Genomic DNA, 288,358 nt, shown 5'->3' with positions numbered 1-288,358 from the left:
TTGGGCACTCTTCAGGTGTCCACTCCTCATCATCCAATTTAGAGGGATCCAAGACCTCAGGGTACTTTCTTCTCAGTCCTTCCCACATGGAGTTTCTATAGCGATTAAAGGGGACTTCATCATGTTGATTTGTGCCCATCATTTGTGTTAGTCCAATCTTTCCTGCTAATTCTTCAGTGTCATGTTTTCCCATGACATGCATTAGCAAGGCTTTTATGTCACCTAAAGACAAGGTTACCCCTGCAGTGCCTTCTTCTAAGGCAGTTATCCATCTCCCAGCTCCTTGGGTGATGTCTGGCAGTCTGTTGGCCAGCCCCACCATGTCTGTCCAGCTCCATGGGGTATACACATGATGACCATTTCTAACCACCAATGGGCATATGAGGTCTTCGTCCTCCTCTTCTTCTGTGCGGACTCCATACTGTCTTCCAGATCGAGTGCGACTGACTGGTTCCAGGCAGTCCATCCAGTCGGTTATATTCTGTTCTAAAGCCGCTATGTCTTTGGCTACACATTGTTGTCTTTGCCTGAGTCGGGCCTCTTTTGCAGTCTCAATGATGATCTCACCAGAAATTTTTCGGGTGGGTGGCTCTATAATGTGATTCCCTTGATTGGGCGTCGATTGTTGTAATATTCTTCTTTCCTCGGCGTCCCTATGTCTTTGTATTCTTTCCTTCGCTAGCCGAAGTTGCTCAGCTAGTTCTTCATTATCTCTTCTGGCCAGATCCAGTGTGTCACAGAAGCTCTTGTGCCACTCTTCGGAGCCTCTATAGCCTGTGAAGGTCCAGTCGGCTGACTTATGGTGGGAGGGGACGGTTTTCAGTGGACCTCGATGTGCAGGCGGAGCCTTCAGGTCTCTCTCTTTATCCTCGTCTACCTCCGTGTCACTGTTATTTGTGGCCCCCCCTGCTGGTCGTGGTGTGCGACCACTTACTTTCGGACTTGGAGACCTTGTATGATCCATTTGACAGACTGAGGACCTGTCTCCTTGTGGCTCTCGAGCTTTTAGTGTCAGTGTGAATTTGCCCTCCACATCCATGCCTTGGTCCTCTTCACGAGTTCCTAATACAAATTGTCCAGCTGTCTTCCCCATATCATGACGTTTATATGGGGGTGGCTCTGCTTCCCAGCTCGGTGCACTGGCTTTAGTCTCTTTGGATCTTTCCTCTGTCATTTTTTCTCTTTTCTGCTGTAGCCTCTGTGCTTCCTGCTTGAACAAGGCCAAAACTTCTTTTTCTTCAGTGCGTTTTTTGTTGTTTTTTACGTTCTTCTGCTGATCTTTAATTTCTTTTTTCTGTATTTCTACCGCAACTGCTTCACACATCACCGGATCAAATGATCCCACCAAAGGCCATTGCCTGCCCCCATGTGACCTTTTGTGCCACTTTCTCATACATTGGTTGGCCTTAGTGCGTTTTCCTGGATATTTTCTTAGTACTAAGTCTAGCGGGGTACTTTCCGACCTTGACCTTGAGAGTTACCCATGTAACCCTGACAAACGCTATGTGAGGTGTTTCTATGGTGTTCTGGTAGTCCCTCAGGGGCTGTCCTGATCCAGACCAATAACTTGCTGGCTGTAACACCTGTTTTGTATTTTAAACCCTTAAAAGGATTAAATTTCCAACTGCTATGCCCGTCTTCTTTTTCTTTAACTAAATATGAAAATTTACCTGTTTCCCACCGAACCTTCCTTGGGACCACAGTCAGAGTCAACCTAGGAAACAGTTCTTCAGCTGGATCGGTTGGTAGTGTTACTAAATGATTTAGTGGTATGCTAAGTTCTTTATTAGGGTCAGCACAAAGCAGCTCCAGCCACGGGGTTAAACCCTGATGCCACAGACGTCTTATCAGCAGCTCCCAATTAATTAGAGGGAATTGTTCTTTCTTTTGCTTCAGATTGATTACCTTAGTAATCTGCCATAATTTCTGATTGATCTCTTGTTCGTCCTGCCAATGTTCTGCTCCTACCCTGTCAAAATAGGTCCTTTCCAGCCAAAAATGTGTCCTGATTCCCTGGGTTTCGATGTCTCCGTCAGTCAAGTAATGTTCTGGGAGTATTATTTCATCATCACTTAAGTCTCCCATCAATGATTGTCCCAAGCATTGATCAGTCTGTCAGCTTTTTCACTATAATCTAAGCTTTATCTCTTTTGATTTATAACCAACTTTATTTATTTAATCCTCTTACAACCCTAACACCTCCTAATGTCTTTGCTCCCGACTTTCTATTTCCCTTCTAATTTTTTTTTTTTTTTTAACTTTCTGCTTCTCGTCTTTTTCTGCTATGTTTGTTTATTAGTTTTCTCTCTTTGAAATAATATCTACCTTCTCTGTATTTACATAGCACTCTTCTCCTGTCTTTTTCTTCACTGTCTGTTTCACACTTTCCTCTCTGCCTGTCATGCACCTCCCAAGTCCTCCTGTTGGGTCTAAATACCTCCCCCTCGTACTCTTTCACATTAATCTTGTATGTCAGCCAGCCTGCAAGTTCTCACAGCTTTACACAGATTACTCTCCCACACACCAATCTTCAAAAGCTTTATACACAAAAAATATTAAAAACAACTTTCTATATATCTCTATCTAGACTTCTGCCACTTTTCACTCCGCGGCTTTAAACAACCTTTTTATTCACTTAACACCAATGTGTTCTGTTTAAGCATGTATCTCTTCTTCACGTTAGACAGCTTCTCCGGCGCTGTCAGCAACTTCATATATTACTTTTCACCAGCTCCTTTCTGAGCATACAATATTTCATTTACTTCTACGCCTTACCGCTCCTCGCGTGCGTATCCTGTGCTTACTATATTATTTTCACAAGCTCCTTTCTGAGCATACAATATTTCATTTATTTCTACGCCTTACCGCGCCTCGCGTGCGTATCCTGTGCCTTTCTGCACTTTCTTCTGCCTTTTTTTTTTTTCACTTACTGAGCTCCTCGTGAGCTTAATGTGCCTTTGCACTGAAAATATTCTCTTTTTCTTTTCTTATAAAAAAACTCATATTACTGTGTACTTAATTACTTATTCTTCTCCCACGCCCCACAAGCGTGTATTTGGTGCCTTACTGCACTATTTTCTGCTTCATTAATTCTCATGTATTCTGCACTAACTCTCTATTTATTTTATTATTTTTTTATAGTTTTTCTCTTTTCTTAAAAAATGACGTCCTTTATTGAGCTCTTTTACTTACTGTCAGCTGTGCTTCTTTGCACTTTTCTCTTTAAATCTCTTTATCACGTACGGTATTTCTACTGCGCCCCCTCAGGCGCTTATCTTGTGCATTCTCTGCACGTATTCTCTTGTTAAACTCTTTTTTCTCACTTATTTCACTTCAGTCTCTGTTAAACTCTTTAAATAACCTTGTATTACCTTGTATCTATTTGTCAGTATACTCCCCTAAATTAACCCCTACAGCGCATGCTATCAGCCGGCACGTTAGTAACGAATTTCAACACCAATTATTCCCCAAGCATCCAGGTTAGTTCTCCACGCACTCTTTCCGCACCAGAGTTCATGAACATTCCTGACCTTTCACTCACATAGACATTCTTTTTCCCGGGAACACACACACCTTCTGAGCATTTTATCTACAAGGCCTGATAATTTTCAATCTTATCTTTTTTTAGTCTCTTATCAATTTTCTTAGTCCAGGTTCTTTTGGGTAAGAGGCAATTAAAAAATATCACCTGTCAACTTGGGCGGAAATCCCGACTCATTCCTCCAGATCGTGCAGAAATTATAAAAGGTTTCTGCTTACCTTTTAGTCGTGATCACTGTTATTTACGGTCTGGAGGGATGAGCTGGACTGCCCCAGGCTGCCGGAATGCCCCTGGACCCTCCTGAAGCTGGCTCGCCAAGTTCTGTCGCGGCTCGTCTTTAGTCTTCTCAGGATGTCGTCTTTTAGATAACACAAACTAATTGCAAGTGATATGCTAGAAAATGACACAACACTTTAGAATAATTCAGCCTTAAGCAAGATAAAATGCACAGAGTTTTTAAGTTTATTTAAGCCTTCGACACAAAGCTTAGACAAACTGAGTCCTCTAGAGAGACTGAATATGACAACCGCGCTCGTCTATTTATTGGAGACCCGCGGGCATCGCTCCTCCTTCGACTTTTTATTTATTTCATTCCCAAGACATGGTTTTCTATTGGAAGCGTCCTCTAGTGAACCCTAAGCAGGTGTTAGGCCATTATTTCAATGTGACAAATGCTCCCATTAAAACATGAAGGATTTACAACTGATTTTTTTAAAAGACCTTCAGCCACAGGTGCAGCTGGCCTGAGGCCCCCTCCACACGTGGCCTCAGCCACACGTGCAGCTGGCCTGAGGCCCCCGCACGTGGCCTGCGGGAAAGCACCTAAAAGGCCTTGGAAAGCCCCTGACAGACTAAATGACTAATAGAGCCCTTTTTTTGGGTTGAACACCTGCTAGTTCAACCAGAGGACATACAGTTCGGATCAGGACACTTGATAGTTCATCATAGTTCAAATATGGACCTAAAAATTCTTCTACAAGAGCATCGCGACTGGGTGTCTGCCCACGTCATGTTGCCGTGCTGTTCTGTCCCTTTTGCCCAAGAAAGGGGATCTCGCTTCGTTGCAGAATTGGAGGCCAGTCGCACTTCTTTGTGCGGATTACAAACTTTTCTCTAAGGTGTTGGCGAACAGGTTAAAGATTGTTTTGGATTTGATCATTCACAAGGATCAGTCGTATTGTGTGCCTGATAGAACTATTTTGGACAATCTTTTTTGATGAGAGATATGTTTGATTTGTGTACTATGGGGGTCTTGGATTGTGGGTTTGTGTCACTGGATCAAGAAAAGGCGTTTGATCGGGTTCACCACGGGTTTTTGTTCTCTGCTTTGAGGGCGTTTGGTTTTGGTGACGGGTTTATTTCTTTTGTTAAGGTACTGTACCACGGGGCTTCAGTTTTGGTTAAGGTGGGGGGAGGGCTGACCTGCCCTGTCCCCGTGACACGGGGTATATGACAGGGTTGCCCCATTTCGGGTCAACTGTATTCTATAGTTATTGAACCGCTTTTGTGTCACCTCAGGGCCCGGCTGTCTGGCCTTGTTTTGCCGGGCCTTCACCAAGGTGCTCCTCTGGTGCTCTCTGCATATGCAGATGACATCACGGTTTTTGTTAAGAATCAGGCGGATGTTGATGAGTTATTGGATAGTTTACGGCTTTATGAGACGGGGACCGCTGCTAGGGTGAATTGGGGGAAGAGTGAGGCTGTTCTGATGGGGAGGTGGGGGGACGCTGCTGCTCCCTGTCTGCCGCATGGTTTGCGGTGGGGAGTGGAGGGGTTGAAGGTGCTGGGTGTGTTTCTGGGAACGGAAGGGTATTGTCAGAAGAATTGGGAGGGCATGGTGGAGAAGGTGTGTGCCAGACTGTCCAAATGGCAATGGTTGCTGCCCCAGTTGTCTTACAGGGGGCGGGTTCTGGTCGCTAATAGCTTGGCCGCTTCGGCGCTGTGGCACAGACTGTCTGTTCTCCCTCCACCACACGGCCTTATTGAGCAGCTGCAGCGGATGTTGGTGGATTTTTTCTGGTCGGGTCATCACTGGATCAGGGCTCCCGTGCTGTATATGCCTCTTCATGAAGGAGGTCAAGGGTTGGTGGACATTGCTGCTCGGGTGTCGGCCTTCAGGTTGCGGGCCGCTCAGAGACTGTTGTATGGCTCGGGTTTGAGCTGGCAGGATACTGCCCGTGTCCTGCTGAGAAGGGAGGCTGCTTTGGGATATGACAAACATCTGTTCCTCCTACGTCAGTGGGACGTCGGTGGGACGCGTACCTCAGTTTTTTACCAGTCTGTTCTCCAAGCATGGCGGGTCCTCTCCGTGTGCAGGGACGCTGTCGGTACACCAGAGATGTGGCTGTTTGAGGAACCCCTCTTCTTCAATGACTTTGTTTGTTCTCCTGCTTTGTCATCTGCCACTCTGCGGTCCCGCCTGAGGGCGGCGGGGTGCACCAAACTGGGTCATCTGCTGCGCACGTCTGTTGGGAGGCTGAGGGAGGCGTCGGGAGTTCGGTCCTCCAGGATGCTGCTTAGGGTGGTGGAGGAGGTCTGTGCTTCCCTGCCGGGGCCCCACAGAGCGTTTGCTGAGACTCGTATTCTGTCTGACCAGTGGGATGATGACTGTGAATACGTGTTCCCCTCTCTAACTGTCTCGCCCTCGGTGGGGGGGGTGGCAGGAGGAGCAGGGGGCTCTCCTATCTTTCAGGTCACCTGTTTTGGGAGAGTTTGAGGGTATTGGCAAAAAGGCACTCTACTTTGCCTGCGTTAAGGTGTTACACTTACGCTCGTTGGCAGGGTTGGCGGCGTCGAAGTGGTCAGGGTTTTTTGGTGCCGCCGTGTCTCCTGTGGGGTGCTGGCGTAGCCTGTACAAACCTCCGGTCGACAAACGTACAGGGGATCTTCAGTGGAGGATTGTGCATGGGCTTTTGGCTATGAACGGGTATCTGGCACACCTGGATCCAGGGGTGGATGGGGCTTGTCCATTCTGTCCGCTCAGGGAAACTATTTACCATGTTTTTGCACAGTGTCATCGCTTGGGAGGGCTGTTTGGGTTGCTGGGGAGGTGGTTTCGCGGGTTGGGGTTGCCGTTCACTATGGAATTGTTTATTTTTTGTCCGAAATATCGCGCACACTCCAGGGATTTGCATGTGTTGATTAACCTGCTTTGTGGACTTGCCAAGCTGGCCATCTGGAAGACTCGGAAAAACTGTGTTTTGGCTCTGGGGTCGGTGGACCCTGAGCTTATGCTGAAGGGACTCTTGGCGGCCCGGATTAGGGTGGAATTCTAGTTTTATGCTCTGACTGATAACATGGACACCTTTCGGACAATGTGGTGTAGGAATGATGTTCTTTCATCTGTACGGACTGGGAGCTTGGTGCTTCATTTCTGATGCCTGGGGGGGGGACAAAAAAACAAACAAAAAAAAAAAAACACAGAAGCCCATGTCACCAATGTAAATGATGTACTTTACCTGTTGTGAATAAAGGTGTTTTTTAAATCTCTACTTTAGAATTGGAATATATTATAGAAGACATACCTTTACTGAATTTTCATACCACTGTCCCAGCTTTTTTGAAACTTGTTGCAGGCATCCATTTCAAAATGAGCAAATATTTGCACAAAAACAATAGTTTATCAGTTTGAATTTTAAATATCTTGTCTTTGTGGTGTATTCAATTGAATATAGGTTGAAGAGGATTTGCAAATCATTGTATTCTGTTTTTATTTATATTTTACACAACTTCCCAACTTCCCAACTTCATTGGAATTGGGGTTGTATCTCAGTGACAGATAACTAAAGCTTTTGCACAACAATCATTTCCACATAAATTCAGCATTATTTCATCATTATAAACAATGTCGGACTCTGTAGTTTTCGCTGGGCCCCTCCCCAATCGGACCGGGAGTGACATGTTTAGCCGCAATTTCTCCCTGAATTGCTGGCTGTCTGAGTGGTGTCCAAAAAAATGAGGTGGGCTTCATAGATAATTGGCAAAGCTTCCGGAGAAAACCTAGTCTTGTTAGGAGAGACGGCATCCATCCCACTTTGGATGGAGCAGCTCTCATTTCTAGAAATCTGGCCAATTTTCTTAAATCCTCCAAACCGTGACTATCCAGGGTTGGGACCAGGAAGCAGAGTTGTAGTCTTACACACCTCTCTGCAGCTTCTCTCCCCCTGCCATCCCCTCATTACCCCATCCCTGTAGAGACGGTGCCTGCTCCCAGACTACCAATAACCAGCAAAAATCTATTTAAGCATAAAAATTCAAAAAGAAAAAATAATATAGCACCTTCAACTGCACCACAGACTAAAACAGTTAAATGTGGTCTATTAAACATTAGATCTCTCTCTTCTAAGTCCCTGTTAGTAAATGATATAATAATTGATCAACATATTGATTTATTCTGCCTTACAGAAACCTGGTTACAGCAGGATGAATATGTTAGTTTAAATGAGTCAACACCCCCGAGTCACAGTAACTGCCAGAACGCTCGTAGCACGGGCTGAGGCGGAGGATTAGCAGCAATCTTCCACTCCAGCTTATTAATTAATCAAAAACCCAGACAGAGCTTTAATTCATTTGAAAGCTTGTCTCTTAGTCTTGTCCATCCAAATTGGATGTCCCAAAAACCAGTTTTATTTGTTGTTATCTATCGTCCACCTGGTCGTTACTGTGAGTTTCTCTGTGAATTTTCGGACCTTTTGTCTGACTTAGTGCTTAGCTCAGATAAGATAATTATAGTGGACGATTTTACCATCCACACAGATGCTGAGAATGACAGCCTCAACACTGCATTTAATCTATTGTTAGTGTTGTGGCTGGCGTGCCTGGCTGGCTTTTGTGTGTCTTCTGTTTCTGTCTTTTGGTTTTCCTCCCAGGTGGTGCGCATTTGGGACTGAGTGGCTGTGTAGCTGAGTTTATCAGGACCTCACCCTGATCACCTGAGGCTGATCACGTGCAGCTCATCAGGACTCACAGCTGTGGTGCATCTACACGGATTGGAACATGGTGGCATTTAAGTCTGGAGTGCACAGTGTGTGTTTGCCAGAGACTCGACCTTGTGACCAGACGGGTGAGATCGTCGTCTCAAGAGCCATCTCATCAATCAATCAATCAATCAATTTTTTTATATAGCGCCAAATCACAACAAACAGTTGCCCCAAGGCGCTTTATATTGTAAGGCAAGGCCATACAATAATTATGTAAAACCCCAACGGTCAAAACGACCCCCTGTGAGCAAGCACTTGGCTACAGTGGGAAGGAAAAACTCCCTTTTAACAGGAAGAAACCTCCAGCAGAACCAGGCTCAGGGAGGGGCAGTCTTCTGCTGGGACTGGTTGGGGCTGAGGGAGAGAACCAGGAAAAAGACATGCTGTGGAGGGGAGCAGAGATCGATCACTAATGATTAAATGCAGAGTGGTGCATACAGAGCATCAGTGGATGCAGAGAACGTCCAGGTCTGTGAAAGAGGAGGGGGTGAGGTCTCATGCTCGTCAGCACACTTCCTGAGGTACGTTAGATTTTGTGACTAACATTTATACAGTCAGTAAATGTGGTGTCCCTCACAGCTTATTATATTGAGCTGTTATGTTAGTCATTTTAATTAGCTTCCACTGCAGTGAGTTTGTGAACAGGATGTCCCATGCCTGGATGGCATTACCCTGACCTCTAGTAATACTGTGAGAAATCTTGGAGTCATTTTTGATCAGGATATGTCATTCAATGCGCATATTAAACAAATATGTAGGACTGCTTTTTTGCATTTGCGCAATATCTCTAAAATTAGAAAGGTCTTAGAGTGATGCCGAAAAACTAATTCATGCATTTAGTTCCTCTAGGCTGGACTATTGTAATTCATTATTATCAGGTTGTCCTAAAAGTTCCCTGAAAAGCCTTCAGTTAATTCAAAATGCTGCAGCTAGAGTACTGACAAGGACTAGAAGGAGAGAGCATATCTCACCCATATTGGCCTCTCTTCATTGGCTTCCTGTTAATTCTAGAATAGAATTTAAAATTCTTCTTCTTACTTATAATGTTTTGAATAATCAGGTCCCATCTTATCTTAGGGACATCATAGTACCATATCACCCCAATAGAGCTCTTCGCTCTCAGACTGCAGGCTTACTTGTAGTTCCTAGGGTTTGTAAGAGTAGAATGGGAGGCAGAGCCTTCAGCTTTCAGGCTCCTCTCCTCTGGAACCAGCTCCCAATTCGGATCAGGGAGACAGACACCCTCTCTACTTTTAAAATTAGGCTTAAAACTTTCTATTTTGCTAAAGCTTATAGTTAGGGCTGGATCAGGTGACCCTGAACCATCCCTTAGTTATGCTGCTATAGACTTAGACTGCTGGGGGGTTCCCATGATGCACTGTTTCTTTCTCTTTTTGCTCTGTATGCACCACTCTGCATTTTATCATTAGTGATTGATCTCTGCTCTCTTCCACAGCATGTCTTTTTCCTGGTTCTCTCCCTCAGCCCCAACCAGTCCCAGCAGAAGACTGCCCCTCCCTGAGCCTGCTTCTGCTGGAGGTTTCTTCCTGTTAAAAGGGAGTTTTTCCTTCCCACTGTCGCCAAGTGCTTGCTCACAGGGGGTCGTTTTGACCGTTGGGGTTTTTCCGTAATTATTGTATGGCCTTGCCTTACAATATAAAGCGCCTTGGGGCAACTGTTTGTTGTGATTTGGCGCTATATAAATAAAATTGATTTGATTTGATTATAAAAGACAGATGAAGTGATCAGAGCGCCATGGCTAAATGAGCTGCGAGCTGATGCGTTCACTGTGCGTCAGTCGTTTAAAAGCATCACAGAATTTTCCCGCATTTCTGCTTAAAACTGACTTTAGAATTATTTAAGAGGTTTTACCTTTATCATCTGATGCTTAATACAACCCCTGGCAAAAATTATGGAATCACCGGCCTCGGAGGATGTTCATTCAGTTGTTTAATTTTGTAGAAAAAAAGCAGATCACAGACATGACACAAAACTAAAGTCATTTCAAATGGCAACTTTCTGGCTTTAAGAAACACTATAAGAAATCAGGAAAAAAAATTGTGGCAGTCAGTAACGGTTACTTTTTTAGACCAAGCAGAGGGAAAAAAATATGGACTCACTCAATTCTGAGGAAAAAATTATGGAATCATGAAAAACAAAAGAACGCTCCAACACATCACTAGTATTTTGTTGCACCACCTCTGGCTTTTATAACAGCTTGCAGTCTCTGAGGCATGGACTTAATGAGTGACAAACAGTACTCTTCATCAATCTGGCTCCAACTTTCTCTGATTGCTGTTGCCAGATCAGCTTTGCAGGTTGGAGCCTTGTCATGGACCATTTTCTTCAACTTCCACCAAAGATTTTCAATTGGATTAAGATCCGGACTATTTGCAGGCCATGACATTGACCCTATGTGTCTTTTTGCAAGGAATGTTTTCAGTTTTTGCTCTATGGCAAGATGCATTATCATCTTGAAAAATGATTTCATCATCCCCAAACATCCTTTCAATTGATGGGATAAGTGTCCAAAATATCAACGTAAACTTGTGCATTTATTGATGATGTAATGACAGCCATCTCCCCAGTGCCTTTACCTGACATGCAGCCCCATATCATCAATGACTATGTTTGCCTTTAACAACCTTCCCATGTTGTTTGTATTTGGTCCAGAGTTTAGACACAGCTGACTGTGAACAACCAACATCTTTTGCAACATTGCATGATGATTTACCCTCTTTTAAGAGTTTGATAATCCTCTCCTTTGTTTCAATTGACATCTCTCGTGTTGGAGCCATGATTCATGTCAGTCCACTTGGTGCAACAGCTCTCCAAGGTGTGATCACTCCTTTTTAGATGCAGACTAACGAGCAGATCTGATTTGATGCAGGTGTTAGTTTTGGGGATGAAAATTTACAGGGTGATTCCATAATTTATTCCTCAGAACTGAGTGAGTCCATATTTTTTTTTACCTCTGCTTGGTCTAAAAAAGTAACCGTTACTGACTGCCACAATTATTTTTCCTAATTTCTTATAGTGTTTCTTAAAGCCAGAAAGTTGCCATTTGAAATGACTTTAGTTTTGCGTCATGTCTGATCTGCTTTTTTTCTACAAAATTAAACAACTGAATGAACATCCTCCGAGGCCGGTGATTCCATAATTATTGCCAGGGGTTGTATATACAAAAAAAGACCTATTTCTCTTAAATGTTGTTCACAAACATTGAGTGAGCATTTCTCCTTTGCTGAGAAAATCCATCCCACCTCACAGGTGTGGCATATCAAGATGCTGATTAGACAGCATGATTATTGCACAGGTGTGCCTTAGGCCGTTGCATTTATATTTTTGTTCACTGTAATAAAAGCCAAACCTGTGACACATGACACTGCTATGAAACTACTTCTTGAAAAAATTTGAAAAAGAAAGGTAAATTCATAACTTGCCTAGAATTGGCCATTGAAACAACATGGATGTAGAGTTTCTTGCAATTAGAAATTAAATGATTTAGTTGGTTTTGATCAAAGAGACAAGTTTAAATTTTTAGCATTATCCACAACTTGCAACAGCATATCATCTGTAGCTATGGGATCATTCTTCCAAACTGAATGTTGCTGAGGCATTTTTGTCCCAATATCCTCTACCTTCTTGTCAGAGTAATCCAAGACATTTATGACTGTGAATGGAGAACAGGTTGTGGATGGCTGCTTTTGAATAAGTTTGGCTACAGTGTTGAATGGGAATTTTGAATTAGTTTGGCTTTTGTTAATTACTTATGTCTGAATAATAAGCCTTGTTCACCCTGTGGGCTCAACCACCCGCAGGGGAAAACGCTGGGGTTGGATGCGCTGTCCCATGGGTGGCAGTGAAAGTTGAGGGCCTTGTCGGACCACACCCGGGCAGCTCTGGGAAGGAGCTTGTGCGGGAGGTGGAGCACTACCAGTTAGATCTGGTGGGCCTCACCTCAGTGCACAGCCTCGGTTCTGTAACCACTCTCCTCGATATGTGTTGGACCACATTCTTCTCTGGAGTTGCCCAAGGTGTGAGGCACCAGGTAGGTGTGACAGTACTCATGAATCCCCAGCTTAGTGCCACTATGATGAAGTTTACCCTGGTAAATGAGAGGGTTGTCTCCCTGCACCTTCAGGTGCCAGGGGGAGGGAGGGGCGGACTCTGACTGTTGTTTGTGCATATGTTCAAAGTATTCTGCCATCTTGGAGTCCCTAAATGGAGTCCTGTATGGGTCTTCAGTGGGGGACTCCATTGTTCTGCTGGGGGACTTCAACATACACGTGGGCAATGACAGAGACACCTGGAGAGGCGTGATTGGGAGGAACAGCCTACCTGATCTAAACCCAAGTGGTCATTTGTTACTGGACTTATGTGGTAGTCATGGACTGTCCATAATGAACACCATGTTCGAACATAAGGATGTTGATAAATGTACATGATACCAGAGCACCCTAGGCTGAAGGTCAATGATCAATTTTTTGATCATATCATCTGATCTGAGGCTGCATGTTCTGGACACATAGGTGAAGAGAGGGTCAGAGCTGTCAACTGATCACCATCTGGTGGTGAGTTTGATGAGAGGGTGGGGGAGGATTTTGGACAGACCTGGTAAGCCCAGACAGATAGTGTGGGTGAACTGGGAAAGTCTGGAGGAGCCCACTGTCTGACAGATCTTCAACTCACACCTCCAGTGGAGCTTTTCTGGCATCCCTGTGGAGGTTGGGACATTGAACCAGAATGGGCCTTGTTCAAAGCTTCCATTGCTGAAGCTGCAGCTGGGACATGTTGCCTCAAGGTCTTAGGTGCCTCAAGGGGTGGCAACCCTCGAACACCATGGAGGTAATCGGGTGCTGGAAGGAACACATTGAGCAACTCCTGCATCTGATTGGAGCGCCCTCTATAGTAGGGACAGAGCTGGAAGCTGATGGAGGATCAATTTCTCCCGAGGGTTGATGAGATTTGTACAGAAATGCTGGAGGCTCTGGGTGTGGAGGAACTGTCTTGGATGAAATGTCTCTTCAACAATGCGTTGAGGTCTGGGACAGTGCCTAAGGAGTGGCAAACTGGGGTGGTCCCCATATTTTAAAAAAAACAGGGACTGGAGAGTGTGTGCCAATTGCAGGGGTGTCACACTACTCAGCCTCCCTGGGAAAGTCTACTCCAGGGTGCTGGAAAGGAGGGCTCAGCCGATAGTGGAACCTCTGATGGAAGAGGAACAATGCACGTTACGTCCTGGCTGTGAAACAGCTGACCAGCTCTTCACTCTCACAAGGATCTTAGAGGGGGCTTGAGAGTATGCCCATCTACTCTACATGTGTTTTGTGGACTTGGAGAAAGCATATGATCGGGTACCCCAAGAGATACTGTGGGAGGTGCTGCGGTAGTATGGACTGAGGGAGTCACTTCTCAGGGCCATCCAATCTCTGTACTCTCAAAGCAAGAGCTGTGTTTGGGTTCTCAGCAGTAAGTCAGACTTGTTTCCGGTGGGGGGATGGCCTCCGCCAGGACTGCACCTAGTCACCAATCCTGTTTGTGATATTCATGGACAGGATATCAAGGCATAGTCAGGGGAGGAGGGTCTTCAGTTTGGTGTCCTCAGGGTCTCATCACTGCTTTTTGCAGACGATGTGGTCCTGCTGGCTTCATCGACCTGTGGCCTCCAACACTCACTGAATTGGTTCACAGCCAAGTGTGAAGTGGCTGGGATGAGGATCAGCACCACTAAATCTGAGACCATGGTTCTCAGCAGGAAACCGATGGGATTGCCTACTACGGTAGGGAATGGGATGTTGCCCCAAGTGAAGGAGTTCCAGTACCTCATTGTCTTGTTCATGAGTGAGGAGACAATGGAACATGAGATTTTCCGGAGAATCAACGCAGCAGGGGCGGTTTTGCATTCACTCTACTGTACTGCTGTGACAAAAATGGATTTGAGCCAAAAGGCAAAGCTCTCGATCTGCTGGTCAGTCTTCGTTCCTACTCTCACCTATTGTCATGACTGAAAGAATTAGATTGCAGGTACAAGTAGCCAAAATGGGTTTCTGCAGGAGGGTGGCTGGTGTCTCCCTTAGAGATAAGGTAAAAAGTTTGGTCATCCTTGAGGATCTCAGAGAAAAGTCGCTGCTCCTTCACGTTGAAAAGAGCCAGCTGAGGTGGTTCAGGCATCTGGTAAGGATGCCTGCTGGGCGCCTCCCTAGGGAGGTGTTCCAGACACGTCCATGTGGAGGGGGCCCCGGGGAAGACCCAGGACTAGGTGGAGAGATTGTATCTCCAGACTGGCCTGGGAGTGCCTCGGTATTCCCCAGACAGAGGTGGTTAATGTGTCCCAGGAAAGGGAAGTTTAGCCTCCCCTGCTGGAGCTGTTTCGCTCACGATCTGATCCTGGATAAGTGGTTGAAGATGTGATGAGTCAGTGAATAATAAGCCCTCTTTGCAGTTCATAATGCATGTTTGTCCTCCAATATATTGTCATGCTATGCAAGATGAAAACTTCCAAGTTAGAGCTTTGCAATTTAGAGACTCCTACATTTACACTTAAAGATATCATCAGTGTTTCCGATGCAACTGTATCTTTGGGCAACAAGATTTTAAGTCTACTAGATGCGTCCATTGGAAGTGCTGTATTCAGGGTATTTGTGAGACTGTCCGATGATTGACTATGTTCAGAAACAGACTCCAGAATCTCAGATATCCTAACACTAAATTAAGTTACAGTGATGACATACAAGCACCCACTCTCATCATGTAGGATTTGATACCTCAGATGTAATGGGTGAATGATACAAAACAGCCAGTATAAAAGAGGCTACACGAAATGAACATCTAATGAAATACAACGCTGACATAGCCAGAAAAGCACACAGGAGGCAGGGGAAAATAATGAACACATGGTCGAACAACTGTAAAGTATTCATAAAACTGAACGGGCCACAAGACAAAGTGCTGGGCATCAGGAGGATGGAGGAGCTGGAAAAATACCAATGATCAACATGAACTGGACAATTAGGTAACAGCTATGACACACACCAGGGGATCTCATTTATCTTTATCTGGAAACAATATTAAGCACTTAACCGAGAGGATAAATGATCATCATCATCTTGAACTGAGAACTTTTGAACAAGATGAAAGTACCCAAAGTCATTCCACTGTACAAAACTAGGAACAAGCATCATTTCAGCAACTACAGACCTGTCTCTTTACTTCCACAATTTTCGAAAATACTAGAAAACTCTTCAATAGCAGACTGGATACATTCATGGAAAAGCACAAATTACTCCCGGATAATTAGTATGGTTTTAGATCAAACAGCACAACATCACTAGCAATAGAAGCTATTGAAGAAATCACAAATGCCATTGAGCACAAGAAATATGCAGTTGGAATATTTATTGACCTTAAGAAAGCCTTTGATACAATCAACCATGAAATATATATATATAAAAAAAAAAAACTGGAAAGATATGGCATCAGAAGTATTGTGTCAGACTGGACTAGAAGCTCTTTACAACAGAGACAACAGTTTGTTAAGATGGGTGATGTTTGTTCTGAATGTTTGGACATTGTGGTGTACCCCAGGGGTCAATGTTGGGGCCCAAAGTATTCATATTGTATATTAATGTAATTTGTTAAGGCGTCACAGATACTGGAACTGGTGTCGTTTGCTGATGACATGAATATTTTCTGTTCTGGGGAGAATTTAAAACAAATGCTGGAGGAAATCACTGAAGAAATGAACAAACTGAAAATATGGTTTGACCGAAACAATTTGTCATTAAACATTATTTGGGAACTGCGAGCAAATGCAAACACAGATAGATGTGGTGTAGATTGAAAGGGTTCATGAAAATAAATTCCTGGGGGTAATAAATTTTAACTTCTTATCACTCCCTTTGAACAAACTTTATATTATCTGTTGTTATTTTACTGTTTCTTTTGTTATGTTCAAAATAAATCTTCAAATCAAATCAAATCAAATCAACTTGATCATAACTGCTTCTAGCCTAAGAGAGGCAGAGAATTATATGTTCAAACGAGTTAAACTTACCACACTCATAAAGCAACACCTCCACCTATAGTGTTCCACCCCTTGTTCCTATCTGATGTCCTGTTTGTTAAATGTTGCTGTTTTTGGTCAATTTACCTTTGTTTTATACTTCTGCCATTCTGAGTTCTGCTTTGGTTTTCTGGCATTGATGTTTAGTTGAGTTCTCCTTTTGTTAATGCACAGCTTTTGAGTATCTTATTTAGAGTTTAAGTTATTCTCACTGTGGATTTTTCGTAGACTGATATTCCACTGTTTCTCAGTCCAAGTCTGTGTCTGTGAGTTTATAAGCACTTGGTGTTCTCACAGCTGTTTTACATTCCAATCACAGCACCTGTCACTCGTCTAGGAGTTTCAGTGTCACTATTTCAGTTGCTCAGTTTTGGTTTGGTTGCTTGATTGTTTCCTCACATGCCTTGTTCCTCTGATGTTGTCCCTTGTCTTGTTCCTGGTCCTGCTGTTATTCCTCTTTCCAAACTATAAAGTAAGTCCCTTCGGCTGCTCCCTTGTTTGCACTCGGGGTCGCCACAGCAAATTAAAAGGTGGATCTGCATGTTGAATTGGCACAGGTTTTACGCCGGATGCCCTTCCTGACGCATCTCCACATTACATGGAGAAATGTGGCAGGGGTGGGATTTGAACCCGGAGCCTTCTGAACTGAAACCAAGTGCATTAACCACTTGGTCACCGTTTGAAACAGACTTTGGTGGGTAAACAGTCTGTAGGTATAATAATTTATGTGCACCTACAGAGGGCGCAAAGCGCCCATATAAAAGAGTGTGTCTGCCCTGTGGAGAAGAAGCAGGAAGGCAAGTCAGAAATAGAGACCAGTCAGTTGTCAAGAAGGGTAAATAAATGTTTGTTGTGTTCAAGTGCAACTTGTCGTCTTCCTGTGCAATATTCGAACAAAACTTCTGTGACACAACAGAAATTGACTGAACTCCGTTGAGACGAGGAGCACATGTATAAGGTGACGTTCGGTAATGGAGAAGACCTCCACTTTGACAAAACAGAGGAAGAATTTGAAGCCTACCTGGAAAGGCTAGACCAATTCTTCGTGGTAAACAGACTGAAGTATGGTGATGAAAAGTCGAAAGCAGTGTTTTTCAAGGTTGTTGGAAAAAGGAACCATACCCTGCTAATGGACTTGTGCTCGCCATTAAAGCCGTCCGCATGTAAGTTAACAGACTTGATAAGTCTCCTGTGTGCTCATTTTGTGCCAAAAATGAACTTTATTCCTGAAAGGTATAAATTTAACACCCAAAAGCAAAGAAAAGATGAGTCTATCAGCAAATTTATGGCTAGTCTTAGAAAGCTGGCTTCAACGTGGAAATTTGAAGCATTTTTGGATGATGCATTAAGAGACAGACTCGTTTTGTGGCATTAACAACAATGAGTTTCAGGACCGAATATTGAATGCTGCCTATACAAAAGACTTCATGTTAGCGGGAAGTAGCGAAACAAAAAGCAAAGCAGTGGTCTCAAAAGTCCCTGAAAACCAACACCATTTTTAAAAGAGCTGTTCCCAAGAAAGAGGAAAGTGGAAAACCATGCTACAGGTGCAAAAGGAAAGGACACTTAACCAGACGACTGCCATTTGAAGGAGGCGGAGTGCTGGAGCTGCAACAACAAAGGGCACATTGCCAGGCTGTGACACTCACGACCAGAAGTGGCAGGTTGCGCAACCAGAAGAGGTGGATCGCTTATGGCCAGAAAAGAAAGGCGCCAGACAGTCCAAGTGGACCGATCATCTGATGACAGCAGAGGAGCGTGATGAGCGTGATATAGTACGAGACGCCGCATGCCGATAGATCTTAAGCTTCCTTCATCTGAAACGCCTGAGGTCATAGCCAATCCAGACCATAATATTGAAACCAGAGGTTTTAGACGGCAAAAATTGAGGTCTGGGACTGTTTTAATTAGAGATTAGTGGTGTGATTAAACCTTACTATGTTTATGTACAGGTTAATGGCAAGCATATGAAAATTGAGGTTGATACTGGAGCAGTCGTATTTGTTATATCTGAGTCACTGCACAAACGCAGGTTTAAAAAGGTTAAACTTGTACATTCCAGCTGCAAACTGAGAACTTACAGCAAACAAGCACTGGAGGTTAAAAGGTGCCTCCTAGCGATTGTAAAATGTAAGGGAAACAGTCACACACTAACCTTGTTTGTGGTAAAAGGAAATGGTCCAGCCTTAATGGGGAGAGATTGGATTGAATGGTTAAAACTGGATTGGTCTTTTGTAAACCGATTGGCACCAGAGAGTGTAGAAGAGCTTTGTGGGAGATCCAGATGTGTTCAAACCTAGCCTGGGAAAGTTAAAAGGCATTAAAGCTAAACTGCATGTTGCACTGGGGGCCATTCAAAAAATTTCTAAACGTTGCCCTGTGCCTTATGCACTAAAAGATGCAGTGGAAGCACAGTTAACCAAAATGGAAACAGAAGGTGTTATAACATCTGTTAGTTATAGTGAGTGGGCTGCACCCATTGTAAACATACCGAAAGTGGATAACTCTGTCAGGATATGTCGTGACTACAAAATATCCGTAAACCCCTGGTTGGAAGTAGATCAGTACCTCATTCTAAAACCACGAGACTTGTTTACAAAGTTGGCAGGAGGTGACAGATTCACAAAACTGGATTTGTCACAAGAATATCAACAATTGGAACTAGATGAGAGTTCAAAACAGTACTTGACAATCAACACCCATAAGGGCCTGTATAAAGTGAATACACTTTCTAATGGGGTGGTCAGTGCATCTGCAATCTTCCATAATTGGATGGGTCAAGTTCGACAGAGTTTAGATGGAGTCATATGTTATCTGGATGACATATGACTCCATCTGTTCTCTGTCCTGTCACTGGACAGGACAGAGCACAGCACATGGAAAATTTGGAGAAAGTTCTAAAAAGGCTGCAAAATCATAATCTTCACATAAACAAAGATAAATTCACCCTTTTCCAGCACAGTGTGTCTTATTTAGGACATGTGATTAATGCAGAGGGAATTCATCCCATGCAGGAGAATTGTGAGGCAACTGCAAAAGTCGCGATCCCAAGTAATGTGACTGAGTTAAGGTCTTTCCTCTCTCTGTTGAGTTACTATGGGTAGTTCATACCAAATTTGTCTACAATGATAGCACCAATGACTGGATTACTACATAAAGATGTCTAGTGGGAGTGGACAGAATCATGTCAAAAGGCTTTTGGGGGAGCCAAGAAACAGCTGTTTTCAAACAAAGTCTTAGTACATTTCAACCCAGATCTGCCACTCATTTTGGCATGTGATGCTTCACCAGTAGGAGTCTGTGTAGTAATCTCTCACCAAATGCCAGAAGGAAGTGAAAAGCCAATTGCTTTTGCTTCTAGAATGCTTAGGAGTGAACAGGCTGGAGGTCGGTAATACGCTAAAGCAGGCAGGACTATGGACAGAGGAATCAAAGGCGGGAATGAAGGCACAGGGCACATCAATCTGGCGAAGAAGCAGAGCAACATGAGCAATATATATATATCTTCAGATAATGAGTGGCAAAGACACAGGTGTGCGCAGAAGGCACCAGAAAGAGGGCGTGTTCAGGGTGAGAAAGAGAGACAGAGAGAGAGAGAGAGAGAGAGGGGGAAAGAGAGAGAGAGAGACACGCCCACATCCCAGAGAGACAGAAAACCCAACACAGGGAAAAAGTCAACCAAGAACATAGTCAAAAGAAAAGAAAACAACCAATCAGATAAAAACTCATCAAAACCCCGAAGCAGATCAACTCATGCCCTGACAGGACCCCCACCACCACCACCACGGCCAGCCCCAGACGGCCCAGGAGAAGCAGGGTGAGCGGCATGAAAGGCGCGGACAAGACCGGGGTCCAGAATAAAGCGGGAGGGAACCCACGACCGCTCCTCGGGGCCATAACCCTCTCAATCGACCAGGTACTGAAAACCGCACCCACAACGCAGAGATGCCAGGAGCTGACGCAGAGAGAAAACTGGGCCACCATCCACACACCGGGCGGACGGCGGGGGAACGGCAGGAGGGCACAAAACATTGGACTGGACAGGTTTGATATTGCTGACATGAAACGTGGGATGGACCCGCATGGACTGGGGAAGACGAAGGCGGACAGACACGGGATTCACGACCTTGGAAATAGGAAATGGGCCAACAAATCTTGGAGCCAGTTTAGTGAGCACACCCCTAAGGGTAAGGTGACACGTCGAGAGCTATACTTCCTGGTCCGGGACGTAAGAAGGGGCAGAGGACCGTCTCCAATCCGCGGAGGCCTTATAGGACTCTGTGGAACGTAACAGACCCACCCGTGCCCGTTCCCAGGCCCTACGGCACTGAAGGATAAGACTAAGTACTGACGGACCTGAGGAGTCGCGATCAACTGAGGTGAACAAAGCGGACTGCTGACCAAATACTACATGAAAAGGGGAGTAACCGGTGGACACTGAGGGCACACAGTTATGGGCAAGCTCAATCCAGGGGAGTTGGTCAGACCAGGATGCGGGGTGCCATGACGCGAGTAACCGAAGCCCCTTTTCCAATTCTTGGTTTAACCATTCCGCCTGCCCATTGGCCTGCGGATGGTAGCCCGAGGTTAAGCTGGACGAAACCCCAAGGAGCCGGCAAAACTCCCTCCAAAAATGGGACACGAACTGAGGACCCCGGTCAGACACTATGTCCTGTGGTAACCCGTGCAACCTAAAAATCTGTTTTAACATTATTTCTGCGGTTTCCTTAGCAGAGGGTAGCTTGCTCAAAGGAATAAAGTGGACCATCTTAGAAATGCGATCCACCACCGTCAGGACGGCAGTACAACCCTTAGAGGGAGGAAACCCGGTTACAAAATCCATCGCTATATGCGTCCATGGACGAGATGGGACTGGTAACGGCAGTAATGTGCCTGCTGGTGGGCGATTGGAAGATTTGTGTATGGCACATTGCTGACAAGTGGACACATACTCAGTGACATCCTTAATTAACCCTGGCCACCAAAACCTTTGTTTTACTATGAATGTGGTTTTCTTGACCCCTGGGTGACAGAACATCTGGCTTTCATGACACCACCGGATGGTTTCCCCCCTGAGTGCGGGGGGAATGAATAGTTTACCCCACGGACATCCTAGTGCTGACTTTATTTTGGACTCGATGTCCCAGGTTACAGCAGCCACGAAACACGATGAGGGTAGAATTGATTCCGGCTCTGTAGTAGCTTCAGCCGGATCCCCCTGTCAGGATAGCGCGTCGGGTTTCCCGTTTTTAGAGCCCCAAGGATAGGACAAAGTGATCTGAAACCTACTGAAAAAGATTGCCCAACGGGCCTGTCGGGAGTTCAGTCATTTGGCGGAGTGCAGATATTCAAGGTTTTTGTGGTTGGTGTAGACTATGAACGGAAGCTGTGCCCCCTCTAGCCAGTGCCACCACTCCTCCAAGGCCACTTTGACTGCTAACAGTTCGCGGTCACTGATGTCCCAGTTTCGCTCTGCTGGGGACAGCTTCTTTGACAGAAAGGCGCATGGATGCAGCTTGTTGTCGGAAGGACTCCGCTGGGACAGGACTGCACCCACGCCTACATTGGAGGCATCGGCTTCGACCACAAACTGCTGTGCAGGGTCAGGGAGGTGTAGCATGGGGGCCATGGTAAAACGATCCTTTAGGACTCTGAATGCCTCGTCACACTCCAGCTTCCAGAAGAACGGGCGGAGGGATGAGGTGGCTGCATGTAAAGGAGCTGCGATGGTACTAAAACCCCTAATGAATTTGCGATAGAAATTGGCAAAGCCTAAAAATCGCTGGACCTCCTTACGAGAAGCGGGGACTGCCCACTCGTGCACCACCGCTATTTTTGCTGGCTCCATCTTGATTTCTCTGGCCGAAATTACGAAAACCTAAAAAGGAGACAGTGGATCTGTGAAATTCACACTTTTCAGCTTTCACAAAAAGCCCATTTTGCAGCAGTGTTTGAAGGACCTGACGGACATGACGGGTGTGAGTTACCAGATCTGGGGGGAAAATAAGAATATCGTCCAAGTACACAAAGACGAATTTGTTCAGAAATTCACATAGTACATCATTGACCAGGTTTTGTAAGACGGCGGGTGCTTTCGTGAGTCCAAAGCATTACGAGATATTCATAATGTCCGGAGGGGGTATTGAAAGCTGTTTTCCATTCATCTCCTTGTTTTATTCTAACTAGATTATATCCATTTCGCAGGTCGAGGTAACCACACAGGATGTAAATAGAGAACAAAGATGATTTATTTCCTAACACAGGAGTCCAGTCCAAATGAGCAGAGGGAGTTCAAAGAGAACAACACAAACCAAAACGCAGGCAACAAAACAAACCAAAACACAATGAATGCAGGTATATCAAAACAACAACAAAACTCATGGAGGTGTCAGAAAAGATCAATACTCACAAACTTACAAAACAGCTACACACGGGAGTTGACAAAGAATAATCTGGCAACCAAAAAGGAAACAGTGCAGTACTAAAATTATGACACAAATGAACAGATGAGTGAGCCACAAAATAACCTAAAACCAAATCAAGGAACTACAAGCAGATACAAAATATGAAACACAAAAAGGGGGCTGAGTGCAAAACAGGGGAAACAAAACCTGGTGAACTCAGGACAGGGGAACATGATGACAGCACAGACAGAGGACTGATCACAAAGACAATGGAGAGACAGACCACAGATACAGACAAAGGACAAACCACAAGGAGGACACACATGGATGTCTGACAAGGGAAAACACACACTGAATCAAAAGGGGCACATGCAGAAGACAATCAACACACTAATGTAGACACAGAAACAGACAGGGGACTGGACACCGAGGGCACTAAGACATGAACAGAGGACACATGACAATAAGGACCCCCCCCCCCCCCCCACACACCATCAAGGGCCGGCTCAGATGACCAAATGCCCCCCCAACACAGAATGGAGGAAAACACAAAAGGACAGGAAGTGCTACAAAAAGGAGACACCCAAAATAAAAACACTGGAATCCAAAAAACCCACAACCAGGGCGGGAGGACTAACACATGAATGGAGGACACACCACAACAGGGATCCCCCCGTCCCTCAAGGGCCGGCTCAGATGGCCAAATGTCCCCCCCACCCCACCACAACACAGAATGGAGGAAAGTAGAAAAGGACAGGGACAAAAAGGAGACACCCAGGGGAGGTGATGGTCTAGTGGTTAAAGCTTGAGACCAGAGGATCCTCAGTTCAAATCCCAGCCTGACCGGAAAATCCTAAGGGCCCTTGGGCAAGGCCCTTAATCCCCTAGTTGCTCCCGGTGTGTAGTGAGTAACTTGTATGGCAGCACCCCCACATCAGGGTGAATGTGAGGCATTATTTGTATATTATTTTGTCTGATGCATATGAAAAAGCACTATATAAATTTATCATTACCACCAATGAAATAAAAACACCGGAACCCAAAAAAGGAGACAATTATCCATATAGATAGGGAACACCAAAGTGACGATTGTATACGATGACATGATCAACTAGCTGGCATGAGCCAAAGGCAAAGTCTGGATGTCTGCTGCAAAGTCAGTTGGTGTCTTGCGGCATCCGGAGGATGGCCATGCAGGCGCCAGGACTCCTTGGCGGAGACAGGAGGATGACAGTGCGGACATCAAGGGTCCACAACAGAGCCAGGAGAGCTGCCGCATGGCCAGCAGGCACCCACAGTGGCGTCTGGAGGGTGGCCATGTGGTATGCAGGAATCCACAACAGAGTCAGGAAGGCAGCCAGACATTCCACAGGAGACCCAGAGGAGTGCAGGACAGAGCCAGGACAGCCCACAGGGGTCCATAATAGAGTCAGGAGAGTGGCTGGACCCTAACACCATCAGGAGCAGGAGCAGACGGCCCCTCAGGACCTGCAATGTCATCAGGAATGGGATCTGCAGGCTCCTCTGGATCACAGACACTGTCAAAACAGGGACAGCAGGCCCCTCTGGAACAGTGAGGTCCTCCAGAGTTGGATTGGACAGCTCCACTGGAGTACAAACTCCCACGAGCTTGGAGCCCTCCGGAACCCTGGCATCATCAGGACCTCCCTCAGATGCTTCACTGGACCCACAACGTAGTCCGGATAAGAGCCAGACCTGAAAGATAAAACAGAGAAGACAGGTAGCTCCGTGACCGCCTCTGAAGTTGGAGATAAAACAGGTGTCAGCTCAGCTGCTACCCCCAAAGCCGACCATGATGAGGGCTTTGGAGGGAGGACTGCAGCCTCAGCTGAAGTTGGTCTGTGCTCATCCTGCTGGACTTGGACCGCTGTTTGTTCCTCTTCCTGGTGACACTGCCCGTGCCAGAAGTGGTGTTGTTTGAGGGCAGTGCTCCAAGAGGACTGTTGGGTTCTGACAGCCATTGTAAAGACTGGACAGCCAGCAGCTGGTGAGGCGTATGGGATGTTGGTTGCGGTGGAGGAGCAAGGAACGGCAACTGTGGTGGGGGAGTGTGGAATGCCTGCTGCAGCAAAGCAGTGTGGGAAGTCAGCTGTGGCGGAGGAGCATGGAACGCCGGCTGCAGCAGAGGAGTGTGGAGCGTCGGCAGCGGTTGAGGTCATGGACTTTGGAGCCTAATGCAGATGTAACGGACCAACTGGGTCCACGTAGTGGGGCGAATAATTACACTACTCTGGATGGCCGAGAATGCAGATGGGTCTCAGCCCCTGTCCCCGACACAGTTAGCTTCCCCAAATACCCTGTGTCAGCCTAACAAGTGGCATGAGCTGGGCCCAGGATTTAATGTGAATCACGGTGGCTACCTGGGGGTGTGACATGTATGGGTGAGGTTCTGTGACCTACCTTATCTGCCCCGACTGATGCAACCCTACAGCGGTTAAAGGGAAGCTCCCCACTCCAGAGTAGAAACCTGATTGAACCAACAAAGAACTCAATAATGTCACTGAAACAAATCCTTTGAAACAATTAGCAGTGCGCTTTATTTACAAAAATAAAGAAAAATAATAAGGAAAATAACTGGCTTGTTGCAAAAAGAAAACTTCAGATACCTCAAAAATAAAATAAAATTAAATTAAATTTCTTCAGAGGCAAATCTCACTTGGAAGAATAATAAATGATTCACTTCTCAACACACCATGCAATGACTTCCCAGCCAACGGATTTTCTTCAGAATTTGAACAATTTCCTTAGGAAACTATAGTCTACTCCTTAAACATAGATATCAAACAAAACTGCAGTGACCGCAAAACATTGGAAAAGAAAATGTCCTCAAAGTCCTCAATCTACACACAAGGTTAGTTCAAATATAAGGAAACAGAAATGGGCACGGTAAATCCGTGGATATTGCGTCGATCAGGGACCTGGCGATGGAAAGGAGTCACTGGTTGGCAGGGATAATGGCTTTACTTCATACCAATAAACGATGGACCAGCTTCACAGTGCTATAAACAGTAGCGAAGCAAAGACTGCAGCGAAACAAGACAAGTCATTGGATAAATACTGGGCTTTGTCCCGCCCATCGGACGCTCAGCGTGTCTGGGGGTCTATGGGGCAGTGGGCTGGCCTTGGCCGGCCTGGACGCTCAGCTTCTGCATGATGATTGGATGATCTGTCTGAGGCTGAATCCCTTTTTGATTGACAGCGAAATGAGCGAATCAGCGATCTTTTGGTGTAAACAACTGTGGGAGCATTTTCATTCTTTTCTGAGTTGAACCGGAGACTTTCCTAATCCTCTTAGCGGCATTTTCTTTGTTAAAAATGACTACCAACAAATCAAGCTTCTATTTCTGGTGGGGTTTTTTTGTAGCTGCTTGTGTTTGGAGACTGACTTCTATCACTCTTTCTGACTTCTATCGCAGTTTCTATCCCTACCGAGCAGCGGGTGCTGCTGAGCTCCTTCACCATCACAAAACACTCACAGGCGGACAAACTTCAAACTAGCCTCGCGCCAGTCCAAGCTAGTGAGCTAGCTAGGTAGCAAGCTGCACATAATGGCAGACAATTTGAGGGTGATTCTTTAACTACGGGCACTATTGGCCTTGTAAATGTAATTTCCACCACACCATTGCCTTACAACATAAAGCGCCTTGGGGCAACTGTTTGTTGTGATTTGTTGCTATATACATGTGCTCTGATGTCACTGTTTATCTCCATAGAAACTACCCAAACAATCTTTCATACAAACTGTTTAATGGGACATTACAGTGTTGTGGTGGAAATTACGGCAATAGTGTGGGACTACATTTTGTTTAAAAAAAATCACAACAGTTGTATGACACTGAATACCCCAATTATGTTTTGATTATTTTACTGATATTTTATTCAGAGATATTTTAAAACATTAGAAAAAACGTTTCTTTACCATTCATTCTTATCATTGAAGATCAAAAGTCTGGGTGTGGGACAAGCACAAAACGACAATATTTGCATATAATGATGCTGAAAAAAGGTGAAAAAGTCATCATAGACTACTAGAACAAATTTCTTAACACACTTTCATTGTAAAGATAACTATAAAAGTGTGAAATTTCCCCTTTTTTCTGTTTTTCATATAGTATGATCAAAGGACATAAGTGCCGTAGTCTAAGAATCACCCTTGAATGCTGTGGACCGGATTTTGGCGAAGCCATTTGATAGTCTTCCTTAAGAAGAAGCCATGGCTGCTGTCATGGCTTCAGCTCTCAAAGGTTTGCAGGCCAAAGTTAAAGCAATAGCCCCCAGTGCAATGTTTGTGCATTGCTATGCACACAGACTGAATCTGGTTCTGTCTCAGGGGGCTAAATGCTTATCTGAGTGCAGAATATTTTTTGCATCACTCTCTGGGTTTGCCACATTTTTCTCAAAATCCACAAAGAGGATGTCTTTTCTTGAGTCTGCAGGCTGCTCAAGGTTGCCCAGAAATGCTCCTACTCGATGGAATTTCACATCACGGCTAGTGAGCACTGGGGCAAACAATTATGATGCCCTCCTGCAAACTTTTGAGATGATTGCAGATAAGTCCATGGATGATGACACATTAGATGTGCCAATTTCTTTGTGTTTGTTATTGCAGTAGTCATTAAAACTGGAAATTTGTTCTTGAAAATAGCTGTTGCGATTTAATTTGTGGGATTGTGGGTGTTCTGGACGAAGTTAGTGTTTTCATGGGTGGTGGGGCGGAGGTGGTGGCCACGTTAGTGTGCGTGGGGGGCACGCAGGGAGTTTCGCCCGGGGAGTAAATCACTCTAGGACCGCCAATGGACCCCGCTCTCTCTCCCTCTCGACAAGCAAAGCAGCGTGGGCAGGCAGCGGTGCTCTTCCTGACTCGATGTATCAGCTCCTTCCTTCAGCTTGCTGCAGACGAGCCGCACACACGTGAATGGCAGAATGACACTAGCGCTAATGTTAGCATGACGCTTAGCACCACACCGCAGCAGCTTCACGGCAGTCTCTCAGCACTAACAAGCTCACAGTGTCCGTAAACAAGCGGCTGGCAGCAGGAAAATCCTCCCTTAATCGGCAACGAGCCCCGCAACTCTTGTGTCTAGAACTTTCTTTCTCTGCACGCTCCATCTCACCACACCTGCCGCTCGCACCGTTCGTGAGAGACTACGCTTGAACCAAGAAAAGTACCCTTCATTTCCGGTTTTTCGTCCTAACAAAATAAAAGCTCCAATAAAAAGGAAACGCTTTTATTCAAATTGAGTCTTCTTCTGGCTCTCCACCACACAGAGGCCTGAGAACAGGTGTTTATGTTAGACAACTGAGGTAGGACTGACTGAATACTGCTTATAGTGTTATGGAGGGTTATAATGAGTGTTTGAACCAATGTTGGATCTCTCGTGGTGATCAAGGTCGGAGACTGGGTGTTTGATGGTATGTCTTGAAATGTGGTATATGGTTGAGGGATGTCATGTCAGTCATGGGGGTCTTCGTTATGGTCTGAGTGGGATGCTATTAGTGTGATGATGTGTCTGGGATGAGTGAACTGTGTGCTAGTGTGATGGTCATGTCACGATTGTGGACAGAGTGGGTGGCTGAACAGAGGACGTGTCAGATATCAAAGTAAATGCGATGGAATTGTGTGGATTGGGAAAGTATTAGACGTTATACGGGGTTGTCAAGGTATGGTGGAATACATTTTTAATGAAGAGGGTACAGATGGGGAAGCAGCGGAAAGGTGAGGCTCGGCGTGAATGATGTTTTCCACAGTGGATAACATGGCATTTTGTTTTGACTTGTGTGGAGTGTCAATGTCATCATAATAGAGGTCTCTTGAAAAATACTTCAGCAATGTTCTGTAAGTCCAAAGCGTCCGAGTCTTCTATGGGATCCAACACTCAGTTCCCCTCAATGTCTGACAGGAACCCTCTTTGGAGTCTGAACAGCCGTAGTCTATCTCCAGGTGAGTTGGCTCTGTCGGCAGGTAGTCCTCTGGTTTCCCCACTCAGTCTGGCAGCCTACCTGCCTAGAACAAGGTGTCCAGGTTGTAAAGCTCTGGGAACCAATCAAACACCCAGTGATCATCCTCCACCAGGTCCCAGGCCTGATCTAAATAACCATAACATCTGCCGGGGCTGTAGCTGCTATGGAAGGTGTTAAAAAGCAAGTTCGATTTAGAGAAAATGACCTTAAGTTCCACCAGGTCTAGGTCTGGGGAGCTGCCTACAGAGTTTATGTTCATGGCCAGTTGTTTCTGTTACATTATCAGAATCAAGTTGAACCCCATATGCAGGCAACAATAAGACAGGAGGTAAGTTGCAAAACCATAGTAATTTAATAATCCACCTGTGACAAATAATCCCACCATATGATGTGCAAGGACGGGGATAAAAAACAAGTCCACACAGAACACAAGAAGGAGTCCAAACCGGAGGTACTAAGGAATGAATAAAAACAAACAGACAGGAGGTGACTACATTCTCAAGATACTTACAGTATCAAACAGCACGAGGGACCAGTATGAAACAACTGGCAAACAAACGGGGGGAAGATGCAGCTAAAATACACAAACGAATTAAAATACGCGGCAGGTGTGAGAGGAGGAGACATGGTTGAAACGCATGTGAGAAAACAAACCAAAGGTGATTCATAACAAAACAGACATCCAGGAGTGATAAGAATAAAATACGAGGTCTGTTAGAAAAGTATCCAACCTTTTAATTTTTTTCAAAAACCATATGGATTTGAATCACGTGTGATTGCATCAGCCAAGCTTGAACCTTCGTGCGCATGTGTGAGTTTTTTCACGCCTGTCGGTTGCGTCATTCGCCTGTGAGCAGGCTTTGTGTGAGCACTGGTCCACCCTCTCGTTTTTTTATTGCGAATAAATGTCTGAACGATTTGGAGCTTGGCTGCATCAATTTTTTTCCAGAAACTGTGAGAGACCTCCAGGTGGACACCATTCGGAAAATTAATATGGCTTTCAGGGACGATTTTATGGGGATTACACAGATTAAGGAGTGTTACTGCTGCTTTAAGGATGGCCCACAACTGCTGAGAGCGCGGCACGCTCCCAGCGCCGATCGACATGCTCAGACCCCGCTGAAACAACCAGATCATTTCCAACGTGAAGGCTTTGTTGATCCGGGACCTCGTCTGACTTTCACAAAAAGGCAGAAGTCGTGGACATCAGCAGTTTTTCGGCACATTCCACTGTTACAGGAGTTTTTTTCATGGAAAGAAAAGCGGAGGGACGTGCCACGGAGCCGTTCATTACGCGGGACAAAACCACCTCGGTGTTGGTCTCACAGGACGGCTTAAAGGTGGATTTCAGATGGATTCCGGTTGCTTTTGAGTCGTGTGATTATCTGATTGTTGTGGGTCCGTTTCACGTCACTTTCACAACAGGATTTCTCGGCCAGCGTCATGGATCCCAAGGGGCGTCAACCATCGCTTGAACAGCCAATGGAAGAGCGAGGTGCACAGGCGCCAGCAGGAGGCGTGTTGGGTGAGCTGCAGCACATCTTAACCGCCTTTACCGCTCGGTTGGACTTAGTTACCGAGCAGAGCAGTGTTCTCAATCGTGGGATAGAGGCTCTCACCGCCCAGGTGGAAGCGCGTGCTCAGGGCGCTGCTGCAGCACCTCCTCCTGCTGACCGTGTGCCAGAAACAGACATTCCGTTGGTCGTTCAACGAACCCCCCCACCATCCCCTGAAGCATACATAAGCCCTCCGGAGCCGTACGGAGGCTGTGTGGAGACGTGCGCGGACTTCTTGATGCAGTGCTCGCTCGTCTTTTCACAGCGTCCCGTCATGTACGCGTCAGACGCTAGCCGGGTGGCTTACGTTATAAATTTGCTTCGAGGAGAGGCACGCGCCTGGGCTACGGCGCTTTGGGAGCAGAATTCACGGCTCCTAACGGTTTATACTGAGTTTGTGAAGAGGAGCTTCATCCTGGACCCGACCCTCCTGGCCGACTTCTACCGGCGGCACCTGGACAAGCCTGGTCAGGCGCCAGGAGGCGCCCGTTGAGGGGGGGGTCCTGTTGTGTGGGCCGCTGAAGAGGAGGTACTGCTGGCCCACCACCACAGGATGGCGCCCTGCTTGAAGTGCGGGCTTCAAGCACGAGAGGGCGTCGGAGCAACCAGGAGTGACAGCTGTCACTCATCATCCGTACCAGCTGTCACTCATCCACTACTCATCACCACCACCATAAAGGCCGGACTGCAACTCCACCTCCCCGCTGAGAAATCAGCTACCATTCAGGTAATTTCTCTGCTGACTCAAACCGTTGAGTGATAATCTGAACTTCTTTGCAGCCGTTATCCTGTGGTGTTCGTCCTTATCTGTGGGATTGGCGTTTGGTGTGACAGCGATGGCTTCGCCTCACACCCCAAACCAGATAAGTGGTTTAAACAGGAGCTGCACGAGTGTGTGATTGGAGGTGGAGGTTCTCCCTCCTTTACTGAACACTGACTGTGGGATTACTGAGTGTGCGAACTCACACTCATCAGGACTGTTTCTGTTCTCTGCCAGCAGTACCGGGTCTGACTGCTGAAGACAGCGGCCACCTGGGGCGCAGGGCTTGGCGGCTCCGGTGTTCTTCAGCTCCATTGGTGGTGGAAGCTGTGTGGGGATCCAGCTCTTCTCTCGCCAGGCGTCTTCTATCGTCGAGCCTGCCCACACGTCACCTGGTGTATGATTGACAGTCCACCATATTGTTATTGTCTGTACGTCGTTGTGCGATTCACAACATTAAATTGTTACTTTTGGCTTATCCATTGTCCGTTCATTACCGCCCCCTGTTGTGGGTCCGTGTCACGTCACTTTCACAACAAACCCAAGCAGATACAAAATATGAAAATCAAAAAGGGAATTGAGTGCAAAATGGTGGAAACAAAACCTGGTGAACCCAGGACAGGAGAAACATATGACAACACAGACAGAGGACTAATCACAAAGACGATGGAGAGACAGACCACAGACATAGACAGAGAACAAGCCACAAGTAAAACACACAGTGAATACAAAAGGGGCACAGCCAGAAGGCAATAAACACATAGATGGTAACACTGTACATTAAATGGTATTTCACATAAAACAGGGAATACGACAAAAAGTATAAATCTTTGATTCTTTATTGATGTAATGGTGCATTTGATGCCGACAATTAACCAGATGTAGGGGGTTGAGTCTGAAGGACCCAATGACAAGGTAAGATGCTGAAGAGCTTCGCTCGTTCATGTCCGCGACATAATGCCTCGGTCACACATCCGGGCACTCTGCCTGTGAGCTCTCAGCAATGTGCTTAGCAACGCCAGCTGGTGTGTAAACAGTTAATAGCGTACAATGGAGTTGATGTGAGTTTTTTCATTTTCACCACTGTTTTGTTTTTTTTTAATGCCGAGGCAGTGGGTTATACCAACAAAGTAAGAAAGAAAATTAAAATCCATCACGGCACACCAAGAGGATTATGCGTCACATCAATCATGCATTACTTTGGGGAAAATAATCAGCAGCTGGTCCCTCCTGGAGCAGACCAGCAGTTCACAATGCATAAATAAATGATATAAATGATGTAAAAGACAAAAATACCAGGTGTGTCTATGAGGTGGGAATAAATATCAGGATATTCATAAAACATCTGGCCATTGTGTGCTGGTACAGACGAGATGTCAGTCCTGCTGCTGCTAATTTGGTTTTATATCGCACCCGGGCTATATTATCCAATCGCTCTGAATAGTTCAAGGCCACACTAAGGTCCCAACAACAGAAATATAACGAAATTCAAACATATAATTAATTAAATCTGGAATTCAAGAGAAAATACCACTCCCACATACACAGTGTATCTCTATGTTAAGACGCGCCGACAGCCGTGACATTTCACACCAGCAACGGACCAAACGTGGAAGGAAACTGGCAGTGATGTGGCTATGTCCAAGTCAATACATATATTACCAAAGGTAGGATAACGTGGATATGAAACCAAAACACCAAAATGTGACCTAACAAATGCAAACCGCGTTATGGTTCGAGTTGAAACACACAATGCCTCATTAAAGTTGGCCACCACCAATAAAATATTCCTATTAATGCTTCACAATATAGTCATATTTGGAGTGTTTTCTTCTTAGAAACTTACTAAATCAGAGCAATAATCATTATTCTCCCATTGTTTAACAGTATGGTGGCTGTTTTAACTGCCATTTGTCACGGATATGTTCTGGCTCCCACCCTGTTCAACATTTGTCTCAACTGCCTGTTGGGTAGGGTAGTGAAAACCAGAGCCAGTCATCCCATATTGCCCCGTGCTTCATCAAAGGCCTGTCCCTCTCTGATGGAAACACTGTATTCTTCTCCATTCTGGACCGTTGTTCCATGGGGATACATTTGTGGTTGTCTGTTGCTTTTAGTGATTAGACTGTGACTGAGACCGAGACTGATGGCATTCTGAGATGTAACCACCACAACACTAGTTGCAAGATATCCAAGATGGTCACTTCCTGTCACCTAGGGGTGGAACATGGCATAGACAATATAGACAGTCACCATCAGTGGAAAAAGCCTGGAGGGCTTCCTCTCTAAAGCTCACGGCAACCATGGCTTGACCTCCATCTGAGGCACACATCTCACATGCACAAGCTTTAAATTAAATGAAAATCAATATGCCCCATAGTTATCACACACACACACACACACACACACACACACACACACACACACACACATACATACATTTGGGGACTGTTGGATGGGCATCAAGCCTTCACAGTTAAGAAGATCCTGGAGAAAGGGGCTCCAGTATTTTGTTGACTTGGGGAGATATGGTCCACAGAAGAGCGCGCTAGTTCCTCGTTGGGACTTTATGGTCCTTACTCCCCAGGAGACTTATGCCATTTTCAGGTGTTCCTGGTACAGACATTGTAATTTTGGGTATTGTTCTGAAAGGAGTTATGGTCAGGAAGGTTGGAAGATCAATATGAGGAGTGATGACTTTACACCTGTTCAGTATTTAACAATTATTGGTGAGCTGAAATACTCCCACTGGCATCCTAATCACCTACACCCAGTCTGTATGTTGCTGAGAACCAGCTCATCCTCACTCACCTGTCTCCACTCTGTCCCAGTATTTATATCTCAGGCTTTCTACTAGTTGGCATTGGACCTCCAAGCTAGACACCCTGTTAATCCTGTTCCATTTATTCTCCAGGCTCCACAGTCTGAATCCCATCTTCTCCCTCTGCAGCTAAATCTCACCACGCTGATACCCTCGACTTTTGCCTTTTGAGTTTCCACAGTGTTCAATGCTTTTGTTCTTCTGCCCTCAAGAGTCCATCTTAATTCTGTTCATCCAGCCCTGCCTGCTTAGCCTCCAGCCATCCAACTCTCTTGCTGGTGTCACATTCTGCCTCTGTCAGTTGTGCCACTTCAGCCACGTTACCCTCCAAGACCTCTTGACCAGTGCTGCAGGTCTCCACTTTCAATCACCACCATCTTCCGAACCTCTGAGCTACTCACTTGTATTTAATTCAAAGACAAGTGGATGGATTTCAGATCAATGCCTCCAGTGCTTTGTTCTCCACTTGTAGATGTTTCATGAAAGGCATCTGCTGTAATATTTCTGCCAAATCAACATGTGGCGCCATACTGGCCATACATCCACTGTGGTAACCCTGAGCATAAAGTGAGACTAAGAAACTACTAGGCTGACACCTCTTGTATCATTCAGCAGTGTAATTCATTTTGAGATTTTCATTTCAAGTCTAAAAAAGTGAATGACAGAGGAGGGAAAACTCCTTTCCCATGATAGCTTGTGAGGTGTAAATATGTGGGACTTTCAGTGAAGTGAGGCCTTGAAAAGGGAATCTGTATTGTTGTAGAAGTTTTTAATACTCACGTTTACTTCTCTGCCATGTAGTATAATTAATGTCTTCCTGCTTCTCTTAATATATCAAGTCCTATAATAAAGTGGTTTTGGGCAATGACACAAGTACCAGACTTGGTTTTAGTAGAGTTAAGTACAAGTGCTCCAGCACACTCTGCTGGTGATACATGGGTGTAGCACAGCTGTTAATGGACACTTCACTTCATTTGCAACTTTAGTCATATTAAAACAGAAGATGCACACAACCAAGGGCTGGATTGGTTTGTCCAGATGACAGGATCCCTTCAAAGGAATATTGATTTCACCTGCTATCCCACTGCGCCAGTGGATTCATCTTAAACATTAGCAAAATGCTAGTCCTGACATTTAATTTAAATCATCCGTTTGGTGGTAGAATTTCAAAGTAGGAACAAGATAAGAGCTACTGCTCTATAAATATGATACTAGAGCTCTTGGCGCAATTATATTGTACTTGTATTAATGGTAAATATTCACCAGATGGAGATATTGCTCAATTTCAAGAACCTTGGGTATAAGCTGCTGTGGACACCACCAACAACAAACAACCTGTTGCCTATATTAGTAGATATTGTGAGCAATCAAGCCTCTGAGCATAGTACTCACTTGTTCTATTAGTTCATTTGTGAGAAATTCAAAGTGAACATGCCAGTCAGTTTATTAAAAAAAATATATATATATAAAATCAACCGTACATTTAAAATAGCAATGTAACAACACTAGAAATCAACTTTGTCATTGTTGGTATGGTACTGCACCATGACATCTATGTTTTTTAATACCCTAAATTTGATCAACCCTACATCAGTCTTAGAATTTTGATTCAGTATTTGTTTACCACTGATGTCACACATGGTAAATAGTTCCTATAAAACTAACAATATCACCTGAAATATTTATTGTAAGAAATCATAAAATGCAAATACATTTTAATAATTACTTAAATTTTAAGGTTTGGAAATACAAGGTTTGGGTTCGGTTCACGTTCTGCTCCAACGTCTGCTAACCAACTTATTGACTGGTAACGCTCACAGGCCCATCCTGAAGAAAATGTATACAGACAATTTATTCTCACATTTACACCTCTGGTCAGTTTCTTCTTCTTTCGGCTGCTCCCGTTAGGTGTCGGCACAGCAGGTCATTTCCATCTCACCCTGTCCTCTATAACACCAAACACTTGTATGTCCTCCCTCATCACATCCATAAACCTCCTCTCTAGCCTCCCTCCTCTTCAACTCCTGCCTGGTGGCTCCATCCTCAGCATCCTTCTCCCTATATACCCTGGGTCCCTCCTCTGCACGTCCAAACCATCTCAGTCTCGTCTCTCCAACTGTCTCCTAACCGTCCCATCTGCATATCTGGTCTCACTATTCGCTTGTAGACTTTCCCCTTCACTCTTGCTGATATTCTTTGGTCACATATCAGTCCTGCCACCTTTCTCCACCCACTCCACCCTGCCTGCACTCTCTTCTTCACCTCTCTACCGCACTCTCCATTACTTTGGACAGCTGACCCCAAGTATCTACTCATCTACTTTCACCACTTCTACTCCTTGTAACTGCACTATTCCACTGGGCTTCCTCTCATTCACATACATGTAGTCTTGCTCCTGCTGACTTTTTCTCCTGCTCTGCAGAGCATATCTCCATCTTTCCAGGCTAGACTCAACCTGCTCTCTCTTCTCACTACAGATTACAATGTCATTTACACCTCTGCTCAACTTAAAGTCAGTAAGTGGATTTATTTAAATGGAGTGAGAGGCGATCTCCAGAGGGAAATTTGGCAAACATGTGACCGCTACTACTGGTACGACTAGTGTGATTAGTACAGCTTGTTCCTTACCATTTTTCCAGAACATGTCGTGTCAAAGTGCCCAGGTTGAGCAGTCCTGACACTGTCTTACTCATGTTGCACTTTAATCTTCAGTCACAAATACAATCAAACTCACAGATTAGTGCTTTGTTAATTGTCTGCTCTAGAAACTGAGCCAAAATAGTAGTATTTACACATCCGTGAATGTTGTTTTCAGTCCTTCCCTTTGGTCACATGACCTTTGGGTGACCTTGAAAGGCCATCAAGGTCAAAATCAAACAGTTTGGAGCTAATATGGATTAAATATGGTAGAGGGGTTGTGTGTTCATCACAGATAAAGGGTTGAAGGCCTCACAGAAGCATTTATTACAGGAACACTGAATCATAAAGAATTCATTTGAAAAAAGTGATGTTTCAAGACGTGGTGACAGTTACACTTTGAGAGCCTCTCCTGTTTTGATTGCATAATCAAGATGTTTCTTTAGTTTGTCATGTATTCTAAAATGGACAGATCAGGGAATCATTCAAGGAAAAAGTCCAAAAGAAAAACATGGAAACAAGCTTTTATTACAATAAATTACAATAAATAAGACATTAATGCATAAATAACTCAATGGAACACTGGATCTTATATCTCAATGTATCACAACTTAGAGAAAAATGGTTGTTAAGTAAAAAAAACAGATGTACACTGTGATGTAATACTGCTATTTAAAAAACTGAATGCTCTGGCTTGCCATCCAGGAGTTTAGTTATAGGAGTTCAGAATTAGTCATTTAATATTGAGTCATTGAAAGAGTGAAAGTGAAAGTTGTGAGCTGATTGGCTGGAGGTCTCAAGCAAACAGGTTATATGGATTCAGGCATGCAGACGTAAACAATACAAACACGAACTCTTATTTAGTTTTTGCAGTGCAGGCATCACATTTCATGTCCGTGTATATGCAATTGTATAAAATGCTGCAATGTAGCATCCTGGAATTCAGGCTTAACTTAAAACTTGTATTTTGGCTTCTTTTATATATATATATAAATTAGCACATTCTTGTCAGCACTGTATAAATGTAGAGATTCTGAATACAACTCGGTAAACATGTTCTGGAATAATGACATCAGCTGGGGAAGCATCATTAAGCTCCACATAAACCTAACCCGCTAAAAAAAAAAAATTGTTACTGTTAGTTGTGAAGGATTCAAATTATGTAAACTTGCATGAAAAAAAAAAAAAAAAAAAAGATATGAAGGAACCTAAAATCTGCACATGGGGAACATCTGAAGAGGAAACTGTTATCTGCTGTACTACTGATGAACATTGCCACTGTCTTTGCACAGCTCATTTTGTTTTTTGCCCCTTATAGAAAAGCACTGAAGATTCTTTCTTCATATGAGCAGAAAATTAAAAAGGAAAAAACCCTTGCCCGGCTACAATACAGAAATTAATATTTTAATAATTCAAAAAAAACTTTGTATGTTTGTGTGAACTGAGGCTTCAAGGACGAGACAATAGGTACAATATGAATAACAGATTTTAGAATTAATTTATTAAAATCAGGTGGCACTTAGCTTTTAAGACCCAGATGATGGGAAATGACATGGCATTGGCAGTGGGTAAAATGTTTTAATATTGGCACTATGTTTCCTGGTGAGTCCCTGCTTTGATATATATTTATTGTTTCATGTTGGAGGATGAGAGAGTGGATTTTATGTTCAGATTGAATGAGATGTTAAATAACAGCAGTTTGTAGACGTTTACTCTTTTCAAAGTATGGAGCGACGTTGAGATGAAAATATAGAAATATACCGGAAGTTCACGTCTCCTTCATTGTTTCTGTCTGAAGGACTACAGGTTGCTTTCTTGGGTGTTGTTGGAGGAGATGGGGTGCAGACCGCCATTCTCATGCAGTCTCTTGGCGCGGTAGGTTTCATAGTGAATGTTGTGAGTGACCTCCTTCAAGTCCTGGAGGTGAGATCTGAGATCAGACAAACAGAGTAGACACATTCTTTAGTCTTATTTGCATTTTTTGAAATTATCACTGTGGCTGCATTTTATTCATTAGAGCTTGTGTTTTGGGTTTAACAGTTGGAGAGTGCATTTCAATCAAATATTCCAGGGGGTTTTTTAAACCAAAATTTTTTTTTTCTTAAGTGTTATTTCGAGCATGTAGCTTTCCCCGGAGATTGATTATTCCGTAAATGCATAACACTGATGCCAGGAAATAGCAAGTCTGTTTGTAATAAACACAGGGATTAAAGTTCTCTGTTGCCACGATGGATTTCTGTCAATTGGGCTGCCAAAAGGCAGGATTTGTGCTGACACGAAATCAAGGGCGGACACAAGATATAAAATTTACAGAGGACAAAACGTTGAAAAATCAATTTTTAGAATAATGTTTTTTTTTTTGTTTCTCCTGGCAGCGAGTGCCTGTGTTTCTGTTTCCTGTTATTCCTCTATGTCCTGTCTGCCGGGGGGGGGGGGGGGGGGGGGGGGGGGTTTGAGTGTGTCACAGCGCCGTGGTGAGATACACTGAGCAAAGAGCAGAGTTTCACAAACATTTTTAAACATTTATTTCAAAGCCTGCTCTGAGTGTCCTTGCTGTTGTTAAACTAAAAACACAGCTGCAGTCTGTGACACATAACGACAAACACTAACTTTTGTTTTTAAACCCAAGTACACCTAAAATCTATTTCTGAGGATGGTATGATGAAAATGTGCTGATAAAACTTCACTCTCAATCAGGCTGCACTTTCCACATAAATACACAAATTCTTGATTGTTCCCGTTCAGAGACTGCAAAGCAGGGGCTAGTCCAGATGGAAAGAGGGTGTTGTGGGGGAACGTGCCCTCCACAACACCCCGTGATTAAAGGTCTTCTTTTGAAGATATTGTTCATACTAATATTACTATAGTTCTGGGCTTATAAAAATAAGTTTAGTTAATTTATCTTTTCTGCATAACTGAAGTGGGATGTGAAGCAATATCTTTTTTAATGTAGCATCTAAGCTTTGGCATTACTGGGTCTGTTTGGGGCTCTAGCTTTAAAATCAGGGCAGTTAGGATGAGGGAAGCCAAAAATATGAAAATGATTACAGCTCTTGTTTGTTAATAATCTTATCAAACAAATATGTAGGTTGTGATATCAATTTGTTACAAAAAATTTTCAGTCAATTTGTTTTTTTCAGTCATTTTCAGTATTTTTCCAAAATACTGAAAACGTGGCAAAATGACAGTAAGAATGCATAAACATGTCCTATTTCATGCAGCTCCCATGCTCTGCTGTCGTTCTGCTCCACCTCGTTATTTCACAGCGCCATTTTGACTGCAAACCACCTAGTCTCTTGCCCATTTGAGTTACTTGCCCGTACTTACTGAGTCACTATACTGGTCCTTCAAGAAGCCTCACAATGCCCCATTTTGACAATTTTTTTTTTAAATTTGAAAGGGCCCCCCTAGACAGGGATATTTCCATAACAATTCGATCAATTTAGGTGCCAATAGTTTTTGTTGTTCCTAGACCAGTTTTTTTTCCATAGAATCCATTTTCACTCCGGCCATTTTTGTATCGTGCATATTTAGTAAGATAATTTGCATATTTGCTAAAAATAGCAATTTTCACATTTTCCTTAATGATTCTGAAGAATTTTGCATATACAAAGAATAAAATGCTTGATTGATATACAAATGAATCTAAGTTCAAATAATCACTAATGCAATCATAGCTTGTTTTTAACCTTGCGTAATTTGCATAAATTATGCAAATGTAACAAATGTTCAACTTTCATGTATCAATGTCAGATTATTCGGATAAAACTATCATACAAGAGTTATATTAATGAAATTTCATACAATTCAATTTATTTTGCAATATATTTCAGAATTTGTACAAGTATAACTCGTAGAAGTGGTTTTTATGCTGATTTGCATATACAAAAATGTACACGTTAATGAGGTTGTCAGGATCAACCAAGGAAACTGCTTTAATAAGAAACACACAAGAAAAAATTGTTCAGCAGACTTAAACATTTCTAAGTATTTCTTTCTTCTCTTACATGACTTAATTATAGTACTATTGCATGCAAATTAATACATTAGAACTGAGATAGTACTTTAATGACACTCGATGCACTGGTCAGATGACAGCATAAATTGACAAAACATTATCATTTGAGAATCTAAGAAATGCAATAACTCCTAAATCTGGCATCAGCTTGAATTGTTCAATAAGTAGTTCACTTATAACTACAGTTATAGTCTACAGTGTCCAACTATGTCAGCTTACTCAGACTCTTCAGAATAGTCACTCTCAGTCACTGTTTCTGAGTCACTGAGCACAAGGTCACTGCTGCTGCTGCTCTCTGATGCTGATGAAACTTCTTCAGCTGACACATGGAACACTGTCGACAGACCGTGTTTTGCAGTTTCCTTTCATGGCTTCTTCTTTGGTGGTTCTGAAGGAGGATGCTGCTCACTTTCATCAGCAGAGTCTCCTCACTGTGCTTGTGTCTACGAGGCTTCCTGCGTGACAGACTTGGTGGAAACTGGGAGCAGCACAACGAGACTAGTACAAGGCTGTTCTCCTCCACTTGCCATCCACATTCTTCAGGATTAGGACAGTTAATGTGTCTGAGGAGACATTGCTTCCAGATGTAAGCTTGGAAGTTTTGCTCGTTTGATGTGTTCTTCTGCACCATGCTGTCTGGTAGCAGTGTGAGGCTTGACTTGCTTCTTTGTTGTTCATACATTCGGATTCTTGTTTCAACGAAATCTTCACCTTCCTTTCCGGTATACATGGTGGTCCGGATAAAGCTCGGGATCTGCTCAGTATCCTGTGCTGAAAGTTTCTCCTTCCCTAGTGGCGCCAATAGGTTGCCGTAATTTATGCACATTACGCAAGGTTAAAAACAAGCTACGACTACATTAGTGATTATCTGGACTTAGTTAGATTCATATCATATCAATCAAGCATTTTATTGTTTCTATATGCAAAATTCCTCAGAATCATTAAGGAAAATATGAAAAATTGCTATTTTTAGCAAATTATCTCATTAAATATGCACGATACAAAAATGGCCTAAGTGAAAATTGATTCTATGGGGGAAAAAAAAAAACTGGTCTAGGAACAACAAAAACTTTTGGCACCTAAATTGATCGAATTGTTATGGAAATAAACCCCCGTCTACCCTATGCACCATCCCCCCCACTCGGTCACTCTGGTGTCACCCCTTTGCTAAATTTTCCAAGAAAAACCCTGCATTTGATCAGGTGTGGTACCACTCAATTTAAAAGGACTCATTTACCTGATCAGAAAATCTCTCAACTGAGCAAACTCACAGTGGTTTTGGTTTTCAACTGCAATAAAATGAGAACAAAGTCAAATTTCAATGCTGTGAACTGAGATCCACCACAGTATTATCATGAAACATCTCCCACCTTCTACAACTCCCCACGCCGTCTTCCTCCCCAGAACTCGCTTTCCATTCACTTGATATTCTTTGTCACTGCCCACGACAGCGAAGGGCATGGCCTCCTGCAGACAAAGAAATAAGGTGGCGAAAACTGCAACGAGGTTCACGAGACCAAACAAAGAGAGGCAGGAACATGCACACATGGAAGAGGGAGCAAATCACGAAGGCCGTTCTATTATCAGGTGGGTACGTGTTGGAAGGAGACTCTTAAGCCTATCTCCCAGTACTGGCGTTCGATAAATTGTCAACAATTTAAGAAGTAAATGAAAGAAAAAAAAAAAAAAAAAAAAAAATCAGATACCCAACCTGGCCTGAAATCGGTTGTAATCTGTGGGAAAAGAAGCGTTGTAGAACACTGTGAGCAATCTGGAAAGTTTTAAGCAAATTTGTGATGTCTGGGTCTTCAACAGAAGACAGTAAGAAGAAGAAATAGCATTTTATATACAAAGCCTGCGTAACGTCACCCATAGGTTCTCTATAGAGACACCAAACAACTGATAAGAAGCCCATATCTGGGTATCACCATGTTGGCAGTGGTACCAGCGCTGATTCTGGCTACATGATTAATCATAAATGAACTAGAGCATGAGTGCTACACTACACACTTGTGTGCAAACCTCCACCAACAGTAGCTTGCAATTCCACAAAATTTTACCTTGGAAAAAATTTTCAAGGTCAAAGTCCTGTTATAAGTGTTTTTTTTTTTTTTTTAAGTTAAATTAGATGTGACCAAATGTCAGGAGTATGTATTTAGTTTATGCACTTGAATCAAAGTTTTTTGTGGTGTTGTCAGGTCCCCCCCCACAACTTTTTTGATTTCTGAATTCTTCAGATAATTTTCACAGAACATTGGTTATCTCTGCTATGCACAAGTTGTCACTGCTTTTTGGCACTTGGTTTCTGACTGATAACTGGAAGACAGACAAACAGGCATAAATTTGGAACCTCCATCCAATTTTGGTGGTGCAGGTAAATCCATAACAGAAAAATTAGTGTGTTTGAGGCAATTTTGATTGATATAATGTACACCAAATGGGCTTTTCAAAACTAAATTCAAATGTCCACAAAATCTACAGTATGGATCAGATCTGGCTTAAACTTTGTCAGGCAATAGTGAGTGCTGGTCTGAACCCCACTTTCAAATATGAGAGTGATTGGGGCATATTTGTTTAAGATATAATGTAAAAAATACATTAAATTGAGTTTTCAATGTTAAATTTAAATTGGCCACAAAATCTCTGTCAGTTGATAAAGGCATAATGTTGTGCATTGTGCATAATGCTCTCAAATATGAAGAAATTTGATCTTTTGTGAAATTTGTTCAATGTTAAAGATGGGGATTTTTACAGTTTTTCAAGATTTTTCCTGCCTTTGACCTATGGCCTTGAAAATTGAATCAGTTCTTGCCTATCAGTATATGAATCCTTGGTTGTACTCAGGGTTGCCACAGCAGATGCGAGGCGGATCTGCATATTGAACTGGCACAAGTTTTACACTGGATACCCTTCCTGACGCAAGTTCACATTACATGGAGAAATGTGGCAGGGGTGGGATTTGAACCGGAAACCTTCCGCACTAAAACCAAAGGCACTAACCACTTGTCCACCACTCCTGCTGGGATATGAATCTTCAATAAAAAAATTCATAATATATGAAAAACTGTGGACTTCAGGCTGTTCACAGACAAACAGACAAACAAAAAGGGGCAAAAACAAAACCTCCTCCTACTTTGTTGGCAAAGGTAATAAAGAGGTGGAGCTCAGTGTGTGATGAAAGAAGACTGAACACGCCCCTCTCTTCCGAGTCCAAAGAAGCTAAGCTGACAGGCTAACCTTGGCTCAGGTGTTTATTAAATCATATTTTTGGGGACTGCGTGGCAGTTCTCATAATGGTATGGTGTGGACATTAAAAGTTATGAGCCGCTTATTTTCTCAGTAATGGCACATTAAATGGACCCAATGGATCAGGCTACAGATAGCTGCTAAAAGTGCTAATGCTGTTAGCGTACAAGATTAAATATGATGAAAATTTTTGTTCAGTGTGATTATTGCAGCGGGGACATCTTAGATGATTCGTTAGTAAGTTTCACCGCCCAACAAGCCATATTATTCCAGGTGTTTATCATAAAATGCTCCAAACAACAAGACACAGCCTCCACAACAGCTAGCAGCTGCATCGAGCGAACAATACGCTACCAACACAGTGAAAGTTGGAACTTGGGTCAGCCACTGTCACTCAAAGGGACCACACCCCCAATTAAACATAACATTATGGCTTTAACCATCTTAAACTAAGAAGCTGGAAAAAAAAAGTTTAACCCCCCTTACAGTTGTCACAGAGCAGGAAACTACCAATAGAGACCACCAAAGCTGTCTTTTGTACCAGGCTGTAAACATGTTTATTTCTCTTGTAAAGTTGGGCATTTGAACATGGAGTCCTACAGGAATGTGCTCTGTTTTGAAGCCTGCCTCAAGCGGCCAATCAAGGAACTATAACATTTTTCTTCTTCTGGGTGGACTTCATCTGAGACCATCGAAGCTTTACCCCTTGGTTTTACATCCCCAGTAATCAGAAAAAAAAATAAATAAAAAAATAATCAGCCACAGTCTTAAGTAATTGGATATAAAATTGTAGGTAATAGTAAGAGCTGTGATTACAAATTTTTTTTTTTGTTTTCGCTGTGACCTTCAAACTCCAGGCCAGATTCCCCCAATTTTGAAATCAGGACAGAATTTGGGGCTAAAAATCGCTAATGGGAGACGATACTTACTCTGATCTTGTCATTGTCGCTTTTGTCCTCCATGTCCTCGTCAAACTCTTTCTGGGGGTAGAACTCGATGCTGCTCATCTCCAGCTCCTTCCTTACCTGCAGCACAAAAAGACAAAACAAGAAAAATCACATCTTTGTGCAAACTCTGCCTTTAATCGCGCCTCTTCCCAAAGCGGACGGCATCACGCAGGTGCGAGTCTCACCCGCTGTTTGAACTCCTGCCTCTCCTCAATAGTCATTGTGTCCGCTTTAGCGATGATGGGGATAATGTTGACCGAGTGACTCAAGCGCTTCATGAATTCAATGTCAAGTTGCCGCAGGCTGTGAGAAAACAACAGACACACAAAAAAGAAAACCAGCTGAAAATGTTAAAAAGTGGGTTGAGTTTTATGAATCTCCCAGAACACCTGCATGGTAGCAACGATTCTTAATTTTGGTTCTCAGGAACCCCTAACCTGCACATTTGTCCTTGTCCCCTGCTCTGCCAAAAGTTGACTGGTTAACTACAATCACCAAGAAGATGAGGAATGCAGCAGCTGTTGCCACCAGAGGGCGACAGTGCACTTCCCTGCCGGACTATATTGCGTATATATGCCATTTGTGTGTTTGAAATCGCACTATAATGTGAATTTGATGCAACAATATCTGTCAGAGCCTCAGGTTACTTCCTGCAACTTCTTGTGTCCCATTTACTCAATCTCTTCTATGCGAGAGAGGTTATTTTCTCTTACTGCACAGCTGGACAGGAGTGATGTTCGAGAAATGTGTTTAAAAAATTCACATTAAGAGGTTACAAAGGCCTTTTATCATGAAAGTGGTTGAACTACAATCCACATACACTTGACTTTTCTCCCATGGAGAACTGTTACACCTGTTAAAAGGCTCCAACTGCAGATCGTTCTGCTCAATGCAGAGGAGTAAGTGGGGAGGACGAGGAGTTGAAGAGAAGTAGCCAAGGAGGGAAGCTTTATTATGTCCTGCATCTAGTGGCAGAAAAATCATTCATAGCACCATTAAGCCACAGACAGGTAGGTTCGTCAACACCTGAAAATTAGTTTCTTTAGGATGTGTAATATGATTCTAGGTTTAACTCACGAGTGTCCCGTTGGGGAGATGAAATAGAGGCAGCAATGCACCCTGGTGTCAGGGATTCGCTTCTTTCTGGTGATGTTGACCTCCTCCTTGAGGAACTTCTCATACTGCTCATTGATGTACTTGGATATGGGTTCCCAGCTGTAGATACAGGAAGGAGGAGACATTGACTTGGAATAAGATAAGGAGGACAAGCACATTCTTAGGTCATAAAGTTTGTTTGTATATTATCAATATATTTTCTCATGCAGCAATTCTAAACTGAAAATAATTTTATTAATTAAAGAGAAACTGTCCATAACACAAACCAATAACCATGATATCATATGAGACTTTAATCTGAAATCCCACCAGCTGTCATTGTTGATTTGATCCCCAAAGCCTGGAGTGTCAACAATTGTGAGCTTCATCTTCACACCCCCCTCCTCAATGACTGGAAAACACAAATAAAGAAAATAAAAATCACATTTACTGCTTTGTGTGCAACTAATCTGATGTCCATTTGATGTCTTGTGACAGGCTGAGATAATACAATTGGAAACAAGGCATAAAAACAGCTGGCATGGGCTTTCCAAACATCTGCAAGAGCTGCACGCTGCTGGCAATGGTTTCATGAGGTCAGATCACTCTCAGCTGCAGGCAACGTGTCAAAAGTTTGATTGACGTTATTTTCGCGCTAATGTTTAATCTTCACCGATATGTAAAGGCCAATTTGCTGTGTTCTGCCTTGTTGGGAAACAGTCACCAGATGGCACAAAAACCACAAAAATCCTTCATCATAAAATGGCAACAGGGAAGAACCAACGCTGGGTTTGTTTCACAAAGACTTCACAATGCTGCAGACAAGTCTATAGAGAAGAAACGGTCTCCGCCCCTTGTGATATATTTTCCTATTTGTCAAGCACAATAGGGTGATTAAAGGGACCTGGCTGTCTGGTGTGGCGGGCATCAAAAGGGCAGTGACAATGAAACTGTGTGTGGGGGTTAAATGCTGGTAAAAGTCTCGAGGGGTGTTAACCATGCCACTCGGTTGCACCACCAACATATCGAGTTAATGCATTCCATCTCACATGTTCTGCCAGCAAGTCACATGTCAGACCTCCACATGGTGACTCTGGGAATACTTTGGCAGCTCAGTGACACTGGTGAAAACTGGGTTTCCAGTATCTTTAAATAATGGGACACAATGGTTAAGGGAAGGACAATACAAAAAAAAGAAAAAGCAAACAGAGCCCCCCTCAATCTTGGGGGTTGAGCACAGGGTCAATCACCCTGCCTTGGAAAACGTAATTCAAGTAAAGGTGCCCTGACACTTGCACGACTGATCCGCAAACTTGCACGCACATCAGTGATGATCCCACCCGCTGTGTTCCCAGCTGGACGCCGTGCTTTGTTCCACTGGCTGCCACGCGTTGTGTGCTGGATGCTGCGTATATAAAATAATTAGGTGAAGGTGGAAAAAAGGTAATTACTTGTCATGTTTACATTGTCATAGCTTGGTAAAACAGTTGCGTGTTCTTTCCTTCTTGTGTGCAGCTGTAAAAATATGTTTGTGATAGATTTAACATCTTGTTATAATCATTCAGATGAGCTGCGCTCTGATGTGGTGCACTGACAATCACTCACACTGTTCACTTCATCTTTACTCGAACTGACAAGCTGCACGTAGTGTTGGCGAGTAGCTCGTGCAACATTAACTACCACCTCACATTTGTCACATTTTTTTGCGTGACATTTATGCATGAAAGATTTTTTTTGAACATTTCAAAATTCTCTTTACGCAATTGCATGCGCTGGCGCCCCTCTCTCATTCAGTCTTCACCCGTTAATGACAAGTTCACTCTCCTGCACAACACAGTGCGTACATCAAAGTCATGCAAGCGTCAGGGGGCCTTAAGTCAGTGAAGCTCTGGCTGATTCCAGAATTAGCGTGCACGAAGATGAACAGCGAGTGTGTGAAACTGGAGGGAGGCTGTGACTGCAATATATTTTTGTAGTAACTTTTCTGTGTTGTCAGTCTGTATTGCAAAGGCTTCTTAAGATCTCCATACTAAGAGCAGACATCTGAAAGAAATTATGTGAGATTATTGGCCACCCCGGAAATGTTTTTGATTTCAGGGAATCACACGATCAAAGCCTCTCTTAGTATAAAATGCCTCCAGCTGAAGCAGATGCCACTCAGTGTATTTGCAGCTCAGCCAGAAATAAATCATGAGCTCACTTGGTGTCTATCACAGTGAGCTGGCAGAAGAAAGTGCTCTTGTAGTTTTTATTTTTTTTGAGACAGTGAAAAATGATCTGTTTCCATAATTCTCATACTGTCGTGTGACTATTCCTGTACTCACCATGAGACACTAATTTGATCTCCACAGTTTTGGGGATCTTCTCATCACGGCTCCACCCTGCGCTCCTCCTGCTCACCTGAGATTTGAACAGTGTGTTCACCAGAGTTGACTTTCCCAGCCCGCTGTGACCTGAGATGGTGGTGGAGGAAGGGGTGTTACAAGAAAAGTGTCAAGAAATGAATAAAGAACCCACCAAGGACTACACTCACAAAGGTTTCCTGGGCTTACCTACAACCATGATATTAAAGTCAAAGCCAGTTTTCATAGTCTTCTTCCTCATCTGCTCAATGATGGTGTCAATACCAATGTACCCCAGTAGGGTGGATCCGCCACTGTGAGTGCCGGCATGTCCGTGACCTCCACTGTGAGCTGCAGCTTGACCCCCAGTGTGGCCTGTGCCATGCCCCACATTAAGACTGCTGCTGTGTGCTGGACCATGACTCCCAATGGGGACTGGAATGGCACTTGGAGGGGGACCTCCTCCCATGCCTAAACCCTGGGGTGGGAAGGGGCTGGAGGGGGAGGGACCCCCAACATTTGGAGGCTTGGCAGGAACAGCTGGCTTGGGTCTCACCTCTGGAGGGACAATGTCTGACATGGCTGCATGGAACAAGAATTTAATAGATGGTAAATTAACAAGCCCTTTAAAGTCACAGTGACCCCTTTTGCTAACCGCAGTGTATTATACCCCACCCCCACCAGAAATAAAAATTCAAATAGAAATTAAATGTAAAAAAACAAACTTAAATTCAAATAAATAATTTGTAATTTTGCTTGATACAACATATCATCAAAATTGTTAACATGCAAACAAATGTACATATTAGGTTCCAATTTTGCATAATGATAAATATTAATATGACAATGAATTCAATTCATTGTTATATCTGTTCATCAGTCAAGAGATATTTATGCATTACTGATTCTCTGTCTCTACCACACCTGCTCCCAATCCATCATTAATCCTGCATTCAGTAACCATCCAGTTCATGCATTTTAATTTGTTTATGGCATTTCAAATACAAAAACTAAATCAGGCTTCTCAAGATAAAAATTTCTAAAATGATCTTCCTTAAACTCAAACTGAAACTAAATCTCTACAACCTGATATAAATTAATTAAAAATAAAGTCAAGATGATGGGCTGCTTAAGTACTCAGCCCCTTTGGTATAATACCTGTAAGTAATCTGTTTAATTGCCATTTTTCTTCAGACGAGTCAGGGGATGGATACATGAACATTTCCTGAACTTTATTTAGAAATACAAACAATATAGCACTCTATGGTAAATGTGTATGGAGAAGACAGTTCTCAAAAACTGAGTGACCGTGCAAGAAGAAGAGTGAGGAAAGGCACCAAGACACCCAGACAACCCAGAAGAGTTTACAGGCTTCTGTGGCTGTGATTGGAGAAATTGTGCATAGTGCATGTTTGGCATTTTCTATCACCAGTTATACAGCTTCCTGATGAAATGGTATAGAGGAGGGTTTTCTTTCACCGAAACATCAAATCTAGGCTTGCATCTCAGATGTACCTTCTGGCAAATTGTAGCTGAACTTTCAGGTCTTCTTTGTAATAAAACCATCAAGACATTTAGATGTACTTTCAGTCTTAGACTAGTCTAAGGAAGATAATTTTAGAATTTCTTATATTGAGAAGCCTGATTTACTTTTTGTATTTGAAATGTCATAAACAAATTAAATTCATGAAATACCAAAGAGCTGAATACTTATGCAAGCCACTGTATTGTGTTAGTAAATTGTGGTTTTGCCTTGTTTGTCCTTCCCCCATACACACACTTTTTAAATTGCTTCTGTACGGAAGCAGGCCAGCAGAGCCTGGCAGGCCTTATTGATGCTGAATTTTGCAGAGACTGAGGCTGAAGCAAACAGTGCAGGCAGATGATAGGGGAAAGAGGCATGTCCACATCACACGACCTGCAGGGTACACAGAGTGCACGCAAAAGGAGCTACGATCCTTGATCCAGATCATACAGGAGCTCACTGAGGCACTAGCTGTCACTTCTGATTCACAACACTCCCATCAAGCACTGCTCCCGGATTCATCACACATATGCACAAAGGACGCATTAATCAATATTGATCATAAGCTAAACTGTGCAAAAACAGAGCCGTTGTTGCTCGTTTCTCTTGGAAGAAGGAAAAAAAAAAAAAAAATCTTTGTGGCGGGTCGCCAGCACATGCAGGATGCAGAGCCCATTGTATCTCTGCAGCCGTGCACCTCCGCGTTAGCCACTAGCTTTAGCTAATGCTGACGTCACACTTACCGTTACGGGACCTGGAAATCTGAAATCAGGGGAAATTGGTGTTTTTTGAGGAGTTATACTGTCGCGCCGGAGACTAGAAAAAAAGCGATATGCATCCAACACAGGGACGATAAACAGCGGTCACGTGATCAAGCACCTCTCTTTCCGACGGCCGTGAGCGCCCCCTTTCCCGTTACCATGGCGACAAGAGGACAGGGAGTGGGGAGATGCAGTGCGCAGTACAGCTAATTTTATACACCCGATGAATTATTAGGTTAAAACTAGAAACAATTAAAAGATGCATATAACATTAAAAATGTTCAGTTTATGTCCAACTGAAAACAAACCATTATGTCACTGGAGCCCACTGCTCAGTAAATATCAATGCCATTGCCTTTCAATCATTCTGAAGCAATTAGTTATTTTCTGAAGCTTTCTTTTACTTAATTATTGTAAAGATGTCAAAACAATGAACATTTTTCTGAAATAATTGTTTTATTTATTGTTTTCATTGTTGGAAACAATAGCTAATTTCCTAAAGTACTTGTTTCTGTTATTGTGTTATAAAAAGCTTTTAGAAAAAAAAAGATCATGTCGTGAAGCATCTGGTTCATTTAAAGTTTTAAATGAGGAACTGACTAATATTGTATCATTTAACATTTTGAAAAATTTTGCAAGTTTTAAAACAATGAGTCATTGGTTGAAGACATTATTGAATTTACAGTGAATCATTTTGTGAAGTAATTGTTTCATTTAGTGTTTTCTGCTTTTCAAATGAATGAATTATTTTCTAAAATAATTTAATTTATTGGATTGATTGTTTAAGAAAAGGACAGCACTCTGGCTTCATGGTTAGTGGTGTTGCATTAAAGCTAGAAGGTCCCAAATTCACTTCTGACCTGTTCCTTACTGTGTGGAGTTTGTATGGTCTCCCCATGTTCCTGTGGGTTCACTCCGGGTGCTACAGCTTCCAACCACTTCAAAACACATGCAGGTCAGATGAATTGGTGACTCCAAATTAACCAAAGGTGTGAGCGAGAGTCTGTAGGTTTATGTGTCGGCCCTGTGATAAACTGGTGTCCTATCCATGGTGAAACCCCCCTCCCAGCCCCCACCCATGTCCTTCAATTATAATAAGTGGGTTTGGAAAATAATAAATGGCTGCTTGTTTAGGAAAAGAGTGAATCATGTGGTCAAACACACACATCTTCAACTGCTTAGTCCAATCAAGGGTTGCGGGGGGCTGGAGCCTATCCCAGCATTCAGAGCGCGAGGCAGGGTACACCCAGGACAGGACGCCAGTCTGTCGCAGGGCCACAAACAGACAAACAAACACATTCACACCCACTCACACATCTACAGACAATTTAAAGATTCCAATCCACCTAACCCGCATGTGTTTTGGATGTGGGACGAAACCAGAGCAGCCGGAGGAAACCCACGCAAACATGGGAAGAACATGCAAACTCCACACAGTAAGGCCACAGGTGGGAATTGAACCCATGACCTTCTCGCTGTGAGGCAACAGTGCTAACCACTAAGCCACCGTGCTGCCCTGTGATCAAACACTTGGTTCTTTAAGTGTTTGGAGCCTTTTGAAATGGTAAGTTATTGTTTAAGGTAACACAAATGGACAAATTCATTCCAATGATACCCAAAGATCCGCCTTAAGAGAGCTTGTACTAAAGACATCCAGTTGTCTTAGGTCATTGGGTAGCATCCAAGTCTCACAACCTTTCAGGCCAGGAAGCACCAGGACCCTAAAAACCTGGTCCTGTACACACAAAGCATCTCAAAGAGCTCCTAAGTTAGTCTAAAATTTCCTGGTAAGGAATCTTCGCCTTTAAGAGTGAGCTCAGAGGTGTCTGAGAGGGAGTCTGAGCAAGAAGGAGACTGAAAGTCCTATCTTAGTGAGGAGGCGGGGTTGACCCCATTGCTAGGTATGACATGGTCCTGTAAGAGCTGTGGTTGGTTGTTATGGAAAGGGAAAAAAATAAATGCACTTTTTGAATGTTGTTATTGTGGTTCATGTTAGTTTAAAAATGTTGTTGATTTATTGTGCTTTTGTAGTTCAATTGGTTTAGTGAGTTAAATGTCACCATGTTGTCACCATAAGTGAAAAGTGTATTGTGTTTGTCATCCCTGTGTTGTTTCATCTGAAAAAGTAAGAGTGCCTCCTAGTGGCAGAGTGCCAAAAAGACAAAAGCTCTCTCCTCTCTTTCATTCCACCCAGTTCACAACAAAATGAATTCTTACACAGCTTGAAGATGTTTGAACATAACTCATTCACATGCCGATTATCTACATAGTGCGTGGGTGTGTGAGTTTATAAATAAGTGCAATGTAAGTACATAATATAATTGTAAATATGTTAAAAATGCATGCATGACAAGTGAAAACACTTATTTCCATTTAAAAATCAAATGACAAAATAGAAGTAATAATAAAATATAATAAATAATACTGATAATAAAAATAATGATAATATTACTGTGTATATATAACAAGAACCTAAACAATTTAGAAATACATTAAGACAGTAAATGAACATAAAATAATTACGAAGATCAAGCTGGAATTGTGTTACTGACTCATTGTCATTCTACATACGGAGAATATCTCTGCCTCCACTCTCTCTTTTCTTGTCTGCTTAAGACACTCTTAGGCTTCTTAAAAGTCGTCCTCACTACTCTTACCAGTTTGGCACCTTAGGAGTTCTGTTAAGGCATAAGGTGCTTTGCAGACAACTTTCATCTTACCAAGGGAAAATTCTGAGAAATGTCTAAGAATTCAAGAAATTCTAAGATTTTTCTTAGAATAATGTCAACAGGAGCTATTTTTAGCCTTAGGCTGCTTCATGCATACGGCCATGGACTTCATGGCCACTTCTGTCCAGAAAGTTCATGGCTCCATAAGCTCTTTCCAGGCATCTCTCAGTCTTAAAAGCCAAGAATGTCACTGCTGAAATACGTTAATGTCTCGACAAGTTCAACATTTTTACCACATATAGATACACTTCTGATGGCTGGGTACAGGAATTCTCTGAAAGGCTGAATCTTTTCCTTCATCCAGGACAATGACAAATCCAGACAGTACAATTCTTCATTCACTTTCTCAAATAATCAACGTATCCAATGATTCCACAAAGATGACAGCATCGGCTGCGAAGTCAAGGTCGGTAAACATTTGCTCACCAACGAAAGCCACTGGCCACTGGTTTCCACAATTCTACTCACATCCAGTCCACACAAGCACTGATCAGGCTAGGACCCAGAACACATCCCTGAGGAACACCATTTGTCACCCCTGCTCTGTACAGTGCTCACAGTAACTAAGCTGGCTATGATGTCCAGCAACGTCTTGGGGATCTGATGAATTGTGTGTGTGTGTGGATACTTTAATAACAGATTTTAAGGCACCTGATGAGGCTAGGACCAAGAACACATCCCTGAGGAACACCAGTTGTCACTCCTGCTCTGTACAGCACTCACAATAACTAGCCTGGCTATGCTGTCCAGCAACTTCTTGGGGATCTGATGAATTTTGAATTCTGGGTGTGTGTGTGTGTACTTTAATAACAGCTTTTAAGGCACCTGGTGATTGATTCTGACTTGGCTACAAAAGATGTGTAATATGACGGCATTTAATACACATTTATTATTGAAGCATTTTTAGAATAATGACTTTTCATACTATAGCAATATTGTCAATAATTAAAACTAGAATTTACTGCATTTATACTGTGCACATTGCATTACTACTTCCTTTTGAAAATTACAATTTCACTGCAGTTGTCTGTCAAATTTTTTAATTCCTTTGATGGAGAGTATCTACATGACAGAACTGGTGCATAAGGAGAAGAACAGTTGAACTCAGTACTCACACTTTATCGAGGAGCTGGGGTCCTTTGGTCCTTTCTTTAATCCCCTTTATGCATATTTTCCATGTTGGTTTTTTTTGGGGGGGGGGTCCTCTGCCTTTGTCGCATATATTCACTTTTAAACAGTTTATGAACTGATGTCATCACTTCTGTCTTCAGGATGTCTGTTACTTTACTGATAAGTAGGTTCTCTGAACACCCACCCTGCCCCGTCCCTATACTACATGTCTACTACAAAAAAATAACTCCTTTCATAATTAAAATGGATTTAACAAAATAAAAACTGTATTAAAACAGTACATTAATGAATTTGCTGATTTTGTTGGGATGTTTTTCTACTCACCCACATACACAGACCCCGGGTAATACATGGTGACGTAATAGGGGTCGTCCGTCTCCTCCATGATAAACGCCGTGTCTGGTGGAGGATTGCTCAGTTTGGCCGGTTGGACGGTTGTAGTTGATCTCTGTGATGACAGGTCATTGACCTTTGAGCTGAGGCCGAAACAACAGCGGTCAGCAGATGACGACCAGTTTACATTGCCTTGTTTTGAAGGATGTGCTAGCAGCCTCGTGGGTAATTTTTGGTCAGGTGGGCCAAGAAATTCAGCGCGAGTCAACACATCACTGAAATTTGCCTTATGGTCAAAGTGATGCTTGGGCCGTCTAACATCAGGTTTTGAAATATTTTTGAACTGTAGATTGCCACATTTGCCAGGAGCAGGATGTGAATCCTCTTGTGTTGCCACCAGGCACGTCTTCAGTTGATGTAATCGGTCTACATGCTGAGACGCTTCCAGCTCCTGATCCTTTTCTTTGGGCTGGCAGCTGTAATCCTCTGAAGCATGGTCAGACTGACTTACTGTAAGCTGTCCATCCCTCTGGGCTGTTTGACGCTGGGACTTACTAGAACAAAATCTCCGTTTCTCAGGGGATTTGATGTTTGTAGACACCGTAGTTTTTGGGAGGACTTTAGCTGAATAATGTCCGATGACTCTCTCTTCTGTGGGAGGCCTTCTGGTGATTAAAGTTGAATCCACTCTCGGTTCTTTATGGAAATCACAATGACTCATCCTGTCCTCTGTATCGGCTGAGAGATGTGATTTTCCCAAGAGAACCTCTGTGGACACTTTGGGAATTGTTAAAGCTACAGAATGTGTTTGTATGTGTGACGGGTGGTCGGTGGCAGCACTTGCAGTTGGATTATTATGCTTGTTCTGTGCGAGATCCATATTTTTCTTCTGATGGCTGAGGCTCGGTCCATTACTTGCCAGCTGAGATTGTCTTTGAAAGACATTTCCCATCTTTACCCCAACAGGCTCAGAGCCAGACGGATGATTGTTTTTTGATCCGCTTAAAAGAATGTCGACTTCCTTTTGATGTTTCATGCTTTGCTTTGGTTGAGGGATCATGGTGATTTCTACAACCCCACCTGTATGCTTTGGTTGATCTTTTACAGCATTTTCTGTTCTGTTTTGTGCAAGTTTGCTTTTCAATAAACAGGAATTGTAAGTTGTGGCTTCTTGCTTCAGACATTTTGAGTAAAACTGAGTTTGACACTCATATCCTCCTCTCATCGTGGAATCCCTCGGGCAAACTCTCCTCCACTCAGTTTGAGCAAAGTCCAGCAAAGCTTCTTCATCAAGAATTTTATGCTTTGCCTCATTTGAGGTCATTTTTTTGTTTAACTCGGGACTATCTCTAGGATTACTGATGGGAACTGATCTAACACTTCTTGGAACAGGAGACGGTTGTTGAGCTCTTTGGCTTAGAGAAGTTGGAGATGGACTTCGTCTGGGTATTGGGACTTGCAGAGTGGCAGGTACTGTTGGCTTTGCTCCTAATGGGGATGGATCACTCGACTGTGAGGTAGTGAGATCAAGGGAAGTGTAATGGCTTGGTTTTGGCTTCAGAATGGAGACACTGGGAGTTGAATTTGGCTTTGGAGCAGGCAAATCAGAGACACTTGGCTTTTCAGAGAGACGGTAGATTTTGGATTTGGCTCGTGGGAGTGTTGCAGCTCTTTCTCCACGGTTTCCCCCAAAAGTATGTGCTGACAAATTCCACGAGGGCTGGCCGGATGTCTTGGGAGAGAAAACGGGAGCAAAATATCTGCAGCCAAAATAAGAAGAAACACATTTAAATGTTAACAGCAATAGAAAATCATAAAAAGCATTTGTAAATGAGGCACAACCTGCTTCGATGCCAGCTACGCCTCATCAGATTTATGGACAGGTGAATAATCTTTATTTTGGTGACAAGTTATTCCCAACATTCACCATTTAATTTTGACTTCACTTCAATACAAGTTATGATAACTATTCAATTACAGTTCTTTACATGCTGCTACACTGATCTCTTGCACATGAAAAGTATATATTTACTTGTTGACATGTTACTGAAACATAAGAAGTCATTTAATCTACCCTGCAACAAACTGCCAGCCTCTCCAGGGTGCACGGTATCCCTCTTGTTCAATGACCGTAAGGACACGCTCCCTCTGACCCTTTACTGTAATAAGGCTTTTTCAAAAGTGGATAGATACCACGATGAAAATAGAAACAAATAAAATAGAAGACAAAATTTGGTCCCTAGTGTCATTGATACTGAGGTGGCGCAAGGACTCATTTAATCAGGGCCAAAGGTCAAGCAGCCATTTCTGATTGTTTTCAGGAAAACAGCTGAAAGGAATCAAATAGAAACTTGGGGTCACTTGGTAATTAAAGCGTAAAGACTGCCGTTTAACCTCAGTGGATACTGAATTTAAAAAGTGGTGATTTAACGGTTCAAGAGTCAAAACAGGCATCTCTGGTCACTTTCAAGATAGATGAAATAGAAACTTGGGGTAAATTGGTAATATAAGCAGTAAATCTGCTTTGTTGCCTTGGCAGATACTGAGCTAGAGAAATGGCCAAGAATCAAAACAGCTACTTTATGGTAATTTTTGAAAGGAAAAAAAAAAATATTCACAGCCTTTTGCCATGAAGCTCAAAATTGAACTCAGGTGCATCCTGATCATCTTTGAGATGTTTCTACAGCTTAACTGGAGTTCATCTAGGGTAAATTCAGTTGCCTGAACATGATTTGGAAAGGCACACACCTGTCTACATATAAGGTCCCACAGTTGACAGTGTATGTCAGAGCAAAAACCAAGTATGAAGTCAAAGGAATTGTCTGGTGATCTCCGAGACAGGACTGTCTTGAGGCACAAATGTGGGGAAGGGTACAGAAACATTTCTGCTGCTTTGAAGGTCCCAATGAGCACCATGGCCTCCATCATCTGCAAATGGAAGAAGTTCAGATCCACCAGGGCTCTTCCTAGAGCTGGCCGTCCGTCTAAACTGAGCGATCGGGAGAGAAGGGTCTTAGTCAGGGAGGTGACCAAGAACCTGATGGTCGATCTGTCAGAGCTCCAACATTACTCTGTGGAGGGAGAAGAACCTTTCAGAAGAGCAACTATCTCTGCAGCAATCCACCAATTAGGCCCGTATAGTAGAGTGGCCAGGCGGAAGCCATTCCTTAGTAAAAAGGCACATGGCAGCTCAGCTGGAGTTTAGCAAAAGGCACCTGAAGGACTCTCAGACCATGAGAAACAAAATTTTCTGGTTTGATGAGACAAAGATTGAACTCTTTGGTGTGAATGCCAGACATGTTTGGAAGAAACCAGGCACCATCCCTACAGTGAAGCATGGTGGTGGCAGCATCATGCTGTGGGGATGTTTTTCAGCGGCAGGAACTGAGAGACTAGTCAGGATTGAGGGAAAGATGAATACAGCAATGTACAGAGACATCCTGGATGAAAACCTGCTCCAGAGCGCTCTTGACCTCAGACTGGGGTGACAGGTCCTCTTTCAGTAGGACAATGACCCTAAACACACAGCCAAGATATCAAAGGAGTGGCTTCAGGACAACTCTGAGTGGCCTCGAGTGGCCCAGCCAGAGCCCAGACCTGAATCTGATTGAACGTCTCTGGAGAGATCTGAAAATGGTTGTGCACTGACACTCCCCATCCAACCGGATGGAGCTTGAGAGATGCAGTAAAGAGGAATGGGCAAAACTGCCCAAAGGCAGGTGTACCAAGCTTGTGGCATCACATTTAAAAAGACTTGAGGCTGTAATTGCTGCCAAAGGTGCATCAACAAAGTATTTGAGCAAAGGGTGTGAATACTTATGTACATGTGATTTTAGTTTAATAAATTTGCAAAAATTAAAAAAAAAAACTTTCATGTTGTCATTATGGGGTATTGTGAGTAGAAAAATGAATATAATCCATTTTAGAATAAGGCTATAACATAAAACGTAGAAAAAGTGAATTTCAATTTGTTTTCATTTATTTAGTGCCAAATCACAACAAAGTTGCCTCAAGGCGCTTCACACAAGTAAGTCTAACCTTACCAAGTGATGGAGCGCTGTGAATACTTTCTGGATGCACCGTAAGCGCTTGTGTTTGAGCTGCAGACTAAAGTTGTCCTGATCAGTTTCAGAGCTCTCCATACCAGCGCCTTGGGGTCAGATCAGAGGTGTAGTCTGGGGTCCTGATCATGGACAACCTGTGCTGTGTCTGCATGGCTGGGCTGACAACTGCGGCACATTCAACACTCTTGTTCCACTTCTCCCAAAAGGTAATTTCATATTCATGATTTTTACCTGCATAGCCAAAGGCTGCATAGGTCTGGGAATAGCTTGACTTCTTGTATGTGTCTATCGACGTATCTGTGTGGTCAATATGTGCGTAATATCTTGAAAGACTTGTGTATCAATGTTAAATTTAGTACACAAGGTCACCTCACTAAGGCCTCAGACAAGTTCAGTGTTGAGCATGTTTTCATGATAATTATAGCCACCAGGGTGCAGAGTCTCTGAAACATTATATACAGGATATCTCGAGAGACTCCATGCATCAATATGACAACTGGGGTACATTTAGCACTCTACTCCCAGAAGGTATTTTAAAGAAATAGGGCCTTTTAAATTTCACAAAACTGAGAAAATTTAGTTTCTACCGAAATCCAAGCATTATAATGTAGGGTGTTTTTGTGTGTTTTGTTTTTTTGTTACATGTTGCAACATTACAGCTCATTTTAATTAAGAGGACATATTTATCTGGGGGGGGGAAATTCCACAGTGAATATTGTCTTTTCCTTCACTGGCGTCTCTGTACATTGATCCATTCATCTTTCCCTCCACCCTGACTACTCTCCCATCATATTCAAGAAGACTTGAGGCTGTAATTGCTGCCAAAGGTGCATCAACAAAGTATTGAGCAAAGGGTGTGAATACTTAAGTACAAGTGATTTCTTAGTTTTTTTTATTATTATTATTATTTAATACATTTTAAAAAAATAACTTGATTTCATGTTCCCATTATGGGATGTGAGAAGAATTTTGAGCGGAAAAATTAATTTAGTCCATTTTGGAATAAAGCTGTAACAAAGAAATGTGGAAAAGGAGAAGCGCTGTGAATACTTTGATGCACTGTAAGGCTAGCAGTTATTTAATCAGGATCAAAGATCAAAAATTTTTTGACCATTTTCGGGAAAGAAAAAACATTCAATTTGCTCAAACAGAAGGGACATTTAAGAACATATGCTTAAAATCTGCTGTCTGTCCTCTGTGGATACTGAGATCAAGAGTCAAAACAGGCATAACTGGTCATAAAAAAAAATACAAACTTGTGGTCAATTCGTAAAGAGCACAAAATATGCTCCCTAGAATTAGCGAATACTGAGCTAAAACAAGGGGTCATTTAGTCAGGGACAATGTGAAAACAGCTATTTGTGGTCATATTGAGGAAAAAAAATGTATCTGCATTAAATGAAACTTAGGGGGGAGGGGGAGCAGCACAGTGGCTTAGTGGTTAGCACTGTTGCCCTACAGGATGAAGGTCATGGGATCAATTCCTACCAGTGGTCTTTCTGTGTGGAGTTTGCATGTTCTCCTTGTGTTTGTGTGGGTTTCCACCAGGTGATCTGTCTTCCTCCCACATCCAAAGCCATGCAGGTTAGGTGGACTGGAAACTTTAAATTGTCTGTAGGTGTGTGTGAATGTGTGTGTTTGTCTATATGTAGCCCTGTGACAGATTGGCGTCCACCCGCCTCACACCTCATGACTGCTGGGATAGGCTCCAGCCCCCCACCCCCAATGACCCTTAATTGGAGTAAGCGGTTGAAGATGAGTGAGTGAAACTTGGGGTCACATCATAATTTATGCCTAAATTCTGCTGTCTGGTCTCAGTTTTTACCAAGTTGTAAATATTGAGTAAATGTCATTTTGGCCAATTAACATGTTAGTGGTTCAGTTTCAAGCAAAATGTTTACAGCAAATAGACACGTGTGTATATTGCAAATAATGTGGAACCAAAATTAAAACTTCATTATCAGTTCCTGAGACGTGCCGATAGATCATAGAACAGAAGCCCACATATGGACAAGCAGACGTAGTAAAGTGCCACATTTTTGTTGATACACAGGATGTGCAATAAACAGTGGAGGTACTTCTGGTCTGAGTACCTGTCAGCTGACGTCTGTTTTGTGCGTTGCAGTTCGCAGATTAATCCCTTCTCATCAAATGATGGAATCTGAATAGCTTTCTTCTTGATGACGGGGGAGGACAGCGGTGGCGGCAAACAGGCAGATGAGTTTTCCTTTGGTTGTCTGGAGGACGTAGATACTTGCTGGATCAAAGGTGCAAGATGGTCATAAATACTCATTCTGTTTTATAAAAAGTGGAAGAGATTAAATGAGCGAGGGGGAATCAAATCAGCTTTTTGCACATTCACCGTTTCTTTGCAACATTGCATGAATTCTATGCAAAATGTTTCAAACCTCACCACTTAGACAACATTTGCAAAGGTAAAATCAAAAAATGTTTTTGAATTTTTGACAAGACCACTAACCTGCAAACTGAAGCCGTCGTCTCCGTTGTTGACACACGACGCGAGTAAATCAGACAAAGTCTGAGAGACGGAGATGTGAGCAGTAGGAAGTAGAGGGCACAGAAGTGCCATTCTCTCCATTCCTCGACACTGAGGCCCCACTGTTCCACTCCCACTTGGGTCTTTTTGTGCATTTTGACACCATCAAGTCTGAGTGTGCATGCATACACATCTCTTCTTTGCAGCATGTAAGATTGCTCATAATCTATTAAATATTCACACAATTTCACAATCCAAGCAGTTTTGCAATAAACCGTTTTATTCATGTATGAACAAAGGAAGCATATGCTCCTCAAATGAGGGTTCAAACCCACACCATGCTGTCCAGTAAAATCAAGAACAAGAGAGGGGAACAAAGTACACAAATGCCGTTTTTTGTTGGTCCATTTAGATTCATCTTGGCACCTTGATTAAGTTTATTCGGCACACATCTTTTCTACTAAAGTCACTATGACACCATTTTGGCACAGCAACAATCCACATGCTTCATCACAGCTGCACCGTAGACGCTGCCAAAATGAAATCTGACACTTCCTCACCGCCCATAACTCCAATTGCTCCAAGAGTTTTATCGTTAAAATAAATGGACATTTTTCAGAACAAGCTGAAAGTTTCAGAAGGCCTGAAGGTCCAGAGAAATGCGTAGAATCACATTGAAGAAGTCCTCAAAACATGATTTACATATCTTAGTAGATGTTTTAGGCAGGAGAAACTCTATGCAGACATTATTTAGAGGTTTCAACTTTTAGAAATAATTATATGATGTTTATATTTGAATCCAAAGAGCTGCAGTTTTATTTAAGGAATTGCCTGTCAGAAACATGGACATTGAGGATATATTTCTATGGCATGCTACGTTTCCTTCAATCTAAAACATCTGGATGGGAAAGGGTTTCTCATGGATTTAGACAAGCAAAGATGTGTTATAAAAAAAAAATGAAATGGCAGCCATTTTGGATGCCATCTTGGATTTTTAAAAAGCCACAAGGGGTTTTTCCATTTAATGTGTGATTATACACATTTTTATAGACCTGTCCTGACAATTTCAGCTTGTTCTGCTGAATTTCCATCATTAGGCCATTTTTGAGTTAATTCTCTTGGACTAAATGCACTTGTGTCATTCATGTCACTAATTAAAAGCACAACACAAGTAAACTTCATGATACATATTTAAAGTGATTGTCAAAATACAAAATGTATGCAAAAGGTGTCACACGTATTAAGATGGCGTGGGATTGAGTTTGGTCACCGTTCACACTGGCAGAACACATTTCTAAAGGGCAACGCATCCTCAAGATGTCAGTTCACTTGCTGTCTTTTTTTTGTGCACTTTGCTTTTTGTCACACTTTTTCACAATTTGGAATGGCAGAAGTTGCATTCTGAATGACCTCTCTTCCTCTTTTGGCTCCCGACCCGTCGGTATCCGTGCAGCACCTGTGTTTGATTCCCCCCGCCGTTTGCTCTTCCTCACCCTCCTGATCAAATCAGGGCATTATCATCATCTCTGCAGTTCACGCTGGCCACCAACGGGTGATGCCGGATTGTTTTGCTACTCCACTTGTGGCCATCCTGCAGCCCGGGCTCCAGGAAGTACAGGCAAGCACCGAACCCGGCCAGCACCAAAACCGAAACCAGCAGGTAGACGGGCACGAACCAGTCCAAGAAGAGCCACGACATCCTTCTGTCAGAGGGAAGATGTAGGAGGATGGGAAGGACAGAGGAAGCAGGCAAAGAAAGAGGATGGATGACCCCATTAGTAACCCAAAGGAATTTAAAGTGTTTCCTGCAAGACACAGTGAAAACTGCAGCATCCTGTCAAAGCCTTGTGGCTCCTTCCACACAATCGGTCATGTAAATGAGACACGACACATGAATCATGACATCGCACAATCAGGATGCAGATTGATTGTACCATCCACGTGATGATGCAGCCGCCTGCACTAAAGATAGTGCACAGGAGTAAATACAGGCTCACCTGCTCGATCAGTCTGTCTGTTGATGTTTGACGGTAGGTGATGTGCAGCAGGCGCCGGCCAAATCTGTCATCTGATTGTTGCTGGATCGAAGATAGAACTGCGGTTCTCTCTGTTGCATGCGAAACGTTTAAAGAAAAAGAAAGCACACCAAACAAAGAGTAAAAAACACACAATCCCGGTGCTCTCTAAGAGGCACAGGAGACTGAAGCTGCATGCGGGTTCCTTCCTCCAGCTCCTGGCTCTGACGTTCAAAGAAAGGGAGGGGGTTGCTGTGGCAACATGCCTGCTGATAGCTGTAGAGGATGCAGAGAGTAGGAGGCAAACTTATATAATTATAATCTGGTTCTGGGGGGAGACATGGGAGTTGGGGTGAGGGGGTGAGCGAGCCCTTCAGATGTCTCTGGATGATCGTTGCCTCATCACTCGCTGCATAAAATCAATTCCACTCCATTTAACACCGAACCCATCATCCAATTTATGTGACTGTGTGTGTGTGTGTGTGTGTGTGTGAGTGAGAGAGAGAGTGTGAGAGCATGCAGCTGCAACCTTTTATGGAGTCACTCCCCTCTAGGCAAAAAAAGAAAATGTATTTTTCTGTCCCATTGTTCCTGAGACAAATATTTAATAGCGAGAGGACGGCCGGCATTGTGTGAAAGTTGTCGTCCGTTATTAAAAGCTGCCATATGAAGTCAACTATAGCTGGATTACCCAGCATCAAATGGACAGCTTTGATTGTAAATTTGATTAAAGTTGCTTGATGGACCTACAGTTGAAGCAGCACTTAGAGAGCACATATCTGATGCTGCCCGATAATGAACCAGTATTGCAACACAAAACATCACAGGAAGAACTTTAAACTTGGGTCTGAAGGCCTTTGTGCATATATATTGATCTATGTGATGTCAGAAAGCGCCTTAATGAAATAAAAGTAAAAAGCTAAACTATTTGAATTGTATTTCCATATTCCGTTTGTTTGCTTGCTTGTTTATTTTTTTTTTTTTTAATAGTTGAAGAGGTCCTGCGACTTACTCTGATGTGACATATACAGTGGTCCCTCGCTATAACGCGGCTCACCTTTCGCGGCCTCGCCGTTTCGCGGATTTTTTTAGCCCAATTTTGCCCAAATGAATGTTAAAGAAACTTTTTTTTTTCCTAATGTTTTAAAATATCTGAATAAAATATCAGTAAAATAATCAAAACATAATTGGGGTATTCAATGTCATACAACTGTTGTGATTTTTTTAAACAAAATATAGTTGTCCCACACTATTGCCGTAATTTCCACCACAACACTGTAATGTCCCTAAACAGTTTGTATGAAAGATTGTTTGGGTAGTTTCTATGGAGATAAACAGTGACATCAGAGCACATGTACTCGTATATAGCACCAAATAACAAACAGTTGCCCCAAGGCGCTTTATATTGTAAGGCAATGGTGTGGTGGAAATTACATTTACAAGGCCAATAGTGCCCGTAGTTAAAGAATCACCCTCATACGAGCTGTTCCGCCATGATTCGTACTATGTGTGAAGGGGCCCTTAACATTACAAACATTTATTGAATTTGTCTGTGAAGGTCTCCTGGCCATCTTGGTAACAAACATGAAAAGTTTACTTAACTTTTAGATACTGAGTTTGAGTTTATTGGTTACCTACACTGAAAAAAAAAAAAAAAAAAACCAGCAAGTTAAGAAGTTGGCATAAATATTAACTTAATTTTCATTCATGTTTATCCACTTCTTTCAATTAAGGGTACCTGATAATTTGGACCACCATAATTCATTTGAATGTCATGAAATGAAGACTGTTTCAAATTGGGTCAACATTTTTCTTTTTAATTAAGCTATTTTTTTCTCCTTTCTAAATGTTTTTGTTTTGTTATTGAAATTGAAACATTTATTCTGCATTTACTTTCAGTTAGCTATGCATTTATTAACATTGAATTATTTTTTTCCTGCTACCAGAGCTGAGTGAAGGGCAATGTCTTCTAATCCAACAATAATTGTACAGTAATGTTCAGAATAATAGTGCTATGTGACTAAAAAGATTAATCCAGGTTTTGAGTATATTTCTTCTTGTTACATGGAAAACAAGGTACCAGAGGATTCTCACAAATCCAACAAGACCAAGAATTCATGATATGCACACTCTTAAGGCTATGAAATTGGGCTATTAGTTAAAAAAAAAAAAAAAAAAAAAAAAAAAGAATAGGCGGTGTTCACAATAATAGTGTGCAATTCAGTCAGTGAGTTTGTCAATTTTGTGGAACAAACAGGTGTGAATCAGGTGTCACCTATTTAAGGATGAACCCAGCACCTGTTGAACATGCTTTTCTCTTTGAAAGCCTGAGGAAAATGGGACGTTCAAGACATTGTTCAGAAGAACAGCATAGTTTGATTATAAAGTTGATTGGAGAGGGGAAAACTTATAAGCAGGTGCAAAAAATTAGAGGCTGCTCATCTACAATGATCTCCAATGCTTTAAAATAGACAAAAAAAAAAAAAGACACGTGGAAGAAAACGGAAAACAACCATCAAAACGGATAGAAGAATAACCAGAATGGCAAAGGTTCACCCATTGATCAGCTCCAGGATGATCAAAGACAGTCTAGAGTTACCTGTAAGAGCTGTGACAGTTAGAAATGCCAGTATGAAGCTAATTTATTTGCAAGAATCCCCTGCAAAGTCCCTCTGTTAAATAAAGGACATGTGCAGAAGAGGTTACAATTTGCCAAAGAACACATCAACTGGCCTAAAAAGAAATGGAGGAATATTTTGTGGCCTGATGAGTAAAATTGTTCTTTTTGGGTCCAAGGGCCACAGACAGTTTGTGAGACGACCACCAAACTCTGAATTCGAGCCACAGATCACAGTGAAGCATGGTGGTGCAAGTATCATGATATGGGCATGTTTCTAATACTATGGTGTTGGGCCTATATATCGCATACCAGGTATCATGAATGAGTTTGGATATGTCAAACTACTTGAAGAGGTCATGTTGCCTTATGCTGAAGAGGACATGCCCTTGAAATGGGTGTTTCAACAAGACAATGACCCCAAGCACACTAGTAAACGAACAAAATCTTGGTTCCAAACCAACAAAATTAATGCCTCGCAGAAATCATGAAAAACTGGTTATACAACTAAATACAGTGAGGAAAATAAGTATTTGAACACCCTGCGGTTTTGCAAATTCTCTCACTTAAATTATGGAGGGGTCTGAAATTTTCATCTTAGGTGCATGTCCACTGTGAGAGACATAAAAAAAAAAAAAAAAAGAGAAAAAAAAATCCGGAAATCACAATGTATGATTTTTTTTAAATTTATTTGTATGTTACTGCTGCAAATACGTATTTGAACACCTACCAACCAGGAAGAATTCTGGCTCTCACAGACCTGTTAATTTTTCTTTAAGAAGCACTCTTATTCTGCACTCTTTACCTGTATTAATTGCACCTGTTTGAACTTGTTACCTATATAAAAGACACCTGTTCACACAATCACACTCAAACCTGTCCACCATAGCCAAAACCGAAGAGCTATCTAAGGACACCAGGGACAAAACTGCAGACCTGCACAAGGCTGGGATGGACTACAGGACAACAGGCAAGCAGCTTGGTAGAAGACAACAACTGTTATGACTATTAGGAAGTAGAAGAAACACAAGATGACTGTCAATCTTCCTCGGTCTGGGATTCCATGCAAGATCTGACTGTGGGGTAAGGATGATTCTGAGAAAGCTCAGAACTACACAGGAGGACCTGGTCACTGACCTGAAGAGAGCTGGGACCACAGTCACAAAGATTCCATTAGTAACACATGATGCTGTCATGGTTTAAAATGCTGCAGGGCAGCAAGGTCCCCCTGCTCAAGCCAGCACATGTCCAGGCCCATTTGAAGTTCACCAGTGACCAACTGGATGATACAGAGGAGGCATGGGAGAAGGTCATGTGATCAGATGAGACCAAAATAGAGCTTTTTGGAATCAACTCCACTTACCATGTTAGAGGATGAGAACAACCCCAAGAAAACCATCCCAACCGTGAAGCATGAGGGTGGAAATATCATACTCTGGGGGTGCTCTTCTGCAAAGGGGACAGGACGATTGCACCGTATTGAAGGGAGGATGGATGGGGTCATGTATTGCGAGATTTTGGCAAACAACCTCTTTCCCTCAGTAAGAGCATTGAAGAAGGTTCATGGCTAGGTCTTCCAGCATGACAATGACCCCAAACACACAACCAGGGCAACTAAGGAGGGGCTCCGTAAGAAGTACTTCAAGGTCCTGGAGTGGCCTGGCCAGTCTCCAGACGTGAACTCAACAGAAAATCTTTGGAGGAAGCTGAAACTCCAAACCTGAAAGATCTAAAGAAGATCTGTATGGAGGAGTGGACCAAAATCAATTGTGCAAACCTGGTGAAAAACTACAGGAAACATTTGAGCTCTGTAATTGCAAACAAAGGCTACTGTACCAAATATTAACATTTGTCACATGTGTTCAAATACTTATTTGCAGCAGTAACATACAAATAAATTAAAAAAAAAATTATACATTGTGATTTGAATTTTATTTTTTTTTAGATTATGTCTCACAGTGAACATGCACCTAAGATGAAAATTTCAGACCCCTCCATGATTTCTAAGTGGGAGAACTTGCAAAACCACAGGGTGTTCAAATACTTATTTTCCTCACTGTACTAGTTTAGTGATTCACAGGATTGCTAAACAAGCAGTTTGAACATAACAGTTGAGTTTGTAGCGTCAACAGCAGATGCTACCATTATTGTGAACACCCCCTTTTCTGCCTTTTTTTTTTTTTTTTTTTTTTTTTACTAATAGCCCAATTTCATAGCCTTAAGAGTGTGCATATCATGAATGCTTGGTATTGTTGGATTTGTGAGAATCTACTGAATTTACTGGTACCTTGTTTCCCATGTAACAAGAAATATACTCAAAACCTGGATTAATCTTTTTAGTCACATAGCACCCATTTCAAGGGCATGTCCTCTTCAGCATAAGGCTATGCTATAAATAAGTCTTAAATACTGTTAATATGCATAAGGAGTCAAAAGTCTTACAAGGACCCCCCTGTCCACTGGAATACACACCCCCCTCTGGAAATATATCACAATTGTTAAATGCAGAAAATCCAACACTCCTGCTCGGCTATAACGGCCAATGCTTAATAATCGTAACAAAATATATTGTTCCCCCAACCTCGCTCCAGGCAATCCCCCATTTCTCTGGCAGTAGTCCTAGAGAAGTGCTGAGTTGCTGGTTTGACACTGGAAAGTTTTTCAACCATAGAAGAGAAAAAAAAAAAGGAACCGTTTTAGCATTATGTCATTTAATAAAATGATTTAAAAGTACAGAAATACCAACACGGTGCCCAGGGTTAGACATGACTACCATGCATGCTTGACTTGTTGAATGCATGTGCAGTCTCTGCTCCAAACAATATTTCTCTGAAAACCACAAAACTTAACTTATTGGAATGATTGCTGTGCTCGTGCTGGAAATGTGACAGCAGTAAGATGCTGACGGTGTTGCAGAGCAGGGAGATTAAAGGAAACTTACAAAACGAATTCTCAACTCTCAGGAGAATACAAATCCTGCAGAGGAGCCACACAATCAGCAGCCAAGGGAAAGTTAGTGAGATTCTTTCCTCCTTAGGAAAGAATCCTCAGGAAAGAGAGATGAAGATGTGCCTTCAACTTGAACTGGACCTCACTCAAAGAGGATGTAAACCAGGGGTGCCCAAGTTCAGTCCTCGAGATCTATCTTCCTGACAGTCTCCCTGTTCCAACACACCTGAATCCAATAAATGGCTTGTTAGCAGGCTTTTAATGAGCCTTTCATTGGATTCAGGTGTGTTGGAGCAGCGAGACTAAGTGTCAGGAAGGTACATCTCGAGCACACCTGATGTAAACTGTCTATTTGCATAAATCAGCTTCACAGTAAACACCTTCACGAACTGATAACTAATTGTTCTTGCTTTTTGTTTGTAACAGACAGCATTTAGTCAATCATAATATAGTGATTTAGTACAGAAAAAAGTAGCCTTATGTGGAGTTTTAAGGGTGATTCTTTAACTACGGGCACTATTGGCCTTGTAAATGTAATTTCCACCACACCATTGCCTTACAATATAAAGCGCCTTGGGGCAACTGTTTGTTGTGATTTGGTGCTATATACATGTGCTCTGATGTCACTGTTTATCTCCATAGAAACTACCCAAACAATCTTTCATAGAAACTGTTAAGGGACATTACAGTGTTGTGGTGGAAATTACAGCACTAGTGTGGGACAACTACATTTTGTTTAAAAAAAAAAAGTCACAACAGTTGTATGACATTGAATACCCCAATTATGTTTTGATTATTTTACTGATATTTTATTCAGAGATATTTTAAAACATTAGAACAAACATTTCGTTACCATTCATTTTTATCATTGAAGATCAAAAGTCTGGGTGTGGGACAAACACAAAACGTTAATACTTGCATATAATGATGCTGAAAAAAGGTGAAAGTCATCATAGAACACACTCATTGTAAAGATAACCTATAAAAGTGTGAAATTTCCCCTTTGTTTTTCATACAATATGATCCAAGGACACAAGTGCCCGTAGTCTAAGAATCACCCTTAAACTTATTTTTTTTAAAGGCACTATTTACACTAAGTATAGCCACCCTTTAGTTTAACAACTAAATGATCACCTACAGTTTTCTTTAGACAAGTTAGAGGATTAATACATCAACATTTCCAAGTCTGTGTATAGATCTTTGGCTTCATTAGTGTCACTCAATAAATAAATGATATACTGTATAGAGAATCCTACCAATGGCTTGTGTTTGTATGGCTGTTGCCACATGGTGTTATTTCCACCAACAGCTCCGCTGAACCGGGTCTGATTGCTTCCAGACTCTGCCAAGGAATGGATCATTATAGTATGTGTGCCAGGTTTAGCTTGATTCTGAGGTGCAGTTTGGACAGGAGAGGGGGACATACACACACACACTTTGCCCCCTAGAGTGGGTAATGTTTATAAAATAGGTAGCTAAAACTTTTTCAAGGGTGGTAATAAATTATGTAAAGTTTCTATAATGAGGTGGAATGGCATGAGTCCAGAATGTTTTTAGAACCTTAGACCTCAATTTTTAGAAGAGGAACTCAGCCCTTTTATTTCTTGTCAATTACAAAATTTAATGTTAGTTTAATGTCTTAATGCATTTATGAATTTAGATTCTAATATCATATACACTATCAGTAATATTACTTCCATTGTCATTTTAGTTTTAAATGAACCACAATGTAAATAAGTGTTCTCACTTTCGTCCGTGAATTTTTAATCTATTTACAGTTATATTATGTACTTACACTGAACTTACTAAAAAGAATGCACGCACACACTCTTATTATATAAAATGATTTACCACCCCCTGCTGGAATGGAGTGCGACTCCAGAAAGTAGTAAGCAACATCCATTGTTCTGTGTTAATATCTGTAGGTTTCCAAAAAATCAGTCCCATCAATGTCCTGTTTTCGCAGCATTCATCCTTGACCAAAAATACATAAGCATACCAAACGGCTAATGTCATGTGCACACACAGCTTTTTGTCTTTTCTGCATTCTGCTGCAAGTAGGTGCTTTTATTTTTGCACACCCACAACAGAAGGTGGCAGAAGATGTCAAAACAGGAGGGAAGAATATAATGTGTTTTAGGATATTTGAAATCGCCACTTGTGGATAATTTTACCTCAAATACTGGGGCACCACCTATGACAATGATATAACAAGGTTATAATATTGCTGATTTTAGGGTCAGTCAATAGGAAATATTAATATCGGTCTCTAGTCTTCAGTAGTAAGTTCCACAGGGCAAGTCCGACCCCCCCTCTGTTAAACCATACAAAAAAAAAAAAAAAAAAAAAAAAAAAAAAAAAATCACAGAACTTCACACGTTTAAAACATTCATTTAACTCAGGAGTTAACAGCATAAGTCTTGAGCTATCTGAAGAAATTTTACAACTTTTGCTTAATGCAAACTTAGGAGGTTGTTGAATGCAGGGTTCTCGCTACACACTTCGTCATGGTAACAGCACTTAACTAAGCTGACTAAACCAACTGAATGGCAAAAACCCAAATCAATAACACTGTTCAACTAACTTTAACCACAACAACAGTTAAAACCCCACAACCCTGATCTCCCATGGTGCATTTCAGCACAATGTCCATTGTTCACTGTGAGCTGAAATTGACAATTTCTCCAAAAATATTTGTTCTAACTTTCCGTTTTCCCAGCCTTCATCCTTGACCCAAAATGCATAAGCATATCAAACGGCAAATGTCAGCTCTTCCCACTTTCACTGTGATCAAAGCCACACACACAGAGGCTACTTGGCTATTATAATATAGATTTGCATTTTAAACTTTTCTGAATTTTAAATGTTTTCCCTTCCAATGTCTTTGTATGTACAGTAGTGTTCAGAATAGTAGTGCTATGTGACTAAAAAGATTAATCCAGGTTTCGAGTACATTTCTTATTGTTACATGGGAAACAAGGTCCCAGTAGATTCTCACAAATCCAACAAGACCAAGCATTCATGATATGCACACTCTTAAGGCTATGAAATTGGGCTATTAGTAAAAAAAAAAAAATTAGAAAAGGGGGTGTTCACAATAGTGTGGCATTCAGTCAGTGAGTTTGTCAATTTTGTGGAACAAACAGGTGTGAATCAGGTGTCCCCTATGTAAGGATGAAGCCAGCACCTGTTGAACATGCTTTTCTCTTTGAAAGCCTGAGGAAAATGGGACGTTCAATACATTATTCAGAAGAACAGTGTAGTTTGATTAAAAAGTTGATTGGACAGGGGAAAACTTATATGCAGGTGCAAAAAATTATAGGCTGTTCATCTACAATGATCTCCAATGCTTTAAAATGGGGGGGGGGGGGGGGAGAGACATGTGGAAGAAAACGGAAAACAACCATCAAAATGGATAGAAGAATAACCAAGTTACAATTTGCCAAAGAACACATCAACTGGCCTAAAGAGAAATGGAGGAATATTTTATGGATTGATGAGAGTAAATTGTTCTTTTTGGGTCCAAGGGCCGTAGACAGTTTGAGAGACAACCCCCAAACTCTGAATTCAAGCCACAGTTCACAGTGAGGACAGTGAAGCATGGTGGTGCAAACATCATGATATGGGCATGTTTCTCCTACTGTGGTGTTGGGCCTATACGTCACATACCAGGTATCATGGATCAGTTTGGATATGTCAAACTACTTGAAGGTCATGTTTCCTTATGCTGAAGATGGCATGCCCTTGAAATGGATGTTTCAACAAGACAATGACCCCAAGCACAGTAGTAAATGAGCAAAATCTTGGTTCCAAACCAACAAAATTAATGCCTCGCAGATGTGAAGAAATCATGAAAAAATGTGGTTATACAACTAAATACTAGTTTAGTGATTCACGGGATTGCTAAAAAAAAAAGCAGTTTGAACATAATAGTTTTGAGTTTGTAGCATCAACAGCAGATGCTACTATTATTGTGAACACCCCTTTTCTAATTTTTTTTTTAACCAATAGCCTGATTTCATAGCCTTAAGAGTGTGCATATCATGAATGCTTGGTCTTGTGAGAATCTACTGGTACCTTGTTTCCCATGTAACAATAAGAAATATACTCAAAACCTGGATTAATCTTTAGTCACATAGCACTACTATTATTCTGAACACTACTGTATGATGTTGTAAACAGTGTTGCAACAACTACTTTGAAAAGTTACTTTATGTATATACGCGCACACACACATACCCACCAGCATGGTTTGTTCTTTGGTGTTGTATGCAAGTCTGAAATTTATCTTGCTTTGTCAAGTTTTCCATTATTCATAGGAGAAGTATATTGATTATCAGTCCAATGCACTGAGATGACAGTGAGATCACACCAACTACAACAAGGCTCTAGAGTTTTGTACATGCTGGCCTCACATTGACTGTCAGATATCAGAACATCCTTCACAATCCACTATAGTTCAGCCTAGTTCTAAAACAGCCACTCGATCTGTTACGTACAAATTGACAGTCTGTTCTTCCTCCCTATACCTTCACAGCTTTTTCAGAAGTGTTTAAGTTTTTTGTACATAAGGCAGAATAAAATATGGTTTTTGTAAGACAATTAAATAAAGGCTGGTCTAAGACTAGTTTGAATATTAGGTCATGTTACCAGCCAACATTTGTTAGAACAAAATAAAATCCTGAACACTGGAACAAAATCAAGTGTAGTATAATCTGTGCAAGGAATCAGCAATAAATGTCCCATGGCACTTTCAGAAGAAACCATTACAGAGTGGTCCAATATTAATTACAGGGAAGAACCTCAAGCCTAGAGTGGACTGAGCCACACACAGGATGTGGAAATGGATTTTCTAATTTGAAAATGTTCCAGGGTGAAAGATTTAAAGGCTGTGGTAGATCTCAAGTTTTATCTTCCTTTTAATTTATGCAGTTAAGTAAATAGGACACAAAAGGATCGAGGCTATCTTCAACTAGTTTTTCAATCCTGTGATAAAACCTCAACATGCAATATTCTTAGAATTAGTAACCAGAATGCAGCTAAACAATCAGTAAAGACTGTAAACACCCCAGGATTAGTTCTACACGGACCTACTCCAGAGGAAGGCAACAGTATTTGAAGATTATACTAACTGGCAGCTACACCACAATCACAATAGGCACTCAGAGAGCAACACTTGCCCTAAGTGCTTGACATGACTCATGCTGACTAATTCTTTGATTAGTGATACCAAAACATTAGGATATGTTAAAACTGATATTGGATCAATTCAGAGGAACCACTTTAACCTTGAGGCACACACAACCCTTCCATCATGTATAATCAATATTGGCTTCAAACTGAGCTCAACAGTTAAGACCTTGAGTTTTACCTATCAAGGTCATAGGTCAAGTGACCAATACAATGGTGATGTATGGCTCCATATTAGTATTTAGTTGTAGCCACAGGTGTGTTAAGTAATTCCCTGAAATGTCATTTCTTTGGGCTTCTCCCTGTTGCCACTGCAGATATGACAAGGAACTGCAAATTGATTTGGCACAACTCCAGGACTCAACCTGGCTGGTGACCTCGACTGTTAGCCAATTTTTCCCTCAAAACCACTAGCGGTCTTGAATGAGGAACCTTCTGTTTTGGATTCAAATGCACTAACTACTTGCACCATCATGCTGCCCTGACCAATGTGAAAATGGCCAGTCTAAATTGCCCCAGTAAACACAGACAAAAGTGTGACCTTTGTGCCCTTGACTGACCCTCAATACCACCACCTTTGGTCCAAATCTGATCAATATTCTTAGTTATTTTGTTCACAATCCAATGGATTAACAAAATCAATACCTCTGTAGATGATATCACTACACTAGCGTAAAAATGCAATTAATTTACAGTCATTCACTGGAGCTTTACATTTTTATTTTAGTTTAGTTTAATTTTTAGTGGTCAATTAAAGTGGCCTTTCACCCCTGGGCTACTGCTGTGCATAATACAATCACAGATCTCAGTGAATGACAAATTCAAATATTACAAACACTTCTGCCCACTTTGATAATTTTGTGAATGTGAAAATGTCCATCTTAATGACACACTTTCAGGCAGAACACTGAAATATTCTAAGTTATAATTTGTTTTCATAATCACTGAATTATTGTAGCATCTTCATCAGTTCCCATCATGCAATGGGGAGACTGTTAGTACAGTGTCGATTAATACCCGTGTATTTATCCGCTCCCAGTCAGTCAGAATTCAAAGTTTTTCTGCAGTCAGGTTTGTTAACATTACTTCTTATCCAACAACATGCTTTTCCAACTAATTTCTTGCTCATAACTTCTGTTTTTCCTCCAGGCTGTCTGAACGTGAGAGCACCTTTGTCTGCAGGAAATCAGAAACATGCGGAGCAACTTTTTCAGGATTGCTCAGATGGACGTGATGATCGCCTGGTACCGTGACCACCATGTGCTGAGGGAGGAACACACAGGAATATCAATGACAGACCTCTTGCAACAGTCTCATCATATTTCCATTCTCTGTCTGGAACTCACTTTTGCAGCCTGAAGGGCCTTTAGAAGTGGTTGAGTAAGTATCCTAGCTGAGCTGGCTTCTGCTCTGAAAGAACACATTTAATATGACGTGACATAAATCCATAGTGAATGCAAGGTACAGTTTTAAGATAGATACTGGCATAGGACATCATATAGCCAGGTCAGGGAGCATGCACTGGTACTGCAAGTGTCCCAACCCAATAAACTATGAAACCACTCAGGGTCAGATGCTAGCCACCAGGCAGACAGATATCCTATATACACACACACTATGGGAAATAAGTGCAAGACTGTAAATGTACTGCAAAAGCCCTCAGTGATGAGTTTGAAGCTCAAATGGGGTGGTTCTAGATGACACCTTTTTGGCGGTACCTGACTCCACCTAACTTCCACCCAGCCCATAAATGGGAAAAGGGGTTCCACATGGACATGACCAGCATGACCTGGGTGGGATGAATGAAGCTTGAACACACCCACTTATCTCAACATTTCCAGGCTTGCTAAAGCTAACAGGCTAGGTCACCTAAAATCAGATAAACTTTTTTGCATCATAAGCAGTAATTCTTAATGGGTGGATTGGCTGTAGGCATTAAAAGCAACAGCATCAAACATTGTGGCACCATCAATGAAGCCAACATCACCTAGCCTGCTAATGACCTACAAATTTAATAATCCAAACATTCTTATGAAATGCTCAGAAAGGACAAACTTTGTTTAATCCAAAACTAGCAGGGCCCTGGACCCAACGTACCAGCTTTTAATCAAAGCAAGAACTGCCCCATTTATTCACAGTTTATGGCTTAAAATAATGATTTATGCTTAAAAAAAAAAAAATCCCACCTGCCTCACCCCCATACAGTTGCACTGAATGGATATATATAAATTAAACCAGGCTGTAAACAGGTTTGTTTCTGCAGTAAAGTTGAACATTTCAACATGGGGTCTAACTTGCTTTTGGAGCAAGCCTCAAGAGACTATTGAAGGAACTGAAAGCTTTGACACTTCCATGTCGCTTCATTTTTTTTCCAGCCTTGAAGGTTGATGCTTGGCAATAATACATTTCCAAAAGGAAATGGCTACAGCTATGATCCATATCCATGCAGGGGTACACGTAACCTATGAGCAGATATGATAGACCCAAATCATAGACAATATATTGCAGTAATACTACTACTAACACAGTAGCATTATCCATATTGCTGTCATATGTTTTACTTTGTGGTGTTTCCACCTTGTCATGCTCAGTTTCTGCCACACAAGCTTCAGAAAAAGAAAAAAAAAAATTTTACAGTTTGTGATTTAAAAAAGTACCACTGGTAGTACTAAAATACACTGTTCACAGAATAGTACTATTGCATTACTTTGTAACTACTCAAGTGTGAGGCACAGGAATGCCTCACACTTGTATCTATGACTATTTGCCATACATACAAAAAAAAGCACCTGCTTGCAGCAGAATGCAGAAAAGAAAAAGCTCTGGCTCAGTTTTTGTTCTTCTGTGCAGCTTGTCACAATATATTAAAAGTGGTGCCTGTGTACATGTATGCTTGCGCGCGCGCGCGTGTGTGTATATATATATATATATATATATATATATATATATATATATATATATATATATATATATAAAAACTTTGATCACAGACAAACTGGGGAGAGCTGACATTTGCTGTTTGATATGTTTATATATTTTGGGTGAAGGAAGACTCCTCCAAAACAGGAAGTTGATAGGACTAATATTTTTGGAGAAACTATGGGTATTAGCCAACAACACTGAACAATGATAATTACATTCTGGGCTTGCACGTCATTCCAGCAGGGGGTGGTGCATGCGTGATTTTGTTTAGTAAGTTCATGTACATAATAAAGCTGTAAATGTCAAAAATGCATGGATGACAAGTGAAACCCCCACAGAAATAATAAGAACTTTAACAATACTTTAAGACAGTAAGTTAATATTAAAAAAAAAAATGTAATCAACAGAAAATAAAAAGGTTGAGTTCTTCCTCTAAAAACCATTGGTCTAGGGCAACAAGGGTATTCAACTCACTCCAGATTATTTCATCTGCTCAAAGTGATAATCAGTGAAATCACCTGGTGGAGTGGGTGGTTGCAGAGAAAATCTGCCCTTTCTGGAGTGAGTTGAATACCCTTGGTCTAGAGTCTAAGCTTCTAAAAACATTCTGGACTCACACCATTCCAACTCATAGAAACTTTGAATAAACACTACCCAATCTGGAGCCCACAAATCCCTAAGGATAACATGCTAGTATCTTTAATAAGAGTTAAACAAACATAAAAGAATGGTTAAAGTTTTCACCATTAGAAATTTGATTTAGGCCCATAAGAGATAATCAGTCATCACAGATGAGACTGACTGTTATAAGTGTGTCTACAGCCACACTGTGGCATTCTAGCATCACGGTCAATATGGATGGAAGTCTTACTTCACAACAAGAATGCACGCTTGTATCCTCGACAGCATTTCCAAACTCTGTTCCAAAGTGAGGCGCACAATGTTTTTCTGTAAACATCAAAATGAGACGTACACTTCATGTTACGTGTGCTACAAAAATAAGTTAGGAGGCATGAGAAGCAAAAAGATACTTACAAAATTCACTCGCAAATCTCGGGAGAATACAAATCCTACAAAAAACAAAAAGGCACCCGAAACAGACTGTTTACAGAGGAATCTTTCAAACAGTGAAACAAGCACCAAATTCAGCATTAATTCTCTTTAGACACTCTTTTGGAAAAAAAAAAAAAAAAAAAAAGGTTCATATTGAAAATTACACCACAATATTTGTCTGATCATAAATATGTACAGTCTGAATGTTATGGAGTCAATATCTGACAGACAACAATAAACCAGGGTGTAAAACTGGACAGTGATCTTAAATTTGATGCTCAGATTAGGTCAGTAGTCAAGTCTAGCTTCTATCAACTTAAACTGGCCAAGGTGAAGCGATTGCTTTCACGGCATCATTTTGAGATTTTAATCCATGCTTTTATCATTAATCGCCTGGACTATTGCAATGCACTTTATATTGGGCTGAATCAGATGCTGCTTACTCGCCTACAGATGGTGCAAAATGCTGCTGCTCGACTTGGCTTGTGTTAGAAGGTGCGAGCACATTACACCGGTTTTGGCCTCACTCCATTGGCTCCCAGTTTGTTTTAGAATTGATTTTTATGTTTTTAAATGTCTTTGCCCTGTTATATCCATCTGACCTGCTCCATTTATGTGTCCCTTCACACTCACTCAGGTCAGCTGATTTGTCACTGTTGGTTATCCCAAGGTCAAAGAGGAAGCATAGAGGTGACTGAACTTTTTCAGTGATTGCCCAAAGATCGTGGAATGATCTTCCTTTGCACATGAGACAGGCTGATTCTCTCTGCTTTTAAATCTTCTCTTAAAACACATTTCTTCTTTGGCTTTTAACAGTTTTTTTTTTATATAGTGTTTCTGCTTTTAACTGTGGTTTATTTATTTTAACCTGCCTGTTGTGTACAGCGCTTTGGTTCTTGGTATTCATGTTAAAGTGCTTTATAAATAAATTGAGAGACTGAATAAAAACCAGAAAGAACGGTGACAAAGGTCAATTTCAGTTGGTCCAATTTAGGTAAAAAAAAAAAAAAAAAAAAAAGAGTGGTGCAAATTGGTTGAGCTAATAGGATTAATAAATGGAATAGTTTTGATAGTGTTGAATGCTTGGTCTCCAAAGTAAGGTCAAACAAGGTCAATGTCAATTGGATTCTATGACATGTAACATGTTAACCTGTAACATGATAACCAAGCATGACCAATGGTGCAAACTATTCCTTTTTTTTAAGCCCTATTAACTCCAATAATTTGGATCACTTTACCATAATTAGAGCAACTTAAACTTTTGACCCCTGTACAAACTGAAATTGACCTTTGTCACCATTCTTCCCGTTTTTAGCCCATAACGCCATAGCATTCAGACAGTCCAAACTATACCTTTTTGGAATCTGTGATCAGACAAATGTGGTATAAGGGAGCTCGGACTAGAGCCGCTGCTCCTTCACATTGAAAGGTAGGCATCTGGTAAGGATGCTCCCGGGGTGCCTCCCTAGGGAGGTATTCCAGGCACGTTCATCTGGGAGGCGATATTACATCTCCACACTGGCCTGGGAACACCTCGGAATCTCCCAGACAGAAGTGGTTAATGTGGCCCAGGAACGGGAAGTCTGGGGTCCCCTGCTGGAGCTGTTGCCCCCGTGACATGATCCCAGATAAACGGTTAAAGATGAGTTTACAATATGATTAGAGTATGTTTTAATTTTGACCCCTGTGTAATTCTTCAATTGATCCTTACCTGGCTGCCTATTGAAAATTCAAGTGGCTAATCAGTTTTTCAAGAGATTAATGTCTAAGGAGGAGGTGTGCCAACTTAGGTGCTCGTTTCCAGACATGAACAACTGTCATGGTTATCTGCTCCACTAAAAGTTATACCCCTGTCACACATGGCTGGAATCGCGCAGAATGGCATCAGAACTATGAATCGGCGCACATCTGAGAAGTGTCGGATTTTAGTTCCAAAATATTCCGACAGTCATCTACAGAAGTCCACATAGTTGGTCAAAATTGGCTGGTGGCCCCAAGTGTGATCCACAGATTCAAAACTCTCCGGGTGCAGTCAAGATGAGACACCTGTCCAACAGCGGCCCAGTCTGAGGACCATCTAATTGCAATTTACATATTCTGATGGTGGAAAAACAAGATCCAAAACAATTTAAGCGCATATGAGGGAACCTCGAGACGGCTCTGGCATCCCAAAACCTGCCGGTATGACCTGCACTTGCCACAAGTAATACTGTCACACCCCAGAGCGCAAAAGAACTGCTGAAATGTATGTAGCATGCTTTGTGATAATTATGAATCATGTACAGTGAATGTGATCAGAAGCTATCAAACCGAAAGCTCTGTGCGCTACTGTACACACTCCGCCGAAAATCTGAACAGGCTGTTATATCCACAAGACATTTGTCCATTCCTTCCCAGGGGTGATGTAAATAATGTGAACTATTGTCTTCATCATAACACGGGTAGCTGCATCTCTCCGTTATGCGCAGTAACGCATTATAACACACATCAGGCTCACGCTGTAATAAATGTTCACCTAACTACAACCCCTGGCAAAAATTATGGAATCACCGGCCTCGGAGGATGTTTATTCAGTTGTTTAATTTTGTAGAAAAAAAAAAGCAAATCAGACATGACAAAACTAAAGTCATTTCAAATGGCAACTTTCTGGCTTTAAGAAACACTAAGAAATCAGGAAAAAAAAAAAAAATTGTGGCAGTCAGTAACGGTTACTTTTTTAGACCAAGCGGGGGGATGGAATCACTCAATTCTTAGGAAAAAAAAATTATGGAATCATGGAAAACAAAAGAACGCTCCAACACATCACTAGTATTTTGTTGCACCACCTCTGGCTTTTATAACAGCTTGCAGTCTGAGGCATGGACTTAATGAGTGACAAACACTACTCTTCATTAATCTGGCTCCACCTTTGATTGCTGTTGCCAGATCAGCTTTGCAGGTTGGAGCCTTGTCATGGACCATTTTCTTCAACTTCCAAAGATTTTCAATTGGATTAAGATCTGGACTATTTGCAAGCCATGACATTGACCCTATGTGTCTTTTTGCAAGGAATGTTTTCACAGTTTTTGCTCTATGGCAAGATGCATCATCATCTTGAAAAATATCATCCCCAAACATCCTTTCAATTGATGGGATAAGAAAAGTGTCCAAAATAACGTAAACTTGTGCATTTATTGATGTAATGACAGCCATCTCCCCAGTGCCTTTACCTGACATGCAGCCCCATATTGTCAATGACTGTGGAAATTTACATGTTCTCTTCAGGCAGTCATCTTTATAAATCTCATTGGAACGGCACCAAACAAAAGTTCCAGCATCATCACCTTGCCCAATGCAGATTCATCACTGAATGACTTTCATCCAGTCATCCACGATTGCTTTTCCTTAGCCCATTGTAACCTTGTTTTTTTCTGTTTAGGTGTTAATGATGGCTTTCATTTAGCTTTTCTGTATGTAAATCCCATTTCCTTTAGGCGGTTTCTTACAGTTCGGTCACTGACGTTGACTCCAGTTTCCTCCCATTTGTTCATTTGTTTTGTTGTTCATTTTCTATTTGAGACATATTGCTTTAAGTTTGTCTTGACGCTTTGATGTCTTCCTTGGTCTACCAGTATGTTTGCCTTTAACAACCTTCCCATGTTTGTATTTGGTCTATAGTTTAGACACAGCTGACTGAACAACCAACATCTTTTGCAACATTGCGTGATGATTTACCCTCTTAAGAGTTTGATAATCCTCTCCTTTGTTTCAATTGACATCATGTTGGAGCCATGATTCATGTCAGTCCACTTGGTGCAACAGCTCTCCAAGGTGTGATCACTCCTTTTTAGCTGCAGACTAACGAGCAGATCTAATTTGATGCAGGTGTTAGTTTTGGGGGATGGAAATTTACAGGGTGATTCCATAATTTATTCCTCAGAATTGACTGAGTCCATATTTTTTCCCCTCTGCTTGGTCTAAAAAAGTAACAGTTACTGACTGCCACAATTATTTTTCCTGATTTCTTATAGTGTTTCTTAAAGCCAGAAAGTTGCCATTTGAAGTTACTTTAGTTTTGTGTCATGTCTGTAATCTGCTTTTTTCTACAAAATTAAACAAATGAACATCCTCCAAGGCCGGTGATTCCATAATTATTGCCAGGGGTTGTATGCAAGAGTTTAGGCACCCCTGATTGGATCAGAAATTTCAGTCAAATATCATATAGCAGACAAACGCTGATATTTGAGAAGTAAAATAAAGTTTCTAGTATTTACAGAAAGTGTGCAATAATTCAAACTAAATTAGGCAGGTGCATAAATTTGGGCACCCTTGTCATTTCACTGATTTGACTACATTTAGCACTAATTACTGGGACACAAAATTGGTTTGTAAGCTCATTGACCCTTGACCTCCTTACACAGGTGAATCCAATCATGAGAAAGGGTATTTAAGGTGGCCATTTGCAAATGTTTCCCCTCTTTGCATCTCTTCTAATGAGTGCCAACATGGGAGCCTCTAAACTCTCAAATGACGTGAAAAAGATTGTTCAACATCAAGGTTTAGGGGAAGGATACAAAAAGCTATCTCAGAGATTTCAGGTGTCAGTTTCCACTGAGGAACACAGTAAGGAAATGGAAGATGTCAGGCACAGTGCTAGTTAAGGCCCGAAGTGGCAGGCCAAGAAAAATCTCAGATAAGTTGAAGCGACGAATGGAGAGAACAGTCAACCCACAGACCTGCTCCAATGACCTACATGATCTTGCTGCAGATATTGTCTGTGCATTGTTCAACTATACAGTGCACTTGGAGATGTTGTAATTCAAAGGAAGCCTTTTGAGCATGCACAACACAGTCGCTTGAGTTACGCTAAAGCACATTTGGACAAGCCAGCTTCATTTTGGAATAAGGTGCTGTGGACTGATGAAACTAAAATTAAGATAACTGGACATAAGGGGCAGCGTGCATGGCTGAAAGAGAACACAGCATTCCAAGAAAAAACACTTGCTACCTACAGTACAGTTTGAGGTGGTTCCATCATGCTGTGTGGCCAGTGCAGGTACTGGGAATCTTGTTACAGTTGAGGGTCATAGATTCCAGTCAATATCAGCATATTTTTGAGAACAATGTTCATGAATCAGTGAAAGTTGAAGATGCACCGGGGCTGGATCTTTCAGCAAGGCAACAACCCTAAACACTGCTCAAAATCTACAAAGGCATTCATGCAGAGGAACAAGTACAAGGTTCTGGAATGGCCATCTCAGTCCCCAGACCTGAATACTGTTGAAAATCTGTGGTGTGATTTTAAAAACGGGCTGTCCATGCTCAAAAACCAACAAACCTGAGATGTTTTGTAAAGAAGAATGGTCCAAAATGCCTTCAACCAGAATCTAGTCTTATTGGAAGCTATAGGAAGTGTCCTGAGGCTGTTATTTCTGCAAAAGGAGGATCTACTAAATATTGATGTATTTTTTCCTGTTTGGGTGCCCAAATTTATGCACCTACCTAATTTTGCTGCAAACTTTCTGTAAATCCTAGAAACTTCAGTTCACTTCTCAAATATCAGTGTGTTTGTCTGCTATGTGATATTTAACTGAAATTGCTGATCTAAACAACCAATGATTTATATAGGAAAATCATCAGGGGTGCCCAAATGTTTACATACAGCTGTATGACGTGCAACTTGTGCCAGGCCATTACACCATTAATAAACATGAATCTCACCTCCAACAGCGGTCCAGGAGTGTTTCACAGCATGCATGTGAAGCTGGGAGGTTAAAATCCTCACAAAAAAAAAAAAGTTAATTCCATGTGATAATCCAACCATTGCGGTGTCCAGAGTTGCGTTGTGCTTCTGAAGTGGGCAAACAAGGAAGTTCCCTGGAAAGGCGCTCCGTCTGACAGACTGCATGGCCCAACAGCCAGCAAACTTTGAACCAAGCTATTCAGTGGCCCGTGCACACACATACGGCTGAGTGATAATTGCAGCACAGTGGTGTGCGCGGACACATGCACGCTGTGCACATGCGTGAGGAATACAACTCTCTGGTCTGTGTTTGCCAACCAGACATTTGGAGATCAGGCAGTCTGCAGAGCTTCCTTTGTCCATCTGACAGTCTGTTTCGTCTACATACGCTCTGGGTGCAATCTGTCAGGTCCGTCTGCGCTCAGACACTGCTGACTACAACCCCTGGCAAAAATTATGGAATCACCGGCCTCGGAGGATGTACAGTTGTTTAATTTTGTAGAAAAAAAAAAAGATCACAGACATGACAGAAAACTAAAGTAATTTCAAATGGCAACTTTCTGGCTTTAAGAAACACTAAGAAATCAAGAAAAAAAAAGATTGTGGCAGTCAGTAACGGTTACTTTTTTAGACCAAGCAGAGGAAAAAAATATGGAATCACCCTGTAAATTTTCATCACCAAAACTAACACCTGCATCATATCAGATCTGCATCTAAAAAGGAGTGAACACACCTTGGAGAGCTGTTGCACCAAGTGGACTGACATGAATCATGGCTCAAACATGAGAGATGTCAATTGAAACAAAGGAGAGGATTATCAAACACTTGAGAGTAAATCATCACGCAATGTTGCAAAAGATGTTGGTTGTTCACAGTCAGCTGTGTCTAAACTCTGGACCAAATACAAACATGGGAAGGTTGTTAAAGGCAAACATACTGGTAGACCAAGGAAGACATCAAAGCATCAAGACAGAAAACTTAGAGCAATGTGTCTCAAAAATCGAAAAATGTACAACAAAACAAATGAGGAACGAATGGGAGGAAACCGGAGTCAACGTCTGTGACCGAACTATAAGAAACCGCCTAAAGGAAATGGGATTTACATACAGAAAAGCTAAACGAAAGGCATCATTAACACCTAAACAGAAAAAAACAAGGTTACAATGGGCTAAGGAAAAGCAATTGTGGACTGTGGATGAAAGTCATATTCAGTGATGAATCTCGAATCTGCATTGGGCAAGGTGATGATGCTGGAACTTGTTTGGTGCCTTTCCAATGAGATTTATAAAGATGACTGCCTGAAGAGAACATGTAAATTTCCACAGTCATTGATGATATGGGGCTGCATATCAGGTAAAAGCACTGGGGAGATGGCTGTCATTACATCATCAATAAATGCACAAGTTTATGTTGATATTTTGGACAATTGAAAGGATGTTTGGGGATGATGAAATCATTTTTCAAGGTGATAATGCATCTTGCCATAGAGCAAAAACATTCCTTGCAAAAAGACACATAGGGTCAATGTCATGGCATAGGGTCAATGTCAATGAGCAGATCTGATTTGATGCAGGTGTTAATTTGGGGGATGAAAATTTACAGGGTGATTCCATAATTTTTTCCTCAGAATTGAGTGATTCCATATTTTTTTCCTCTGCTTTGTCTAAAAAAGTAACCATTACTGACTGCCACAATCTTTTTTCTTGATTTCTTATAGTGTTTCTTAAAGCCAAAAAGTTGCCATTTGAAATGACTTTAGTTTTGTGTCATGTCTGATCTGCTTTTTTTCTACAAAATTAAACAACTGAATGAACATCCTCCGAGGCCGGTGATGCCATAATTTTTGCCAGGGGTTGTACATCAGATGATGGCAATATTTGCCAGTTCGGGCATGGCTTCGGCACATTCTTGCTATGTGTGATGGGGGTTTTAATGTGGCTAATACTAGCTGAAGAACAGGAGATGAGGGAAAGGAAGACAGACGTACCTCCTTCAACTTGAACTAGACCTCGTTCTAAAAGGATGTGAGCAGACTTTTCAGACAGTGTTGGGCCTGCATCCAACAGCCTGGGGAAAAGAAATAAAGGAATTTAAGAAATAAACTAGAGTATTGCGCTCGTAGAGCACAAACCTCCAACACTAGTTTTCAATTCCACATAAATTTTACCTTTGTAATAATTTAAGGTCAAAGTCATGTTAGAAGTGGCTTTTCATAAGCTAAATTGTAAGTGATCGAATGCCAAATGAGAATGTATTTAGTTTTTTTGTGGTGTTGTCAGGGTTTTTTTTTTTCTTTAAATTGTCTTCCCAAACTATTTTAGTTTGAGTTCTTTCAGAAAATTGGTTCTTTGCTGTGCACAATTTGTCATTGCTTTTTGGCACTTGGTTTCCAACCGATGACTGAAAGACAGGCAAACAGGCATAAAATTGGAAACTCCATCCAATTTTGGTGGTGTAGGCAAAATCCAGAAAAGAAAAATGTCATTGAGGCACTTTTGATTAAAATATAATGTGAAATGTACATCAAATGGGCTTTTCAATATTAAATAAGATGTCCATTGTTGTGGTGAACCAGGAACTTGAGACTCCAAAGGAATGGAGGTAATTTATTACAACCCGAATTCCAATGAAGTTGTGCGAAATGTCAAAAAGAATACAACGATTTGTAAATCCTCTTCAACCTATATTCAATTGAATACACCGCAAATTTAATGTTCATACTGATAATCATTGTTTTTGTGCAAATATTTGCTCATTTTGAAATGGATGTCTGCAACACATTTCAAAAAAGCTGGGACAGGGGCAAGAAAAGACTGGGAAAGTTGAATGCTCAAAGAACACCTGTTTGGAACATTCCACGGGTGAACAGGTTAATTGGAAACAGGTGAGTGTCATGATTGGGTACAAAAGGAGCATCCCCAAAAGACTCAGCAATTTAGAAGCAAAGATGGGGTGAGGATCACCACTTTGTGAACAACGGCGAGGGGGGGAGGGAAAAAAAAAAAAAAAGTCCAGTTTCTCAACGTTCAATTGCAAGGAATTTAGGGATTCCATCATCTACAGTCCATAATATAATCAGAAGATTTAGAGAACTTTCTACATGTAAGCAGCAAGGCCAAAAACCAACATTGAATGCCCACGACCTTTGATCTCTCAGGCGGCACTGCAATAAATACTGACATTGTGTGAAGGATGTTATCGCGTGGGCTCAGGAACACTTCAGAAAACCACTGTCAGTTAACAGTTCGTTACTACATCTACAAATTAAAACTCTACTATGCAAAACGAAAGCCATACATGAAACAACATCCAGAAACGCTGCCGCCTTCTCTGGGCCGGAGCTCATTTGAAATGGACAGACGCAAAGTGGAAAAGTGTGCTGTGGTCTGATGAGTCCACATTTCAAATTGTTTTTGGAAATCATGGATGTCGTGTCCTCCGGACAAAGGAGGAAAACAACTATCCAGATTGTTACCAATGCAGAGTTCAAAAGCCAGCATCTGGGATGGCATGGCGGGTGTGTTAGTGCCCATGGCATGAGCAACTTGCATCTGATGGCACCATCAATGCTGAAAGGTACATCCAGATTTTGGAGCAACACATGCTGCCATCCAAGCAATGTCTTTTTCAGGGACGTTCCTGCTTATTTAAACGTGTTGCAGGCATCCATTTCAAAATCAGCAAATATTTGCACAAAAACAAAGTTTCAGTTTGAACATTAAATATCTGGTCTTTGTGGTGTATTTAATTGAATATAGGTTGAAGATGATTTGCAAAACATTGTAGTCTGTTTTTATTTACATTTTACACAACGTCCCAACTTCATCAGAATTGGGGTTGTATAAATGTGCAGAGGGTATGTTGATGAGGTGGAATCACTGGCGGATGGGCCACAGGAGCAGATTACCAGGTGGTGGCTGTGCACCATGGGGGGGGTTGATGAACAAATAGCCAGAAAACACCCCCAAAAAAAAGACACTAGGAACAATGGATTTGAAACTAATAATATTACAGGAAGGCCAGTTAACCATTTCCATGGATGGATGGTCACTTGGGAGGAGCCGCTGCTCCTCCATGGTGAAAGGAGTCAGTTGAGGTGGCTTGGGCATCTTTTCCGGATGCCCCCTGGACACCTCGCTGGAGAGGTGTTCTGGGCATGTCCCACTGGGAGGAGGCCCCGGGGAAGACCCAGGACACAGTGGAGGGACTACATCTCTCGGCTGGCTTGGGAACGCCTTGGGGTTCCCCCAGAGGAGGTGTGTGGATCGGGAGGTCTGGGCGGCTTTGCTTGAGCTGCTGCCTCCACGACCCGACTCTGGATAAAGAGGAAGAAAATGGATGGAAAGATCTGGCGGCGTCCTCCAGTTTAGCCCAGGCTTAAATAGTACGCCGCTACTTGACATAGGTGTGTAACAGCCGCAGGTTTAGTCAAGCTGCTCCACTGGCAGGACAACAAGGAAGGGGAGATGACCACAGAACCCAGACCACAAAATCCACAATCCAGATTAACCTTTGTCAGGTGGCCGCAAGTGCCCGCCCGCACCTCACTTTCAAATATGAGAGTGATTGGGGCATGTTTGATTAATGTAAGATATACATTAAATGGGGTTTTCAATGTGTATAAAAAAAAAAAAAAAAAAATGTCATTCAGTGATAAGGATGGGGATTTTTCCAGTTTTCCAAGATTTTTCCTGACTTTGGAAATGTAATCAGTTCTTGCCTATCAGGAAATGAATCTTCAATAAAAATTAATAATGATATGAAAAATTGTGGGCTCCAGGTTATTCACAAACAAATGGGCGAAAACATTACCTCCTCCAACTTCTTTGGTGGAGGTAATAAGTCAGCTCAACAGCTCACCACAAAGACAAAAGTTGAGCCCACACATTTCTATAAAAAGGTCAAAAACATGTGATGTCGCTGCACCTTTTAACTGCTTTGTCGTATGTGTAAATTCTTTTCCTATCTGTTGTCTGATTTTCAAACTGTCTCATCTCCTCCAGCCCCTGTCTCATCATTTTGGCTGTTTCTTTCTGTAAATAAATGAAAAGAATGAGGTAAAAAAAAAAAGTTAATGTTATGACAGGAGGAGAAACCAGTGCAGCACTCTGTACAATATCATATATAAACAGCATGCAATAACAATTCAAGAATAGTTTGTTCAACTAGCTTTTGAACCACTTCCCTTGGTGCATATTTATAAACAAACAGTGCCATCAAACTGCTGACAATTTGTTCCCATAATATATATACACACATTCTTGTTGCTCATATTTATCCATAAAAACCACCACACTACTTTAACAAGCCGTGTAAAAACATGTTATCTTACCACATCAGTGGTAATGTATCCACAGGAGTCCAGTAACACAAGAGCAGCCACCATTTCTGGATACAGTGAACTAAACTGTAAAACATAATATACAGCAGAACAGATCATGTTTTGAGAACCTGAAGAATGCCTTAAAGAGTTAATATTCATGTCTGTTTTGCATCTCTAACATTTTCATTGCTGTCAAGCCTGTTATGAAGTGAGAATAATTTAACAGCAAAATTTTTAAATGCATATCAAATTGATAAACAGGTACACTGAATGTGCCTCAAACTTAAAATTTTTAACAAGCTAGTTGATATAGTTCTTGTGATAAGCAGGGCAAGTAGGATTGTAATGGAATCAGTGCAGTGCCTACAACCTTTGCATCCAACTACAGACAGAAACCAGACTATGGACCATCCTGCTGTCAAACAAACTCTGTCCCATTTTCTGTTTGAGTTGATACAAGTTAAAGAGAAATCTGTCACTCACAGCCTGATGCGGTCCAAAGAGTAGCCACAGCATTGGGGGGGGCAGCCAATGAGTAAACAACTTTGATGGTGTATTTTTGAATAGATGGGCTCAAAATGTATGTAGGAAAGGGCCTTCAAAAAGCCCCCCCCAAAACTCATAACACTGACTCATTACTAGGAAGAAGACAATTCAACAACTGAACCAACAATGACCATGATTTAGCACGATCCCATCAAGACTGTATAAGATGGATGTATGAGGAAACAATGTCCACAATGCCTCAAGATTTGGCATAAAAATAAATAAAAAAAAACACAGGACAACTAATCCAGAACCCAAACCTGACCTGCATGTGCAAGAACGGCCAGGATTGCCTTCCTGATGGAAGACTGCAAAATGACAAGAGGATCTAGTTTCTGTAAGAGCTTCTTGTATCATGTATTCATTAAGAGTGTCCAAGAGCCCACCACTAATAATTGTGTTGCTAGTATGGTCAATAAATCATCTACTGTACATAATTATAGCAAAGGTTGTATAAGGAGTACACCCTTTGCTCAATTCTTTGTTGATGCACCTGTGGCAGCAATTAAAGCTGGGGAGGTGATGTCTGAACGAGGGCACATCCATGTTGTCCTGTTATGGGTAGGCGATGAAGATGGTGTTGGTGATCAGAAGGCCATGCTCTGCGCAGATCTAGAGTAGTAGTCCATTGCTGTTGCAATTACTGACCCCATGATTCCCGATCACTCCTTCCCAGGAAATGCTGTCATATTAAAATCACCAAGAATAATGAGTTTATTGCAGTGCGGCGCAGAGTGCTGGGCAGACTGCCGCCTTGTTGCCTCCAAACTCAAGCTCCGCATTCAGCCCGAGAGACATCCACAGGGTGTGAAAGCACCAAGACTGCTGAACACCAGTAAGCTGAAGGTCAGCAACATCAAGCAGTTATTTATGACACCTTGGATGAATGCCTCAACTCCACTGTGCTGAAAGGCCAGGATGTTGAGACAGCTTGGGCCACACTTCGTGATACAGTGTATAGCACAGCCATGGAGTGAGCTGGTCAAACCACTAGAAAGCACAGGGGCTGGTTTGATGAGAACTGCATGGAGATCAAGCAGCTGCTAGAGGAAAAGCAGCATGCCTACAAAGCTCATCTGGATGACCCAAAGTCAGCATTAAAGACGGTCACACTGAGAAATGTAAAGAGCACCATTCAAGCAAAGTTGCATCACATGCAGGATTCCTCATCGAGTAGCAAAGCAGATAAGATCCAGGGCTTTGCAGACAGGACTAACATGAGGAAAGTCTACAACAGCTTGAAGGAAGTCTATAACCCTACTACTTCATGATCACTGGCTCCCCTCCTTAGTGCTGACAGATCAATGCTGATCACAGAAAGAAAGATGGAACATTGACAATGTATTGAACAGGCCTTCCACTATCAGTGATGAAGTCATCAAAAGGCTACCTCAAGTCCCTATTGAAAAGGCAACGGACACACCGACTGAAGGAGATTCAGAAAGAAGTCGGACTCCTACCCAGAGGCAAAGCACCTAGCTCGGACTCCATCCAAGCTGAGGTCTACAAAGAAGGCGGTGTGATCCTGACTGAGAAACTTCATCAGCTGTTTCAGCTCATTTGGCAGCATGACAGTGTCACTAGACACCTCTATTATATACCTCTACAAATGCAAAGGAAGCTGCCAAGTCTGAATCATTGTGGAATTTCCCTGCAGTTCATCACAGGTAAGATCCTAGCAAGAGTTCTGCTCAACCGCCTCATTGCACATCTTGAGCAAGGCCTCCTGCTGGAGAGCCAGTGTGACTTCTACAACCCCTGGCAAAAATTATGTAATCACCGGCCTCGGAGGATGTTCATTCAGTTGTTTAATTTTGTAGAAAAAAGCAAACCACAGACATGACACAAAACTAAAGTCATTTCAAATGGCAACTTTCTGGCTTTAACACTATAAGAAGTCAGGAAAAAAAAGAAAAAAAAAAAATTGTGTCAGTCAGTAACGGTTACTTTTTTAGACCAAGCGGGGGGGGGGGAATGGAATCACTCAATTCTGAGGAAAAAATTATGGAATCATGAAAAACAAAAGAACGCTCCAACACATCACTAGTATTTTGTTGCACCACCTCTGGCTTTTATAACAGCTTGCAGTCTGAGGCATGGACTTAATGAGTGACAAACAGTACTCTTCATCAATCTGGCTCCAACTTTCTCTGATTGCTGTTGCCAGAGCAGCTTTGCAGGTTGGAGCCTTGTCATGGACCATTTTCTTCAACTTCCAAAGATTTTCAATTGGATTATGATCCGGACCATGAAATTGACCCTATGTGTCTTTTTGCAAGGAATATTTTCACAGTTTGTGCTCTATGGAAAGATGCATTATCATCTTGAAAAATGATATCATCCCCAAACATCCTTTCAACTGATGGGATAAGAAAAGTGTCCAAAATATCAACGTAAACTTGTGCATTTATTGATGATGTAATGACAGCCATCTCCCCAGTGCCTTTACCTGACATGCAGCCCCATATCATCAATGACTGTGGAAATTTACATGTCCTCTTCACGCAGTCATCTTTTTAAATCTCACTGGAACGGCACCAAACAAAAGTTCCAGCATCATCACCTTGCCCAATGCAGATTCATCACTGAATATGACTTTCATCCCGTCATCCACGATTGCTTTTCCTTAGCTCATTGTAACCTTGTTTTTTTCCTGTTTAGGTGTTAATGATGGCTTTCGTTTAGCTTTTCTGTAACTAAATCCCATTTCCTTTAGGCGGTTTCTTACATTTCGGTCACAGACGTTGACTCCAGTTTCCTCCCATTCGTTCCTCATTTGTTTTGTTGTGCATTTTCGATTTTTGAGACATATTGCTTTAAGTTTTCGGTCTTGACGCTTTGATGTCTTCCTTGGTCTACCAGTATGTTTGCCTTTAACAACCTTCCTATGTTGTTTGTATTTGGTCCAGAGTTTAGACACAGCTGACTGAACAACCAACATCTTTTGCAACATTGCGTGATGATTTACCCTCTTTTAAGAGTTTGATAATCCTCTCCTTTGTTTCAATTGACATCTCTCGTGTTAAAGCCATGATTCTTGTCAGTCCACTTGGTGCAACAACTGTCCAAGGTGTGATCACTCCTTTTTAGATGCAGACTAACGAGCAGATCTGATTAGATGCAGGTGTTAGTTTTGGGGATGAAAATTTACAGGGTGATTCCATAATTTATTCCTCAGAATTGAGAGTCCATATTTTTTTCCCTCTGCTTGGTCTAAAAAAAAGTAACCGTTACTGACTGCCACAATTTTTTTTCTTGATTTCTTAAAGCCAGAAAGTTGCCATTTGAAAAGACTTTAGTTTTGTGTCATGTCTGATCTGCTTTTTTCCTACAAAATTAAACAACTGAATGAACATCCTCCGAGGCCGGTGATTCCATAATTTTTGCCAGGCGTTGTAGAAAGCTCTTGGGCCCATTGACATTGTGTTTGATGCCAGACAGCTACAAGAGAAGTGTCAGGAGCAGAACACCGATGTCTACTCTACCTACCACACTCTGACCAAGGCCTTTGGTACTGTTTGCAGAGAGGGCCTTTAGAAAATCATGGCAAGTACAGATGCCCCATAAAGTTACATAATGGCATGCTCGCAAGCGTCCAGGACAAGGGAGATACGACTGATCCTTTCCCTGTCTCAAACAAAGTTAAACAAGGTTGTGTCCTTGCATCACCTTGTTCAGCCTCATGTTCTCAGCCATGCTGATAGATGCCTTCAGAGACACTGATGTAAGCGTTGGCATCGGATTGATCGCGCCGTCGTCAACCTCAGGAGGCTTGGAGTGATAACCAAGGTTTTAATGGACACCATCAACAACGACTGTGCTCTCAATGCTGCCACAGAGGATGTAATACAGCACTGACAAGTTCTGATGCCTGCAACAACTCTGGCCTTATGATGAGCACTGAGAAGACTGAGGTAATGCATCAACCAGCTCCAAGAAAGCAATACTCTGAACCCAAAGTCACCAACAGGCAACGACTGAACACAGTAGACAAGTACACATACCTCAGCAGCACATTCGCCAGAAACACCATCGTTGATGAAGTCAACGCCAGACTCGCCAACGCCGGCACCACCTTTGCCAGACTGCACAAGAATGTTTGGAATGAGAGGGATTGCCATAGAGACCTAGATCAAGATGTACCAGGCTGTTCTCACCACACTGTGCTATTGTTGTGAAACATGGACCGATTTTCAGCGTCACGCCAAAAAGCTAAACCACTTCCACACCACCTGCCTCAGCTGTTTTGCGAGTTTCAGTACAGGAAGTGCTCCAAAGGTGGACAGAAGAAGCATTTCAAGGACATGCCTAAAGCCTCATTAAAGGCCTTCAACATAACCACAACATGTGGGAGCAGGCGGCCCAAGACAGAGGAACATGGCAATCAGCTGCCCAAAGGTCCTAAAGCATGCAAGGCCAACAGGACCGCTGTGGCTGAAGAATGCAGGCAAGCCAGGATGAACAGAGCTACCAACCCTGCAACAGCTGCCACCATTCCTTGTCCCCACTGCCAGAGATCCTTTCAGTCATGGATTGGCCTGATCAGTCATCCCATAGAGCCCAACTCCCCTAATACTAGGATGAATAGATGTCTGTCATATTGAAGGACAACAAGAGAGAGAGATTAAGGAGTGGCTGCCGTCTGGCCACCCTATCATACAGACCTGATTGGTGGATTGCTGCAGAGATGGGTGTCCTTCTGGAAGGTTTTCCCTCCACAGACGAATGCTGGAGCTCTGACAGTGTGACTGAGTTTTGTCACCTCCCTGACCTTCTCCCCTGATCGCTCTGTTTAGATGGGTGACCAGCTTGAGGAAGAGTCCTGGTGGATCTGAACTTCTTCCATTTATGGATGATAACTGTGCTCAATGGGGCCTTCAGAAGGAGCAGAAACGTTTCTGTACCCTTCCTCAGAGTTGTTCCAGAAACGATCCCTTTGACTTCATGCTCTGACAACTGTGGAACCTTACATGTAGAAAGGTGTATGTCTTTCCAAATCAGGTCCAATCAACTGAATTTACCCCAGGTGAATTCCAATTAAGCTGTAGAAACATCTCAAAGATGACCAGTGGAAACAGGATCCACCTGGGCTCAATTTTGAGCTTCATAGCAAAGGCTGTGAATACTTATGTGCATGTGATCTTAAGATTTTTATTATTTAGTAAATTTGCAAAAATTTCAGAGTTTTTTTCCCCCCACATTGTAGTTACAGGGTATTGTGTGTAGTATTTTGAGGAAAAAAGTGAATTTCATCCATTTTGGAATAAGGTTGTAACATAAAATGTGGGAAGTGACACTCTGAATACTTTCCGGATGCACTGTATATGGGAACAGGGCTTAATAGAATCTTTAAGCAGTCAGAGTCTTTAGATTAGAAGAAGAAAAAAAAAAAAAGAATTATATATATATATATATATATATATATATATATATATATATATATATATATATATATATATATATAAATACACAACACTAGAAGGAAAAACCCAACCAATGTTCTGTTTAAATTGAACAGTGGGAGTTATAAATTGCAGCACTTGTATGTATTTGATGACCCCTGCAGTAAATCACATAATGATCTCACAAGAAAATAGTGTGTACTGTACTATCTTGGGGAGGAAGAGAAAAAAAAAAAAAAAAAAACCCACAAATGAGCCTCACAGGACTCAATAAATTACCATCGCAGCAATGTTTCCACCTGTGAATAAAAAAAAAGAAAAAAAAAGGAAGCTCCAGTTAAAGCGCCAGCTTCTATTTTCTGAGACAGTAAAATATCGAGTAAGGCGGTGTGCTGGAACACTACACTCACCGACACTGTGGCCTATCAGGGAGAATTTGGGCCACTGGAGAGCTGTGGGAGTAATTTCACAGCTCATCAACCAGCACCTCATCATAGAACACCTTTCACTAGGTTTGTAGTTGGACACACAATATTACTGCTGTGGTTTAACTGACAGAGGGGCACGCTAAAGTCAGAGATGCACAAATAAACATGCAACAGAATACGGCCATGAGCATTCTGACAATTGTATTTTCCGGAGTATAAACTCTTACTGAAGTAGGAGTTGCATCAGCCCCCCCCCCCCCCCCCAAAAAAACACATCAGATAAAATAAAAAAAAAAAAAAAAAAATGCATGCAAGTCAAACCAGCTTGTAAGTAGTGTTTAAAACATGGTGCTGCTGCTCCATGCATCAAGAAGCAAAATGAATTTATTCAGCACATTTACTTATATTGCAAACACTGTTAGCGAGCAGAAGATAAAGGGAAAATTACTGTTATTGTATGAGGTACAAAATGTGAGTAAACTGGTTTTTGTGACCACTTAATCAGTGAGGTAAACATGCAATGTAAGAAAGAATCCAAATGAATTAGTTTGAGTATTTCGGCTGATCACCTAAAATCATGTCCACCATTATTTTCATTTTAATATACGCTGGGTAGTGAATCGTGGCGACGTGCACGTCTATGCAGTTCGTTCAGCTGAAACTGAAGTGTAATTAAAATGAATATCCATGTGGTATGTTTTCTGCAGTTTTGAGTGTCAGGAACTTTCACCGTTTATAACGTTCGTTCCTGTTTTAATTATTCTGACAAAGTGCATTAGTGTCGCACAGCCGATGTGCAAGCGCATCATGATGAGCTGAACATGAACAGCTGAAAGATGCTGCAGATATGAGTCTGACCATTTTCTTGTTGCAGTGATAATATGCTGAAACCACACTTACACAGGCGGTTTTAGCAGGTGGAACGGGGCAACAGCCCATCCCCCACCATGTTTTTGAATTTGGAATCAGTGAATGAGAGCCCCCAGGTGCAAATATGGCTGAGCTGTTAAAGAATGTCTTGAAAAATTATGGATCATTACAAATATTTGATTTGACGGCCCGGTCACACGGCATACGACAATTCCTGAACGAGGGGGGGGGGGGGGGGGGGGGGGGGAGTCAAATTGTTGAGAAAAGGTGGACGAACGAGCTTTATCACTGAACAGCCTGTGAACCAAGAGCAGAAAAGAGGAACAAAACTGGAGCCACTGCATGTCTGCATCTCTGCGTTACAGGACTCTGCTAGGACAGAGCTCATAGCGCCTGAGTCCTTGAGAAACTGCAAATAGAAGCCCGTGATCCGATCCACTGGAGATCGGTGATCACATTGGTGGATCCACCTGCTCTGGTTCCTCATCCAGAACAAAAGAGGGATCATCTCCATCATCAGAATCCTCACTGACAACACGCTGCGTGCTCCAATTTAAAAAAAATAAATAAATAAAAACACGGTGTGCCGTATCACATTACTAGGCCATATATATTGATTTATAACAAAACTATCAAAAGGGGGAATAAATAAGTGTAAAGGTGACTGAATATATCAGAGCAGTAAACTGATCAGTCCGTGTGAATGCCGCGCATTGTAAGGTTATTTCCATCAGCTGATCACTGAGCTGCTGATCCACAACAGCTCTTATATAATCTGAATCATCTACCTGTTGCCACATGTATATAAGGGCTGGATTGTCATTCCTAAACTCATTAATATGGATGTGTCGTGGACATGAATGAGCGAAGCTTGTCAGCATCTCACCATGTCATTTAGGTTCTTCAGACTATTTTGAGTAAATGCTTCAGGGGAGCATTAGCATGGCAAAAACCTTTCAGCTTGGGGGGGTCCGGCCCCTAGACCCCCTCCTTTTTAAGCATTTTCTTTGCCTCATACTTGGAAAACCTCTGTGCCATCTAACCATGTCCTTGACTTTTTTCAGTAAAATTGTTGGGAGCATGACTAAAGCCTTTTAGCTTCTGGGATAGCGCCACCCTCCCAGAACCCCCGCCTTTCAGCATTTTCCTTATTTTGCCTTTCAGCTTGTGGAGTGCTCTGCCCCCAATACTCTCCAACTTTAAGCATTTTTCCTTTTTTGCTTTTCAGCTGGCCCCCCATTACAGCCCTCTTAACCCCCTGCCACTTTAAGCATTTTTTAAAAATGTAGATGTAAATTAATATTCAATGTTTTCAGCAGGGATGTACAATATGGCCAAATTATCGTATCTCAATATTGTCATGTAAATGTCACTTAAGCCTGGGTCCCACCGAATAATGAACAATGAAAAAGGAGCCATGCATGGTGTGTCACGATTATTCAAAGAATGACCCACATTTTCATCTATGACGTATCCACTATGAAGGTGCCACTATGTGCCTCTCTGTACCCCGCATGTGCCACGTAGCAGCCTCTAGTGAGCCGCCACGTCATTACAGCCTTGAATGGCTCGCATCAGCCACACTAAGCCACGTAGTGCCCAAAAATAGACACGCCATCACAGTTCCGCTGTTGTGCGCCAGGCTGCTGTCCACCTGTAATGCACCAGACCAGGTAGAGCCGAACCACGGGTTCCTAGAGAGCCGCCTCTGTCTTTTCTTCTGTGGCTTTAAACACACAAAACTTCATCCGTTTATTTCTGGGGGGAAAAAAAAAAAAAAAAAAAAAAAAAAAAAAAAAAAAAAAAAAAAAAAAAAAATCGCTCTTTTGCGCGTGCACTGCTGTTGTCCTTTCATGGACAGCCGCCTCAGTGCTCTAAGTGGCTTGCAACAGTCATTTTTACAACATGATTCCACTTTTAACTTTGTGTTAGTTTATTTCTGCAAAAGCACGTGGTGCCGTTCTGCATACAGAATGAGGTGGCCGCTTTATTATATACACCTGTGGATCATTTTCAAAATATATTTCTTTATTTCTTCCGCAGTTTACAAGTCACCATATACAACTTAACTTTGCGTTATGTCTTCAAAATTGGTCTTCTGCGCGCTCTCCACCTGTGTTGCCGCAAAGCTTCTGCTCTTAGCTGCTCCACTGGAGTTATTATCTTTCATGGTTTTAAACACACATCCACTTTAACGCAGTCACCAAAATTTTAACTTTGGGTTCGTCCAATATTGACTGAAAAAAAAAAAAAAAAAAAAAAAAAAAAAACGTGATCTGGTGTTCTGCCTAAATGCTCGTTTGAAGCATGATGAGTCACTGCCTCAGTGCGCACACACAGCGGAGCTCATGTGATCCATTACAGAAGTGATTAGGTGTTTTCAGCATCCAAGGTTTGACAGAAAAATGATTAATCTGCTACAAAATAATTTTATAGAGTCCAGCACACAGAGCAGGTGGAATTGTGTGCACAATAGCCTCTCAGGTACTGCGAAGGTGCCAGGTGCACAGATAATGGACTTAGACTCGTAAGCACCACGCAAATGCCTCTAAGCCGTCGCAGTAACTTGAACACAAACTGCGCCACGCTGTTGCTAAATTTGGAACTTCTTGAAATTAGCGCCATGCTCAGAGAGGAGCCTCGTTAACTAAAGATAATGCCTCCAACAGCCACGAAAGTTGAAGAAACCCTCTCATAGCAAAGAAAACATGCTGCGTGGCTCCATTATTCGGTGGGACCCAGGAGAGTTCCCATGGGATAAAAAGCTTTTCAACCTACCATCCCTGGTTCTCAAGACCAGGCACCTAAATGGCTCTACTCTTTCTTCAATAAAGATACATATTTCAGTGTACCTTAGTAAACACGAGTAGAGTTCCACCTTAGATTTGGAATGTATAATAGAAGATATACCTTAATTTTCATATCAATGATATGACTGATTTGACAAAGTGCAGCAACCGTGAAAATTAAACATAACGGTAATAATACCACACTCATAAGGTTAGGACACTGTGCCCTCCAAAAGTATTGGAACACTTGGAATTCCCCACATTTTAATTTGCCTGCCATTTTAAATACAAGAAAAATAAAGAAGTTTCTAAAATTATCTTCCTCAAACTGAAAGCAAATCTCTAAAACCTGTAAATAATGATCAGTTTTGACAGTTTTCTTTAGAAAAGTCAGGGGATGGAAACATGAAATTTCCAAGTCAATGAATATGCCTTAGACTATTTACATCAATTATGGAGAAATACAAAAGTTTTTCACCAAAACCTCAAATCCAGGCTTCCATCTCAAATGTACTTTCTGGCAAATTGTAACTTGAACTTTCAGGTCTAAGAAAATCCTCTACACCACTTCTAAAAAAAAAAAAAAAAAAAAAAACACAACTCATACTTAGATATAGAGTTGAGCATTATAAACAGCCGTTTGATAAACAGGATGATTTTAACTTTCATATTGTAAAATTTCCTTGTATGAGTAGTAACATACCGAGCAAACCTACATATGGTGTTTACACCTCTCAATTAGTCAGAATTGGTCACATCTGTGATAATTACTAAAGTTTTTTCCACTAGACACCATAAACTTACTAGTAGTTTAGTTAAAAGGGTTTCTGTATAACAATTGGTTCTTCAGTTCAAAAGATTTTCTAATAGACATCAAAAAATATCCAACTTTGAAATCCCCCCCCCCCCCAAAAAAAAACATACATGTGCTAGTGTAATGTTTAACACTTTAAGTGTTTACTGGGATGATCAGCTGTAATTACATGCGTTCCCACACGAGGGCAAAGCTACTGAATACTGTGTTAAAAATATAGCAGAAGAAGAAACAGCCAGATGTGTAATGCTAGCAGCTGCAGATTTGGTGATTAAAACGGCCGCCGTTTCTCTTTTCTGCAGATATACAACCCCTGGCAAAAATTATGGAATCACCGGCCTCGGAGGATGTTCAGTTGTTTAATTTTGTAGAAAAAAAAAAAAAAAAAAAAAAAAAAAAAAGCAGATCACAGACATGACAAAACTAAAGTCATTTCAAATGGCAACTTCCTGGCTTTAACAATAAGAAATCAGGACCAAAAAAAAAAAAAAAAAAAAATTGTGGCAGTAACGGTTACTTTTTTAGACCAAGCAGGGGGGGGGGATGGAATCACTCAATTCTGAGGAAAAAAATTATGGAATCATGAAAAACAAAAGAACGCTCCAACACATCACTAGTAACATCACTTGAGGTTCACAGGCTTCATCTCAGGGAGCTGGTTCTATCATATAACAAAATGGTTGAGAGTGCCCATTCTGTCTACATACGTCAGCTGGTGTCTGAATAAGAAGAATCCCAGAGTGTTGTTTGATACAATCAACTCTCGTATGTCCTGCTGCTTCAGTTACTCCTGTGTTTTCTGAGACTGACAGCAATGCTTGAGTTTTTTCACTGACAAAATCAAGTTGATTAAGGATAAAATTCCACCCTCCCTGTGTGGTACTTCTATTGTTATTGAGCTTGCTCCCAGCATTTGGTCTTCATTTAGGGCTGTGACACTTGCTGATATTTCGGCATTGGTGAGCAAGATGAAACCTTCCTCTTGTTCATTGGACATCCTTCCCTACAGGCTCTTTAAAGTATTTGATGTAATTGGTCTGTGCATTACTAGAATGGTAAATCTTTTTGTCCACCGGTGTGTTTCCCAGTGCTTTTAAGCATGCCATAGTGTTGCCTCTACTGAAAAAAACCAGGTTTAAATCAAATGGAGCTAAGCAGTTTTAGACCTATTTCTAAGCTCCCATTCCTGTCTAAGATCCTCGAGAGGGTGGTTTCAGACCAACTGACACTCTTCCTGGATCAGAATAACATTCATGACAGGTTTCAGTCCGGTTTTCGTAGACAACACTACGGAAACGGCTGTTTTGAAAGTGTCCAGCGACATTATGATGTCTGCTGATGCTGGGAAATCCACCGTGTTGGTTCTTTTGGATTTGTCCTCTGCCTTTGATACTGTTGACCACCAGGTCCTGCTGAATAGACTGAGGGATCATGTCAGACTGTCGGGATCAGTTCTTCGGTGGTTTTTGTCATATCTGTCTGGGCGCAGCTTTAGCGTTTTTGCTAACCAGATAAGGTCAGAGTCTGCGGACCTGTTATGTGGAGTCCCTCAGGGTTCTGTATTGGGCCCCATTTTGTTTTTATTGTACTTGATCCCTTTAGGTAGGATCATTCAAAGATTTACTGATGTCTCTTACCAGTTATTTGCGGATGATACTGCTCCTTTAAGCCATCTGAGATTAAGAGGCTTGATTCCCTCCTCCATTGTTTGGTGGAAATTAAACAATGGCTAACGAATAACTTTCTTCAGCTTAACGCAGACAAAACAGAGACATTGGTTATTGCCCCTGATGCCCATATTCCAGGTATTCAGCAGTACTTGGGAGACCTGTGCCAGTCTGCTAAATCATGTCTTCGAAACCTGGGTGTCATTTTTGACAAAGACATGTCGTTGGTACAGCATTGTAAACAGCTGACGAGGAATTGCTTCTTTCAATTAAGAAATCTCTCTAAGCTCAGGAAAATGGTGTCTTGAAATGATTTAGCGCTTATTATTCATGCTTTTGTGTCAACACGTTTAGACTATTGTAACAGTTTGTTTTCATGTCTAAAGAAGAAGGAGTTGCGTCGACTGCAGTTGGTACAGAACTCTGCAGCAAGAATTCTGACAAGCTAACAGAAGGACTCATATTTCCCCAATTTTAAAGGAGCTTCATTGGCTGCCAGTGTCCTTCAGGATCAATTTTAAAATTTTGGTTTTAACTTTTAGAGCTCTACATGGCCAGGCGCCTCCATATATCTGTGACCTCATCCAGCCTTATGCCCCTGTCAGGGCTTTGAGGTCTGTGGACCAAAATCTGTTGATGGTTCCTCGCACCCATTTTGCAACCAGAGGAGAGTGATCCTTCCAGGCTGTTGCTCCCAGGCTTTGGAATGGTCTCCCGCTCTCTGGACTCTGTCAATACTTTTAAAAAGCCAACTTAAGACTTTTTTTACTCAAGCATTTGCTTAGCTTTTAGGCTGCTCTGTGATCCTATGTTATGTTTTTATGTCTCGGCCATTGTCTGATGTTTTGTGTGGTGTACTGTGCTTTTATGTTGTGAAGCACCTTGTGGCTCTTGTCTGTGAAAAGGTGCTATATAAATAAAATTTACTTACTAGTATTTTGTTGCACCACCTCTGGCTTTTATAACAGCTTGCAGTCTCTGAGGCATGGACGTAATGAGTGACAAACAGTACTCTTCAATCTGGCTCCAGCTTTCTTTGATTGCTGTTGCCAGATCAGCTTTGCAGGTTGGAGCCTTGTCATGGACCATTTTCTTCAACTTCCAGAGATTTTCAATTGGATAAAGATCCGGACTATTTGCAGGCCATGACATTGACACTATGTGTCTTTTTGCAAGGAATGTTTTCACAGTTTTTGCTCTATGGCAAGATGCATTATCTTGAAAAATGATATCATCCCAAACATCCTTTCAATTGATGGGATAAGAAAAGTGTTCAAAATATCAACAAACTTGTGCATCTATTGATGATGTAATGACAGCCATCTCCCCAGTGCCTTTACCTGACATGCAGCCCCACATCATCAATGACTGTGGAAATTTACATGTTCTCTTCAGGCAGTCATCTTTATAAATCTCATTGGAACGGCACCAAACAAAAAAAGTTCCAGCATCATCACCTTGCCCAATGCAGATTTGAGATTCATCACTGAATATGACTTTCATCCAGTCATCCACGATTGCTTTTCCTTAGACCATTGTAACCTTGTTTTTTTTCTGTTTAGGTGTTAATGATGGCTTTTGTTTAGCTTTTCTGAATGTAAATCCCATTTCCTTTAGGCGGTTTCTTACAGTTCGGTTACAGACGTTGACTCCAGTTTCCGCCCATCCGTTCTGTTGTGCATTTTCGATTTTTGAGACATACTGCTTTAAGTTCTCTGTCTTGACGCTTTGATGTCTTCCTTGTTCTACCAGTATGTTTGCCTTTAACAACCTTCCCATGTTTGTATTTGGTCCAGAGTTTAGACACAGCTGACTGAACCACCAACATCTTTTGCAACATTGCGTGATGATTTACCCTCTTAAGAGTTTGATAATCCTCTCCTTTGTTTCAATTGACATCTCTCGTGTTGGCGCCATGATTCATGTCAGTCCACTTGGTGCAACAGCTCTCCAAGGTGTGATCACTCCTTTTTAGATGCAGACTAACGAGCAGATCTGATTTGATGTAGGTGTTAGTTTTGGGGATGAAAATTTACAGGGTGATTCCATAATTTATTCCTCAGAATTGAATGAGTCCATATTTTTTCCCCTCTGCTTGGTCTAAAAAAGTAACCATTACTGACTACCACAATTATTTTTCCTGATTTCTTAAAGCCAGAAAGTTGCCATTTGAAATGACTTTAGTTTTGTGTCATGTCTGATCTTTTTTTTTTTTCTACAAAATTAAAAAACTGAATGAACATCCTCCAAGGCTGGTGAGTCCATAATTATTGCCAGGGGTTGTATGTACTTATGTCTCCATGCTTTATTTTTTCTTGTTCCCCCCTTTTAATATTATATTTAAGTAAATATTGGAGAAATGGGGTACAATTAATTATACCTAACAGCTAACGTTAGCTTATCTAGCTGGCCTTAGCAATGTTCATTGTAGCTTACAAAATAGTTGGTTCCTTTGTGTCTTATCCTTCTTATGTCTTATTACATACACCTTTTTCTTGAGCTGCTTGGGTGGGTAGGGAGAGTTCCCATGGGAATTTAAAAAAAAAAAAAAAAAAAAAAAAGGTTTAACCTACCAACCCTGGTTCTCAAGACCAGGCACTTAAGTGGCTCTACTCTACAATTGTACATACATTTGTATACTGGCATAGTTCCACCTTGGAACTGGAATATAAGATATACCTTATTGATGAAGCTGGATTTCATATTTCTCCCCCCCCATTCATTTATATCAAGTTGTAGAGATTTGCTTTTGGTTTGAGTTAAGAATTTTAGAAAGAAAAAAAAGTATTTGAAATGGAATAAACAAATTAAAATATGTGAAATACCAAGTGTTCCAAAACTTTTGAGGGCAACTGAGAAACACTGAGGAGCAGCATCTGAGATCTCATATATAGTGCAGCAGATGAGAATATTTAGAGTGGAATCCCACAAATGGTGATACAAATGTCAAATTTGGCACACAATCCATAGACATCAATTCTTAAAAAAAAACAAACTGATTGGCCACTTGAATTTCCAAGAGGCAGCCAGGTAGGGGTCAATTGTAGAATTACACAGGGGTCTAAATCAGGGGTGGGCAACTTGTTCCAGAAAGGGCCAAGAGGGTGAACCTTTTCTTTGCAGCCACTGATTCATATCAGTTTGATCAGATGGACTAAATTGGTTTACATTAAAAGATGCTCCAATCATATAGAAAACTACACATTTGCCTGATCATAAAGATTCCAAAAAAGGTATAGTTTGGACTGTGACTGAATGTTATGGAGTTATGAGGTAAAAGCAGCATTAATGGTGTCAAAGGTCAGTTTCAGTTTGTACAGGGATCAAAAGTTAAAGATGCCCCATTAATTTTGCTCCAGCTGTATTTGATGCTAGTATCACCATTTGAAGGATTGTTTCAGTTATCTGCTGCACTAATAAGCCAAAAGAGAATGAACCAGCTGTTGTCTGTTAGTTTAAACATGTGTATATTAGCCAACCTGAATTAAAGGAGAAATGCTGCTGTTAACCTGGACTTCATTTCTGGTATAAAATATGGTCATTTACTCACCAATAGCTTGATGTGATTAGAAGTCCATAGTTCAAACCAGGCCCAGGAAAAAAAAAAAAAAAAATTATATATATATATATATATATATATATATATATATATACACATACAGTTCTGCGTGCGCTACGATGTCATTTGTATACGCATAGTCGACGTAAATCTACGATACCGGCCCAGCAACGCCCTGGTAAAGTGATAATATTGAATAACTAATGTTTTGCTATATTTTCCTGTATTTTTTTTTCCTCTTATTTTTTGATAACTCTCACAACTGAGGGGGCAGGATTGATGGCGTGAGGGGGCGTCGCCTCCAAACGCCCCCTCGTGGCGCCGGGTCCGGTTCAAACCACGTGTTCAGTTCAAATCTGGAGCAAACATTTTTCTTCTTCTAAAGGTGGAAGAGAACTTCTTGTGGGACACAGCACCAACTACTGGACAGGAGCAACCTAGCAGTCAATGTGACACCGATTTGAAAATGCAGGTCTTTCATCCAGACGTGTTGTGCCGTGACATGTCAATCATCTGTGTCCAATCAGATTTCAGGGGAGTCTAGTGAAAAGCCTCCACTCTAGCTCCACCCATGCCAGGAAGTGTTTGACATTTGAACGTTTCCCGTTTCACTGTGACTGATAAATTGGCACTTCCTGTTTGATTGTGAGCTTGCCACCGAGTTCCCGTGAGATTCCATGGGATCTCATCTGTCAATCCAGAAGTGTTTGAAATTTTAACATTTCCTGTTTTACAGTGGATTTGAAAATTGGCACTTCTTGTTTAGGACGCCCTGTACCTTGAATGAGCTTCGCTCATATTATATTTAATAAAAAATAAGAAGCACACGTAGGAGGCTATGGCTGCTGCCTCTGCTGTGTTCAAGTACCGTCAGAAATTACAACTTGTTTCTAATTCAGCAGTTGCTTGTAGCATGAGCGTGGTTTTAATTTTATTTTTGGTCAAATTAATTGTATCCACATGAAAGATTAATACTGGCGTATATAAGGTTTCTGAGCCCAGTAAAGCTGCCCCCCCACCCAGATTAAAAAAAAAAAAAAAAAAAAAGACTATGAATGCACCAGCAACACTCAAACCAGCTTCTGTATTGCGTGAAAACATTAAGCTGGTCGAATGAAGTCAAACTATAACGCCAGCGTTACAAAAACAAAGCAAATAATTAAAAAAAAAAAAAAAGGTCAAGTATTACAGCAAAACAGACAAATTGAGGTTTTCAGCGGCATTTGTTCAAAGTTTTCAACAGTTTAAAAATCCTGAGGAAGCGCCAGCTGCAGGAACGAAGCTGTGCAAAGTTTAAACGATGCCAACCAAAGTCCAAATTTCATGTTTCATTTGGGCTTCGTTGCTGTTCATTAAGTGCCATGTGACCGGGCCTTCGAAAAGTACCAAGTAGTCAGTGAGAGAAAAAAAAAAAAAATTCTGTAAAGAAATTTTGTAATTGAAATGCAGGCCTCCGAATCATAATCTAAATCAAATCATGAGGCGCCTAAAGTTTCCCACCCCTAGTGAACAAAAGTTCAATAAACTGTTTGACACTGAACAGGCAATTGTAGCTGACTTGCCATTGTTGCTGTCTCATGCAGCTTAAACAAGTGTTGTTCTGAGTAATAATGTTATATTCAATCTTTCCACAATGTGATCTTTCAGTTTGAGAAACTGATTTCTTAAATTCACTCATTCTCTATAACTCAGAGCTCCTCCTGTTTTACAGAAGTTGACACCACATTTAAAAGGTGCACTGCCACCACCTTCTCCAGACTGTGAACCACAATATCTCAGTCAACATACAGGAGCAGCGTGCAATGCGTAAAGAGAGCAGACAGATGAAAATGCAGTATTTAATAAATAAGGTACTTCATAAAATAAGTCGCAGGACCTCCTAAACCAGTTTTAAAAAAAAAAACCCTGATTTATAGTCCAGAAAATGGTATATAATTTCACACAGCCCAATTTATATTGTGCTAAAGTTTCAGTCAAATTCAAGTTGCTGTTACAGATTAAACTCATCCATTTTTCACCAGCAACTGTCAAAATCACAAAAGGTTCTAAGAATGTAGTTACTCACACACCGTCAACAACCCTGCGTACATCCATCACATACGGAGGAAGACAGTAGAAGACTCCAGGAGGAGGATGAGAAGACAGACCATGACCTGCCAGGTCCACTGCCACATATCTAAATTCTATTTGGTAGGAAAATTGAGAATACATAGTCAAAAGGAGGGATAAATAAATTACAGAAGGTTTTAACTGCACAGTTCTCTGTATCCTCTCTAACAGATTACCTTTTGGTAGAAGAGGAATGAGGGTGTTGAATGAGCCACAGTTGTCAGCCCAGCCATGCAGGCACAGCACAGGCCGACCGTGGTCAGGACCCCACACTCTGCCTTTGATCTCTCCCCATGGGACTGGCACAGACAGCTCTGAAACTGATCACAAGACAACTTCAATATGCAGCTCAAACAAATCAATTGAAACATTGTGAGTAGTGATGTATCATTCATCACTGAATGATACTCAAACTATTCATTTAACTGAAGAGAACAATCTACATCTTCCAGAGCAAAGATTTGTGCGTCAACCGCTGCTTGAAATCAAATGATCAGTTCAATCTGCTAGTTCACTCAGGTTAGGTGTACATCCATATGAAGTTATGAATTTCATAATTACAGTCTACAGTCAGTGTAGGTCTGTACACCCTCTAGCAAGTTGCTTTTAATAAAAGACTGCACATAACCCTAAAACACAATGATGTCTTTCGATTAAGCAAATTACAGTCCGTGTAATGAAAACAGCAAAATTACAGCATCTCACGTCATCTACCATCTGCTACTGCAGACAACCACAATAACGGCTTTTTTTGGATACTCGACATGGGAATGCAGCATTACCCAGAGGTATGCAATATCAATTTTGCTAAAATTACGTGACAAACATCACAGTAGTGCCCACATCGTTAATATTTTGCAGATATGTGGTCCTTGCATAAGGGAAGAGTTGATACAATTCTGAAGCAGATCTGTATAACTTACCCAGTATTTCAAAACCAGCCTAATGACATCACAAAGAACAAGACCCCGGTTTAAAATTTATATATATACACACACACACACACACACACCACAAAGAACAGCTACAGATATTGATTCAGGAATGGAGTAACCGTCAGCCACCTCCTGTACATGGATGACATCAAACTGAGTGAGCGAGACATTGACCCACCTCACCACGATGTTTTTTTTTTTTTTTAGATTGGATCATTGTGGCCGAATGGTGGCAAAGAGAGTGAAGGTGATCCAGACTGAGGGGGTGCAATTTCCAGAAGGCTGGATAGGGGCCATATAGGAGCTACAAGTACCTGGGAATCCCACAAGCCAATGGGAACCATGATGAAGATACAAGAAGCCAAGTGGTCTCTGCGTGTGTGCATGGCTTCCATAATGCAGAAACTGGGAAGAACTGACATTTTCCATTTAGCATACTTATGTATTTTGGGTCAAGGATAAATGCTGCAAAAACCAGTAAACAATGGATGTTGTGCAACAATGCATCATGAGGTTTTAAATGTTTTTATTGTGGTTCATGTAAGTTTAACAGTGTTGTATTATTTATTGTGTTTTTGTAGTTTAATTGGTTTAGTCAGTTTGTTTTTGTTACTGCTACCATAAGTGAGAAGTGTACCGCGTTTGACATCTTCCACCACCATCTGTTTGTGTTTAAAATTAGAAGCACCTGCTTGCGGCAGAATGCGTATATGTAACTTAGATCACAGAGAAACTGAGGCCAGCATATATATATATACACACATACATATATACACACATATATATACACACATATATATATATACATACACACACACACCCTGGCAAAAATTATGGAATCACCGGCCTTGGAGGATGTTCAGTTGTTTAATTTGTAGAAAAAATAAAGCCGATCACAGACATGACACAAAACTAAAGTAATTTCAAATGGCAACTTTCTGGCTTTAAGAAACACTAAAATCAAGAAAAAAAAATTGTGGCAGTCAGTAACGGTTACTTTTTATAGACCAAGTAGAGGGGGGGGGGGGGAATGGACTTACTCAATTCTGAGGAAAAAAAATTATGGAATCACCCTGTAAATTTTCATCCCCAAAACTAACACCTGCATCAAATCTGCATCTAAAAAGGAGTGATCACACCTTGGAGATCTGTTGAACCAAATTAGCTGACATGAATCATGGCTCCAACACGAGAGATGTCAATTGAAACAAAGGAGAGGATTATCAAACTCTTAAAAGAGGGTAAATCATGCAATGTTGCAAAAGATGTTGGTTGTTCACAGTCAACTGTGTCTAAACTCTGGACCAAATACAAACATGGGAAGGTTGTTAAAGGCAAACATACTGGTAGACCAAGGAAGATATCAAAGCGTCAAGACAGAAAACGTAAAGCAATGTGTCTCAAAAATCGAAAATGCACAACAAAACAAATGAGGAAGGAATGGGAGGAAACTGGAGTCAACGTCTGTGACCGAACTGTAAGAAACCGCCTAAAGAAAATGGGATTTACATACAGAAAAGCGAAATGAAAGCCATCATTAACACCTAAACAGGAAAAAACAAGGTTACAATGGGCTAAGGAAAAGCAATCGTGGACTGTGGATGAAAGTCATTCATTGATGAATCTTGAATCTGCATTGGGCAAGGTGATGATGCTGGAACTTTTGTTTGGTGCTGTTCCAATGAGATTTATAAAGATGACTGCCTGAAGAGAACATGTAAATTTCCACAGTCATTGATGATATGGGGCTGCATGTCAGGTAAAGGCACTGGGGAGATGGCTGTCATTACATCATCATCAATAAATGCACAAGTTTACGTTGATATTTTGGACACTTTTCTTATCCCATCAACTGAAAGGATGTTTGGGGATGATGAAATCATTTTTCATGATAATGCATCTTGCCATAGAGCAAACACATTCCTTGCAAAAAGACACATAGGGTCAATGTCATGGCCTGCAAATAGTCCGGATCTTAATCCAATTGAAAATCTTTGGTGGAAGGTGAAGAAAATGGTCCATGACAAGGCTCCAACCTGCAAAGCTGACCTGGCAACAGCAATCAGAGAAAGTTGGAGCCAGATTGATGAAGAGTACTGTTTGTCACTCATTAAGTCCATGCCTCAGAGACTGCAAGCTGTTATAAAAGCCAGAGGTGGTGCAACAAAATACTAGTGATGTGTTGGAGCTCTCTTTTGTTTTTCATGATTCCATAATTTTTTCCTCAGAATTGAGTGATTCCATATTTTTTTCCCTCTGCTTGGTCTAAAAAAAAGTAACCGTTACTGACTGCCACAATTTTTTTTTTCCTGATTTCTTATAGTGTTTCTTAAAGCCAGAAAGTCGCCATTTGAAATGACTTTAGTTTGTCATGTCTGATCTGCTTTTTTCTACAAAATTAAACTGAATGAACGTCCTCCGAGGCCGGTGATTCCATAATTTTTGCCAGGGGCTCTGTGTGTGTGTGTATATATATATACGAGGGCTGTCAATAAAGTAGCGGTCCTTTTTATTTTTTTCAAAAACTATATGGATTTCATTCATATGTTTTTACGTCAGACATGCTTGAACCCTCGTGCGCATGTGTGAGTTTTTTCACGCCTGTCGGTGACGTCATTCGCCTGTGAGCACTCCTTGTGGGAGGAGTCGTCCAGCCCCTCGTCGGAATTCCTTTGTCTGAGAAGTTGCTGAGAGACTGGCGCGTTGTTTGATCAAAATTTTTTCTAAACCTGTGAGACACATCGAAGTGGACACGGTTCGAAAAATTAAGCTGGTTTTCAGTGAAAATTTTAACGTCTGATGAGAGATTTTGAGGTGAGACTGTCGCTTTAAGGACTTTTCACGGTGCGAGACGTCGCGCAGTGCTCTCAGGCGGCGTCATCAGCCTGTTCAAGCTGAAAACCTCCACATTTCAGGCTCTATTGATCCAGGACGTCGTGAGAGAACAGAAGTTTCAGAAGAAGTCGGTTTCAGCATTTTATCCAGATATTCCACTGTTAAAGGAGATTTTTTTAATGAAAGACGTGCGGACGGGTCCGCGCGTCGGGACGCAGCCGCCGCGACGCTCCGCCACAGGAAAAACACCTCTGTTGAAAGCCTTAAGGACAAGTTGGAACATGTCCTGCCTGTTAAACAATTTCTCACATACTCACTCCACTGAAAGCCATCAAAGCCGCCTGGATTTTACAAATGGTTATCAACACGGAGGTGTTTTTCCTGTGCCGCCGCACCGCGTCGGCTGCGTCCCGACGCGCGGATCCGTCCGCACGTCTTTCATTAAAAAAATGTCCTTTAACAGTGGAATATCCGGATAAAATGCTGAAACCGACTTCTTCTGAAACTTCTCTGTTCTCTCACGATGTCCTGGATCAATAGAGCCTGAAATGTGGAGGTTTTCAGCTTGAACAGGCTGATGACGCCGCCTGAGAGCGCTGCGCGACGTCTCGCACCGTGAAAAGTCCTTAAAGCGACAGTATCACCTCAAAATCTCTCATCAGCCGTTAAAATTTTCACTGAAAACCAGCTTAATTTTTCGAACCGTGTCCACTTCGATGTGTCTCACAGGTTTAGAAAAAATTTTGATCAAACAACGCGCCAGTCTCTCAGCAACTTCTCAGACAAAGGAATTCCGACGAGGGGCTGGATGACTCCTCCCACAAGGAGTGCTCACAGGCGAATGACGTCACCGACAGGCGTGGAAAAACTCACGCATGCGCACGAGGGTTCAAGCATGTCTGACGTAAAAACATTTGAATGAAATCCATATAGTTTTTGAAAAAAATAAAAAGGACCGTTACTTTATTGACAGCCCTCGTATATGCGTTCCGTGGCTGGGCCTGCCACGGAGCTTAAGCAGCATTGCACTCTTTCCACATAACACAAAGCTGCAGCTTCCGTTCAGTAGTCTGGCAGAGGAGTTCAAGGTCACCAGAGTCAGAGAAGTTCTGCTCTATAGGGACTCTGCTGGCACAAAGGTCTCCTCAGCAGGGGTGGAGGTCAGAACAGGATGGAAGTGGCGTGCCCAAGATACAGTGGAACGAGCAGAAGCAAGGTTGAGACATAGCATCCTGGTGGGCACAGTGGCTACTGGGCGGGCGGGGCAGCAACTCTAACTCTAGCAAAGTCAGTGGAAAGGAGAAGCAGAAGCTGATCCAGGAGAAGGTACGTGTGGAGGTGGACAAAGTTCACTACAGCAGAATGGTAGGCATGTCCAAGCAGGGGGCCTGGACCAAGTGGGAACATGCAGCTGGCCGCAAGATCACCTGGGCAGAACTCTGGAAGATGGAGCCACACTACTTCTAAGTTCCTGGTTCAGTCGCATCACAAGGTGTATTCTAGAAATACGTATATATATATATATATACATACACACACAAGCATTGGCGCAGCGTCGCTTAAAAAAAAAAAAAAAGAAAATTACACTGCAGTTGGTCTGTTCTGTTGTTTCCGAAAGTGTGAAAATGATCATTTCTCTACATTTCAGACCAGGTGGTTCTGATTTCGAAGCAGGTCCACAATTTATTCACCCTCTGTCAAAGACATTTAAAGATGTCAATCATGACAACCGGGACTCTTGTCTGTTGCGGGCAAGAAAAAAGAAAAGTCCAGTGTTTATTTCACACAGTGGTGCTGGTGGAAAAGACTGACTGAACTGCCAGTCAGTCTGCCTGGCCGTGGGAGAAGTTCTCCTGCAGCATGCTGCACAGCCAGTACCGTAGGGGAGACTGGGATTGTTTGCCCAGGGAACATTTACAACTCTCTGAAACACTATTGCCTGCATTTTGAGGACCAGATTTTGTGACGGAAAGCCATAGTTTGTTTTTTTAATCTTTGTTACAACTTTAAACCCAACAGAAACAAGGCATCAGGCCAAAACATGGAAGCCTGTAGAAATGTACCTGTGTCAGGGCCAATGAGCCAGGTACCTCTGGGACCCTCTTTTGGCTGCCAGTCAGCCTGCTTGTAAAATAAAAATACTACTCCATTCTGGCTGGGGATTGGTCCGTGCCATCAGTCTTATAGCCATCATTATTTACTACCAATACTTCATTAATTTGCTGTCAAAAGTCAATACTAGTATTAATATGTTGCATAACTAGACAAGTAGGGAACAGCTCAAAAACAGTTTCAATAACACTAACCCAAATCAATTTCAGATCAAATTGAAATAATCAATTCTGAATCTTAATCTAATCAATTTTTGATATTTGAATTGATACCCAGCTCTAGTTGTCAGTGCCACATAAGTCAGGAGAATAAATATCTTTTATTGTGCAAGCATCACTTTTTTTAATGAAATCATCAACCCCTGAAGAAAGTTATTAAAATAATAGTCCAATTGACTCTTCAATTTTTTGCAGTATGTCAAACATTTTCCCTAGAGAAAAATGCTGCTCGGTCAAAGGCTTTGCCTTCATTATATTAGTGTGTATATGATAAGAAGAACTTCATCAGTTTAGAAATGCATTAAGATGGTACATTAACATGAAAAATTACATAACAGGAAATAAAAGGTTGAATTCTTCTAAAAATTGATGAAATCAGGTCTCAGGTCTAAGATTCTAAAAACACTCTGGACTCACACGCCATTCCAATTCATTTTATAGAAATTTTGCATAATTTATTACCATCCTTGAAAAATGTCAGCTACCTATTTTATAAACACTACCCAATCTAGATCCCGTGGATCCCCACACGGGCAACACACCAGTAAGTTATTTTAGCATAACAAATTCATGCCTATCTGTGAGTTGAAATACTCTCAAAAACATGCACAGTCTTACAATTACCTGCTGTTGTCATTGTGGCTCAGGGGTGAAACACACCTGAAAGACTCGTTAATAGGCTTTTTAAAGAGTCTTTCATTGGATTCAGGTGTGTTGGGAGACAACGGAGTGTCACGAAGGTAAATCTCGAGGACCGAACTCGGGCACCCCTGTTGTAGCTTATGTGGTATAGTGTCTCACGTTCTACAAAAAACTGTCAAATAAAGCCAGATAAAGTAAAAATCATAACTTTATCTTTCCGCTTTTGAAACAATTTATTGGATATCTCATCTTGACAGGCAGCAAAGGCGACCAATTATAATCGACTAACAGAGCGGGTTTACCTTTGTGTTATATTTTTCCCTCGTTTTGTTCTTACAGGTTTTCTTGACAGCAATTTATTTATTTTGTCCTCCACCTTTACGTTAATAATAATAATAAAAAAAACCTTGACAAAATGTCTACCATACATTTTACCAGCATGTATTTCGCAATGTATAAGTAGGAAAATTAGTTTAACTTGACTCAGCTTTCAGCAACACACAGCCTGTTGATAAACCTAGACTAAAGGAACCCTTTTGAGTGCATACCAGTGCCACGTGGCAACCAGTGCTGAAAAATAATGCCAATACAGGAGTACTAACACCTGCAGTTCCTTGAATGGCCATTTGAGGCCACTTCCAAGAGCAAGCCAGTCCTCAAAGAGTACCAGGATAAAACGTCCAACTTTACAGCGAAAGTAAACGTGTTCTGCCTGGTCGTAAAAACAGTTTTGATATCTATAGTGAGTTTCCCTATTTATGACAACAGAACAAGCTGTGAATTGTAAATATAACTCATTAGTTTAAGCTCTTTCAAGCCATAGGTTTATGAATAATTAAAGGTTTGCTTTCCCTTAGCAAAAAGAAGTTTAATCAGGTGTACTATGAGTATACTTATTTTTTACTAAAATTGAGAAAGTATACTTGAAGGTGACTTTTTATAAACTATATTTTATATACTTAAGAATAGTATAGTGAAGTATACTTGGCTTATACTGAAAAGTATAAACAAAAGTCCAAGTCTAAGTACATTAATACTAAGACTTACACTTATACTTTAATACTAAAACTAAAACTTATACTTTAGTATACTTTTTACGTCTTTCTGCCACAATGTACTAACACTTATTATGCACTTGGAGCAAAGTATACTAAGTCAAGCCAATAACTCAAGTAACTGAAAAGAGGTCATAAAAGTACAGATTTTTTTTTTCCTATGTAGTACCTTTTTGACAAGGAAGGACTTTAGTTCTCAGTTGAAGACGCTATGTTTACATTTTTACAAATACGGACTTGATCTTGGAGAGACCATTATGTTTACATTTTTACATGCACTTTTTCCTTTAATTTTCTCCACAAAGGAAGGACTTAATTTCATAGGTCTTTGTTTTTGAAATGTTTGAAAATATATCAAACTTGTTTTCAACATTCTGTCTTGTGATTTTTTTTAAATGCATCACACTCTTGTGTACATACAGTATGAGTAAACTTTAAGAATACTTTAAGGAGTATACTTTCAGTATATAAATAGTAAGCTACAAGTAATATGCCAAGCAAAATTAAAGTATAAAAAGTAAAATAGTGAAATAACCAATGTGTATAACAGTATACCCTAAGTATACGATAATAAACTAAAAATGGGGACTCAAAGTATACAACTAGTGATAAGTGCACTTTGTGGTATACTTTAAGCATAGGAGAGGGATATATCAAGTACTGTTCTGGACCGAGTTCATTTCATAAGTAATTAGTGTGTTATTTCCTCCTCCTACCACTAGGTGGTGTCTTTGTTTTTGGGTTTGGGCTTGACATTTGGGCAGTCATATTGAAATTCATGGTAGTCATGTGACACTTATAGAAAGTCACCTTGAATCCTTTGTTTCAGTGAGACCAGTATTGGCACGATAGTGTGAGCAGCAACAACATCTTAATCCATCCTCTTTTGAAATCACTTGTAGGAGCATCGTCTGTGAGTATTTTTGAAGAATATTGTTAGTATAAATATATAATGTGTATATTTCTGTATATTTTTGTAATTTCAACGAAGTGAGAGCTATTGATCTTTGACATGCTATTTCATATATCCAGCTAGTGACTGTAGTAGCTTTCTAGGCTAGCTGTAGACCATATGTTTGGGGATGTGTCTTAGATATCTTAGTTTATACATATTTTATGCTGATTGTGTGTTTTATTTTGTTTCTTCATTTTAGTTTTACACCTTTTGCATGCTGTCAGCTTGAATAAACCTACCAAATCTGACCAGTGTGTGATGGGAGTCATCTGTCTGTCTAATTGAAGAAGGGGGACTCTTTAATGAGGGCAGAACAGTAAAAAGACGCTTCAACAGTGATTTCTACCGCAGTGAGTAAGATATCCAACCTGTTCTGCATCTACCAGTTTTAAGATGTCATTACCAGAAGAAAAGAACTATGAAACAAGGTCAGCGTGGTCACGCACATCGTAATCATCGAAGCGCTCTGTCAGATCTGCAGCTAGCTTAGCTGCGGTGGAGGCACGAGCTAAGGCTGAAGCTGCGCGTATCAGAGCATCTTATGCACAAAGGGAGATTGATCTTAAAGTAGAGAAGACATGTCTCGAAGCCACATTGGAGGTCATACAGCAAGAGAAAGAGGCTGAGGCCGCTCATGCTGAAGCTAATGTATTGGAAGCGGCAGTGGATTCGGCAGCCATGGGGGAGCTCGCTGCAGCTCACAATATTGACCAAGGCTCATCATATCATTCAGTCGAGAGAACAGAGAAATATGTTCAAGAACAGTATCACTACATGAAAGGCGAGGAGCCAACAGATGATCCGGAACAGGATAAAATGGCCGATTTCACTACTTCAACAGCTGTTCACCCCAAGCCACCTGATGATTCTCATCTACATAATGAGCCACCTAGTCAACGTGAAAGGCAGCAGTTGCCTGCGGAAGCCACTAATTCAATGCAACAGTCACTACAATTCACACCAAAAAGAGAAAGTGAATTTATTGCATCACACCCAGTATCTGAACCGAAGAACCGTTGGACGCCCAGACATGATACAGCGGATTACAGCTATCCACGTGGAGGAGAATCCATTACACATGTATCAGTGCTGGGAAGGTTCTTAGCTCGTCGCGAGCTACTGACGGCTGGACTCACAAAGTTCAACGACAAACCCGAAAACTACTGGGCTTGGAGTTCCGCCTTCTCTAACGCTACTGAAGATCTGGGTCTGAAGCCTAGTGAGGAACTTGACCTGCTGATTAAGTGGCTTGGACCGGATTCTGCAGAACATGCAAGGAGAGTGAGGTCAGTTCGTATCAACTACCCTGGTGAGGCCCTCAGTATGGTCTGGCAAAGACTAGAGGAGGTTTATGGATCGCCAGAGGCCATGGAAACAGCTGTCTTTAACAAGCTTGAACGGTTCCCCAAGTTCTCCAATAAAGAACCAAAGCGGCTACGAGAACTAGGCGACCTTCTCCTGGAAATACAGGCAGCCAAGGAGGATGGGTTCCTACCTGCTTTGGCTTTCCTCGATACAGCGCGAGGCATTAACCCTATCCTGGAAAAATTGCCATTCAATCTGCAGGAGAAATGGATGGTGCACGGTACAAAGTATAAAGAAGAACACCACACCATCTTCCCACCCTTCTCCGTGTTCGCCGACTTCATTCGTGCAGAAGCAAAGATGAGGAACGACCCAAGCTTTGCTGCTGCAGCTCCCAGCAACGCGCTACCTAAAGGGGAGAAATTCTCATTAAAATCAGCTAAAACCCCTTTAGCTGTGCATAAAACGGAGGTGGATAATGCCGCCAAGGGGAATGAGACCAAGGGATTTGACAACCCGAAGAACCAGTGCCCCATACATAAAAAGCCACATCCGCTACCAAAGTGTAGAGCCTTTAGAGCAAAACTGCTGGACGAGCGTAAGGTCTTCCTTAAGGAGAATGGCATATGCTTCCGTTGTTGTTCCTCAACCTCCCACCAAGCTAAGGACTGCAGGGCTATCATCCAGTGCTCTGAGTGCAACAGTGATAAGCACATTGCAGCCCTTCATGCCGGTCCTGCACCATGGTCGACAAAGCCAGCTAGCGGCCCCTCTGAAGAGCATGGCGGGGAGGGAGAGGAATCAACCACGGCTTCAGTCACTACCTCAATCTGCACAGAAGTCTGTGGAAACAGTGCGGCAACCAAGTCCTGTGCCAAAATCTGTCTTGTCTATGTATATCCTAAGGACCACCCTGAGAAGAAGACGACCACATACGCAATCCTAGATGACCAGAGTAATAGGTCACTAGCCAGGTCGTCGTTCTTTGAGATGTTCAATATAGCCGACAACACCTCTCCCTACACACTCAAAACCTGTGCAGGTGTGTCAGAGGTTGCAGGCCACAGGGCAAAGGGATTCATCGTGCATTCGGCTGATGAAAAGACCAGTCTAGCTCTGCCTACACTCGTTGAGTGTGACCAACTTCCTGATAATCGGGCAGAGATTCCCACGCCGGCTGCTGTGAAGTACCATCCGCACCTGAAGTCTCTTGCCTCTAAGATACCTCCCTTTGACCCTAAGGCCGAGATCTTACTTCTTTTAGGAAGAGACATTATTCAGGTGCACAAGGTCCTTGAGCAACGCAACGGCCCTCCACATGCTCCCTTCGCCCAACGGTTAGCCCTCGGCTGGGTGGTAATAGGGGATGTGTGTATCAACGGCGCACACGTACCCTCGCCTCTGAACACCTACAGAACCTACATTCTTGAAAATGGGCGTCCTAGTGTTCTGTGTCCCTGCATCAACAAAATTGAAATCAAAGACAAACTCAGCCACCCTCGCCAGTTCCAGAATCCGTCAGTCTCAGAACAGCAGCCGTCCTTGCCAAGTGACAAAACGCGACTCATGGGGGAGTCCATCTTCTGCCACACAAAGGACAATGACAAGACAGCACCTTCTATGGAAGATCTTGCCTTCCTGAGGATTATGGAGACGGAACTGAAACATGGTGATGATAACAGCTGGCAGGCTCCACTCCCCTTCCGCGTCCCACGCCAACGTCTGCCAAACAACCGCGAGCAGGCAAGAACCTGTCTCGCTACAGTCACTAAGTTACTCAGGAAACATCCTGAGAGGAAGGAGCATTTCACTGAGTTCATGGGCAAGCTCTTCGAGAATGGACATGCTGAAGTGGCACCACCCTTGCCACCAGGTGAGAAGTGCTGGTATCTACCATTATTTGGGGTATATCACCCTCAGAAGCCTGGACAGGTGAGGGTGGTATTCGACTCCAGCGCGCAACACCAAGGGGTATCCCTCAGTCATGTCCTCCTCATGGGTCCAAACATGAACAACAGTTTGCTCGGAGTACTGCTGCGGTTTAGGAGGGAGCCAGTGGCAGTGACAACTGACATCCAGCAGATGTTCCATTGCTTTGTCGTACGTGAGGACCATCGGAACTTTCTGCGCTTTCTCTGGCATCGCAATAATGACCTAGATGACAACGTCATTGAGTACAGGATGCGCGTACATGTCTTTGGAAATAGCCCATCGCCATCCGTGGCCATGTACGGGCTCCGAAAAGCTGCTGCAGAGGGAGAGAGGGAGTACGGCATGGAGGCGAGGCTGTTTGTTGAGAGGAATTTCTATGTCGACGATGGTCTTCTGTCTGTCCCTTCAGAAGAGGAAGCCATCACTCTTCTTCACAACATTCAAGACATGGTAGCCCTCTCCAACCTCCAGCTTCACAAGATCTTGTCGAACAGGGTGGCTGTGATGAGAGCCTTCCCTCCTGAAGATGTGGCTAAGGGGATGAAAGATCTGGATCTCAGTACAGACCCCCCTCCCATGCAGAGAAGTTTAGGGGTGAGCTGGGACATTTCAGAAGACGTATTCACGTTCCAGGTCGCCGATGTAGAGAAGCCTTACACAAGACATGGGGTCCTGTCAACTGTAAACAGTCTGTTCAACCCGCTAGGTTTTGCTGCCCCTGTAAGTATTCAAGGAAGGTCCATACTGAGGGAGCTTACCACAGAGTCATGCGACTGGGATGCCCCTCTCCCTGAGGAAAAGTACAGAGAATGGAAGCTGTGGAGGGACTCTCTGAAGGAGCTTGAACAGCTCAAGATCCCGCGCCAATACACCTCCATCTCTCTCCGCCAAGCATGCAGTAAGGAGCTGTGCGTGTTTTGCGATGCTTCCACCACTGCTATAGCTGCTGTCGCCTACGTGAGGACAACAGATGTAAGCAGCGACGTGGAGGTTGGCTTCGTATTTGGCAAGGCAAAGCTTGCTCCACGTCCAGAAACAATAGTTCCAAGGCTCGAGCTGTGTGCTGCGGTCCTGGCTGTAGAAATTGCAGACGTGATTGTGGATGAGATGGACACCGTCTTCGATGCTGTGACCTTCTACTCAGACAGCAAGGTGGTCCTAGGCTACATTCACAATGAATCAAGATGATTCTACATCTACGTGGGCAACAGGGTGCAGCGCATTAGGAGGTCAACAAGCCCTAAGCAATGGAAGTACGTGCCCTCCAGCCAAAACCCTGCCGACCATGGCTCTCGATCAGTCCTAGCAGGCAGCCTGACTAACACCACATGGCTGTGTGGACCACCATTTCTGTTGATGTCATCTGAAGTCGAACCTGCACCTAGTTCCTTTGACTTGGTTGACCCTACCTCTGACCCTGACCTTCGCCCACAGATCACTTGTCATCTCAACAGGGTTACCGCTGATAAACTTGACCCTATACATTTTGAGAGGTTCTCCAGCTGGCGGTCACTCAATCGAGCAGTTGCTAGGCTCGTGCATGTTGCCCACTCCTTCACACAGGGGAGCAACTGCAAGGGTTGGCACATGCATGAAGGGCCCTGTCCCACAGAAGACTTGGAGGAAGCAAGAAACATCATAATACGGGCTGTCCAACAAGATGTCTTCGCGGAGACGTTGGAATGCATCCGGGGAGGAATAGCCATTCCTAAACAAAGCCCACTCCTTAGCCTGTGTCCTTGCCTTGACAGTGCTGGCATTCTCAGGATTGGAGGATGCCTGTCCAAGGCAAACCTGGATGGAAAAGAAGTTAGTCCTATAATCTTACCTGGGCAGAGCCACGTCACAACCTTGCTCATCCGGCATTTTCATGAGCAGGTCCAGCACCAAGGACGGCACCTCACTGAGGGTGCTGTGAGAGCGGCAGGCCTGTGGATTATCGGTGGGAAACGGCGCATCAGCAGCATCCTTCATCATTGCGTCACATGCAGAAGATTACGCAGGAAGATGGAGACTCAAAAGATGGCTGACTTACCTGTGGACCACCTCAGCGCAGATCCTCCCTTCTCATTTGTGGGTGTGGATGTCTTCGGAACATGGATGGTCACGGCACGGAGGACCAGAGGAGGACTGGCTAGCAGCAAAAGATGGGCTGTGCTTTTTACATGTATGAGCACTAGGGCCACACATATAGAAGTACTGGAGTCAATGGACTCTTCAAGCTTCATCAACGCTCTACGACAGTTCTTCTCAGTCAGGGGGCCAGTGAAACAAATTAGAAGCGATTGTGGCACCGACTTCGTCGGGGCCTGTAAGGAGTTGCAGATGGACTCTGTGACCAGTGACAAGGAGGTGCAAGGATATCTCAGTGCCAATGGGTGTAAGTGGATCTTTAACCCACCACACTCTTCGCACATGGGGGGCAGTTGGGAGCGGCTAATTGGACTGGCCAGGCATATCCTGGACTCGATGCTGTTGAAGGTCAGCCCAGCAAAGCTCATGCATGAGGTCCTGACAACATTCATGGCAGAGGTCTCAGCTATCCTGAACGCCCATCCACCGGTTCCTGTGTCCACAGACCCCGACTCCCCATTCATCCTGACACCAGCGACACTTCTCACCCAGAAGGTCAGTGCTCTTCCTCCTCCCAAGGGTGAATTTAACGAGAAGGACCTCTACGGCAAGCAGTGGAGGCAGGTCCAAAGCCTCGCCAACACCTTTTGGCATCGCTGGAGGACTGAATACCTCCCCACTCTGCAAAGACGCAGGAAGTGGGAAAAGGAGAAACGCAATCTGAAAGAAGGTGATGTCATCCTCCTTAAAAACGACCAGTTGCAGAGAAACGACTGGTCCATGGCCGTCGTCGTCAAGACCTTCCCCAGTACAGACGGGAGGGTAAGGAAGGTGGAGATCAAGACTGCAAGGGATGGGTCAAGTAAGACCTATCTGCGACCTGTCTCAGAGGTCGTCCTACTCCTCTCCCCAGAGACTGATTAGGGTTTATAGTTTCTTAACTCCCCTTGTCAAAGGTGGCATCTTTTTAGATACCAGGCGGGGAGTGTTCTGGACCGAGTTCATTTCATAAGTAATTAGTGTGTTATTTCCTCCTCCTACCACTAGGTGGTGTCTTTGTTTTTGGGGTTGGGCTTGACATTTGGGCAGTCATATTGAAATTCATGGTAGTCATGTGACACTTATAGAAAGTCACCTTGAATCCTTTGTTTCAGTCAGACCAGTATTGGCACGATAGTATGAGCAGCAACAACATCTTAATCCATCCTCTTTTGAAATCACTTGTAGGAGCTTCGTCTGTGAGTATTTTTGAAGAATATTGTTAGTATAAATATATAATGTGTATATTTCTGTATATTTTTGTAATTTCAACAAAGTGAGAGCTATTGATCTTTGACATGCTATTTCATATATCCAGCTAGTGACTGTAGTAGCTTTCTAGGCTAGCTGTAGACCATATGTTTGGGGATGTGTCTTAGATATCTTAGTTTATACATATTTTATGCTGATTGTGTGTTTTATTTTGTTTCTTCATTTTAGTTTTACACCTTTTGCATGCTGTCAGCTTGAACAAACCTACCAAATCTGACCAGTGTGTGATGGGAGTCATCTGTCTGTCTAATTGAAGAAGGGGGACTCTTTAATGAGGGCAGAACAAGTACATTGATAAGTGTACGTGTAGTATACTTTAAGCATACAAGAGGGATATACCAAGTACATTGATAGTATATAGATGAGTGTACTTGTTGTATACTTTAAAGTGTACTTTTGCAAACTTAAAACGAACTTTAAAATATACTTTTATAAACTTGAAATGTTCCAATTTAGTCCGAAAAAGTATTAAATTTGTGTATTTTCTAGTATACTAACAGGACATGGTCCTATAGTATACTTGCTATACTTATACTGAAGCATACTTAATAAAATGAACCTTAAGTATACTATTTTTTGCTAAGGGTTGTATGGCAGCTACTGCATGCCACATCAAGGCAGCCTCTGCTAATGGCCTGTGCTGGCCACTAGCTGTGGACCTAACTGTAGCTGCCCATTTTGAAAATTTTATTACAAATATCTTAGAAAATACAGCTTGTTTTGCAGTTAAATGTGCTAACAGGCCATTTAAGAAGTCAGTGCTCCTGTATTTAAGTTTTTAATTTTTCTGTCTGCATCAGATGCTCAAAGCGCTTTACAAATAGTGCCTCACATTCACCCCAATGTGAGGGTGCTGCCATACAAGGTACTCATTACATACAAGGAGCAACTAGGGGATTAAGGACCTTGCTCAAGAGCCTTTCAGTCAGGCTGATTTGAAGAGGATCCTCTGGTCTCAAGCCCAAGGCTTAACCACTAGATCATCACACCTAGTTGTGTCAGGAAGGGTATCTGGTGTTAAAAAAAAAAAAAAAAACATTCAGACCCACCTTGGATCTGCTGTAGCAACCCCTAATGAAAACAAGGGAGCAGCCAAAGGGACTCCCTATTAGATCCAAACCTTGCCATATTTGGAAAAAATCAGTTTTTGATTAATACTACTAGTAATCCAACAAAACATGAGAGTAAAAATGTCACCATACTTTGTAGGGATAATAGTGAGGTTTTAGGAAACCATGAGGCTTGAGTACTATTAAAAACATTTCTATTGCCTAGACGAGGGTCCAGGCACCACCCGTCCTGGATGTTTCCCATTCGTTACTTCTGCAACCATGGCTCATTTTTCATCTGGTGTTTCCTAGATCCTGAATGGCTGAGCAAATCTAACATTAGGTGATAGACATGGACAACATGAGGGCACGTGATCTCCAGGAACAGGGCTGGTGACCCTTGATCTAGTGTACCCTGGCTCTCGACCTCAATGATGTTCATCAGGATAGACTACAACCATCAGAAAAAACAACACTTCTATGTAGGTTTGATGTGTTTGTCCAACCTTCTTGCATTCCAGAAACGTCCACACTTACCCCATCCAATCCAACCATCAACCTACACATTCTCTTCTATGTATCCCATCCAGGGTTGCAGAAGATGTTACAAGTAGTGCCTTTTCCTTCAAACAGGCATTTACTGTATTCTTCCACCTCCACTTTAGCCTTCCATTTTAAGCAAAACCAAGATGGGACTTTGCTGACTTAACTATGATGGAGTACATCTGCATATTATCTCCATAAGCATACGAGGGCTGTCAATAAAGTATAGGTCCTTTTCATTTTTTTCAAAAACTATATGGATTTCATTCATATGTTTTTACATCAGACATGCTTGAACCCTCGTGTGCATGCGTGAGTTTTTCCACGCCTGTCGGTGACGTCATTCGCCTGTGAGCACTCCTTGTCGGAGGAGTCGTCCAGCCCCTCGTCGGAATTCCTTTGTCTGAGAAGTTGCTAAGAGACTGGCGCTTTGTTTGATCAAAATTTTTTCAAAACCTGTGAGGCACATCGAAGTGGACACGGTTTGAAAAATTAAGCTGGTTTTCGGTGAAAATTGTAACGGCTGATGAGAGATTTTGAGGTGATACTATCGCTTTAAGGACTTCCCACGGAGTGGGACGTCACGCAGCGCTCCCAGGCGCTGTCGTCAGCCTGTTTCAAGCTGAAAATCTCCACATTTCAAGCTCTATTGATCCAGGACATCGTGAGAGAACAGAGAAGTTTCAAAAGAAGTCGGTTTCAGCATTTTATCCAGATATTCCACTGTTAAAGGAGATTTTTTTAATGAAAGACATGCGGACGGATTGCAGCGTCGGCTCGCAGCCGCCGTGACGCTCCGCCACAGGAAAAACACCTCCGTGTTGATAACCATTTGTAAAATCCAGGCGGCTTTTGATGGCTTTCAGTGGGGTGAGTATCTGAGAAATTGTTTAACAGCTAGGCATGTTCCAACTTGTCCTTAAGCTTCCAACAGACCTGGCCTGATGTTTTCTAATTTAAATCCACTTTTTGCTGTGTATAAAGTTTGTCACATCTACTAAGTTTCACACCATGCCTCTAGCATGGCCTTTATGCAAAAAATTCTGTCAAGGAGTGTATAACTCCAAAACTAAGAAAGCCAGCAACTTATTTACGGCACATGTTGGAACATAAGAGATGATGTGATTAACATTTGGTCAATATTTTTTCAAAGTTTTAACGAAAAGAAAACAGAGGTGATGGTGTTTGGACCTACTGGTCCGTGTGAGTCTTCCTCTGTTGATTTGGGACCCTTGGAGGTACACTCAACAAAAATATAAATGCAACACTTTTGGTTTTGCTCCCATTTTGTATGAGATGAACTCAAAGATCTAAAACTTTTTCCACATACACAATATCACCATTTCCCTCAAATATTGTTCACAAACCAGTCTAAATCTGTGATAGTGAGCACTTCTCCTTTGCTGAGATAATCCATCCCACCTCACAGGTGTGCCATATCAAGATGCTGATTAGACACCATGATTAGTGCACAGGTGTGCCTTAGACTGCCCACAATAAAAGGCCACTCTGAAAGGTGCAGTTTTGTTTTATTGGGGGGGGGGATACCAGTCAGTATCTGGTGTGACCACCATTTGCCTCATGCAGTGCAACACATCTCCTTCGCATAGAGTTGATCAGGTTGTCAATTGTGGCCTGTGGAATGTTGGTCCACTCCTCTTCAATGGCTGTGCGAAGTTGCTGGATATTGGCAGGAACTGGTACACGCTGTCGTATACGCCGGTCCAGAGCATCCCAAACATGCTCAGTGGGTGACATGTCCCGTGAGTATGCCGGCCATGCAAGAACTGGGACATTTTCAGCTTCCAAGAATTGTGTACAGATCCTTGCAACATGGGGCCGTGCATTATCCTGCTGCAACATGAGGTGATGTTCTTGGATGTATGGCACAACAATGTGCCTCAGGATCTCATCATGGTATCAATAAAATGCACCTGTGTTCTTCGTCCATAACAGACGCCTGCCCATACCATAACCCCACCACCACCATGGGCCACTCGATCCACAACATTGACATCAGAAAACCGCTCACCCACACGACGCCACACACGCTGTCTGCCATCTGCCCTGGACAGTGTGAACCGGGATTCATCCGTGAAGAGAACACCTTTCCAACGTGCCAAATGCCAGCGAATGTGAGCATTTGCCCACTCAAGTCGGTTACGACGACGAACTGGAGTCAGGTCGAGACCCCGATGAGGACGACGAGCATGCAGATGAGCTTCCCTGAGATGGTTTCTGACAGTTTGTGCAGAAATTCTTTGGTTATGCAAACCGATTGTTTCAGCAGCTGTCCGAGTGGCTGGTCTCAGACGATCTTGGAGGTGAACATGCTGGATGTGGAGGTCCTGGGCTGGTGTGGTTACACGTGGTCTGCAGTTGTGAGGCTGGTTGGATGTACTGCCAAATTCTCTGAAACGCCTTTGGAGACGGCTTACGGTAGAGAAATGAACAATACACGAGCAACAGCTCTGGTTGACATTCCTGCTGTCAGCATGCCAATTGCACGCTCACTCAAATCTTGCGACATCTATGGCATTGTGCTGTGTGATAAAACTGCACCTTTCAGAGTGGCCTTTTATTGTAGGCAGTCTAAGGCACACCTATGCACTAATCATGGTGTCTAATCAGCATCTTGATATGGCACACCTGTGAGGTGGGATGGATTATCTCAGCAAAGGAGAAGTGCTTACTATCACAGATTTAGACTGGTTTGTGAACAATATTTGAGGGAAATGGTGATATTGTGTATGTGGAAAAAGTTTTAGATCTTTGAGTTCATCTCATACAAAATGGGAGCAAAACCAAAAGTGTTGCGTTTATATTTTTGTTGAGTGTATATTTTAAGCCTGTGATTGCTGATCTTGGCTTTAAAGTGGATAGTGATTTTAAAATGGACAGCCAAATTGCAGCTATAGTAAAATCCAGCTTTTACTATTTAAGGAATTTGGCTACAGTAAAACCCTTTCTTTCTAGACAGCATTTTGAGACTGCGATCCATGCTTTTATCTCGCTTGTAACTCACTAAATTGTAACTCGCTTTATGTGGGAGTCAGTCAATCACTGCTTTCACGTTTGCAGCTGGTTCAGAATGCTGCTGCGCAACTTTTGACAGGAACTCAGAGGAGAGAGCACATTACCCCTGTCTTGGTCTCTCTTCAGTGGTTACCTGTACATTTTAGGGTTCATTTTAATAGTCTCATCTTTGTTTTTAAGTCTCTTCGTGGTTTAGCCCCGTTGTACCTCTGTGGGCTCCTTCACCCTTATATAACTTGTCAGTCTCTCGGGTCAGCTAACCAGCTGCTCCTGGAGGTACTGAGATCTAAAAGGAAGCTCAGAGAGGACAGGGCCTTTTCTGTTGTTGCACCTAAATTGTGTAACAGTTTGCCTTTGGGTGTAAGAGAGGCACCTTCATTGGCCATTTTTTAGGTGTCATTTTAAAACCTTTTTTCCTTTGACCACAGAGAGACTTAGATTTTTAGAATTTATAGTTTTTTTTTTTTATCTATTAACTTGTTTAAATATATGTCTTAATGGTTTAATTGTATGTTTTAGTGTACAGCACTTTGAGTCAGCTTTGGTTGTAGCAAAGTGCTTTATAAATAAAGATGGTATGGTAATATACGAATTGGGTAACAAATATTGACAGATTTTCAAAGCACACTTGACTGTTTGTCTTTTAATTACACTCCCAGGCAACCGTGCTTTGACCTGCCTTTCACACAGCCTGCCACATACTCAAACATCTGCTGTTGGCCTGATCAACACTTGGCTGCCAACTAAATATGCTCATCTTACTTAACCACCCCTCAACTACCAAGACGAGGCATGCAGTCTGTGCAGCCGACAGGTCTGTATGTTATTCATGAGCAGCAATACTCAAAATCTCATGAAGTAGTTTTACTAAAAAGCTTGACTGTAGAAACTCACGAGGCCTGAAGTCATGGCATTTTAACTAGAGGGCAATATAACATGTTAAAAGATCACATTTTGACGAGACTGGGTGAATACGTTGGCCTGGAATGTTGCTGCCCCACATCGAGGGATTTCAGTTCAGTCAGGTTGACAGGTACAAGTGGTGCAGTACAACATTATGCACAGAACAGCCTCTTACTGAGGATTAAAGACAACAAAGACACTCTTTAAAAGGTTTAATTAGGCTCAAGTCACGTGATCTAGACAAGGCTGCTCCAGATGGAATAAAAAACAACATTCTTTTATGCCGTCCTGGCCCACTGTTTAGTGAATACACATGAAGACATGTTTCATATACCACAGGCACTAAAATATTAACACTTTCAGCTTTTCATCTGTCACAACACGCTTCACATTCCTCAAACACAGCAGGAAAAAAAGTGACAAAGTGCATTTGGTTGCCAATAACAAGTTTTATCTACACATTTTGCAACAAGAGTTCAGCAGATGGCAGCTGAATTGACTGAGAACCAACTTAAGTACCTTAGACAGCATGCTATAATTTGAAGTGTGTGTGTGTGTTAACTACTCCTTCAATATGCTTGGGCCAATTTCCTCTAAAGTTACTGTTTGCATTTAGGGTGAAAGGCAAATCTAAAATTGCTTTGTTTTCATCAACGGTCAAGGTCATTTAGGTCAAAATTATGCTTTATCTGTCTCACTACTCCGTTCAAGTCCTTTGGCTGATTTCCACCAAACTTTAAATGTGGATGACATTCAACCCCAGAACCCACGTTAAAGGATTTGCTTTGGCAAAGGTCAAGGTTATTGGAGTTACACATATGCAGGGATTAAAACAATAATACACTCACTCATCTTCAACCGCTTAGTCCAAACAAGGGTCGCAGCGGGCTGGAGCCTATCCCAGCAGTCACAGAGCACGAGGCGGGTACACCCAGGACAGGACGCCAGTCTATCGCAGGGCCACAAACTGATTCACACCCACTCGCATACCTATGGGCAATTTAAAGATTCCAATCCACCTAACCCGCATGTCTTTGGATGTGGGAGGAAACCCACGCAAACACGGGGAGAACATGCAAACTCCACACAGAAAGGCCACAGGTGGAAATTGAACCCATGACCTTCTCGCTGTGAGGCAAGTGTTAACCACCAAGCCACCGAGCTGCCAACAAAAATGCGAAAATTTTTTTAAAATCTTCTGAGCGAAAATTTTTTTTCAAACCCCAAATCATAAGATGTTCATTACAACATTATTTTTGGGCCACATTGAGTTTTTTTTTTTTTTTACTTCGAGAATAAAGTCATAATATTATGAGAATAAATACAAGTTTTTTTTCATCATAAAATTCCGACTTTATTCCCGTAATATTATGGCTTTATTCTCGAAGTTAAAAAAAAAACAAAAACCTCAATGCGGCCCTAAAACTCTGTCATAGTTCATCTATCTTTTGATAGAAACCCTTTTGCGATTGCATCCTAGTGTTTAAGGTAAAACAAGGTGGAGACAGCTAGGAATACAGCAAATTGATCTCCTGAACAAGTAAGTGTTCTTCTAACACTGTCCGTAGACAGTATGACCACCTTTTCGTCTGAAGGACGGGGGACATGTATATCACTGCAATACATAAACATTTGTATACATAATGCATTCTAGGGTAAGAGCGAGTAGTCCTCTACAGGCTCACACATCACAGTGTCAAGTGTTTCATGGTCTAGAATGAGATGCCAATCTATCACAGGTTACTTCCCCAGCCATGGATGGTACCTAGTTACATGCAGGATGGACTAGGACAATGTCCTATCCAAGGATAGAGGTAGCCTGCCACATACTCAAACATCTGCTGTTGGCCTGATCAACACTTGGCTGCCAACTAAATATGCTCATCTTACTTAACCACCCCTCAACTACCAAGACGAGGCATGCAGTCTGTGCAGCCAACAGGTCTGTATGTTATTCATGAGCAGCAATACTCAAAATCTCATGAAGTAGTTTTACTGAAAAGCTTGACTGTAGAAACTCACGAGGCCTCAAGTCATGGCATTTTAACTAGAGGGCAATATAACGTGTTAAAAGATCACATTTTGACGAGACTGGGTGAATACGTTGGCCTGGAATGTTGCTGCCCCACATCGAGGGATTTCAGTTCAGTCAGGTTGACAGGTACAAGTGGTGCAGTACAACATTATGCACAGAACAGCCTCTTACTGAGGATTAAAGACAACAAAGACACTCTTTAAAAGGTTTAATTAGGCTCAAGTCACGTGATCTAGAAGAGGCTGCGCCAGATGGAAAAAAAACAAAAAACAACATTCTTTTATGCCGTCCTGGCCCACTGTTTAGTGAATACACATGAAGACATGTTTCATATACCACAGGCACTAAAATATTAACACTTTCAGCTTTTCATCTGTCACAACATGCTTCACATTCCTCAAACACAGCAGGAAAAAAGTGACAAAGTGCATTTGGTTGCCAATTACAAGTTTTATCTACACATTTTCAGCATGCTATAATTTGAAGTGTGTGTGTGTTAACTACTCCTTCAATATGCTTGGGCCAATTTCCTCTAAAGTTACTGTTTGCATTTAGGGTGAAAGGCAAATCTAAAATTGCTTTGTTTTCATCAACGGTCAAGGTCATTTAGGTCAAAATTATGCTTTATCTGTCTCACTACTCCGCTCAAGTCCTTTGGCTGATTTCCACCAAACTTTAAATGTGGATGACATTCAACCCCAGAACCCACGTTAAAGGATTTGCTTTGGCAAAGGTCAAGGTTATTGGCGTTACACATATGCAGGGATTAAAACAAAAATACACTCACTCATCTCCAACCGCTTAGTCCAAACAAGGGTCGCAGCGGGCTGGAGCCTATCCCAGCAGTCATAGAGCGCGAGGCGGGTACACCCAGGACAGGACGCCAGTCCATCGCAGGGCCACAAACTGATTCACACCCACTCGCATACCTATGGGCAATTTAAAGATTCCAATCCACCTAACCCGCATGTCTTTGGATGTGGGAGGAAACCCACGCAAACACGGGGAGAACATGCAAACTCCACACAGAAAGGCCACAGGTGGAAATTGAACCCATGACCTTCTCGCTGTGAGGCAAGTGTTAACCACCAAGCCACCGAGCTGCCAACAAAAATACGAAAAATTTTTTTAAAATCTTCTGAGTGAAAATTTTTTTCAAACCCCAAATCATAAGATGTTCATTACAACATTTTCGGGCCACATTGAGTTTTTTTTTTGTTTGTTTTTTTTACTTCGAGAATAAAGTCATAATATTATGAGAATAAAGTAATACAAGTTTTTTTTCCTCATAAAATTCCAACTTTATTCCCGTAATATTATGGCTTTATTCTCGAAGTAAAAAAAAAAAAACAACTCAATGCGGCCCTAAAAGTTCATCATCTATCTTTTGATAGAAACCCTTTTGCGATTGCATCCTAGTGTTTAAGGTAAAACAAGGTGGAGACAGCTAGGAAAACAGCAAACTGATCTCCTTCTGAACAAGTAAGTGTTCTTCTAACACTGTCCGTAGACAGTATGACCTTTTTGTCTGAAGGACGGGGGACTTTGTATATCACTGCAATACATAAACATTTGTTTACAGAATGCATTCTAAGGTAAGAGCGAGTAGTCCTCTACAGGCTCACACATCACAGTGTCGAGTGTTTCATGGTCTAGAATGAGATGCCAATCTGTCACTGGTTACTTTCCCAGCCATGGATGGTACCTAGTTACATGCAGGATGGACTAGGACAATGTCCTATCCAAGGATAGAGGTAGCCCGAAGCACACAGCTGGAGTTGAAACCTGGTCTGTTGGTTGTTAGTGCAAATCCTATTCCACAGAGACACTTGCTCTGGGTAATAGGTATTAAAAAAGACAAATGTATTCCAATTTTCCCAACAAACAACAATAGAACTGAATCAGTGTGTACATATGGTGTATCAACTGAACTTTGTAACTTGTTCTGAGTGTTCAGAATGTGTTCACACAGACAGAAGCATGACATAATATGCCACTTATTATGTAGATAAAAATAATCAGGTCAAATTTCTGCAATTAATCCTCAGTCAGTGGAATTAACTTGACTGTAAATAGGAGATCACAGCATAAACTTAGAGGTCCAAATCAGTGCATCAATTTGTGCCGTTGCTTGTTGGTGAGGTCAGGTAAACCATGCAGCACTGAAATAAATACGAGGGCTGTCCGTAAAGTATAGGTCCTTTTTATTTTTTTCAAAAACTATATGGATTTCATTCATATGTTTTTACGTCAGACATGCTTGAGCCCTCGTGCGCATGCGTGAGTTTTTCCATGCCTGTCGGTGACGTCATTCGCCTGTGAGCACTCCTTGTGGGAAGAGTCGTCCAGCCCCTCGTCGGAATTCCTTTGTCTGAGAAGTTGCTGAGAGACTGGCGCTTTGTTTGATCAAAATTTTTTCTAAACCTGTGAGACACATTGAAGTGGACATGGTTCGAAAAATTAAGCTTGTTTTCAGTGAAAATTGATTTTGAGGTGATTCTGTCGCTTTAAGGACTTTTCACAGTGCGAGACGTCGCGCAGCGCTCTCAGGCAGCGTCATCAGCCTGTTTCAAGCTTAAAACCTCCACATTTCAGGCTCTATTGATCCAGGACGTCGTGAGAGAACAGAGAAGTTTCAGAAGAAGTCGGTTTCAGCATTTTATCCGGATATTCCACTGTTAAAGGAGATTTTTTTAATGAAAGACGTGCGGGCGGATTGCAGTGTCGGCTCGCAGCCGCCGCGACGCTCCGCCACAGGAAAAACACCTCTGTTGGAAGCCTTGAGGACAAGTTGGAACATCTCCAGCTGATAAACAATTTCTCATATACTCACTCCACTGAAAGCCATCAAAAGCCAACTGGATTTTAACAAATGGTTATCAACACGGAGGTGTTTTTCCTGTGCCGCCGCGCCGCGTCGGCTGCGTCCCGACGCGCGGACCCGTCCGCACGTCTTTCATTAAAAAAATCTCCTTTAACAGTGGAATATCCGGATAAAATGCTGAAACCGACTTCTTCTGAAACGTCTCTGTTCTCTCACGACGTCCTGGATCAATAGAGCCTGAAATGTGGAGGTTTTAAGCTTGAAACAGGCTGATGACGCTGCCTGAGAGCGCTGCGCGACGTCTCGCACTGTGAAAAGTCCTTAAAGCGACAGAATCACCTCAAAATCTCTCACCAGCTGTTAAAATTTTCACTGAAAACCAGCTTAATTTTTCGAACCATGTCCACTTCGATGTGTCTCACAGGTTTAGAAAAAATTTTGATCAAACAAAGCGCCAGTCTCTCAGCAACTTCTCAGACAAAGGAATTCCGACGAGGGGCTGGACAACTCCTCCCACAAGGAGTGCTCACAGGCGAATGACGTCACCGACAGGCATGGAAAAACTCACGCATGCGCACATGGGTTCAAGCATGTCTGACGTAAAAACATATGAATGAAATCCATATAGTTTTTGAAAAAAATAAAAAGGACCTATACTTTACGGACAGCCCTCGTAAGTAAAAATCTCTCCATCTCCAAGAGGAAGGAACACAGTGTTTGTGCAAAGATTTTGTTGAATCTTTCCAGTTTGACAATAATACATGATAGCTGCTTAGTGTTCAAATGACGCAAAAGTTTGACATATCCCATATAGGGCCTCCCACCTGCTGGATACATCGATGACTGCTATCATCACATGCATGATGGAAATTAGGAGCAGAAGTGGTTGAAACTTCATGTAGCATGAAACACCAACGCCTAAATCTGTTGGCCATCAAGGTCTGACTGTATCAGTGAAGCAGACTTAAAATTCACTCACTGGCTGAATTTTACAGACCTGGTAAAGAATAATAAGAATTCAGCACTAGAATCCAAGGTTCACTCCAAATGCATTTTTGTGTCTGCAGTCTACAACTTGGGTATGTGACCATGAATTGAACTAGTTGCCCGTGCGAGCACTTTGATCTGCAGAAAATCTGTCACAACTGGAGCAACAACTTCAGGGTTATTGATATGGACGTGATGATTTCCTGGCACTGTCACCACCGAATGCTGAGAAAGAGAGAGTGCACAAGTTACAAGCATTCTGACATCTGAACCTTCACTCTTGGTGCTCAGCAAAATTATCACAGTCTTGCCATCATGAGAAACATTTAACTGATCCTGTGCTAACCAGCAACCTTTGTGATCAAACAAGATCAAAGTTGTAGTTAAGTGAGAACATCTGCACCGACAATACTTTTTGTTGCCTCTGAGGAACTGTGCATTTGTCTGCTTAAATTCAACCAGAGAAGTAGGCGGAGCTACATGCTGCCACCAAAGAAACACTCACATCTTTCTCCCTGTACGCCTGGAGAATCTCTGCTATAACTTTACTCTTCTCTGATGCAGGAACTTGTTTTCCAAACCCGTCGTCAGCTCTGAAAAGTCATGAAAACAGTTTGTATATTTAACAAAGTAACATCACACAGGCGTGAATACATTTTATCAATGGTCAAATGTGCACTGGAGAAACATCTTACAGAACAACCAAAACAGAGGCTTGAATCCTTGACTGCAGCTCCAGACTCTCTTGCAAGGTGATGCGCGCAATGTTCGTCTGAAAAAGTTGCATAAAACACACCTAACAACACATACAGGTACATGACACAATGGTGCGATACAAATGTATGTTATACCAGGATCACACAGAAACACACATTGAATTGCAAAATGTACAGAGCAACGGCAGTAGGAACGTGCAACCGCATCATCGCTCAAAACTTCTGCGATGCAGCCAGTGTTGTATTTCCTGTGTTACCTCATAATGTGCATTATGTGTTGCTAGACATTATTACAAGCAGAAGGACAAATACAGGGATGCACAGACACTTATGTGCACACACACACTTCCATCCCAGTGAAAGAGGAGCACCTAAAAAAACCTGTAGTGCTGTAAATGCTATTGCGCAAGTATAGCAGCTTGCTCTGTGTTGTGTTTTTTGACTCCTCCCACTCACTCCCCTTAGGAAGTGAACTCACGATCTCCGACATGGGAGGAGGACATTCTGGCCAGTTGGCCAGTCTCTGGCCTGAGTGGCCAGAGAATCCTTTGGCTGTCAGGGGAGTGAGGTCTATTGACTACCATATGCACAGTGACTCCTGCTGGCCTCCGTCACATGTGCGCCACATATAATTCATTCCTTGTTTGATTTGGTTTGACTAATTTCCACCTCTTTGTGCATATTTCTCTGAGCAAACAAAATCACATCTCTTCTGTGGTCAAATGTATTTCCATGTTTGTTATTATCCAGATAAAGCCAATAATAACTTTGGCCAGTTATTGCCACTCTCAATGTAATGCACTGTGTGCACTTAATTTGGCTCAATGCACAAACTGTTTTACTACAGGATTTAAGAACTGAATCATGTTAGATTGCAAAATCAGAAAATATCGTATCTTTGAACAAAAAAGTCAATACAATATTGTATCATGATGCAACTAATTGTAAAAAGGTGAAGTCCAAATTGAAAAGATTTTCCTACTAGATTGGCTAGCGGGCAATTATCCTTTGGCTGACTTGGTAGTGAATTGGTCTCAAGAGCAAGACATCCGGTGTTTGAACCCCCACCAGAACCACAACGATAATGTTGCTCGATTACATATTTTATACCCCTACTCCTGCTTTACCTTGATGCGCCACTATTGCATCACTGTGTAGTGTACGGCCGGCTGTTGGAGAAATAATCAATGATCAGCTGGTGCAGTGAAGTAAAAGCCTACCAAATTAATGCGAAAATCTCTGGAGAAACAAACTCCTGCAATAGAAAATCACACCATACAGGAATTAAGTTTTTATTTTAATTTTTTTGGAAAACAGAGTTCAATATCAAAAAATAAACATGAGATTTGAAAACTGTACCTCCATCAACGTGGACTAAACCGCGCTCTAGAAGGATGTGAGAAGACTGTTCAGAAAGAGAAGGGTTGGCAGCCATCAGCCTAGAAGTAATTAAAAAGTTATCAATCAATGTTTCCACAGGATTAGTTAGTTAATTATCCTTTAAAAAAAACCACCAGCTGCAAAGTTGGAATACCTCTCAACTGCCTTCTCATAAGTGTAAACTTTCTCCTTCTTCTCTTTCAATTTTTCAAACTGCAGCATCTCATCCATCCCCTGCCTCATCAGGCAGGGAAGTTTTTTCTGCAGGAGAGACAGAAATGATGAGGCGAGCAATTTTCAACAACTGACTGCAACTCAAAGTGCAGCACAGCTCTTTGTCAAATATCACTGAGAGGAAAACACTGTTTTTTTTTTTTTAACTTGGCATTAAACGAGCTGCACTGGATTCGTGAGGTGTGATGCTTTTCAAAACACAAGCCAAATTCTGCATCTTTATTTATAGTCATTGTCAGACTGTTTGAGCACAGCTCATTAACAACTCAGTGGAATCCATCACACAAGGATGAATTTAGTTGGGGTTTTCTGATATCAACTCAGTACACCTAATTTTAGGTTGAATATGCCTTGGCAAGTTTCACCTTGACCAGACATTTGTGATGGGTAACCAACAAGCTTCTGGTAGAATTCTAGTTGGATATTTGATCACTCTTCTTGGTGGAACTGGTAAGAGTTCAATGAAATTTGTCACTTTCCCAGAGCTGACCCGGTGTGTAAGTACAGTATGGATATTTTTGATAAAGGTGAAGTGAGAACTTTGGGAAGGTTATTACACAATCCTAATGTTATCCTAGTGTATCCATGCCATACCCTGCTTTAATGTGAGTTTGGGGTTATTGTCCTATTGAAACACCAAACTGTGTCCAGGTTTTAACTATCTAGCTGAAGATTTGAGGTTAAGAATTCTGACGCAGTCCTAATTACTCATTATTCCATCCATTTCGTGCAATACACCAGTTCCACTTTCAGCGTAACAGCCAAAGAACATAGCATCACCATCATGCTTATCACTTGGTTCACTGTTCTTGAGGTTAAATGTCTCACCTTTACACCCCCTAACATACCTCTGGTCACTGTGGGCAAACACCTCAATCTTTGTCTCATCTGACCATAAAAATGTTCGTCTGTAAGAATAACGTTTATGTAACCAGATAAAAGCCCACTGAGATCGAAACCTCTTTTACAAAGGTGACCTGGCCAAGAAAGGCAGCAGCACACATCATAATAGACAGGTTAACATCATCAGGAGAATGTTAATAAATAAAATACAATCATCTTCCTCATCGTAAATTGCAACGATGTACAGGATAAAACAAATCAGAATTTGAAAACATGGGCACACGGGTGTTCAAAGGAATCAACCCACACATTTTCCATTCGGATTGGAGGACATTCCAATCAGAGGGAGCATGAAAAACTAAAAGCTTTCTTTCTCGTTTCAGTGCATATACGAGGTACACGAAAGCACATGCCATTCAAGCGCAGATCTTAACGGCTTTCAGATCTCCTAAGTAAACTGGATAAATAGGTTGGAACCAGTCCTATCACAGTCTTGTAAACCAGAGTCATCCAATGTGCATAATGCCTTACAGTCGAAGAGGGCATGCCAGCTTTGGCATACAACTCACAGTTGTGTGTGAGGCGATTACAAGGGCAGGAAGGTAGCAGTTATCAGGAGCTTCTGAGCACTTAAGGAAAAACATGACTTGTTTCTATAAAGGAAGCCTAGCTTGACCCTTAATTTGGAGATCAAGTGTTAAAGATGAACTTTAAAAGAGAGCTCTGCATCAACAGTTAATCCCTTGTGGATTCAAGTTGCAAACTTTAGTTGAACATGAAGGCGTCACTTTTGGGGAAGGGGTTTCTTTCTTGGATGACAGCCATGGGTATGCAAAACGTGCTTGAATGTAGACAGCCACACTGGTGTTCCAGAAGTTTCCATTTCATGGCAAACCTGTGCCTGAGTGGTTTCTAACCATCCAAACCAATTTCCTCTCACCTGAGGCTGACAGTTTGGGTGTTCTTCCAGACTTTGGCAAAGTGGCTACACATACTAATAACTGGAACTTGTATATAAATTTGTTTGAAATATTGTTCTTATAACCTGCAGTCATTTCAAAAAGGCTCCATGAAACATTCCTGATGTGTGCAAATCTACAATTTGCATTATCAGATCTGCACTGAAGATTTACCCTTTGTGTTTCACAATCCAAAGAATGCTGTCAAACAAAACATTTTTACATTGCAAAGAGAAGCTACCACCTGTAGTTAATTATGAATCTGAATAAGAAGTTAAGTAGCTTTGGTAAGTTAGATATTTATGAACTTTCAGCACCACTGAGTTAAAGAACATGTTGCATGTTACTTAATATTTAATTTAATAGCACAACATCAAAGTATTCGTGATTATATGTCTATCTGCACACACGTGGTCATGACCAGTTAAACCTCTCAATGAGTCAGCAGGTGCATTTTCGTAAGACGTTTTACTTGCCATTGCTTGGCGGGTGACGTCAGTTCGAGCAAACGCAGAAACAGCACAAGACCAAACAGAGTGAAATGAACATTGCTACATCAGACCATCAAACTACTGACCATACGAAAGTGACAACTCAGCATTCATTCAGATCAGTGGACTTGGGAGCAAATGCTTGGAAAAAGTCAGAAATACATTATTTTCAGGAGATATGGACTTTCCATTAGTTCGCCAATGTGCACGAGCGTCGCGACCGCTGCCCGGTGTCGCAGTCTGAACGGCCACCCTTAAAATCAGTCTCCTTTTGCATACTGCGCATGCGCGTAACAGTGATGAAGCGCATAGTTTACTTCCATTAAAATCAGTCAACACTCACTTTGCTGCCAAAGGAATAGGACGCTTGCTTGCGATCTAGCCTTTGATACATATATATTAGTGATAATGGATGCCACTGAAGAGAGAGTTTTGAACAGTGGAAAGACTGTTCGTGACTACAATGAACTGATGGAGGTGATTAAGCAGTACTTGAAGGATTGCACTTACCCCGCTAGTTTTACCAAAAACCAGAAGAGAAAAAAAAATATGAGTGTAATAGATCATTTTCATTTATTGATATTATGACACGATCAGATTGTCACATTAATACATAAAAAATGACGAGTGTAATAGAGCCTTCTAGTTTATTAATGTTATCACATGGTCAGATTGGCACATTAATATATTAAAACTTGACAAAGGGTGAAGTTTACAATCTGCCTGAGTAAATCACAAGTCAGTTATTACTCTGTACACATTAATCATTACATCTACAAGAATTAAGAATTCTTGTCTAGGTTGACAGATTGTGTAGACTCATAGTCCATCCATCCATCCATCCATCCATCCATTTAAGTTTCCCTCCAAAATGACGCATGCGTAGTGAAGGCAGGGGGGCCGATCAGAAGGGGGGACCGTTCAGACTGCAGTTGGTGTCTACTAATCATTCCCCTCCAAAATAATGCATGCATGCTCCAAAATGATGCATGCGCAGTGTACAAAATGGGACCGATTTTTAGGGGGGGACCGCGACAACAGTTCAGTGCTCCATACAGAGAGAAGAGATACTTCATCCTCAACTTTTATTTTATTTTTTTACCATGGCTGCTTCAAAATTAACACAGTTATCACTTTAAAAATGAGTCATCATGACATGACATCACACTTATTTAAACTTTGACATTAATCCGTGACTCCATTCTTAACGTTAGCAGCAGTTTGTCTACAGTCCATTCAACAGTGCACTGGGACATTTGCTCAGTGACATAAACACTGTTGGAAACACACGGAACAGCAATTACTTTGTTTTTGGCAGTTTCTGTAGCTGTTTGTTTTGATTAGCATATGCTTACGGACTGTTCACAGAAGTGCACAAATTAATACAGCTACAGTAGATCATCACATGACCTCTAATAGCCAAAATCTGAGTTGTTATGAATTCTGAGCAATATGTCCTTCAATAAACTAAGTGGCTCTATGTATAATTTGATCCGGGGTTGATTTCAGTACACCCAAAATAAAGAAAAAGGCAGGCCTGTGTGCAGAGCATCCCTGACCTGTAATTTGTATTCAATTGCCTTCATGTTGGCTTGAACATTTTAGGAGATGAATAAGGAGATATGCAGTGAAACATGTCTTTTGTGTTTCGATACTGTATTTGGAAATAAAAACAGGCACCGGTGTTGCTAGCCCAACGTTGCTACCTCATTGGGAATTGGGTAAATAGAGTATTGGAAGTTGTTCTTTCAAAATTTGGGGGCCAAGTGGTTATTGCAAGTGGTTTCAGAGCAGAAGGTTCCTGGTTCAAAATCCACCCCTGCCACATTTCTCCGTGTAACGTGGAGTTGTGTCAGGAAAAGCATCCGATGTAAAACCTGTGCCAATTCAACATGCAGATCTACCTTGGATTTGCTGTGGTGATCCTGAATGCAAACAAGGGAGCAGCCGAAGGGACTTACTTTTGTTTTGTCAAAATTTAAGAAACAACTGAAATCCCAATACTGCCAACACATTCATATCCATGATTTATCTAAATCTGTATCTAAACTTAAATTAACACTTTTTAATCACCCCCCCCACCAACTCTGCCTATATAATTCACTATTATGAGTTACAGTTAGCTCATATATTAAGAATATATACAATTTTAATATTGCAGGTACTCCTATTTTCCTCCATAAATTAAGGGGACACAAAATGATTAAATAAACAACAAGAGTGACAGTGACAAATAACAACAAAAAACTGTCTGGAACAACATGGGCAACAGCAAACAAAGTGGAAATACAAATGGAAATTATTCAACAAAACAGGGAGATTAATATAAAATATATATATATATAATGCAATCCTAAAATACCCTGAGCTATATGAGCATACTGTTATTTACATTAATTATTAAGATTCTATTGTCTTTTTACAATTTGTACATGTTCAATCAAACCCCTCTATTTTGTCACATGATAATTTCACAAGGACCACAATGAGCATTTTTGCTTTATTGTGTTACCTGTGTATCACTGATATATTCACCTCTGTATGTTTATATTGATGTTACAGAATAAACTCAATCAATCAATCAATCAATCACTCAAACAATATTTTATTTACGTTTAACAGCGTCTGCAGGAGGGCATGCGTGTGTGCATACATGAGCTTTTGACAAGACCGGACATTAGCTTCGACTGCGTGTGATGATCGTGACGCTGACATCCGCGAGATGTCTTGTAAATCACTCGAGAGGTGTTATCAGGTTACAACAACAGTGTTTTCAGTTTTAGAAGTGCTTATTTCTCACTAGCTTTAACATAATATATGAGAAACTGTGTAACTCTACACAGAAATGCAGTGGTTTCGGAGTGGATCCCGCCCTGTTGGCCGCCAGAGAGAGACCAGCCAATGACGTTACAATGCCTCTGTACGCTGGCTGGCTCTCACCATGTCCTTCCCAGAATCCCTCATGCAAGTCGTTATGTTTACCAATACCCAAAATGCGGCTTTGCATGATTCATGCTGTCAGCCGTATGAGCATAACAATAAGAAAAGAAATGTGACCTTTTGACCTTTTAAAATAGGTCAAGGATAGCCATCTTTGAACTTGTCCAAGGTCTGTGTCCCAAGAATACTCCCTGTGAATTTGAAGACTCTGGCAGTAATGGGACTGGGCTTATGCTGAGCACAGACAGACGGACAGATAGATGGATGGACGGAAAGCAAGGGCTTATCAATACCCGATAACCATATTTTGGCTTCGGGTAATAAGAATCTGCTAAATTTTAATGAATGAATGAATTACAGAGTATACTGAGTGCATGTGCGTGGAAAAACTATAAACCTGTGTGTACATTTACAGTAGATATAATGAGGTGTACGGTAGCGTGAGCCATTAAGGACTGTGAGGAGTTGAATCTGAGTAACACTGCCTGAAATCCTTGTCACCCTTAAGAATGCAAAATAATAACAGATAAAATTAAATAATGCAACAGCTACTACAGAAAGCAGTGTAAAAATGACTGAAGTACCTGAACTGTAGGGAAGAATCCAAAGGAGTCTAAGAGTACGACAGCATCCACCATCTCTGGATACAGCGCACTGAACTATCAAAAATTAAAACAAGACAATACAACAATGATGTCACACTCGAAAATACAGCATTTTGTATGGGGAGGGAAGGAGGTGTTAAAAAAAAATGAAAAACACAATGGCGTTTTATGATGCAATTAATTACCATTCCAGCAATGTTACCCCCTGCAAATTTAAAAAAGAAAGAAAAAACAAAACAGGCACATGAATATATCATAGACATCATAAGCGTGATCATTTTTCCTTTAACTTTCCACTCACCCATACTGTGACCAATGATGGAGAATTTTGTCCACTGGAGAGCTGCGGGTGGAATTTATCAGATCATCAAGCACAGCAGTTCAGTATTCCAGTGTTTTTGTTGTATAGAGAACATACAGTATTCGCAGTGCTTCAATTTTTCTGCATTTTGTTGTTACAGCCTTATTCCAAAATGAAGTAAAAAAATAAGAAATCAGATGTATATTAATATTTACACCCTTTGCTCAACACTTTGTTGATGCATCTTTGGTAGCAATTACAGAATAGAATAGAGCCCTTATTGTCATTGTACATATACTGTACATACATACAACAAAATTTGTCCTCTGCATTTAACCCATCCTAATTACAGTTAGATACAATCCAACCACTGGGAGCAGTGGGCAGCCACAGTCCGGTGCCCGGGGACCAACTCCAGATGTAGAGACACTGCCTTGGACAGGGGCAGAGAAAGGAGCAGACCCTAAGCAAGCATGTTTTTGATTGTGAGAGGAAACCAGAGTGCCCGGAAGAAACCCATGCAGACACGGGGAGAACATGCAAACTCCACACACAAAGGGTGGGAAGCGATCCCGCAACCTTCTTGAGGCACCAGTGCTAACCACTAAGCCACCATATCACCCAGAACAGTATAGAATGTCTTTATTGTCCAGAAGTACAGCATTAAGTTGATAAACACAGCCATTGTCAGATGTCTCCAGAGATGATCAATTGGATTTAGGTCTGGGCTCTGGCTGGGCGACTGAAGGCCATTCACAGAGCTGTCCTGAAGCAACTCCTTTGATATCTTGGCTGTGTGCTTAGGGTCATTGTCTTGCTGAAAGATGAACAGTCTGCCCAGTATAAGGTCAAGAGCACTGTGGAGCAGCTTTTCATCCAGGATGTCTCTGTACATTGCTGCATTCATCTTTCCCTCAATCCTGACTAGTCTCCCAGTTCCTGCCACTGAAAAACATCCCCACAGCATGATGCTGCCATCACCATGCTTCACTATAGCGATGGTGCCTGGTTTCCTCCAAACATGACACCTGGCATTCAATCTCTGTCTCATCAGACCAGAGAATTTTGTTTCTCATAGTCTGAGAGTCATTCAGGTGCCTTTTTGTAAACTCCAGGCAGGGTGCCATGTGCCTTTTACTCAGGAGAGATGGTTGTCCTTCTGGAAGGTTATTCTCTCTCCACAGAGGAATGCTGGAGCTCTGACCATCAGATTCTTGGTCACCTCCCTTACTAAGGCCCTTCACCTCAGATCGCTCAGTTTAGATGGGAAGCCAGCTCTAGGAAGAGTCCTTGTGGATCTGAACTTCTACCATTTATGGATGATGGAGGCCACTGTGCTCATTGGCACCTTCGACACAGCAGAAATGTTTCTGTACCCTTCCCCAGATTTATGCCCTGAGACAATCCTGTCTTGGAGGTCTATAGGCAATTCCTTGGACTTCATGCTTAGTTAGTGCTCTGACATGCACTGTCAACTGTGAATACTTATGTCCATGTGATTTCTTAGTTTGTTTATTTGTTTTTTTTTAATGAATCTGCAAAATCTAGAAATAAATTTCACATCATTACTATGGGGTATTGTGTGTGGAATTTTGAAGCAAAAAAATGAATTATATCCATTTGAAAATAAGGCTGTAACATAAAAAAATTGTGGAAAAAGTGCAATGAATACTTTGTACATGCACTGTCATTGCTGTGGTTTGACTGGCACCATAAGAGATCTTCCATGTATCAACACTGTTTTATTTGATGGGCAAACAAGTTCTCATACTTGTTAAATCCACGCACCATCAACAACCCTGAGTATATCTGCCACGTACGATGGAAAAGAGTAGAACACTCCGAGAGGCCGATGAGTTGACAGGCCATGACCTGGTAGGTCCACTGCCACATATCTTAACTCTGAAAATAGAAAAAGGATTACAAAAAAAAAAAAAGAAAAGAAAGAAAAGACAAACACACAAGGGCAATGCATACCATAACCTGTGTTGCTGAGACTAACCTCGAACTTATGCAAGGCTCTAGCAAGATATACCGTAACCTACAGTAGCATGGTTCATGTCGATCCATTAAGGCCTTTTGGCTTCATCTCATACACTATGTTTCAGACATTTGGCCTCCTAGTGGCCACAATTAAAATAAAAAAAAACACCCAACATCAAACTTGTCTGAGATGACCTGAGTGTGGTGACCTCATGGACCAAGTTAAGCCATAATACACAAAGTCTTACTACATACATATTGACCACACAGATACAAAGATGAATACAAGAAGTCAAGCAATTTTCAGACCTGCGCTGCCTTTGGCTATGCAAGTAAAAATCATGAATATTAAAATGAACAGTGCCACTGTTTTTTTATGATTTAAGTCAATTTTCTTTGACACCACTATAATTTTATTCCTTAGCATTTAGATATAAGGGATTCATAATATGATATTGCCAATATGATCTAAAGTCATGCTGTCTGGGAGCAATTTAAATTTTCAACCCCTGAAGGGAGAATTCAAGGGATCAGATGCTGTGACCAACATTTGGTAGATTTGGAAGTGATTTGCAAGAAATCTGATGGATGTTAACTTAAAATGGATCATGGGCAATCTCAAAACTTCACAGATGTGCACAGACTGTAGTTAGTCTGCATGACGGCGATGAAGGAAAAGATGTCCTCTTCATTAAAATGAGCAGTAATTTTGCAACAAGTTACAAAAATAAACCTATATTATAATGGTTGGATTTTGGTAGAAACTAAATTTTCTCAACTTTTATGAAATTTCAAAAGGCCCTATGGCTTTAAAATACCTTCTGGGAGAAGAGTGCTAAATGTGCCCCAGTTGTCATATGGCCTAGTTCAAAAATAATGAAGCCTAACTGCTGATCTGCATTGCATTTGTCATGAACAAGCCATTATTTTATTTAGCGCCGTCCAGATTTATCTGTGAGTTGCCTATAGTCTCTTTGACAGGTACTGAAAATTTCATGGAAAAATTCCACATGGTTCCAGAGATATGCACGAAATTTACCCCAAAAATAGCACTTTTTTCATCAATTTTGTGTGACATTGATATTTAGCATTATTATCATTTTACCGGGGCATTGCTAGGCCGATATCGTAGATTTACGTCAACGTTATCTGGCTATACCCGCCCGTTGTGTTTAAACAAATGACGTCATAGTGTGCAGCCCAAGAACTGTCCGCAGAAGGGAAAAAAAAAAAAAACTGTCCGCAGAGGAAAAGATGAAAAGGCGAGAAGTGTGTTTTGGTCCCAATATGGATATTCGGGATGATTTTCTCATGGATAGTACGACAATGAACAGCAGCTAAAGCAGCCAGCTTGATGAGGACGCACTGCCGAATTTGGAGAGCAGCACGCGCACCAGGCGACACGACAAAAGTTAAGTGAGACAACTTTTTATGTACGCGTGACGTGTTGTGTATCTCAGTAAAAAGTGATAATAATGCAAATAACATGCTGTTGTCATGCGGTATGCATTTTTCTGAGTCCCTCTGTCCATCCCGTCACCCGCAATGACAGCTATTCGCCCTCATCTAACTTGGGCGAATAGTTGTCATTTTTGGCGACTGGGCATGGACGTCGGGCCTCTTGAAAATGCATACCACCCTACAAAAGCATGTTATTGTATTATTATTATTTAAAGCTGAATGTTAAAGAAATAACCTTGTATTTTGTCAGTTTGTTTGTTTGTGCTTCATACTAACACACAGTAATACATTTTTGTAAAGGTAGAAATGTAATTTCCTAGAAAAAACATCATGTTTCTAAAGCAAGGTAAAACTGTCACAAGCGTAACACTGAGAATAAGTCCTTGATTTATGTGTCAAAACCCTAGCTATATCTCCTACTCTGCTTCAATAGAATAATTATATTATTTGTTCAATAATACCAGGAACTAATGGACAGAATTTCTTTCTTTCATGCTTTTGCAGACTAAAGAAGATACCTCCAACTGTTGTCGCAAGTGTTACGCTCTAGCACATTATAGTATATAGTATGCACTGATAATTTCTAGCAATGACTGAACCAAGACAAATAGAAATATTGAAACTCTGATATATAACCATGCCTAAAATGATAACATTTCACAAAAAAGACCACTTTTAAATTTTGATGGTTATGTCACACTTTGGCTTCATTATTTTTGAACTAGGCCATATTGATGCATGGAGTCTTTCTCAAGATATCCTGTACATAATGTTTCAGAAACTCTGCACCCTGGTGGCCATAATTATAATTAAAACATGCTCAACACTGAACTTGTCTGAGGCCTTAGTGAGGTGACCTTGTGTACTAAATTTCACATTGATACACAAAAGTCTTTTTCAAGATATTAAGCACATATTGACCACACAGATACGTAGACAGACACATACAAGAAATCAAGCAATTCCCAGACCTGTGCAGCCTTTGGCTATGCAGGTAAAAATCATGAATATGAAATTACCTTTTGGGAGAAGTGGAACAAGAGTGTTGAATGTGCCGCAGTTGTCAGCCCAGCCATGCAGACACAGCACAGGTTGTCCATGATCAGGACCCCAGACTACACCTCTGATCTGACCCCAAGGCACTGGTATGGAGAGCTCTGAAACTGATCAGGACAACTTTAGTCTGCAGCTCAAACACAAGCGCTTACAGTGCATCCAGAAAGTATTCACAGCACTTCACTTTTTCTACATTTTATGTTATAGCCTTATTCTAAAATGAATTAAATTCATTTTCCCCTCAAAATTCTACTCACAACACCCCACAATGACAATATGATTTTTTTTTATTTTTTTTTGCAAATTTATTAAAACAAAACAAAAAAACAACCTAAGAAATCACGTGCACATAAGTATTCACACCCTTTGCTCAATACTTTGTTGATGCACCTTTGGCAGCAATTACAGTCTCAAGTCTTCTTGAATATGATGCCACAAGCTTGGTCCACCTATCTTTGGGCAGTTTTGCCCATTCCTCTTTCCAGCACCTCTCAAGCTCCTTCAGGTTGGATGAGGAGTGTTGGTGCACAGCCATTTTCAGATCTCTCCATAGATGTTCAATGGGATTCAGGTCTGGATCAGGATTTTAATTTGTATGCTTCACTTTGTCGAGTTTTGAGGATTACAATTTCAATTTATTTCATTTATACAGCACCAAATCACAAAATAGCTGCCTCAAGGTGCTTCACATAAGTAAGGTCTAACCTTACCAACCCCTACAGCAAGCACACAGGTGACAGTGGTAAGGAATAACTCCCTCTGATGATACTGAGGAAGAAACCTCAAGCAGACAAGACTCAAAGGGGTGACCCACTGCTCATGCCATTCTAAAAATTACGTCAAAACTACATAACAGATTTTCACCAAGTTTTCACCACACATTGGTGTTAGGCTTTGGAAGACTTAAATTTTGGAGGTGATTTGGATCCGGATTCTGGATCAGGATTTCACTTTGTACACTTTTAAGGATTACGTCAAAACTACTTCACTGAAACCACATCACAATGTAAAACCAAGATCGGGAAGATACTATTTTGTTTCAGCTTGTGAATTAAATATCAGATTGCAACATCTTGATCAGTCGGACAATTCTGGATCAGTATTCAATGATTGCATTGTGATGTGGAATCTGGATCCAGGTAAAGTCCGGGACATGATGTGAATCATATATCGTCAGAAATCTCCGATTGCTTGTTTGTTAACAAAAAAATTAATTCTAAACTTTTAATCACTGTTGGTGTGTTTTTTTTATTTTGTTTTTGGTTCCACTACTACACTCAGGTGTTGTGTCCATTCATCACCAGACTGGTGTGAAAGTAACTGTCGCTCCCACAGCCTCCACTGGGGTCATTTTTCACCTGACTGTTGCCCCAAAGTTGAATACGTAGAGTTTTTGTCAAATGATAAGGTCAAAAGAGCATTAGAGTCAAAAATAGAGGCAGGCGAAGGTAAGTGAGCGATAAAGACCTCCAAATCTTTATCGCTTACTTCAAACTAAACACACACAGACTCTCAGAAACATAAAAACAATGAAGAAAAGAAATTCACTCTTAAAAACAACTGCAAAAATAATTTAATGCATAAAAATAAACTGAGCAATATATGAGCACTGCAAAAATGGGGATTCATGAGCATACTGAGCACAATTTAGGCTGGAGCTTATCCCAGCAGTCATATGGTGTGCAGCAGTGTACACCCTGGACAGAACTCCAGTCTGTTGCAGCGCCACATATAGACAAGCAAACACATTCACACTCGCATGAACACCTACGGTTAATTCAAAGTTTACCATTCACCGAATCTGCATGTCTTTGGATGTGGGAGGAAGATGGAGCACCCAGAGGAACAAAAAGCGAACATGCAAACTCCACACAAAAAGGCCCCAGGTAGGAAACAATCCCATGACCTTCTTGCTGTGATGCAACTGTGCTAACCACTAAGTCACTGTGTTGCCTACTTTTAATTTGAGGTCAAATTGGAGGCTATCGGGGTTACTTCTGTTACATATGTCATAGAGGTGTTAAACAAGTTGTAGCAGTTATAAATTCCTCGTAAATCAGGAGAATATCTTTGAAAACATTCATTGAATTGTGGGACTTTAAAGATGTTGCACATTAACTACCAAACGCATGACATTTTTGAGGCTAAAAACTGATTGCACAATATGCCCCATCCAATACTCATTTTTTTAATCTGCCCATTGAACAACTAAATCTGAATGAAAAACATCATAAATCAAGCCTTTTTAGACAGTTTTAACCCTGTAAGAGGTCCGTGTGACTATTAATCAATGATCATTGAAGCCTAATCTGAGACATAACTGATGTTCATGTACAAACCCCACATTTGAGATATAACACTCACAGCTTTGAAAGCAAGTTCCTTTGGTACGAAAAGTATTAAACAGTATTTCACGTACGTGTGTCACTGACCAGTAGGAACCATTAGGCTTTTATTCCTCACATCGAAAAACAACATGAAGCTAATCCGTGTGCTGTGGATGTGCTGATCATGCTATTTTTTTCCTAGGAGTAATAATAAATAAATAAATAGACTTCTGGTCTGGTATTGTTTAAACTGAGCACAAAAGAGTCCAAAAGCATGAACCTCCAAACCAGTTATTGCGCTCAGAAACACTATTACAGACCAGTGAGTGATGTCAAAACAAAAAGGATCAAAGTGCCATTACTCGAGTTTTTAAAAATGAATGTGTAAAAGGTACTGTCATTAGTTAATCTAAATTAATGCATTATTTTGACAGTTATTGTATAACACATACATACACAAATTTCCCTTGCCATTTTATGAAGGCACATGTGTCCTGAGGGACAACACACTGTTACATTCTTAACACTCACGCTCAGTAGTGTGTAAATCTTGCGTGACTCAGCGCAAGCTCCCATCTCCACTGTCGGCATGGGGAGCGTTAAGTGCCTGTTTGTCCAAAACACGAGGTTCAACTCTTGCACCTTATTCCAGAAGTTATTGTGTTCTGCAAACTCCCTGACATCACTTTGTGATGGAAAAGTCCACCGTTTTTCCAGCTTTCCTCCCCAAACACAGCTATCATTTGTGTGAAGCATGTTGAATCAAGACATTAAATGTAGTTTCACACAAGTTCTTTCTATCATTCATCTTTCTATCACTGGTGGTTGGCTCTCACTGCGGTATTGTATCACTTCCTGTTCCGGAGCACAGCGGTGTTTTGCTGTATCTGTTAGCTGTTTAATCTGCACAGTTAGATTGATCTAGTTAACTAGATAACGATTTGTTTCACAGTGTAATCTTCACGTGCCTTAACTAAAGCACTCCCTCTGCTGAATCACCTCTAAATTATTTACACATTCACTTTGCATGTTTTTAGGAATCCGCTAGCTTAGCGCAGCTACTAGCTCTTAGCCGGTTTAGCATGGCGGCTTCTCCTGTCTCTCCTGGCTATGTACCACAGGCTTTTAAGGTGGCAGTAATTAAACCATTACTTAAAAAGCCATCACTTGACCCAGCTATCTTAGCTAATTATAGGCCAATCTCCAACCTTCCTTTTCTCTCAAAAATTCTTGAAAGGGTAGTTGTAAAACAGCTAACTGATCATCTGCAGAGGAATGGTCTATTTGAAGAGTTTCAGTCAGGTTTTAGAATTCATCATAGTACAGAAACAGCATTAGTGAAGGTTACAAATGATCTTCTTATGGCCTCAGACAGTGGACTCATCTCTGTGCTTGTTCTGTTAGACCTCAGTGCTGCTTTTGATACTGTTGACCATAAAATTTTATTACAGAGATTAGAGCATGCCATAGGTATTAAAGGCACTGCGCTGCGGTGGTTTGAATCATATTTATCTAACAGATTACAATTTGTTCATGTAAATGGGGAATCTTCTTCACAGACTAAGGTTAATTATGGAGTTCCACAAGGTTCTGTGCTAGGACCAATTTTATTCACTTTATACATGCTTCCCTTAGGCAGTATTATTAGACGGCATTGCTTAAATTTTCATTGTTACGCAGATGATACCCAGCTTTATCTATCCATGAAGCCAGAGGACACACACCAATTAGCTAAACTGCAGGATTGTCTTACAGACATAAGGACATGGATGACCTCTAATTTCCTGCTTTTAGACTCAGATAAAACTGAAGTTATTGTACTTGGCCCCACAAATCTTAGAAACATGGTGTCTAACCAGATCCTTACTCTGGATGGCATTACCCTGACCTCTAGTAATACTGTGAGAAATCTTGGAGTCATTTTTGATCAGGATATGTCATTCAAAGCGCATATTAAACAAATATGTAAGACTGCTTTTTTGCATTTACGCAATATCTCTAAAATTAGAAAGGTCTTGTCTCAGAGTGATGCTGAAAAACTAATTCATGCATTTATTTCCTCTAGGCTGGACTATTGTAATTCATTATTATCAGGTTGTCCTAAAAGTTCCCTGAAAAGCCTTCAGTTAATTCAAAATGCTGCAGCTAGAGTACTGACGGGGACTAGAAGGAGAGAGCATATCTCACCCATATTGGCCTCTCTTCATTGGCTTCCTGTTAATTCTAGAATAGAATTTAAAATTCTTCTTCTTACTTATAAGGTTTTGAATAATCAGGTCCCTTCTTATCTTAGGGACCTCATAGTACCATATCACCCCAATAGAGCGCTTCGCTCTCAGACTGCAGGCTTACTTGTAGTTCCTAGGGTTTGTAAGAGTAGAATGGGAGGCAGAGCCTTCAGCTTTCAGGCTCCTCACCTGTGGAACCAGCTCCCAATTCGGATCAGGGAGACAGACACCCTCTCTACTTTTAAGATTAGGCTTAAAACTTTCCTTTTTGCTAAAGCTTATAGTTAGGGCTGGATCAGGTGACCCTGAACCATCCCTTAGTTATGCTGCTATAGACTTAGACTGCTGGGGGGTTCCCATAATGCACTGAGTGTTTCTTTCTCTTTTTGCTCTGTATGCACCACTCTGCATTTAATCATTAGTGATTGATCTCTGCTCCCCTCCACAGCATGTCTTTTTCCTGGTTCTCTCCCTCAGCCCCAACCAGTCCCAGCAGAAGACTGCCCCTCCCTGAGCCTGGTTCTGCTGGAGGTTTCTTCCTGTTAAAAGGGAGTTTTTCCTTCCCACTGTCGCCAAGTGCTTGCTCACAGGGGGTCGTTTTGACCTTTGGGGTTTTTACGTAATTATTGTATGGCATTGCCTTACAATATAAAGCGCCTTGGGGCAACTGTTTGTTGTGATTTGGCGCTATATAAATAAAATTGATTGAATTAATTGATTGATCATCATAATACTGAATGATTTTCACGAATAACACTGTGCCAAAAATGTACACACAGTGCATAGTTGATCACAGTTGATCGCACCAATGTTATCTACTAAATATTGTTTTATTGTTTTGATTGTCACCTTGAGACACGTTTAAGGAACTTCATTCACCTTTGTTTGGGGGAGTTACAGGCATTTTTCACTATATTATTCATGGATTCAGTCATGTCCGTGTAGTTACATAGAACCTACATGCCCGCATTAAAAGGCTCTGCTCAGGGTGACTTGCGGAGTACTCAGTGCACATGTGCCAAACAGTTTAACAATGGTCTACTGTTGGCTCTGACCGTAGGTGTGAATGTGTCTGTCTGTTTATTCTCGAGGTCGGCACCACGTCACTTCGGCGAAGTGGCCAATACAAAGGCAAGAATTCATACTTCCATGACTGACCACATGGTGAAACCTCACTCAGGCTGTATGCTGTTCTGTTTCTGTTGAAAACAGTGAGATTTATACATCAAGCTGACCTGAAATGAACCACTGCACATTAAACTGACTTTACTGACGAGTCTGACTCCTTTGAAAAGTGACTAAATTACATGTATTTGTATTGAGTTTGACAATGTTTCCACCACCAAAACCCGCCCCTAGAGGTTAAATGCCCGGATGACCAACCTCAAAATAATATGTGGCCGTGTGATAGTCTGGTGTTGGTGTACCCTGTCTCTTGCCCTACGACTGCTGGAATAGGCTTCAACATCGCTGTGACCCTTGACTGGAGTAAGTGGGTATAGAAAATGAATGTCAGTAAAACATCATATTTGTAAGTTCCAGTAAGTTGTATGCCAGATGCCCTTCCAGTCAACTAACCTTTTATTATTTTGTTTACAGCTTAAAAGCAGGAGAGGATAATCAATCAATTAATCAATAACGCATTGATCAACATGTTTTTTGTTCTACAATCTTGTTTAGCCTTTAATGCTGAGCAGTGTTTATTTTTAATGAGCAGCGGTCAGCGGCTCTGCCAAAGATTGAAGCGAGGATGATGACAGACTAGCACGAGTGAGTCCGTAGTACATCCAACTGAGTTTTCATGGCCACAAATCGGAAGTACACTTCCGTCACCGCAAACAGGAAGTTAAAACAGGAAGTACACAAGACGCATGATGGGAGACACCAAGGTGCATGAGAAATGGTGTTCCGTCGTCACGCCGGACACCAGCGAAAGGCTGGCGTAGGAATACATTGAGTGAGCTGCATTACCGCCGTAACTGTATAGCTTCGATCAAGAAAGTAGTTCAGAAAAGAATCCATCCGAATCTGACTTTCTTCTTCTTCACATTTAACGGTGGTTGGCAACCAGCTTATACAGAGCATTACCACCACCAGCTGGACTGGAGCGTAAGTCAGGAGGCTAACATCCACAAAACAAAATAAGAGAAAAAATAGGTGGTAGACTTATACCCTGTGCAGTAATCCTGTATTCTTCAGATAGTCGTAAAAGTAATTGAAGCAGATGAAATCTGACTATCTGATGGATTAGTTTATTAAAAGGAGCTCAGTGGTAATTAGTCATTTATAATCAAATTTATGAATTAGGCATAAATAATATATATTGTTATGACACTGATTACGAATCTTTAAGAAAGAATCAAATTTATATATATATATATATATATATATATATATATATATATATATATATATATATACACACACACACACATATATATATACATACACGAGGTGTATTAGATAAGAAACCGACATTTATTTTTTTTTTTAACTATATGGATTTGAATGACGTGCGATTACACCAATCATGCTTGAACCCTCGTGCGCATGCGTGAGTTTTTTCACGCGTGTCGGTGACGTCATTTCCCTGTGGGCAGGCCTTGAGTGAGATGTGGTCCAGCCCTCTCGGCTGAATTCCTTTGTTTCACACGCTGCTCAAGATGGCGCGCCTTGCTTTATCAAAATTTTTTCTGGACCTGTGAGTAATATCCGAGTGGACACTATTCGAGAAATTTAGCTGGTTTTCGGTGAAACGTTTAACGGCTGATGAGAGATTATGGGGTGTTTCTGTCGCTGTAAGGACTTCCCATGGAGCGGGACGTCGCGCAGCGCTTCCAGGCGCCGTCGTTGGCCTGTTTCGAGCTGAAAACATCCTAATTTAAGGCTTAATTCACCCAGGACATCGTGAGAGAACAGAGAAGATTCAGAAAAGGCCGGCATGAGGACTTTATGCGGACATTCCACTGTTTAAGGACATTTTGTAATGAAAGACGTGCGTGCGGAAACGACTCGGCGAATCTGTGTGTGCCGCGACAGGAAAAACACCTCCGTGTTGAAAACCATTTGTAAAATTCAGGCGGCTTTTGATGGCTTTCAACAAGTGAGTAACTGAGAAATTGTTTAACAGCTTGGGCATGTTCCAACTTGCCCGTTAAGGTTTCCAACGGAGGTGTTTTTCCTGTCGCGACCCCCCGCGGTCGGGTCCGGCCCAACATGCGACTCTGCCCGCACGTTCTTTCATTACAAAATGTCCATTAACAATGGAATGTCCGAAAAAAAACTCCTCATGCCGACTTCTTCTGAAAGTTCTCTGTTCTCTGACGACTTCCTGGGTCAACAGAGCCTGAAATGTGGAAGTTTTCAACTTGAAATGGCGAGACGCTGCCGCCTCGAAGCGCAGATCGCTGTCAGGCACCGTGGGCCATCCTTAAAGCGACACTACCAGACCAAAATCTCTCATCAGCCGTTAAAATGTTTACAGAAAACCAGCTGGATTTATCGAATGGTGTCCACTCATATTATATATATACACTCAACAAAAATATAAACGCAACATTTTTGGTTTTACTCCCATTTTGTATGAGATGAACTCGAAGATCTAAAACTTTTTCCACATACACAATATCACCATTTCCCTCAAATATTGTTCACAAACAAGTCTAAATCTGTGATAGTGAGCACTTCTCCTTTGCTGAGATAATCCATCCCACCTCACAGGTGTGCCATATCAAGATGCTGATTAGACACCATGATTAGTGCACAAGTGTGCCTTAGACTGCCCACAATAAAAGGCCACTCTGAAAGGTGCAGTTTTGTTTTATTGGGGGGGGGGATACCAGTCAGTATCTGGTGTGACCACCATTTGCCTCATGCAGTGCAACACATCTCCTTTGAATAGAGTTGATCAGGTTGTCAATTGTGGCCTGTGGAATGTTGGTCCACTCCTCTTCAATGGCTGTGCGAAGCTGCTGGATATTGGCAGGAACTGGTACACGCTGTCGTATACGCCGGTCCAGAGCATCCCAAACATACTCAATGGGTGACATGTCCGGTGAGTATGCCGGCCATGCAAGAACTGGGACATTTTCAGCTTCCAAGAATTGTGTACAGATCCTTGCAACATGGGGCTGTGCATTATCCTGCTGCAACATGAGGTGATGTTCTTGGATGTATGGCACAACAATGGGCCTCAGGATCTCGTCACGGTATCTCTGTGCATTCAAAATGCCTTCAATAAAATGCACCTGTGTTCTTCGTCCATAACAGACGCCTGCCCATACCATAACCCCACCACCACCACCATGGGCCACTCGATCCACAACATTAACATCAGAAAACCGCTCACCCACACAACGCCACACACGCTGTCTGCCATCTGCCCTGGACAGTGTGAAGCGGGATTCATCCGTGAAGAGAACACCTCTCCAATGTGCCAAACGCCAGCGAATGTGAGCATTTGCCCACTCAAGTCGGTTACGATGACGAACTGGAGTCAGGTCGAGACCCCGATGAGGACGACGAGCATGCAGATGAGCTTCCCTGAGACGGTTTCTGACAGTTTGTGCAGAAATTCTTTGGTTATGCAAACCAATTGTTTCAGCAGCTGTCTGAGTGGCTGGTCTCAGACGATCTTGGAGGTGAACATGCTGGATGTGGAGGTCCTGGGCTGGTGTGGTTACACGTGGTCTGCGGTTGTGAGGCTGGTTGGATGTACTGCCAAATTCTCTGAAACGCCTTTGGAGACGGCTTATGGTAGAGAAATGAACATTCAATACACGAGCAACAGCTCTGGTGACATTCCTGCTGTCAGCATGCCAATTGCATGCTCCCTCAAATCTTGCGACATCTGTGGCATTGTGCTGTGTGATAAAACTGCACCTTTCAGAGTGGCCTTTTATTGTGGGCAGTCTAAGGCACACCTGTGCACTAATCATGGTGTCTAATCAGCATCTTGATATGGCACACCTGTGAGGTGGGATGGATTATCTCAGCAAAGGAGAAGTGCTCACTATCACAGATTTAGACTGGTTTGTGAACAATATTTGAGGGAAATGGTGATATTGTGTATGTGGAAAAAGTTTTAGATCTTTGAGTTCATCTCATACAAAATGGGAGCAAAACCAAAAGTGTTGCATTATATTTTTGTTGAGTGTATATATATATATATATATACATACACACACACACACACAAGGTCTGTTAGAAAACTATCCGACCTTTTTATTTTTTGCGAAAACCATACAGATTTGAATCACGTGTGATTGCCTGAGCCAAGCTTGAACCTTCGTGCGCATGTATGAGTTTTTTCGCGCCTGTCGGTTGTGTCATTCGCCTGTGAGCAGGCTTTGTGTGAGCAGTGGTCCACCCCTCTCATCGGATTTTTATTGCGAATAAAATGTCTGAATGATTTGGAGCTTTGCTGCATCAACTTTTTCCAGAAACTGTGAGAGACCTCCAGGTAGACACCATTCGGAAAATTCAGATGGCTTTCAGGGAAGATTTTATGGGTATTACACAGATTAAGGAGTGCGCCAGCCGGTTTAAAGACCGCCCACAGCGGCTGAGAGCGCGGCGCACTCCGAGCGCCGATCGACAGGCTGAAACCCGGCTGAAACAACCAGATCATTTCCAAAGTGAAGGCTTTGTTGATCCGGGACGTTGTCTGAGTTCCACAGAAATGGCAGAAGACGTGGACATCAGCACTTTTTCGGCACATTCCACTGTTACAGGAGTTTTTGTCATGGAAAGAGAAGCGGAGGGATGCGCCACGGAGCCGCTCATGGCGCGGGACAAAACCGCCTCCGTGTTGGTCTCACAGGACAGCTTTCAGATGGCTTTAGGTGGCTTTTCAGTCGTGTGACTATCCGAGAAATTGTGGATGAGCTGGACATGCCAGAACATGTCCTGTGAGGCTTCATCACGGCGTTGCTTTGCGCCAAGCGGCTCCGTCCCGAAGCACGAATTTCTCCGCACGTCTGTCTCAATGTGCCGAAAAAGTGCTGATGTCCACGTCTTCTGCAATTTCTGTGGTAGTCAGACGATGTCCCGTATCAACAGAGCATTCAGTTTGGAAATGAATGGCACATTCCACTGTTACAGGAGTTTTTGTCATGGAAAGAGGAGCGGAGAAATTTGCGCATCGGGACGGAGCTGCATGGCGCAAAGCAACGCCGTGATGAAGCCTCACAGGACATGTTCTGTCATGTCCAGCTCATCCACAATTTCTCGGATAGTCACACGACTGAAAAGCCAGTGTTCCAACTACAGGGGAATCACACTCCTCAGCCTCCCCGGTAAGGTCTATTCCAGAGTACTGGAGAGGAGAATTCGACCGATAGTCGAACCTCGGATTCAGGAGGAGCAGTGTGCTTTTCGTCCTGGTCGCGGCACACTGGACCAGCTCTACACGCTCCATCAGGTGCTTGAGGGTTCATGGGAGTTCGCCCAACCAGTCCGCATGTGCTTTGTGGATCTGGAGAAGGTGTTTGACCATGTCCCTTGGGGCACCCTGTGGGGGGGTGCTCCGGGAGTACAGGGTCCGGGGTCCTTTGCTAAGGGCTATCCGGTCCCTGTATGACCGCAGCAGGAGCTTGGTTCGCATTGCCGGTAGTAAGTCAAACCTGTTTCCAGTGCACGTTGGCCTCCGCCAGGACTGCCCTTTGTTACCGGTTCTGTTCATTATCTTTATGGACAGAATTTCTAGGCGCAGCCAGGGTGTAGAGGGGGTCTGGTTTGGGAACCACAGAATCTTGTCTCTGCTGTTTGCAGACGATATGGTTCTGTTGGCTTCATCAAATCAGGACCTTCAGCGTGCACTGGGGCGGTTTGCAGCCGAGTATAAAGCGACCGTGATGAAACTCAGCACCTCCAAATCCGAGGCCATGGTTCTCGACCACATAAAGGTGCTTTGTCCTCTTCAGGTCGGTGGAGTGTCCTTGCCTCAAGTGGAGGAGTTTAAGTATCTCGGGGTCTTGTTCACGAGTGAGGGACGGATGGAGCGTGAGAACGACAGACGGATTGGTGCAGCATCTGCAGCGATGCGGTCGCTGTATCGGACAAGATAAAAAAAAGCGGTCCTATTTATTTTTTTTCAAAAAATAAATGGATTTGATTCATATGTTTTTACGTCAGACAAGCTTGAACCCTCGTGCGCATGCGTGAGTTTTGTCATGCCTGTCGGTGACGTCATTCGCCTGTGGGCAGGCTTTGAGTGAGGTGTGGACTACCCCTCCCATCGGAATCTCTTTGTCTGAGAAGCTGCAGGGAGACGGCACGCGTTGCTTTATCAAATTTTTTCAGGACCGGTGAGGGATATCCGTGCGGACACTATTCCAGAAATTCAGCTGGTTTTCCGTGTAAAGTTTAACGGCTGATAAGAGATTGTGGAGTTTCTTTTGCTTTAAGCACAGCCCACAAAGCGGATCGGCGCGGCGCGGTCGGAGGTGGCGTCCGTCTGGCTGTGTCGAGCTGAAAACATCTTAATTTAAAGCTCTGTTCACCCAGGACGTCGTCAGAGAACAGAGAAGTTTCAGAAGAAGCCGGCATCAGGAGTTTACCCGGACATTCCACTGTTAAAGGAGATTTTGTATTGAAAGAACGTGCGGACGAATTTGCCGAGTCGGATCCGTGACGAAGTGGCAAATCCATTCACGCCGCGACATGAAAAGCACCTCCGTGTTGAAAACCATTTGTAAAATTCAGGTGGCTTTTGATGGCTTTCAGGAAGTGAGTATCTGAGAAATTGTTTAACAGCTTGGGCATGTTCCAACTTCTCCGTTAAGGTTTCCAACGGAGGTGTTTTTCCTGTGGCGACCCCCCGCGGTCATGTCCGGCCCGACATGCGAATCTGCCCGCACGTTCTTTCATTACAAAATCTCCTTTAACAGTGGAATGTCTGGATAAACTCCTGATCCCGAAATCTTCTGAAAGTTCTCTGTTATCTCACGACGTCTTGGGTCCACAGAGCCTGAAATTAGGAAGTTTTCCGCTTGAAACAGCGAGACGACGCCGCCTTGGAGCAGAGATCGCCGTCAGGCACCGTGGGCCGTCCTTACAGCGACAGTAAAACTCCAAAATCTGTCATCAGCCGTTAAAATTTTCACCGAAAACCAGCTGAATTTATGGAATGGTGTCCACTCAGTTGTGCCTTACAGGTTTTGAAAATTTTTTTATCAAACAAAGCAGCAGTCTCTGAGCCATTCCTAAACAATGAAAAAAATCGACGAGAAGGTGGGCCACTCCTCACTCAAAGACTGCCCACAGGCAAATGACGTAACCGACAGGCGTGAAAAAACTCTCGCATGCCCACGAGGGTTCAAGCATGTCTGATGTAATCACACGTGATTCAAATCCATATAGTTTTTGAAAAAAAATAAGGTCCGTTACTTTTCTCACAGACCTCGTATATATATATATATATAGTATGAATTGTTATTCATAATGGAAATTTTAAATATATATTATATAATATATACTTTTTAGTATAGAAATACTGTGAATTGTCACTAATTTGTTGCTTAATTATAATTAGAGTTCCTGTAATGAATATTTCTACATTGTACATAGCATAAGTATCTACTTTCATTGAAATAAAATGTTGTTGTTTTATGATGGTCATTAAATATCTCTCAGTATATTTATAATTGCAATTTAATACATGTTATACATGTTGTCAGTGTCACATAAGTCAGAAGAATAGATATCTTTTGTTGTGTAAACATCACTTTTTGAATGAAACCATCAACCCCTGAATAAAATTATTAAAATAATATTGGCCAATTGAAGCTTCAATTTTTACAGTATTTCAAACAACTTCAATATTTTTCCATAGAGAAAAACACTGCCCGGTCAAAGGTTTCGCCTTCATTATATTAATTATTTGCTACGTTGAAAATTATAATAATAATAATAATAATAATAATAATAATAAAGTCGGCCATTTTTGTACACTGTATATCTAAAATTTGACAGGCTTTTAAACATATTTTGTCTAAAAACGAGACTAATACCAAGTTAAAATGTGTCTTTTTCACACAAACACAATGCGAATCAAGCAGTAATGGAGAAAAAAAACGTATAAATATTGAATAAACCGCAAGAGACAAAATATTTACGCTTATTTTTACACGTTACAGCACATTACAAAATTTGAAGCGAATTACCTGCTTGTTTTAGAGTAGTGGATGTTAAATATCTGACACCTTTCAAAGCTTGCATCGTTTTGGAGGAAGACGTCTGCAAAAAATGTATTTTTAAAACTATTTCAGAGGTGAAAAGTAACAACAAAACGAGTTGACATTCGCTAATTTCCGGGTGTCGCAAAGCAAGTGGCGCGAGTTGAAGCTGCTATTGGTTAAACGTTTGTCAGGCTGCACTTCGAGCCAATCAGCACTAGTAAGAGGAGGGGCTTACCTTTCACCCACCTCCTTCATGGAAAAAATGCATTCAGTCACTCATAGTGCAAAAATGAAAAAAATTTAGCAAGTCATTATGATTTAACTTATTATGTTTTATGTCATTGACTTGAAAATACATAAATATGTTCTTCGCCGCATCAGAGAGCCTCCGATTAGCTCAGAGAAGTTTATAATACATTGATAGCTGGAACACATCAGCCTCTCTTCTGCTGACCTTATGAACACATGATGAGAGTGACACAGCCACCGTGTGAGTGATGCCAGTGAATGTTTAAACCTCTCACAATCATTATCTAGATTCTAGAAGGACACTCAGACAGCACATACTCTGTTGGATTAATGCTGCCTTCCAAGGAAACTGGGAATTTTCAATCTCCGACTAGGGGGGAACAAAGAAAAGAAAAGAAAATACCATCAGAAGTTGGATTCCTACTCAGTAACTTGAGAAAGGTTTCAGGCTGAGCAACTGCTTGACTCTTTGGGTGCATGCATGTGTGCGTCTGCCTGATCGATCTGTCAGGGTTACAAGGTCACCTCACGAAGGCCTTGGACGTTGGGCACGTTTCAATTGTATTGTGGCCACCAGGGGGAAGAGCGCCTGTAAGTTATGTACATGGAGCCTTGAGAAAGATGTGTCAAGGAGAAACACCTTGGACAAGTCTTGAGTGTAATCTTGACTGTGCCAAATGTTGGGGTTGACCATTGACTGTGCGTCTTTCACCGTAGGTCCCAAGTCCTTTGCTTCCTATCCTACATTTCTGAGCAGATTAATGTTGGGAACTGCATTAGGTGCATTATACTTCTCATGCACATGAATGAATGAGTGACTGACTGACTGAAGGAATAGAGGCTTTATTGTAATTGTACATATACATACATACAACGAAATTTGCCCTCTGCATTTAACCCATCCTAATTACAGTTAGATATAACCAAGCACTAGGAGCAGAGCACAGCCACAGTCCAGCGCCCGGGGAAAATAGTTAGGACATAGAGGACAAGAGTTTGGACTCACTGAAGTGGCTGCACCCTGCCTGCCAATAATAATTGCTCCTGCCCAGGTCTGGACAGTGTCCGCTTTGTTTTGTTTTGGCTCCTGTTGACTTTGGAGTTCATCCGTATCTAAAACAAAACAAAACAAAACAAAAAATACGGAAGCGTGCAATGATAATCCCAGGAAGGATGTCAGTTTGTTTCCTGTCCATATGCAACACCTGCAGAGAGAACATCCTTTTCCCACACCCTGTTCCTTCATGCCTTTTCTCCTTGTGGCGCTAAGACTAACCTTTGAATTTTTGCCAAGGGTGTAACACCATCTGACGACTAGCCCTGTCATTGTATGGTGGAGATGCACAATCAAGTGTGCAATAAAGTATTTTTAGCACACAGAACCTCTTATGTTGACCAGGGATGCTGGAAGTCAGTCAGAAATCGGGGTGCTGACAGAGTGTCGAGGGTATATATTGACACCATATTTAATGCTGCACAGCAACACAACATTTCAGATTTTTTGTAGTTTTAGTGCAATTACCTTAGCCTGGTAAACCGGACACCCCCCCAACACACACACACACACACACACACTCATCTTCAACCGCTTATCCAAGATCAGGTCGCAGGGGAGTGAGGTGGGGTACAACCAGGACAGGACACCAGTCTGTTGCAGGGCAGACCCATTCACGTTGCAAACAAATTTTCTTCATGAATTTGCTAATTCTCAATCTAATTCTGATCTTGAGAATTAATCTGACTATGCCTGGCTAATTTTACTCTACAATACAAACTTGAAAACCAAATTGATGTATGTCAAAACAGCATAGCATATTCAGCTCTGTACAGATGATAATAATAATAATAATAATAATAATAATAATAATAATAATTTTCTTTTTAGAGCACTTAAGTCCACAGATCCCATCTATTTCATGACATTGCAGTAGAGGACACCCAATTCTGAATGGAGCCGCACCTCGGACAGAAAGAAAAAACAAAATCCGGCGGCAGAAAGACAACAAATAAGGTATAATCTGTCAGCATTAAGCAACAAGAAAAACAGAAGAAATACTAAGGTGATCACCAGCCACTAGCCCTAAGCATCACTAAAAGCCCCAGACTTTAGATAAAGTTGAGGTCGCGACCTGCTCTGTTTACTAATAAAATGAATTTAAAGGGTAAGAAACATAGTACCGTACTATACCAGTGTGCTAGCCATATGAAAGGGAAAATAAGTGCGTCTTAAGTCTGGACTTGAAAGTCTCCACAGAATCTGACTGTTTTATTGACGCAGGGAGATCATTCCACAGAACAGGGGCATGATAAGAGAAAGCTCTGTGATCCGCAGGACACAAAGTAGTCCTGCGCTCTGAGAACGCAGAGCCCGGGCTGATACGTAGGGTTTAAGCAGGTGAGCAGGGAGGTGCCAGTCCGTGAATAATTTTATAGGTTAGTAGAACCTTAAAATCTGATCTCAAAGGGACAGAAAGCCAGTGAAGAGACGCCAAAATGGGCGTAATGTGGTCAAACCTGCTTCGTGCCAAAGGTCTGACAGCAGCAATTTGAACCAATTGGAGGCTCCTAATGCTGGACTGCGGTAAACCAGAAAATAGAACATTGCAGTAGTCCAATCTAGAAGAGACAAATGCATGAATCAGGCTCTCAGCATCAGCCATAGGCAGGATGGGACAAATCTTCACCATATTTTGCAGGTGGAAGAAAGCAGTCCTTGTAATATCTCTAATGTGGAGGCCAAAGGACAACGTAGGATCCAAAATTGCCACAAGGTTCCTCACTTTTTGTCAGTGTGATGTATGGACACAGGAGCCTAGGCTAAGCGTTAACTGGTCAAATTGATACCATTGTCTCACAGGACCAATAACCATCATTTCAGTCTTATCAGAGTTCAAAAGTAGGAAATTGCTGGACATCCAGCTTTTCACTGATGCAAGGCAAGATGTTTTGAGCCTTACGCACAAAAAGTGTGTGTGTGTGTGTGTGTGTGTGGGTGGGGGGGGGGCTCGCTGCGCCCCACCCCGCCACCCCCATTTTGCATTCTGACAAAACATTTCTCAACACTGCACCCAGTGATTCAAAACTTCAAATTCTTGGAATGCTGGCTTCTCAGAACGCAAAAGATGAAAAACTATGCCCTATGTTTTCTAAGTGCGGGGTCGAAACTTATCTTTTGCCCCTTGCATGTTATAACTCTCACACACAGACCTCAGAGAAGAAAGAGTGAAAGAGTAATATTATTTTTGGACTCAATGAAATTCACTGCAGTAGCATACATCATTCCTGCTCACGTGACTCTATCACTTTAAACTGAGGATTCCCAATCTAACAAATGTGGGAAAAGAAGTTGTCTCTGCAGACACAGCAAATGAACAGGAAACCTTCTCTGGATTATCTGGATTATCATTGCACTCTGCTGTATTTTTCTGACATGGATAAGGACCAAAATCAACAGTATTGCAAAAAAAAAAAAAAAAAAAAGTAACCTGAGACTTTCCAGGAAAAAATAAACAAAAATGGGTGGTCTGACCATGGTCAGACAGCCAATCATTAGACACACACAGAGAACTCACAAGTGCTGTGGTCCCCACCTGAGCAAGCACACAGGCACCAGTGGTAAGGAAATTGCCCTCTGGTGTTTTTGAGGAAGAAACCTCAAGCAGACCAGACTCAGAGGGGTGGCCAACTGCTTAGACAATTCTAACAACAATAGATCAAATACACAGTACAACAAAGAATTATCAAACGGGAACAAAACAAAAGTCCAATTATAGATCACTGTTATTGTCCATGTCATCCAGGAAAAACAGTTGCAGGTGTAGCTTGGTTGTGTCTTCAAACAGGGGTCCAGTAAACATTATCTGGACTGTCTGAATCAGCAAATAGCACCTCAGAGAGAGCAGAATCAATCAGCCAGAACTACCAGCATACAACACTAATTCAGAGCAGTAACCCAACAGAGCAAACAGGATGCTAATGTGATGGCCGGCAGCTAGCACTTGGCTTCACCAGTAGACCCAAAATTTAGATTTCAGACTGAGACCTGCTCCATTGTTGCGAACAAAATTAGACGGGGAGGAAAGAAAATATATCAGTATTCCTCCGAAAGGGAAAACAGATGGTTCTTTAATCTGGACCTGAAAGGCGCCACAGAATCCAACTCTTTTATCTCAGCAGGCAGATTGTTTCATAGAACAGCTGCACGGTAAGAGGAAGACCAAAGTAAACCTCTACACAATACAAAAAACACAAACAAGCCAATATACTAACTTGAGTATCATCACTTAATACACCCTTTTGGCAGATGACACAAGACTAGAAAAATAGATGTATATTGTTGGACAGAGTTTGGGGCTTTCTATCAACTTAGCATGCCTAATATTTAGTTGAAAGTCCAATAAAAAGTTTCACCTTGACCAATTAACAAGCTTCTGGTAGAATACTGGTTGGATATTTGATCAATCTGCTGGCAAATTAGTAGCGTTCAATAAAATGTCACCTTTTCTGGCACTGACCTAATGTTTAAGCACAGTCTGGATATTTTTGACAAGGTTTGGGACAGACATTGGGGAGGGTTAGTGACATTTTAGAAGACTTAGCCGTCTCCATGTTTCAACTGTCTCGCTGATTGAGGTTCTGCTGGAGAATTCAGTGGAAGTCCCAGTTCCTCCACTTGGCCAAGTGAGGCTTTGTTTAGCATTTGAGGACTGATTTACTTTGATCCTGTATAACGAGTGGTAAATCCCACAGATATTCCAAATCTTTGCGTATTGGGTTGGTGAACATTTTGTAGATGATTTATTATTAGTGCAGCAGGTTGGCTCAAAGTCATCATTTGTGCATTTGATGATAAAAGCACCGAACATGGCGTCAGTCTAGATTTTCGTCCGCCTTTTTTTCCCCTCCACACTGAAAGAGATTATTGTCACTATGAAAATTTGTGCAATCAAATTATCTTGTGTATATCATGTTTTTTTTCCGTGCCCGTCATGAAAAGCGCCCCGATTTTCATTAAAAATCAGTAAGGTATATCTTATATATTATATTCCAATTCCAAGGGGGAACTACGCCAGTACACTAAGGTATATTTAAATATCCAAAAAGGAAGAGTAAAATAGAAGAGTAGAAAGTAGAGTAGAGCCACTTTGGTGCCTGGTCTTGAGAACCAGGGATGGTAGGTTGAAAAGCTTTTTTATGCCATGGGAACTCTCTTTTTCATGACATGGTTTTTTATTTTGCTATTTATAATCCTCCCATCTCCTAACTCTAACCATAATCATAGCATAAGTGTCTACCCTCCCCTAACCATAACTCCCCCAGACACCCCCTCTATCACCCCACATTTTGTGCCCCCATTACAAAAGTGCCCCATTTTCATGCCCCCATCACAAACCCATAGATTAATGTAGTTTTTGAACTGACGTGAACCTGGTTTGGTATATCAATATGATTGATCTTTTCCTACAAGGTGGTATAATGGAGTCACATGCAATATATCAAGCAGGCTGTCTTTCGGGGGGGGGGGGGGGGGGGGTTGCCAACAGTCTCACAGCAGTTTGTGATCCATGTCGAAGTCAATTAATCTATGGGTTTGTGATATCATCAAGAAATGGGGCACTTTTGTTACAGGGCAGAAATTAATTTCATGATGGGGGGCAGGAAATGCAGGGTGACATGGGGAGACTGGGGGCTTGTGGTTAGGGTTAGGGGAAGGGAGAAAAGTGATGGTTCTGGTTAGAGTGAGGAGAAGGGGAAGATTATAAATAGTAGAATTTAAAAAGTGTCACGAAAAGTGCCCCATTTTCATGACGGGGCATGAAATAAAAACTGTGAGAATGGGCTCCCTAAAGTACTTTCTCCCCTTGATGGGGGGGTTCGCTGAAAAATGAAGCTGGAGTTTTTGAGCCAAACTGGACAACCTTGAGTCAGCCTTGCTGAGGTTACAGTTGCCAGTGTCGTATCTGAAGACACTTTAAATATCTTCCAGAGGAGTCACAGTGCACTGCTTGATGGAATTCTTTGCTGTACAGAAAGCGGCCTAAGAATGAACAAAGGGGCTGTTGTTAGAGGTATCAGGGATCAGGTGACGCACCATCTGTGACCTGCTTACAGAGGAATCAAAGCACTTTGTTCCTCCAAAAACATTTCCTGGACTCAGCCATCAGACGTGTACCTGTATGTGGTGAAAGTGTTGATCTTGTAGAGGCATTTATTTATTTTGGCAGTGACATTCATGTGTCTGGAACCTCTGCCTTTGAGATCGAGAGGCAGGAGACAGACATTTTGGCTATGTGGCCTGTTTCTCTGTGCATGATTCAGCATTCAAATGGATCAACATTCATGTGCCTGAGTGTTGACAACCTCGGTAGGTGGAGAAGGCCAAGATAACGGCCACCCTTCACCTGGCTGCGACAAATAGATGCTTATTTTAGAGATGTGGGAATGGACTGGCTGTCTGCCTGGGAGGTTGCCATCCAAGACACAAGGTGTTTCCATGGTGTCATGTGTGTAGTAAAGCACAGTACCAGGGCACGCTCCCAGACTTGGCTTGTGGACAACACTCTCTAAAGCTGTAAAAATATCTGAGCTGATCTACTGTGGTTGGAAGAAGGGGTGTCATGGGAAAATAAATGCAGGAAGGAATCTCTAGGCTGCAGAGGGATATATATATATATATATATATATATATATATATATATATATATATATATATATATATATATATATATATATATATATATATATATATATATATATATATATATAAATTTAATCCAGATTTTTCTCTAAATATCTTTCATACTTCATTCACTCAGTCAATAGCATCGTGTTAACAATGGAATAAATATCATGCCCAGCTGAATACATAACATGTCACCAAAAATCATACAAGGAAAGCAATTTAAGTGCCTCCCAGTCTGAAAAGATATGTCAGAATCAGAAGCGAATTTATTGCCAAGTATGTTCTCACATATAAGGAATTTGATCTGGTGTCACTGGTGCATAAACAACAATAAAAGAAAAGGAAAATGAAAAAAAAAATTCTGTAAGAAATAATTGGTGCATAAACAACAATCAAGAAAAGGAAAAGGAAAAAATACTTCTGTAAGAAGTAACTGGTGCATAAATAACAATAAAAGAAAAGGAAAAAAATACTTCTGTAAGAAGGGGTCAAATAGAGAAATGGGCTAAACTATGTTTACTGTCAAATAAATACATGTATATCTGTTGTAAAAAAAAAAAAGACATGATAAATACCACATTTTATTAGTTTTTGATTAATTTTGTTATAAATAGGCCAATAAAAATTAATGTTTAATCATAGTGTTTTAAGTGTTTAAGAAGTTCATTGAATGAAAATAAAGAAATGCCTACCATACATCTCACAGGGAATGACTCAGAATCATATTTCTGCTTGAAAACAAGTTTGCACCAAGGTTTCAAACGTGCCAAATTACTGATGCAATTTCAAGCCTTGAAATTGCTTTTAGCCTTGATATATCGTGTAACGTGTGCAAACTTCACCTATTCACATGTTCTCCTCCCACAATTTTGTGCAGTGCGGTAGATCAAATTCCATATTTATGAAGGCAAACATGTTTCATGTGTCATCTTGCAATGAGTCACTGGATGAACCTTCATATACATAGCAATGCTTTTCTCTGAGCAACACAAAGATCATGTACAGACTTACTGATTAGAGGCCATAAAGGTGAAAACATAAAAAAAAAAAAAACAGCAACACTACTGCTGAAATAAGACTGAGGAGCATTTGTGTTGCACTTTGCTTGAACATTTATGAAGACAGACTTTTTGTTTATAGTCATTTCAAACAGTGAAAGTTTTGCACAATTCAGATTCACTCAGACAAGGTTGTTTTTTTATTTTAAGTGCATCGATGTCAATTTTATTTAATTTTTCTCGTGTTTTGTAAATGCCCACTGCTTTCTGAGTGTACAACCCTTGGCAAAAATTATGGAATCACCGACCTTGGAGGATGTTCATTCAGTTGTTTAATTTTGTAGAAAAAAAGCAGATCACAGACATTCTCTGAAGCATGGACTTAATGAGTGACAAACAGTACTCTTCATCAATCTGGCTCCAACTTTCTCTGATTGTTGTTGCCAGATCAGCTTTGCAGGTTGGAGCCTTGTCATGGACCATTTTCTTCAACTTCCACCAAAGATTTTCAATTGGATTAAGATCCGGACTATTTGCAGGCCATGACATTGACCCTATGTGTCTTTTTGCAAGGAATGTTTTCACAGTTTTTGCTCTATGGCAAGATGCATTATCATCTTGAAAAAATAATTTCATCATCCCCAAACATCCTTTTAATTGATGGGATAAGAAAAGTGTTCAAAATATCAACGTAAACTTGTGCATTTATTGATGATGTAATGACAGCCATCTCCCCAGTGCCTTTACCTGACATGCAGCCCCATATCATCAGTGACTGAGGAAATTTACATGTTCTCTTCAGGCAGTCATCTTTATAAATCTCATTGGAACGGCACCAAACAAAAGTTCCAGAATCATCACCTTGCCCAATGCAGATTCGAGATTCATCGCTGAATATGACTTTCATCCAATCATCCACAATCCACGATTGCTTTTCCTTAGCCCATTGTAACCTTGTTTTTGTTCTGTTTAGGTGTTAATGATGGCTTTCATTTAGCTTTTCTGTATGTAAATCCCATTTCCTTTAGGCGGTTTCTTACAGTTCGGTCACAGACGTTGACTCCAGTTTCCTCCCATTCGTTCCTCATTTGTTTTGTTGTGCATTTTTGATTTTTGAGACATTTTGCTTTGCAAGTTTTCGGTCTTGAGGCTTTGATGTCTTCCTTGGTCTACCAGTATGTTTGCCTTTAACAACCTTCCCATGTTGTTTGTATTTGGTCCAGAGTTTAGACACAGCTGACTGTGAACAACCAACATCTTTTGCAACATTGCGTGATGATTTACCCTCTTTTAAGAGTTTGATAATCCTCTCCTTTGTTTCAATTGACATCTCTCGTGGTTGGAGCCATGATTCATGTCAGTCCACTTGGTGCAACAGCTCTCCAAGGTGTGATCACTCCTTTTTAGATGCAGACTAACGAGCAGATCTGATTTGATGTAGGTGTTAGTTTTGGGGATGAAATTACAGGGTGATTCCATAATTTATTCCTCAGAATTGAGTGAGTCCAAAAAAAAGTAACCGTTACTGACTGCCACAATTATTTTTCCTGATTTCTTATAGTGTTTCTTAAAGCCAGAAAGTTGCCATTTGAAATGACTTTAGTTTTGTGTCATGTCTGTGATCTGCTTTTTTTCTACAAAATTAAACAACTGAATGAACAACCTCCGAGGCCGGTGATTCTATCATTATTGCTAGGGGTTGTACTAAAATTGTGAATGAATCTCCTATATTTTCGTTAAGGTCCTAATTAAATATCTCATATTCTAACTGTTCAAAGTGGCCCCAAAAAGTATTTTTAAACCATTGTTTGTCTTGAAATCAAGTCATAATTTGAATGCAGGTTTCATTCCAGCCATTTCTTCCAGAGGCGGCACTAACTTTTTTGACTGGGGAGGGGGGTGCATTTTAATAAGTAAAACAGTAAACAATAGAGCCCTAGATGCTAAGTAATAATACACTGTACATTATTATTAACCAAACTGCTGCTCTGCCATCCTAAATAGTTCAATAGATATTCCAAAGCCTCATCATTCAGTGTGGGTTCTGTTGTTTTTTAATTATTATTTTATTTTTTTAAGCTTTAGCACCGAGAAGCTGGGGCTACTGCATTTTATTGCTATGGTGAATCACAGCTCTGCATAAATGTTGCCAAATTCAGCATCTACTTTTTATTTTTAACCAAGATGACTGTTGAAATCTGCATTCCCTTTTTAAAGACATCACGTGCATGTATGCAATTTGCATTAAATAGAACATACTGACTTATAATATGGATAACTCCATTTGATCCAAAGGTTTCTGTAGTAAAACCTGCATTTTCCAGTAATCCATATTTTGCAGCTGCCAAGAACAATTTGTCTATTGATACAATAAAACTGATAGTCTATGCAAATTGGCTCTTAATACTGTTTTATGAGATCCATTTTTGATTTGGGTGAAGGGCACCCAAAATTCCACAGGCAGACCTTAATAATTATTTCTGGCTATTCCCATAGTTTCCACATGTCTTTACACATGACAAACTTTCATAAGTCAGACCTTTTTTTTTTTTTTTTTTTTGAGGCCACTAGATGGGAGTGTATAAAAAAAAAGTTAAAAGTGCAATGCACTTTAGTCTCCGCCAAACTTTGTTTTTTTGTTTGTTTGTTTGTTTGTTTTTGTAGACAGCCATTTATTGGACTCAGGTTTGCTTCTTTTTCACATTTTGTAGATTATAGGTCCAATATGAAAAATCCAAAATCTTATGGGCCTGTCACAGCTTTAGCCAGCGTATACCAACTTATAAAAATTTTTGGCAAATCCGATGGTTACGCTGAATAAGTAGGTCCATACTCCTAATAGTTTTCCGTCCCGAAGAGCCAAAAAGGGGGTAAATGGACTGCATTTATATAGCGCTTTTCCATCTAAATCAGACGCTCAAAGTGCTTTACAAATAATGCCTCACATTCACCCCAATGTGAGGGTGCTGCCATATAACGTACTTGGTACACACCAGGAGTAACTAGGGGATTAAGGACCTTGCCCAAGGGCCCTTAGTGATACTACTACTACTACATACTTTGCCTCTGATATAAAATGAATGGTTTTGAAAGTATCTTGTGACGACATCATTTTTAATGAAGAAACAAGTATCCTCAATTTAATGTACCCTACGCGCCCCCAAGTGTGTGTGTGCTCCCTCCAGGGTAAACATATGGGTAAAGAGGTGGTGCATAGGTGAGACTATACATAACCTGGGTGAGGTAAATGAAGCCCAAACATTCTCCTATCTTAAGAACTGGGCAACACGGTCTTGTTTGAGGGCGGGCACTAAAGGGGTAAAATATGACGCAATTTTTCTACATCCATGTACAGCCCTCGTCTGTCCCCAGCAGAAACATGGCAGTTTCTCTGAATTTTTGGTCAAATTACATGCAAACAAAGTGAAAAATCAAAGAAAAAGTGACAATGGGAAGTGGACATGAGTTTGGTTATGACCCACTGGAGCTCAAATGTGTTGAGTTGGTTGTGCAGGGGAGAGAACACAGCTACTCCGGTTAGCCGTGTAGGCTAACACTTACCGACATGACCTCTCCCATTTGCCTCGTCTTCCCTTCTCCACTGGTAAATGAAAAAAAACCATGTACTTTTCGTTACTGCTTTGGTGATTGCAGCCGGAAACAAAACAGTACACCATTTATCTGTTAGAAGTGATGCTTTCTGTGGGAAGACACTAATATCCAGGTGGAGTGTGAGAGTGACAGCAAAACCATTCAGAGGATGGGGGTTTCAACAGAAACCATTTTAAACCAGCACATCTTCAACCGGCACGACCGCTAGGTGACGACAAGTATGTTTAAAAGTTTACCAAGCTAGGCTGAATGGTTTGTGCTGAAACTCCCACAATCCACCCGGGGATTCTCTTACATGTTTGTGCTGGTTGTCCCCAGATGTGGTCAAATCCCGCAATATCACACAGGGGTTCAAACAAGACTGTGCTGCCCTATTACTGAAAAGCCTCAACTAACAGGCTAACCTCGGTTTTGGACTTTCAGTGTTTATTAAATCAGATTTTGGAAGCCTAAGCATTGGTTGTCATAATGATTTTGCTTTGGTGGGGCATTAAAATTATGATGCACTTATTTCCTCAGAAATTGTGGCTTAATTGGCCCTAATGTCCTCCAGCTGCTGACAGCTGCTGTAAATGCTAATGGTGTTAGCATCCTTACCAACAAGATCAAGCTAACAGGAAAGAAAATTCTACCAGAAAATGGATTTCCTACTCATTAACTTTGGAAAGGTTTCTCAACCCTGACTTTGAGGAATTTTAAGTAATTCCTCAAATGATGTTGTTAACTGAAGATTTAAATTACTTTCACCCTTGTGTGCGCGTCTGCATGAATCTGGATGGCTTGAGAAAGACTTGACTATCAACGTTAAACTTGGTACACAAGGTCACCTCACAAAAGCCTTGGACAAAGTTGATAAAGGGCACGTTTCAATTCAAAATGTGGCCACCAGTGGGCAGAATGTCTATCGTCATATCTTGACAACTAGTTTACTAAGGTGAGGTTTAATTTGGTACACAGTGACATATCTTAAACACCTCAGACATTTTAATTCTAATTATTGCCACCATGTGGCAGAGTGTCTACATAGAACTGGTAAATGGACGGCCTTTATATCATGCTGTGTGTACACATTAATTTAACAATGTCACCTTATAAGACCTCGGATAATTGCAACACTGAGTGCATTCAAGTTGTGTGTGTGTGTGTGTGTGTGCGCACGCGTGTGTGCGCTAAAACCACTAGGACTTCATACTGTAGTATCTGGTGTCGCTGTTGTTCATTAGTTTAAATAAGGCCTTCTGTGGTTTCTTTCATGACTGAAAACCCCTGAGAGGTGTGAGAGGTCAGAGGAATGGGAGGGGCAGAATAAATGAGCAAGAGAGAGAGGGAGCATAAAAGGTCAGCAAAAGGGGGAAAGTCAGAGTTTGGTGCAAACAAACAAGACATTTCACTGCTTTATTGGTAAGTGATGCTCTATTAATTAATTAACCTTTTTTTTGCTCAATTATTCTTCTTTTGCCGATGCAAACTCTCTGACGATGCTGCTGTGAGGGGGGAGCTCAGATGAATGTGAATGAATACGGATGATGTTTAACTTCATCCTTCTATAGTTTTTTTCCAATAGAAAATTCTTTTTTACTGATAAAAATAGTATTTTAAAAAAGGGTCATTCAAAATGTTCAGGTCACTGAATTAAAACAGATCACCAGTGGCTGCGTTCACATTACGAGTTGGGGTATTTTGTATGTGTGTGTGTGTCTAGGGTGAATTCAGATTTATAAATATATATCTTACAAACATAAATGATTTGTATAGAGGATTAAGAATATTCATCTGGCAAATCATATTCGGGTAACTTTAAGTGGTAATGTGAATATAGCCTTAGAAGAAAAGCACATAAACTTCCTGGTTTATCTAAACCAGGGATTGTTTTATTCCTGTGGCTAATCAGGAATTTGAATTCATTGGATGGACAGCTTTTAAATTTCTTACAGGATTTTAAAATACTGTATTATTTATTACTGTCTGTTTTTGTGGTGACATTTTTGTCTGTGTTATATATACGAGGTCTGTTAATAAAGTATAGGTCCTTTTATTTATTTCAAAAACTATATGGATTTAAGTCATATGTTTTTACGTCAGACATGCTTGAACCCTCGTGCGCATGCGTGAGTTTTTCCACGCCTGTCGGTGACGTCATTCGCCTGTGAGCACTCCTTGTGGGAGGAGTCGTCCAGCCCCTCGTCGGAATTCCTTTGTCTGAGAAGTTGCTGAGAGACTGGCGCTTTGTTTGATCAAATATATATATATATATATATATATATATATATATATATATATATATATATATTGGTTTTGGGAGGAAGGAATGTTTTTATTGTTGAGTGTCTTGTGTCTCTGGGTGTCTGGTGGCACTTTGTTGTAGTACATGTGTTTTGGACATCCTGCTGCGCACTACACTAAATTTACTTTTTAAGGATAAAAAAGTGAAACTTAACTTTAATCTAATGCTAATCTGACCTAAATCTCTCTGGTTGTCAAATGATGAAACTATACTAATAATACACACCAAAACTCCTCTTCTCCTCTCAGAAAACCCAAAAAGTATAGATGGATTGTGTCTGTTGTAAGCACTATGAAAGTTTGTTAACGCCCGCCCTGAATTAAAATCAGTGTGACACGTCACCAATACTTGTGTGACGTAATGAAGCTTCATTTGGGGAGTCATGTTATTTTTCACAGGGTGAAGCGAGGCATTGAAACATCTTGCAGCGACACTTTTGCTTTGAAAGACTGATACGGAGTCGAGCCATCTACAACAACAACAACATTATCTGAAGGACCTCAGACCATGAGAAACAAAATTTTCTGGTCTTATGAGACAGAGATTGAACTCGTTGGTGTGAATGCCAGTTGTTATGTTTGTAGGAAACCAGGCACCATCCCTACAGTGAAGCATGGTGGTGGCAGCATCATGCTGTGGAGATGTTTTTCAGCAGCAGGAACTGGGAGACTAGTCAGGATTGAGGGAAAGATGAATGCAGCAATGTACAGAGACATCCTGGATGAAAACCTGCTCCAGAGTGCTCTTGACCTCAGACTGGGAAGACAGTTCAGGACAATGACTCTAAGCCGGGAAAGGAGGGAGGTTGCAATCATGTGCCCTGAAGAGCTGAGACACTGCAGGTTTTCATTGCTACCATTCACTTCAGCAGGTGATATCATTAATGATCAGGTGTTTATTTTCAGTGGAGAAGCTCATCAGCAACCCACCTGCTGAGGTGATTGGTTACAAGGAAAACCTGCAGTGGCTCGGCCCTCATCACCTACCACTACCCTAAGCACACAGCCAAGATATCAAAGGAGTGGCTTCAGGACAACTCTGTGAATGTCCTTGAGTGGCCAACCAGAGCCCAGACCTGAATCTGATTGAACATCTCTGGAGGGATCTGAAAATGACTGTGCCCTGACACTCCCCATCCAACCTGATGGCGCTTGAGAGATGCAGTAAAGAGGAATGGGCAAAACTACCCAAAGATAGGTGCGCCAAGCTTGTGGCATCACATTCAAGAAGACTTGAGGCTGTAATTTCTGCCAAAGGTGCATCAACAAATTATTGAGCAAAGGGTGTAAATACTAATGTACATGTGATTTCTTACTTTTTTATTTTTAAAACATTAGCAGCAATTTCAAAAACCTTTTTCATGTTGTCATTATGGGGTGCTGTGAGTAGAATTTCGAACACTTTCCAGATGCACTGTATGGGCAGGAGCTCAGCCAAGGGTAAAATTCAAGACATTCCAGATTGATAAGGAATATGGGGGACTATGCCGCCTCATTGCTGATCGCTCTCATGTGTTTGGGTCATGTACAAAACTCCAACCATTTCGGGACAGAGTTCTTCAATCTTCTGAAGATATATTTATTTTTAAAATACCAAAACACCCCAGAATTGTGCTTCTGGGTTTGATACCTAATGTCATGTTTCAAGTTGAAGATATTTATCTTTCACGTTTTGATTCTTGCATGCAAAAAGACAATTACAAGGAAGTGGCTGAATATGATCCAGCTAGTCCAGATCATCGGCAGGACATTCTAGAGGAGATATAGTCCATGGAAACACTGACTCTGTCTCTCAGGACCAAAGAAGGGACCCGTACAAGATTATGGTCCAAACGGATACATGTGTTTTCAGTTGTCATGAGATCAGATCAATAAGTCTGTGATACTTTCAGCTTGGGACTCCGACGAGGGCGGTCGCATCTCCTCCACTCTCCCTTATCTCTCTGCCTTTAACCTTCAAGTCCCTACTTCACCAGACTGTGAATTCCTCAAAACTATATTGGATTCTGGATCTATTGGACTACTATTGGATTAACCATGGAATTGATCAGCTGGTCTCTGAACGCTATTGACACCATTTTTCTACAAGAAGGTCAAGACCGGGGGATCCTGCCTGCCCAGATGGAACGTATCCTGCGGGCTATGTCCTCGACTCCTGGAGTTCCTGGCGTGTGACATGCTTGGCGCCTTTCTCTGTGGAGGATGTCGAAGACCTATTCATTTTTGGTCTTATGGTAGCAGGGCTGGTACTTTTTGGCTTATGTGCTGCCCTGATCTACCGGAAAATTGGCAAGATGGTGGCATCAAGAACCACGGCCCCTCGCTTGTCCGTCATGATTAACGAGGTCGGCAAGGCAGTGCATTCTCAGACTGCATTGACTCTTGAACTTAGACGCAAATTGGATGACACCTTGGAGCTGATGCGTGCATTGCAGTTGAAGCTGAAGGTTTCGGAGGCCGGTGAATATTCTTAATTCAAAGTTAGGAATATTCTTAATTTATAATTGGGATTTGGCTGAGTGAGTGGATCTATAAAAAAAGAGTTTTTCACTGCTCGGCTGCAACATTACAGGCATCAAGGTCAATTGCCCTCTGTTTACCTCCAGAGGAATTTATCCAGGCTTTGGTGAGACTATTTGGCTCCATTCTTCTTATCTCGTTTCTTCTTATCTCAACCCACAAGGACAATAAACTAACAGACTTACACATGGACCAAAGCATGCTCCCGCCTCTCCTCTTACCACTCTCTGCCCCTCCCTCCCTGCGGCAGGCCTTGTCCCCTCTCAAGCTGGTCTGGCGGCACGACTTACAGTTGCAGCGGCCTTCACCCACTTTGCCTCAATTCGGATGACGGACTGCTTCAAATTTAGTGCACATAAACAATGTCAAATGTATATGTGTTGTCTTTAATTTTGATGTGTGCCATTATTACGGTAAACAAGTAATAATTGTGGATTCATTGCTGTATCTTGTCTGAGGTAATTGGAGTATAAACATAATTGCCCTTTTCTGGGATCAATAAAGTTGTCTGAAGTCAGGTAGCGCTCCCTCCTGGTAAAGTGGTGTGTTCTGTTTGTGTGTTTTATTTTCTTGTTCTGCATTGTAAACTGAAAAATGAATAAACAAAGAGTTTAATTAAAAAAAAAAAGAACTTGGACACTGGTCATTTTTGTACTCTTGCATCTGTAAATATGCACATTAACCATTTTAGGAATTACAGCTATTTTTAAATGGACTATTGTATTTTACAGCAAGTTTTGTTAAGACAAGTCAGGTGATGGATACATCCCCTGAATCATTAAATACAACCACTACAGTACTGTACGGTAAATCTGTCTGGAGTAGGCAGGCTTCAAAAAACTGCAAGAACAATGAGTGAGGAAAGCCACAAAACACTCACGACAACTCTGAATAAGTTCTAGGCTTTGGTGGATGTGACTGGAGAAATTACACTGTGCAAATTTTGTTTTACCGCCAGTCACAGCTTCATGTTGAAGGACAAAACAGATTTCATACAAGAATACAGATCAGATGTAAGCTTGAGTCTCTCATGTGTCTTCTGGCAAACTGAAATTTTGCATCTGTTTTTTAAATCCTGACCTACAGACCTCCAAATAAAACATGAGATGTACTAGAACAACAGGATAACATAACCGTTTTGTGACTATTTTCTGATTACACTGCATTTTCAGTCCATCTTCACATTATCTCTCACTCACCTCTTTCAGGACTCTCCAAGTCCTCTACCTTCTCACGACATGGCTGACTTTGACAGCATTCTGAAGTTCTGGGCTGTAGTTGAACAGGACCTTGCTGGCAATGGAGGCTTGGTTCTGACCCGGTCAGTGGTTCTCGTGATTCGCTTTTGCTTGCTTGGCTTTGCATGACCTCTGAAGAATGGTTTGTTTTCTTCACAGTCTCTTCAAAAAGCATCCTCACACCCAGCAGCTGTTCCCCAAATTTAAGACCATACCTCAGAGTAAGCTCGACAATAATGCAGACATAAATGCTCACGGTGCCACTGTACTCGCCAAACTTGGTGAACTGCTGAAGGCCAAAGGCAACCACGCCAACATCCTCAAACCTCTGTCTGTCAGCCACGCCACCAAGCATAAGGTCACCATTGAGAATTTCAAGGTGAGTTTAGTGCACATGGACAACTAACCTGTCATTCTGAATTAATTATGCCCACGTCTGTTCTCAAGAACCTACAGAGGAGAGGTCTAGATGTTTAGTGGAAAACAACTGGACTCCTTTTGTTTTGTCTTGGACTCTCTAAAGAAACTTGAGAAGGCTTTAGGGGTAAACCGCCAATGGTCCTAAGTGGCAAAATGGCTCTAAACAAAAGAAGTCCAGCTGCTTTTGACAACATCTGTAGGATGTTCCGAATTGGGAACTTTAAAAAAAATTATTTTCAATACTGCTGCGGGACCATTACATTGTATCTTTCAACCTGGTGTTTTTTTATTTTATTTTCAGCTGATTGTTGACATCATTGTTGACGTTATGGTGGAGAAGGCGGGCCTTGATGCCCCCGGGCAGAAAGCACTCAGAGACGTGCTGGGTATCGTCGTCGATGACATGCAGGCCAACTACAGAGAGATTGGCTTCGATGGCTAAAACCTCAAAGGCAAAGATGATAATCAATCAATAAATAAATAACCGCCTTAAGAAAATTGGAACAATTCCATGCTCATAATGTGCAAGTAAATGTGCTCCAATCATTACTGTAGATGTATGTTAACGACAAAGTAAGCAGTTTTTGTTCAGTTGCGGATTTACTTTGGCATAAATAAAGTTGATCTTATCTTCTTCATTATAACTACAGCATAAGATTGTGCTTGTCTTTTTGTTTGTAACTGCTCAGTAATAAACTTGGCTTATCTTTAATTATCTCTACCAATAAAGTTGTGCGGAGGTTATGTTTTCGCTCCCGTTTGTTTGTGAACAGCCTGAAACCCACAATTTTTCATATATCGTTATGAAATTTTTACAGAGAATTCATATTCTGATAGGCAAGACCTCATTCAATTTTCAAGGTCAAAGTCAGGAAAAATCCCTATCTTTTAACATTGAGCGAATTGTCAAAAATTCATAAATCTGTCAAAAATTATCAAATTTATTTCATATTTGAAAGCGTTATGTAGGATGGTATCCTTTATTGATTGATCCGGATCAGATCCAGATTAGAGATTTTGAGGACATTGACAACCCCATTCAATGTATATTTTACATTATATCTTAATCAAACGTGCCCTAATCAGTCTCATATTTGAAAGCGAGGTGCAAACTGGCACTCATAGTCACCTCACAAAGTTTGATCCAGATCTGATCTGGATTTTGGATTTTTTGGAGAATTTAACTGAATATTGGAAAGCCAATTTTGTGTACATTTTGCATTATATCTCAATCAAAAGTGCCTCAATTACTCTAATTTTTCTGTTATGGATTTTCCTACACCACCAAAATTGGATGGAGGCTTCAATTTTATGCCTGTTTGTCTATCTTCCAGTTATCAGTCGGAAACCAAGTGCCAAAAAGCAATGACAAATTGTACATAGCAGAGATGTTCTGTAAAAATTAGCTGAAAAAGAATTCAGAAACCAAAAAAGTTGAAAAAAAAAACCCAACCTGGCAACACCACAAACAAACAAACAAACAAACAAACAAAAAAAAACCTTTGAATCAAGTGCATGAACTAAATACATACTCCTGACATTGATCACATCTAATTTATTTACCTTATGAAAAGCCACTTTTAACAGGATTTTGACCTTGAAAATTTTGTGGAATTGGAAACTAGTGTTGGCGGAGGTTTGCACTCTAACAGGGCAGTGCTCTAGTTTGTCTCTTTAATTGTACTGATGTGCCTCTTGAGACCCAGCAATGCATTTTTGTCCTCTGTTCGGGACAAGAGTTTCACAGCTTTATTTCAAAAGAATTATTCAGTAAGTGCTCGATCCCATTGTCCACTGCAAAGGACTTTCCATTAAAAAAAAAAAAAAAAAAAAAAAGGACACAAAAAACCTGCTGTGGCATGTTTTCACCAAAGGCTATAATGGCAACATATCAAGTTTTGTGGGAATCCACTGAAGTGCCTGGGAGAAGAAGGCGAACAAAGAAACATTTCTCAAATTACAGTCTGGTTTCTAGTTTGGTGGACCTGCACCCCAAACCTCCTGGGACCAAAGACAAATATTTAATGTGCCCCTATCCTCCCAGGTTTTAGGAGGATAGGGGCGCTGTTCCACCAAACTAGAAACCAGACTGCAATTTGAGAAGAATTTCTTTGTCCCCTTTCCTCTCCCAGGCCCTTTGGTGGATTCCTGCAAAACATGATCTGTGGCTAAAGGGTGTCATTGGAATAGTGCTCAAAAGGTTTGTGTTGGAAAAGGTCAAAATTTTGTTTCGGTTTTTTTCACTTATACCCACATAGATGTGGGTTTGGGAATTCCCAGGTAAGGTTAAATTCCCCAAAGGTCAGTAATTGTGGTCATAGGGCAAGAGCCAAATTTTTCACTCAGATTTGCATCAAATCTGACCACATACCTGGAGGTGGGTCCTAAGTTAAATTTGCTAAAGGTCTGTGATGAGGGCCAAAGTTGTTGGTCTACTCCTCCCAGCTCCTTTTGCTGATTACTACCACACTTGTCATTGATGCTTGGCCCTGAAATTTTGGAAAATGTCAAGGAATTTGATTTTCAACCTTATTTGGTCCAAATGAGGCACACACTTATCAGTGGCTTGCAAAAGTATCCACCCCCTTGGACTTGTACAGATTTTATTTTGTTTATGCCATTTCAAACACAAAACTTATAAAATATCCTCAAACTGAAAGCAAATCTCTGAAATATGTATCAAAGCCAAGATGATGGGTTTTCATAAGTAATGGCTCCCTTTAGTATAACATGTATATCAATTTGCTAGTTTTCTTTAAACAAGATCAGAGGATGGTTACATGAACATTTCCAACTCATTGAATAAGTCTTGTACTTCATTTACATCAGTCATTAAAAAACAAACAGCATTGTACTGTGTTGGAAATCTAGTTAAGTAGGAAGTTCTCAAAGTCTGAGAGGCCATGCAAAAATGAGAATGGTGAGAGAGAACCCACCAAGACTCATAACAACTCTGAAGGAATTGTAGGCTTCTCTGTATATGACTGGAGAGATTGTAGTCCAGTCATTGAGACTTGTCCTACCACTAATTGAAGAAAAAAAACTTTTATATGGAATTCTCCTCTGATATACTCCAGGAATAACATACAAAAAATAGGGAGTAGGGGTGGAAGGGCCTGAAATATGCTAATTTATGTTAATTCGGTATGAACATCAAAGAAACCAGTCAACCAACTGGAAGTCTTGTATCTGTCATCAAAAGGACTGAAATGCTATCCAAATACACCTGTAGTGTTGTTAGAAATACTAGAAACTGAAATCAGGTGCGGTTTTGGATAATTAGCTAGTCCTTACGATGACAGGTACAAGATTTCCAGTTGTTTCACTGGTTCCTTTGATGCCTTCTATTGTTTTCTCTTCTTAGTATGTTATTCCTGGGGTATTTCACAAGAGAAGCTCACATTTTTTTTTTGCAATTAGTGGTGGGTTGGGGTCTTAAATTGTATAACTTGACTGGACTATTATGCACTGGACAAATTTGGCCTGTTGCATCAACACAGGTTCATGGTAGAGTTAAACAGAGAACTTTCACAAAAGGGATCTGCTCAGATCCAGGCTCAAGGCTCCCATGTGCCTCCCAGCAAACTGTAGGTGAACTTTCAAGTCAGCTTTTTCAGAAAATCCTCCTCTGCTCTACCATGATGCTGTAACTGGTCATGCAAAATACAAAACTTTTCACAGATAGGGCAGAAAAATGTAACACATTCAGAGTTGTGTGTGCTTTGGTGCCTTAATCATATATAAAAACAATAAAAAACATTTATTTAGATATTTTTAATTGCAGCGTCAGAAGAAAACTTGAATAAAATTCAGCTTCTTATGTCTTGACATTTGTAAGACTTCTGAAAGGCTGATTTAAGAGATTTTCATACTAATTAAGACATTCTTTTCAGATTAACAAATTCAATCCCTTTTAAAATTTCTTAAGGATCTGCAGGAACCCTTATGTCCCAATGGACACTTTGTGGTCCTGGAGCCCCATTTGAATCCACTTTAACGCCTATTCAGCTCCTCATTATCCCACTCTCAGGCTCTTACATTCCACAAAACATAATTAAAATACACCCATAAATTTTAGGACAATGTTGCCCACAGTTAGACACACAAACATCTCATCAGCGTTAATGACACTATAGAAGGTCTATTTTCTCATATACATCTTATACCCTCTGACAGTAGACTAATAGTTATAAATCAGCTCTGTTAAAAGTTTATGGTGCTCATTAGAGCTAATGAAGAAAGGAAAAAAAACAGCCTGGTGCATTGTTCTGATAAAAAGTGTGCACATACACACACACCCCACTTCAACACATCACCAACAACTGTTGCCTCAGAATAACATCAACATGCACATGATCTTTTGAATCTATTTCCATCCTTCAGCACCTGCTGATGAGAACGTGACTTTCCGCACGGCAGCAGCAACGATGCCAGAATTTAGTCTCTCACACAACAGCCAAATTACAGACTTTATCACAAACTGTTAAGCTGGATTTTCTCTCATGGCACACACAGCCAGTGGGCTCGATGTCCGTGTGTTCCGGGAGTCAGCCAGTCAGTCATATGACATTTCACTTGTGAGCAAGACTAGCTTCAGTTGCACTGACCCGATTGGCATAAACGTTGGTATATGCATCACACATATTATGTATGCATAGTTACTCTAAGAAACCTATTGTGCTTTGGGTAAAAGGTCAAGCTCCCTGGAGCACACGTTGTAAAAAACTTGAGTGCAACAACTCGTTTTTTAACTTCCCGCTGGTTACCAAATTTGGTATGTGTGTTAGTTATAATGACCCCCAAAAAGCCTATTGGTGTTGTGGTTCAAAGGTCGTGATTGAAGCATGATTTGTAAAAATCTTGTGAGTGCAACTAAACCTGGGATGTGTGTTAACCATGGAAACCCCAAGAAGCCTCTTGATTTTGGGGTCAAAAATCACTTAAATGTACAGGATGAGGATAAAAACACTACATTTCACGTAGGTATAATATCAAAACTTACTGGAATTTCTGTGCACCCCTTGATGATGCCGGATATGCTGCAGTCTGGGCTGAGCTAGATTATGGCAGCAGTTTTGGAGTAATTGGCTGGGTGTAGTTGTAGATTGGTGGCTTCGGTTTCATGATTTCAAAGTGTCATGTGGTATCGATTGGTATCAGAGACAATGTGCACACCGTTTGTTACTCAGCAAAAAAAGCAAATGCAGTCTCTGTAAATCTGAAAGACGCAGCATTGCAAGGCAAACCTGATGGTACCAGCGCAGACGTTACACAGTGAAAAGGCATTGTCCCCGACTGGATGCCATGAGGAGATAAAATTAACCTGATGATAACCTATCTAGCAACTATGTAGACGTGACACGAGGCATGCCGCTTCTCAGTCCCACCCACCTCTTTCTGACTGGGGTCATCAAAAGTGGATGTAACTGTTTAGTCTTTTTCCTGTTTTGACAACATGAAAAACAGTTCCACCAATCACAGCCACCGAACCACAGGACTCCCTCCAAAGTCTACGTGCATCTGTGTGTCCCCCCCCTAATCTGCTCTGGATACAGTGGTATTTTTTAATGCATGGCCTCTAAGAGGATCTGATATTCTGTATCATGAGCTGCCATGACTGTCCCTGTTAGTGAACTCACGAACACCAACTGCCATGACCGTGCAGCAGGCATTAGTCCAAAATACTTTTATTTCTTTAAAGCGGGCGGTCAGATTTCAGTGTCACTGCAGTTATAATACGTATGTGTCACGGACCTGAACGAGAGAATCTCTTCGGCATCTCACCATGTCATTTAGGTCCTTCAGACATTTTTTCAGTAAATGCTTCTGGAAAGCATTAGCATGGATAACAATCTTCAGCTTCTAGCAGTCAATATGTGTCACATATTTCAAAATGGCTCATTTCAACCGGACGTGAGGCACAGTGACATGTCAATCATCTGGGTTGAACCTGCAAGGGAGTCCAGTGCAACCCACGTACACCCATACCAGGAAGTGTTCAACATTTCCTGTTTCACTGTTGACTCAAAATTTAGAACTTCCTGTTTCGGTCGCAACCTCCCACGGAATTCCCGGGAGATCCCATGAGATCTCGTTTATTGACTAACCAGGAGGTGTTCAATATTTGACTTTTTTTAAAAAAATTATTTAATGAAACAAACAAAAAGTTACACAGAAACCTTACAAAGGATTAAATACAAAACACACACACACACACAAAAAAAAAACACACATACCAAGCAACAGGTCAGTTAGAAAAAAAAACCCAAACACAAATCAAAACCAGGGGGTATTAAAAAAACATGACTTTCCAAAGTTAAACACATTTGACATTTCCTGCTTCACTGTGGACACAAACTTTGGCACTTCCTGTTTGGGACTCCGTATACCATGAGTGAGCAAGTTTATATTGAAGCTGACAGTCGGCACTGAGGTCATATTCATTATTACTCTTTATTGACACCGAGGGAAAAAAACAACAAAAAACAAAACAATAAAACAGTGTCCAAGTACTTATGGACTTAACTGCATATCAAAAACAAAAAAAAACAAACAAACAAACAAAAAAACATATTTCTAGATTCTTGTCTTTATGCTAACTGAACACATTTTGATGTCTCATCCTGTGACCCAGTTAACTATAACTGCATTTGCCTGTTTAAGCTTCTCTCATACTCGGCCAGACTGTCACCCATCTTGGCTGCCTGGTGCTTCATCAATCAACTTTGTATCCAATTTTCTCACTGAGCACGGAAATAGTCATCTCAAAATTCAAGAGTTGATATGTGTCTGGGGGGCTATCTCGCTCAGACGCGAATCAACCAAGGCAGCTGGGAGCCTGACTGAGCGCCAAGTAGTGGGGAAGCAACTTTCGCCAACCAAGTGGTGTGTCTGCTCAGAAGGACATGGCGTGGAATACATTCAGACAAGAATGTGTAGTCCCATCCACTTTCAAATAATGGAATTTGGAAATAAAAATCCCACCACAAAGTGTCATTTACTCTGCAAATAATTAAAAAATCCACTATCATTTACAGTTTTGTTTGACAGAGGTCATAACTCATAATTATTACTGTGCCCAGTATAAGCGCGGGTACCGTTTTTGGTCCTGTGTGTCCATGCAATCATCCACGTGTGAAAATAAATAACTCAAAAAGCTTTGCTTTGATCTGTACCAATCTTGGTGGAATGTTTGAGGGTCAGCCAAGAACAAAGTGGCTTGATTTTGAGAAAAATCTCTTAAAACTCAAGGTCCACCTGCAAACATCTGGGCCAATGCTAATATATAGGGGATATTTAGAACTGCTATTTTGAGGAACTGGTGAAAGATACACTTACACTTGATATGAAAAGTTAAACCGAAGTCATGTGACCTTGAGTGGTTCCTGTTTGACTTAAGCAGCTTGGAGCTAATACAAGTTAAACATGGTGACACGGGTGTGTGTTCAACAAGGATAAATGGATTCAATTCTGGACAGATTTGATCGAAAGTCAAGGCAACTCAGAACCATTTGTATGAATAAATTTAGTAACAGGTCATATACTACTGGTGTCACTGAATCACAAAACATTAACTTGCCTGAATCTGTGTCAGGTGCAGGTGTTGCACTGTCCGAGTGTCCCTCCTTGTTTTATGCTGACGACAGTTCTTCACAGATATTAGAGCACAGAATTGTTCATGAGCCTGTTGATGGTGGGTCAAACAATATCTTCAGATTCTCCTCAATATTCTTTTCTGTGATAAAAGTAATTTCAAATGCAGACTCTGCAAAGCGTGTTAAAAATCACAGGAAACAGCACCTACAGTGAGACAAGATCTGTTTCTGGGCTCCAGATCATGTGCGAGTGTAACTAATAAATAGCAGACGGCACTGTGACAGAATCATTGGCCTGAGGTCAATCAAAGCTGGGTTGGTCGATGTCTGGGGGCACTGTGCAGCGAGTCAAACTGGACAGGTAGAGCGCAGTCGCCATGGGAACAAGGCCGGCCGACACCTTCAGGATGGTCATCAGCCTCTGTGCAGCTTCCGTCACACCATCTGGTGTCTGGAGGGAGAAATGTTACACAAGCCTCCATTAAAACAAATGCACATAGAAAAAAAAATTACATTAAATCACTACGCACATAGACGTTAGACATTTTAGTGGTGATAGCTCTTTAATCAAAATCATGATAAAAAAAGATACAAACCTGATCCTCTGCGAAGAGCAGCGGGCAGTGGTGCAAAGCCGCCAGCTTTCTGGCAGCATCCAGACGCTCCCCTGGGACCGAGGCGTTACGAGCTGCAGCAGGCGACGCAAACAGGTCGGCGAGTCGGGGACAGACAGAGAGAACAGACAAAACAAGGATTAACACGTTGTGCCGTAGGCCCGGGTCATTTTCATGGAAAAGTTGCTCTTTAATCCCGGAGCATACCGTTAGTGACCATGAAGCAGACCTTTCCAAGGAAATACCCAGGATCCAAATATTTCAGGGAAGATTCTGCTGACTGAAAACTGAGGAGTGAAAAAAAAACAAAAAACAGATTTGACAGAGAATGTTTTACCAAGTCTTCAACCTACACCTGGAGGCTACAATAGTTCTTAAGAACTTTCATTTTTACACAGTACATGAAATTTTAACCATTTTTTATTGACCATTTGAAGCAAGCCATTTTCCAAATGTAGAACAGTAGGCCAGTCTTTTTAGAAATTAAAACCACCATATATATTGTAGAACAAAGCCCTGCACCCCGGGCATCGGTGTGTGAGTGTGTTTGTGTGAATGGGTGAATGTGAGGCATAATTGTAAAGCGCTTTGAGCTTCTGATGTAGATGTAAAAAGTTCTATATAGATACAGTCAATTTACCATTTAAAAGATGCAGCATTGAGTAGTTTAAAAGAACAGAACTTTGCATTTTGTAAATATAATGTTTATTTTTAGGGCCACGTGCCTTTTTGCAAAACATACATCTCAAACTTAAAGATGACACATGCCTTAAATAAATAAACTTACACACTACTGGTTGAGTAGAATGAAATCTTTTACTGTAAATGAACAATGAAGCCAATTCAATATGGCCATTCTAAAATCTGTTTATTTGACAGAATTATCCACAGGTGAGACTTTATAATAATAATAATAATAATAAATTCCATTTAAAAGCCGACTTTCTTGACACTCAAGGACACAGTACAGTAAAACTTACAACAATAAAATATACAGAGCAATATGCATCAAGAGGAATAAGCAGTCATAAACAGATGTGTTTTGAGTTGTGATTTGAAAAGGAGAAATTAATCAATGTTTCTGATTTGGGATGGTGATGAATTCCAGAGATGGGGAGCAGAGCGGCTGAATGCTCTGCTCCCCATGGTAGTGAGACGGGCAGAGGGGACAGACAGGTGAATGGAGGAAGAGGATCTGCGGGAGCAGGAGGGAGTGGGAACATGGAGGAGGTCAGACAAATATGGGGGAGCAAGGTTGTATAATGGCCCAGTCACACGACACTTAACGAAGGACAATGAAGCCCTAACAAAACAAGAAATCTGGACTTTCATTGACTTTCACTTAACCTTCGCTCAGCTTCATTCCTGCAGCTGGCGCTTCGTCAGGATTTTTAATCTGTTGAAAAATTTGAACAAAGGGCAACGAAAACCTCAATTCGTCCATGTTTTGTTTTGCTGTTGTTGACGTTTTTTAATCGTTTGCTTAGTTTTTGTAACGTTAGTGTTTAGTTTGACTTTGTTCGACCAGCTGAATGTTTTCACACAGTGCAGAAGCTGCACAGTGCAGAAGTTGTGTAATTTCTGACAGTACTTGAATGCAGTGGCAGCGACAACTGCAGCTCCTGCGTGTGCTTATTTTTTTATTTAATATAACAATATGAGTGTAGGAATGACAATCCAGCTCTTCTGTACATGTGGCAACAGGTAGATAATTCAAATGATTATATATAAAGAGCTGTTCTGGAAGGCTGTTGTGGATCAGCTGCAGATCGTGGAATAACCGCACAATGCGCGTTCACACGGACTGATCAATTTACTGCTCTGATATATTCAATCATCTTTACACTTACATTTATTCCCCGTTTTGACATTATTCTGTTATAAATCAATATACAATGGCTTAGTAATGTAATACAGTGATACAGCAGTGACCATGGAACACCAGTTATTTTTTTTTAATTGGAGCAAGACGGTGCACACAGTGTGTAATCAGATAGTGAGGATTCTGATGATGGAGATGATCCCTCTTTTGTTCTGGATGAGGAACCAGAGCAGGTGGACCTACCAATGTGCACACAGATCTTCACAGCTTCTATTTGCAGTTCCTCCAGGACTCAGGCGCTACACAGCTCCGTCCCAGCGCCGAGTCCTGGAACTCAGAGATGCAGACACACACCGCTCCAGCTGTGGCTCCATGCATGTTTTGTTTAAAGCACTGAGATTGTTAGCTTCGGTTTTGTTTAGTTTCGTCCCTTTTGCGCTCTTGCTTCGCAGGCTGTTCAGTGATAAAGTTCATACGTCCACCTTTTCTCAAGAAATTGTGATTTTTTTTTTCTTTTTTCCCTTCATTCAGGAATTGTCGTATGCTGAGTGACTGGGCCATAAGGCCTTGAATGCTGAATTGAATATGAAACTGAACCGGAAGCCAGTGAAGCTGTTGGAGGACGGGAGTGATATGCTGAATCAAAGAGGTGCGAGTTATGATACGGGCAACTGAATTCTGGACCAGTTGAAGTTTATGGAGGGATTTATGTGGGAGACCGAAAAAAAGAGAGTTATAATAATCCAGACGGGAGGTAACGAGGCTATGGACAAGGATGGCAGCAGTGTGGAGGGTAAGGGAGGGACGGAGGCGATTAATGTTGCGTAGATGGAAGTAGGCAGACCTGGTAATGTTTTTAATATGGGACTGAAAGGATAGCGTGCTGTCAAGGATGACACCCAGACTCTTAACCTGGGGGAAGGTGAAATGGTGGAATTATCAATGATGAGAGAAAAACTGTCAGTTTTGGATAGAGTGGATTTTGTACCAGTGAGGAGAACCTCAGTTTTGCTACTGTATAATTTAAGAAACTTTAAAGTGAACCAGGTTTTGATTTCAGGGATACAATCAGTAAGGGAGGTGGGCGGAAGAGTGGACAAGGTTTTAGAGGTAAGATAGAGCTGGGTGTCATCAGCATAACAGTGGAAATCAATGCTGAATTTTTGGAAGATATTACCAAGGGGAAGAAGATAGATGATGAAAAGGAGGGGCCCCAGGGCTCTGTCCTGGGGCCCCTCCTTTTCATCATCTATCTTAAGCAGGAAGAATTTGGAGGTTACCTGTGCTCTGAGGACAGGTTGATAATGAACACCACCAAGTCTATCCTCGGTCGACTCTCCTCATTCTCCACAGGCAGAGGCAAACTCCGAGCAAGCCTCCTGATTGATCCAAACATATGCTGTCAGCTTAATAATCATTTACATGAACCACAGTACAATCGGCAGCTACACTTTTAACCCTCTCAGTCTCAAATTAATTTTTAGTAACAGGAAAAATCAGATATTTAGCTGTTGCAAATCTGCAGTGCCTGCCTTGAGAGGGTTAAAACACCTGTTCCTGCAGATTGCAGGATACAGCACCACTCACACATGCACAGTGACAGCCTTCTCCTCCACGAGCACGTTGGCTAAACTCTGCTGGAGCTGCTCCTCACTCTCCACCAGCTGCATGACAAACATTCCAAATCAGCACAAACTCTTTGTGCACTATCAGACTAATCACACAACATGATGGGTACAATATGCATTTCCAGTGGAGCTGCAGCAAACAGCCTCCAATAATTGTACCAAATATGCAACACCGACATGGTGACACACATATTTCCACTCTGTGAACTTTAGACTTCTACTCCAACATGGTGACCTCCTCTGAGCATCATTTGTCAGCAAGTTGTTACTCTTAAATGATTGAGGAACAGGATTACATTAAGGTTTCATTTTTAATTAAACTAAAATGTTCCGTAGACTAAATGAACTGTAAATATTTTGGAGTTGGACTGAGATCCTACTGTACAAGACACCTGAAGTGCACAAAGTGGTTGTCCAGAAGCAGAAGTATTGTTCAATGGTGGTTAAATTCAGGAGTGCAAAAAAATTGTTTGTCCCAGTATACATACTGTGTGGACCAGATTTTAACAATACTTTTGCATCTGGACCACAGCTTTGATTTCCCGTATAGTTTTGTAAAAAGCCCTCAATATAACATGACATAATGCAGTTTAAAATTTAATTAGTGTAACTGACATGAACAGGGGGATACGGTGGATTAGTGGTTAGCATTGTTGCCTCACAGCAAGAAGGTCATGGGATTGATTCCCACCTGGTCCTTTGTGTGTGGAGTTTGCATGTTTTCCCCATGGGTTCCCTCCCACTTCCAAAGACATGCAGGTTAGCTGAATTGGCAACTTTAAAATTAACCGTAGGTGCGGGTGTGAATTTGTCGACCTATACTCCCCTGTGATAGACTGGCATCATACAGTACATACGTATTACATGGAGAATGGGCAGGCACGGATTTTGAACTGGGAAGTGAATTGAACTGAAGTCATAGCCCATTTTTGTTTGGTCACTTTTTAGTTCCAGTCACTTACCTTTTAAAACCAATTACTTAAATTTATATAAAACCAAAATGCTTAAATCCCAGCCATCTCTTATTACACAGCCATTTCATATAAACAAATCATGTTTAGACTGAATATGTACATTAAGTCACAAATATAACCATAAACACAATGCAGCACCATTTCACTGATTTATTTGCCATGAGCTTCATTACCCAGTAACAATATTTAAAAAGATTAAATAAGCAAAAGCTGAAGTTGGAGGATGATAGACAAAGTCATACACACGAACAGGGCTAACTAAGGAACATTGTGACATGACTTATTACCCTGGGCGTTGCCGTGTATGTGTCTGGACAAGATACCGCAAACAGCTTGATGGATTTCCTTCAAATTTCGTGGGCATATTATTTGGACAGATATTTTCAAGTCTTTGGGTTTGTTGGAGCATAACGTGGACAAAGGTCAAGGCCAAGGAAAACATGGTCTGTAAAATCCCGTTGTTAAAATGTATCCTTTTCTGTTATTTCTGAACAATCAACAATCTTAGATGAATAATCTAAATTTAATTATAATCAACTGATAATCTACTGTTTTGGGACTCTGGCAAAACAATTTCCTTCGGGATTAATAAAGTTCTTTATTTTAAAGCATACAATCAGCAAAAATATTTGTGATTGTTATGAATGATTTTATAATGAAGTCATATGATAAAATCATACACAGAAATAGCAAAACAGACTAGTATGGGATTATTTGGGACAACTGAGAAGTCCAAGTTTTTAAATGTGGGACTTCAAATTATTCATATGGAGAACAAAAATTAAAAGTCTTAAAAAAAAATGAAGGGGGGGTGGGGGTGGGTGTAAATCCAAATTCTCGAACTGAAGGAAGAAAAAAAAAAAAATTTAAGTCCAAGTTTAATTTTATTTTTCACTTTTAAAAATACATTATTTATTTTTCAGAATTTATTTTTCATTCAAATATTTTTTTCCACATTCAGATGTTTCCCCCCTCTACCTGCGTGATATTAAACAAGAGGGGTGTGGATTAACGGCATTCACCACCCCCTGCTAGTTTTGGACAAGTGTGCACCCACTTTAATCTGAGTAACTCAGATTACCTTTTACTTTCATCTACAGTGAGGAAAATAAGTATTTGAACACCCTGCGGTTTTGCAAGTTCTCCCACTTAGAAATCATGGAGGGGTCTGAAATTTTCATCTTAGGTGCATGAAAATTCAGTAAGGTAAATCTTATATATTATATTCCAATTCTAAGGTGGAACTATGCCAGTATACAAAGGTATATCTAAATATCTAAAAAGGAAGAGTAAAATAGGAGAGTAGAAAAGAGTAGCGTAGAGCCACTTAGGTGCCTGGTCTTGAGAACCAGGGATGGTCCACCGTGAGACATAATCTTAAAAAAAAAAAAAAAAAAAAAATCTGGAAATCACAATGTATTTTTTTTTTAATAATCTATTTGTATGTTACTGCTGCAAATAAGTATTTGAACACCTACCAACCAGCAAGAATTCTGGCTCACACAGACCTGTTAATTTTTCTTTAAGAAACCCTCTTATTCTGCACTCTTTACCTGTATTAATTGCACCTGTTTGAACTTGTTACCTGTATAAAGACACCTGTTCACACACTCAATCACACTCCAACCTGTCCACCATAGCCAAGACCAAAGAGCCGGCTAAGGACACCAGGGACAAAACTGTAGACCTGCACAAGGCTGGGATGGACTACAGGACAACAGGCAAGCACTTGGTAGAAGAAAACAACTGTTATGATTATTTATTAGAAAGTGGAAGAAACACAAGATGACTGTTAATCTCCCTCGGTCTGGGATTCCATGCAAGATCTCACTTTGTGGGGTAAGGATAATTCTGTGAAAGCTCAGAACTACACAGGAGGACCTGGTCAATGACCTGAAGAGAGCTGGGACCACAGTCACAAAGATTACATTAGTAACACATGATGCTGTCATGGTTTAAAATCCTGCAGGGCAGCAAGGTCCCCCTGCTCAAGCCAGCACATGTCCAGGCCCGTTTGAAGTTCACCAGTGACCATCTGGATGATCCAGAGGAGGCATGGGAGAAGGTCATGTGGTCAGATGAAACCAGAATAGAGCTTTTTGGAATCAACTCCACTTACCATGTTTAGAGGATGAGAACAACCCCAAGAAAACCATCCCAACCGTGAAGCATGGTGGTGGAAACATCATACTCTGGGGGTGCTCTTCTGCAAAGGGGACAGGACGACTGCACCGTATTGAAGGGAGGATGGATGGGGTCATGTATTGTGAGATTTTGGCAAACAGCCTCCTTCCCTCAGTAAGAGCATTGAAGATGGGTCATGGCTGGGTCTTCCAGCATGACAATGACCCCAAACACACAGCCAGGGCAACTAAGGAGGGGCTCCGTAAGAAGCATTTCAAGGTCCTGGAGTGGCCTGGCCAGTCTCCAGACCTGAACTCAATAGAAAATCTTTGGAGGGAGCTGAAACTCCAAACCTGAAAGATCTAGAGAAGATCTGTGTGGAGGAGTGGACCAAAATCCCTGCTGCCGTGTGTGAAAACTTGGTGAGAAACTACAGGAAACGTTTGACCTCTGTAATTGCAAACAAAGGCTACTGTACCAAATATTAACATTGATTTTCACAGGTGTTCAAATACTTATTTGCAGCAGTAACATACAAATACATTTTAAAAAGTCATACATTGTGATTTCCGTTTTTTTTTTTTAGATTATGTCTCTCACAGTGGACGTGCACCTAAGATGAAAATTTCAGACCCCTCCATGATTTCTAAGTGGGAGAACTTGCAAAACCGCAGGGTGTTCAAATACTCATTTTCCTCACTGTAAGTGACTTCACGAGGACTCGCCTCTTTATTTCCTCAAATCTCACATCTATGTAGATGTAATCCTTAAAGCTGAGCCTTATCTAAGGGACAGATTTCTTTAATAATTTTCCTCTCTTCATCATTTGAACCAGCCATAAGTAACATAAGGACCAAATGGGAGCTGCATATTATCCTGTTGGATGACTGCTGGAAGGGAGCCTTGTATGCTGTCAATTACTCCTCCAACTGTGCCAAACTCAGTTTAATACAAATCAGAGTACTACACAGAATTCACTGTAGTAAGGCCAGACTTGCCCAGCTTTATCCAGGCAAACTAGATGAGAGATGTTCTAGGACCCCTTGTGACTTCACACACATTTTGGTTGTGCCTGAAATTGTCCAGTTATTGTCATACCTTTTTCGATACAATCTCAAAGATTCTGGATTTGAAGCTCTATCCTCCCACCAACATAACTATTTCTGTCTGGCCCCAGATGATACATTATAATTATACATATTAGCGACTCAACGGGGTGTCATTGCATTTTCCTGTCTGCTGGCTACTTGGTAGAGGTGAGCGGATCAATCGTAATATTGATACCAACGCTGGTATTGATATTGAACGATCCTCGTGTAAAAATATCGATACTCAAGCTTTTTCTCTCCCGCACGCACTGACTGCTGTGCACGCAGATTCATCAAAGTCTACTCTCTGGAAGAGCAGTGCTGCGCTGTGACACATCAGAGGAGCGCACCCGTGTATTGTGGTTTGTCAGCCCTCTACCTCAGATTTTTTTTAAACAAAAATGTTGATTGTGATAAAGTATTTTGTTATGTACAATGTTTGGCGAAATTTTATCCTAGGTCTTTTAGATCCTTTGGATCTATGAAGCTTAAATATGAAAAAGTATCAGTATCGATATCGGTGATACTGGGCCTGTATTTACTTGGTATCAGATCAATACCAAAATTCCCGGTATCGCCCACCTTTGCTACTTGGAGAATTTAGCTTTTGTGCAAGTTGCCCTTGCCACCTTCCACTGAGACCTGGTTTGAAACCCGAAAAAAATTAAGTACACGCTCAGAGGTTCCTCCGACAGAACCTCTGATTAAAAATCACACCTGGAGAAATTTCCCTGTAATGTAGTGAAACTTAAATATATGAATAATAATAAAGTTTGTTGTTTTTTAAAAAAAAGTTTACTAACACTTCAGCACAGTCTGCAGTTGCAGTTCTACGGAGGTAAAATGCGCATTTTTTCCAGTTCACGTACCGCACAAAGGCGTGTGTTCGAGTCCAGACTGTTTATGCTCAAAAATGTCAAACATCGGTAACATGTTCTCAAAGGTTCAGACTGTCAGTGATATTAAAAGAAATAAAAAAAGCAAGTCATTTAATCACAGTATTTTATAGTACCAGGGCTATTCCTGAAAAACATCTTTTTCGTTATTTGTCATCATTCGCCAACATAAAGTCAACATCTCAACTCTAAGCGCGTCCTTTCCTTCGTGAAAGACGATAAACTCACCAGGATATTTGCAGTGTTCAAATCAGGTAACTTATTGAATGGTTTAAGCAGAGACATGTTGCAGTCTGTCAGCATTCCCGGCTTTTTGCAGCGCGCTTCTTTTCCAGTGTGCGTCCTACGTCATCACGCATTCGCAGCAGAAATGTCCTTACTGACATCTGCTGGATGGGGGCGGGAATGACTCAGATTGATTCGGAACCACGGAGTGGTTTTTACTTCATGACTGATCAAATAAAATCTTGACTATATGGACTGGTAACGGCAGATTTAACAAAAAGCATATTTTCACAACATAACCACCCACTATCACTTCCAGTTTAAGAGAACACATTCAACACTTGGAAACTGAAATGGCTTATAATTAAGTTTAAACCAATAAAAAAAGTTCAAGGCACTAGATGCTCCAAAAAGCAACTTTTTTCCTTATGCGATATACCATAGACCTGTCTGCCACCTGCTGAAAATATAAATTGTTGCAGGCAAGAATCTCACCATGTGCATGATGAAAATTAAGAGCAGGTGTTTAGTTTCCAAAGCCTCACTCTAGCAGCCAGTGCTGCTGGTTTTTCATTCCCAGGATAACTGGAAATTTAGGATGACAAAGCTTGTGTTGCAACAAAAGCAGAACATTTTATTCACTTTATGGTGGCACAAGATTCCCCAAATACAACCAGGTTGTATCACAGCAAAAAAAAAAAAAAAGACAAGTGCCTTAAGTCAGTATCTAAATACAGATGTAACCTACGCTTATTTACATGTTTCAATCTGTGGTAGGATTTAGACAAATTCTTTAAGGGGACATAATTTATTTAGTCCATATAAGATCTTGAGTTTGGGGAGTTTGGAGTCCCTGGATGATGTCATTGGCTGAAGGCGGCCAGCAAATGGGCTAATCTCAACCAACTGGAAGCGGCATAAAGTAAAATCTGTCTAAAACCCACAGCTCCAAATCGCTGACCAACAGATGAAGTCCCAAAAGAACAAACAAGAAAACCAGTAACAGAGAAGGCCTTGATGCGTTTGGGCTCCACATGCCTCCAGTCTCCTCTAATCAATCTTGACCCTGCAAAGATTACAGGAATGAGTTCACATGCACTCAACAGCCGTGTACTTCTGACGCATTCAGCTAGTCATCCCCCACCCTTTTAAACGTAGTCATCTTATCACATGGCAGCAGCTCAAATGATTAAAAACATTCTTCAGTTGTTGCGTCAGCAGTGTGAATAACATTAGGTTGGCATGCAGTCACATTTACCAACAGCCCAACAAATACACTTAGTAGTACCTAATAAAATGGGCCGAGTGTATAAAAGAAAAGGATTCGGTATTAAAACACTTATTGAAAATGTTGAATGATTTTTCAGGATGGAAGCATTATAAGCTGCTGCCCTCTGCAGGCGACCTCATGTAGCATTTGGGGCTTCACAAAAATGATAGCTTAAAATGCACTGGGGCCTTCCTCTGACTTCATCATCCTTTTATCACATTTAATAGTCTATTTTACAAATTAGCATGTTAAGTTGACTGCCACTGGTAAAGTTGTTCCCTCATCCCCAAAGCAAGGTTCCATCTTACACCTGCTAAGACACTACTGTACATGTCCCACTTCCAAAACATACACGCTCCAATGCTTGCAATTCTCCATGCTCCTTTTACAAAACAAATATATTTCTAAATTAAACTCGGAAGGAGTCCCCCCCCCCCTCCTCTTGTTCATATCTCCCCCGACTCCCTCTCTTCAGAGCTGGAGCGGCGGTCCCTCTCACACGACACGGATCGCTCTCGTTCCCTGTTGTCCCTGGCCGTGTCGGGGGAGGTAGACCTCCCTCTTTCTTCCCAGTCTCTGCACTCAGCCGGCCTGCCATCACGCCACCCCTCTTGTTCGCCCTCTCGTAATCTCTCTGGGGAGCCGGATCGCTCTCTGTCGCGGGTGTGAGACGATCTCTCTCTGGAAGACCTAAGAGGAGAGGAAAAGGGGACAAAAAGGAAGCCTGAGAACGGATGTTTTGACAAAACTATTTCCAGTACATAAAAGAAGCCTTTAATGTTCTGAGCTGCAAAGTTTCAGATACAGCTTAGACACAACAAAAACAAATGTCTGAGATGCACCAAGAGAAATGTGATTCTAAAATGTTGCGGTGCAAGTACAACAGGCTTGCAAAACCTCACAAAAACAGGAGGATTACACTCTGATTAAAGCTTTTTGATAGACAAGCTTCTTCACAAGGACTGCAGCACCTAGTGTGTGTGTGTGTGTTTTGGGGGGGGGGGGGGGGGACTTCCTTCTGCACCAGAAATGATATTACAGCTCTTGTTTACATTTTGTGAACCTGGTTTAAAAACTATGCTTTTGAAGCTGCTTTTGTGCATGATTAGTGGCGGTAAACTCGTGAGTGAGTGAGCAACTTGTGTAAAATACATCAATACGGAGCATGCACGTTGCAAAAAAATGTGATGTGATAGAGGAAATCTGAGCTCAGATTTGGATTCATCAGTCCAAAATAACCCGAAATCAGTCCTCAAAGTCCATGCAAGATTTTTTTTTGACCACTGACCATTGTAGTCACCAATATCACTTTCAGTTCTCAACAACACTGATTTGGATTTAAATTTTATATTTCATTTGTACAGTGCATCCAGAAAGTATTCACAGCACTTCACTTTTTCCAGATTTTTTTTTTTTTGATGTTATAGCCATATTCCACAAATGGAATAAATTCATTTCCCCCCTCCGTTCTACTCACAACATCCCACAATTTTTGCAAATTTATGAAAAAAAACAAACAAAAAAAAAAAACTAAGAAATCGCACATACGAGGTCTGTTAGAAAAGTATCCGACCTTTTTATTTTGTTCAAAAACCTGATGGATTTGAATCACGTGTGCTTGCATGAGCCAACCTTGCATCTTCGTGCGCATGCGTGAGTTTTTTTCCACACCTGTTGGTTGCATCATTTGCTTGTAAGCAGCCTTTGTGAGGATGGGTGGAGTCTCTCGTCGTTTTTTCTTTGCAAGGAAATGGCGGAATGACTGGAGCAGCCCGACTGCATCAAATTTTGCCAGAAATTGGGCGACAGCCAGGTGGAAACCATTCGGATTATTCAGACGGCTTTCGGTGACGATCCTATGGGCATCACACAGATTAAAGAGCGGTACAACCAGTTTAAAGACAGCCGCTCAACGGTGCTCCGGGCGGCCATCAATATGCTGAAATGACCGGATCATTTCCAAAGTGAACGCTGTGGTGATGTGGGACCATCGTGTGACTATCCGAAAAATTGCGGAAGAGGTGGACATCAGCACTTTTTCGGCACATTCCACTGTGACAGAAGATTTGGCCACGAAAAGAGTTGCAGCGAAATTCATCGGCACAAAGCTGATGGCGCAGCAAAAGCTGCCACGGTGTTGGAGCCTCACAGGACATGTTGTGACATGCTCACCTCATCCACAATTTCTTGGATAGTCACATGACTAAAGCGCCACCGAAAGCCGTCTGAATCTTCCGAATGGTGGAAGAGCAGGACATGTCACAACATGAAATGATCCGGTCATTTCAGCATGTTGATGGCCGACCGGAGCGCGGCACGCTCTCCACCGTTGTGCGGACGTCTTTAAAGCAGTTGTACCGCTCCTTAATCTGTGTGATGCCCAGAGGATCGTCACCGAAAGCCGTCTGAATAATCCGAATGGTTTCCACCTGACTATTGCCCAGTTTCTGGCAAAATTTGATGCAGTCGCGCTGCTCCAGTCGTTCCGCCATTTCCTTGCAAAGAAAAAACGACGAGAGACTCCACCCATCCTCACACAAAGACTGCTTACAAGCAAATGATGCAACCAACAGGCGTGAAAAAAATCACGCATGCGCACGAAGGTTCACGGTTGGCTCATGCAAGCACACGTGATTCAAATCCATCAGGTTTTTGAAAAAAATAAAAAAGGTTGGATACTTTTCTAACAGACCTCGTACGTAAGTATTCACACCTTTTGCTCATTACTTGATTTATGCACCTTTGGCAGTAATTACAGCCTCAAGTCAGGTTCAGGGTACTTTATTGGTACCTGTCAGTAGATGTGTTACAGTAATAGAAAGCATCCAACTTAAACATATAGGACAACACTGACATACACACAAAGACCTGACAGACATGAAAGTGGTTAGAGCCACATGAGACCGAAGCCTGGTAACGACCTAAAATGGTGCAAAATTTGCTAAGATGATTTATTCATCTGAATAATAGCAGCTGAACAACACCGCTTCTGTAGTGCTTTGTTTTGCACTTCGGGACTGTAAACCTCCGACCAGAGGGAAGAAGCTGGAATTCCCCATGTAGAGGATCTGAATGGTCATTTATAATAGACTTAGTGATCCTCTGCAGCTGCCTGGTATACAGAGAATTGGGGCTAAGCTGTGGTTCACCAATCAGCTTCCCAGCCCACTTCACAATCTGCATCAATTTGTTTCTCCCCTTCACTGACAAAGCACCATACCATGACACCAAAGAATAAAACAAAACGGATTCAATAGAAGATCGCTAAAACAATGTCATGATGCTTTTGTTAATGTTAAAAGATGACTGCTTTCATAAACAAAACAACTGCTGATGCCCTTTTTGCATAAAGCTTCACAATTGGTCTCCAAGTAAAGTTTACAAACTAACATAGCTCCAAGGTATTTATGGTTGCCCAAATTCTACCTTCTGATGCTTGATGACTGTGGCCTCAGGTGTACAGGGTTTTTTTTTTTTTCTTTTCTGAAATCCACAATCATATCTTTAGTCTTTAAAATGTTCAGCTGAAGGTAGAGCAGTCACAATTATTACAATATTCGCCAATCGATTATTTTTCATATTCGCGATTACCGTGAATTATTTATTTTATCCACAAAGCATAAAACGACTCAGAATCTGACGTCATTGTGCTGCAGCCTCGCTCACTCTGTTTGGCTCTCGTCTTAAGGCAGGACAATAACATGGAGGCTGAGGAGCGATCCGTCCTGCCGTTTGGATAAGACGGCCGATTAAAACGGTGGCCGTCTTCTTCAAAGCCGTCTAAAATGCGGAGTTTACCGAAGGAGCTGTTGGTGTGTGTGTCTGTGTGTGTGCCTGCAGAGTCAACAGCCTGCAGACTGCGAGGGAGATTCCTGAATGGAGGCACAACACACCGCTAAGAACCATCAGTGCACGCAGCGAGCGCAGAACAGAGAGAGGATTTTAACCCGAGTGAACATGTTAAAAAAAACAAAACCAAAATGTGGAGCTGCTTTTACTTCTCTCTGAACTTTCTCTCCCGGTGTGATTCTGCCATTACTGTCCTGTTCACACCATGTGCGAGTCGTATACCGAATTTATGAGATCATGAGGTGAAATAAACGGTCAAATATCTTAGAATATATGAATGAACGTGGAGAAGCTGTGGTGATATTCAGACGCACAGATCACAAAAAGCAGGTGAGAACTCTGAACTTTAACAGCTGTTATTTTCCAAAGGTATTTATTTGTTCAATCTTGAGCTTAATGTAGTGTTTAAGCACAAAACGTGACTGATGGAGAAACAATTTCAGAAATGTAACAGAGACAACCACAAATCATAAAAAGTTGGGACTGTATGTAAAATGAAGATAAAAATGTTGCACTATTCCCAGTTTCTCCACTCACAGAAGCCAAACATTCAGAGTTGTGTAATTATACTACAATAGTAGAATATAAAGAAGGGAAAAAAGAAAAAAAAAATAGACAATATATTCGTCAATCGCAATTATTTGTCTGACAATTAATCGTCTCCAGAAATTCCTAATCGTGACAGCCCTAGCTGAAGGTAAGACTCTTCACACAAGATCAAGAACAGGTCCATGACTGGTTTCATAATCCTGCAATAAACTAACAATGACAGAGTTATCTGCATATTTTGAAATTGTTCTTTTCGCATGCATGCGCTGACACATTTGTGTACACGATAAAAAGCAAGGGGGACAAAACACACTTTTGGTGAACCAGTCGATGGCACCACTTGTTCAGATTTAAGCCGCCTGACGAGCAGCAGCAAACTATACAGTGTGTGGGGCAGCAGGTCCGGCTACGAGAGGTAACACGACTAGTAGTGATGGAGAAACCAAAGCTTTTTGAACCACTGAACCAATATGAAGCAATAGTGTTGAAATGGTTCAGTGTTTTTAAGCATTTGATACAATTAAATACGATGACATCTGCTGTCCAATCTTCAACATAGCACTTGCATGGAACAATAAAAGGCAAGGTGTCATGAATCAGTAAGGCACAGTTATGCATGTTTAAGTTTCTATTTGCATCTTGAAATTCAACTATATTTTTGTTTAAAGACATAATATACTTGTGTTATAATGTCACTGTGCCATTAGAAAATACTGTATGTAATTAGAGATATAAACTATGAAAATGCTTTTGCAACTACGGACTGTTATGAATATGAAATGCTGGCATTTGGGTGCTTCAAAGGTTGTTATTGAAACACAAGATTATTTCAGCGGTGTTAGGCTTCAAGTCTGTTCATCTTCATTGTTACTTCCTCTCAGAAGTAGTGGTATATGAAGAAAGATTTTGTCCAGCTTGTAAAGAGTTGGATAAACAGCAGTTTGGCTTTCCTTAAGAACTATGTAACCTGTTCTGAAATAGTTGTATTATGGTGGATATGTAGATATACATACCGTTATCACAATAGGCTGCCATGTATATCGCAATATGGGTTTTAGGGCATATCGCTCATCCCTAGTGATTAGACCTTTTGATTTCAAGTTTGCGTGTGAAGGCACTCAAGTCTGGTCCAAAAAAAAAAAAAAAACTTTTACATGTGTTCTAGTACAGAAGATGCACTTTTTGGTTTTTAATTAAAATGCAGCTAACTGAGGATAAAAGGAAAAAATTTCCTTTCTAGCATCGCCACCTGCTGGTCATTTTCATTTATCACTAAATTTGGTGTTTTTACCCGAGGCCAACATATGGCCATTGGGTATTGTGAAAACATGGCGTTAGTCCATCTGTGTGTCCATCCAGCCTAGCATAAGTCCAGTCCTATTAGTGCCAGGGTCTTCAAATTCACAGGGAACATTCTTGAGACAGACCTTGGACAAGTTCAGAGATGGCTGAGTTAAAATGTAAATATTGTTTTTGATTGATTAAAAGAGGGGCTTCACTGGGCATTCACAAATTGTATGTAATTAAATAACTGCAAAGTATAACAAACACAACGCTCATATAGCTGAGGGCATTTTAGTATTCCATAGCATAGGTTCTTTATGGTGTGGTGTGCAGTTCCTGGCAACTGTATACACAGGGCTTGTAGTCTGTAGTGTTGCAGTGTAGTGTAGTGTAGATTGCTTGTCTTTCTCGCTTACAGCTGCAACCACCATCTAGCTCCTCAGAGCGAAAGGGAAGGCTGAATGAGTAAGTCCTTCCTTGATGGTTTTAGGGTTTCTACACGTCAAGACTCTCACAGTGCCTCCTCGCGGCACACCATGGATAGTGGGTACTTTGTGGCCCCAGGCTGAACTGTGAGGGATCTCGGAGCAGGTTGGAGCCCCAGAGGTGCATGACCCACCGGAGTGTGGACACGCTCTGCCACTTACCAGTCCAACCACCTACTGCCTTGTAGGTTTGACTCTTTAGGCAAAGGCTAGGAGAAGGTAACTCTGAATTCAAACCCACCTGCTGCCTTGCAGGTTTTGGCCTCGGTTGGGCAAAGGCTAAGGGAGTAAAACCCTAACAGAAAACCGGAGTGGAGCCCCATAGGGACCAGACCTGCTGAGACTAGAGAGTGAGGCTGGCTCTGTGCAAACCTACTTCACTTTAAACAAAGTCAAGTGCAAGTCATACCTATCTACCTAATCCCATACCTCATTGTACCTGTCACCCAAAGTCCTGTGGTGACAGGCAAGCGTCGAAGCGACAGGTGGGTTCACTGGTAGTCGTAGCCGCAGACCTGGAGGAGCAGAAGTGGAGTTCGGCAGCCGGCTGAGTGTCTGAGCAGCCCTTTTCAGGACAGCACTGCTCAAACCTATAGTATGGAGAACATGCTAGGAAAGGTGCCCCAAACATTGCCTGCTCCTCAAAAATCCTAGCTGGCTTACCGCGGTCAGTGGAACCCTTTAAATGCGGTTGAAACAAGAAAATCAAAACAATACCCTTGAACGTTGCTGCATGGAATGTTCGCACTCTTATTGATAGAAATGATATAAATAGGCCTCAGAGGCGCACTGCGCTCATTGCTACTGAACTCGCCCGATATAACATCGACGTTGCTGCACTCAGTGAGACCGGACTGGCAGGTGAAGGAGAGTTAACTGAAAGGAATGCAGGATACTCCTTTTGGAGTGGACGTGACCCTGAGGAAAGACGTGATGCAGGAGTAGGCTTTGCCATTAAAACCTCACTTATAAGCAAGCTGACTTGCCACCCTAAAGGAGTAAATGACCAACGTATACAATGAAGCTCCCTCTTTCTTATGGAAAGAAGTTTGCAACCATTATCAGTGCCTATGCACCCACCATGACCAATCCAGATGAGATAAAAGACAGGTTTTATGACGACCTTGATGCCGTCATCTCTGCTGTTCCTGCAACCGAAAAGCTCATCATTTGGGCAACTTCAATGCAAGAGTCGCAAATGACAGCTCCTCCTGGGAAGGAGTTCTGGGTAAACACTGGACTGGAAAATGCAACAGTAATGGTCTTCTCCTTCAAACTTGCGCCAAACACCGTCTACTTATCACAAACACCATATTCCGCCTACCGACTCATAATAAAACATCCTGGATGCACCCTTGATCAAGGCACTGGCATCTGATTGACTACATCTTAGTCAGACAAAAAGATTTACAGGACGTAAGAGTCACGAAAGCAGTGTGTGGAGCAGAATGCTGGACTGACCACAGACTCATATCAAAACTTAATATTCGAGTTCAGCCAAAAAGACCCCAGGGCGAGAAGGCACCAAAGCGACTGAACATTGCGAAGCTTAAAGACTGCCAAACCAAGCAATCCTTTGTCCAGGCTTTAGAGGAGCAGCTGGATGCCATACATGGAGGCAGCATGGACCACCCGACTGGACGCTGTGTGTAGTACACCCTTGGAATGTCTAGGACAATCTACAAGGACGCATAAAGACTGGTTCGATGAAAACCATACTGAGATTATGAACATCATAGAGAAGAAGCGTGCTGCCCACCTAGCGCATCTCCACGACCCTCAATCTGCAGCCAAGAAACATACATTCAAAAGCATTCGCAGCATTGTGTAAACCAAACTGCGACAAATGCAAGATTCTTGGCTAAATGCAAAAGCTGATGAGATTCAAGGTTACGCAGATAAAAATGACATGAAAAACTTTGACCACAGCCCGAAATAAATATATGGCCCCACCAGTAATAGCTCATCCCCACTGTTGAGTCCTGAATAAGCCATACTCCATGAATGATGAGGCCATCAAGCGACTACCTCAGACCACAGTAAATGAGACGCTAGATCTTCTTTGTCTTTCGGCTGTTCCCGTTAGGGGTCGCCACAGCAGATCAATCGTTTCCATCTCACCCTGTCCTCTGTATCTTCCTCTGTCACACCAACCACCTGCATGTCCTCTCTCAGCACATCCATGAACCTCCTCTTTGGTCTCCCTCTTCTCCTCCTGCCTGGTGACTCCATCCTCAGCATCCTTCTCCCTATATACCCTGGGTCCCTCCTCTGCACATGTCCAAACCATCTCAATCTCGCCTCTCTGACTTTGTCTCCAAACCGTCCCACCTGAGCTGTCCCTCTGATATGTTCATTCCTAATCTTGTCCATTCTTGTCACTCCCAAAGAGAATCTCAACATCTTCAGCTCTGCCACCTCCAGCTCTGCCTCCTGTCTTGTTGTTAGTGCCACTGTCTCTAAACCATACAACATAGCTGGTCTCACTACTGTTTTGTAAACTTTCCCCTTCACCCTTGCTGATATTCTTCGGTCACAAATCACTCCTGCCACCTTTCTCCACCCACTCCACCCTGCCTGCACTCTCTTCTTCACCTCTCTACCACACTCTCCCTTACTTTGAACAGTTGACCCCAAATATTTAAACTCATCTACTTTCACCACTTCTACTCCTTGTAACTGCACTATTCCACTGGGCTCCCTCTCATTCACACACATGTACTCAGTCTTGCTTCTACTGACTTTCATTCCCCTTCTCTCCAAAGCATATCTCCACTTGTCCAGACTAGACTCAACTTGCTCTCTACTCTCACTACAGATCACAATGTCATCTGCAAACATCATAGTCCATGGGGAGTCCTGTCTGATCTCATCCGTCAACCTGTCCATCACCACTGCAAACAAGAAAGGACTCAGAGCTGATCCTTGGTGTAATCCCACCTCCACCTTGAATGAGTGTCATTCCGACTGCGCATCTCACCGCTGTCACACTATTCTTGTACATGTCCTGCACTACCCTAACATACTTCTCTGCCACTCCAGACTTCCTCATACAATACCACAACTCTTCTCTTGGCAGCCTATCATAAGCTTTTTCTAAGTCCACAAACACACAATGTAACTCTTTCTGTCCTTTTCCAACAGTATTCTCAGAGCAAACATTGCATCTGTAGTGCTCTTTCTCGGCATGAAACCATATTGCTGCTCACAGATCTTTTCTAAGCCTAGCTTCTACTACTCTTTCCCATAACTTCATGCTGTGGCTGATCAGCTTTATGCCTCTGTAGTTACTGCAGCTCTGCACATCACCCTTGTTCTTGAAAATAGGAACAAGCACACTTCGTCTCCACTCCTCAGGCATGCTCTCACTTTCCAAGATTTTATTAAACAATCTGGTTAGAAACTCTACTGCCATCTCTCCTAGACATTTCCATGTCTCCACTGGAATGTCATCTGGACCGACTGCCTTTCCACTCTTCATAGCAGCCCTCACTTCTTCCTTGCTAATCTCTTGTACTTCCTGATTTACTCTCACATCATCCAGCCTTTTCTCTCGCTCATTTTCTTTATTCATCAACTCTTCAAAATATTCCCTCCACCTTCTCAGCACACACTCCTCACTTGTCAGCACATTACCATGTGCATCTTTTACCACCCTAACCTGCTGCACAGCCTTTCCAACTCTGTCCCTTTGTCTGGCCAATCGATACAAGTCCTTTTCTCCTTCCTTACTATTCAACTTCTTGTACAGCTTGCAATATGCCTTTTCCTTTGCTTTTGCCACTTCTCTTTTCGCCTTACACCGCATCTCCTTGTACTCCTGTCTACTTTCTTCATCTCTCCGACTATCCCAAAACTTTTTCGCCAACCTCTTTCTCCTTATGCTTTCCTGGACCTCTTCATTCCACCACCAAGTCTCCTTGTCTTCCTTCCACTGTACAGATGTCATACCCAGTACTGTCCTAGCTGTCTCCCTCACCACATCTGCATTACTTTTCCAGTTGTCCAAAACTGCTTCCCCTCCAACTAGTGCTTCTCTCACCTGCTCGCTAAATTTCACACAACAGTCTTCCTCCTTCAGCTTCCACCATCTGATCCTTTGTTGAGCTCTCACTCGCTTCTTCTTTACTTCTAAAGTCATCCTACAAACAACCATCCTGTGCTGTCTAGTGACACTCTCTCCTGCTACCACCTTACAGTCTGTGATTTCTTCTAGCTTGCATCTCCTATAAAGAATGTAGTCCACCTGTGTGCACCTTCCTCCACTCTTATGTTACCCTGTGCTGCTCCCTTTTCTTAAAGTAGGTATTCACCACAGCCATTTCCATCCTTTTTGCAAAATCAACTACCATCTGTCCTTCCCCATTCCTATCCTTGATACCATATCTACCCATTACTTCCTCATCACATCTGTTCCCTTCACCAACATGCCCATTGAAGTCTGCTCCTATCACCACTCTTTCATGCTTGGGCACACTCTCCACCACCTCATCTAACACACTCCAGAAATCTTCTTTCTCCTTCATCTCGCAACCAACCTGTGGGGCATATGCACTGATGATATTCATCATCACCCCTTCAATTTCCAACTTCACACTCATCACCCTGTCAGACACTCGCTTAACCTCCTAGATATTCTCCCAAATTTGGAAGAGGTTAAGAAAGCCATTCATCAACTATCTAGTGGCAAAGCACCTGGAGCTGATTCCATCCATGCTGAAATTTACAAAGGTGGACCAAAATGAGCCACTAAACTCCTAAATCTTATCGAGCTAGCCTGGGCTAAAGAGCAAATACCTCAAGAGTTCAAGGATGCTTCTATTATTCACCTTTACTAACGCAAAGAGAACGGCCAGCTCTGCGACAACCATCGTGGGATATCTTTGCTATCAATTGCGAGCAAAATCCTGGCAAGAGTCCTCCTAAACTGCCTAAACATTCACTTAGAACAAGGAATACTGCCTGAGAGCCAATGCGGCTTCCATAAAGAACGTGGAACCATCGACATGGTGTTTGCTGCGAGACAGCTTCAAGAAAAATGTCAAGAACAAAACACTGACCTGTATTCAACCTATGTCGATGTAACCAAGGCATCTGACACAGTAAGCAGAATTGGCCTCTGGAAAATCTTGGTAAAGTATGGCTGCCCTATAAAATTCATCACTATAGTCAGACAATTCCACGATGGCATGTATGCAAGAATTTTCTAAATCCTACCCTGTAACAAATGGAGTAAAGCAAGGGTGTATCCTTGCTCCAACTCTCTTCAGCATCATGTTTTCAGCCATGCTGTCAGATGCTTTTACCAACTCAGAGGCAGGAATCAGTCTTCGATACCGTACTGATGGTTCAGTCTTCAACTTTAAGAGGCTTCAAGCGAAGACCAAGGTCAAGACTGCCACCGTAAACGAGTTACTGTTTGCCGATCACTGTGCCCTCAGTGCTACTACTGAAACGGAAATGCAATAGAATACTGACAAATTGTCAGCGGCCTGTGACAATTTCAGCCCGACAATAAGCACGAAAAAGGCCGAGGTGATGCATCAACCAGCACCAGCAAAATTATACGCTGAGCCAAACATCCCCATCAATGGCCAACGGCTGAATGCGGTAAACAAATTTACTTACCTTGGCAGTACCCTCTCCAGAACTGTTGTTACGGATGACGAGTCAAACACCAGACTCACAAAAGCCAGTGCAGCCTTCGGAAGACTGCACAAAAATGTGTGGAATTGCAGAGGCATCACAGACAACCAAGATAAAGGTCTACCGGGCTGTGGTTTTCACCACTCTCCTTTATGGCTGCGAAATGTGGACCAGATATTAGCGGCATGTGAAAAAGCTAAACCCCAGCAACCTAGACCAGCTGGCACAGGATAGAGAAAAATGGCGCAAAGTCATCAAGCTTGGCGCCAAAAGCTGTGAAGCAGAGAGGACTGCTGCAGCAAATCAGTGCAGGAATATCAGAAAAGGTGTAGCCACACCAGCTGTTGCAGCAACCATCCCCTGCTTCCAATGCTCTAGACTTTTTCGTGCGAAGATTGGCCTCATCAGTCACCTACACAATTACCAGCCTCATCCTCTTTCATAGAATTCATTATGATCAGATGGTCTTCGTTGTACTGACGGACAAACAACAGCATAGGTTCCGATGTCACATTTTGATGTTACAGAAAAGGGTCTTCAAATACAGCGCATCAAGAAAGAATTCAGGGCAGCTCACTTTAACACATATTGATACGTTAAAGCCTCATTCTAAAATGGAGCAAATTCATTTTTTGCCCTCAAAATTCTACACACAACACCTCAAACTCCAGGTGGGCTGCCATGTGCCTTTTACTAAGGAGTGACTTCTGTCTGGTCACTCTACCATACATGCCTGACTGGTGGAGTGCTGCAGAGATGACTGCCCTTCTGAAAGGTTCTCCTCTCTCCACAGAGGAATACTGGAGCTCTGACAGAGTGACCATCAGGTTCTTGGTCACCTCCCCGACTAAGGCCCTTCTCCCCCGATGACTCAGTTTAAACAGGTGGCCAGCTCTAGGAAGAGTCCTGGTTGATAAAAAAATTCTTCCATTTATGGATGATGGAGGTCACTGTCCTCATTGGGACCTTCAAAGCTGCAGAAATGTTTCTGTACCCTTCCCCAGATTTGTGCCTCGAGACAATCCTGCATCGGAAGTCAAAAGACAATTCTTTTGACTTCATGCTTGGTTTGTGCTCTGACATACACTGTCAACTGTGGTACCTTATATGTAGCCAGGTGTGTGCCTTTCTAAATCATCCAATCAACTGAATTTACTCCAGGTGGACGCCAATTAAGCTGTAGAAACATATCAAGGATGATCAGTGGAAACAGGATGCACCTGAGCTCAATTTTGAGCTTCATGGCAAAGGCTGTGAATACCAGTGGTGGGCACAGATAACCAAAAAATGAACTTTGATAACAGATAATCAGAAAACTGAAAAGTTATCTTTGATAAAGATAAAACGATAAACCACCCAAAAATGTATCGGAAGTTACAGATAACTGATAAATTCCAGTATTGTCTCTGGTACATCCATGTTGAAAGGAGTCAGTTGACGTGGCTCGGGCATCTTTTCCGGATGCCCCCTGGACGCCTCGCTGGAGAGGTGTTCCAGGCACGTCCCATTGCTAGGAGGCCCCGGGGAAGACCCAGGACACGGATTACATCTTTCAGCTGGCTTGGGAACACCTTGGGGTTCCCCCAGAGAAGCTGGGGGAGGTGTGTGTGGATCAGGAGGTCTGGGCGGCTTTGCTTGAGTTGCTGCCCCCGCGACCCGACTCCGGATAAAGCGGAAGAAAATGGATGGATGGATGGATGGATGGTCTCTGGTACATCTGCAACTACTAATAAACTGAATTTGAGTTTTAACACCACGATCGCTTCTAGTAGCATCAAAAACGACAACAGACCCAAACAATGAGCCCACACTTCTGTCTTTGAACACCCTGCCCCCTGCTGGAAGCTCTTGTTTACTACACGGCTTCCAGCACAGCAGCCACAAAGCCAGCTCTCTACCAATCACAACGCTTCGGTCAGGCGGAGGTCTTGGAAAATAAAGTCATACTGACTTATGGTTTGGTGTATAAATAAAATGAATACTGATAGAATAACGCCATTAATGTCAATTCTGTCATTTGTACAAAGTTAAAATATAACATATCTTTTAATGTTGAATAATGCACTAATTCTGAGGTTTTGCAACAAACAGACAGATCGCAAAGGATTCTGGGTAAAAGTGCCTCTGCTAAACACTGATTGGTTCAGTCATTCATTATGTAAACCAACACATTAATGTGATGTGTGTCGTGTGTTGGTGTTTACAGATAAATGTGCTTTTGTAAAATATTCCATTTTTTTATTTGTAAAAACAGGCATTTTTACAGAGCCCTGGAAGTGTCATCGCAAAATGTTTTGCATGTGGAGAGAATGTGCGCACGTTTTATTATATTGTAAAACGTGCACTCAATATTGTTTTGAAACATAAATGTTGGCTTTACACTGCGTGTTTTGGCCTTTTTTTCCAGATGATTTTCCATTCGTGCGAGAATTTTTTGGACCGAGTTTCAGGTTAATTCCGTGTCCTGCATCGTGTAGTGTACATGGAGTAACAAGCTGCGTTTAACATCTCACGACCACCTCCTGATCGTCGATCGTATGGTCAGATGAAAATCAAACCTGTTTGATATTATTCTGATCGGCCGTCGTGAGGGTATCCTGCTGCTGAAGAGCAGCAAGCATCCAACCGCTCGCACTGTGCATGTGCAAACACACGCAGAGCTGTCTTGTAATGTTTTTTTTGTTGTTTTGTTTTTAAACTTTGATGTCTCCGATCGAGAGTTTTTGTAAATTAAGTTTGAAAAAAAAGCTTACGTTTTGCTTCTGGAAACATGAGTTCGACGTGTGGTTTTTGAACGTACAATGTGTGTGAGAACATAAATCATGCGCTCTGAACTTTCACACCGTGCGGTTACGTGGGACAGTTTGAACTGAAACCGAGTACAGTGATTAAAATATCATACAGTTACTGCCCAGCTTCAGAATGAATACTGCCATGAACACTACCGGCCAGTGGATGGCAGTAGAGGCCTTGAAAACTTGCCAAAACAAATTTCCAGATAATCCGTGTCTGCTACATTTAAGATGCGTGGAATTTAACAAACGCAAATACAATAACGTCTATAAACCCAGAGAATATATTCACTAGAGTTTTATGCTGTTGTCCGTGGAGCCTGTACAGAGTGTCTGAAATGCATTTGTCCTGTCGTGAACGTACTGAGATTACCCTATCCTACCCATAATGCACTGCTGGGCACAGCATATGCTCACAAAAACCTTAAAAATTACCGCATTATTTTAAAACTAAAACATATATGATATTTTCACTTTATACAACTTCAGACGTGACAGTAATTTTAAATAACTTGTCCGAAATTAGTTTGGTTAAAATTTGAACCATAAGTTAAAAATGTATGACTCTGGATGACTTGGGTGATATTGCCAGCATATCAGTATGGTGTTAAAGGAATTTTTTTTTTTTGTGACCAGTTCTCATTTGCCTGCAGAGGACAGCGCAGTTTCTCCCGGAAGCAGCTCTCTTCTGTTTGCAGAGGGTAGAACTATACATCTGTTATGAAACTTTTAACAGGTAGGTGCTCAACTGATTTAAAATTTTAAAAATGTTTGCCGCTGTTCAGCTTTGTTTACTACGTTATCGGTCTAAAAGTTAGACAAAAATTTATCGGAAGGTAATTAGTCCAATAATGGTTTTTAAAGTTATCTAAAAAGATATTCCGATAATAAAAACATTATCTTCGATAATTATGTTATTGGAATTGTGCCCACCACTGGTGAATACTTACATACATGCGATTTCTTAGCCCTTTTATTTTGAATAAATTTGCAAAAAAAAAAACCTTTTCACATTGTCAATATGGGATATTGTGTGTGGAATTTTGACAGAAAAAAAAATGAAGTTCATCCTTATTGAAATAAGGCTGTAACATAAAATGTGGAAAAAGTAAAGCACTGTGAATACTTTCCAGAAGCACCGTGTTAATGTCTGTACTGATGATCTGTATAAGTCTCACCTCTTCCTTTTGTGCCTGTGAGAATGGGAACGTGAACGGTGTCTGTCCTTGTGGCGATGCTTCCTCTCTCTCTCTCTGTCCCGATCGCTGCCTTCTTCTCTGGATCGAGAGGAACGGTGGCGTCTTGAACGATGAGAGGATGAACTTCCCCCATCTCTAAATTATTTTCAGGAGAGAGACTGTTGAAAAACTGGCAGGATGGAAAGGAGCATAAAAAAAAAGTGCAGTCTCCACTGTCATGACAAATGATACCTCCAAACAAGAACTCGTTCTCATCATCCCCCGCCCCCACAAAAAAAATCTTTATTTTCCATTTTGAATGCAGGCACTTGTGCATCACTTTCATCAGCCAGTCATAATCATTAGTACTGTCAACATTTCATACAACATCTGGACATGTCCTCCATCACTTGTGCAGAGCTCAATATTGCAAGCTGTGTTCACACACAGAAACTGAATGAAGCCCCCAGTAAACATCATTCAATGAAGCAGACAGTAACTCATAACTCTGCCCACCATGTCTGGTAAGCAATATAATGAGATTACATAATGTAAACATAGCAATGTGCTTGTTGTTCACACCATGAAGGGGTGCAAGAGGTCATTCAGTCCACAAATTGCTATCACTGTTTATTATACAGATTTTCTTGTGTATTTGTGGAACATAATTTCAAGGAGAGGGGGCTTTCCAATAGATTCATGCCAAAATAGTTTGTAATTTGCAGGAGTTTTTTTTAGTCATCATCATTATTATTATTACTACTACAAGTGTGTTGCCCGTGTGGATCCACGGACTCTCGAATGGGTAGTGTTTATAAAATAGGTAGCTGACATTTTCCAAGGGTGGTAATAAATTAAGCAAAGCTTGTATTATAAGTTGGAATGTCGTACAAGTCCAGAATGTTTAACCTTTTTTGAACCTCAACCCTTTTATTTCCTGTTAATGAGCTGTCTCAGAGAAAATCATGCGGGGGTGGCTGGATGACTGACTCAGATTTTGATCAAATTTTCACCATATACCCTTCAAGTAGACCGATTAGGATTGGCAAAGTTAGTTTTTCCCATCAGGCAAAATTTTACTTGAATTTTGGTCAGGTCACAATTTGATGTCAAAATGGCCTCAGATTGTGTTACATTAAAAATATACTAAAAATGGACAACTCTGACATATCGGTTATCAATTTTCGATGGGTAGATAGAAAGAGTGTGATTTCTCACTGAGCCAGTGTTTTTCCCCCCAGTCTTTATACATATTTACTTATAAGAATATTACCAGAGTTTTCACTACAGCAAAGTCTAAACTGAAGGAAAAAAAAAAAAGATGTGCTGAAACACATTTTGCCATTTCTGCATGCAGTGTGCATATTATTGCTCTAAATACATGTATTCATGTGCTGTCTGAGTAGATCCCACACATCAAGATCAAACAGCAAACTTTTCCAGTGAGCCTGAATGAAAAACAGCAGAAAACCGTGCCACACCTAAATAGAAGGCAACCATGCATGATATAATGTGCATGATTACGTAACTCTGACAAAAAAGACTGCAATTTCATTTAATTTATATAGCAAAATCATAAAACATGCTAACTCAAGGCACTATACAGTACACATGTAATTTTGAAAGTTTACCCACATTACCATATTGTTTAAAGTACACGCAGGAATTCTTACTTGTATCGGTCTCCACTTCGAGATCTTGATCTAAAATGGAAACAAACACACACCCGACAGTTTAGGTACCTAATTTGAAACAGAATATTTTCTTTGTACAACAGGAGAAGTTGGCAGTTTCTTACCGCCGACGCTCCCTCTCCCGCTCCCTTTCGCGTTCTCTCTCCCACTCTCGTTCCCTTTCGCGCTCCCTCTCTCGTAGTCGCTCTATCTCCCACTGTCTCTCTTTTTCATCTTCTCTTTCACGCTCCTCTCTTCTCTTCATTCTCATTCTTTCCTGTTTCTCAACAACGGCTTTCTGAAGTTAATAAAATTGAGCACATTACTGTAAAACACTGGTAAAAGATCTCTTTTTAGTATGTATATACACACACACACACACACACACACACACTTCACTTTCCACATTTTTTATGTTACAGCCTTATGCCAAAAAAGATGAAATTCTTTCTCCCCCTCAAAATTCTGCAAACAATTTTTTCAATTTCAATTTATTTTCATTTATATAGCGCCAAATCACAACAGAGTTGCCTCAAAGCGCTTCACACAGGTAAGGTCTAACCTTGCCACAATAACACAAAACAATAATGGCAATGAAAAAAAAAAAAGTGTTTTTATTTTGTTGAGAGTTTTGCAAATTTATTTAAAAAAATCCCAGCCTTTGCCATGAAGCTCAAAATTGAGCTCAGATGCATCCCGTTTCCACTGATCATCCCTGAGATGTTTCTACAGCTTAATTGAGTCCACCTGGAGTAAATTCAGTTGATTGGATGATTTAGAAAGGCACACACCTGTCTACATATAAGGTCCCACAGTTGACAGTGCATGTCAGAACACAAACCAAGCATGAAGTCAAAGGAATTGTCTGTTGACCTCTAATACAGGATTGTCTCGAACAAATCTGGGGAAGATACAGAAACAGCTGCAGCTTTGAAGGTCCCAATGAGCACAGTGACCTCAGTCATCCATAAATGAATGTGAAAACAGCTATGCACTGACGCTCCCCATTCAACCTGGTGGAGCATGAGAGGTGCTGCAAAGAGGAATGGGCAAAACTGCACAAGGATAGGTGCACCAAGCTTGTGGCATCATATTCATAAAGACTTCAGGCTGTAATTGCTGCCAAGGGTGCATCAGCAAAGTATTGAGCAGAGGGTGTGAATACGCATGTCCATGTGATTTCTTAGTTTTTTTCAAATCATGTCATTATGGGGTGGTGTGAGCAGAATTTTGAGGGGAAAAAATCGAAATTACTCCATTCTGGTATAAAGTGCTGTGAACACACACACACACACACACACACACACACACACACACACACACACACACACACACCTCCAAAAAAATTTAACATTTTTCTTTAATCAGAGCATAGCATCAAGTCTATTCAACTTCTGGGATGTTGATCTGGTCAGTTAAATAGAGGGGTCATTAATCAGTTTCAGCTTCTTTGGCTGGTGTTAATGAAATTATCAACAGGTGCACTAGAGAGGCAACAATGAGACGACACTCAAAACAGGATTGGTTTTACAGAGGGACCACACTGACATCTTTTTTAGCCTCCTTATGTTTTCAGACTGATTTTTTTCCACTAGTTTTGCATTTTGCTTGAGTCGGTATCACTACTGGTCGACAATGTGGTACCTGGGCCCTACAGAGGTTTCACAGGTAGTCCAAGTCCTCTAGGATGGCACATCAATATGCGCAATTACCAGAACAGTTTGCTGTGTCTCCGAGCACAGTTTCAAGAGCTTAGAAGAGATTCCAAGAGACAGGCAGTTACTCTAAGACAGCAGGAAAAGGCCACACAAGGTCCTCAACCCATTAGCAGTACCGGTAGGTGCTCCTTTGTGCAAGAAGAACAGGAAGAACACTGCTGCAGTCCTACAGAATGGCCTCCAGCAGGCCACTGGTGTGAATGACTGACTAAAAAAAAAAAAAAATCAGAAAAAGACTTCTTGAGGGTGGTCTGAGGGCCTGACATCCTATAGTGGGCCTTGTGCTCAATGGCCGGCACCGTGGATTTGGATTTGGCAGGTCCACCACTGTCACCCTGTGCTTTTCACAGCTGAGAGCAGGTTCAACATGAGCACATATGACAAACATGAAAGGGTCCGGAGACGCCGTGGAGAACATTATGCTGCCTGCAACATCATTCAACATGACCGGTTTGGTGGTGGGTCAGTGATGGACTGGGGAAGCATCTCAATGGAAGAACGCGCAGACGTCTATAGGCTAGAAATGGGCACCCTGACTGCTAGTAGGGATCAGGATGAAATCCTTGGACTTATTACCAGACCCTATGCTGGTGCAATGGATCTTGGGTTCCCCCTGGTGCACGACAATGCCCGGCCTGATGTGGTGAGAGTATGGAGGCACTTTCTGGAGAATGATGGATTTTATACCACTGGCTGCCTCCTATGCTCACCTGACCTAACACCAATAGAACACCTTTGGGAGATTATGTTTTGGTCCATTCAATAAGTCCAGGTTGTACCTCAGAATGTCCAGAAGCTAAGTGATACTTTGGTCCAGATCTGAGAGGAGATCCCCCAGGGCATCATCCGTGGCCTCTTTAAGAGCATGGCCCGATGTCAGGCATGCGTCAAAACATGTGGGGGCCATACAAACTGCTGGTACTCAGCAGTAGTTTTTGAGTTGCTGCAATGAAGTTTTGGCAAAATGGACAAGCCTGCCACTTCATTCTTTGAATTCAGCACTCAGTTCATTCCCAAACAATGTGGCAACCTTTCATTCCTGACATTACCCAGGCCACATCAGGAAATTTCCCTCAAATATTGTTCACAAACCAGTCTAAATCTGTGATAGTGAGCACTTCTCCTTTGCTGAGATAATCCATCCCACCTCACAGGTGTGCCATATCAAGATGCTGATTAGACACCATGATTAGTGCACAGGTGTGCCTTAGACTGCCCACAATAAAAGGCCACTCTGAAAGGTGTAGTTTTATCACACAGCACAATGCCACAGATGTCGCAAGATTTGAGGGAGCATGCAATTGGCATGCTGACAGCAGGAATGTCAACCAGAGCTGTTGCTCGTGTATTGACTGTTCATTTCTCTACCATAAGCCATCTCCAAAGGCGTTTCAGAGAATTTGGCAGTACATCCAACCAGCCTCACAACCGCAGACCACGTGTAACCACACCAGCCCAGGACCTCCACATCCAGCATGTTCACCTCCAAGATCGTCTGAGACCAGTCACTCGGACAGCTGCTGAAACAATCGGTTTGCATAACCAAAGAATTTCTGCACAAACTGTCAGAAACCGTCTCAGGGAAGCTCATCTGCATGCTCGTCGTCCTCATCGGAGTCTCGACCTGACTCCATAACCGACTTGAGTGGGCATATGCTCACATTTGCTGGTGTTTGGCACGTTGGAGAGGTGTTCTCTTCACGGATGAATCCCGGTTCACACTGTTCAGGGCAGATGGCAGACAGCGTGTGTGGCGTCGTGTGGGTGAGCGGTTTTCTGATGTCAATGTTGTGGATCGAGTGGCCCATGGTGGCAGTGGGGTTATGGTATGGGCAGGTGTCTGTTATGGACGAAGAACACAGGTGCATTTTATTGATGGCATTTTGAATGCACAGAGATACCGTGACGAGATCCTGAGGCCCAATGTTGTGCCATACACATCCAAGAACATCACATGTTGCAGCAGTATAATGCACTGCCCCATGTTGCAAGGATCTGTACACAATTCTTGGAAGCTGAAAATGTCCCAGTTCTTGCATGGCCGGCATACTCACCGGACATGTCACCCATTGAGCATGTTTGGGATGCTCTGGACCGGCGTATACGACAGCGTGTACCAGTTCCTGCCAATATCCAGCAACTTCGCACAGCCATTGAAGAGGAGTGGACCAACATTCCACAGGCCACAATTGACAACCTGATCAACTCTATGCAAAGGAGATGTGTTGCACTGCATGAGGCAAATGGTGGTCACACCAGATACTGACTGGTATCCCCCCCCAATAAAACAAAACTGCACCTTTCAGAGTGGCCTTTTATTGTGGGCAGTCTAAGGTACACCTGTGCACTAATCATGGTGTTTAATCAGCATCTTGGTATTGCACACCGGTGAGGTGGGATGGATTATCTCAGCAAAGGAGAAGTGCTCACTATCACAGATTTAGACTGGTTTGTGAACAATATTTGAGGGAAATGGTGATATTGTGTATGTGGAAAAAGTTTTAGATCTTTGAGTTCATCTCATACAAAATGGGAGCAAAACCAAAAGTGTTGCGTTTATATTTTTGTTGAATATATATATATATATATATATAAAGAACTTTACTGTAGACTAAAATCAAGTGTCATTTCTTCCAGGTCTTACTACTGTTAATACTCACTCTCAGTTTGTCCAGCTTCTCACGGATTTCAATAAAGCCAAGGTGCAGTTTGCCCCCAAAGTGGTCAGCCAGACGCCGATCGTTGTCATGCAGACCCAAATAAGCCGAGCACACCTCGCACACCCGCAGTTTTTGTTGTTGAAAGCTGGAGGCCGGCATTGAATTCCTGTACACGTCCTGCATTGACAAAAAGTTAGAGTGTTATAGTTCAAGAATGTCTCAGCACAGGCTGACCACAGCCCCACAAATAACTCGATTTATACACTTGTTTTATGGTGACATAAAAAAAGCCACGAACAAACTAACCTCTGCTTCTCTCTTCAAAGCCCGAGTCGTCTCCACTTTATCCAACAACTGCTGAGCCTCGTCCACGTTTCCCTCACTGCCAAGCTGCTCTGCCCGGGCTAGCAGCTTCCCAATCTCTTCATTCAGCTCATGCACACGTTCAGCCTTAGTGTGGTAGGAGGACAGACAAAAACATGGAATTACCGTATTTTCCGCACCATAAGGCGCACCTAAAAGCCTTAAATTTTCACAAAAATCGGCCGTGCGCCCTATAATCCGGCGCGCCTTATGTGCGCACTGAATTCCAAAATGTGTAAAAACGACCGACGTTGTCTTTGACCGTCGGAATATCGGACCATTTCCCGCTGACACAAGGACGTAATTCATAAAGTACGTACGCTAGCAGCGTCGAGTATGTACCCTGGCAGCGATAAACCAATCGGAGAACATTACGTAATACGTAAAGTACGTACGCTACCAGCGATAAACCAATCAGAGAAGAGTCCGTGGTACGTACACTTACCTCCGCCACTCCTCCGGTAGTTACCGTATACTACAGGTATCCTGCAAAACAACATTTGTTTGTCTACGGACCCCCGAAAATGGCACCAACGAAGAGACATGCTTACGAGGCACAATTCAAACTGCAGGCTATCAGTTACGCGGTTGTTCATGGGAATAGAACAGCTGCGAGAGGAAACAAGAAAATGAACTGCGCCAAGTTAAAAAGACCAAACGGAGTTTCCGCAGAAACAAAGCGAGGTGGCCACAGCTAGAAGACCAGCTGTTCAATTCAGACACAGAAGATGAAGACTTCGATGGATTTGTGACAGAACCATAATAAAAAATAATGTGAGTACCATATTGTTAAATAACGGTAGTTCAAAGTTGTTAAAAAGTTCAAATAAACTCACCGTTTTGCTTCCGTGACCTTTTTTTTTTTGTAGACTATATGTTTTAGCGTGCGCCTTTTGTAAGGGTTAAGTACCCGCTAATTGAGGCCGCGCCTTATAATCCGGTGCGCTTTATGGTGCAGAAAACACGGTATGTGAATTTAAAAAAAAAATGCTGCTGTGCACGGTCACATTTATGAAAAGTACTTTTTCAATTTAGTGACCTCCACAGACTAGTCAGAAGCAGTAATGTGAATCCCACAAATAGTATTGCCACAAAGTCGTCACCTTTGCAGACACTTCGGCGCTGATCTCATCTTGCGTCTCAGCCAGTCTCTTCTTGGCCAACTCTGTCCTACGATCACAGTCGGCGATGAAAGACTGAAGGTGTTCAGCAGCCTGAGTGTAAACACAAAGCCCAATTAATGTTGATATTACAACCTCTGGCAAAAATTATGGAATCACCAGCCTCGGTCGATGTTCATTCAGTTGTTTAATTTTGTAGAAAAAAAGCAGATCAGACATGACACAAAACTAAAGTCATTTCAAATGGCAACTTTCTGGCTTTAAGAAACACTATAAGAAATCAGGAAAAAAAAATTGTGGCAGTCAGTAACGGTTACTTTTTTAGACCAAGCAGAGGGAAAAAAATATGGAATCACTCAATTCTGAGGAAAAAATTATGGAATCATGAAAAACAAAAGAACGCGCCAACACATCACTAGTATTTTGTTGCACCACCTCTGGCTTTTATAACAGCTTGCAGTCTCTGAGGCATGGACTTAATGAGTGACAAACAGTACTCTTCATCAATCTGGCTCCAACTTTCTCTGATTGCTGTTGCCGGATCAGCTTTGCAGGTTGGAGCCTTGTCATGGACCATTTTCTTCAACTTCCACCAAAGATTTTCAATTGGATTAAGATCCGGACTATTTGCAGGCCATGACATTTACCCTATGTCTTTTTGCAAGGAATGTTTTCACAGTTTTTGCTCTATGGCAAGATGCATTATCATCTTGAAAAATGATTTCATCATCCCCAAACATCCTTTCAATTGATGGGATAAGAAAAGTGTCCAAAATATCAACGTAAACTTGTGCATTTATTGATGATGTAATGACAGCCATCTCCCCAGTGCCTTTACCTGACATGCAGCCCCATATCATCAATGACTGTGGAAATTTACATGTTCTCTTCAGGCAGTCATCTTTATAAATCTCATTGGAACGGCACCAAACAAAAGTTCCAGCATCATCACCTTGCCCAATGCAGATTCGAGATTCATCACTGAATATGACTTTCAACCAGTCATCCACAGTCCACGATTGCTTTTCCTTAACCCATTGTAACCTTGTTTTTTTTTCTGTTTAGGTGTTAATGATGGCTTTCGTTTAGCTTTTCTGTATGTAAATCCCATTTCCTTTAGGCGGTTTCTTACAGTTCGGTCACAGACGTTGACTCCAGTTTCCTCCCATTCGTTCCTCATTTGTTTTGTTGTGCATTTTTGATTTTTGAGACATTTTGCTTTGCAAGTTTTCTGTCTTGACGCTTTGATGTCTTCCTTGGTCTAACAGTATGTTTGCCTTTAACAACCTTCCCATGTTGTTTGTATTTGGTCCAGAGTTTAGACACAGCTGACTGTGACCAACCAACATCTTTTGCAACATTGCGTGATGATTTACCCTCTTTTAAGAGTTTGATAATCCTCTCCTTTGTTTCAATTGACATCTCTCGTGTTGGAGCCAGATTCATGTCAGTCCACTTGGTGCAACAGCTCTCCACGGTGTGATCACTCCTTTTTAGATGCAGACTAATGAGCAGATCTGATGTGATGCAGGTGTTAGTTTTGGGGATGAAAATTTACAGGTTGATTCCATAATTTATTCCTCAGAATTGAGTGAGTTCATATTTTTTTCCCTCTGCTTGGTCTAAAAAAGTAACCATTACTGACTGCCACATTTTTTTTTCCTGATTTCTTATAGTGTTTCTTAAAGCCAGAAAGTTGCCATTTGAAATGACTTTAGTTTTGTGTCATGTCTGTGATCTGCTTTTTTTCTACAAATTAAACAACTGAATGAACATCCTCCGAGGCCGGTGATTCCATAATTATTGCCAGGGGTTGTTTATACTCCTATTCCTGAATGTGTGCATCCATGTAGGTCTGCTATCATTTGCATCTCTAAAGACAACTTTCCCCCTTTTACATGCTCATTGTGATGTGGCCTATAATTTATACTACAGTATAATTTTGAACAATGGACACTAACAAAACATATCACTGTATAATAAGTAAAAATCTCAATATAAATACTTCTATAAGTGTCAACCATTGACATGGCAACTGCGCTGGTGGAGTATATCATTAGAATGTATTTCATATAATAGGGAGAAATTTTTTTTTTTTTGAGTATTTATTCTCCCAAAATTTTTGTGTTTTCCCCCTTTCATCTGCCACTAGTTGCTCAGGATCACCACAGCAGATCCAGCAGAGATACCCACTGCGATTATGCCCTTCCTCACAAATCCCCAGTTGTGCATGGAGAGATGTATGCAGCTCCTGTGGTCTCTAATTCAAGTGCTCTGTTTAATGCCTGAAATGTGCTAGGATCAGGTGTGCAGCGAGTAGTAGTGATGGGACGAACAACACTGGTGCGTCAGCACTGTGAAGCCCCGTACTGGTGCGTGTATCACTTTAAGATGAAAATCATGTGACCGATACAGGATGTGTGTCGTTCGGATGCGCCGCGCCAAATTGTGTTTATAAGGAAACAAGCTGTATCGACATGTTGCGGATTTGTTGGATGGACTTTTGCTGTTGGAGTTGGATTTTAGCTTGCCCTCACCTTGTTCCACTGACATGGATCGTTCAAAGAGGTTTACCCCAGTCTGGAATAAGTTTGATTTTTTGACACCAAATAAGGTAAATCTTCTTCTCCTTTGGGCCTTGTTTACTGTTATTTTTTCAATGAAATATGTTTGTACTCTTTTCTGGTAAGAGGTTTGAATTGGTTTCAGATAAATTAACGTTTTATTTTATTGCAGGTGAAGTGTCGACTCTGCTCCACAGAGCTATCTAACATCAAAAAGAGCACTTCATCAATGCTGAGGCATTTTAGAGCTCGGCATGGCAATGTGGCACTGGCAGATACTTGTGCGAGTACCTGAGGTAAATTTTAACTCGGAATTTTATTACAGACAAATTTGCTATATTCTACATACCAACTCAGTTTAGCATTTACACAAACAAGGTTTTAAGCAAAGTTTAAACTGTTCTCATGAACAGCTTAACTCGACACACAAATTGAGCACATGAAATTATGCAATGATGAGATCACATTTTAAATAAAGGACTGGCGATTAAATATTTTATGGGCTGATGTTGGGTTTGCAGCATGTTAGCTTTTCCATCTTGTAACTACTGCAGGGGTCACTACTGAGTGACCAACAGTGTCAATACAGTGACGACACAGTTTGTGTAGTATGTCAATACACTCCTTGAGGTATCATCATCCCATCACTAGCGAGTAGCATGGCTGAGGTTTGCAAAACTGCAATAACAGGAAAAATACAAAACCTTTTCCTCAGATATAAACTTTTGCCTCAACCAACACACACAATGCAACACTCCTAATACAAGACTACAAAAATTAATAGCTGCTTTTTACTCAAAACTGCAGTAATAAGCCTGCATAGGGTGGACCTAATGGCCGTTTGAAGGATACCAGAAAATATGGATCCATTCTTTGGGGGGGAAAAAAAAAAATCTGTTTTAATCCCTTCAACACAAAGTTTCCAAAATTCTTTCCACTGAAGGACCACAAATTAATCTGTATGGAGGGCCACAGGCCAAAAATAAATGTAAATCTTTTGTGAATTATATACTTACAATTAACAAATCTAGCCAAGTGCAGCTCATTGACCCAAATTGGGCACCCGTGTTTAAATATATACATGGTCTAAGTGCAGAAGGACAGGGGGAAGAAGGCTGTGCTGCAGTACATCTGTTTACACTTGTGCTCTAGCACATAAACATTGTGAAACTATCACAAAATAAAGTTTTATTTCTCTGATTCACAGCTTGCTCCAGAACTAACACATGCTCTCACTCACAGCTTCTGTCAAATCAATAAGCAGCTGTGGTGACCACAAGCAAAAACAGGAGAAGCCAAAGAACAGTGAAATTTGCTCCTGTGGTGGAGGTCTCACACTGGAACAGAGTGTAAAATGCACTGTGCTCTACAATCATATTTCCCCAGACACTTTGCATGTGGAGGCTGATGACAATTCACTCTACTGGTTTGCATGGTTTAATCAAGGATCACACCACAGGGCAATTTCAAACTGGGATATTTTATAATAAACTCATGCCACACATCTTTAAAACTTGGTCAATAATTTGATGAAACAGGAACATTTTCAGCCTAATCTTTCCTCTGTGTTCTTGTCAACACATTCACAAAATCTGAATCACCACCATCATGATCACCCTATGTTTCTTCTTGTGAAATATCTGCTGAGGATAACAATCGCCATGTTTTAATTGATGTAACAAATTATTACAGGGCTGTGAAATGAAAATTGTAAAATCTGAGGAAAATTCCCAGGGGGGCTGGGGGGCGCAGCTCCCCAGGAGCCGGGGTCTAGGGCCTTGTGGGGCCCCAGAAACCAAAACAAATTTTCATCTACTGATACATTTTCAACATCTCCTGGAAGAACAAATCTCAAAATTAGTGCATATTTAAATGATCCTTGATTCAACCTTTCATTTGAACCGTCAATAATCATGTTGTAATGAATGATTTTCCTTTTAATTGTAAAACAAATGATGCATTAACTCAGAACAATTAAACGACATGAAATTCATGAAGACTGAAAAGACTTAAACCATGTCAAAAACCACAGCCAAAGATTGTAGAATATTTTAAAAATCAAGGTCAAATATCAATAACACACCTTGTAGTAAAAAAAGCCACACATTCTTGTGTAAATTCCTGTAAATCCACTCAAAGCCACAGTGTCTTTTTTCGCATGAAAAAAAGTCTACATTATTAAAAACTAATTTACATTGTTGGGTAAATTCATGTAGCCTAAATTCATTCAAAGCCACAATGTCTTTTTTTCAATGAAAGAAAGTCTAGATTAATAAAAGAAAAAAAGGGCACATAATCTTTTCTGAAATCCTGTTTGAACAGCACAATGTTTATTTTCCAGAGAGAGAAAAAAATTCTTACCAGTTCTCTTTTCCCGTTTATCTTTCAGGTGCGTTCATGAAGCCAGCAACAATTCCACGGATTCTTGTCCTTATCACACTTTTTCAAACCGTCTTTCTCGCCATCTTCGCTCTGTCCGATGTCGCTCCGTGACACAGACATGCTGCAAAATTCTTCTTTTAAAAACTTGAAAGTTATAAAAGTGTGTGAAGTCCACATGCTACGTTTAGCTAAACTTTGCACAGGAGCCAGTGTTACCGCAGCAACCAACCAGTCCCACTTTACGACAACTATCGTAACAGCCAGGCTTTGAGTGGCATTTTTCCTCTGCGAAATTCCGCGGAGTTTTCACAGCTCTGTTATTAGTACAAAGCCAAAGCAAGAAGAAGGCACAGAACATTAAGTGTCCATTTTTTTTCTTTATAGCTAGTGCAGAGTAGACATTTTAACAAACTAACACTTTTTCTGTTTTATTTTAATGTGTGACTCAATGAATAATCACGGTTATACAAAAAGAAAAGCGGAAACCTCTGCCAACACTAGTTTCCAAATCCACAAATTTTCACCTTGGAAAAATTCTTCAAGGTCAAAGTCTTGTTTCAAGTGGCTTTTCATAATACAAAATGTAGACCAAAAGGGCTTTTCAATGCTAAAAATCAAATATCTGCTAAATCCGCAATACGGATCAGATGCGCATCAAACTCTTCATTGAGAGTGCTAGTTTGCACCTCATTGTCACCAATGAGTGCGATTGAGGCACTTATGGTTGAGATATAATGCAAAATGTACATCAAATGGACTTCTCAATATTAAATTCAAATGTTCACAATATCCACAATCCAGATCAGCTCCAGATCAAACTTTGTTAGGTGATAGTGAGTGCCAATCTGCACCTCACTTTCTAATATAAGAGTGATTGGGGAATGTTTGATTAAAATATAATGTAAAATATACACTACATGGGGTTTTCAATGTTAAATTTAAATGACCGCAAAATCAGTATTCTGGATCAGATCTGGGTCAAGCTTCTTCAGTCGATAAAGGATACCATCCTACATAATGTTGTCAAATATGAAAACAATTTGATCTTTTTTGACAGAGCTATGAATTTTTTATTTTTTTTTCAATATTAAAGGATAACGATTTTTCCAATTTTCCAAGCCTTTTCCTGACTTTGACCTTGAAAATGTAATCACTTCTTGCCTATCAGGATATGAATCTCCAGTAAAAACTTCATAACGATATATGAAAAACTGTGGTCTCCAGGCTGTTCACAAACAGAAAACCAAACAAGGGCAAAAACAATTTCCTCCAACATTGCAACTCACATCCAGTTCGAAGAAGAACTCCTGCTTCTTGGAGGCAATCTCATAATCTGCTCTGAGAGCCAGATCATGGACTTTTACACACTCTCCCAGGTCCATTCTCTGCAGGAAATGACAAGCAATTAGTTTGTATATCGACTGAAAGGTCATATGCCAAATTCTAGAGAAAATTGCTGACCTGTGGTACAAGAGGGGTGGGGGACAGTGTAACATTTGTGCTTACATTGTATGTACAAGCATTTCCACATATAGCATGGAATTTATCAACCTGTACTTAGACTTAGAAATATGTGTAAATACACACACATCTCTGACCCTGTGTACACACAACATCTAGTGGGAGAACAGGGAAACTGCCACTAGAAAGCACTGCTGATGTCACAACATGCAACCTCATTAGGGCTGTAGCTAGCTAATTTTTTGGAATCCAGTATTCTATCAATTATTTTATTGATTAACTGGATAAAAAGTGTTTTTAAACAATATCAGTAGTGGCAGGGCTCTCCCTAAGCAATGGCACAATGTTGCTGTGCCATCATGTAGATTTTTAAGTTTAGGGTGTTCCCTCTCTCTCTGTTTTACTTGGTAATTATTTTTTTAAAAAAGTTTTGGAGCTTTGCCGAGCCTTAAGCCCAGGCGTTCTGTGAAATCTTCAGTCTGCGAACAGGACATTCTTTTTTTCCCCTCTTATTGCACATTTCATTTGCACTTTTTATTACTGTGATTAATTCAGTGTTTAGTGTATATTTATACATGCCATACAGAGAGAGTGCAGCTCAAACCGAAGTCAAATTCCTTGTTTTCTGTGGATACTTGGCAAATAACACAGCCTTTGAAAAACGGCTGTGGAGTGCAGCGTTTCCACAAAAATTAAATGTACAGCCTGTTGATATAAACTCTTATCAAATCTGAATATAGACTTTTTTTTTTTGGACAAGTTAAACGTGATACATTTAAAGTGCGTATCCTTTCACTTCATCTGCGGAGGTGGAAAGCAGCCAGTGGAGCAAACCGTGTTTTTTTTTTAATATACAAACACACTGCTTCACTTTAAAGGCGCAATAAGTCCGTTTCAGACGATCAGTGCGGACCCTTTCACATTTTTTGTAATCAAATTACTGGATTAATTATTTCAGCCCCAAACCTCATCCAGTTATGTTCTTTATTTCCTCTAATAAGTACACGATTAGTAATTTTGTGTTGTTAGAAACAGACAGATTAGACAGAAATTTATTGATCCCTTGGGCAAATTCAGGTTCCATCAGCACTGAATAGCAGCACATAGGGTAAGAAGCACACAGAGTACCAAAAGTGAAAAAAGAAAGTTTGCAAATATAAATACAAATACACAATATAAATAACAGACATGTAGCCTCATTACTGTCAAAACCTACAAAAGACACCTGCGCAAACTGAACAGCTGCTTCTGACCTCATCATTTCCATTAAAAAATAAAAATAAAGACTTTTAGGCTTACCATGAAAAAACCTTGATCTCCACCTGCTACAATAAGGCGTAAAGAAAAAAGTTTCCCTCCTGCAATTTTATACCAAAAATGGGCCCATCTTATTTCTGCTGTTCAAATTTCATTAGGAGAGATGTTATCTTAATGACAGCAATTCTTTTAATTAGAAAGTTTTATGTGGGTTTCCAAGCATCTTGGAAAACTTGCCAAAAACCGGAAACGGTTTTGGTGGCTGGAAACGGAGGCAAAGAGGCAAAGAGCAACTATGACCAAGGAAAATCGTATTAAAATTACTCTGAGCCATATATATATATATATATATATATATATGTATGATGTTCAGTTGCTCATAAGGAGTCAAGGTGATTTTACCATGCAGATATATATCATGTTCAGTTGCTCATAAGGAGTCAAGGTGATTTTACCATGCAGCTAAAATGCCAAAGGACAACAGGCAGATGTCTAAATTAAGAAGGAATAGAACTTCATGAGTGAACGGTCAGTTTCAACACTACTGGTAGGCAGGTTGTCGCCACCTAGTGGTGTATACATTTTATTTTTTTATAGGTCGTCTCACTGCTGTGAGAACGGACAAACACCAATTGCATTTCACAAAAGCTGATTTTCTTCTCACTATTGTTCTGTTACCGCAGTGAATAACATACATACTAACAAACAGATGTTTTGTTTGTACATATGGTTAACTGAGGGCATTTCTGAATGCAAAGAACTATGAAAGAATGGAGTCCTTTCCAGGGTTTACCCCGCCTCACACCCTACAACTGCTGCAATAGGCTCCAGCCTCCCAGTGACCCTTAATTTGAGTATGAGGGTATAGAAAATTAAAGAATGAATGGGGGGGGGGGACATGAACGTGCATGAGCATGTGCTTTATAACATGTAGGACTTTATAGCTGAAACTTACTGCTGTGAACTTCCGAACATCATGCACTTTCATAGTTTTTTCTTCTGTTTTTGCACACATTACATTTTTGTGTTTGTTTTTCCCCCTGAAGCAGTCTGCTGTTAAACCACATCCACAAGGGAATGATAAACAGTGCAGTCATGACCGTGACATATTTTATGTTGATCCTATATCCCAGCACAGTGGATTTGAAATAAATGTCACCACTAGGGATATCCAAATCAGTCATTCAGCATTGAATGTCTGCCAATATAGAGTTCCGATCAGATACCCGAATTTAACAAAGATGTTCAAGTAGATTAATGTCAATCCACTGTACATGCTTGAAAATTTAACAGTGCTGCCATGAATTCAGAGTGAAAAAAAAATTAACCCAAGCTGTTCCTTAAAGTGTTTTTTTTTTTTATAATAATGACACTTTTTTATATGGCTCATCAATTTCACTTCATGCAGCATTGTAGTAGTAAAACTAGAACACCCAGCACAATAATCAAACGTTTATTTGCTAAAAATGCATTCATCCTCACCAACATCATCATTATTATTATTATTATTATTATATGCAAAAATGTCTTCAAAGGCATACCTTTACTCTAAGGCAGGGGGTTGCAGCTTCTGACCCCTTGCCTGCCTGGCTATGCGCCTGTATGGTGCTTGATACGAGGAGGAAATCACAGACAAAATGAGAGAAACTCTACTCATATGGAAAACACTACCTGAATGGCCAGTAAGAAGCATATCACATGAGCCACCTGACAAAAACAGACTTTGCACATCTTTAAAGCAAAGAAAAGCGAAATATATTTTTAAAATGTGCACAGCGGCAGCACTGAGACATGTGGCTGTCACCTTGCTTATGAATGCACACTGATGATAATTTGTGGGACTAAATTAATTATTGTGTAATTAATGCTAAAGAAAGCATAAATGTGCTTTTCAGAAGCGTCAGCTGGGTGCATCGCAGGGTGTAGGCATAGACTTTTGTACAAACAGTTGTCTCCAAATTGTTGCAACCACCTGTACTTGTACGTGTCAGCACTTGTACATGTCAGTAACTTCACCAATTATGTATACGTTAGTAAACCAACATACAGCCGAGTGGATCTAGCTGTTTGAAAGTTGTTGCAATACCCATTTGTAAAAATGTTTTGAGAAAAATCACAAAAGTGGGAAGAGATTAAATTGTGCACACACAATCAGAAGTGGAGGCATCTGCAAGATAGTTATGTTAAGCTCAAACAACCATGAAGAATATGAAGTGCAGCAACTAGGAATACATTTCTGCTGTTTCTCTGTTGCTCTTTGGTAAAATTAAATGATGAGACTAGAATCCAACTTCATGCCGTGTGCATCTGTGGCCTTATTCAAACAATTTGACCTCAAGTGCCATCATTTTGCTGGACCAGTACTACAGCTGTTCTCACTTTGTGCTTGTTCCCAGCTATTAAACCCCACATTCTGCTTTTAAGCCAGTGAACTGAGTGCACAGTTTGACTGAGGCTAATTGATTAACTTGAACTATGTGCAATAATATAATTTTTTTGTTATTAACACATCTTAATTGTGCTGTTGAAAATATATCTTATTGGTGCAGTCCCACGTAGTGGGTAGGTGGATCCTAAACAGTCTCACGCACTTCTAAATGACAGAGATTGCCATAGCTTAACTTCAAACTAAGTGTATGTACAGCCCGACATCTGGCCTAATTATTACAGACTACCATATTCCACGATACTCACAGTGCCTGACAGAATGTCATGAGGACATGAATCCAATAGGTGACTCTTGCAGACCTGCTCATCTGAAAATTTGATTCTCTGCCGCATAGTGTCTCCTTAAAAAAAAAAGAAAAAGAAAAAAGGCAGACAGACAAGAGAAATAAAAGTGATTGTACCAATGTCTACCAGTCGCCTAACTAAGATTCTTTCTGAATCTTTACACTGCAACAATCGGCGCTCAAACCCACCATATGACCAACTGTGATACAAAAATCTAGATGTTTTGCCTCAAAATGAAGTTTCTGAAAGTCTTGAGTTATCAGAGTAGCTACAAACTATCAAACATAAACTGACATACTCAATGTGGTATGTTGAGGACCACAATGGAAACAAGCTTTTTATGCTTTTGTGCTGTCCTCTGTGAAACTAATATGTGGAAGTGTGATGTTTATGCACCTTACATGTATATCGTTTACCAAGTAAATCAAAAAACAAAAATGTACTCTGAATTAGGATAACTCCAAAACTAAGCCAGTATGTGTATACACAGTATGTGTGTCACGCCACTACTTTGGTAGTACAAGTGAATTTCAACAGTCGTTTATTTATGAAGCTGAAACTGAACTCTGACATTTGCAATTAAACCAAATCGATGAGACAAGTCGACCGAGTAACGGCAAGTAAAGTTAGATTTAGACCAAGTAAAGTTAGCTGCCGAGACAGAAATTATACCATCTGGTGGCAGGAAACGGAGGCAAAGAGCAACTATAACCACGAAAAATCGTATTAAAATTACTGAGACATATATATGATGTTCAGTACTCCATAAGGAGTTAAAGTGATTTTACCGCGCAGCTAAAACGCCAAAGGACAACAGGTAGCTAGCAGCTAGCCGGCTAGCTACCCTCATGTTAGCTAGCTTAGCTGGCGCGCATGCCTTTAGCTTGTCGGCGAATGTTAGCAACAACAAAAACTCCCGATAATTTCAGACAAAGCTCAGAACCAGTCCTGAGGGTTTGCTCACCGTCTCTCCCCGTCCCCATGAGCTGGTCCAGCATGGCTCTCATCTGCGCCTGGGCCGACATGTTTGTTTATTAGTAGCAGCTTCCACAGCAGGCCAAACTTTACTCCAGCAGGAAATAGAGTCCCGTTTAGCCAACGAACTGGAGCTGCACCAGAAAAACTGTTTGTTTTTTTACACAGCACTTTAGCTGCAATTGTGACTCTGGAACACTTTCTTGGCTTCAAGAATTCCCGCTGGTCCTGTAGCGGCTTACAAGCAGTGACTGAATGCAATCAGGGCGTTTGGTCTCCTAACTAGATGAGTATCGAAAGAAATAACCACATCTCGTGTAACATAATAAGCGGCTGAATTTCTATCCCAGAAGCTAAAAGTTTGCAAGTTGTTAGTTTTATTTTCTTTAATTCAACGTCCCGTCTTCCGTCTTTCCCACTTCCCCCACCGTGCGCGTCAACGCGAAGACACGCGCTCCTCTGCGCCCCGGCGGAAGTACGGCGGGTTCTCCCCGCGCGCGGGCTAGATGTTTCGGATCAACTTGTGTCCGTGTTAACTGATGACTTCCCAGCATCGACACGAACTTCTTCTTCTTCCTATGTTATTAGGGAAACTACCGCCACCTACTGACCTGTGTTTATGGGCACAAGAATCCAGGCTCCCTACGTTGTCATTTCAGTCGTTCATTTTAATTCCACTTATAATTAATAAGTTAAAAAAAGTTTTACCCTCATTATACATTTAGCTATCTAAATAATGCTAAATAATTTATCTATCTAAATAATAATATATATTACTATCAGTCAAGTTCGGGGTGACGCAGTGTTTTTATAGCTACGCCCATAAAGTACATAGCCCCACCCTCTCTGTCAGATATCGGAAAACATGGCGACGGGGCTATTGCGACGGCTTGCTGTCAAAAATACTGGTATAATGAGTCGTAATACCGGCTTTAAAACATTCAATATATCTAGATCAACACCGAGTCGAACTGCAGTATCAACACCATCCGGAGCCATTTTACCGAGACCAGATAAAGTAAGTTATTTTATTTTTTGCCGCAGCTACTGACCAGACATGAAACACTGTGGGCGGGACCTAACGCTTAACAGACACCGAGGTTTGCGAATAGGAAGACGGGAGGTTTGCCGTAGTTCTTAAATCGACCAATGAAACCGTTTCTTATGACAATTGCGCTACTTTCAGGAAATAGTTGTACTAGCTGTTTAGTTTGTTAATAATACTGTTAGATTCGCGTCTTGATATGCACTGCTAATTTAAAAAAAGTCACTTTTGTGTACATACGGCCTTCAGTCCCATAGAAAGATGTCTGTTTGTAGCAGTAAACTATATGATACAAAACAAATTCGCAATTAGCAGTGGACTTATACGCAATCATATGTCACATTTTAAGTCAAGTCTGGGAACATGCTTTGTAGAGGTGGGTGATACCGGGAATTTTGGTATTGAACCGATACCAAGTAAATACAGGCCCAGTATCGCAGGTATCGATAATGATACTTTTTCATATTTAAGCTTCATAGATCCAAAGGATCAAAAAGACCTAGGATAGAATTTCGCCAATCATTGTACGTGACAGCAAAATACTTTATCACAATCAACATTTTTGTTTAAAAAAATATCACTCAACACAACTTAAAACAAAATCTCCTGAGGTAGAGGGCTGACAAAAACAATACAAGGGTGTGCTGCTCCGTGTTGTGTGACACAGCCCAGTGCTGATCTTACAGACAGAGTAGACTTTGATGAATCTGCGTGAGCAGCAGTCAGTGTGTGCGGGAGAGAAAAAAAGCTTGAGTATCCATCTTTTTACACGAAGATCGTTCAATATCAATACCAGCGTTGGTATTGATATCATCGATATTAGGATCCATCCGCCCACCTCTAATGCTTTGGTAATGTGCATCGCTGCATCCACAACACAATTTTTGCACAAGGTTGACATTCCTCTAGACAGCATCAAATATTTTGACAATTATGAAATCTTGTGTTGTGCAGCAAGATTGGTGAGTGGTTTATTTATAGTCATAGCCAGGTGCTTTGTGTTTACGCTTTAAGGTTAAGGTTAGCGTTAAGAGTTAGGGTTACTGTTTTATAATTTGCTGCAAGCGCCACACCATACTATCCTCATTCTAGGTACGTGACAAAAAAATAAAGTTAAAGGAATTGTAACAGAAATGGTGGTTGCAAAAGAGCTTAAGAGACCTTCAAAATGGCATTGAAATAGTTGTTCTATGTCAAATATGAAGAAAGTTATGACTATTTGAAGGTGGGAAGATTTTGGTAATTTATGTCTGTGTGCTTTAAGGGAAGAACACCAGAAAGCTGTGACCTATGTCTCATTGTTTACATTTCAAAATGATGGTACTCTGTCAAACCTAATTATTACCTCATTTTAATGTGATTTGCAACGATTCACCGTATAAACACTGTTTTCTGACAGTAGTTTCCAAGGTAAAAAATGTCAGTTTAGCCATGTCCACTGTCTTGCTGACTCAACATCGGTTTTGCAGATCATAAAAATATGCATGCGAAGGCTTCGATCGCCACCAAACTTTGCAGAAAAGTATGTAATTACATGAATTAAATGTTCTATATGATTTGAAAACCGATCGTCTTTGAGTTTTTAACGCAATTTTTCAATCACGGAATTTCCTACCCTACTCATCACAGGAATACTGTTCGAAAATGACGTTGCGAGGGGATTCCCAATTGGCAAAAAAATAAACACATTCCACAAAATGCAAACTCAGCACTACTCCCTAGAAAGTCTCTCAGGTCAGGTGCAGCTGATATATCCACAGTAGCAAACGCCATATTTAGGTTATAAGCGCGTATCTACTCATTCCTATCAAAAATTGATGACGTGGAGTTGAGGATAGAGGAATGTCTCCCCGGCGTTAAACTACCATAACACCATAGAACCATCTTGAGTCCTGGATGACAACCACTCAGGCACATAACCGGTCCATCCCCACATCCCTTAGATAATCATCTCTCTGGCGCAGCCAGGTAAAGCGTAGACGTCCCATTGGCCTTCTCCAGCAACTGAGGTCCTCAGCTCTCAGGCACCTATGTTCTGGATCATGCACAGAGAAACAAGCCACATGGCCAAAATGTTCAAGCTGACGCTCCCTCACAATGCAAGTGATACTTCTTATCTTAGTCTCCCCGAGTACCCACTCATTTTGACACAAAGTCACGCCTACAATTCAGCCACATACACGTTTTTTTTTTTTCTTTTCTTAAATGGGAGACTAAAATTGTTCCCAGATCAGCTATATTACTTTTGCCCACAACAGCAGCGGTATCCTCTCTGCTGTTTCCTGCGCTACTCCGACATATTCGTACAGCACCTTAATGCTTTCTGTCCGTGTATTGAGACTTGTAATGATTGTCATATAGTACGCCACGTCCTGTCTGGTAGTCTCACTTGACCCTGAATTGAAGCTTTTGCCTCACCATTGTGGTCCTTCATGTCAGACGTTTTGCTTTTTACATCCATGTTGTATTACATAGCACAAGATGACGATGCACATGCGCAGACTGGTAGGAAGTGAGAGGCAGTTTTTGGTCAGCCTCAGCAGGGTCGTGTGACTGCTGTGTCGAGGGAGGTCTCATGGAGTGGTGGCTGCTACTACTACAGCCTGGCAAGCAAAAATATCAATCAGATGGCCAATTACTTGTTAATGGCAAGTTTAAAGCGTCATTGCAGAGCAGGAAATTTAAGTGATTCAGATCAGTTACATGGACTTCTAATAAATTACATTGATCAATTTAAATAAACTGATGAACAAGTTCTCACTTGTAGGATAGAACAACAACCTAAAATGGTTTCATTTTCTTGTTGTCTTGCTATTTTCACTATTATTTTTTCAGTGCTTTAGGTATGTGGTTAATGTTATCATCAAATTAAGGTTTGACAACACAAATTTGATTTGCTCTGTCTGTTGACATGAACTGGGAGCTTTGTGCTACAGCTATTAAATTATTCAATAAAATCACTTATTTGGTAGCAGACAGCTATCACTGGATAAGCACGCACAATATTAGCAGAATATTGTGCGGCAGTGGTATAATGTGTGGCAGTGTAATCCTTAAAAGGCTACAAAGTGAAATCCTGATCCAGAATCCAGATCTGGATCCAGATCACCTCCAAAATTTAATGGAGTCTTCTAAGGTCTAACACCAGTGTGTGGTGAAGATTTGGTGAAAATCCGTTAAGTAGTTTTGACGTAATCCTTAAAAGCCTATACAAAGTGAAATCTTTGTCTAGAATCCGCTTCCGGATCACCTCAAAAATTTAATGGAGTCTTCCATGGCCTAATATATATCTGTGGTGAAAATGTCGTCAAAATCCGTGTAGTACTTTTGACGTAATTCTGCTAAAAGACAGACAGACAAATAAATAAATAAGCACAAATGATTTTATTATATCCTTGGCGGACATTACAAGGAGCATGTTGTAGCGAATCCAGCTTACTGTCATGGCTGTATCTTCTTGGTTTTGTTGAGGGCACATTGGGCATCCCTGAAGATGGCTTTGCCTGTTTTGGGAGAAATGTCAGCTTTCCAAAAGCATCTTCTGTAGCCTGCTGTGTGAGAGTTGTAAAACCCAAATGTGACGCTCTTATATTTAGTCATAAGGGCAAGTATTATTCTAGAATGGAGTTACAAAGCACACTGGAGGAGTAGTAGTTAGGTAAGCGTTATGCATGTTGTGTCCCACTGGATTTAAGTCTTTAATTTGGTGTTTTATTTCCACTGTATCTTTTCAAGACCCCCTTTGGTCTAACACGAATGGCCGTAGTCGTGGTGCCTTTCCTGTATGTGGGGACTCTGATCAGCAAGAATTTTGCAGTGCTTTTGGAAGAGCATGACATCTTTGTCCCTGAAGATGACGATGATGATGACTGAGGTATTCTCAGGGAAAATAAAGGACCAAGTTTGCATTGGTTGTACCTTTTGCCTGGCTGTTTCTTTTTTTTTTTTTAAGCCACATGTGAAAGGTGTAACTCCAGTTTTGGACACCTCCCAGTTAAATGTAGATGACAGTTCAAATGATGATTTGTTTTTATTTGCAGGGTGCTTCTCAGTGTTGCCTGAACGTCTAACATCCATTTGAAGGAAGATGGGGAGATGGCACACTTTGACTTCTAAATCCATCCCTCTACCTCCACCCATCTCCTTCCTCCTTTGCTGTTTATCTTTATATTTAGCAAAAAAAAAAGTTTTAAAACAAATTTCACATTGTTTTCACGGGAGGCTGTCAAAATCTGATAAGATGCCTTCACTCTCATTTGCATGTTTTTGTCTCTTAACCCAATAAAATGAGTCAATGCAGATGTGAGATAAAGACTTGTTGCATTTTTGTTATTATTTAACAGAAGCACTCTGTCATGGTGGTTTCACTTCAGTTAGTAAGAGCTGTTATTTATTACTGTACATTTTATTGTAGAATGCTGGTCACATTATGTTGTCTTATATCTCAAATTGGCAAATCTGGCTTCCTTCAGCTGTCTTCATCGTGGCCCTCAGGTCTTCCTCGCGCCCTCCTGTAGTGCGGCGTTGGCCAGTCTCAAAAGCTCATTTAGGGAGCCCGTCTCCAACTGGCTTCGACTCGTCACGTCACTCAGCTCTACGTAGGCCTTCTTGTAACGTTCATAACCTGCCTGTTTCTCCTAGGAGGAGGTTTCGACAAAGAAGGTATGTTAAGGTATTGGGCAGGAAAGTATTGTTTGCCAAGTTAAAAAAAACCCTAGTATTTAATTTTTGTAGGAGCAGTACCTTAATAAGAGATTGAACTTCACTCTGTAGACAGCTGATTTCTTTCTTCAGATACTGTACTTCATGTTCTTTTGCTCTCAGCAGGGTCTAAAACATGACAAAAGGTGACGACGTCTCATTAAATTAGACTTGGAAGTTTTACTTATAAATATGAGCCTATCAGGTTTAGCAGGGTTACTGAAAAAAATGATACCATTAATTTAGCAAAATTGATGTAGGGTAATTTCATGTCAATTTTAGGAATTTTTATTTTTTTGTATTTCTTGTATTTAAAATGGCATAAACAAATTAAAATGTGTGAAATTCCAAGTGTTACAATACTTTTGGAGGGCACAGTATCCTAACCTTATGATGAGTACAAAATGAGTGTGGTGTTATTACCTTTTTAAGAATGTTTAATTTTCACTGTTTCCTCACTTTGTGTCAAATCATAGTCATCGTATACAACCCCTGGCAAAAATTATGGAATCACCGGCCTCGGAGGATGTTCATTCAGTTGTTTAATTTTGTAGAAAAAAAGCAAATCACAGACATGACACAAAACTAAAGTCATTTCAAATGGCAACTTTCTGGCTTTAAGAAACACTATAAGAAATCAGGAAAAAAAAATTGTGGCAGTCAGTAACGGCTACTTTTTTAGACCAAGCAGAGGGGAAAAAAAAATAAGGAATCACTCAATTCTGAGGAAAAAATTATGGAATCATGAAAAACAAAAGAATGCTTCAACACATCACTAGTATTATGTTGCACCACCTCTGGCTTTTATAACAGCTTGCAGTCTCTGAGGCATGGACTTAATGAGTGACAAACAGTACTCTTCATCAATCTGGCTCCAACTTTCTCTGATTGCTGTTGCCAGATCAGTTTTGCAGGTTGCAGCCTTGTCGTGGACCATTTTCTTCAACTTCCACCAAAGATTTTCAATTGGATTAAGATCCGGACTATTTGCAGGCCATGACATTGACCCTATGTGTCTTTTTGCAAGGAATGTTTTTGCTCTATGGCAAGATGCATTATCATTTTGAAAAATGATTTCATCATCCCCAAACATCCTTTCAATTGATGGGATAAGAAGAGTGTCCAAAATATCAACGTAAACTTGTGCATTTATTGATGATGTAATGACAGCCATCTCCCCAGTGCCTTTACCTGACATGCAGCCCCATATCATCAATGACTGTGGAAATTTACATGTTCTCTTCAGGCAGTCATCTTTATAAATCTCATTGGAACGGCACCAAACAAAAGTTCCAGCATCATCACCTTGCCCAATGCAGATTCGAGATTCATCACTGAATATGACTTTCATCCAGTCGTCCACAGTCCACGATTGCTTTTCCTTAGCCCATTGTAACCTTGTTTTTTTCTGTTTAGGTGTTAATGATGGCTTTCGTTTAGCTTTTCTGTATGTAAATCCTATTTCCTTTAGGCGGTTTCTTACAGTTCGGTCACAGACGTTGACTCCAGTTTCCTCCCATTCGTTCCTCATTTGTTTTGTTGTGCATTTTCGATTTTTGAGACATATTGCTTTAAGTTTTCTGTCTTGACGCTTTTATGTCTTCCTTGGTCTATCAGTATGTTTGCCTTTAACAACCTTCCTATGTTGTTTGTATTTGGTCCAGAGTTTAGACACAGCTGACTGTGAACAACCAACATCTTTTGCAACATTGCGTGATGATTTACCCTCTTTTAAGAGTTTGATAATCCTCTCCTTTGTTTCAATTGACATCTCTCATGTTGGAGCCATGATTCATGTCAGTCCACTTGGTGCAACAGCTCTCCAAGGTGTGATCACTCCTTTTTAGATACAGACTAATGAGCAGATCTGATTTGATGCAGGTGTTAGTTTTGGGGATGAAAATTTACAGGGTGATTCCATAATTTTTTCCTCAGAATTGAGTGAGTCCATTTTTTTTTTTCTCCTCTGCTTGGTCTAAAAAAAGTAACCGTTACTGACTGCCACAATTTTTTTCCTGATTTAGTAAACACAAAGCCCAATTAATGTTGATATTACAACCTCTGGCAAAAATTATGGAAACACTGGCCTCGGTCGATGTTCATTCAGTTGTTTAATTTTGTAGAAAAAAAGCAAATCACAGACATGACACAAAACTAAAGTCATTTCAAATGGCAACTTTCTGGCTTTAAGAAACACTAAGAAATCAGGAAAAAAAATTGTGGCAGTCAGTAACTGTTACTTTTTTAGATCAAGCAGAGGGAAAAAAAATATGGAATCACTCAATTCTGAGGAATAAATTATGGAATCACCCTGTAAATTTTCATCTCCAAAACTAACACCTGCATCAAATCAGATCTGCTCGTTAGTCTGCATCTAAAAAGGAGTGATCACACCTTGGAGAGCTGTTGCACCAAGTGGACTGACATGAATCCTGGCTCCAACACGAGAGATGTCAATTGAAACAAAGGAGAGGATTATCAAACTCTTAAAAGGGGGTAAATCATCACACAATGTTGCAAAACATGTTGGTTGTTCACAGTCAGCTGTGTCTAAACTCTGGACCAAATACAAACAACATGGGAAGGTTGTTAAAGGCAAACATACTGGTTGACCAAGGAAGACATCAAAGTGTCAAGACAGAAAACTTAAAGCAATATGTCTCAAAAATCAAAAATGCACAACAAAACAAATGAGGAACGAATGGGAGGAAACTGGAGTCAACGTCTGTGACCGAACTGTAAGAAACCACCTAAAGGAAATAGGATTTACATACAGAAAAGCTAAACGAAAGCCATCATTAACACCTAAACAGAAAAAAACAAGGTTACAATGGGCTAAGGAAAAGCAATCGTGGACTGTGGATGACTGGATGAAGGTCATATTCAGTGATGAATCTCAAATGCATTGGGCAAGGTTATGATGCTGGAACTTTTGTTTGGTGCTGTTCCAGTGAGATTTATAAAGATGACTGCCTGAAGAGAACATGTAAATTTCCACAGTCATTGATGATATGGGGCTGCATGTCAGATAAAGGCACTGGGGAGATGGCTGTCATTACATCATCAATAAGTGCACAAGTTTACGTTGATATTTTGGACACTTTTCTTATCCCATCAATTGAAAGGATGTTTGGGGATGATGAAATCATTTCTCAAGATGATAATGCATCTTGCCATAGAGCAAAAACTGTGAAAACATTCCTTGCAAAAAGACACATAGGGTCAATGTCATTGCCTACAAGTAGTCTGGATCTTAATCCAATTGAAAATCTTTGGTGGAAGTTGAAGAAAATGGTCCATGACAAGGCTCCAACTTGCAAAGCTGATCTGGCAACAGCAATCAGACAAAGTTGGAGCCAGACTGATGAAGAGTACTGTTTGTCACTCATTAAGTCCATGCCTCAGAGACTGCAAGATGTTATAAAAGCCAGAGGTGGTGCAACAAAATACTAGTGATGTGTTGGAGCGTTTTTGTTTTTCATGATTCCATAATTTTTTCCTCAGAATTGAGTGATTCCATATTTTTTTTTTTCCCTCTGCTTGGTCTAAAAAAGTAACCGTTACTGACTGCCACAATTTTTTTTTCCTGATTTCTTATAGTGTTTCTTAAAGCCAGGAAGTTGCCATTTGAAATGACTTTAGTTTTGTGTCATGTCTGTGATCTGCTTTTCTTCTACAAAATTAAACAACTGAAGGAACATCCTCCAAGGCCGGTGATTCCATAATTTTTGCCAGGGGTTGTATAAAAACAGGATGCTGACATTTTTCAAGGGTGGTAATAAATTATGCAGAGTTTCTATAATGTTTAGGAATGACGTGTGAGTCCAGAATGTACATCCATTGTTCACTGTTGTTACATAATATCCGTATTTTGTCCGATCAGTTTCGTTTTGGTGGCATTCATCCTTGACCCAAATACATAAGCATACAAAACGGCAAATGTCAGCTTTCCTCAGTTTCTCTGTGTTCGAAGGTACACATACATGTACACACAGAGGCCACTTCACTTTTAAGATGATTTGGCACCCCCTGCTCAAGTGGTGTGTGAGTCCAGAATTTCTCAACATCCCTTGTTCATGGTTGTTAGCTAATATCTCTAATTTTGCTTATATATATATATATTAGTCCTATCAACATTCTGTTTTGGCAGTTCATCCTTGACCCAAAATACATAAACATACCAAATGGCAAGTGTCAGCTCTCCCCAGTTTCTCTGTGATCAAAGCCGTACGTACTCGTGACGTATGCGTACATAAAGGCCACTTAGCTGATAATATATAGCTGTTGGCTGCTTTAATTTCTCGTGAAATTATAAAAAAAAAAAAAAAAGTGATGTGTGACCTTTGACAGCAGATTTGAAGGCTTCTAAGAAATCATACTTTTAAATGCAGGGGTTAATATTTTATATATCGTATTTTCTGGAGTATGTCACTTTTTATTATTATTTATTTATTACTAGTTTGGGATATCTTGCAAAATATATTCTGGTACGATTTATATACCAAACAATCACACGTTCAGTAGCAATAATAATATCATTGTTCTTTCCCAGTAATCAAACCACTAAACAAAATAAACTCTAATAATAAAAGAAAAAGTGCCAAAAAAAATTCCCCTTAACAATGCAGAAGAATCCCTAAGAAGCAATACAGGCAAATGGTGTCCTCCTTTCTCCCCGTTGGATGTGCCAGGAAGACTGAGGGAGAAGACCAGGGTGCGTCTTCACCAGATGCCCGAACCACCTCCAAGGGCAGATCCAGGGTTTTATGAAGGGGGTGGAGGTGGATTTGTGAACAAGTCTGGTGTGATTTTTGAATATTTTGAAGTTTTAGGTGCCATTTCATGCATTTTGGTGCATATTTCACCACAAAATACAGCCAGAGAGAGAATATACTTTATAACCTGTTTTGTAATAATTTGAATTTGTATTGTACAATCTTGAATGTGATTCTATGATATTATGATGACAAATGGAGAACATTTGAAATGTCTGTGGCTAAAGAAGTAAACACCCTTGCAACACCTTGCTGAATCGTGGTCTGGTATAAATGTATCGAGCTGAGTCACTTGTTGCTGAACAGAGGGTTCAGAAACCGCATTCGGCGCGGATACTTTGTGTTGTACCTCATAATGGCATCGTAGTCAAGTCCAATGTCCTTGTCTATGCCCCCCCCCCCCCCCCCAATCTACCACCAACCTCAGCTGACTCCTTTTGATGTGAAAAAGCGGTGGCTCTACTCAGAGTTAGCTGGATGTTTTCACAAATACTGTGTGGGTGGATGTCTTAGAAATACTACTGTATTTGTGTATCTCAAATATATTTATATTTTAAACCCCAGTGTAAATTCTACAGTGACAAATTTGTGTATATACACAAAGACATACACAAACATTGGGAGCTAATGTTTGCAAGTATTTGGACATTGCAGGCAGAAAGGAAGGAAGCAAGGCAGGATGAAAGTCCATAAGTATTTGGACAATGTGGGTGCATTTAGGTCTATAAGTACCTACTCCATAATCTTACATTGCATATTAAACAACATAGGTGGTGAACATACATAAATATAACCTCAAGTAAGTATGAGATGATCAGTGGGAGGTGCTGGACTACTGAAAAGGAATGACTTGAGAACTATTCTCTAATTCAAGCAGCAGATGGCAGTATTTGGAGCAGAATGTGGACAGTCACAGATGCACAACAGAAATGGGGACACTTGGAAAAAATAGAGGTGACAAAGTGACTACAGGGTGCCATTATTAAAAATGCTACACAGCATATACAGTAGTTTTACGGGGAAAAAGTAGGTTAAAGAGCCGGCTGCAGAACATCCACAGGATGTTGTTGGTGGACTGAAGTCAGTGTTGCATAACTTTTGCTTGTGGAGAGAATATCTATTATTTGTCTGCACAGGCTCGTACGCAGACTATAATTTATTTACACTTGTATCACGTCGTGTTACCGTCAGTACCTCAAGCTGTGATGCAGGGCGTGCCATGTTTTCAGGAGATACCACATCTGATCTCTGCCCCGTGATGAAATAGCGCATACGACTGACCTCTTCAGCCAGTCTGGCCTTCAGCTCCTGTAAACAAGGTTAAATTTTGACTGTACTTATGGGGTGGTAAGATCACGTGAACAGCTGCTGGCGTTATGTTCCGTTTTATTTGGATGTTCTTGTTCTTGTGTCGGCACACTAACGTGGTTCTCTCTTTGCAGTTGCTCCAGCTCTCTCTCCTTGTGGCCCAGCTCGCTCAGCCTGCTTATGCTGCTCTGCTCAGTGCGGCTCAGCTCCAGACATGTCTGGGAATAACGTTCTGACAGTGAGTCCAACTCGCTGTGTAAAACGTCTGCCTGCGGCCTGGAACATGGGAATCCACAAGTTAAGCACCGTCATGCAAAGGATTGTGGTTTCACGTAGAGTATCGTTGTCTTAAGCCGTTACAGCATGACCAAAGCAGTGCCGTACCTTCTTGGTGAAGCGTCCTCTTGTGGTGCACTTCTAGTCAATCTCCTTATCTTCTCCAGCTCCTCTCTGTGAGCTGCTTTTAGCACCTCCACAGCTATAAACGAGCACACGAGAAGGTCAAGAAACCACCGATCAGGACATGTGCAGTGTGGATCTGTACAGTATTGTAATGTGCTAAAGGAATCACTGTATACATTGACATGGAAAAGTTTGGGCAACCTTCAACTTTGTCACATCTAAAAAAAAAAAAAATGACCAACCAGGACTCAAGGATTAGCAGCAACACTTCATAAATCACTTGCAAGGAAATAGCCTACTTTACATGGGCCGGCCTGATCAAGACCAGACATGTCCCACTGTGACAACATTCTTATTTAAATAAATTTACAGTGCCCTCCAAAAGTATTGGAACACTCAGTTCACATATTATGCCATTTCAAATACAAAAAATAAAAAATTCTAAAATCTTCATTAAACTCAATACAAATATCTACAGCTTGATATAAATTAATTAAAAATATAAAACCCAAGATGATGGGTTGCATAAGTAATAGAACTCTTTGGTATAATACCTGTAAATAATCATTTTTATTGCCAGTTTTCTTTACACAAGTCAGGGGATGGATACATGAACATTTCCAAGTCACTGAATATGTCTTGGGCTTTATTTCCATCAATTATGAAGAAATACAAACAGTATGGCACTCTATGGTAAATCTGCATGGAGGAGACAGCTCTCTAAAACTGAGTGACTGTGCAAGAAGAAGAAGAGAGAGGAAAGCCACCAAGACACTCAGAAAACCAGAAGTTATAGGCTTCTGTGGCTGTGATTGGAGAAATTGTGCACAGTGCACATTTTGCATTTTGTACTACCAGTTATACAGCTTCATGATGATGTGGTATAGGGGAGGACCTGAAAGTTCAGATTCAATTGATTAGAAGGTACATCTGAGGTTCAAGCCTAGATTTGGTGTTTAGGTGAAAGAAAATCCTCCTCAATACCTCCTCTTCATGAAGATTTATAACAAGTGATGCAAAAGTTGTGGGGAGGAGCTCTTCAGGAAAACCATCTGGTTGCAACCACCACCGTTTTGGACCTTCGTGGCACCACCCTTTAGTCACTTTTATGAAGATACTGATAGACGTTTAATGTATTCACTCACTGATTGGCTCCTTTGTGAGTACACTTAGCCTGATCACAGGAGCTGCGTGGCCTCAATTCTGTGCAAAACTACACCACTTTATTCCTGACTAACCATGTTGTGTATTTGGCCATGTTTAATCCATACTGGCTCCAAATTGTTTGCGTTAACAGGTAGGACATTGAGTTTGGCATTTCAAGGTCACCCAAAGTCAATTCTCATAGTGTTTCACTGTAACCATTATGTTTCTAATCAAGTCATTGAAATATCCATTTGAAGATGCTGCAATTCTCTTTGGGAGTGACGAGGATGGAAAGGATTAGGAATGAACATATCAGAGGGACGGTTTGGAGACAAAGTCAGAGAGGCGAGATTGAGATGGTTTGGATATGTGCAGAGGAGGGACCCAGGTTATATAGGGAGAAGGATGCTGAGGATGGAGCCACCAGGCAGAAGGAGAAGAGGGAGGCCAAAGAGGAGGTTTATGGATGTGCTGAGGGAGGACACGCAGGTGGTTGGTGTGACAGGAAGATACAGAGGACAGGGTGAGATGGAAATCATTGATATGCTGTTGTGACGGGGAGCAGCCGAAAGAAGATTGAAACATCCACATTTAAAGTGAGTTTGACCTTTCAAGGTAACCCAAGGCCAAAGGTCATGTGACCAATAGAAAGGTGATATTACTTCATATTGGTGTCTCATAATTATCGCAGGTGTATCTGTGATTAGTCAATCAAATTAGCCGTCCTAAAAGAGTCTGACTTTTTAAGGTCAAAGATCCTTGCAGGATTTGCGTCAAACTGCTCTTGATGTGCTACATCAGGGCCCCACATTACTTTATTACCTTTAGCAGCTGCCTGGCTCTCTTCCTGTAGCATCTTGTCTCGCTTCTTCTCCAACTCCCTGATCTCCCTTGCGTGTTTGTCCTGCAGCTCCTGCATGGCTTTCTGGTGAGCCGCCTCCAAGGCTTCTAGTTTGGCCCGACACGGGGCCCTGGGGCCACATGGGCTGTCCACCTCAATCCCCATGGCTGCACGCTCTTTCTTAATACTCTCCACCTGCTTTCTAAGAGACAGGGCCTAGGAGGTGTGGAAAGGAGGAAAACGCATGGATGAGGGGAATGAGGAAAGTGGCTGAAGAGATGATGAAGTTGGGTTTGTTGTGACTCTATGCCTTGTATTGGACACCCGGTGTCATTTTTTTGTTCCTTTTTTACTTACCTCCTTTTGAAGCACTTCAGCTGTATGTGACTGAACAATCTGGGAACCATTCACAGATGGAAGAGGCACATTCAAGCTTAATACATCAGTTTGGGAAGGTGTGGTAGAATGGTCGGCCTCTTCATGACTTGACTGATTGGTCTGGTTGCTGATAGGAGATTGGGGCACCTGTGGCGTGTTTGAATGGGAAGCCTGGGCGCCAATGAGAGACTGTGCAGTCATGTCCCTAAATGATAGCCTCTCAAATTCTGCCCATTTCCTGCTGACCTCCGAGTCCACGCTTCCAGTTACAGGCATGGGTACGTTCCCGCTTTTCAGCTCCATAGAGTCCCACCTGCTGCTCATTTCATTGAAGGGGATCCCCTCCTCAAACCACTTGTTCCTCTCCTCCAATCGCTTTGCTTGCTCACGGTCCCAGCCCTCCCCTTCCTCTCTCTGACTGGCTGGAGATAAGTCAGAGGTCCTGGCATCCAGGTCCGGGTCTGCAGATGAAGATCGGCAGTGAGAATTTGTCGGTGCGTTTGCAGATTTGGTGGATGCAGGAGTATTTTCATAACCGGAGTCCTTGCTGTCGAAGTGAGTCGGAGGTTGGCATGACAATGGCCTCCAAGAGCGAGGGTTCACTTTCTCGCTGCTGGTGTCTGATTGGCTGAGGACAGAATCAAAGGAAAGACTAGAAGATAGTGTTACACATTAGAAGAAAGATAATAGATTGGCTGTATTATAGACAGACCACCCAACCACACTGTCTGCATTTAGGCTTTCAGAAATCATATATGTAGAACACCATTTTTTTTTCAAATCTATGAATTATGTTTTATTCTTTTGATTATGTTAATGGATTTATCATCATTAAATTAAACAAAATATTATATTAACAACGATTATAGTGTTCCAACTTAAAGGCTCTTCTAAGGTCTTTGCTCACATATTGTTGTCTGTGGACATAACGTGTTTATTTTGGAAGGTTTATAATGTCTTAGGTTAATATTCGTTCTTTTTGTGTTCCTTATATTCAGTTCAGTTTTTATAGATTCAACTCCTTTTACTTAGCTTTATATTCAGCTATTTTTTTTTTTAAAGATTCAGTTCATTTTTTTAAAGATTCAGTTCAGTTTTCAAAATTCAGTTAGCTTTATACTGTTAGCATTATATTCAGTTTTTTAAAGTTCCTTTTTCAGTTTTCAGTTCCTTTTTCAAAATTCCATTAGCATTACAGTTAGCTTTATACTGTTAGCATTACATTATAACATTTATTTTAAGGATTCAGTTCATTTCTTTAATATTAGCTTTATACTCCGTATGCCCATAATCAGTTTGTTTTATGTTCTGTTATATTCAGTTTTTAGGTTCAGTTCATTTTTAAGATTCAGTTAGCTTTTCATTTAGGTCTATACTTTGTTGGCTTTGTTGGTATTCAGTTACTTCCCAAGAGTCACTTTCTTCTTCTTCTTCTTCTTTTTTTTTTATTATTATTAATTTAGATATTCAGTCTGTTTTATACTATGTTCACTTTATATGCAATTTGTTCATATTCAAGGGGCCAGTGCCCTTGTTTCCCAAATGAAAGGTTCCCAGTTCAAGACCACCTGTGGCCATTTCCCATGTACAATCCCAATACCAATGGAGTTGAGATGTTGAAAACCCTGCCTGCCTGTCTGTCTGCCTGTCTGTCTGTTGACCTTGTCCTCCCAGGTCCTTTTGCTAAATTTCTACTGAACTTGGCCCAGCAGGAGTCGCTGTGCAGTTGAAGTCAGGAAACTTCACTTCCCCAATGCCAAAAGACACTCTTGCGACAGTCACTAGGGCACATGGGCTTTAGCCTGGTAGTTAGAGGGTCTGCCTCCTGCCACGTGGATTCCAGAATTGCCCCGCAAGGTCAGCCAAAGGTCAAACATTTGGGTGAAAGTCAATTTTACTGGGGTCAAATGTCAGATTGTCATACCCCATACTGTCTTCATGCCCATTACCTCGTATATTTGATTATAGTATTGCGCCTGTCAAATAACACCATATTTGAGTCCCGTAGTTTTTGGACTATAAGTCGCAGCAGAGAATAAGTCGCTAAAACATGCATCACAAAGGGTGGGGACATAGTCGCACCACAAGAATTTAATAAAAACGTTCTGTAACAATCTGGAAAGATTATTCAGTGATAGACTATCTTAAAGAACATAGGTTAAATTTATTAACCGGAATTATAATCTGAAAAATACGGTGCATATATACATCTGACTCCCAGTGCAAAGACTAACTCACTACGAGTTGTTCTGGATGGCTTGCTTCAGTAACTTCACCCAGTTTCGGCGTATTCTGGAGGTCATTGCAGAGAGAGTGAACACTGCCCTCTTTGTCTGCAAGAGATCAAAGATGCACAGTGTTAAACAGGAAGCACCCACACGTGTGACATGCAAAAATAGGAAGTCTTACGGTCCAGTGCAGAAGCACAAGTACAGCTACTACAAACCTGGATCTGGAATCCATAGTTCTTCTTGACATCACAGTCTGATACATTCACACAGGATGTCAAGTCAATCTCTCCATCCAGATCATCAGACTGCAACACAGCAAGAAGTGCATGAAGTTAGTCAAGTCAAATGTGTCATGAAGCTATTAAATCAAAAAAACTGTCAATGAAGAATAAAACGTTCACAGAGAATCTTTCCAGGAAAAGCTAAAGAATAGGTCTGACCTCATCAGCCTCTGAGTCTCTGTAGTACCTCAGCGATGTATCGCAGAGAACAAACCAGTGCTTCTGCCACTGCAAAACACAATCTCATCTAAATGATCAATGTACTTCCTTTCATGGACTGCATTAAAATAACCTGAGCTAAAGCACGTTTACTGTTGTACATACTGCTTTAAAAAAAAAGTCTTGCAGTTGGTCTTCTTTGACTTTAAAAATAATGTCCAGTGTGATTATTTGTTACAACAGTAAGAACAGAAAGTAAGAATAATGTATTTATTTAATGATGCTACCCCCAAGGATTTTTTTCAAGTGGACATTTTATCCAAACAAAACTAATAAGGTTCCACCAGTGAAGGAAACCTACAGGGTTCCACCACTGCTGGATCCTTATGGGGTTCCACCAGTGCTGCATCCTTATGGGGTTCCACCAGTGAAGGAAACCTACAGGGTTCCACCAGTGCTGCATCCTTATGTGGTTCCACCAGTGAAGGAAACCTACAGGGTTCCACCACTGCTGGATCCTTATGGGGTTCCACCAGTGCTGCATCCTTATGTGGTTCCACCAGTGAAGGAAACCTACAGGGTTACACCCTTGCTGGATCCTTATGGGGTTACACCAGTGCCGGATCCTCATGGAGTTCCACCAGTGCCGGATCCTTATGGGGTTCCAGCAGTGCTGCATCCTTTTGGGGTCCCACCAGTGCTGCATCCTTTTGGGGTCCCACCAGTGCTGCATCCTTTTGGGGTTCCACCACTGCTGCATCCTTTTGGGGTTCCACCACTGCTGGATCCTTTTAGGGTTCCACCACTGCTGGATCCTTATGGAGTTCCACCAGTGCTGCATCCTTATGTGGTTCCACCAGTGAAGGAAACCTACAGGATTCCACCACTGCTGGATCCTTATGGTGTTCCAACACTGTGGGATCCTTATGGGGTTCCACCAGTACTGCATCCTTGTGGGGTTCCACCACTGCTGGACCCTTATGGGGTTCCACCAGTGAAGGAAACCTACAGGGTTCCACCACTGCTGGATCCTTATGTGGTTCCACCAGTGGGATGGATTACCAGGCTGATAAATTATCATGGTAAAGGAGAAGTGCTCAGGAACATAGATTTTTTTTTTAACTCATTTGGGAACAAAATTCAAAGACTGCAAACTTTTCTGTGTAAATAAAAGACGTCTAAGGTCTTTTACTTAAAAGCATGAAAAAATGAGAATGGAAAAAAATGTTTCATTTATATTTTTGTTGAGTTAAACTAAGAGGAAAAAACGATGACTTACGTTTCCGTGCTCATCCAGTCTGGATATCCATCCCTTAAAACAAGATGATCTGCAATTACAGCATTAGAAGGAAATTATTATAATTATAATTATTTGAAGATGGTACTTTCTTTCACTGATGAAGTTGCAGGAAACAACTCATTCTGAGCAGATGAGATGAATTAATTTTGAATGATAAAGGAGTAAACAGAAGAAATACATTCCAAAATTAGAACTCAGCAAGGCAGGAAACTAATCTTGTCAAGCTCATCCTAAAATTTGTTCAGTCTAATTGTAAACAAAAGCTAAAACAGGAACAGGAAGAGAAAAGGAGGAAGTGATGAGGCATCATCATACAACGCACTTACCATGCAACATGACGTGTCCACCATGTACATGATGCGACAGGGGAGGGGGGAAAAAAAAACAGAAAATGCATGATGTGATGTGAAAACAGGTCACTGAAAATCTGGATTGAGCCAATTATGTTTGGTGTAGGTTTGCAAACTACAGGCTGTGGTGTAGCATTGCTGCACGTGAGTCTCTGCAGTGAAGTAGTAAACTTTTTAATGCATCATGTTCCTGCTCGTTTGTTATTCTCTGTACATCGGCCCGGCAGTTTTAGGCATGACTCTGCAGTGCTGAGACTGCAGCACACAAAGACGGGAAGCATCCTAGAATCTATTAATAAAGATGATAAATCAAATGAACATGCTGCCCTGAAATCTACAGTGAAAAGTAATGACTTTCTTTAAAAAAAAAAAAGTTGGGGAAAGAAGAAAAAACAGAAGCAAAAGAGCTGAAACAAAAATCACAGTACTATTTTAGAATGGACAAGTGAGTGACCCATTTGCTCCAAACACACAGGGTTTATGTAGGAGTGATTGTAAAAATGGTTAATTTTCAAAAGCTGGCTCTTTTGGCTCAGTTCAGTTAAAAATCATTATTCACAGACTAGCACCTCCTTATTTAGCTGACCTAGTCAAGCTCTACGTACCGACCCGGGTTTTGCATTCTCAGGGCGCAGGTCTACTTTGTGTCCGTAGGGTGAATAAAAAGTCTGCGGGCCACAGAGGTTTCTCTTATCATGCCCCTGTTCTGTGGAATGATCTCCCTGCATCAATAAAGCAGTCAGATTCTGTAGAGACTTTCAAGTTCAGACTTAAGACACATTTATTCTCCCTTTCATATGGCTAGCATACTGGCATAGTATGGTACTATGCTTCCTACCCTTTTAAATTAATTTTATTAGTAAATAGAGCAGGTCTCAGCCTGAGCTTTATCTAAAGTCTGGGTCTGTTAGTGAAGCTTAGGGCTAGTGGCCAGCGATCACATTAGTGTTTCTTCTACTTTCCTGTTGCTTAATGCTGATGAATTGTTAACTTAAGTGTAGTTTTTCTGGCTGACTGATTTTGTTTTGTTTTTCTCTCTGATTCTGTTTTCTTTTTCTCTCTGTCCGAGATGCGGATGGATCCACATGCTGGATTGGATTATTTCTGTGGCGGACGCAGAATGGACTCCGCTGTAGGAACAGATCCAATGAGTGGCTCGATGACACCCCCCCCCCTCCCCCCAGCGGTGGACTGGTTGCCTGCATGGACTCTCATCAATTGTTGTTGTGTTGTCTTCTGTATTGTAAACCTTTTTGGTAGAAAGGTGTAAGCAGTGGGTCACCCCTTTGAGTCTGGTCTGCTTGAGGTTTCTTCCTCAATATTATCAGAGGGAGTTTTTCCTTACCACTGTTGCCCGTGTGCTTGCTCTAGAGGTTGGTTAGGTTAGACCTTACTCGTGTGACGGGCCTTGAGGCAGCTATGTTGTCATCTGGCGGCACTATATAAACTAAATAAAATCATTCAGTTGGGTCTTTCTTTGTTGACAATTCTTGGTTATTTCAACTCTGCAGGCTCATGAGTTTCTACTCCACATCCACCAAGAAAGGTCAAGTTTTTGTTCTGGAATGTCTGTGGCCACTATGCCTCAAAAAGCTACAGGAAGGGTTCGCATGTAATTTAATGATGAAGTCAAACTTATTTCGAGGAAGATTTTTTTTTCTTTTTGATTTTAAAGCAAATGTGAGTCCAGGATCATTTATTATTTATTATGCATGATCCAATCCTGTTAGTTTTTGTATTAGTTATAGTTTGGTGAAACAGTGCGCCTATTGACACTTCAGCACAGTTAATCGTTAAAGCCACAGTAGCCCACGGGGGGGGGGACCAACACCATGGACGTAGCATTTCCAAAGTTTTGTAATCACTGTTTCTCAACAAAATGGCAATATATGAATATGAAAGGTTACCTTCTCCAGAACTACATGAGCCTAAGCACAACATTGTGAGCCAAAGATAATTTTCAAGTCCATCTCTGTAATTTGACAGTAGTCTATCAGAGGAGTGGACTGATGGGCCGATGGCCTTGTTAGTTTTTGCTTAGCGATGTCAATAGCCACGATTTCCCATTTTACATGGCAGGCAGAGATCCAGCCTGTTGACGTGCCTTGATTGGCTCATGATTCGAATCTCTTTCACGGTTCTTGTTCACAGCTCACTTTATCATAAGTTCATTCAGCAGCAATGTGATTGGCTGTCCAGTACAAGTCCCTGTCATTGCATGCCTTAATTCTTGCATTCACTGCTTTTTGTTTAGTTACACACGAATGCACGAAAACATTTTTGATTAGTCTGTCTGGAATGATACGTCGTTATTATCAAGATGCATAAAGTTATAGAACCCACTCACCTGTGTCCGCGAGTGTTCAGAAGGAGTATTTCCCTTCACTTTTGAAGATCTGTGCTTTCCACTTTGACTGCCTGAACTCTGATCAAATAAACAGAAAGAATTACAAGTCACTGGATCAGTGTGGATGGAACCTGTCAGCGATTATACCTGTGTTTGAAGAGACGCCGTCGACTGTCTTCGAGATAACCGTCCACTTTCGGCATCACGGCATTTCTCTCGTCTGTCCCTCCCTCTTTCTCTGCCCCGGCCTCTTTCATCTGACTCAAACTTTGAGCTGGAGAGATCTGTTTCATCTTGATACCTTAATGGGGTCATAGTATGCATATTTTGAGTAAAACAACTTAAGTCCACAAAAGATACTATAAACACACATACAAAATCAGTGTCCAAGAAATAACCTGTTTCTAGGCCTGTTGTTTTAAATGGAATAGAGATGCTGTCACACATGACAGAATGGGCGTGACAATCACCAACTACTCACTGGGCATGGCCTACAGAAGTCCATCTCTTCACTTTTGTGACATATATAATAAAAATGTCAGACTAAGTTTGAGATTGTTATTTATTGTTGTTGAATGGTTGAGTATTGACACATGCAGTCAGAGAATTGCACGATAACTACATGTAACTACAAAAAATATGCAAACTGATTTTTCCCAATATAACCATTTCACCCAGCAAAAAGCAGTGTGCAAAGCAGAAAGCAAAGCAATACGCAAAGCAGCCAGCAATGCAATGCACAAAGGAGTGAAAAAAGCAGCATACAATGTAACAAGCAAAGCGGCATCTAATGCAGCGTGCAATGCAGCGTGCAATGCAGTGAGCAAAGTAAGCATGCAATGGTGTGAGCAAAGCAGTGAGCAAAGCATTGTGCACTGCGTGCAATGCAGTGAGCAAAGCAGTGTGTAAAGAAGCATGCAATGAAGCCTGTAAAGCAGCAAGCAAAGCAGCCCGTACAGTGAGCAATGCACTGAGCAAAGCAATGTACACTCAAGCAATGTGCAAAGCAGTGTGTAATGAAGCATGCAATGGAGCCAGCAATGCAGCGTGCAGTGATAATTTACAACTCAATCAAACGTCATATTTGTGCGCAGCACAGATGTTTATTAACTAAGAGGTGCCATCTGTGTGCCCATGTGCGTGTTACTCTTAAATGGGTTGTGGTCAGAAACAGTGTTAGCACCTTACTATCAGGAGGTAGCAGAAAGTGATTTCACCCTAGTTCGGCAAAAGCCTTGTATTGATATGTCACAGTATGCAGATATGCCTTATATAGGCGAGTTCACAACGTGCATACACTCTGGTTATACAAACAGCAAAGCTCAATTGAAAACAACAGTTATACAAAATGAAAGTAAATACGACTCATACAAAACACATTACTGCTTCACTCCATCACTTCAGGAAGTTTGGTGACTGCTTTCCACTTGCGCACTTTGATATACTGCACACAGAACCATGCACTGGCCACAAAACCTCTGATTCTAGTCTGGCTTTGAAAAAGCAGTTCACCAAATTTGACCGCACCCCTGACTAGTTTAATTGATGTTATGTCCCAAACACTCCCATAGCTAAATAGCTGGCTAAAACTCATATTAAATGCTGGGTACAACCCCAAATTGGAGATTGACACACCACAAATGCTGTTGTGTTATGTTTTAGACAAACACTTTTACATAAGTTCTGAAATCACATTTTCCTCATCTGGTCATAAATGAAGCAGGTGTTTACCATTAGATCATAAAATGTTCCATCTTTCATGTTCTTTTAGTAGTCACCAAACGTCCATTAAAGAAAGTATTATGTTGATACGAGTAGTTTCTGTTGTCATTATGATTTAAACAGAGTAAACACAGTTTGACAATAAATGGCTTCACCCAACCACAAGCCATGAGTGAAAACTTTTTGTGTTATCATTCATACTCTCTGAAAATGGCTGAAAAAAAAAAAAATTCTGTCAGGGTATGTAAACTTTTGAGCACAAGTGTATGCTGCACCTTGATACCAAGAGGTACCATACCAGACCTGTATGTCCTGAGCCTCTGGTCCCTACACGGACTTGGACTCTGGTTTCTCCTCCTCAGCCCTGGATATTCTTCCTCTGGCTCCAAGTGAATTTTTGGAATATCAGCCAGGATAATGTAGTCTTCCATGGTCATAAACACCTCAGATGTAAGTAAAAAAAAAAAATTATACAATCAGCACATTAGACGTTGACACAACCTTTTAGCTAGGCACAAAAAACCCTGATATACCTCCTCAACGTCTGCTGAACTCTTCTTTTCTTCAGAGGTCAATAAGGCATCCATACCTCGCCTCTGGATGCTTCTGCTTCGGTCACAGCTGATGTCATCATTCACAACACTGCCCCTATCTGTTTCCATGGTGGTAACATGGGACATTGCACCACCCAGGACTTGGGATTCTATGCCCCGCCTTGACATGGAAGAACCACGTGAAGGTGGGAGGCTTAGTACAGAATGCGAGGAGCCTTGCCAGGAGCCTTGAGAAGGACTCAGTCTGTTATCTTTGGTGTACGTCTCCCTTTGCGGGGTGTGGATGTATGTGTCGTAGCCATTCCTGGATGGCGAGCCATTATGGCTGTTACGAGAATGAGTATTGGTTGAACTGTTGACAGCAGTTCCATTTTGAGGAGATCGCTGACGTTCCTCATATGAGTTTTCTGAGACATCATGATGTGAAATAGATTCCAAATTCTTGTACAGTTTTTCAGAGTCTAAACTATGTTTGTTTGATGCTTGAGAAGGACGCCTGGATGCTCTGCTGGCTACTTTTTGGGCATCAAATTCACCATTCTGTAAATAAAAAGAGTCTGTGGTCCTGTTGGAAGGACTGATCCTCGAGGGTGAGACAACTCGAGATACGGCAGATCCCCTTCTGCGTGATGGACTAGTCCTACCAGATGTTTGCCGAGAAGGACTATGGGAAGGGGTGCAATGAGATGATGCATGAGACTTATTCCTGGAGATGGAGCTCCGTCGCTGGGTTCCCAAAGGGGAGTCAGTGAACTTGTATTGGTCTTGGCTGTTTGGGCTCACAGAGCTGTGGCGTGTTGGAGAGTTGCTCTGTGACTCAGTCCCCCTTCTAAAGTTGGAGTGGTACGTGTACCTCTGCGGGGATTCACTTCTCCAAATTTCTTGCATATACGTTTCAGTGTTCCTCCTTTGTGAGGGTACGCCAAGGTTGACATTCCTGTAGGGGACGCACGCTTTGGGCTCAGGAATGATATTACTGGGGAGAGGATGTCCTCTTTCATAGTAATGAAATGGCCGTTTGTTGACCTCCTCTATCTGCTGCTCACTATTAGCCCTTCGGCCTGGAGAAAAGTAACCACTCTCTTGTTTCTTGTCTCCTGTGGACTCTGAAAATGGTACAAGACTTTGAACATTGTCTTAATATGTAGCCTGTAGGTCCTATGGGGTACGTATTCATGATTCATGTTCTCCTGCAGGGCTGATATTCTCCTACACTGTAGGAGAACATGAACGAAAGCTCAAATTTACAGCTAATAGATGTATATGTATGTTATCTGTGACTGACCTGAGGCCTGGCGGGACCTGTCCCTTCCCCTCCTTTCATCCATCCAGGAATTTTCACTGTGGGGAGAAGAGTCCAAACGGGTCATATCTCTTTGAGGCTCACTGCGCCTCTCTGAGCTGAGTGATACACTCCTCTGTCGGCAGGCCTGGTGATTTGGAGAGCTGGAGGACACAAACACAAGAATTATTGTTTTTATTTCACAGGCTGACAAACAGGTTACCCCCATCGCACCAGAGGCCGAATGCCGGCCGATTGAAAGTTCGACCCACATTTGGGAGGTGTCAAGGTGCATTCCTGGCCATTGGACAGCAGTCTGAGCGCAGTTCAAACAGTCGGGCACAGGCATGCGGCCGACCTGAATGTTTTGCTCATGTTCAAAACAGTCAGGGCACGGTCGAAGTTGAAAAATATCGAACGGCGGTTGACGTGCCATCTGACCGCAGTCTGGCTGCAGTCTAAACATTCGGATGGCATGAAAAGGCATTCATGACATTCAGATCGCGTTCAGGGGGACGTTCGGCACGTTTCCGCCACATTGATCGCTGGCCAAATGTCCTGAATGTGCCTGAATGCACCACGAGTGCACCTCGATTGCACCTCGAGTGCTACTGTATTATTTTCTGCCAAATCGCAATCAGACCACAATCGTACGGCTTGTAATGCATTCTTATTGTTCTCACTGCCGTCTGGCAGCTGTCCAGGTACTCTTACAGTGTTCCACCTACAGTTGTACTGTGTTCGGAAGCCCATGAGCACCGCATGTGCATGTACAGTCTGGGCGGGTCGGAACACAGTCTGGGTATTCCCATGTGCTCCGCAATTCCTATTCCCTCCCATGAATATTGTTTTTTGTTTTGTTGTTTTTTTTTACATTCCGCCTGATTTGGTGTGGCTCGTGCTCATTCGTACGAAGTGTGATGGGGCCTATAGGCTGTAGCAACATGTGTCCGTCTGTCTATCTGCACTCTGAACTCAATGTCAAATGAAATAAAGGCCAACCTTGACTTGTGTAGGACATGTGTACTGAAAATTGCAGGAGAAGGAATATTATTGTGGAGCAGAGTGTGGGATCTGTGCAGGGCCCATGGGTCCCCCATTTTCCAACCCTGCACCTGCAAGAGGCCATCTGGTGTCTCACTAATCTCATTGAACTGAGCTTGAGGATCTTGCACTCTGCTCTATAAAAGTATTGTTTCTCCTGCAATTACCCGTACGCACATGCACTACACAAGTCAATGTGAATGACGCCCTCCTCCCACGGGAGGCCTAAGGTTAACCTGTGCAATGTTTCAGATGCTTTCATAGAAATAAATGATGTGGGTCAGCATTTCAGCACAATACATCCAGTTTCAGATGCCATATGATTTTTGTGCATTTAAATGAGAATAATGCAATAATTTCCTTCTTCCTAATAATGTAATCGGTGCTGCCAAAACCTGCCTATGATGCAGCATTGATAATAATTGTCCTATAAAGCAGATTTTTTTCAACATTTTGTTTATCAAACTGAATTCTAAAAAATAGCTAATGCAAAATGATTTTTGACATATTTTGCACAAAATGAATAGTTGTGCATTTAATTAAAAAAAAAAAGTTGTGAAATTGGGCTACAGGATCACCTGGATTGTGTGTCAGCGTTGCAGATATTGAGTTCCCTGTTTGGACTCAGAGAGTGAACCAGAGTCCACTCGTAGGTCCAAAGCCTGCTGAGGTCATCACTGCTGATACTGGAGGTCTCCACGGACAGAGTGGGTTCATCATCAAGTTCATCATCACCAACATCATCGCCGTTATCACCATCATCATCTGCATGCTGGTTTAAGGACATAAACATTAATCACTGTGTAGAAATAGATCAGGAATATTATAAAGGAGATTATGAAGAACATCATAGATAGAAGCTAATACTTTAAGTTTTGATATTGATTAAACAAAACCTTTGGATGCCTCAGCAGTCTTTACCACAAGAACAGATGGACACACCTTGATTATTGGTGTATTTCAAGGACAAACAACACAATAAATGTATACTTCATTTGAATATTAAAACACTTTTAGTTACTTACTGTGACAGCTGACGGTTCTTCAGCCACATCTGCGTTCAAATCATTCAGCAAGTCTACTCCTGTGCTCCTGTCCCTCCTTCAGCTAGTTTAGCTAATACATTTAGACTGCAAACACAGGACGTAACTTAACCTTGTCTCTGGCTCTGCTCATCATTATTTCATTGCTCTAGTACTTTAACATTACCAGAGCTGCCCACTAACTTCTTTCTCATCTTTTTCTTCAGCCCTCCTCAGCTCTTGTGCTCATTGGTAGAGAAAAATTTGACTTGTTTCATGTTACAATGCAGTGAGTGCATACATTTTTCAATCTAAAATGGCATATCATATGTTCACATCAAAATAAAGTTCTAACCTTACTAAAAACAAACTTTTTCAGGATGTTCAGGAGTATGATGACTCAGTTTTGTGTGAGGGTACGTGTCCCAGTGGTGTGTAGGCTGTATCAGATTACATCCTATTCCCCAAGGATTGTAATGAGCTGTAATTTATTAATGATTCAGAATCAAATGCCACAGTGCTTTATTGTCCTTCTCCCACCTCCACTGTAATTTCACTTGGCAATTATGTTCTAAGTTCACATCATCACCTTAGCCTGCAGGAGATCATTTGCCTTCTCTGTAATTATGGCACAATGTTTTGGTAGGACTGTAGTCAGTTTATCATGAGTATGTGAGATGGTGCAGCATATTATATGAGGACAGTGTGACAGCTGTGAGGTAGTATGTGATAGCAATGATAAGATCCAAGGTGGAGGTTCGATCTTATCAAGGATGGGCTTGGAGTCCTTTCTTGTTTGTAATGTGAAAGACAGGTTGATGGATAAGATTAGACAAGAACCATGGACTATTATTTTTGTGGATTACATTGCGATCTGTTGTGGGAGTACGGAGATGGTTGCTGCAACACAGAGAAGGTGGAAACAGAGTACATGCGCATCAATGAGAGGGTTAAACGTAATTGAGAGGATGGTAGAGAAGTGACAAAGTGCACAGGCAGGGTGGAGTGGGTGGAGAAGAGTGGTAGGACTACTTGGTGATAAAAGAATCTGCAAAAGGCAAAGTTTACAAGACAGTACTGACAATAACTATGTTGTGTGGCGTAGAGGGGGTAACACTAGTAAAAAAAGGCAGTAGACAGAACTGGAGGTGACAGAGGTGGAGATGCTGCAATTTTCCCTGGGAGTGAATGGCGATGGGACAGGATTAGGAATGAGTATGTCAGAGCAAACTGCATAGGTAGACAATGTTAGGGCCCCTTCACACATAACACGATTGAAGCCGACTAGCGCATGAATGAGGAATTGCGTGCCACTCATGAAAAATTTTAGCCACCTCAAACACCTTGTACATCTGTCACCACAACCATTCACGCACACCAACAGCCGAAAGACAGCAAGTGTCCTGCGAGTGCCCATTCGACCCCTCTCTCGGCAGTTGTCGGCCAAATCCCAGGTGCCACACACAAGATTAGAGTGCAGATGAACCACATTCGACCTGTCTGTGAAAATTGTCTAAGTGCGACATGAGTGTGAGGCGTTAACAAACCACACACATGGGTGTGACTGTGCGGAAAACACACACACACACAAATGGCTTGTGTAGTGTGTCGTTGTCATCCCCCCAACACACACACACACACACACACACACACCACACACCACACACACACACACACACACACACACACCACACACACACACACACACACACACACCATGAATCCAGCATTGTCAGCTATGGCTGAGGGTCCCGGATTCTGGTTGCTGTCCAGTGCAGTGTGCAGCTTGAACAGCTGACCGCTGTGTACTGCAACTCAGCTGGTGAACACACAATGCACATGTGTGGACGGGTGCTCATGCCCTCACGACATGCTGATAATTACGTACACACACGATAACATCTGTACAGTCACACCCATGTGTGTTGCTTGTAATGCCACACTCGTGTTGCAATTTCACAGACAACTCGAATGTGGTCATCTGCACTCTAATCACACGTGTGGCACCTGGAATTTGGCTGACAATGCCAGCCGACTGAGGTCACTTCCACCGTGTAAATTGTAGTTTACATGACAGACAGAGTGGAGATTAAATCAATCAAATACGGGTAAATGCGTGAGCTCATTCATGTGTGATCTCTTTGTTCATATGCTTTGCTGTGGACATACAGTGCCTGTCACTGATTGCCGACTGTCAGCTGGACCTGACTGTGCACGCAAGGTGTTACATTAAAAAACACAGACATCAGACAGATGCAGGACAAAAAAATAATAATACATGCATAAAATTAAAATCACAGAAGGAACAGAGAGTGAGCCTTTTTTTGTGAGCTGACGAGGTCCACAGACAAATGGGCGTGTCCCTGTGACCTGCAGCTGTTCAGATATCTGTGCTCGCAAGTCACACCTGGAGAACACCTGTATTGGCTTGAAGAATATGACCTCTTATAACTTCACTGTGAAGCGCAGATGTCAGCATGCTGTCCTGGAAATAAATTAAAACACATATCGCCTGTCAGCTGACCACCGCATCAGCGCACCGCAACTTTGGACGCTACCGTGAGGCGCGTGTAACTGCAGGATTTCCCCACATAATAATTAAAACACATATTACATTTGCAACACGGTCATCAGCGGATCACTGTGCGCTGGACACACCATGCCGGCTGATGTCTTCATGAGACGAGCGCATCAGGTCATTCATGTAAAACAAAAGGGAGAACAGTAATCCATGTCATTTCATTACTTCCTGGTGTATGTCTAGGCAGAGGCTAGTCCGCTCTTTACAACCGGAATTAAGTATTATAAATTGGTGTTGTTTGTTTTTTTTAGTTTTTGTTCCGCTGCTGTGTGCGCGACTTTCTCACTGTGTTCGTGCACGCAAACACGAGTGTGCACAAAACCATCGCCGCAGTATCGTGCATGCCTGTCTGACCGTGTTTCCCTCCTGACAGCAGGTGGAATGTTTCGTTTTTTTGTTCGCGGATTTTCGGCCGGTTTCTGCTTCTTTTGCCCAATTTCATGTTATGTGTGAAGGGGCCCTTAAAGATGTACTCTAAGACTGAGATGTTGGTGCATGTGCATGGTGTGCCCTCATTGAGTACTACTACTACTACTACTACTAGTAATACTACTACTCGCGATTGATCTGCTGTGACGACCCCTAACGGGAACAGCCAAAAGAAAAAGAAGAAGCGCATGTGCATGGGATATATGGGGAGAAGGATGCTGAGGATGGAGAAAAAGGAGGTTTATGGATGTGAGGGAAGACATGCAGGTGTTTGGTGTAATGAAGAAGATTGTGGAGGACAAGGTGAGATAAGGCGAATAAAAAGATATAACAAAATGGTCATGATCACATGGCAGTATAATCTTAGTTGTTATTATGCATGCGAGGCAACACACAGGACAAGAAAAAGTTTTATTTTCAAATTTTAAGAAATGACCCATCTACGACCAAAAGTAATGGTACTTACCTGTTGTCGTTGGGTAGCAGTGACAGTGCCATTGATGTGCATGTGATCAGGCCTTAGGCAGGAACCACAACGTGAAGGGTCAAATGGATTTGGTTGGAACTGACAGCAGTAATAGTCTGGCTGTGGCGCCATGTTTTGTTCTGTTCCTCTTAGCGTTTGGCTGGATATTGGCGCTTTGGCACAAATCCTAAGTTGTAGGCTAACAAGCTGTAGAGACAGTTTATGAGCATAATTTCAACTAAAATCAACACATTAAAATTATTACCGGACATAATTATGTGTGTGACAGATTAATGGGCAATTTCTGACAAATTGCATAATAAACTAGAACAATATCAATAAAAGTAAAATACAAAGACTTTTAAAATTCTACAAATACAGTTTGTGTCTTTGTGTGACTAGCAATGGGTTATCTCCTTAGAACAGTCTGTGAATGCACTTACTCAATATCTTGTTGACTGAAACCCAAACCACCATTGATGGGATAACTTTACCCCTATCAGCATAGACTCACCACAACCAAGTGACGCAACATAAGTCATCTCAAAGTCAACAAGCAAGCATTTAAATGTTGAAGGCAAGAAAATCTACCTTAGTCGACTCCAAAAGTCTTCAATTTTTTTTAAGTTGAAACAGAGTCCCAGAAATCGAGGAAGGTTCATGCAGTTTCCCAATCTTCTGATCAAGTGTGGTCATGCAGATAGGCTGGGTCTTTTATTAGAAAATAAACTTTCATTGGTTCTCATTGGTGCGATCAAGTATCATTATCTTTAGAGAGTGAAATATGGCACTGACTCCTCCTGGCAGATGTCTTATGGACACTAGGGTTTGGTTTGCAGCACAGATGGTTTGTCTGACAGTGCAGGACAATAGAACGGGGCAGACAGAAATTGTATGTGAAAGAATTACTTCATGAAAATTAATGTTGATGAAATACAAATGAAAAATCAAGCACCATTATTTTAAAGTTTCAAATAGTGTCTATCGGTTCATGAGACATGTAGCGAAGAAATGTCTTTCATTTTCAATTTATAAATGAAAATAAATTGAAAATTGAAATTGAAACCTTAAATGTCATTTTGAATGGAGGAAAACAAATTTCAGTCCTCACACTGAAGCCCTCACTTCAATAAATAAACAAAAGTTCAAAATGTTACATTGGTGTGTGATCAACGATTCTGATTTACATTTTTAACAGCTATATTAAGACTGACCAAAACTGATGATGATAATGATGATACTACTACTACTATAGTAGTAGTAGTAGCAGTAATAATAATATAATAATATAATAATAGTAACTTTATTTAAAACGGACTTCATAGGTTATGACATAAAAGTGAAAATATTGAAATAGGTTTTATTTATTAAATATGACTGAGGTATAACAGGTTTACACTAAAATGACCCCATTATGTTTTATACTTTTGAATTGTTTGACAGATTTGCCAGATATACTGAAATGTTATAATTACTTATTGTTTTTATGTGATAAAAATCAAGATTATAAAGTAACAAAAAAAGTTCTTTCTGGATAATGACTTCCATATAATTTATGTTATCAATGGACAATTCCTCTTAAAAAACAACAAACCTCTCTGAAATGCAGATTGACAAATACAAGACACAATTTTAGACATACTTATTTCTCTCAAACAATCAGCATTTATATGTGCTATTATATTTTTCTGAATAAATTAATGGCAAATATAAATATTTGGCTGGGGACATAAAGGACTCGCCACACTCATTTTTGGGTTAAATTTTGGGTTGCCTAAAATTCTGCAGAGTACTATATTTATTTAATATTTGGAATTTGAACAAATGTCATGAAATATCAGCTGCTTAAAAAATAGACACAAAACAATTAAAGCAGGCATTAGAGTGACTTCCCTACCACGAATCTGGAAGTACACCCTTAGTTCAAAATGGCTTGACCCCTGCTTCAAATTCAACAGCAATGATTGGCTAAATTCATGCAGCTTTTACAATATTACTAATAAAACAGTCTGGATGTATCATATTTGCTGGAGGATTTTGCATTTATTTATTTACTTATTACTGGTTTGGAGAGTCCTGTGACTTATAATACACTGTGATTTATATATACTGAAAAATCACACATTTGTTATTAACAAAAATAATTTAAAAGGTGATAGCATGTCATATCACCACAATGCTGTGGCATGTATAATGTTCTTAGTGTCTCTGCAGATGTTTCCCCAGCTCTATTACATTTCATCCATTTAGCACTTGGGGTTTTACGACCTAACGCACCTTGCATCTTGGAAGGCATATTGATAATCTGCATGCCGAACACAGCAGGTACATTTTAAGTAAAAAAAAATGCACACCTTCACTCGCATGCAGTGCGCACTGGCCCGTTTGGATTCTAATTAAAGTCCACCCTCACCAGCTGCTACTACATAGTATGGTAAGTGTGATGCTTGCTACCTGAGTACCATGTGAACTGTGAAAATAAGGGCTCCCATAAGCGGGTCATGATTTAATATATAAAGATGAATGTGTGTGTATGTGTGTTTGTGCACCTGCGCTTTCAACCTAAGGGCCCCGGTGACCTCCCCCTTGGTGCCCCCACACCATACCAAGTTTGGTGTCGATTGCTTAATTAATGTGGCTGTGCATAGAGACCACAAACTGTACCACATACATACATACATACATAGACTGCCTTTTTCATATATATATAATATATATATATAATTATATATATATAATATATATATATATATATATATACGAGGTATCTTATAAAACTAACCGGCAGTTTTATAAAAAAAAAAAAAAAACTATATGGATTTGAATGACATGCGATTACACCAATCATGCTTGAACCCTCGTGCACATGCGTGAGTTTTTTCACGCGTGTCGGTGACGTCATTTCCCTGTGGGCAGGCTTTGAGTGAGCACTGGTCCAGCCCTCTCGGCTGAATTCCTTTGTCTGAGACGCTGCTCGAGACGGCGCACGTTGCTTTATCAAACTTTTTTCAGGACCTGTGAGAGATATCCGACTGGACACTATTCGAGAAATTCAGCTGGTTTTCTGTGAAAAGTTTAACGGCTGATGAGAGATTATGGGTGTTTCTGTCGCTTTAAGGACTTCCCACGGAGCAGGACGTCGCGCAGCGCTCCCAGGCAACGTCGTCTGGCTGTTTCGAGCTGAAATCATCCTAATTTAAGGCTCTGTTGACCCAGGACGTCGTCAGAGAACAGAGAAGATTCAGAAGAGGCCGGCATGAGGAGTTTATGCGGACATTCCACTGTTAAAGGTCAGCTGAATTTCTCGAATGGTGTCCACTTTGATGTGCCTCACAGGTTCTGAAAAAATTTTGATAAAGCAAAGCGCCAGTCTTGTTGGGGAAAGTGTAGTGACACGGACCCACAACAGGGGGCGCAAATGAGCCAAAAGGTAACAATTTAATGTTGTGAATGTGCACAACGAATATACAGACAATCTCAGAATCTGATTATAGTCAATTCACAAAGGTGACGTGTGGGCAGGCTCGAGGATAGAAGACGTCTGTCCTGAGAAGAGCCGGAACCACACGATTTCCACCGCCACAGAACCCGGTGAATACTGGAGCCGCCAGCAAGTCCCGAATTCCCAGGTGATCACCGTCCCCGACTGTCGGATCTGGTACTGCTGGCGAGGAGCACAAACAGTGTGCTGGGTGTGCACACACCCAGCAACAAAAACAGTCAGAAGGTGGAAAGTCACCTCCACCTCTAATCACACACATGTGCAGCTCCTGTTAAAGCACTTATCTGGAAGGAGTGAGAGGCGAAGACGTCGGCACTCTCATAAACCACCAATCAGCTGACAAGGCTCCACAGGAAAACGGCTGCAAACAGATCACACGTAAGTCACAGTTCTGACACAGCAGAGGATATTACCTTCACAGGTAGATGATATCTCGGCAATCAGGTGGAGATGACGTCCGGTCTTTATGGAGTGAGATGATGTAGAGCAGATGGGTGACAGCTGTCACTCATTATCTCTTGACAGCTGTCCCGGTTGTGTCCGTGGCGGCAGCGCCCTCTCGTGCCTAAAGCCCGCACTTCAGGCAGGGCGCCCTCTGGTGGTGGGCCAGCAGTACCTCCTCTTCTGGCGGCCCACACAACAAGTCTCTCAGGAAGTTGTCAGACAAAGGGATTCCGATGGGAGGGGCGGACCACTCCTCACTCAAAGCCTGCCAACAGGCGAATGACGTAACTGACAGGCGTGAAAAAACTCTCGCATGCCCACGAGGGTTCAAGCTTGTCTGATGTAATCGCACGTGATTCAAATCCATATAGTTTTTGAGAAAAAAAAAGGTCTGTTACTTTTCTCACAGACCTCGTATATGTAGACGTGCTCGTATTTTGCTTTGTCCTTGAATGAAAAAAAGAAATAAATGTTTAAAAAAAGAAAATTCTTACATAGTCTGTCCAGTGACTTATGATCCTCAAAAATGGAGAGACTGTTTATCCAAAACCCTTCAAATTTGAGCTGAAAATCTGCACTGTGAGTACATTATGATTATTTCATTTCAACTCCACTGTTGTGTTGCACAGAGGCAAAATTGCAAAACGAGGGCTATGACAGGGCTATTGTCCTAATACTTATGGACCTCACTGTATGCTCAAGTACTGTACAGGGTGTCAGTGAAAGATGTTACAAAGTGCAGAGACAGTTTTTCAGTTCAGAGCTTTGAACAAACCACAGAGCATTTTGTGCAAAAACCCACATCCAGCAGAGAGTCCATGTGCTCGAACATCCCACATGAACAGACACCGTGTGTATTTATAAGCTTTACTTTACCGAACAACTTGATTGTTGTGTAAATCGGAAACATGTCAAAAGTTTAGAGTGATTAATTACAGTCTCAGTAATTGCAGTTCTTAACGGTGAAGTTTCGCAGTGCACTGCTATCAAGTGACCCTCTGAAACATTTTTGACAAGTAATGAGAGCTATTTCTGTCGTTTTATCCGCGTGCCACGTGTGCAGCCGTATTTAGCTGCTCAGGCAACGTTGTTCTGGATGGCTTGCTTCAGTAACTTCACCCAGTTTCGGCGTATTCTGGAGGTCATTGCAGAGAGAGTGAACACTGCCCTCTTTGTCTGCAAGAGATCAAAGATGCACAGTGTTAAACAGGAAGCACCCACACGTGTGACATGCAAAAATAGGAAGTCTTACGGTCCAGTGCAGAAGCACAAGTACAGCTACTACAAACCTGGATCTGGAATCCATAGTTCTTCTTGACATCACAGTCTGATACATTCACACAGGATGTCAAGTCAATCTCTCCATCCAGATCATCAGACTGCAACACAGCAAGAAGTGCATGAAGTTAGTCAAGTCAAATGTGTCATGAAGCTATTAAATCAAAAAAACTGTCAATGAAGAATAAAACGTTCACAGAGAATCTTTCCAGGAAAAGCTAAAGAATAGGTCTGACCTCATCAGCCTCTGAGTCTCTGTAGTACCTCAGCGATGTATCGCAGAGAACAAACCAGTGCTTCTGCCACTGCAAAACACAATCTCATCTAAATGATCAATGTACTTCCTTTCATGGACTGCATTAAAATAACCTGAGCTAAAGCACGTTTACTGTTGTACATACTGCTTTAAAAAAAAGTCTTGCAGTTGGTCTTCTTTGACTTTAAAAATAATGTCCAGTGTGATTATTTGTTACAACAGTAAGAACAGAAAGTAAGATAATGTATTTATTTAATGATGCTACCCCCAAGGATTTTTTCAAGTGGACATTTTATCCAAACAAAACTAATAAGGTTCCACCAGTGAAGGAAACCTACAGGGTTCCACCACTGCTGGATCCTTATGGGGTTCCACCAGTGCTGCATCCTTATGGGGTTCCACCAGTGAAGGAAACCTACAGGGTTCCACCAGTGCTGCATCCTTATGTGGTTCCACCAGTGAAGGAAACCTACAGGGTTCCACCACTGCTGGATCCTTATGGGGTTCCACCAGTGCTGCATCCTTATGTGGTTCCACCAGTGAAGGAAACCTACAGGGTTACACCCTTGCTGGATCCTTATGGGGTTACACCAGTGCCGGATCCTCATGGAGTTCCACCAGTGCCGGATCCTTATGGGGTTCCAGCAGTGCTGCATCCTTTTGGGGTCCCACCAGTGCTGCATCCTTTTGGGGTCCCACCAGTGCTGCATCCTTTTGGGGTTCCACCACTGCTGCATCCTTTTGGGGTTCCACCACTGCTGGATCCTTTTAGGGTTCCACCACTGCTGGATCCTTATGGAGTTCCACCAGTGCTGCATCCTTATGTGGTTCCACCAGTGAAGGAAACCTACAGGATTCCACCACTGCTGGATCCTTATGGTGTTCCAACACTGTGGGATCCTTATGGGGTTCCACCAGTACTGCATCCTTGTGGGGTTCCACCACTGCTGGACCCTTATGGGGTTCCACCAGTGAAGGAAACCTACAGGGTTCCACCACTGCTGGATCCTTATGTGGTTCCACCAGTGGGATGGATTACCAGGCTGATAAATTATCATGGTAAAGGAGAAGTGCTCAGGAACATAGATTTTTTTTTTAACTCATTTGGGAACAAAATTCAAAGACTGCAAACTTTTCTGTGTAAATAAAACGTCTAAGGTCTTTTACTTAAAAGCATGAAAAAATGAGAATGGAAAAAAATGTTTCATTTATATTTTTGTTGAGTTAAACTAAGAGGAAAAAACGATGACTTACGTTTCCGTGCTCATCCAGTCTGGATATCCATCCCTTAAAACAAGATGATCTGCAATTACAGCATTAGAAGGAAATTATTATAATTATAATTATTTGAAGATGGTACTTTCTTTCACTGATGAAGTTGCAGGAAACACTCATTCTGAGCAGATGAGATGAATTAATTTTGAATGATAAAGGAGTAAACAGAAGAAATACATTCCAAAATTAGAACTCAGCAAGGCAGGAAACTAATCTTGTCAAGCTCATCCTAAAATTTGTTCAGTCTAATTGTAAACAAAAGCTAAAACAGGAACAGGAAGAGAAAAGGAGGAAGTGATGAGGCATCATCATACACGCACTTACCATGCAACATGACGTGTCCACCATGTACATGATGCGACAGGGGAGGGGGGAAAAAAAAACAGAAAATGCATGATGTGATGTGAAAACAGGTCACTGAAAATCTGGATTGAGCCAATATGTTTGGTGTAGGTTTGCAAACTACAGGCTGTGGTGTAGCATTGCTGCACGTGAGTCTCTGCAGTGAAGTAGTAAACTTTTAATGCATCATGTTCCTGCTCGTTTGTTATCTCTGTACATCGGCCCGCAGTTTTAGGCATGACTCTGCAGTGCTGAGACTGCAGCACACAAAGACGGGAAGCATCCTATAATCTATTAATAAAGATGATAAATCAAATGAACATGCTGCCCTGAAATCTACAGTGAAAAGTAATGACTTTCTTTAAAAAAAAAAAAAAGTTGGGGAAAGAAGAAAAAACAGAAGCAAAAGAGCTGAAACAAAAATCACAGTACTATTTTAGAATGGACAAGTGAGTGACCCATTGCTCCAAACACACAGGGTTTATGTAGGAGTGATTGTAAAAATGGTTAATTTTCAAAGCTGGCTCTTTTGGCTCAGTTCAGTTAAAAATCATTATTCACAGACTAGCACCTCCTTGATTTAGCTGACCTAGTCAAGCTCTACGTACCGACCCGGGTTTTGCATTCTCAGGGCGCAGGTCTACTTTGTGTCCGTAGGGTGAATAAAAAGTCTGCGGGCCACAGAGGTTTCTCTTATCATGCCCCTGTTCTGGTGGAATGATCTCCCTGCCATCAATAAAGCAGTCGATTCTGTAGAGACTTTCAATTCAGACTTAAGACACATTTATTCTCCTTCATATGGCTAGCATACTGGCATAGTATGGTACTATGCTTCCTACCCTTTTAATTAATTTTATTAGTAAATAGAGCAGGTCTCAGCCTGAGCTTTATCTAAAGTCTGGGTCTGTTAGTGAAGCTTAGGGCTAGTGGCCAGCGATCACATTAGTGTTTCTTCTACTTCCTGTTGCTTAATGCTGATGAATTGTTAACTTAAGTGTAGTTTTTCTGGCTGACTGATTTTGTTTTGTTTTTCTCTCTGATTCTGTTTTCTTTTTCTCTCTGTCCGAGATGCGGATGGATCCACATGCTGGATTGGATTATTTCTGTGGCGGACGCAGAATGGACTCCGCTGTAGGAACAGATCCAATGAGTGGCTCGATGACACCCCCCCCCTCCCCCAGCGGTGGACTGGTTGCCTGCATGGACTCTCATCAATTGTTGTTGTGTTGTCTTCTGTATTGTAAACCTTTTTGGTAGAAAGGTGTAAGCAGTGGGTCACCCCTTTGAGTCTGGTCTGCTTGAGGTTTCTTCCTCAATATTATCAGAGGGAGTTTTTCCTTACCACTGTTGCCCGTGTGCTTGCTCTAGAGGTTGGTTAGGTTAGACCTTACTCGTGTGACGGGCCTTGAGGCAGCTATGTTGTCATCTGGCGGCACTATATAAACTAAATAAATCATTCAGGTTGGGTCTTTCTTTGTTGACAATTCTTGGTTATTTCAACTCTGCAGGCTCATGAGTTTCTACTCCACATCCACCAAGAAAGGTCAAGTTTTTGTTCTGGAATGTCTGTGGCCACTATGCCTCAAAAAGCTACAGGAAGGGTTCGCATGTAATTTAATGATGAAGTCAAACTTATTTCGAGGAAGATTTTTTTTTCTTTTGATTTTAAAGCAAATGTGAGTCCAGGATCATTTATTATTTATTATGCATGATCCAATCCTGTTAGTTTTTGTATTAGTTATAGTTTGGTGAAACAGTGCGCCTATTGACACTTCAGCACAGTTAATCGTTAAAGCCACAGTAGCCCACGGGGGGGGGACCAACACCATGGACGTAGCATTTCCAAAGTTTTGTAATCACTGTTTCTCAACAAAATGGCAATATATGAATATGAAAGGTTACCTTCTCCAGAACTACATGAGCCTAAGCACAACATTGTGAGCCAAAGATATTTTCAAGTCCATCTCTGTAATTGACAGTAGTCTATCAGAGGAGTGGACTGATGGGCCGATGGCCTTGTTAGTTTTGCTTAGCCATGTCAATAGCCACGATTTCCCATTTTACATGGCAGGCAGAGATCCAGCCTGTTGACGTGCCTTGATTGGCTCATGATTCGAATCTCTTTCACGGTTCTTGTTCACAGCTCACTTTATCATAAGTTCATTCAGCAGCAATGTGATTGGCTGTCCAGTACAAGTCCCTGTCATTGCATGCCTTAATTCTTGCATTCACTGCTTTTTGTTTAGTTACACACGAATGCACGAAAACATTTTTGATTAGTCTGTCTGGAATGATACGTCGTTATTATCAAGATGCATAAAGTTATAGAACCCACTCACCTGTGTCCGCGAGTGTTCAGAAGGAGTATTTCCCTTCACTTTTGAAGATCTGTGCTTTCCACTTTGACTGCCTGAACTCTGATCAAATAAACAGAAGAATTACAAGTCACTGGATCAGTGTGGATGGAACCTGTCAGCGATTATACCTGTGTTTGAAGAGACGCCGTCGACTGTCTTCGAGATAACCGTCCACTTTCGGCATCACGGCATTTCTCTCGTCTGTCCCTCCCTCTTTCTCTGCCCCGGCCTCTTTCATCTGACTCAAACTTTGAGCTGGAGAGATCTGTTTCATCTTGATACCTTAATGGGGTCATAGTATGCATATTTTGAGTAAAACAACTTAAGTCCACAAAAGATACTATAAACACACATACAAATCAGTGTCCAAGAAATAACCTGTTTCTAGGCCTGTTGTTTTAAATGGAATAGAGATGCTGTCACACATGACAGAATGGGCGTGACAATCACCAACTACTCACTGGGCATGGCCTACAGAAGTCCATCTCTTCACTTTGTGACATATATAATAAAAATGTCAGACTAAGTTGAGATTGTTATTTATTGTTGTTGAATGGTTGAGTATTGACACATGCAGTCAGAGAATTGCACGATAACTACATGTAACTACAAAAAATATGCAAACTGATTTTCCCAATATAACCATTTCACCCAGCAAAAAGCAGTGTGCAAAGCAGAAAGCAAAGCAATACGCAAAGCAGCCAGCAATGCAATGCACAAAGGAGTGAAAAAAGCAGCATACAATGTACAAGCAAAGCGGCATCTAATGCAGCGTGCAATGCAGCGTGCAATGCAGTGAGCAAAGTAAGCATGCAATGGTGTGAGCAAAGCAGTGAGCAAAGCATTGTGCACTGCGTGCAATGCAGTGAGCAAAGCAGTGTGTAAAGAAGCATGCAATGAAGCCTGTAAAGCAGCAAGCAAAGCAGCCCGTACAGTGAGCATGCACTGAGCAAGCAATGTACACTCAAGCAATGTGCAAAGCAGTGTGTAATGAAGCATGCAATGGAGCCAGCAATGCAGCGTGCAGTGATAATTTACAACTCAATCAAACGTCATATTTGTGCGCAGCACAGATGTTTATTACTAAGAGGTGCCATCTGTGTGCCCATGTGCGTGTTACTCTTAAATGGGTTGTGGTCAGAAACAGTGTTAGCACCTTACTATCAGGAGGTAGCAGAAAGTGATTTCACCCTAGTTCGGCAAAAGCCTTGTATTGATATGTCACAGTATGCAGATATGCCTTATATAGGCGAGTTCACACGTGCATACACTCTGGTTATACAAACAGCAAAGCTCAATTGAAAACAACAGTTATACAAAATGAAAGTAAATACGACTCATACAAAACACATTACTGCTTCACTCCATCACTTCAGGAAGTTTGGTGACTGCTTTCCACTTGCGCACTTTGATATACTGCACACAGAACCATGCACTGGCCACAAAACCTCTGATTCTAGTCTGGCTTTGAAAAAGCAGTTCACCAAATTTGACCGCACCCCTGACTGGTTTAATTGATGTTATGTCCCAAACACTCCCATAGCTAAATAGCTGGCTAAAACTCATATTAAATGCTGGGTACAACCCCAAATTGGAGATTGACACAACCACAAATGCTGTTGTGTTATGTTTTAGACAAACACTTTTACATAAGTTCTGAAATCACATTTTCCTCATCTGGTCATAAATGAAGCAGGTGTTTACCATTAGATCATAAAATGTTCCATCTTTCATGTTCTTTTAGTAGTCACCAAACGTCCATTAAAGAAAGTATTATGTTGATACGAGTAGTTTCTGTTGTCATTATGATTTAAACAGAGTAAAACACAGTTTGACAATAAATGGCTTCACCCAACCACAAGCCATGAGTGAAAACTTTTTGTGTTATCATTCATACTCTCTGAAAATGGCTGAAAAAAAAAAAAAATTCTGTCAGGGTATGTAAACTTTTGAGCACAAGTGTATGCTGCACCTTGATACCAAGAGGTACCATACCAGACCTGTATGTCCTGAGCCTCTGGTCCCTACACGGACTTGGACTCTGGTTTCTCCTCCTCAGCCCTGGATATTCTTCCTCTGGCTCCAAGTGAATTTTTGGAATATCAGCCAGGATAATGTAGTCTTCCATGGTCATAAACACCTCAGATGTAAGTAAAAAAAAAAATTATACAATCAGCACATTAGACGTTGACACAACCTTTTAGCTAGGCACAAAAAACCCTGATATACCTCCTCAACGTCTGCTGAACTCTTCTTTTCTTCAGAGGTCAATAAGGCATCCATACCTCGCCTCTGGATGCTTCTGCTTCGGTCACAGCTGATGTCATCATTCACAACACTGCCCCTATCTGTTTCCATGGTGGTAACATGGGACATTGCACCACCCAGGACTTGGGATTCTATGCCCCGCCTTGACATGGAAGAACCACGTGAAGGTGGGAGGCTTAGTACAGAATGCGAGGAGCCTTGCCAGGAGCCTTGAGAAGGACTCAGTCTGTTATCTTTGGTGTACGTCTCCCTTTGCGGGGTGTGGATGTATGTGTCGTAGCCATTCCTGGATGGCGAGCCATTATGGCTGTTACGAGAATGAGTATTGGTTGAACTGTTGACAGCAGTTCCATTTCGAGGAGATCGCTGACGTTCCTCATATGAGTTTTCTGAGACATCATGATGTGAAATAGATTCCAAATTCTTGTACAGGTTTTTCAGAGTCTAAACTATGTTTGTTTGATGCTTGAGAAGGACGCCTGATGCTCTGCTGGCTACTTTTTGGGCATCAAATTCACCATTCTGTAAATAAAAAGAGTCTGTGGTCCTGTTGGAAGGACTGATCCTCGAGGGTGAGACAACTCGAGATACGGCAGATCCCCTTCTGCGTGATGGACTAGTCCTACCAGATGTTTGCCGAGAAGGACTATGGGAAGGGGTGCAATGAGATGATGCATGAGACTTATTCCTGGAGATGGAGCTCCGTCGCTGGGTTCCCAAAGGGGAGTCAGTGAACTTGTATTGGTCTTGGCTGTTTGGGCTCACAGAGCTGTGGCGTGTTGGAGAGTTGCTCTGTGACTCAGTCCCCCTTCTAAAGTTGGAGTGGTACGTGTACCTCTGCGGGGATTCACTTCTCCAAATTTCTTGCATATACGTTTCAGTGTTCCTCCTTTGTGAGGGTACGCCAAGGTTGACATTCCTGTAGGGGACGCACGCTTTGGGCTCAGGAATGATATTACTGGGGAGAGGATGTCCTCTTTCATAGTAATGAAATGGCCGTTTGTTGACCTCCTCTATCTGCTGCTCACTATTAGCCCTTCGGCCTGGAGAAAAGTAACCACTCTCTTGTTTCTTGTCTCCTGTGGACTCTGAAAATGGTACAAGACTTTGAACATTGTCTTAATATGTAGCCTGTAGGTCCTATGGGTACGTATTCATGATTCATGTTCTCCTGCAGGGCTGATATTCTCCTACACTGTAGGAGAACATGAACGAAAGCTCAAATTTACAGCTAATAGATGTATATGTATGTTATGTGTGACTGACCTGAGGCCTGGCGGGACCTGTCCCTTCCCCTCCTTTCATCCATCCAGGAATTTTCACTGTGGGGAGAAGAGTCCAAACGGGTCATATCTCTTTGAGGCTCACTGCGCCTCTCTGAGCTGAGTGATACACTCCTCTGTCGGCAGGCCTGGTGATTTGGAGAGCTGGAGGACACAAACACAAGAATTATTGTTTTTATTTCACAGGCTGACAAACAGGTTACCCCCATCGCACCAGAGGCCGAATGCCGGCCGATTGAAAGTTCGACCCACATTTGGGAGGTGTCAAGGTGCATTCCTGGCCATTGGACAGCAGTCTGAGCGCAGTTCAAACAGTCGGGCACAGGCATGCGGCCGACCTGAATGTTTTGCTCATGTTCAAAACAGTCAGGGCAACGGTCGAAGTTGAAAAATATCGAACGGCGGTTGACGTGCCATCTGACCGCAGTCTGGCTGCAGTCTAAACATTCGGATGGCATGAAAAGGCATTCATGACATTCAGATCGCGTTCAGGGGGACGTTCGGCACGTTTCCGCCACATTGATCGCTGGCCAAATGTCCTGAATGTGCCTGAATGCACCACGAGTGCACCTCGATTGCACCTCGAGTGCTACTGTATTATTTTCTGCCAAATCGCAATCAGACCACAATCGTACGGCTTGTAAATGCATTCTTATTGTTCTCACTGCCGTCTGGCAGCTGTCCAGGTACTCTTACAGTGTTCCACCTACAGTTGTACTGTGTTCGGAAGCCCATGAGCACCGCATGTGCATGTACAGTCTGGGCGGGTCGGAACACAGTCTGGGTATTCCCATGTGCTCCGCAATTCCTATTCCCTCCCATGAATATTGTTTTTTGTTTTGTTGTTTTTTTTTTACATTCCGCCTGATTTGGTGTGGCTCGTGCTCATTCGTACGAAGTGTGATGGGGCCTATAGGCTGTAGCAACATGTGTCCGTCTGTCTATCTGCACTCTGAACTCAATGTCAAATGAAATAAAGGCCAACCTTGACTTGTGTAGGACATGTGTACTGAAAATTGCAGGAGAAGGAATATTATTGTGGAGCAGAGTGTGGGATCTGTGCAGGGCCCATGGGTCCCCCATTTTCCAACCCTGCACCTGCAAGAGGCCATCTGGTGTCTCACTAATCTCATTGAACTGAGCTTGAGGATCTTGCACTCTGCTCTATAAAAGTATTGTTTCTCCTGCAATTACCCGTACGCACATGCACTACACAAGTCAATGTGAATGACGCCCTCCTCCCACGGGAGGCCTAAGGTTAACCTGTGCAATGTTTCAGATGCTTTCATAGAAATAAATGATGTGGGTCAGCATTTCAGCACAATACATCCAGTTTCAGATGCCATATGATTTTTGTGCATTTAAATGAGAATAATGCAATAATTTCCTTCTTCCTAATAATGTAATCGGTGCTGCCAAAACCTGCCTATGATGCAGCATTGATAATAATTGTCCTATAAAGCAGATTTTTTTCAACATTTTGTTTATCAAACTGAATTCTAAAAAATAGCTAATGCAAAATGATTTTTGACATATTTTTGCACAAAATGAATAGTTGTGCATTTAATTAAAAAAAAAAGTTGTGAAATTGGGCTACAGGATCACCTGGATTGTGTGTCAGCGTTGCAGATATTGAGTTCCCTGTTTGGACTCAGAGAGTGAACCAGAGTCCACTCGTAGGTCCAAAGCCTGCTGAGGTCATCACTGCTGATACTGGAGGTCTCCACGGACAGAGCGGGTTCATCATCAAGTTCATCATCACCAACATCATCGCCGTTATCACCATCATCATCTGCATGCTGGTTTAAGGACATAAACATTAATCACTGTGTAGAAATAGATCAGGAATATTATAAAGGAGATTATGAAGAACATCATAGATAGAAGCTAATACTTTAAGTTTTGATATTGATTAAACAAAACCTTTGGATGCCTCAGCAGTCTTTACCACAAGAACAGATGGACACACCTTGATTATTGGTGTATTTCAAGGACAAACAACACAATAAATGTATACTTCATTTGAATATTAAAACACTTTTAGTTACTTACTGTGACAGCTGACGGTTCTTCAGCCACATCTGCGTTCAAATCATTCAGCAAGTCTACTCCTGTGCTCCTGTCCCTCCTTCAGCTAGTTTAGCTAATACATTTAGACTGCAAACACAGGACGTAACTTAACCTTGTCTCTGGCTCTGCTCATCATTATTTCATTGCTCTAGTACTTTAACATTACCAGAGCTGCCCACTAACTTCTTTCTCATCTTTTTCTTCAGCCCTCCTTCAGCTCTTGTGCTCATTGGTAGAGAAAAATTTGACTTGTTTCATGTTACAATGCAGTGAGTGCATACATTTTTCAATCTAAAATGGCATATCATATGTTCACATCAAAATAAAGTTCTAACCTTACTAAAAACAAACTTTTTCAGGATGTTCAGGAGTATGATGACTCAGTTTTGTGTGAGGGTACGTGTCCATGGGTTGTGTAGGCTGTATCAGATTACATCCTATTCCCCAAGGATTGTAATGAGCTGTAATTTATTAATGATTCAGAATCAAATGCCACAGTGCTTTATTGTCCTTCTCCCACCTCCACTGTAATTTCACTTGGCAATTATGTTCTAAGTTCACATCATCACCTTAGCCTGCAGGAGATCATTTGCCTTCTCTGTAATTATGGCACAATGTTTTGTAGGACTGTTAGTCAGTTTATCAATGAAGTATGTGAGGATGGTGCAGCATATATATGAGGACAGTGTGACAGCTGTGAGGTAGTATGTGATAGCAATGATAAGATCCAAGGTGGAGGTTCGATCTTATCAAGGATGGGCTTGGAGTCCTTTCTTGTTTGTAATGTGAAAGACAGGTTGATGGATAAGATTAGACAAGAACCATGGACTATTATTTTTGTGGATTACATTGCGATCTGTTGTGGGAGTACGGAGATGGTTGCTGCAACACAGAGAAGGTGGAAACAGAGTACATGCGCATCAATGAGAGGGTTAAACGTAATTGAGAGGATGGTAGAGAAGTGACAAAGTGCACAGGCAGGGTGGAGTGGGTGGAGAAGAGTGGTAGGACTACTTGGTGATAAAAGAATCTGCAAAAGGCAAAGTTTACAAGACAGTACTGACAATAACTATGTTGTGTGGCGTAGAGGGGGTAACACTAGTAAAAAAGGCAGTAGACAGAACTGGAGGTGACAGAGGTGGAGATGCTGCAATTTTCCCTGGGAGTGATGGCGATGGACAGGATTAGGAATGAGTATGTCAGAGCAACTGCATAGGTAGACAATGTTAGGGCCCCTTCACACATAACACGATTGAAGCCGACTAGCGCATGAATGAGGAATTGCGTGCCACTCATGAAAAATTTTAGCCACCTCAAACACCTTGTACATCTGTCACCACAACCATTCACGCACACCAACAGCCGAAAGACAGCAAGTGTCCTGCGAGTGCCCATTCGACCCCTCTCTCGGCAGTTGTCGGCCAAATCCCAGGTGCCACACACAAGATTAGAGTGCAGATGACCACATTCGACCTGTCTGTGAAAATTGTCTAAGTGCGACATGAGTGTGAGGCGTTAACAAACCACACACATGGGTGTGACTGTGCGGAAAACACACACACACACAAATGGCTTGTGTAGTGTGTCGTTGTCATCCCCCCAACACACACACACACACACACACACACACACACACACACACACACACACACACACACACACACACACACACACACACACACACACACACACACCATGAATCCAGCATTGTCAGCTATGGCTGAGGGTCCCGGATTCTGGTTGCTGTCCAGTGCAGTGTGCAGCTTGAACAGCTGACCGCTGTGTACTGCAACTCAGCTGGTGAACACACAATGCACATGTGTGGACGGGTGCTCATGCCCTCACGACATGCTGATAATTACGTACACACACGATAACATCTGTACAGTCACACCCATGTGTGTTGCTTGGTAATGCCACACTCGTGTTGCAATTTTCACAGACAACTCGAATGTGGTCATCTGCACTCTAATCACACGTGTGGCACCTGGAATTTGGCTGACAATGCCAGCCGACTGATGTCACTTCCACCGTGTAAATTGTAGTTTACATGACAGACAGAGTGGAGATTAAATCAATCAAATACGGGTAAATGCGTGAGCTCATTCATGTGTGATCTCTTTGTTCATATGCTTTGCTGTGGACATACAGTGCCTGTCAACTGATTGCCGACTGTCAGCTGGACCTGACTGTGCACGCAAGGTGTTACATTAAAAACACAGACATCAGACAGATGCAGGACAAAAAAATAATAATACATGCATAAAATTAAAATCACAGAAGGAACAGAGAGTGAGCCTTTTTTTGTGAGCTGACGAGGTCCACAGACAAATGGGCGTGTCCCTGTGACCTGCAGCTGTTCAGATATCTGTGCTCGCAAGTCACACCTGGAGAACACCTGTATTGGCTTGAAGAATATGACCTCTTATAACTTCACTGTGAAGCGCAGATGTCAGCATGCTGTCCTGGAAATAAATTAAAACACATATCGCCTGTCAGCTGACCACCGCATCAGCGCACCGCAACTTTGGACGCTACCGTGAGGCGCGTGTAACTGCAGGATTTCCCCACATAATAATTAAAACACATATTACATTTGCAACACGGTCATCAGCGGATCACTGTGCGCTGGACACACCATGCCGGCTGATGTCTTCATGAGACGAGCGCATCAGGTCATTCATGTAAAACAAAAGGGAGAACAGTAATCCATGTCATTTCATTACTTCCTGGTGTATGTCTAGGCAGAGGCTAAGTCCGCTCTTTACAACAGGAATTAAGTATTATAAATTGTGTTGTTTGTTTTTTTTAGTTTTTGTTCCGCTGCTGTGTGCGCGACTTTCTCACTGTGTTCGTGCACGCAAACACGAGTGTGCACAAAACCATCGCCGCAGTATCGTGCATGCCTGTCTGACCGTGTTTCCCTCCTGACAGCAGGTGGAATGTTTCGTTTTTTTGTTCGCGGATTTTCGGCCGGTTTCTGCTTCTTTTGCCCAATTTCATGTTATGTGTGAAGGGGCCCTTAAAGATGTACTCTAAGACTGAGATGTTGGTGCATGTGCATGGTGTGCCCTCATTGAGTACTACTACTACTACTACTACTAGTAATACTACTACTCGCGATTGATCTGCTGTGATGACCCCTAACGGGAACAGCCAAAAGAAAAAGAAGAAGCGCATGTGCATGGGATATATGGGGAGAAGGATGCTGAGGATGGAGAAAAGGAGGTTTATGGATGTGAGGGAAGACATGCAGGTGTTTGGTGTAATGAAGAAGATGTGGAGGACAAGGTGAGATAAGGCGAATAAAAAGATATAACAAAATGGTCATGATCACATGGCAGTATAATCTTAGTTGTTATTATGCATGCGAGGCAACACACAGGACAAGAAAAAGTTTTATTTTCAAATTTTAAGAAATGACCCATCTACGACCAAAAGTAATGGTACTTACCTGTTGTCGTTGGGTAGCAGTGACAGTGCCATTGATGTGCATGTGATCAGGCCTTAGGCAGGAACCACAACGTGAAGGGTCAAATGGATTTGGCTGGAACTGACAGCAGTAATAGTCTGGCTGTGGCGCCATGTTTTGTTCTGTTCCTCTTAGCGTTTGGCTGGATATTGGCGCTTTGGCACAAATCCTAAGTTGTAGGCTAACAAGCTGTAGAGACAGTTTATGAGCATAATTTCAACTAAAATCAACACATTAAAATTATTACCGGACATAATTATGTGTTGTGTGACAGATTAATGGGCAATTTCTGACAAATTGCATAATAAACTAGAACAATATCAATAAAAGTAAAATACAAAGACTTTTAAAATTCTACAAATACAGTTTGTGTCTTTGTGTGACTAGCAATGGGTTATCTCCTTAGAACAGTCTGTGAATGCACTTACTCAAATATCTTGTTGACTGAAACCCAAACCACCATTGATGGGATAACTTTACCCCTATCAGCATAGACTCACCACAACCAAGTGACGCAACATAAGTCATCTCAAAGTCAACAAGCAAGCATTTAAATGTTGAAGGCAAGAAAATCTACCTTAGTCGACTCCAAAAGTCTTCAATTTTTTTTAAGTTGAAACAGAGTCCCAGAAATCGAGGAAGGTTCATGCAGTTTCCCAATCTTCTGATCAAGTGTGGTCATGCAGATAGGCTGGGTCTTTTATTAGAAAATAAACTTTCATTGGTTCTCATTGGTGCGATCAAGTATCATTATCTTTAGAGAGTGAAATATGGCACTGACTCCTCCTGGCAGATGTCTTATGGACACTAGGGTTTGGTTTGCAGCACAGATGGTTTGTCTGACAGTGCAGGACAATAGAACGGGGCAGACAGAAATTGTATGTGAAAGAATTACTTCATGAAAATTAATGTTGATGAAATACAAATGAAAAATCAAGCACCATTATTTTAAAGTTTCAAATAGTGTCTATCGGTTCATGAGACATGTAGCGAAGAAATGTCTTTCATTTTCAATTTATAAATGAAAATAAATTGAAAATTGAAATTGAAACCTTAAATGTCAGTTTTTGAATGGAGGAAAACAAATTTCAGTCCTCACACTGAAGCCCTCACTTCAATAAATAAACAAAAAGTTCAAAATGTTACATTGGTGTGTGATCAACGATTCTGATTTACATTTTTAACAGCTATATTAAGACTGACCAAAACTGATGATGATAATGATGATACTACTACTACTATAGTAGTAGTAGTAGCAGTAATAATAATAATAATAATAATAATAGTACTTTATTTAAAACTGAACTTCATAGGTTATGACATAAAAAGTGAAATATTGAAATAGGGTTTTATTTATTAAATATGACTGAGGTATAACAGGTTTAACAACTAAAATGACCCCATTATGTTTTATACTTTTGAATTGTTTGACAGATTTGCCAGATATACTGAAATGTTATAATTACTTATTGTTTTTATGTGATAAAATCAAAGATTATAAAGTAAAAAAAAAAGTATCTTTCTGGATAAATGACTTCCATATAATTTATGTTATCTAATGGGACAATTCCTCTTAAAAAACAACAAACCTCTCTGAAATGCAGATTGACAAATACAAGACACAATTTTAGACATAGCTTATTTCTCTCAAACAATCAGCATTTATATGTGCTATTATATTTTTCTGAATAAATTAATGGCAAATATAAATATTTGGCTGGGGACATAAAGGACTCGCCACACTCATTTTTGGGTTATAATTTTGGGTTGCCTAAAATTCTGCAGAGTACTATATTTATTTAATATTTGGAATTTGAACAAATGTCATGAAATATCAGCTGCTTAAAAAATAGACACAAAACAATTAAAGCAGGCATTAGAGTGACTTCCCTACCACGAATCTGGAAGTACACCCTTAGTTCAAAATGGCTTGACCCCTGCTTCAAATTCAACAGCAATGATTGGCTAAATTCATGCAGCTTTTACAATATTACTAATAAAACAGTCTGGATGTATCATATTTGCTGGAGGATTTTGCATTTATTTATTTACTTATTACTGGTTTGGAGAGTCCTGTGACTTATAATACACTGTGATTTATATATACTGAAAAATCACACATTTGTTATTAACAAAAATAATTTAAAAGGTGATAGCATGTCATATCACCACAATGCTGTGGCATGTATAATGTTCTTAGTGTCTCTGCAGATGTTTCCCCAGCTCTATTACATTTCATCCATTTAGCACTTGGGGTTTTACGACCTAACGCACCTTGCATCTTGGAAGGCATATTGATAATCTGCATGCCGAACACAGCAGGTACATTTTAAGTAAAAAAAAATGCACACCTTCACTCGCATGCAGTGCGCACTGGCCCGTTTGGATTCTAATTAAAGTCCACCCTCACCAGCTGCTACTACATAGTATGGTAAGTGTGATGCTTGCTACCTGAGTACCATGTGAACTGTGAAAATAAGGGCTCCCATAAGCGGGTCATGATTTAATATATAAAGATGAATGTGTGTGTATGTGTGTTTGTGCACCTGCGCTTTCAACCTAAGGGCCCCGGTGACCTCCCCCTTGGTGCCCCCAGTCACCATACCAAGTTTGGTGTCGATTGCTTAATTAATGTGGCTGTGCATAGAGACCACAAACTGTACCACATACATACATACATACATAGACTGCCTTTTTCATATATATATATATATATATATATATATATATATATATATATATATATATATATATATATATATATATACGAGGTATCTTATAAAACTAACCGGCAGTTTTATAAAAAAAAAAAAAAAACTATATGGATTTGAATGACATGCGATTACACCAATCATGCTTGAACCCTCGTGCACATGCGTGAGTTTTTTCACGCGTGTCGGTGACGTCATTTCCCTGTGGGCAGGCTTTGAGTGAGCACTGGTCCAGCCCTCTCGGCTGAATTCCTTTGTCTGAGACGCTGCTCGAGACGGCGCACGTTGCTTTATCAAACTTTTTTCAGGACCTGTGAGAGATATCCGACTGGACACTATTCGAGAAATTCAGCTGGTTTTCTGTGAAAAGTTTAACGGCTGATGAGAGATTATGGGGTGTTTCTGTCGCTTTAAGGACTTCCCACGGAGCAGGACGTCGCGCAGCGCTCCCAGGCAACGTCGTCTGGCTGTTTCGAGCTGAAATCATCCTAATTTAAGGCTCTGTTGACCCAGGACGTCGTCAGAGAACAGAGAAGATTCAGAAGAGGCCGGCATGAGGAGTTTATGCGGACATTCCACTGTTAAAGGTCAGCTGAATTTCTCGAATGGTGTCCACTTTGATGTGCCTCACAGGTTCTGAAAAAATTTTGATAAAGCAAAGCGCCAGTCTTGTTGGGGAAAGTGTAGTGACACGGACCCACAACAGGGGGCGCAAATGAGCCAAAAGGTAACAATTTAATGTTGTGAATGTGCACAACGAATATACAGACAATCTCAGAATCTGATTATAGTCAATTCACAAAGGTGACGTGTGGGCAGGCTCGAGGATAGAAGACGTCTGTCCTGAGAAGAGCCGGAACCACACGATTTCCACCGCCACAGAACCCGGTGAATACTGGAGCCGCCAAGTCCCGAATTCCCAGGTGATCACCGTCCCCGACTGTCGGATCTGGTACTGCTGGCGAGGAGCACAAACAGTGAGATGTGGGTGTGTGCACACCCAGCAACAAAAACAGTCAGAAGGTGGAAAGTCACCTCCACCTCTAATCACACACATGTGCAGCTCCTGTTAAAGCACTTATCTGGAAGGAGTGAGAGGCGAAGACGTCGGCACTCTCATAAACCACCAATCAGCTGACAAGGCTCCACAGGAAAACGGCTGCAAACAGATCACACGTAAGTCACAGTTCTGACACAGCAGAGGATATTACCTTCACAGGTAGATGATATCTCGGCAATCAGGTGGAGATGACGTCCGGTCTTTATGGAGTGAGATGATGTAGAGCAGATGGGTGACAGCTGTCACTCATTATCTCTTGACAGCTGTCCCGGTTGTGTCCGTGGCGGCAGCGCCCTCTCGTGCCTAAAGCCCGCACTTCAGGCAGGGCGCCCTCTGGTGGTGGGCCAGCAGTACCTCCTCTTCTGGCGGCCCACACAACAAGTCTCTCAGGAAGTTGTCAGACAAAGGGATTCCGATGGGAGGGGCGGACCACTCCTCACTCAAAGCCTGCCAACAGGCGAATGACGTAACTGACAGGCGTGAAAAAACTCTCGCATGCCCACGAGGGTTCAAGCTTGTCTGATGTAATCGCACGTGATTCAAATCCATATAGTTTTTGAGAAAAATAAAAAGGTCTGTTACTTTTCTCACAGACCTCGTATATGTAGACGTGCTCGTATTTTGCTTTGTCCTTGAATGAAAAAAAGAAATAAATGTTTAAAAAAAAGAAAAATTCTTACATAGTCTGTCCAGTGACTTATGATCCTCAAAAATGGAGAGACTGTTTATCCAAAACCCTTCAAATTTGAGCTGAAAATCTGCACTGTGAGTACATTATGATTATTTCATTTCAACTCCACTGTTGTGTTGCACAGAGGCAAAATTGCAAAACGAGGGCTATGACAGGGCTATTGTCCTAATACTTATGGACCTCACTGTATGCTCAAGTACTGTACAGGGTGTCAGTGAAAGATGTTACAAAGTGCAGAGACAGTTTTTCAGTTCAGAGCTTTGAACAAACCACAGAGCATTTTGTGCAAAAACCCACATCCAGCAGAGAGTCCATGTGCTCGAACATCCCACATGAACAGACACCGTGTGTATTTATAAGCTTTACTTTACCGAACAACTTGATTGTTGTGTAAATCGGAAACATGTCAAAAGTTTAGAGTGATTAATTACAGTCTCAGTAATTGCAGTTCTTAACGGTGAAGTTTCGCAGTGCACTGCTATCAAGTGACCCTCTGAAACATTTTTGACAAGTAATGAGAGCTATTTCTGTCGTTTTATCCGCGTGCCACGTGTGCAGCCGTATTTAGCTGCTCAGGCAACAGTTGCAATAATTAGAGAGTGGAGCCAGTATCCATGGCAATGCAGTATGAAAAATTCAGCAGCAACTTGAAAGTAGGAGGAAGATAAGTATTTTAATGAATGTACTTCATGTTGCAACATAAAGTCATTGTTATCTACCTCGATTATTCACTGTGCTCTTATCAAAGCTCAATTATTTTCTGTTTTGTACATGAAAAATAAAAATGATGTGGAAAAGCAATGTGTGTGTGTGTTAGGCGGGATGACTTAGATTAAATGTAATGAATCTTTTTCACAGTAAATAAAGAAGATTCATCTGATTATGCAGGTTTATTACAGTTGGTATTGATACAATTTACAGTATTCATGCACTTCTCAAATATTTAAAGGGTTCATATAGAGATAAGTTGCAACCTCTAATGCTGAAAAATCAACCCAACAGGAAAGTGCCAAAAATTGCAGTTCCTTGAATGGCCGCTTGACGCTGGCTCCAAAAGTGAATGACTCCTCTTAGAAACCCATGTTAAAATTTCCAGCTTGACAGTAGGGTTAACCATGAGGCACTGCCAAGATGACAATATTTGCCACCCTGGTTGAGCTTCAAACTTGCTATTCAGAAAGGTTAGGGTTAATGGTTGGGGTGACGGTTAGTGTTAGAGTTAAGGATAGAGGTTGGGGGATATGGTATGGGCTTGATCACATTCCTTCTGGTGTTAATGGACAAACCATTTCTAAGTGTAGTTTTGTCATGTTTCTATGACTAGATCAGTGACAGAATGTCACAGAGACTTCATTCAACCACTTCCTGAAACTACAAATTCTCAACTGCAAAAGAGATCTCACCTCCAGATGATCTCTGGCTCACAGCCAATCCTAGAGACCAGAGAAGGTCACTTATACCCCCGTCACACATAGCCAGAATCACGCAGAGTGCCGTCTGAGTTATGAATTGGCGCACATCCGAAAGGTGTTGATTTCAGTTCCAAAACTTTTTGACAGCCATCTGCGGGCGCCGTTGAGATGGGACACCAATCTGACAGTGATCCATATGTAATCTGACGGCCATCTGACCGCAATTTACATATTCCGATGGCAGCATAAACAGGATCTGAAACGATCTGATTGTGCTTGATTGAGCTCTGAGATCGATCGATCACAGCAAAGCCTCCTGACATGTTGTGCCACGTTTGTCCACCTTCTCTGGACTCTGGCCAGGGAGGCCAAAGGAAATGTTGGTCATGTAATAACATGTATATGGCACTGTGTGCACGTCAGAGGCTTGGTGCAGCGCTGTAACGCACGTGTTATTACGCGTACACCTCCTAAGTCTGTAGGAGGTATGATGTGGAAATGTTTGCCCAGCCACATGACAAACATGTAACTCACCTCCGGTACCTCGCGTTGTGCAGTGCAGACAGCTGGTCAAGTCCCTTCCACCCAGCTGTGTTGTGTGCTGGCAACATCAGTCAGCTGACAAAAGCATAATCCATCTCTGCTATAAATAAATCCCATGTGAAGCGCCGTCCCACAACAATAATCCAGCTACAGTTGTGTTATGATGCGTATCAAGTAAAATGACAACAAAAAAAGAGTTTAAAAAAGAGAAAGTCCACTGCTGCATCTGATTGTTGCGCACGTGGGAAGTTGGCGCACTGCCAGCACAGTTCAACAGCAGTTATGGAGTCCAGCCGGATGAATAATAGCTCGCAATGCAAGTATGAACTGATCAAACACCTGAAGGTGTTCACTGACAGCTGTCAGTGCTCTCGGATGCACATCAGCTCCAGTGCTTGCGTGCGCATGTGAAGTTGCTGGTACAGTGTTTATGGACACATATACACGCAGCTGAGCGAACATTTTGGCCACACTCTCGTACACTGCTTTGATAACCTGTTCTACACATGTACACGCGCGCACTCCATCATGTGAGACACACACTGATGAGAGGTCAGCTTAGTGGTGGGAATGTGAGGACAAGCGGAGATTTGATTGTGTGGGTGAGTGAGTGGGTGGCCACGCCTCTTTTTCTGCTGACTGCGTCGGTCGGATTATGGCAATGTTTTCCGTGTTGGAATGGCTCTTCCACATTCTTGCTATGTGTGATGGGGGCCTTAGTCTGGCTCCTCTCTCTGCCTTCTGCAAGAGGTCCCCTCAGCTTCAGTTTCTGTTAGTGGGACATCTTCACTCAAATGCAAACGTAAATGCTCAAAAACTCTAAAAGGAAGGTCCTGTTGACCTGAAAACACATTTTCAATTTTTATTTAGTCTTAGAAACAAAAAAAAAAACAATTATCATGGAAATACACGCAGATGGATTGTTTTGTTCAGGAATGGTGAAGTATTTTTTTCAAGGCAGCAATGGACATTTTTTTATTTTTTATTTTTTGACAAGAGTCAAAGGGGTTTCCTTCATCTAAAACGGAATATCTGAAAAGAGAAGGCATCCAGCAGACAGGTAAGTGGTATTATTTTAGAAATATACTGCTTTGGAATGTTTCACATCTCAGCTGTGGAGTTACCTGGAGGTGGTACTGCTGTACTGCATGACACATTTTGTGGCACTACTTTTGTGATTTGAAGACTTTCTTAAACCCATTTCTAACACCAAATCAGTTCATCCACATGAATAAAAATGT

General features: G+C 41.6%; 10 protein-coding genes and 2 long non-coding RNA genes across 13 annotated transcripts; 3 read left to right on the top strand and 9 right to left on the bottom strand.

Annotated features, from left to right (window-relative positions):
- Positions 1 to 38,528: 38,528 nt before the first annotated feature.
- On the bottom strand, positions 38,529 to 50,816 carry sept3 (septin 3). 2 transcript variants are annotated; one of them, XM_034187688.1, is made up of 10 exons: positions 50,662 to 50,816; positions 48,604 to 48,975; positions 48,376 to 48,504; positions 46,382 to 46,463; positions 46,034 to 46,171; positions 45,142 to 45,259; positions 44,939 to 45,034; positions 42,134 to 42,230; positions 42,001 to 42,052; positions 38,529 to 38,675 (listed from the first exon to the last, which is right to left on the bottom strand). In XM_034187688.1, the coding sequence occupies exons 2-10, from the start codon at positions 48,971 to 48,973 to the stop codon at positions 38,546 to 38,548; spliced, it is 1,212 nt and encodes a 403-aa protein (XP_034043579.1). In that variant the 5' UTR covers positions 48,974 to 48,975; positions 50,662 to 50,816; the 3' UTR covers positions 38,529 to 38,545. The 2 variants fall into 2 exon arrangements, with proteins under 2 accessions (XP_034043579.1, XP_034043578.1); XM_034187687.1 differs by lacking the exon at positions 50,662 to 50,816 and having other exon boundaries at positions 48,604 to 48,714; positions 48,745 to 48,975.
- Positions 50,817 to 62,770: 11,954 nt separating this feature from the next.
- On the bottom strand, positions 62,771 to 63,625 carry LOC117525754. Its single transcript, XR_004565135.1, has 2 exons — positions 63,431 to 63,625; positions 62,771 to 63,136 (listed from the first exon to the last, which is right to left on the bottom strand). It is a non-coding gene; the product is annotated as an uncharacterized LOC117525754 (long non-coding RNA).
- Positions 63,626 to 75,114: 11,489 nt separating this feature from the next.
- LOC117526278 (serine hydrolase-like protein) lies at positions 75,115 to 114,146 on the bottom strand. Its single transcript, XM_034188334.1, has 12 exons — positions 114,133 to 114,146; positions 107,585 to 107,728; positions 107,369 to 107,482; positions 95,583 to 95,624; positions 95,452 to 95,471; positions 89,234 to 89,308; positions 88,828 to 88,934; positions 85,889 to 85,968; positions 78,162 to 78,196; positions 77,998 to 78,074; positions 75,551 to 75,614; positions 75,115 to 75,467 (listed from the first exon to the last, which is right to left on the bottom strand). The coding sequence occupies exons 1-12, from the start codon at positions 114,143 to 114,145 to the stop codon at positions 75,330 to 75,332; spliced, it is 909 nt and encodes a 302-aa protein (XP_034044225.1). The 5' UTR covers position 114,146; the 3' UTR covers positions 75,115 to 75,329.
- Positions 108,920 to 134,215, top strand: LOC117526279. The gene is made up of 3 exons (XR_004565249.1): positions 108,920 to 108,932; positions 120,930 to 120,939; positions 134,074 to 134,215. It is a non-coding gene; the product is annotated as an uncharacterized LOC117526279 (long non-coding RNA).
- A 15-nt stretch (positions 134,216 to 134,230) lies between these two features.
- On the bottom strand, positions 134,231 to 160,998 carry LOC117526277 (serine hydrolase-like protein). The gene is made up of 12 exons (XM_034188333.1): positions 160,847 to 160,998; positions 147,091 to 147,234; positions 144,416 to 144,529; positions 142,628 to 142,669; positions 142,512 to 142,531; positions 142,306 to 142,380; positions 136,409 to 136,515; positions 136,234 to 136,313; positions 136,095 to 136,129; positions 134,854 to 134,930; positions 134,664 to 134,751; positions 134,231 to 134,383 (listed from the first exon to the last, which is right to left on the bottom strand). Exons 1-12 carry the CDS (start codon positions 160,899 to 160,901, stop codon positions 134,240 to 134,242), a joined length of 981 nt encoding a protein of 326 aa, XP_034044224.1. The 5' UTR covers positions 160,902 to 160,998; the 3' UTR covers positions 134,231 to 134,239.
- A 12,658-nt stretch (positions 160,999 to 173,656) lies between these two features.
- Positions 173,657 to 179,503, top strand: mb (myoglobin). The gene is made up of 4 exons (XM_034188546.1): positions 173,657 to 173,803; positions 178,414 to 178,526; positions 178,603 to 178,822; positions 179,165 to 179,503. Exons 2-4 carry the CDS (start codon positions 178,444 to 178,446, stop codon positions 179,303 to 179,305), a joined length of 444 nt encoding a protein of 147 aa, XP_034044437.1. The 5' UTR covers positions 173,657 to 173,803; positions 178,414 to 178,443; the 3' UTR covers positions 179,306 to 179,503.
- Positions 179,504 to 186,369: 6,866 nt separating this feature from the next.
- On the bottom strand, positions 186,370 to 196,375 carry pane1 (proliferation associated nuclear element). Its single transcript, XM_034187801.1, has 6 exons — positions 195,833 to 196,375; positions 190,482 to 190,558; positions 190,175 to 190,273; positions 187,280 to 187,359; positions 187,055 to 187,146; positions 186,370 to 186,909 (listed from the first exon to the last, which is right to left on the bottom strand). The coding sequence occupies exons 1-6, from the start codon at positions 195,905 to 195,907 to the stop codon at positions 186,760 to 186,762; spliced, it is 573 nt and encodes a 190-aa protein (XP_034043692.1). The 5' UTR covers positions 195,908 to 196,375; the 3' UTR covers positions 186,370 to 186,759.
- A 600-nt stretch (positions 196,376 to 196,975) lies between these two features.
- Positions 196,976 to 232,257, bottom strand: zgc:158803 (LUC7 domain-containing protein). The gene is made up of 10 exons (XM_034187800.1): positions 231,779 to 232,257; positions 230,776 to 230,870; positions 226,650 to 226,748; positions 220,400 to 220,510; positions 219,240 to 219,383; positions 218,934 to 219,110; positions 214,681 to 214,853; positions 214,556 to 214,585; positions 212,883 to 213,038; positions 196,976 to 197,789 (listed from the first exon to the last, which is right to left on the bottom strand). Exons 1-10 carry the CDS (start codon positions 231,837 to 231,839, stop codon positions 197,546 to 197,548), a joined length of 1,290 nt encoding a protein of 429 aa, XP_034043691.1. The 5' UTR covers positions 231,840 to 232,257; the 3' UTR covers positions 196,976 to 197,545.
- A 354-nt stretch (positions 232,258 to 232,611) lies between these two features.
- On the top strand, positions 232,612 to 237,137 carry smdt1b (single-pass membrane protein with aspartate-rich tail 1b). The gene is made up of 3 exons (XM_034188348.1): positions 232,612 to 232,807; positions 236,570 to 236,708; positions 236,875 to 237,137. The coding sequence occupies exons 1-2, from the start codon at positions 232,655 to 232,657 to the stop codon at positions 236,705 to 236,707; spliced, it is 291 nt and encodes a 96-aa protein (XP_034044239.1). The 5' UTR covers positions 232,612 to 232,654; the 3' UTR covers position 236,708; positions 236,875 to 237,137.
- A 48-nt stretch (positions 237,138 to 237,185) lies between these two features.
- On the bottom strand, positions 237,186 to 262,285 carry LOC117526615 (myosin phosphatase Rho-interacting protein-like). The gene is made up of 18 exons (XM_034188671.1): positions 262,154 to 262,285; positions 258,234 to 258,427; positions 256,615 to 256,775; positions 255,309 to 256,435; positions 255,079 to 255,218; positions 253,201 to 253,354; positions 253,054 to 253,131; positions 250,336 to 250,368; positions 249,057 to 249,125; positions 248,832 to 248,921; positions 248,624 to 248,718; positions 246,365 to 247,013; positions 245,989 to 246,223; positions 244,003 to 244,096; positions 243,735 to 243,894; positions 243,505 to 243,618; positions 237,578 to 237,664; positions 237,186 to 237,471 (listed from the first exon to the last, which is right to left on the bottom strand). Exons 1-18 carry the CDS (start codon positions 262,283 to 262,285, stop codon positions 237,325 to 237,327), a joined length of 3,759 nt encoding a protein of 1,252 aa, XP_034044562.1. The 3' UTR covers positions 237,186 to 237,324.
- A 4,891-nt stretch (positions 262,286 to 267,176) lies between these two features.
- On the bottom strand, positions 267,177 to 274,308 carry LOC117526614 (myosin phosphatase Rho-interacting protein-like). Its single transcript, XM_034188670.1, has 8 exons — positions 273,837 to 274,308; positions 273,608 to 273,747; positions 271,736 to 271,889; positions 271,590 to 271,667; positions 268,888 to 268,920; positions 267,614 to 267,682; positions 267,389 to 267,478; positions 267,177 to 267,275 (listed from the first exon to the last, which is right to left on the bottom strand). The coding sequence occupies exons 1-8, from the start codon at positions 274,023 to 274,025 to the stop codon at positions 267,177 to 267,179; spliced, it is 852 nt and encodes a 283-aa protein (XP_034044561.1). The 5' UTR covers positions 274,026 to 274,308.
- An 11-nt stretch (positions 274,309 to 274,319) lies between these two features.
- LOC117526613 (serine/arginine repetitive matrix protein 2-like) lies at positions 274,320 to 277,000 on the bottom strand. Its single transcript, XM_034188668.1, has 3 exons — positions 276,764 to 277,000; positions 275,142 to 275,302; positions 274,320 to 274,963 (listed from the first exon to the last, which is right to left on the bottom strand). Exons 1-3 carry the CDS (start codon positions 276,976 to 276,978, stop codon positions 274,320 to 274,322), a joined length of 1,020 nt encoding a protein of 339 aa, XP_034044559.1. The 5' UTR covers positions 276,979 to 277,000.
- Between the last annotated feature and the right edge of the window lie 11,358 nt (positions 277,001 to 288,358).

The sequence above is a fragment of the Thalassophryne amazonica genome, chromosome 15 (assembly GCF_902500255.1).
Source record: "Thalassophryne amazonica chromosome 15, fThaAma1.1, whole genome shotgun sequence".
NCBI classification, from domain to species: Eukaryota; Metazoa; Chordata; class Actinopteri; order Batrachoidiformes; family Batrachoididae; genus Thalassophryne; species Thalassophryne amazonica.
This window is presented reverse-complemented; position numbering and strand designations above follow the sequence as displayed.

Coding starts and splice junctions, on each gene's coding strand:
- smdt1b (XM_034188348.1), top strand. CDS start 232,655: ATGGCGACGGGGCTATTGCGACGGCTTGCTGTCAAAAATACTGGTATA. Junction 232,808..236,569: donor TTTTACCGAGACCAGATAAA/GTAAGTTATTTT, acceptor TATCTTTTCAAG/ACCCCCTTTGGTCTAACACG.
- LOC117526613 (XM_034188668.1), bottom strand. CDS start 276,978: ATGTTTATGTCCTTAAACCAGCATGCAGATGATGATGGTGATAACGGC. Junction 275,303..276,763: donor AACGCTGACACACAATCCAG/GTGATCCTGTAG, acceptor TGTGTCCTCCAG/CTCTCCAAATCACCAGGCCT. Junction 274,964..275,141: donor CAGGTCCCGCCAGGCCTCAG/GTCAGTCACACA, acceptor TACCATTTTCAG/AGTCCACAGGAGACAAGAAA.
- LOC117526614 (XM_034188670.1), bottom strand. CDS start 274,025: ATGTCAAGGCGGGGCATAGAATCCCAAGTCCTGGGTGGTGCAATGTCC. Junction 271,668..271,735: donor CGGCGTCTCTTCAAACACAG/GTATAATCGCTG, acceptor TTATTTGATCAG/AGTTCAGGCAGTCAAAGTGG. Junction 267,276..267,388: donor ACTATGGATTCCAGATCCAG/GTTTGTAGTAGC, acceptor GATCTCTTGCAG/ACAAAGAGGGCAGTGTTCAC.
- zgc:158803 (XM_034187800.1), bottom strand. CDS start 231,839: ATGTCGGCCCAGGCGCAGATGAGAGCCATGCTGGACCAGCTCATGGGG. Junction 219,384..220,399: donor GCGCCGAAGTGTCTGCAAAG/GTGACGACTTTG, acceptor TACCACACTAAG/GCTGAACGTGTGCATGAGCT. Junction 214,854..218,933: donor AGAAGCTGGACAAACTGAGA/GTGAGTATTAAC, acceptor TATTAACTTCAG/AAAGCCGTTGTTGAGAAACA.
- LOC117526277 (XM_034188333.1), bottom strand. CDS start 160,901: ATGCAAGCTTTGAAAGGTGTCAGATATTTAACATCCACTACTCTAAAA. Junction 136,314..136,408: donor TATGAGAAGGCAGTTGAGAG/GTATTCCAACTT, acceptor AATTACTTCTAG/GCTGATGGCTGCCAACCCTT. Junction 136,130..136,233: donor TTTAGTCCACGTTGATGGAG/GTACAGTTTTCA, acceptor TTTCTATTGCAG/GAGTTTGTTTCTCCAGAGAT.
- LOC117526278 (XM_034188334.1), bottom strand. Junction 78,075..78,161: donor GAGATTTGCGAGTGAATTTT/GTAAGTATCTTT, acceptor TGATGTTTACAG/AAAAACATTGTGCGCCTCAC. Junction 75,615..77,997: donor GCGTGCATTCTTGTTGTGAA/GTAAGACTTCCA, acceptor GTGTTCTTTCAG/AGCAGAAGCCAGCTCAGCTA.
- mb (XM_034188546.1), top strand. CDS start 178,444: ATGGCTGACTTTGACAGCATTCTGAAGTTCTGGGCTGTAGTTGAACAG. Junction 178,527..178,602: donor GGAGGCTTGGTTCTGACCCG/GTCAGTGGTTCT, acceptor TTTTCTTCACAG/TCTCTTCAAAAAGCATCCTC. Junction 178,823..179,164: donor TCACCATTGAGAATTTCAAG/GTGAGTTTAGTG, acceptor TTTTATTTTCAG/CTGATTGTTGACATCATTGT.
- LOC117526615 (XM_034188671.1), bottom strand. CDS start 262,285: ATGGCGCCACAGCCAGACTATTACTGCTGTCAGTTCCAACCAAATCCA. Junction 250,369..253,053: donor CTGAACACTCGCGGACACAG/GTGAGTGGGTTC, acceptor TCTTGTTTTAAG/GGATGGATATCCAGACTGGA. Junction 249,126..250,335: donor GACTGGATGAGCACGGAAAC/GTAAGTCATCGT, acceptor TGTGTTTTGCAG/TGGCAGAAGCACTGGTTTGT.
- pane1 (XM_034187801.1), bottom strand. CDS start 195,907: ATGCTGACAGACTGCAACATGTCTCTGCTTAAACCATTCAATAAGTTA. Junction 187,147..187,279: donor CTGCTTCATGGTCACTAACG/GTATGCTCCGGG, acceptor CGCCTGCTGCAG/CTCGTAACGCCTCGGTCCCA. Junction 186,910..187,054: donor TGCTCTTCGCAGAGGATCAG/GTTTGTATCTTT, acceptor TTCTCCCTCCAG/ACACCAGATGGTGTGACGGA.
- sept3 (XM_034187688.1), bottom strand. CDS start 48,973: ATGTCAGACATTGTCCCTCCAGAGGTGAGACCCAAGCCAGCTGTTCCT. Junction 48,505..48,603: donor CTTTAATATCATGGTTGTAG/GTAAGCCCAGGA, acceptor CCACCATCTCAG/GTCACAGCGGGCTGGGAAAG. Junction 42,053..42,133: donor GGCGTGGGGAGTTGTAGAAG/GTGGGAGATGTT, acceptor ATTTTATTGCAG/TTGAAAACCAAAACCACTGT.